This window comes from Paroedura picta, chromosome 16 (genome assembly GCF_049243985.1).
Source record: "Paroedura picta isolate Pp20150507F chromosome 16, Ppicta_v3.0, whole genome shotgun sequence".
NCBI lineage: Eukaryota > Metazoa > Chordata > Lepidosauria > Squamata > Gekkonidae > Paroedura > Paroedura picta.
The window spans coordinates 12,979,242-13,188,822 of NC_135384.1; the positions used below are offsets into that span (position 1 = coordinate 12,979,242).

The 209,581-nt window shown below is 41.7% G+C and overlaps 19 protein-coding genes and 1 pseudogene across 19 annotated transcripts; 16 read left to right on the forward strand and 4 right to left on the reverse strand.

Annotated features, from left to right (window-relative positions):
• The first annotated feature begins 676 nt into the window (after positions 1–676).
• LOC143825306 (vomeronasal type-2 receptor 26-like) lies at positions 677–45,260 on the forward strand. The gene is made up of 12 exons (XM_077313329.1): positions 677–819; positions 1,609–1,900; positions 2,086–2,958; positions 5,739–5,966; positions 7,728–7,742; positions 9,199–9,239; positions 9,533–9,619; positions 38,335–38,626; positions 40,037–40,897; positions 41,232–41,459; positions 42,631–42,757; positions 44,350–45,260. The coding sequence occupies exons 1-12, from the start codon at positions 677–679 to the stop codon at positions 45,258–45,260; spliced, it is 4,098 nt and encodes a 1,365-aa protein (XP_077169444.1).
• LOC143826500 (olfactory receptor 4D1-like) lies at positions 13,550–14,530 on the reverse strand. The gene has a single exon (XM_077315337.1). The coding sequence runs from the start codon at positions 14,528–14,530 to the stop codon at positions 13,550–13,552; it is 981 nt and encodes a 326-aa protein (XP_077171452.1).
• On the reverse strand, positions 19,315–20,253 carry LOC143826215 (olfactory receptor 4D1-like). Its single transcript, XM_077314898.1, has one exon. It carries the CDS (start codon positions 20,251–20,253, stop codon positions 19,315–19,317), a length of 939 nt encoding a protein of 312 aa, XP_077171013.1.
• LOC143825945 (olfactory receptor 4D1-like) lies at positions 28,203–29,351 on the forward strand. Its single transcript, XM_077314390.1, has one exon. It carries the CDS (start codon positions 28,416–28,418, stop codon positions 29,349–29,351), a length of 936 nt encoding a protein of 311 aa, XP_077170505.1. The 5' UTR covers positions 28,203–28,415.
• On the forward strand, positions 33,358–34,501 carry LOC143826196 (olfactory receptor 4D1-like). Its single transcript, XM_077314864.1, has one exon. The coding sequence runs from the start codon at positions 33,563–33,565 to the stop codon at positions 34,499–34,501; it is 939 nt and encodes a 312-aa protein (XP_077170979.1). The 5' UTR covers positions 33,358–33,562.
• A 2,588-nt stretch (positions 45,261–47,848) lies between the features above and the next one.
• On the forward strand, positions 47,849–56,009 carry LOC143825307 (vomeronasal type-2 receptor 26-like). Its single transcript, XM_077313331.1, has 8 exons — positions 47,849–47,971; positions 48,456–48,554; positions 48,889–49,064; positions 50,205–50,496; positions 51,051–51,902; positions 52,241–52,468; positions 53,766–53,892; positions 55,114–56,009. Exons 1-8 carry the CDS (start codon positions 47,849–47,851, stop codon positions 56,007–56,009), a joined length of 2,793 nt encoding a protein of 930 aa, XP_077169446.1.
• Positions 56,010–59,491: 3,482 nt separating this feature from the next.
• LOC143825308 (olfactory receptor 6M1-like) lies at positions 59,492–60,469 on the reverse strand. Its single transcript, XM_077313332.1, has one exon. It carries the CDS (start codon positions 60,467–60,469, stop codon positions 59,492–59,494), a length of 978 nt encoding a protein of 325 aa, XP_077169447.1.
• A 1,240-nt stretch (positions 60,470–61,709) lies between these two features.
• LOC143825309 (olfactory receptor 4D1-like) lies at positions 61,710–62,843 on the forward strand. The gene is made up of 2 exons (XM_077313333.1): positions 61,710–61,714; positions 61,928–62,843. Exons 1-2 carry the CDS (start codon positions 61,710–61,712, stop codon positions 62,841–62,843), a joined length of 921 nt encoding a protein of 306 aa, XP_077169448.1.
• A 2,049-nt stretch (positions 62,844–64,892) lies between these two features.
• On the forward strand, positions 64,893–75,403 carry LOC143825310 (vomeronasal type-2 receptor 26-like). The gene is made up of 8 exons (XM_077313334.1): positions 64,893–65,037; positions 65,624–65,804; positions 67,038–67,142; positions 67,708–67,999; positions 69,420–70,280; positions 70,629–70,856; positions 72,774–72,900; positions 74,493–75,403. Exons 1-8 carry the CDS (start codon positions 64,893–64,895, stop codon positions 75,401–75,403), a joined length of 2,850 nt encoding a protein of 949 aa, XP_077169449.1.
• A 3,112-nt stretch (positions 75,404–78,515) lies between these two features.
• Positions 78,516–86,463, forward strand: LOC143825311 (vomeronasal type-2 receptor 26-like). The gene is made up of 6 exons (XM_077313335.1): positions 78,516–78,733; positions 79,872–80,163; positions 80,719–81,579; positions 81,926–82,153; positions 83,451–83,577; positions 85,568–86,463. Exons 1-6 carry the CDS (start codon positions 78,516–78,518, stop codon positions 86,461–86,463), a joined length of 2,622 nt encoding a protein of 873 aa, XP_077169450.1.
• Positions 86,464–89,433: 2,970 nt separating this feature from the next.
• Positions 89,434–90,764, reverse strand: LOC143825312 (olfactory receptor 6M1-like). The gene is made up of 2 exons (XM_077313336.1): positions 89,844–90,764; positions 89,434–89,514 (listed from the first exon to the last, which is right to left on the reverse strand). The coding sequence occupies exons 1-2, from the start codon at positions 90,762–90,764 to the stop codon at positions 89,434–89,436; spliced, it is 1,002 nt and encodes a 333-aa protein (XP_077169451.1).
• Positions 90,765–94,736: 3,972 nt separating this feature from the next.
• On the forward strand, positions 94,737–104,331 carry LOC143825313 (vomeronasal type-2 receptor 26-like). The gene is made up of 6 exons (XM_077313337.1): positions 94,737–94,825; positions 97,676–97,967; positions 99,412–100,272; positions 100,613–100,840; positions 101,498–101,624; positions 103,421–104,331. Exons 1-6 carry the CDS (start codon positions 94,737–94,739, stop codon positions 104,329–104,331), a joined length of 2,508 nt encoding a protein of 835 aa, XP_077169452.1.
• Positions 104,332–104,535: 204 nt separating this feature from the next.
• LOC143825314 (vomeronasal type-2 receptor 26-like) lies at positions 104,536–116,155 on the forward strand (annotated as a pseudogene).
• Positions 116,156–118,288: 2,133 nt separating this feature from the next.
• Positions 118,289–126,354, forward strand: LOC143825315 (vomeronasal type-2 receptor 26-like). Its single transcript, XM_077313339.1, has 6 exons — positions 118,289–118,506; positions 119,371–119,662; positions 121,230–122,090; positions 122,657–122,884; positions 123,575–123,701; positions 125,453–126,354. The coding sequence occupies exons 1-6, from the start codon at positions 118,289–118,291 to the stop codon at positions 126,352–126,354; spliced, it is 2,628 nt and encodes an 875-aa protein (XP_077169454.1).
• Positions 126,355–129,825: 3,471 nt separating this feature from the next.
• LOC143825316 (vomeronasal type-2 receptor 26-like) lies at positions 129,826–139,962 on the forward strand. The gene is made up of 7 exons (XM_077313340.1): positions 129,826–130,097; positions 131,364–131,372; positions 131,807–131,975; positions 133,354–134,214; positions 135,097–135,324; positions 136,354–136,480; positions 139,067–139,962. Exons 1-7 carry the CDS (start codon positions 129,826–129,828, stop codon positions 139,960–139,962), a joined length of 2,562 nt encoding a protein of 853 aa, XP_077169455.1.
• Positions 139,963–141,912: 1,950 nt separating this feature from the next.
• Positions 141,913–151,373, forward strand: LOC143825317 (vomeronasal type-2 receptor 26-like). The gene is made up of 7 exons (XM_077313341.1): positions 141,913–142,130; positions 142,744–143,035; positions 144,410–145,270; positions 145,864–146,091; positions 148,488–148,611; positions 149,445–149,975; positions 150,994–151,373. The coding sequence occupies exons 1-7, from the start codon at positions 141,913–141,915 to the stop codon at positions 151,371–151,373; spliced, it is 2,634 nt and encodes an 877-aa protein (XP_077169456.1).
• A 2,801-nt stretch (positions 151,374–154,174) lies between these two features.
• Positions 154,175–164,420, forward strand: LOC143825318 (vomeronasal type-2 receptor 26-like). The gene is made up of 6 exons (XM_077313342.1): positions 154,175–154,954; positions 155,629–155,920; positions 156,895–157,755; positions 158,581–158,808; positions 162,486–162,612; positions 163,510–164,420. The coding sequence occupies exons 1-6, from the start codon at positions 154,701–154,703 to the stop codon at positions 164,418–164,420; spliced, it is 2,673 nt and encodes an 890-aa protein (XP_077169457.1). The 5' UTR covers positions 154,175–154,700.
• A 997-nt stretch (positions 164,421–165,417) lies between these two features.
• LOC143825319 (vomeronasal type-2 receptor 26-like) lies at positions 165,418–179,571 on the forward strand. The gene is made up of 6 exons (XM_077313343.1): positions 165,418–165,632; positions 169,344–169,521; positions 175,744–176,604; positions 177,026–177,253; positions 177,963–178,089; positions 178,661–179,571. The coding sequence occupies exons 1-6, from the start codon at positions 165,418–165,420 to the stop codon at positions 179,569–179,571; spliced, it is 2,520 nt and encodes an 839-aa protein (XP_077169458.1).
• Positions 179,572–183,833: 4,262 nt separating this feature from the next.
• On the forward strand, positions 183,834–190,259 carry LOC143825320 (vomeronasal type-2 receptor 26-like). The gene is made up of 6 exons (XM_077313345.1): positions 183,834–184,051; positions 185,106–185,283; positions 185,839–186,699; positions 187,127–187,354; positions 188,089–188,215; positions 189,367–190,259. The coding sequence occupies exons 1-6, from the start codon at positions 183,834–183,836 to the stop codon at positions 190,257–190,259; spliced, it is 2,505 nt and encodes an 834-aa protein (XP_077169460.1).
• A 3,170-nt stretch (positions 190,260–193,429) lies between these two features.
• LOC143825321 (vomeronasal type-2 receptor 26-like) lies at positions 193,430–201,586 on the forward strand. The gene is made up of 6 exons (XM_077313346.1): positions 193,430–193,725; positions 194,666–194,957; positions 197,187–198,047; positions 198,496–198,723; positions 199,452–199,578; positions 200,694–201,586. Exons 1-6 carry the CDS (start codon positions 193,430–193,432, stop codon positions 201,584–201,586), a joined length of 2,697 nt encoding a protein of 898 aa, XP_077169461.1.
• Positions 201,587–209,581: the final 7,995 nt, after the last annotated feature.

Sequence of the window (209,581 nt, forward strand, 5' to 3'; positions counted from 1 at the left end):
CCCTAAGCTGTGAGGAGACAAATGTAGAGATGGGACCAGCATTTACCATTTCAGGCTAGAATGGTGCAGGAGGAAAGGCCTCATCCCCGGTGCTGAGCCTCAAGTCAAATTACACCTAGGTGTGCTTGGAAAAGTTGGTCTCTCAGTCACAGTTATGACTGCAATTAAAGTCAGGTAACCTATACCAATCAATTTCAGATGTATTGTCTGGTTTCACCATTACAAGCCTCTTTTGGATTGTTTAGCAGTATGGAACAAAAATGCTCCTTGCCCCAGGGACTTCATACAAATATGTTTTCTTCAATGACCTCACTCTACCAGATGCCCACTGTAGTATAATCATTCCGGGAAGTTCTTGCAAACCCACCAATTATGTAAAAGGCTTGTAATTAATCCACCTTCTTGCTGAGTCCATTGTGGATTCCCAAAGGCTACTAGCACAAAGATAGCAAGGTTTTGAAGTTTAAATAAATTAACTCAGTGGTACTCAGAATGAAGGACAAGATGTTGGGGTGTCCATGGTGATTTCCTCATTTGATCCTGTTGGCTAGGAACAAAGGGCTCTTTATCCTATTTCTTTGCCTTTCAAATGACAGTGACGCTTCGATGGCTAACATACTTGGTACTCCTATTGTTACCTCAGACTGCATGCATGGCAAATGGATGTTTGTGCAACATGATTGATCCCTTCCAAATTCGACACCAATATTATCAGTCAGGAGACCTCATTATTGGTGGAATGACCTCCCAGTTCTTCTGTTACTTTGAATCGTTATCCTTTGTAGAACACCCGAAGACCAAGTTGATTGATGATCATGTGTAAGCCAACATTTTTATTTCTGCAGCACACAACGGTGTTGTTGCCAAAGTGGACAAAAAAGCAGTGCCATGTAGAACAGTACAAAAGGAATCTCCTTAGTTTCTACATGTTATGCCTCTGATGATCACAACTGCTGCCTCAAATGAAATGCAAGCCAAAGAAATACATGTGCAGCATGAGAGATTCATTCTGTATCCTAGATGAACATTACCTAGAAGGTGGCCTCATCATTGGTGAGATGACCACTTAGCTCATACCCTATTTGGAATGCTTGTGATTTGTAGAAAATCTTAATAAAAATTTGACTAAGGGACCTATGGAAAGATTAAATTAATATAACATAGTGCATGGGTAGTCAACCTGTGGTCCTCCAGATGTTCATGGACTTGTAGATGTTCATGAATTGTAGTCCATGAACATCTGGAGGACCACAGGTTGACTACCCCTGACATAGTGCACTGTAGGCAGGCTTTAAATGCTAAAGTCCATAGTAGAACTGTGCCACAATATGATGACATATAAGTTAGGAACTTACTATATTTTTGGGTGAAGATGGGTATTTTGTTAATAATGATAATAATGATAATGATGATAATAATGATAATAATAATAAGCACCAAACATGGCACATTTACAATTAATTGTTTTAAATATTGCCCTTTCTAATACGTGTAATTATGTTAGTATCATATTATAAAACAATTACTCTTGCACTGCCAATAGTGCCATTGTGAAAGTTTCAGAAATAATGAAGATTCACTTCATGCAACCTGTAAATCTTTCTTTAGGATGCTGTTAAAGAACTTCCAGCATGTCCTTGCCTTGGTGTTTGCTGTGAAGGAGGTCAATAACAATCCTAAGATTCTAGCAAATGTCAGCCTTGGTTTCCACATCTACGACAGCTACTTCAATGCAATGCTGACTTATCAAAACACGTTGAACTTCCTCTGCACTTTGAAAAGGATCAACCCCAACTACAGTTGTGACTTCCAGAGGAACCTGATGGCTGTCATTGGGGGACTGGATTTTGAAACCTCCTTCCACATGGCCAACATTTTAAGTATCTACAAAATCCCACAGGTAGCATATAGATTGATATATGAGTATGTGAGTCTTCATATAATTTTCTCTGCACTGTTAGATGGTTGAAATGGTTATATCTCAAATAAGAAATAATTGCAAGGTATGAAAAGTTTGTCATAAATTCATCTCAAATCCACAAGTAACTCTAACCTTTAACACCTGGTTTTTATTTGTCATTTTAGGTTACCTATTGCTTCTTTCTCCCAACAATGAAAGACAAAACCAAGTTCCCTACGGTCTACCAGATGGTCCCCAATGAAGAAAATCAGTACAAAGGGATTATCCAGCTTCTTCTGCATTTCCAGTGGACATGGGTTGGGATAGTTGCCCTGGATGATGATCATGGAGACAGATTTGTCCAATTCTTGAAGCCACTGCTGTCCCAGAATGGCATCTGCCCTGCCTTCACTCATAGGCTTCAACTACTCACTGCCTCTGAAGACATGACAGATATTTTCTATGTGTCAAGACCGAGAAAGATCTTGAACCTTCTTCTAAACAAAAGACAAGTCAAAGTGTATGTCACAAATGCTGATATACCTACCATGGGGGTTTTGAAATGGTTCCTATACCTGGGACAGATGGAAGAGATGAGTGAGGCTGTGATGGGCAAAGTGTGGATTATGACAGCCCAGTGGGATTTCTCATTACATACAGTGGACAGGATTCTGAACATTGAAGTCTTCCATGGTACTTTGTCTTTTACACTTAAATACAAAGAAGTATTTGAGTTTCACGAGTCCCTTCATGGGTTACGTCCCCATTTGCAAGAAGCAAATGGCTTTATCAAGACCTTCTGGGAGACAGCATTTAACTGTTTATTATCAGATTCCAAAGTGGACAAAGAGGATGGTGGATGTACCGGTGAGGAGAAACTGGAAAGTCTTCCTGGTCCTTTCTTTGAAATGACCATGACTTCACAGAGTTACAGCATCTACAATGCAGTGCACGCCATAGCACGAGCTTTGGATGCCAGGCACTCAACTAGACACAATTCCAGGAGAATGGTTTGGGACAGAAATGGTCTACATTCTCCTCAGCTTCAGCCATGGCAGGTAATGTGTTACATCTATTTATGTGATTTGCAAATGTCTTAAAAATGTGATATAATGTGTTATAAACCAAACCCATACGTTGATTTATAGTTAATATAACTAAATAAGAGAGATTCAGAATTATGTAAATGAAATGTATGTTTAAATACAACTATGTACCTATATGTCCACTGAAACAGGATGCTCTGAAATAGTGTTTTCTGTTCACAGACTATCTGTGAAGTACTGCATCACCTCAATTTCTTATCATTACAATTTTGGATTATAATTACAGAATCTGTTTTTTTTTATTATCCAAGACTATAACTGTTAGGCCAGGTTCAAGTTTTGCAGGTCTTTGGTGTAGGGCTGTATAGCCAGGGAATGGTATAATGACAGTGATCCCTCTCTGTTTCTTGACATTTCCAACATCTGCCATTATATTTTTTGTCCATATTCTCCTTGTGAGTGATATCCCATCTAGAAACAGTTTAACTAGTGTCCTCTCAGCATTTGAATGGCCGTATACTTAATTTGCTCATGGGCTCGCCACAGCGCTGATAAAACTGTTCTGACCGGGCAGTGATATCAGGGCTCTCTCAGCCTCACCCACCCCACAGGGTGTCTGTTGTGGGGAGAGGAATGGGAAGGTGACCGTAAGCCGCTTTGAGCCTCCTTCGGGTAGGGAAAAGCGGCATATAAGAACCAACTCTTCTTCTTCTTCATCTCACAAGTATTGTCCTCCTGGCATAGTTATTGGCTCTCTAAAATTCTGCATCCATTTAATCATATATTTTTTCACTTCTTCTGTTTTCAATTCAAGAAGTAACATATATATCCATGGCCTTTTTGCTTTGTACGTCTGTTCAAACTCAGTCCTTTATTTTAAGAGAGCCAGCTTAGTGGAGAGCCAGCTTGGTGTAGTGGTTAGGATCGCCGACTGCTAATTCATTAATATTGAAAATGATTGATATATTAGCCACTGAACATTAAATCCTTCTATATCTCGCTCTGATTTCAGTTAAGGGAACATAAAGGTTTTGCCTTTTACTCCAATTCATGTATTTATTGTCACTATATCCTGACTTGTTTTTTGCACTTGTAGACAGTTAGTGGAATTTGGCATCAGTGTTTCAAACAAGAAGAAGAAGAGTTGGTTCATATATGCTGCTTTTCTCTACCCGAAGGAGGCTCAAAGCCACCTACAGTCGCCTTCCCTTTCCTCTCCTCACAACAGACACCCTTTGAGGTGGTTGAGGCTGAAAGAGCCCTGAGATCACTGCTCAGTCAGAACAGTTTTATCAGTGCTGTGGCGAGCCAAAGGTCACCCAGGTGGCTGCATGTGGGGGAGTGCAGAATCAAACCCGGCATGCCAGATTAGAAGTCTGCACTCCTAACCACTACACCAAACTGGCTTTCTCTTCTTTGAAATTGTAAGGAGAGATTCTTCCATCTGCATCCAAAATAGTTCAGGAAGGATCTCCAACCTGAAGTTTATAATGCCATGATAGTGAAGCAGAGCTCTCCCCTGGCTGATGATCATGCAAGTGGATTTCCTTCACCACTTAGGAAAATCCAGTTGCAAATGAGTGCTATAGGGCAATGAAGAAGAAAAAGAAGAAGAGTTGGTTCTTATATGCCGCTTTTCTCTACCCGAAGGAGGCTCAAAGTGGCTTACAGTCACCTTCCCTTTCCTCTCCTCACAACAGACACCCTGTGAAAGTGGGTGAGGCTGACAGAGCCCTGATATCACTGATCGGTCAGAACAGCTTTATCATTGCCCTGGCGAGTCCAAGGTCACCCAGCTGGCTGCATGTGGCGGAGTGCAGAATCGAACCCAGCATGCCAGATTAGAAGTCCACACTCCTAACCACTACACAAAACTGGATTTCATTTCTTTTTCTTTCAAAAGTCAACATCTGACATAGTGTGGACTTTTTTAATGGACAGCCATGCCAACATCAGTGAGATATTAATCACTAAATCTCACAGTATTTGTATATTGATCTACCTGCAGGATCAAAAATGGAGACATTTAGGGCTGATCCTGAGTTGAGCAGGGGGTTGGACTAGATGGCCTGTATGGCCCCTTCCAACTCTATGATTCTATGATTCTATGACATAATCACTAATAAAAAGGAGTAGATTGTGCTAGGTCAGATGACTGGAACATCTAGTTTGATATCCTTGTTTTTACACAGAGGCAGACCAGTTGCTGTGGAGGTCCAAGCAAAGAGGACGTAGAGGAAATATCCTTCACAGAATACTGCCTTATAGCCACTGATATTCAGTGCTTTGGTGTTTCTAAATGAGTTTACTTTTTACTTATAATGGCTTGAAGCCACTACTGGACTCCTCACTTGCCTCAGATGGTCTTCTTTTCTATCTTTACCCTTTCTAGTTTTTTGTTTTTTTTAACCATGGGATAATTCTTAGATATTGAAGTTAAGACAAAAATAATGTGCCTGTATTGAAAGAAGATACTTGTTTAAGGATTGATGACAATCAAAAAAATATTCCCGTTTCTGAACTGGATCTAGTCAGCTTATCAACTGGTGAAAAAAGGGAATGGGGGTCCACAATGGATAGCAATAAGGCTATTCTTGGTAACTGCTTGAACAAAAACAGTTGTGATGGAAGCTGTAACAAAGAGAAGAATTGGATAAAACTGGGTGAGCTGGAAACTGGCTGGATCCAATTGTATATTTTAAATTTCCATAGAAAAAAGCTTGAAAAACTATTTGTGAAATATCAAAATACAACTTTTTGAAATTTTGAATAGCATCATTACCTTCATCTAGCTTCATCCTTTCCTGAGGAGCATCTCGTTTAACAATAGCGCCGGGGACCATGTTCATTTTAACCAGGACGGTGAGCTAGAAACCGGATTTGACATTGTCAACTGGGTGACTTTTCCAAACCAAACCTTTTTAAGAGTAAAAGTTGGAAGCATGAATCCTCAGGCTTCAATGGGTTCTGAATTCATCATTCATGAGGAATCGATCACGTGGCACAGGACTTTTAATCAGGTGAGATTTGGCAACAGTTAAAGCACATTTGGAAAGTGGTTGAATATTGGCCATTTGCAGGCAAATGAGCTGGTTGAACTTTCTCAATTTGTACCAAAACTCAGAGAAGCCATTTTATTCCCTTTATCTCCATACAGTGTTGTGAACATTCTAAAGTTGCTCCATTCAGGAAGACAGTGGATAGATCCCAAATTCAAAGATGTATTTTTACTACTTTAATTAATGCATTTTATCCCATCTTTCCACAGAGATTTCAAGTTATGGCACATATACTTCTCCCTTCAAGATTGGTTAAACTAAGAGACAGAGGATCTGAACCTAGATATCCCTGGACTCAATCCATCACCCTAAGTTTACAGTGACAGTATCAAATCCATATATTCCATGGGGTTGGATCCAACCAGCTTTTTCACTCACCCAGCTGTCTTCCTAATATTGCTTGCATCCCATATGTTTTTGCCATGCATATCCCATGATACCCAGCATAACTCCAGCATAACTTTTGTGGTAGTCAAAGAACTTTCCTCCCTTCTCAATCACAGAAATTCTCATTGGATCCAACATATTTCCCCCCCCTCCTTTAATTCAATTGACTGTTGGCATAAACAAATATGTAAATCCATTTCTTCTCTTGTCCATGTTCATATCTTGTCTCATCATCTTACTGGTAATATCATCAGAACACAAAATCAAAACAGCTCTTATAAACACACGTAGGATTAGGAATTTTTACTAGGTTTGTGTTCTACTTTAATGTGAATAATATGTGTGTATGTTTCGGTTGTTTATTAATATATTTAGGGGATTTTTGCACCCATTAAAAATAGTGACATTCTTACATTTTTTGTCATTATAGTCCAGCCCCTCCATATGACATTCCCAACATGCAGCATCTGGGCAGTAAATGGCCAGCTACATCCTCCATTTTAAAGTGCTAGTTGGTGAATCCTAAAAAGTGGATTCACCAACCTATGTAGTACTGCCTAATGGAAAGCAACCATCAGGGAACCAGTGGAGGAAAGTTATAGAGGCTAAATGCACCTGCCTTGTCCCAGCCTTGCTCCTGCCTCCCTTTCTCAGGGATGGGAACCTCTTTTTAAAAATATCTGAAATCCTAGAGCAATGTATAGGTCAACAAGCATGCAGATGATGCCAGAAATATTTTTTTCCAAATGTTGTAGCACTAAGTGTGCCTTTCTAAAGCTTTATCCCCCAAATTGGGAATAAGATTAATAAGATTCATTTTTAAAATTAACATGACTTCAAGTAGGGGCAGCATTCAAAAAGCTCTATGCATCTATGATTAGATGTATAGGCATAGCAGTGAAGAAGTATGCATTAAACAAAAATAGTAGGCATCCCGGGACCTTTAAAGCTTGAAGAAAGGGATTGGCAGCCTGGCTTGATTGATAGGCAGAAGAGAGTTGCATATAAACCGTGTTGTTCTCTTCCATCATTTCAAGCAGGTGATGTTGAGGGTGAGAAGCATAAAAAGGTAGCAGAGAAGAGCAAGACAGGAAAAAGGTGAGGAGGGGCTGGGAGGTGCGATTATATTTATCATTATATCATTTGGCTGGCGTAACACTATTTTTACAGATGTGCTAAAATGCCCTTATATCCCCTTCATCAAAATACAATATTACTTAGGGCTCACCTACTTTATCTTCACTGTGAGCTAATTCTGAGTAATGAAAAACATCCTACACTACTCTCTCCCATGCCCCATTACTGAATTTCCCGTCCTGTTTTCTTTTGTTCTAGAAAGAGCTCCATAAAGTAAACCACCAGCCAACCTTCACTATAACCTGCTCCCCCCAGATCTGATTGCAATATTTTCCTGAGTTTTCTAGAGTAGCAATCCCCAACCTGTGGGCTGTGGACCACATGTGGTCTGTCGACTAATTGGAGGTGGGCCACGAAGGACACTTTCTCCCCCCCCCCCTGGCCCTTTACTTCATCCCCCCCCCAGCCCTTTACAACACACTTTGGGTGTCATTGTCTCCCATCACTCCCAGATGGGACTATCTCGTTGCAGAGAAACAAGCTCAGGGTTCCCATTGATTTGTCATTGTCATGAGTTAAAATTTCCATGAAAATAAAATGTTCCTTATGTTCATTGTTGTGGCATGTCTGCATCTTATTTTGAAGGGATGTTTAAACATTACCATAGTGATCAGAGAGCGTTAGGGCAGTGGTTGAGAGTAGAGGAGCAAACTACACCCCCCACCGGGCCTCAGTAAAATTGTCAAGCGTTGAGTGGTCCCCAGAGATAAAAAGATTGGGGACTACTGGTCTAGAGGATGGACAAGATACTTTTACTTTCATTCTCACCCAGATCTCAAAATTAGAAATCCTGGCCTACATGTTTTATTTCCCCATGTGGCTCCTATGATCCTATACATATCTGTATTGTTGGAAAAATAAAACATGTTCTCCATATTCCCTACCATCTAGCAGATGGTCCCCAATGAAGAAAAGATCTAGAAAGTAATCAAAGAACCACAGAGCAGAAAAGTATGAGAGTAGTTGCAACCCAAAAAAAATGCCAAGGAAGAATTTCAGCAATAACCTGTTTGGGCTGTTGCTTGAGGTCTTCGGTAAAAAGGAATAAGCCGAGTTTCCTGGCCTAGATCTTCCACAGTTTTTATTCTCCTACTTATCCTAGTGATCATGAAGACTTATGCATCCAAGTATATAGAGATGCTACAGCCTGATTCAACAAGGCTAGCCATATATTCCAAGAAGATTGAGATTCAAGGGGAACATTTACATTCTTTGCAAAACCTGCAATTTTACTAATTATCTCTACTTTGGGCAAGATTATTTTACCCATATGAATCAGGTTCCCACAAGGAATGATGCAAAACTATATTTGGCATTTAAATGATTTGTCCTTGATGTGCTTCTGTTTTTTTTTTTTTTTACTGTCTCATTCTATGGTTAAGAAGTTAATAGCAGTAGCTAGTCTTCCTTAGACTAGCTTCCTTAGACAAGTCTTCCTTAGAGTGTGTACTGCTCAGATTTTTAGATCAATATTACCCAATTGCCTTCCTCAGTGTAGTTGATATCCCACAATGCTTTTTTTTTTGTCTTTATGCAGTTCTCAGGATACCCAGAATAGTGTTTTTGGGTGGTTGAAGTGAGCTTTTTCACTAGTGGAAAAAAACTTGTCTAATCCTTCCTCTACTATGAATCCTTCCTCTACTATGGTGCTGACATTTCTATTTTGTAGAGTGTTGATTATACTCCTACAAGTCATGAGAACATATTTCGGTAGTTATTTCAACTATACCCTTTTTTATTCCTCAGTGGAGACTCACAGTGGCTTATGTCATTCCCTCCTTCCTTATTTTATCCTCAAAATTGTTCTTTGATATAAATTGGACTATGAATATTTGAATGCCTGAAGACTACCCAACAAACTTTATGGAGAGTAGAGAGACTGAACCTAGGACTTCCAAGTCCTCATTTAACACTCAACACTGTTGTAATCATTGGGTTGGTGATAGATTATTTTTATGACTAGGTGCTGCCTCTGTCTGTGTGTAATGACCACTGCCTCCCAGGCTACAGCATAGAAAAGAAGGAAGGAGAACCATTTTGTTGCTACACTTGTGCACTTTGCCCAAGGGGGAAAATTTCAAACAAGACAGGTAAGAAAGAGGACAAACCATGTGCTTAAAGGTATGAAAAGCAATTGAAAATTATTTCACACAAGGTTGCAGTGTTTTAAAAAGGCTTTCATAAGACCAAGGTGACTGTATATCCTTTTCTGAGCCTGTGGAATATTGCCTAGTCCAACTGATAACTTTAAACAAGTTCAAGAAGTTCTAAAAGAAATCAGTGAAGATCCTCACAAGTAGAATCAGGGACTGTTCAGAAAACAACAATTCCTTATCCTAAATTTATGGAGAAGGTTTGTTAGATTAAGGTAAGGAGCCCATCTATCTCGAAAACCGTGGGACACACATGCTTTTCTGATCTTCGTCCTGGGTCCCGCACAGATCCTTAAAAGTTCTGGCAGCAGCTGGAGCCCCCTCCCTGCCCCCCGGGTGCACAAGACAGGAGAGGCATGCGGGAGGCAAGGTGAGCCCACTCGGAGGGAGGGAGGGAGGCAGTGAGGCTGCTGTGCCACTGCAGTGCTGGGGTATGAGAGTATGTGTGTGAGGGAGAGTGTGTATATGCGTTCCCCCCTCCCAATGGTGGCTGGCAAGGGGCAATCCCTGACGAACACAACAGGCTGATGGGGGGGGGGGGAAAGGGATTGCCTGCCCTCGCGTGGGCTCGCAGGAAAACAAACCGCGGGACGTCAATGGGAGTTGTAGTCTCTTCAAGGGAGAGCAGTCACCGGGACAAGGGAGGGAGGGAGGGAGGGAGGCTGCCATGCCACCGCAACTGTGTCCCGCCTTGTGGGTCTGAAATTATGGCCACCGTAGATTAAGACAAAAATAGGCAACAGAAGAAGAGAACCAAGAAGAAAGGTAAAAAAAAAAAATCACTGCAATCACATTTTGAATATTTTAGAACCAAGAACATACTATGTAAATATTTTAAAGAAAGGAAGTTTAAAAGCATTAAACAGGAGTCCCTTAACTTCAATTAATACTTGAAATAATATAATAGAGTGGAAATGTTAATAGCTTTGGAATTTGAACTTAATCTTTTCCTATTTTCAGACATGGGTGATTGTTTTATATGCTCTGAATATGAGTATCCAAACAAGGACCAAGATCAATGTGTTCCTAAGGTGTCAAACTTCTTGTCCTATAAAGAGCATTTGGGGATCACTTTAGTTCTTCTGGCTCTCTCCTTTTCAATAATCACAGTTTTGGTGCTTGGAATCTTCCTCAAACACCAGGACACTCCAATTGTCAGAGCCAATAATCGAGCTCTCACCTACTGTCTACTCCTGTCCCTCCTCTTCTGCTTCCTCTGCTCCTTGCTGTTCATTGGAAAGCCTCAGACATTGACCTGCCTATTACGTCAAACATCTTTTGGCATCATCTTCTCAGTGGCTCTTTCTTCCTTGTTGGCAAAAACCATCATTGTTGTTCTGGCTTTCATGGCCACTAAGCCAGGAAGCAAGATCAGGAAATGGGTGGGGAAACAACTAGCATGCTCTGTTGTTCTTTCTTGTTCTGCTATTCAAGCAGTAATTTGTATTCTGTGGCTCTACTTAGCTCCTCCATTCCCAGAAATTGATACAAAATTCATGAATAAGGAAATTGTAGTGAAATGTAATGAAGGGTCCGTTGCCATGTTTTATTGTGTTCTGGGCTACATGGGATTCTTGGCGACTGTCACATTTATTGTGGCTTTTTTTGCTCGCAAACTGCCTGACACATTTAATGAAGCCAAGTTCATTACTTTCAGCATGGTGGTGTTTTGCAGTGTTTGGGTGTCCTTTGTTCCAGCTTACCTGAGTACAAAAGGAAAGCATATGGTCGCTGTGGAGATCTTCTCCATCTTGTCCTCCAGTGCTGTTTTACTGGGTTGTATCTTTTGCCCCAAATGTTATATAATTGTTCTGAGGCCTAGGCTGAATAGTAAGGAACATCTAGTAATCAGAAATAATTAGATATCCAAGAACCTGGAATGCCAATATTTTCTGTTTCTACAACAGGAAAGGAATAAGAAATGGGTAATATCTTTCTACCCCCAAACTGTTTTGTTTTCATACCAGTGTCTAGTGTGCTTTTCTTTTTGTTTATAAGAGCATAAAAATATAAGAAGAGCCCTACTATATCATATCAGTTGACCATCTACTCACCCTAGCTATTATACTTAATCTCCATTAATCTGTATGATCCTCTTTTAAAAGTGTCTAAAGGTTGTAGCTGTAACTAAGTTAAATTTAATATTGCCTGTTTAATACCTAATGCTCATCAACTTCACTGGGTTTCCCAAACTCCCACTTCCTAAAGCCACTTTTTTACTCCATTAGTAATTTTATAAAACTCTGTTTTGTCCTTTGCAGCCTTTTATCACATTTTTCAAACTCGGACTCTTCACCTTTTCTTCAAATAACCAAGCACTTTATCAAAGCTTCTTGAGGCAGGAGTGGCAGTTTGGTTCTGAGAGAAGAGCCTTGTGGGCGATAGAAGCAAACAAGCAGGTTGGAAGGCTGCCCAGAAAGAGCTTGAGGGTCACATGCAAATGATGGGTACCCCTGCTTTAGAACTTACTCTGTTATGGGTGGACATGAAATGGAAGATTCGGGTTCAGTTTCAGTGTTTGGGGAGCTTCTGAACTAAGCCACAAACCAAAATGAACAAAATTACCCTGAAACTGAATCATTTGGGGAAATAGTTTGGACATCTTTTCTCCTGGCCACAACTGGGAGAAAGGGGATGATGACCTAGGAAGGGATGTGCCTGGTGTTCCCTGTTGCCTACAATTTCTCAGCAAGTTTTTGACCATAGTCCACCTGATGCCATGATTATATAGCTTGAGGAAAATGATTCACAAGTCCAGAAAGGGATCAAGCTATATGAAGAAAATATTTCAGACCTGCAGACCGTTTGCTACTTCCATGGCCAATCATAGCTTTTGTGGTGTAGTGATGATAATTTCAGACCAATACCAAGAAGATCCAGGTTGGAACCCCTGTTGAGGGTCCAGTTGAAGGTCCAGTAAAAACCCTACTTCATAGGGCTGATGTAAGTGTAAAATAGAGATGAATTTGGGGAACAATTGTGGCTATAATGTCTGTAATAAATGTTATTTTGGTTAAAGACTGCAAAAGGGGATGATGCCCTGGCTGTTGATTCCTCTTGTTGAAGCAATATTGACAGGAGGAAAAATTGTTCATTCTGTTTTCAAATCACCTTTATATATAGCAAGGACTGCATGTTGGTGGCTGTGCCAGGCCACTGCTGGTGTGTGCTTACAGCTCCGCAGCTTTTTGTGTCCTCATGGGTGTAAGTAAAATTGAGCAAGCTCTGACAGAAATTGCTCTGTGAGACCAGTTCTAACAGGATTATGACCAGCCCAAGGTCTGCATGTAGAAGAGGCATGGAGAATCAAACCCGGCTCTCCAGATTCGTAGCTGCTGCTCCAAACCACCACACCAAGTTGGCATGATTTCCTATAAAATAACAAAGAATCCAACGCATTTTTCTCATTATGTATTCTATTTTATTTTATTATTGGATTTATATGCCACCCCTCCCAGGGAGCTGTCTGCAAGCGGTTAACAACATAAAATTTCATTACAAAGTAAAACAATAATACAATCAAAAAAGGTAATTAGCAATAAAATCACATTTTAAAACCGACCAATATGGGAAACAATTAAAGGAACAGAATTTAAATACATTACACAAGTCCAAGCCAAAAAAATAAAAGCAAAACAAAGTAATCAAAATGATGAATGACACAATTCTACAGAGTTGTGCCCTATTAGGTGCACCTCTATTAGGTGCAGTATTAATGCATATTTTACATAATTTTTCTTATTATTTTTATTCTACCAGTGGAGTTCTCTAAGGAGTTCACATCTGAAGAGCTAATAATTCACCAACTGAAGTCATCTTGTGCATTTTAAGAACTTACAACCAATGTCTGTTTCTTCCCACGTTTATTTACCACTGCAACCTAGAGACAAAGGCTTTTTCCCTAGTGAAGATTCTGCTGTTTGAAGACATGATTTTCCTTCTGAGTTTCTTAATAGCATTTTTCATTTCTGTATTTCTCAGTGTAAAGATCATAGGGTTCAGCATTGGGGTTATGAGAGTATACATTACTTGAAATATCTTATCTCCTGGGTATACCTTAAACGGACGGTCATAAATGAATATCGCAGGCCCAAAATTTAAGCTCAGTACCACAATATGTGCAGTACAAGTCGAAACAGCTTTGTGCTTTCCCTCTGTGACGTGGCTTCTAATCTTCACTAAAATGACAGAATATGATACAAGTAAGATGAAGAACATAGCTGTGACAATTAATCCACTATTGGAAACCATCAGCAGCTGAGTGATGTATGTGTCTGTGCAGGCCAGTTTGACAACTTGGGGAATGTCACAGTAGAAATTATCCAACATGTTGGGTCCACAGAAGGGCAGCTGAAGGAGGATCCAAATCTGGACAATGGAGTGAACAAAGCCACCCAGCCAAGCACCGGCTACCAAAGTTATACAAACCCTTTGGTTCATGATAGTTAAGTACTGCAGTGGTTTGTAGATAGCTATGTATCGATCCACAGCCATGACTGTGAGCAAGAAATCCACAGAAGCGCCAGTAAAGTGGAAAAAGAAGATCTGACTAATGCACCAGTTGTAGGAAATGGTATTGGGGTGTGATAGGAGGCCTGTTAACAGCTTCAGAGCGGTGACTGTGGAGTCACTGATGTCTAAGGCAGCCAGATTGGCCAGTAGGAAGTACATAGGTATGTGGAGGTGATGCATGAAGATGACAGTGAAGATAATGGTGAGGTTTCCGAGCCAGGTTGTTATGTAGATGGTGATAAAAAATAGGAAAAGGGCAAAATTCCAGTTTGGATTCTGTGAAAAACCTATTAGAATGAATTCTGTGACTGTTGTGGTCTGGTTTTCCTGAGCCATCTTGAACCCTCATAATGAACCTGCAAGAAACATAAGACAGCAATGATGCATGAGATGACAAATATGAGATTCCATGAGAGCTCCTGGCAATGTGATGTACATTGTTGGTGGGGAATCCAAATGTCATATAAGCTAATGAACTTACTGAGAGTGGGAAAGATCTTGGAGTTGTAGTGGACAGCTCTATGAAGCTGTCAATCCGGTGTGCTGCAGCAATGACAAAAGACAAATTCTATTAGGGATCATAAGGAAAGTGAGAATCAAACAGCCAATATTGTAATGCCTGTATTGAACTATGATGTGGCCTCATTTGAAATACTGTGTACAGTTGTGGTCCTTGTATCTCAAAAAGAAAAGTATAGAAGAGGACAACCAAGATTGAAGTACCATCCTTATGAGTAAATAATGAAGACTCTGGGACTTTTCAAAGGAGCAACTAAGGTGGGGCATGTTAGAGGTTAATAAAATTATGCATGGGGTGGATGGAGTTGACGAAGAGAGCTGTTTCTCCCTCTCCAAAGAATGAATCCTCTGACGGACAAGTCCTTGTGCACTTTTGCATGATTCATTATGCTTCAGCACCAGCCCATCATTTATAACACAGAATCTGGCCCTAGATGTGATAGGGACAAGGGAACATAGCAAAAGGGCATCTAAACTTCCACTAGACTGCTTCACCTCTCAAATCGCTGACCAACACACAGTGATGATACATAAGAATGAGAAGCAATTCAATACATGTGTGCCTCGTTTCACAGATAAGAGGCAGGAATCCAGTGCACTGTCTGAATATGCCTACATTATATTTGGTCCCCTTTGATGCATTACATGTTATAGCTAGTCAATAGCATCAGAGACACTGTGTGAGCAGGTAAGACACAACCTATGGTACTTATTGTCACCTAATCGAGCTTTTAAGTAGCAAGGTCCAAGTTAATAAACATGTGATACCTAAATCTATCAGAAGATGATACAGTCTCAAGCTCTTTGGGAAGGACAATGGATGCAAACAGGTAGCTCAGTTCAGGGCAGGGTCAGTGGCTCAGTGGAAGAGCATCTGCTCAGAATGCTGAAAATCCCATATTCAATCCTTAGCATTCCAGTTAAAATGACAAGGCAGTAGATCATGTGAGAGACTTCTGCCTGAGATCATGGAGAACTGCTGTCAGTCTGAGTGGCTTGGAAGACTGAAGATCTAATTCAGTATAAAGCAGTTTCATGGAAAATCAATATTTTTACTGACACAAGACAAGTTTTGTTTTGTTTTGACTGATTTTGCTCCATCTCAACAAACACATCTCTTTACTAAAGCCCCCATACAACATTGAATTTCTCCATGCAGGTCTCACAATCTCCAGAATGCCCTTTAAAATTATCCCATGCTTCCCCTTCCTCTCTTTTTCCCAAGCATAAAAGTCGGATGTATCCAACCCAATATATTTTGCTACCAATTCCATGTTATTTTACATGTGAATAAAGTAAGGCAACATACCAAGCAATCAATCCTAAGACATCTGTTTGGTGTCCATACCAATGAGCATTCCCACAATTCTTGGTCAAATGTCTTGATTTTCAACCAAGAATTTCATATTTCTTCCAGAAAAGGAACTGGTCTCTGGTTCTTTCCCAATGAAATTGAAAAATTATTTTAAAGATGAGCTTGAATGAAGCAAACTCAGTTCCTGCCTGCTCCAGACTCATGCTGTGTGATACTTAAAACAGTCATGTACCTTTCTAATCAGTAGCATTCTTAAGTCTGTTTTCCATAGTCTTGAACACTGTTTTTAAAATGACCTAGAGAAGTCAAGATAGTAAAAGGCAATAATTCACAGTCTTTGTTATGAACGTTTGGCTTAACTAATTATGTTTAATCAAATTAAAAAACAGAGGCTTCTACTGCAAACATTTTAGTCTCGTATGAAAACTATATAGTCCTCTGCTGTACAGCTATGATGGAGCTCTATAAGGCTGTTCCGGATCTTGTTTTCTCTCTTTTTATGTGCATGGGGAAATCAAATCACAAGGGAGATCAGTGAAATAATTTCTATGCTTTGAAACTCTAAACTGGATATAGGTTGTGCAAATATTACACCAGAATGCTAGACAAATACATTTATTGCAGTTGGTGACAAAATAAACAACAACAGAATACAGTAAAATAATATTGATTAAAAATTCCAGAATCCTTCATAAATCCAAATCCATCCTAACCCTTATACATCTGATGGGAGAGCTTTGTAGACCATGTAGTTCCATAATCCTTTTTATTTCATCTTCTTTCTCTAGAGAGTGGAAAACATAGGACTGGAGTTTAAAGAAGGGATAGCAGGATGTAGGGAGAGGCTATTTAACCCTCCCATTAGCCTCTTTGCTCCATTACATGTTCTTCCACTAGATACTTTTTTGCAAAATGGATAAAAACAATTGGGGTGTAGGTCTATGCATTTTTCAGTGAAACAACAAAGAAGAGGATAAATGGGCTAATTAAAGCAGTGGTCCCCAACCTTTTTATCACCAGGGACCAGTCAACGCTTGACAATTTTACTGAGGCCCGGGGGGGGGGGGGTAGTCTTTTGCCGAGAGACGCCTGAGCCCCTGCTCCACTTGCTTTCCTGCTGGCTTCCTGCCACCTGCTGGGGGTGCTGCCAGCAGCAGCTGCGCAGTGCCACATCGAGGAGGAGCCCCAGCCATTGTGGCTGCCAGAGAGCACCAAAGGTGAGCCAGTGGCAGAGTGGCAGGGCAGCCCCCAAGGCAGCAGCCGGGGGGGGGGAGGACAAGGAGGAGCTGCGGCCCGGTACCAACTGATCTACGGACCGGTACCGGTCCCCAGACCGGGGCTTGGGAACCACTGAATTAAAGTATAAATGGGCTAATATTTGGAAGGCCAAGGTTTGAAGTCCACTTGTGTCATGGAAGATTGTTGAGTCGCCTTGGCTCAATTGTAGTCTCTCTGTCTAACCTCCTTCACATGGTTGTTGTAAGGCTAAAATGGAGCTCAGGGAAATCATGTAAACTTCTTTGGGTTCCCACTAAGGGAAAGACTGGTTAACTATATAAGGAGACAGGCTTAAAATTATGCTTCTCCAATGGTTGTATACATTAAATAAAAGAACACTTTAAAAAGTTTTTTTCTGTTAGTAACTACTCCCTACCAGAGTTGGGCCAACACGAGTCAGCGTTGCTGGTTCTTTTAGATCTCCCAGTAGCACTTGACATGGGTGATCACAACCTTTTAGTCTACCATGTTGTCATCATGGGTATCTAGGGAACAGCTTTTTCTTGTTGACCTAATTTCTCCACAATCAGGAACAAAGAGTAGCACTGTTTTACTATACTTTGATGTATGTTGTCCCACAGGGATCCATCTTCTCCCACATTTGCTTAATAGTGTTATGTGCCCTCTCGCACATTTGGTTTGGAGTTTGGGGCCAGGTTATTGCTAGTACACTGATGACACTCAGATCTATCTCCTCATGGATGGGGAACCAGAATCTGGTCCAGGTAAATTGGCCCAGTGTCTGGATGGCCCAAGAGAAAAGATGGGAAAATGAATCCAGCAAAGATGGAAGTCCTTTGGCTGGGCCAATGCTGGATGGAATGTGATTTATTTTGACTCTGTCCTTTAAGAGTTTGGGATTACTATGGGTAGCTCAGATTGCACAAATGATTTTTTTCAATTATACAAAATTAAACAATTGAAGCTATATCTGTCCCCTCTGGATGTGGCCACAATCATCTCCAGATTGGATTACTGTAATGTACTCTGTGGGCCTGCCTATGTGGGGCTGCGCTGGACATTACAGTTGACCCAGAATGCAGGGATAGGTATAGGGATCCCTTACCATGGACAAATCCATCTACTGCTCTGCTGCTTGCACTTGCTACCAGTGGTGTACTGGAGCATGTTCAAGGTATTGTTTTTGACATTTAAGAGAAATTGGCAAGACTTAGCAAATATACCAGTTGAAGCATTATTTTGATTATTTTTTTTTGAAAATGACACTTTTTCTAATCAGTTTTCTAATGGTATCCATTTCTTTGTTTCTCAGAGTAAAGATCATTGGTTTTAACTTTGGAGTCATAAATACATAGCACATGGAAATGGTTTTGTCTCCTGGAAATATCTGAAAAGGACAGTCATAAACAGATATATAGATTTCTGGACTACAGCTTTCAGTTATCTCAGAATAGGAGTGTTACTAGCCTGCTTATAGTAGCAGGATTCCCACCAAAAGCCCTGCAGGCAAATGGATTTATCAAGAGTGGGAGAAAAATAGCAGCAATACTCCGTTATTAGTTTCTACGATAATAACAAGAAAGGAGATACGGTGGAAAAAATTAACTCACAACACTCATTCCCCCAATAAAAATCTCATAGAGGGGGGGGTGGGAAGAAGGACGCAAATGGAACCCTCAAGCTACCATTCCTTGCCGTGCCAGCCTCACCCATAGACCTGGTGGAAGAGCTCCGTTTTGAAAGCCCTGCGGAACTAGGAGGTAGAAAAATCATAGTGTGTCCAGGACCAACTAGAATTAGAAATTGGCTTGCATTTCCAGTTCTAAAAGAAAGGACCAGTGTGCTCATCAGCAGTTCTCTCATCAGTGCGGTTCTGTGCCACACGCACACTCTCAGCTTTTCAATGGGTGAAAAAAGGAAAGAGGTATCTTTGGCTACCAAAAGGCTTTGGAGGAGGTCGTTGGAACTACAAAAACAATGACAGGGAACGTGATGATGAAAGAGAAATTGACAAGATTTAGCAAAAAGACCAGCCGATACGAACAAATCATTTTGATTCTTTAATTGCAAATGACATCATTTTTCGAATCAGCTTTTTAATAGTATCTTTCATTTCTCTGTTTCTTAGAGTAAAGATCATGGGATTTAACATTGGAGTGATAAGAGTATAGCACACGGAAATGACTTTGTCTCCGGGAAATACCCGGAAAGGACGGTCATAAATGAACATTCCTGGAACAAAATTTAAGCTCATCACTATGATTTGTGCAGCGCATGTAGACAGGGCTTTGTGTTTCCCTTCTGTGACATGGGTTCTGATCTTTATCAAGATGACACTGTACGATACAAGCAAGACAAAGAAGACTAAAGTGAGAAGAAATCCACTGTTTGAAACCATCAGGAGTTCTGTGATGTATGTATCTGTGCATGCCAGTTTGATGAGCTGTGGGACATCACAGTAGAAATTGTCCAACAGATTGGGTCCACAGAAGGGCAGCTGAAGTATTAATGCTACCTGTACAATGGAGTGGGCAAAGCCACCCAACCAAGCACCTGCCACCAAACCTACACAAACTCCTTGGTGCATAATAAGCAAATATTGCAGTGGTTTGTAGATCGCAATGTATCTGTCAACAGCCATTATTACTAGGAAAAAGACCACAGCTCCTCCAGTAAAATGGAAGAAGAAAATTTGGCCAATGCACCATTTGTAGGAGATGGTATTTGAATGGGAGATGAGATCCCACAACATTTTGAGTGCAGTCACTGTGGAGTCACTGATATCTACAACAGCCAGGTTTGCCAAGAGGAAGTACATGGGTGTATGGAAACGAGGCATGAAAATTACAATAGTAATGATGGTCAGATTTCCGAGCCAGGTTGTAATGTAAATAGGAAGAAATATGAGGAAGAGAATGGTCTGCATGGTTGGGTTCTGAGAGAAGCCTAAGAGAATAAATTCTGTTACTGTTGTATTCATTGTCATTTTTTCACTTATGTACCAAAATTTCATCCAGTTCATTTTTTTTAGGTTGTCCATAGTTTCTGCATGAATCTCTGTCCATTGGGTCACTTAGGCATATTTGTTGAACGTAGAAAAACCAGGAGAGTTCAGTGGGACTGGAGCCAGAAGTTCAGTGCTGAAACAAATTTAACCATAAAACAAAATCAGGTGATTGAAAAGCTTAACTTGTACTCTTGTCCTGTACATAGCTGGGTTACCAGTTACATTAACTTGTATGGGATCCAAAGTGATGTAGGCTGCAGTCCTAAGAACACTTCTTTCCTGGAAGTAAGCCTCATGAGAAAAAATGAAACTTCCTTATGATTAGACCAGTTTCAGATTGCTCTCCAAATCACATAATATACAGTTCTCCATCATGGGGGCCTCCTTAAGAGGCTGTGAGGATGCTGAGCCATGGTACCTCCCCGGCTGGGGAGGTAGGAAGGCTCACATTGCTGGGTGGCTGGAGGCACCAAACAGAGGTCTGTCCTTTAGGGTTCCTTCAGTTTAAGGTTGGCTCCCCTAGGTGGTCCCAGCAGCAAGGGAAGCCATGGGCCAGGGAAGCCGAGTACTTGGCAGGTGCATGGCAAACAGACAACCCTCTGGTCTTAAACAACTCATCTACAACAATACAGCATCTAACTTGAACATGGGTGCTGGTACCAGAGCTTGCAATAGACCCAGATGTCAACTTTTCTGCCATATACATTCAGACAACATAACTCTGTCCACCATCAATTACACCATCTCAGGCTCATTCACTTGCTCATTCTTAAGGACTAACATTATGGAACTCCCAGGGCTTAACAAAGAAATTGATTTCTTTTCTTGCTATATAAGTTAACATCATTCAGTCTGCACATCTGTTTGTAAACTCTTAAATATATTGTATGGTAATTTGCTGCTATTCACAGGTCTTGCCAACCACCTGAGCTATATTTACTGCTCAGCTACTTATGCATCTTGACACTAATTCGCCCTTCTTGGCAACATCCTCCTCATCCAAAACCTATGTGTAATGGTTGATGATTTCTGTTTCAGTTTATCCAAAAAACTTTGCATAATCATTACAAATCTTGGGTTGCATTCAATCAGCTTTTTTCTCATTGATGTTCCTTTTGATCACCATGACCTCTAAAAGGTTGTACTGGAAATCATGTAACTGCAATGACAAAAGCCACATATGATGGGCAATCTAGTGTGAAAAAGACTTGGATGAGATTGAGTGGAAAGCTGGCTGGACTAAATGCATCTAAAATCATAATGGAATTTAGGAGAAACTCTACAGCAGAAAGTCAATTACAGGGCCACTAACTATCCATCATCAACAAGGGACCAGAAAGCCAGAAGTGAAATGGCTTAACAAACTTCACTGAACAGATCAATCCACACGGATGCTTCATCATTAAGAATGCTTCAAATTCATGGAGTTCTCCAGGTCTTCTTGAATAGGAAATTGAGTAGTATTTAGACCAGTGATACAAGGATCCATGGATTTATGTACAGGAGAAGACACTTCCTCTACATAGGTTCCAAACTGCACAGGGTTTTAATGCCATCACTTGAACTTTAAAGGATGTCTGGGTATCACAAAGGATGCTACCATAGCTGTAATGGAATGGAAGGCATATGCTGCTTGTTATCTATCCTGACCAAATTTTGAGCCTTGTTATTCTATATCAATTGCAGTTGCCACATGGAAAAGAAACCGTTTAAATAGTCAATACAAGAAGTAACAATGTATAGTTGGCCAAATCCTTGTCCCATAGAAGTGAATCACAGTGGGCTCAAGAACCTTTATTGACAAAACTACCTGTCACCACCTAAGGTTGAGAAGAAATGTTTACTGTGATTTTTCAATGTGTGTGGGGGCGGGGGACCCCCCCTCTCTCTTCGCAAATGCAAGTTATACAGCCATTCTGTAACAAATTAAGGCTCCATTTCCATCAGTATAACAAGTTCAAAAGACCAAAAACAATGGCTGGCTTTTTCTTTCAAAGAGAGGGGGAAAGAACGGTGTCAAATGGAAACCGCTTATGTTTCAGAGATGAATTGAGGACTCCTCAAATGAACATTTGCATATCAATCTGGTAAACAGTGGAAAAACTGTATACTAACCTGAACCTTTGTTTAGTACAGAGTTTTCCTGTCATTGCTTAGCTTTATGAATTCTTTGAACAGGTCCTGCCAGAACAATAATCAAGACATACGCAAGGTTTCCTCTTATCATAGCTGGATTTGCCATGTCTAAATATTCAGAGAGGTAAAAAAAAAAATACATCTTTAATTCCACCCCTGGGAAATCCAGTGGTATGTTGAGAAAGCAGCCTGACATGATTTGAATCATTATAACATGTTCCGATTGATCACACAAGAATACTGCCTCACCATGGAAAGGTAATCAAGGGATTTCAGCGACGTGAGAATTAGCCCACAAGGAATATCATTAAAATATATAACTGAAGTTCCTTTTTTTAATTTGAATATGCTGCTTGTGTATCCCTAGATGTTGTTGTTATTGTTGTTGTTATTGTTATTGTTAATAATAATAATAATAATACAGATATCACTTCATAACAACAGAAAACACATGTTGCAAAGCCTTAATTTTAATGGGTTGTATCCTCCCACTAGAGAAAGAAAGAGAAAGGGTTCCTTTTATCGCTGAAAAGGCTATTCTATGGATTGTGTACATATGAATAAAAGCTTGCTGGCATTACAGAATTCCCAGGGTCATCACTGCCAGGTTCTTTCGTTATTTAAAATCTTGTGTGTTAGAGTAAATGTGTTGCTGTTGAGCCTGAACCATCGGCAGCATTCTGTAGTCTCTGTAGGTGAATGCTTTTTTATTCTTCCAAAAGCAGAAGGGCTGGAATCTGCTTTGGCATTTTGTTCCAGCAAGTTCAGATTTGCTTGGGGGGAGATTTCAGATCTTCATTGAATCCATACTACTTCCAACATCACTAAGCCAGTGAACATCTCTGGTTACATGGATTGCTGTCACTAAGCCTGCGGACATTATCTCTGATTACCTGCATCGCCCTCTGTTATGAGGAACGAAGCACCCTGCCCAGGTGCATGGCTGGCCATCCTCTTAAATCCGAAAAGGAAGGGCTACATTCAGCTTTTGTGCCTTTATGAGCAAGATCAGGCTGCAGGTGTGGGGGACTTGGTGCCAGAAGAGGATATGATTCCCAGCCACTTCTGCCTGCTCATACACATCCATGGAGCAGGGATCCAACCTCCTTGGCCTATTTCAGTCAGAGTGGCTAAGCGCACAGTCTATTTTGCTACTGCTCCAGCTGACCCTCCCCACCCTCCTGATCACTTTTCATGTGCTTAAGTCATTGCTTCGATTTTGTATTGCTTTCCACTGATCGTCTTTGTCATGGCTGGCAGTTACCTAGGCGCACTGCATTTTGGAAAATCTGTATATTAAATGTGCTGCTGTTGTGTCTGAAGACAGCCAGCTTGATATAGTGGTTAGGAGTGCAGACTTTGAATTTGGTGAGCTGGGTTTGATTCTGCACTCCCTCAACATGCAGCCAGCTGGGTGATCTTGGGCTCACCACAGCACTGATAAAACTGTTGTGACTGAGCAGTAATATCAGGGCTCTGTCAGGCTCACCCACCTCACAGGGTGTCTGTTGTAGAGAGAGGAAAGGCGACTGTAAGCTGCTTTGAATCGTAGAATCATAGAGTTGGAAAGGGCCATACAGGCCATCTAGTCCTTCAGGTACAGAAAAGCGGCATATAAAATACAACTCTTCTTCTTCTTCTGAGTAGTAATTGACAGCCTTCTTTTTGTGCCATATAGTGAATACTTTCTTCTCTTTCCAGGTACAAAATTGCTCTCAATCTGCTTTGGCAACTGGGTTCGGCAAATTCAGGAATTTATTCCTTTTTTTTTCTTTTCTTTTTTTCTATATAACAATGTGGATTGGGAACCTCATCATTTTCCTCACAATGTTCTTCATGCACTAGCTTTACAGACCTATGCACATTCTAAAGTCCCACCTTGCTGGCACAGATATTAGCAGTTCCACAGTGACTACTCACAATGCTTGGAGGTCTCCTATTCTACCACAATAATATCTACTTTAACCGGTACACTCATCAGATGGTCATTTTCCGCTGCATTACCTTTGGGCTAAAGACCACACCTTCATGCCAGGCTTTGCTAGTTTTTAGGAGACCCTTAAGGGGTTGCATGCATGCTGAGCTGCAGCACCTACTGGTTGGGAGGGCAGCTTCCTCACATTGCATGTGGCTTAAGAGAACCCTAACAAACGCCATTGCCCACAGGGCTTCCCAAATCTTGCCAGCCTGCCATTGTACAGCAATGGGACAAGTTCCCCAGAGTTCTGCATTTCCATGGTTCATGAACCATGTCAGTGGTAATTTTTTTCTTCATCTCTTCACATCTAAGGATAAACAAACAACACATTAATATTTAAAATAAAGAAACTTCAACTATGCATATACTTATTAATGACACCCCTAGGGGTCATTGTGTCATCAAAACCTCTTGATTAATTTTCCACTGTGTAGGGACAAGAGAGTATTCTTGTGTAACAAAGAGGAACACCGTTGTACTTATTCAGATCATAGCATATTGTTTTTACAACATCCTTGGGGGATTAAATATGTATTTTAATCTCCCTGAATATATCTAAGTGGTGAATCCAGCTATGACATGGAGAAGTGTGGATTGCTTGAGTATTGTAGTTGCAGGACCTGGATACAAGGGTCCAGGTTAGTATCCAGGAATTTTTCCATTGCATGTCTGATTCATATTTAGATCTTCATTTGAGGACAATGCTACGGAGCCATCTCTGAAACAAAAGGAATAAATCATTTCATAACATTCTTTCCCCTATAGTTTTGAAAGAAAGAGCTTGCTATAGTTTTAGGTCTTTTGAATCTCTTAAACCGATAAAGGCACAGCTTTATTTAGTTACATAATCGCTGGCATTCCTACTATCCATTTTTTTACACACTGGAAAATCATAGGGAGAATTATTTCTGGATTCTCAGGCAGTGCCAGTTGGTTTTATCAGCATAGGTTCTTGAGCCCATTGTGACTGGCTCCTCTCAGATGTGGATTTTGTAACTGGGACCATGTACTGTTACCTCTTGTTTTGACTATCAAAACTTTTTCAGTTTGGTTTGGAATCTGCAACTGATATAGAATACTGAGGCTGAAAACTTGGCCATTTCAGGTCTGTTTATGTCTCCAATTTGGGGTACCTGGACCCACTTAAAAGTGCTGGTGATCGACATTAAGCCCTGTATTGTAATTTTGCTTCTGGCTTTCTGGCTGCTTGTCAAATTTACTGGCCTGGGAATTGGGTTTCTGCAGTAGAGCATTTTATCATGATTTTAGATGTTGCCTTACACTGCATCTGGCCAACATTTGTTGAAATTTCCTGCACACTGTATCGTCCCTCCTACATAGCTTTTGTCCATAGCTTTTGTCCATGCCACTTACACATTCCCTTTCTTTTCAACCTTCTGTTCTTAGATCTTGAACAAGAAAACTGAAATATATACTTAAATAAAACCCATATCTTAAGATATTTCCCTTTTAAATTTCTCTGCAGGTTTTAGAAATTAAACAACACGAAAGTAAACTGGGAATCAGAGTCCTCTAACAGAAATTGATCCTTTTGCTTAATGATATTAGAGGAAACATAGGTCATTTATCATGGCATAATCCATTTTAGCCTAAACATAATTTTGGACTAAATGAGGAATCTAAATAGGAACGGAATGGATCTTTAGATGAAAGGCCCAAGGCAAGTGGAGAACAAGTGAGTATAATTCTAATCTCTGGCATAAATTATTTTGGCCACTATTTTTTTTTTTTTTGCATGGATTTACAGAGGGAGAAAAAAGATCCTCAATCTTGAGATTTACAAGAGATCTTGAATTTTTGTTCAAAAACTGAAGGACCCCAGGAAGCACGCCAGGCCTCAGCCAGGGCCAGGGCCTTTTTGACCCTGGCCCCTACCTGGTGGAATGAGCTCCCCAAAGAGCTGTAGGCCCTGTCAGAGATCTCTGAGTTCTGCAGGGCCTGCAAAAAATGTAGCTCTTGCACCAGGTGTTTTTCTGAGGCCAGGTAGCTGTCCCGGGGATTAAGACCAGGCTCCCCTCTCCCCTTAGAGTCTGGGACAGTATTAGATTAACCTGACTTGACCGGTCCCCAGTGACAACATTCCAATTCCATTGGCCATCTTTGATCTACCCACTGGGTTTGTATGGGATAGAAACCAAATTGTATTTCCCAATAGATTGGGTTCGTTTGGGAATATTTTAATGGGATTTTAAAAGGGGTTTTACAGTTATTTTATTGATTGTATTTCAAAATAGTAAATTACTCCGAGCCAGCTTTGGGAATGGCAGCCATATAAATACAATTATAAACAAACAAACAAACAAACAAACAAACAAATACTTTGAAGTGTAACTCCCAACCTTAGAAGAGTACACAAACTGAGGAAGGTGTTCTTAACTAAGCAGTGTCTCCGTTCTATTCACACAAATCAAGATGGGCTCTGGGTAATCTCTTTATTAATGGATTTACCAAACCAGTAAAAAAATCCAGAAGCCATTTTGGAGTCCATGATGGCAGTAGGCTAATGGTTTTGTATATTAGATCAATATGAACACAATAACTACCCAAAGAAGTCACAGCTTACAATAGCTTATAGCCATTATAACTTTGACAATTGGTCCATGGAATTATTTTTGTTTTTGGTTAGTAGCTTTTATGGTATGTCCCTTAATCTTGCTTTTAGTTTTATATTTTAATAGATTAAATAGATTTATTGCTATTATGTCTCATTTTGCTTTTGTAAAATAGTCAGTGGTATTTAATGCTTCCCTTAAATATTGACTTTTATTGTTTTAAAAGTTCTACAGTTTTACTGTTGAAGCATTTCTAACCTCTTTCTTGTGTATTACCTTCCTTTTTTACTACCATTGTTTATTAGTGCATCTGAAATTTTTGTTTAAATGACTGTAAATAAAGATTGATTGATTGATTGATTGATTGACTGAGCACAATAACTACAGTCAAATTAGGTTTTGTTTCATCATGCTACAGATGGCAGTTGCATACTACACAATTCGGAGATAATCCAAGGCAGGTCTAGTCAAAAGAAAGTCTAATTTTATTCTGAACTGGCCATATGTGTTATCCTTATCCATGGTTCCTATATATATTTGTGAAACAACCTAGGGGATGGAATGTGTCGAGACCTCCAAGTTGGAATAGGGCCAATCAGGGTGCAGCTAGGATACCACAGGGTACAGCCCTGATTTGCCCTGCCCCTTTAGCTCCTGCCCTCCGTCCCTGGACTCTAGCCTCTTTGCTCTCAGATACCTCAGTGCCCGGAGCCAGCAGCATGTAAGGGGAGAGAGCCCTGGGCAAAGGGTCATAGTGGAGGTCCTGCTAATGAGGGCCTCCTGGCCTGCTAGGCTGGGCCTGCTAATGAGGGCCTCCCACCTGCTAAGCAGGGCCTGCTAATGAGCTGGCCAGTCACCGCCTGCCCCACTTGATCCAGCTGCAAGCTGCAGCCCAAAGCCCCCTTAAGCTGCCAGGGGCCAGGAGAGGGGACCCTCTCAAGGCCTGTTCTTAGGAACAGGCTTTGAAGCTAGTATAGTATATTATAGATTATGAACCAAGATGTTTATATTTCTCTGAATTCTGATCCTGACTGATGCTGGTCTAAATTACGATAAATAAACCAACTTGAATAGCATGGGGCTTAGTTCAGGGAAGGAAGTGTTTGTACACTTCTAAATTGCTTTGTATCTCATTCAAATTAATGTGACCGGTAGTGTAACTATATACAGCATGATTTATGCTTTCTAATCACTAATTTTGCTTTACAATTGAATTTCTTTCAGCATTGAAATTCTGGCGCCAGACAACAACTCTCCTGGCATCTCTACTGAATGATCCATTATTATTGAGATTAATAATGTGTTCAATTGGCCCAATGAATACAAGTTCACTTTTGCACATAACTGAATACAAAAATTATATACAGCTTAAAATAATGGACTGGGTAGAATCTAGATATGTAAAACAGAAAAGATAAATCCTCACTTTTCAAATATATATTTTAAGGGGGGAAATGGCAATTAATACGACAGTAACGGAATTTATTCTCTTGGGCTTATCTCAGAATCCAAGGATGCAGACCATCCTCTTCCTCATTTTTCTTGTAATTTACATTACAACCTGGCTGGGCAATCTGACAATCATTACTATTGTAATTTTCATACCACATTTCCACACACCCATGTACTTCCTTTTGGCAAACCTGGCTGTCATTGACATCAGTGACTCCACAGTAACTGCAATCAAAATGTTGTGGGATCTCATCTCCCATACAAATACCATCTCCTACAACTGGTGCATTGCCCAAATTTTTTTAATCCATTTTACTGGAGGAGCTGTGGTCTTTTTCCTAGTGATAATGGCTGTTGACAGATACATAGCAATCTACAAACCACTGCAATATTTGCTTATTATGCATCAAGGAGTTTGTGTAGGTTTGGTGGCAGGTGCTTGGTTGGGCGGGTTTGCCCACTCCATTGTACAGGTGGCATTAATACTTCAGCTGCCCTTCTGTGGACCCAACCTATTGGACAATTTCTACTGTGATGTCCCACAGCTCATCAAACTGGCTTGCACAGATACATACATCACAGAACTCCTGATGGTTTCAAACAGTGGATTTCTTCTCACTTTAGTCTTCTTTGTCTTGCTTGTATCGTACAGTGTCATCTTGATAAAGATCAGAACCCATGTCACAGAAGGGAAACACAAAGCCCTGTCTACATGCGCTGCACAAATCATAGTGATGAGCTTAAATTTTGTTCCAGGAATGTACGTTTATGACCGTCCTTTCCGGGTATTTCCCGGAGACAAAGTCGTTTCCGTGTGCTATACTCTTATCACTCCAATGTTAAATCCCATGATCTTTACTCTGAGAAACAGAGAAATGAAAGATACTATTAAAAAGCTGATTCGAAAAATGTCATTTGCAATAAAAGAATCAAAATGATGGGCTTGCTTTGGCTATGATTTATGCCTTTTGCTAAATATTGCCAATTTCTCCTTTACTATTACATTCCTTTTTGCATCCACACTTTTTTTTTGTGGTTCCAATGGCCTCCTCCCCAGCCTTCTGGTAGTCAAAGATAACTTTGTTGAGCCTGACTGGGGCCATATTTGCCCGGAGATATGGGAATGCAGATATATATTCCCATTTTTGCCCCAGGTACCAACAGGGCCTGGGTCATCAGGAATGGAAGGGTCGGATTGTGCTGGCCTGTCCCCACTCCACCTGTGGCCATGACTACAGTCCCCCAAAAGGGACAAAAAGTGTTCCAGGTGTCTCTGCCTCACTGTGCAGCAGAGCTGCCTGGAGCCTTTTGTTTGTTTGAAGAATGTGCTGTTGCGTTTTTATGCAATACCATGCACATCAAACAACAACAAATACATGTCCCTGCCCTTCCACAGCATGGTGGAACCTCAACTGCCTCACCTGGACGCACAAATCCAGGGTGGAAGATTGAGAGGTTAGAGAAATCTTATCCTCTGCAGAAATGGTGCACCATTTCTAAAAGACAGTGTGCTGTTTGGAGTACCTCAACCTCCTCCTTTCACTTCTGCATATGTAAAAAGACCAGATGCGGTGTTGGCCTCTTTCCTTAAATTAAAATCAGTAGATAAATCCAAATTATTTGTGAATTATAATCTCTTAAGGGCATGCAAGGATATAACACGGAATGTTGTCCTTATGTCGTCTCTGATGTTATTGTGGGAGGAGATGTCGCTTAGAGGAAGAGCATGTGCTGATCATTATGGTGGATCTCGGAACACTTTATATTGTCAGGATGACAGATTTGAAATAAAACTCCACTCGAGGAAAAGAAGTGAGTTTATTCAAAGCAGCTCTCCAGGATTTATAAAGTTGAATCTGAAGAACACTGGTTACACACAAGTTCTTATTCCCCCATGATCTCCCACCTTTGCCAGGCCCATTAAGATTCACAGGCCAGCCAGGCAAAACACCCCCCCCCAATCGCAGATGCCTAGCCGGGAGCCCAACCAGACGCTATTGCATTCATTGGGATGACCATGGAGCACAGCCCCTATTTCTACAAGAGATACAAACTGCAGGAGGGAGTTCAAAGACAGCAGGCAGTAGAACACATTTCAAGATGGATACACACTGGACAACCATGCATATAATCATGACAGAAACCTTGGGGATTCCAAGATCTATGTCATAATTCCAGTGTTCATGTCTTCTCTAAGGTGTGGAATATGCCCCCACCCCCACCCATGGAAATATATAATGCCAGAATGCTTTTGTTCATATGCACAATCAACAGCAAAGCCTTTTGGGTAGTCAAAAGTGGGAAAGCTGGTAGGATGCATCCTGCTGAAGTACTTCGCTTAATGTCCTGCCAGATGATAAGATCCCCAGAGTTCTGCATTGACAGGCAGGAGGGCATTACCAGCCCCAAAGGAAATGCTTGATGCCCTTTTTAAATTTGGCATAACCAGCCACAGCTTTTGTTGCAAAACCTGGAGTCTTGGTTTGACATAGGGGAGAGCCTGTCCTGTGGTCAGCTGACCACACCCACGCTTGCTATTCCTAAGGGCCATACCAAAAATCCCCACCCTTCTCCCAGCCAGGAGCAAGGGATCCTTGGCCACCACTATCCCTACCTGACAAAAGCACCACCCAAAGTACTACAGGGGTGCACACCTCCTTTGGTTCAACCTTGGGCCACCCGGCTGTGTGAATCCCCGGCCCTTTCCCCAAGAGGTCAGGTCCTTCACACCCAGCCACCTCTTAGGAGATCCCAACCTGGAGTCTGGCCGCAAGCCATACTCCCCCCAAAATTCAGGCTCCCCCTATGCCATCGTGCAAGCTGTGACATAACTTAGCATTGAATAACCCCAAACATAACCCAGATGCCAAAACAGTAACAATAATGAGAATAGGGAGGGTGGGAGGGAAAGCCTTCAGTTGCGCAAATCTCTGGGTGTCAAATGAGGCCAGGCTAGCACACGTGGTGCTATTTATAGCCCACCTAGTTGCCCCGACCTCATGCCCAGTGTCAGGCCGTACTTGACATGCCAGCCAGCACGTCCCATCTTTGCACCTCTTCCGTCAATGGGCGGATTCGGTGAGTCAATGTCTCCTTTTTCCACGGCTCGTGAACCATGTCACTGTTAATTTTTTTCTTCATATCTTTACATCTAAGGATACACAAACATCATATTAATTTTTTTTTAAATAAAGAAACTTCAGCTATGCATATACTTTTTAATGATACCCTTAGGGATCATTGTCTCATCAAAACCTCTTGATTAACTTTCCACTGTGTAGGGACAACACAGTATTCTTGCGTGACAAAGAGGAACACCGTTGTAATTATTCGGATCATAGCATATTGTTTTTACAATTTGCCACATGGTTTTAAAACATCCTTGGGGGATTAAATATGCATTTTCAATCTCCCTGAATATATCTACATGGTGAATCCAGCTATGACATGGAGAAGTGTGGATTGCTTAAATATTGTAGTTGCAGGACCTGGATACAAGGGTCCAAGTTAGTATCTGGAACTTTTTCCATTGCATGTCTGATTCATTCCCCCCCCCCCCCACACACACACACACACTGGGAAATCATAGGGAGAATTGCTTCTACATTCTCAGGCAGTGCCAGTTGGTTTTATCAACAAAGTTACTTGAGCCCATTGTGACTGGCTCCTCTCAGATGTGGATTTCATAACTGGGACCATATATTGTTTCCTCCAGACTACTAAATTTTTTTCAGTTTGTTTTGGAATTGCAATTGATATAGAATACTGAAGCTTAAAACTTGGCCATGTTAGGTCACCAGCTGTTTATGTCTCCAATTTGAGGCATCATTTTCTGATTTGTTTTCCTGTATATTTTACAAATAAATGTACATTTTTATGAATTCTGTTTTCAGCATATCAGTGGTGACTGACACAGAAATTGTGCATAGGGCATAAAAGAAACAAATGCATGATCGATGCAAATGGGTGGAATGAATTTTTTTTAACAAAACCTCCCATCTCCAACAAATAAAACAAATATAAATGAAGATAAAAAGATGCTTACATCACTCATAGGCCAAGGATTACAGTGCTCTACAGGTAGGATAATACTTATCATTCATTCTTTCTTTCTTTGGCCATTATGGTGGTAAAGGTCTTTCGGTTTGGGTAGAAATTAAAAGCTACAGAAAATATTATGGAATATAATTTTCAAATTTCTCTAATGTGACTTGAATGCTTCACTCCTGCTCAGTGTACAGATGTCAGTTATGTTTAAAAAGAAACGTGTATGTGTGTTTTATTTGAAGATCTTATACTTCTAAGTGTAGCTTCTGACCTTAGAAGAGTATACAAACTGAGGAAAGTGCTATTAACTAAGTAGTGCCTATGTTATATTCACACAAATCAAGATGGGCTCTGGGTAATCTCTTTATTAATGGATTTACCAATCCAGGAAAAATTAAAGAAACCATATTGGGTTCCATGATGGTGGAAGGCTAATGTTTTGTATATTAGCTCAATATGAGCACAATAACTACAGTCTAGTTAGGTTTTGCTTCATCACACTACAGATGACAGTTGCATACTATACAATTTGGAGAGTAATCCAAGGCAGGTCTAATCACAAGAAAGTCTAATTTGATTCAGAAACGGCCATATTTATTATATATTATATTATAGGTTATGAACCAAGATGTTTATAATTCTCTGAATTGTGATCCTGATTGACACTGGTCTAAATGATGATAAATAAACCAACTAGAATTTCATGGACATACTTCTAGGAAGGAAGAGTTCATAGGATTGCTGCCTACATTGCTTTGGATCTCATTCAAATTAATGTGACCGGTAGTGTAACTATATACAGGATGGCAGCATGATTTATGCTTTCTAATCACCTAATTTTGATTTACAATTGAATTTCTTTCAGCATTGAAATTTTGGCTCCAGACAGACAACTCTCCTGGCATCTCTACTGAATGATTCATTACCATTGAGATTAATGAATAATGTGTTCAATTGACCCAATGAATAGAAGTTCACTTTTGCACATAACTGAATGCAAAAATTATATACAGCTTAAAATAATGGACTGGGTAGAATCTAGACATGTAATACAGAGAACTTAAATCTTCTCTTTTCAAATATATATATTTTAAGGGGGGAAATGGCAATTAATACGACAGTAACGGAATTTATTCTCTTGGGCTTATCTCAGAATCCAAGGATGCAGACCATCCTCTTCCTCATTTTTCTTGTAATTTACATTACAACCTGGCTGGGCAATCTGACAATCATTACTATTGTAATATTCATACTGCATTTCCACACACCCATGTACTTCCTTTTGGCAAACCTGGCTGTCATTGACATCAGTGACTCCACAGTAACTGCAATCAAAATGTTACGGGATCTCAGCTCCCATACAAATACCATCTCCTACAACTGGTGCATCGCCCAAATTTTTTTAATCCATTTTACTGGAGGAGCTGTGGTCTTTCTCCTAGCAGTAATGGCTGTTGATAGATACATAGCAATCTACAAACCATTGCAGTATTTGCTGATTATGCATCAAGGAACTTGTATAGGTTTGGTGGCAGGTGCTTGGTTGGGTGGCTTTGCCCACTCCATTGTACAGGTGGCATTAATACTTCAGCTGCCCTTCTGTGGACCCAACCTGTTGGACAATTTCTACTGTGATGTCCCACAGCTCATCAAACTGGCTTGCACAGACACATACATCACAGAACTCCTGATGGTTTCAAACAGTGGATTTCTTCTCACTTTAGTCTTCCTTGCCTTGCTTGTATCGTACAGTGTCATCTTGATAAAGATCAGAAAACATGTCACAGAAGGGAAACACAAAGCCCTGTCTACATGCGCTGCACAAATCATAGTGATGAGCTTAAAGTTTGTTCCAGGCATGTACGTTTATGACCGTCCTTTCCGGGTATTTCCAGGAGACAAAATAGTTGCCATGTGCTATACTCTTATCACTCCAATGTTAAATCCCATGATCTTTACTCTGAGAAACAGAGAAATGAAGGATACCATTAAAAAGCTCATTCGAAAAATGATGTCGTTCACAATAAAAGAATCAAAATGATGGGTTTGCTTCGGCTATGATTTATGCCTTCTGCTAAATATTGCCAATTTCTCCTTTACTATCACATTCCTTATTGCATACACACTTTGTTTTTGTGGTTCCAATGGCCTCCTCCCCAGCCTTCTGGTAGCCAAAGATAACTTGCTCTTTGCTTTACCCATAGAAAAGCTGAGAGTGTGTTTATGGCATGAGATTCACACACGTCTGCCTACAGTCAGATCTTGATTACGGTCATAGACTAGCATAATCAAAAACGATAAATGATCAGTTTGTAAACAGCTGAGGGAACCAAAAACATAAAACCACTATAGGCATAAAAGGACTAAAAAAATAGAATCGCTTAAACTGAAAAACTACAAAAACAAAGATTCGATAATTGCATAGAGGAGATTATTCTGGTCAGTCTCAGCTCTCTGGATCATCATGTGTGAATCAGTTTACTCCGAATTTTCATGGCTGCTGCGTAGAACCTGGCAACACTGCGTTGTAGCACAATTTGTGTCTGTGAGCAGTAAGGAAGGATAAAATTGACCTGAATGCCCTTGTAGTCTATATAACAATGGTGACATAGAAATGGAAGATATATCTTTATGAAACTGGAAATGAAGAAGACATATATGTTCCATTTTTTTTCCTATTTGACTAGAGCCAAATGGGCACTTCCTCTTTTCATATATCTCACTTCAAGTACAGCTGAAGGAAGGATGTTGCAAGTAGCTCAAGTAAAAGCTCAAGGTGATTGGGTACCTCAAGACTAGATAAGTATGCCATGGGGCAGTGAAGCTACCTACTGCTTTCACTGACAATAAGCATGAAAAAACAGCTGGTTCTGAATAAACATACCAGCAGAAAAAAGAGAACCTATCCCAGGCTCTCAAAATCAGTATACAATATAGTATTTATATAATATTCCTTAGTAAGATATTAAATCCAACGTCAAAATGAGTCTTTTCTCTATGTTCATAATTAATGAAGCAACCAGAATGGACCTAAGATTGTGAATCTAGCAAGTTTCCAATATTTCAATATTCATCCAACTCAAAGTTGTAGTATAAACTCTACAGCTCACAGGTATGGGAGAGCTTTGTCAAGAGACCACTACTAGAAGGCCACTATTCAAAATTTAAAGGTAAAATTGCCCATATTTCAAACAGGACCTTTCCATATGTCAGTATTTTAATATCATATTGCATGGCTTGGTATGGTGGTTTATCTTTATCATAGTTTCCCCCACACACATACAAACAAACCCAGAAACATTTTTGGCTGGACTTCAAGGTTAGTCCACAGAAACTTGCTGATGCAACAACAGCTGGATTGCAACAGCTTCACAGGTTGTCATAAATAGTTTCCTCCCTATTGCATTCACAAAGTTTTTTTTTTCCTGGCATTCCTACAATCTATTTTTTTTCCCCTGACATCACATGAGATGCACTCTTTTTGCAGAGTAATACAGCAGCTGAGGTCAGTTTGGTGATTGCTAGCTAGATAATTCAGCTGAGGTTTCAGCAGGGCAGCCCGAATTTTGGTATTATTTCAGGTCTCAGTGCTGGCAGAATGATTCCATTTTGCAGGCCCTGCAGAACTGTCCCAGGTCGCGGGTAGAGTGTTACATCAGACTCAAGTGTCTGCAGTCTCATAACTCACCTTTTCACCCCCATGAATATCTAAGTTTCTGAAGAAGTGTTTATTCATACAAAAGCTCACACTACTTTGACTACTACTTTGTTAGTCTTAAAGGTGCCATTGGACTCAAATTGTATTCTGCAACTTCAGACCAGCATGAAATCGGAGTGGGTAGGACCCAGTGAAGGACCAGACACTAAGCAAGTAATAGGGAACAGGAGGAAACTTGTGCCATTTTTAAAATTGGTACTATGGAACCTAAGGAGCTGAACAACCTCTTGGATGTCTTCTAATGTCTGCCTCAGACTTCCTGCTGGTTGCCAGGCAACCCTAGAAACAGACTGAGTTTGTAATTGAGGAGATTTGATGATGCCTCCAGAAATTCAATTCCCATGTTTTCCTGGTTGGCTTTATCACTATTCAGCTGTTACAAGTCTGTGTCCCATGGAAGAGTTTCAGGGAACATGTTGGAGTCAACATATTGTCTTCTGCAAAGTTGTAGACAATCCATCAGGTGAGTTGGTCAATTACTTTCCCTATAATCAGAATAATCATCATCATCACTTCTACTTTTCTCCCTCCATCCCCTGGGAGTTCCAGTGACCACAGAGGGGAAATGGTATTATTGTTCCTTCTGCTATTCCTAGCTGGAAAGCAAGAAGAAGAAGAAGAAGAGTTGGTTCTCATATGTTGCTTTTCTCTATCCAAAGGAGTCTCAAACAGGCTTACAGTCACCTTCCCTTTCCTCTCCCCTGTGAGGTGGGTGAGGCTGAGAGAGCCCTGATATCACTGCTCAGTCAGGACAGCTTTAACAGCGCCGTGGCAAGCCCAAGGTCACCCAGCTGGTTGCATGTGGGGGAGCACGGAATCAAACCTGCCTTGCCAGATTAGAAGTCTGCACTTCTAACCACTACACCAAACTGGCTATCAAAGAGACAAAGAGAGGCTCTCGGTTCACTGATATTTTACATTGTACTGTCTGTCAAGCGTGCCTTCTATGCTACTAAGGAATTCTTGAACTATATCATAAGAATAGGCGAATTGGTGACTGTGTGAAATGCTTTCATGGAAAATGGTTCTATTTGTCACTTCTGTGTTAGTGCAGGTGGTGAGCAAAGCTCCGTATTCTCCGTGCCCCATCAATCACCCACTTCCTATTGTTCACAAGTATTATCAGTCAGGAGACTTGCTCATTGCTGGAATTGTCTCTAATGTGTTTCAGTTTTCTGATGCTCTCACTTTTGAAGCACGTCCCTCTCCCAGTTCCTCTGATTCACTTTTGTAAGAAGGATTTATTTCAGATTATTGCTTTATGTTTTTATTGTCATGAAAGGTTTAATATCTGCTATTAAATTGATGGTTTCCCTCCTAGTGAGACTTTGTCTTAAATTACAGGTGTTCCTGTAGAAAACCAGTGGGATATCCTAAGTTCTAATGAATACATGGAAGGGAAAAACACAACTAACACAAACCTTTGCAGTTTACACACTTTCAGAGGATTATGGTCATTTGTTGGTTGAACAGGAAGAGGGGCTTGACATGTAGAAGGTCCCAGGTTTGATTCCTGGCAGATTCAGTTAAAAGATCTGAGAGTAGGCTACATGAAAGACCTATGCCTGTGGACCAGAAGACTTTCTGCCGATCTGAGTACAAAATATTTATAGAATCATAGAATCATACAGTTGGAAAGGGCCATTCAGGCCATCAAGTCTGACCCTTGTTCAATGAATGATCAGCCTTAAGCATCCATGGTCATATATATCCAGCTCTTTAAAGATCACCAGTAAAGGGAAGCTCTCCTCCTCCTAGGCCCATTGACATACTTTGATGGACCAAAGATCTGAGTCCGTGTATGTACCTGTGTCTGAAATGTAAGCATCCTTATTTGATAGCATCCTTTCAAATTGGAAACTACTTGTAGATGTTTATGTCACAAATAGAAGGCATGAGAAATTTCAGACCCTCAGAATGATACTGCAATAAACATCCGAGGGTCTTTGTGAATGTTCTGCCTGTCAAAACCATTTCACTGCTGAAACTGCCTTTTAGAGAAATCAATAGTTCCATGTCCAGGAGACCTCGTAGATCTCAGGGCACTGGGCTGTGGAATTTGTTTTCAATGTATTTAGTACATTGATGTTGTACTAAAGTGCATAAAATGTAATCTTCAGAAGTGAATTGGTTGCACCATATCCCTCTCATTGCAGAGTATTCCTTCAGCTTTACCAGAACATCCTAGCTTTGGTGTTTGCAGTAAAGGAGATCAATGAGAATCCAAAACTCTTACCCAATGTCACTCTTGGCATCAACATCTATAATAACTATATTAGACCAAGCTCTACATATCATGCAGCAATGGAACTTCTCTCCACTAAAAGGATGTTCATTCCCAACTACAAGTGTGATAACCAGAGCAACGTAGTAGCAGTTTTGGGAGGACCAAAGTCAAACTACTGCCTCTATATGGCAGATGTTCTGTGCATTTTCAAGATTCCACAGGTAAAATGGTCTCATTTTTCTTAACAACAAATTCACTTTTCTTTTTAATTCAGGAGTAGTTTTACATTAAAGCTTTCTCAATTTCTGATAAACCAATTGCAGTGTTTGTGTTTTGATTTTTTTTTTTAGGCCTAGGCTAGTTAGATTTTGAAAGTTAAGCTCATTTGGCTCTGGTTTGTACTTGGATGGGGAGACCACCATGGAAATCCAGGGTCAGGCAATGGCAAACCACCTCTGTTTGTCTCTTGCCTCAAAAGCCCCAAGAAGGTTTGCCATAAGTTGACTATACCACTATCAGCATGACATTTAGATTTTATTACCCTTATTTCCCAATTTGTTTAAAGGCAGAACTTCCTTTGTGAGAAACTTAATGGTTCAGTTGTCATCTCTGTCTTTCTTATCCAATATATGGATATATATATTGGACACACACACACACACACACACACATTCCATGGGGGGGAAAGGAGGGGAGAGAGAAGATTTTAAGGCAATTTTAAGCCATTTTGAGACCCCTTCTGGTAGAGAATGGTAGCATGTAAGAACCAAGTCTTCTTCTCAGAGACTGAACATTCCAGAGAAAGAAGAGGTGATGGCTTGGTCATCAAATAACATTGCTCCTACAATGTAACAAGATACAGAACCTTAATCTGAGATTGAGTCCTGTGACACCTTTATGACCAATACATTTTGTTCAATGTTGAATAAAGTTGTGTTGCTCATAAAGATTCCACTGGACTCAAACTTTGTTCTAGTGCTTCAGAACATCATGGCTACCCACCAGACCAGAATTTATCTTCTACATAGAATTATGCAAACATGTTCTTTCTGTTTTCACCAGAAAATACATGTTCAGTGTCCAAATAGGAATATGACAATTATGAAATATGGGATTAAATTCCTTAGGAAAGCCATTGATTCTTAATTTACCAATTATAATCCAGAGATACAGCTCTTCTTGCATTACCTTTGTAAGGAATAGTATTAGATGTGAAAACAATTGAACACTTAAAAGGTTATATACATGCTACCAAAATTCCATTATTTTACACGCAATTCATGGCTACCCATGAAAAGGGCTTCAAAGACCAGGGGGAAGCAGAGATACTTTGCCAGAGTTTTCATCTGCAGAGTCATCCTTAGTGGTCTCCCATTCAAATTTGGACCTGGTTTTTCTGCTGCCTTACAATTTTATTTAAATGCTAAGGTATATTCTTAAAATATGAAATTGAGAAGGGAAAGGGTGCATTCTGTATATCAGTAGAAAGTGTTAAAATCTGGCGTGTACATCGTATAACACACCTTGACACTTTGGAGGAAGGCAGGCTATAAATTTAATTAATTAACCACCAACCCAGGAGATTCTTTTATTTAGAAATAATTATCTGCTGTCTCCTATATTTCCTTTAGCTCCTTTACAGCTCTGCTCCAGTGATGAACGACAAAAACCAAGCCGTTTTCCTCTACAAGATGTTCCCCAGTTGGACCAAACAGTACATGGGGATGATGAAATTACTGCTTCATTTCAAATGGATATGGGTTGGGGTACTCTACGTGGATAATGAACATGGGCAGCGATTTGTGCACAAAGTGCTTCCTGATTTTTCCAGGCATGGTATCTGCTTTGAATTTATAGCACTTTTCCCATCAATCACTTTTTCTAATTCTTTTTCTGACATGGTTATAGGAAACAATGACTTATCATCACTTGTCATGGGGAGCACAGCCAAAGTAGTGGTGGTATATGGTGAAATTCAAACCATGATAATTTTGCAATTCTTGCTGAGAGTTGCAGAATATAAAGAGATACCCATGAAGACAAAAGCCAAAGTCTGGATTCTAACAGCCCAGATGGATTTCACGTCCACTAAAATTCAAAGGAGTTGGGACTTAGACTTCATCCATGGTGCTTTATCTTTGGCTGCTCCCTCCAGGGAGGTGTCGGGATTTGATCATTTTCTTCGGGCAAGAGACCCTCCCGCTGAAAAAGAGGATGGCTTCATTGGGGACTTTTGGAAACATGCCTTTGGCTGTTCACTCCCCAGTACCACAGAAACCACAAGTGATGAGGAAATCTGTACTGGGGAGGAAAAGCTAGAGAGTCTTCCTGGGTCAGTCTTTGAAATGAGTATGACTGCCCACAGCTACAGCATCTACATGGCTGCATATGTTGTGGCACATGCATTACATGCCGTACATTCGTCCAAGCTCAAACACAGAGTACAGGCAGATAGAAGGAGAAAATTGCTTTTGAATCAACAACCATGGCAGGTAATGCCAAAAAGGCATTGAAATGTAGGGAAGTTCACCAGAACTGGAAATCTGACAGTCAGAATTGATGTACAAGAGATCCCAGACTGCACAAGGCATCCTTGGTTCAAAAGCAGGCATTTTTAGCAATTAAACATCTGTTTCACAACCTTTCAGTGCTTACATTCACTCAACTCCACCCCCCCCCATCCCTGTTTCTTTGAAACCAGGACTTTTCAGAAATCTTGTACATCAGCATTTTGCCAGTTCCTCTATTAGTTTCTCTACTTGTCTTAATGGATTACAAGCCACTATTCTCATTATGTGTTAAAATACTTCTTTTTTACAACTCTAGCTCCATGAATATTTGAAAAAGGTCTCATTCAACAATAGTGCTGGGGACCTCATTTCCTTTGATCAAAATGTGGAGATGACAGCTGGATTCGATATCATCAACTGGATCACATTTCCTAATGAGTCCTTTTTGAGAGCCAAAGTTGGAAGTGTTGACCCCAAAGCTCCCAAAGACAAAATATTTACCATTCATGAAGACAGAATCATTTGGCCCCACGTGTTTAACAAGGTAGGTTCTCTATGGTTTTCAGGACATATTGTTTTAGTTTCCTGGTGTTCCGTTAATGGTTCCTAGCTCAAAGTCTGGAACAGTTCAGCCTCTGTGGTCAGATAAATTTCATCCAATCCCATTTTCCTTTTTGAAACCATAATACTGCATAATTTTGAAAATATGTCAACTTAAACAATGTCGTTATTCTACATAATTGTTCCTTCATCCAAATGTTATTCATCCAAATGTTATTATAAACAATGGCGACTGAATTTCAACCAAACTCAATAGTATTTGGAAGTCTTGTGATGCCTTGATCTGGATGGACCAGGCTTGCTGAAATGCATTAACTCTTAGAAGCTAAGCATAGTTAGTCCTGGTCAATCACTGCATGGGTGTCGGGAACCCGCTTGCTAACTGAAAAAACAGGGTGCCCCTTTGAAGAAAAACGTCACGCCAGGCCTGGTGAACGATACAACAGGAACAAGCTTTATTTCAGCAACGTGGAGTCCGCTGGTGTGGAGTAAGAGCTTCCACCGAACTCCAGGTGGAAGCTCCCTTTTATACAAAACCCACCTCCTTAGGCTGTATTGCCCCACCCAGTACTTGCGGAGGGAACATGCTGATACAATCATGACTCATGCACATATGCGAGGTTTTCCGGGGTTCCTGATGGCCCATTTTCCTGGAACAAAGGGCCATCTCCGGGCCCTTGTCAAAAGGTGGAGGGGGACATTGAGGTTCTTTAGCGGCCATTGCCACCTCAACGATCGGGTGGGGCGCCCAGCTGCCGGCTTGCCTATGATCACCATGCCCTACCTCCGTGATTGCGGGCGCCGCTGATGGCGGGGTTCGGTCCCGTTCCCAAGCCACCAAGGACCGAACCACGACATTGGGAGACCACCAAAAAAGTCCAGGGTTGGCACATCACCCTTGAGCATCTATTGTCTTGAAAATCTTACAGGATCTCCATAAATAGTGGTTGCATGCATTTATGCTTTCTTAAAATCTCTATAATATATGGAAATCTGTCTTCTAGTAGAAAGTATTGAATTATCTCATTTTACATCAAGTGATCTTCAAATGAGATGTTGTTATGTCATGACAGTGTAAAGCTAGTACTTAAATGGATGATTTCTTGAATGGGAAAAAAAGCAAACAAACCCTGTCCCCCTTCATTTCTGGACAGGTGCAGCCCCTTTCTCTCTGCAACAACAGATGTCATTCAGGCTACAGTAAGAATAGGAAGGAAGGGAAGCCATTTTGCTGCTATGATTGCCGTTCATGTCCAGAAGGGAAGATTTCAAACCTGGAGGGTAAGGACTGTATACATCAAACATTTCCAATATTCCTTTTATCTTCTCCTGAATCAGCCAATAAATGCTGGACCTTTCTGATAGTTAAAGCCTGAATATATTATTTTAATTTAAAAAATACGTCGTTGTATGATACTCATTTGGTGTTAAGATTTCAATGCAGCAGCCATATGTAATCCATAGTAAGCACACCTGAGTCCTCGGCGAAGGAGCCTTTGCTGCGGCGGGGGCAGGAGCGCCGAAAAACGCTGCTGGGGGAAAGGGGACTACAAGTCCCAGAATCCCCAGCGGCAGAGCGCCAGCGCGACGGGGGAAAGGGGAGGGGCTGGGTGTGGCTCCTTATACAGAACTGTTTCAGCAAGCCAGGCTTTTTCCCCTCTTGGTACGAAGCGGGAACCCTCCTTCCCACCCTTGAGTTGAGTTCACCCTTGAGTTCACCCTTGAGTTGGTTGTTAATTTGAATTTATTACAATGTTGCATATTTCGTCACAGCGGGCTTTTGGTAGCCATAAGTGGAATTGTCTAGGGTGCCAAGGTTGCGCGCTGGCATCCCTAATAGTTAGGGGGCCCCCTTAAGGGGCTGTGCAGATGCGGAGCCTTTCATGGAGCTCACATTTCCGGGTGGCAGGAAAACCCATCAGAGGCAAAAAACTCCCAGCGGGCTTGCTTTGGGCCACCTCCCTTGTGCAGCAGGCTGGTTTTCCGGGGAAGGAGCAGGCGTGCAAGCCTGGCTCACCCGTTGAAGGATGCCTGATTAAATGGGGCTTACTTGTGTTCGCATGACTACAAGTAGGCGTGTCCGCTTCCGGGCTGAGCCACTCTCAATGAATAAAAGGCTGAGGCCATTTACATTGCCAAAGAAATTGTTGTTAGCGTTTCATTAAGGTGCGAATGTAAAACCCTCAAAGCAATATATGTATAGGCTACTGTACAAAGGTCTTACTATGGGTATACATTCAGCTAATCCGAGCTGAAAAAAATATATGAAAATCACTGAAACTTTTATTATTTCAGGCAGATATATTTCAGGTGGATATATAAGTTGTTGACTACCAAAATAGCTGAACTTCAAAATTCCCATCCATGCCTTCCACCCTATGAGTTTTCTGCAGAAAAGGGATCTGCTCTCCTGGCTGGGAGGTGATGGATGCCAGGGTGCATCTAGAACCAAACTGTGAGCAGCTAAACAGCTGTGGTGAGGGTGGGTCTTTTCTCATGCCAGGGGACCAACCCTCCAGGTACAGGATGCGTTTGGGTACCAATAAAACTGTGTACTTGCTAACGCCAATATGAAGTCATGTCTTGTGTTGCACACATACCCTCCTTGCCAGTCAATGGAGAAAAGACAAACCCTAGCTTCCACATTTAGTATGCCTGACTACAAGCACAAAATTAGCATTTGAGACACAATGGGGTACCTGAAGGGCTGCTCTCAATAGGATAAAGCAGGGTGCTGGTGCTCCTGTTGTGGTTCCATATAGAAGTTCAGCCAATGTCTTATTGTGACATAATTTGAGTATTTTGGAATATATTCACCACCTTTGGTCAGTGTATTTGCACACCCCTAATGTATACTCACATTTCTTTTTCAGATACCAATGACTGTTTTAAGTGCCCAGAAGATCAGTATCCAAACACAAATCATGACTTATGCCTCCATAAACGTATAAGTTTCTTGTCTTATGAGGAACCGTTGGGGATCAGTTTGGCCAGTTCTGCACTTTGCTTCTCTTTTATGACAGCTTTGGTGATTGGGATCTTCATTAAGAACCAGGACACTGCCATAGTCAAAGCCAACAACCGGAATCTCTCCTACACTCTCCTCATCTCCCTCCTGCTTAGCTTCCTTTGTGCATTGCTTTTCATTGGCCAACCTAAGAAGCTGTCGTGTCTCCTTCGACAAACTATTTTTGGCATTATCTTCTCAGTGGCTGTTTCTTCTGTGTTGGCCAAAACTGTCATTGTGGTTCTGGCCTTCATTGTGACGAAACCAGGCTCCGGGATGAGAAACTGGGTGGGAAAACAACTGGGTAACTCCATTGTTCTGTCTTGCTCCTTTATTCAAACCACTATTTGTACAGTGTGGTTAATCACTTCTCCTCCATTCCCAGACTTTGACATGCACTCAATGACTGAAGAAATGATTCTAAGATGTAATGAAGGCTCAGTCACGATGTTCTACTGTGTCTTGATTTACATGGGATTCCTGGCCATTGTAAGCTTCACTGTGGCTTTCTTAGGCAGGAAGTTACCGGATAGTTTCAATGAAGCCAAGTTCATCACCTTCAGCATGCTGGTCTTTTGTAGTGTTTGGCTGACCTTTGTTTTAACCTATCAGAGCACCAAAGGAAAATACATGGTGGCTGTGGAGATCTTCTCTATCTTAGCCTCCAGTGCTGGATTGCTGGGCTGCATATTTTTCCCTAAATTGTATATTATCGTTGTGAGGCCAGAACTGAACATTAAGGGTCAAATTACTAGAAGACTACATAAAAGACTTTAAAAGTCCACAACAGCAATATATTTAAATCCGGAGTCACTGAATGAAAATGAAAATGAAAATGCATTAAAAGTGACATGGATATCTTAAACCTTTGCTGAACTGAGATGAGTGTTTTCTGTTCTGACATTTACATCCTCAGTAAAATGTGAGCAGTGAGGCATGATGTATAGAAGAAAGGCAGTGTGCTACTACCCCGTATCTAGCTCCAGATGAATTCTTTCCCAGCTACCACATTCTGCCCCTGAGCCGAGAGTGGTAACAGCTAGGCAGTCTTCTATTTTTCCTCAGTTAAGACCTCTTTAAATGCTGTTTGATCCAAAATGCCTTTAACCCAACGTGACTGGCCTTCTGGCAGAATTTCTGAGGGATTTTCCCCAAACCCTCCTAAGGGGGAGAAACTCCTACTTTCTCCTCTTCCCCCCCTGCTTTCCACTGAGAAGCCCAGGTTCTATATTTTCCCCCTCAACCACCCATTATGCACGGGGGTTTTAGCGCACATTCGGGGTGGAATGGCGGCGACTAAAATCACCGATAACGCACGGAGCCAGCTGCAACCGGCCGCAGCTTCAGTGCATGCCGCCGAAAAAGCCGCATCAGTGAAATGCGGAAGAAAGCGCAGCTTCCGGGTGACCGGGGCGCAACCAGAAGCTGCGCCCGGATCGCCGCGTGCATAATCGGTTACTCTGGGTTTTGTCGCCGTCGCGCCCCACCCCGTACATAATCGGTATGCATCACGTCTTCCCCCTCCGTGTTTTCCATGTGACCCGAAATCGCCCTTTCGGTGGCCGTGCATAATGGGCCAACATGATGTCAGTAGGAGGTGTCTGATTTCCAGTCTTGTAAACAAGAAAACTTCTATATTGAAAGTTTCTTCATTCTCAAGGTGCAGCTTCCAACATGGCACACTGACAGAACTGAAATTACAGGCAAAACAATACAATATAAATCCCAATCACCCTTCTCTTAGGCAGCTGGTAACTTGGGTGTTAGGGGGAGACATAACATCTCCGTGTCAGGTGCAACTCTGAGAATAATGCCAAAGTGCCTTGTTGTGAGAAGCAGAGGCACTAACGAGAGACATGGCCTTGAAGCTGTGAGCAGGACCTAAAGAAGAGGAGCTGGCTAAGCAGGCAAAATGGACAGCTGATGTAGGCCAGGCCAAAGTGAACAAACATAATTCATGGCAGAAGACATAGGATTCTGACAGGAGACTATGCAGTTATACAATGCTCAGCTATTTTGGAAGCCTCCTTTGTCTCCTCTGAAGTCGCATCACACCACTGGAAAAACAAAAGTTACCTGTCACATTGAAATGTTTCCTTCTTTTGTGTGTGGAAGGTCAACTGATACAAACTTCCCATGAATTTTCAAGCTGTTCCCTAAAACAGTGGTCCCCAACCTTTTTATCACTGGGGACCACTCAACGCCGGGGACCACTAACCAGGGACCACTCAACGCCTTTTACTGAGGCCCGGTGGGGGGGTAGTTTACTCCTCTACTCTCAACCACTGCCCTAACGAACTCTGATCGCTATGGTAATGTTTAAACATCCCTTCAAAATAAGATACAGACACGCCACAACAATGAACATAAGGAACATTTTATTTTCATAAAGAGCCGGGGGGGGGGTAGAAGGCATCCTTCGGGGCCCACCTCCAATTAGTCGAAGGACCACATGTGGTCTGCGGCCCACAGGTTGGGGATCGCTACCCTAAAACACACATTTCCAGACAGTCTCTGCTCAATCCAGGTGTTTACCAAATTTCAAAAGAAGGGGGGGTGGAATCACTCTGGGCATCAACATCTATAATAAGTATTTTAGCCCAAGTTTGACCTATCATGCTGTACTGGAACTTCTCTCTACAAAGAGAAGGTTCATTCCAAACTACAAGTGTTACAACCAGAATAACTTAGTAGTAGTTTTGAGGGCAACAAATGCTGAGTTTTGTTTCTACATGGCAGACATTCTCTGTATTTTCAGGATTCCACAGATAAAATGACCTCATTTCTTAGAATGATAACTATCCATTAACATTTACTTTGCTTTTAGAAGTGGTTTCAGGATCTGAAGGCAGAAATTGGCCTGCATGAAATACCAGAGCCACATCCTGCATGCTGGTCAAGTAATATCAAAGCGATAGATGATTTTGAATCAAGAGACAAAATAATTCATGGATATTTGTTTAGCTGTGCAGAGAGTAATCCAATGGAAAACATTTCTACCATCTCTTAGGGCATGTGATTGTGAAAAGAAGTTCAACCATATTGTCCATCAAACTCACTTGAAGTGATTTCTTTTTTTTTTTTTTTGAGGCTGAATCATTTTTCCATGTTTTGATACTCTTCCATAAAAGAAAAGCCTTGTCTTCTGCTTGAGATGTGATTTCTTCCTTGTCCAGAAGATTTTTGCATATGGCCTAACATTTTAAATATCACCATGTCGCTACCACCATCCCTCTCCACAGTGAAGTTGGGGGAGGACCAATGCAGGCAAAACACGAACCGATAACCTGCCTTTTTAAAAAAATCTTTCTTTTAAGAGTTTTATGATCTTATAATTGTGTGCATTTAAAAAAAACAGATTACTCATGATAACCTCAGGATTATGGGTCAAGGCAAGAGATGAGCAGAGATGGTTCCTCTTTTTAAACAGTGTGAAATGTCGGTCAAAAACTATTTGGAACATCTCTTCTCAGACAGGCCTTGCAGTGGTAATGGCCATGAGTTTTAAATTCTAATTGACTTACGTGGTTGAGAGGTTGGGGCTAAGAGAAGACTCATTCAAACTTAAGTTAGCATATCATAAGGCAACAATTTTATTAACCAATTCTTTGCCAGGAGTGTTGACATAGGAATCACCAGTAAGACTATGTTGAGAACTTCTTTAAGCTATGGACTAGATTTTCTTTTATTATTATTCTTGTTCCAGGGACTCTCCCCACCCTCGCCTCAGACCTCCTGCTGGTTGCCAGGCAACTCTAGAAACAGACAGAATTCAGAAGATTTTATGATGAGTCCAGAAATTCACTTCTCAAGGCCTTGTTTTCCTTGTTGCCTTTATCAAATTCAAATTCAGAAACCTTTAATGGCATATAAAACATCATAAGAACAAGGGTAATTCATAATTATAATTAATTGATAAAATTTACATAGTCTTTTTATTTGTTTATCTATGTTGCCTTTATCACTATATAGTTGTTACAAGTCTGTGTCCCATGGAAGAGTTTCAGGGAATATGTCTGCTATAATGTAGTCAACATATTGTCTTCTGTGAAGTTGCAGACAATCTATCAGGTGAGTTGGTCAATTACCTTCCCTATAATCAGCAAATTCATCATCACCACTTCTACTTTTCTCCCTCCATCCCTTGGGAGTTCCAGTGATCACAGGGGAGGAAATGGTATTACTGTTTCTTCTCCTATCCCTAGCTGGAAAGCAAGACAAAGAGAGGCTGTCTGTCCACTGATATTTAAGTTGTATTCTATGTCAAGGGAGCCTTCCATCTCAAGTTGTGCTACTAAGGAATGCTTGAACTATATCATAAGAATAGGTGAATTGGTGACTGTGTAAAATGCTTTCATGGAAGATGGTTCTATTTGTCACTTCTGTGTTAGTGTTGCTGGTGCAGGTGGTTTGCAAATCTCTGTATTTACCGTGCCCCATCAGTCGCCCGCTTCCTATTGTTCACAAGTATTATCAATCAGGAGACCTGCTCATTGCTGGAATTGTCTCTAATGTGTTTCAGTATTCTGATGCGCTCACATTTGAAGCACGTCCCTCTCCCAGTTCCTCTGATTCGCTTGTGTAAGAAGGATTTCTTTCATATTATTGCTTTATTATGTTTTTTATTGTCATGAAAGGTTTAATATTGTCGGTTATTCTATTGATGGTCTCCCTCCTAGTGATACTTTGTCTTAAATTACCGGTGTTTCTTTACAAAACCAATGGGATCTCCTGAGTTCTACTGCATACGTGGAAGGGAAAAAAACAAATGCCACAAACTTTTGTTGGTTTGGGGGTTGAATCTCAAATTTAGCTGTTGGTTTAATGGTGGAATCTCATCTCTGATTCCATCTGCAGAACATACTTTCAGAGCATTATGGTCATTTGTTGATTGAATAGGAAGAGGGGCTTGGCATGTGGAAGGTCCCAGGTTTAATTTCTGGTTCATTCAATTAAAAGATCTGAGAGTAGGCTACATGAAAGACCTCTACCTGTGGTCCAGAAGACTTTCTGCCCATCTGAGTATGGTTCAATGGTACAGCATATGCTTGGCATGTAGAAGGTGCCAGGTTTGATCCCTGGCATATTTAGTTAAAAGATCTGAGAGTAGGCTTTATGAAAGAATGAGATCCTGAAGACTTGCTGCGAGACTGAGTATAAAATACTTACTAGAAACATAGAATCATGGAGTTCGAAAGGGCCATACACACCATCTAGTCACACCCCATGTTCAATGAATCATCAACCTTAAGCATCCAGGGTCATATATATCCAGCTATTTAAAGATCACCAGTAAAGGGGAGCTCTCCTCCTCCTTGGTCCGTTAACATACTTTGATAGACCAAAGATCTGATTCCGTGTATGTACCTGTGTCTGAAATGTAAGCATCCATATTTGATAGCTTCCTTTCAAAATTGAAACCTCTTGTAAGTATTTCTGTCACACATACAAGGCATAAGAGATTACAGACCATCAGAATGATACTGCAATAGACATCCAAAGGTCTTTGTGAATGTACTGCCTGTCAAAACAATTTAACTGCTGAAACTGCCTTTTAGAGAAATCAATAGTTCCATGTCCAGGAGACCTCGTAGTTCTCAGGGCACTGGGCTGTGGAATTTGTTTTCAATGTATTTAGTACATTGATGTTGTACTAAAGTGCATTAAATATAATCTTCAGAAGTGAACCTATTGTGATGTACCATATCTCTCTCATTACAGAGTATTCCTTCAGCTTTACCAGAACATCCTGGCTTTGGTGTTTGCGGTAAAGGAGATCAATGAAAATCCAAAACTCTTACCCAATGTCACTCTGGGTATCAACATATATAATAACCATATTAGACCAAGCTCTACCTATCATGCAGCAATGGAACTTCTCTCCACTAAAAAAAGGTTCCTACCAAACTACAAGTGTGACAACCAGAACAACGTAGTAGCAGTTTTGGGAGGACCAAAGTCAAACTTCTGCCTCTACATGGCAGACATTCTGTACATTTACAAGATTCCACAGGTAATATGGCCTCATTTTTCTTAACAACAAATTCACATTTCTAGATTTCTTTACCCATATTTTTCAATTTCCTTTGTGAAAAACATAATGGTTCAGTTGACGTTTTTATCTTTCTTATCTCAAAGAAAAGTTTCATGGGGAGAAATGGGTGGGGGAGAAGAAAGGGAAAGTGATTGTAAGCAACTTTGAGACTCTTTCTCGTAGAGAAAAGTAGCAGAGTCATCCTTCGTGGGCTCCCATCCAAATGTTGACCTGTTTTAACTTCTGAGACCTGATAAGATTAGGCTATAACATGCTGCCTTCCACTTTTATTTACATGCTAAGGACTATTATTAAAATATGAAATCGTGAAAGCAAAGGGCGCAATTTGGATATCAGTGGAAAGTTTTAAAATTTGACATGAATATCACGTAACCCACTTGGAATCTTTGTGGATGGCAGGCTATAAATTTAATTAATTAATTAAAATATATATATCTCACTTAAACACCCAACAACACACGGGATTCTGTTATTTACAAATAGTTCTCTGTTGCCTTGTTTATATCCATTAGCTCCTCTATGGCTCTGCTCCAGTGATGAATAACAAAAACGAAGCCGTTTTCCTCTACAAGATGTTCCCCAGTTGGACCAATCAGTACATGGCGATGATGAGATTACTGCTTTATTTCAGATGGATATGGATTGGGGTGCTCTATGTGGATAATGAACACGGGCAGCGATTTGTGCATAAAGTGCTTCCTGATTTTTCCAGGCATGGTATCTGCTTTGATTTTATAGCATTTTTTCCATCAATCACCTTTTTTAATTCTTTTTCTGAAATGGCTGTAGGAAACATTGAATTATCGAGACTTGTGATGGGGAGCACAGCCAAAGCAGTGGTGGTATATGGTGAAATTCAAACCATGATAATTTTGCGATTCTTGCTGAGGATTGCAGAATTTAAGGAGATAACCATGAGGACAGAAGCCAAAGTCTGGATTCTGACAGCCCAGATGGATTTCATGTCCACTAAAATTCAAAGGAACTGGGACTTAGATTTTATCCATGGTGCTTTATCTTTGGCAGTTCCTTCCAGAGAGGTGTCAGGATTTGACCAGTTTCTTCAGGCAAGAGACCCTGCCTCTGAAAAAGAGGATGGCTTCATTGGGGACTTCTGGAAACATGCGTTTGGCTGTTCACTCCCCAGTACCACAGAAACCACAAGTGATGAGGAAATCTGTACTGGGGAGGAAAAGCTGAAGAGTCTTCCTGGGTCAGTCTTTGAAATGAGCATGACTGCCCACAGCTACAGCATCTACATGGCTGCATATATCGTGGCTTGTGCATTACAAGCCATATTTTCATCCAAGCTCAAACATAGAGATGGAGGGAGAAAAATGTTTTTGAATCAACAACCATGGAAGGTAATGCCTAGAAGCCACTTAAATGTAGGGAAGTTCACTAAAGTTAAAGTTAAGACAGAATTGATGTACAAGAGATCCCAGACTGGACATGGCATCCTTGGTTCAAAAGCAGGCATTTTTACAATTAAAAATCTGTTTCACAACCCTTCAGTGCTTACATTCCCTCAACTCCATCCCCCCCATCATTCTCTCTTTTTCTTTGAAACCAGGACTTTTCAAATATCTTGAACTTCATCATTTTGCCAGTTCCTCTATAAGTTTCTTGACTTTTCTTAATGTATTACAAGACTCTATTCTCAAGTATTATATGTTAAAACACTTCTTTTTTACAACTCTAGCTCCATGAATATTTGAAAAGGGTCTCATTCAACAATAGTGCTGGGGACCCAATTGCCTTTGATGAAAACATGGAGCTGACAGCTGGATTCGATATCATCAACTGGGTCACTTTTCCTAACGAGTCCTTTTTTAGAGCCAAAGTTGGAACAGTTGACCCCAAAGCTCCTGAAGACAAAATATTCACCATTCATGAAGACAGAATCATTTGGCCTCACATGTTTAACCAGGTAGGTTCTCTGTGGCTTTCAGGGCATATCATTTTAGTTTCCTGGTCTTCCATGAATGGTTCCTAGCTCAAAGTCTGGAATGGTTCTGCTCCTGTGGTTAGATATATTCCATCCAATCCCATGTTCCCATTTGAAACTATAACACTGCACGATTTTGAACATACGGTAAAGGTAAAGGTAAAGGTATCCCCTGTGCAAGCACCGGGACATGTCTGACCCCCTGATTCCCTCTAGCGTTTTCATGGCAGACTCAATATGGGGTGGTTTGCCAGTGCCAGTGCCTTCCCCAGTCATTACCGTTTACCCCCTAGCAAGCTGGGAACTCATTTTGCCGACCTCGGAAGGATGGAAGGCTGAATCAACCTTGAGCCAGCTGCTGAGATTGAACTCCCAGCCTCATAGGAAGAGCTTCAAACAACATGTCACTGCCTTACCACTCTGCACCACAAGAGGCTCTTAAACAATGCTGTTATTGTACATATATGTTCCTTTTACTACAAACAGGGTGACAATTTCAACCAAAGTCAATTTGATTTGAAAGTTTTGTGGTGACATTTCTGGATGGACCACACTAGCTGAACTGCATTAATTCTTAAAAGCTAAGCAGAGTCAGCCCTGGTCAATCACTGGATGGGAGACCACCAAAGAAGTCCAGGGTTGCTACAATGAGGTCCATGATGCACGGAGTGGAAGGTCCGCATTCGGGTTGTAATTGCGGTGGCTAAAATCACCAATTATGTATGCTGCAGGCAGCAACCTAGCACAGAGTCAACATATGCTGCAGAAAAAGCCGTGTTAGTGAGATGCGGAAGAGAGTGGAGCTTCCCGGGACCAGGGCGCAACCAGAAGCAGCTCCAGAGTAGCCACGTGCATAATTCAATATTCTGGGTTCTGCCGCCGTTGTGTTCCATCCCGTGCATAAGTGGTTTGCTTCGCTTCTTCCTCCTCAGCGTTCTCCATGCTGCTGTTTCAGCGGCCGTGCATAATAGGCCTGAGAGAGGCAATGGCACATCACTCTTGAACATCTATTGTCTTGAAAACCTTACAGGATCTATATAAATAGTGGTTGCGTGCAGTTTTCTTAAAATCTCTATAATATGTGGAAATCTGTCTTCTAGTGGAAGGCATTGAAATAGCTCATTATACATCAAGTGATCTCTCAAAGAGATGTGGTTATGTCATGATAGTGGAAACCTGGCACATACATGGATGATTGATCAGTGAAATTCAAACTCCTGAAACATATTTCTTGAATGTGAAAAAAACACTATCCCAGTCTCCTTTCATTTCTGGACAGGTGCAGCCCCTTTCTCTCTGCAATGACAGATGTCATTCAGGTTACAGTAAGAATAGAAAGGAAGGAAAGCCATTTTGCTGCTATGATTGCCTTTCTTGTCCAGAAGAGAAGATTTCAATAATGGAGGGTAAGGACGGTATACCACAAATGTTTCCAATATTCCCTTTTCTTCTCCTAACAACACATCTGATAATCAGCCAATTAATATTGGAACTTTCTGATAGTTAAAGCCTAATATATTACTGCTTTTTAATTTTAGGATTTTTTAGGGGAAAGTTCTAAATGATTTAGAAAACTGCAGCTGAAGGACAAATTTTGTTTTCATAACAAAAATTAGTATATTAGCCATGATTTCCATTATTTTTCTAGTGTGTGTGTTCATGGGGGTGGGGTATAACCGACAGTTAATTGTGGATTTGTATGCTATATGTGTGCTTGAACAGATGATTGATGGCATGGTTAGCATTACATTTCTAATTTATTAAACTGAAAGACATTTTCAGTGATGAGGTTTAGTTGATTAAAGAGGAATGTACTCCACATTGACATGTACTCCACAGGAACATATGTACAGGGCTCTGTACAAATGTCTTACCTTTATCTATGCTTTCAGCTAATACTTTCCGCTAATCCAAGCTGAAAAATGTATACCCCTAGCATAGATACATGTAAGAAATGTGTACAGTGAAAAACATATATGAAAATCACCTTAACGTTTATTATTTCAGGCAGATATAGAATCACAGAATTATAGAATCATAGAGTTGGAAGGGGCCATACAGGCCATCTAGTCCAACCCCCTGCTCAACGCAGGATCAGCCCTAAGCATCCTAAAGCATGTATTTCAGATATGTAAGTTTTTGGCTACCAAAACAGCTGAACTCCAAAATTCCCAAAATATTTGGGATTTGGGGAGTTCACAGGGCACTGGAAAAAATGTTCTAAAGTTTTTGTCTTCCTTGGTCCACAGAGTCTTAGCCTGTCTTCCTTGGTGGTCTTGCTGCTTCTGCTGGTATCACATTTTCAAAACAGTGCTTGGGGAAACGTCAGTCTTTATCTATGTGGATTGATAACTATCTTGAAGGATGAGTCCTTGTGGAATTAAACAGAGATTGTTAAAGGTTAAAGAAGAAAAGATACATTCTAGGTTTGTCATTTAGCATGCCTGACTACAAGGACAAGTTTGCATTTGAGTCATAATGGAGTACCTGAAGGGCTGCTCTCAAATGGATACAGAAGTTCAGGAAATATCTTAGTGTGACATAATTTGAGTGCCTTTGGAATATATTCACCACCTTTGGTCAGTGTATTTGCACACCCCTAATGTATACCCACATTTCTTTTTCAGATACCAATGACTGTTTTCAGTGCCCAGAAGATCAGTATCCAAACACAAATCATGACTTATGTCTCAAAAAACGTATAAGTTTCTTGTCTTATGAGGAACCGTTGGGGATCAGTTTGGCCAGTTCTGCACTTTGCTTCTCTTTTATGACAGCTTTGGTGATTGGGATCTTCATTAAGAACCAGGACACTCCCATAGTCAAAGCCAACAACCGGAACCTCTCCTACATCCTCCTCGTCTCCCTCCTGCTCTCCTTCCTTTGTGCTTTGCTTTTCATTGGCCAACCTAAGAAGCTGTCGTGTCTCCTTAGACAAACTATTTTTGGCATCATCTTCTCAGTGGCTGTTTCTTGTGTGTTGGCCAAGACTGTCATTGTGGTTCTGGCCTTCATCACGACCAAACCAGGCTCCGGGATGAGAAACTGGGTGGGAAAACAATTGGGTAGCTTCATTGTTCTGTCTTGCTCCTTTATTCAAACCACTATTTGTACAGTGTGGTTAATCACTTCTCCTCCATTCCCAGAATTTGACATGCACTCAATGTCTGAAGAAATTATTCTAAAATGTAACGAAGGCTCAGTCATGATGTTCTACTGTGTCTTGATTTACATGGGATTCCTGGCCATTGTAAGCTTCACTGTGGCTTTCTTAGGCAGGAAGTTACCAGATAGTTTCAATGAAGCCAAGTTTATCACCTTCAGCATGCTGGTTTTTTGTAGTGTTTGGCTAACCTTTGTTTTAACTTATCTGAGCACCAAAGGAAAATACATGGTGGCTGTGGAGATCTTCTCTATCTTAGCCTCCAGTGCTGGATTGCTGGGCTGCATATTTTTCCCTAAATTGTATATTATTGTGGTGAGGCCAGAACTGAACATCAAGGGTCAAATTACTAGGAGATAGGGGAAAGAGCTTAGAAGTCCACAACCACAATATATTTAAATCCAGAGTAACTGAATGAAAGTGAAAACGAATTAAAAGTGACATGGATACCTTAAACCTGAACTGCGATTAGTGTTTTCTGCTGTGATGTTTATATCCTCAGTAAAGTGTCAGCAGTGAGGCATGATGGATAAGGGTCAGAAGAAAGTCTCCAGCTCCAGATCATGTTTTTTTCCAGCTGCTACTTTCTGCTCCTGAGCCCAGACTGGTAGCAGCTAGGCAGTCTTTTATCTTGCCTCAGTTTGGAATTCTTTAAATAGTGTTCTACCTGATATGCTTTTGTCCCAAAGTGACTGGCTTTCTGGCAGAATTTCTTAATGGTTTCCCTCTCCCCACCTTCTTAAAGCGGAGAAACTTCATGTATCTTGAGGAGATCCTGTTTGTATTTCAACTTCTGCTTCTGATGGGTAAAATATACATTATAAGGCCTGCAGATTGATTTTGTGATGGTTGTCCTTTATCTTCTCTCTTTGTTAGTGTTTTCAAATTGACGGCGCTGAGACACTGGAGGGCACTGCTATTTTCTCCTCTTTGCCCCCCACTTTCCACTGAGCAACATAGGTATGTGGTATTAAATTATGGTATTAAATTGTCATGCAATACCATGAAACTAAATATATATATATATCCTTGACATATTACAGCATGGTCACCTCAGCTGCCTCATCTGGAGGCACCAATCCAGGGTGGTCCAGGTGCAGCATTGAAAATACTCCCCCCTCTGGAACCAGAAAGAGGAAGGGCACCGCTCCTGTGGAATGGGTCTGAGATAGCTCTAACATGACTGCTCTGTGAGAACAGCACTATCAGGGCTCTAAGTGGCCCATAGTCTCCCAGCTAGCTACATGGGGAGGAGTGGGGAATCAAACCCAGCTTTTCAAATTAGAAGCTGCTGTTCTTTATCACTACACCCACTACATTTAGATGGATGGGATATTGCAGTACGTTTTAACTCTACCATCCACTTTCCAGTACACACAGAGACAAATCCAAATAATATCTGTTAATGAAGAAATGATTTGGTCTTATGTACCCCGATCCAGAAGGGTAAAGTAACTTTGTTGTTTTCTCCTTATAGGATTTAACATTGTAAGTCACCATGAGACCCTTAAACAACAAAACAAATAAATTCCTTAGGTTCATGCAGGTCCAATGAGGTTCAGTGTAGCACTTTTAGCATTCCAAGGGCACCTTTCCATCCTTTTTCATCTGCAGAAAAGCAAGTTGGATTATACCCAGATTCATTTAACCCAACTATCTAATTTTTCACACTAACAAGTGAAGTCTTTGCTCTGGTTCAGCCTCACTTGGAGTACTGTGTTCAGTTTTGGTCACCCCAGTTGAAGAGGGATGTAGACAAACTAGAGCATGTCCAGAGTAGGATGACAAAGATGGTGAGTGGTTTGGAGACCAAAACGTATGAAGAAAGGTTGGAGTAGTTTGGTCTGTTTAGTCAGGAGAGGAGACTGAGAGGGGATTTGATTGTCATCTTCAAATATTTAAAAGGCTGCCATATAGAGGATGGAGCAAAGTTGTTCTCTCTTGCCCCGAAGGAATGGACCAGAACCAATGGGATTAAATTAATTCAAAAGATATTCTGTCTAAACATCAGGAAGAAGTTCTTGACAGTTAGAGCGGTTTCTCAGTGGAGCAAGCTTCCTCGGGAGGTGGTGTGTTCTCCATCTTTGGACATTTTTAAACAGAGGCTGGGTAGCCATCTGACAGAGGGGCTGATTCTGTGAAGGCTTAAGGGGGTGACAGGTTGCAGTGGATGAGTGATAGGGTTGTGAATGTCCTGCATAGTGCAGAGTGTTGGACTAGATGACCCATGAGATACCTTCCAATTCTATGATTCTAAGTCAACATGAAGGGCTGGAACACCAGATATAGCAATGACACTTTTAGAATATATTGTTATGAAGTTATCAGAGCCAGTTTGGTGTAGTGGTTAGAAGTCTGGACTTCTAATCTGGCATGCCAGGTTCGATTCTGTGCTCCCGCATATGCAACCAGCTGGGTGACCTTGGGCTCGCCACAGCACTGATAAAACTGTTCTGACCGCAGTGATATCAGCGCTCTCTCAGCCTCACCCACCCCACAGGATGTCTGTTGTAGGGAAAGGAATGGGAAGGTGATTCTAAGCCGCTTTGAGCCTCCTTTGGGTAGGGAAAAGCGGCATATAAGAACCAACTCTTCTTCTTCTTCTTCTAGATACCAGTAATAAATTCAAATGGATTCTAACATTTCACACTAACAAGTAAAGTCAACACGCAGGGATGGAGGACCAGATATAGCAATGACACTTTTAGAATATATTTTACTGAAGTTATTAGATACCAGTACTAAATTATAGAATTCAAATGTAATTGGTTGATTTGTGTGTTTTTAAAGCTGGAACATATGCATATCTAGCCCTTAAGGATGTGGCCCCGCAAAACTTAAATTCCTTTAAGTGGAATTTCAACAAAGGATATAAATATGACTATTTATTTATTACATTTTTCCCAGCTATGCCTCTGAGAAGCTGTAAACTTGGGATTGGATGCATTCAAGTCTTTTCTTCATTCTAACTAAATTATCCTTATTTTATCCCCATCCTACATGACTTTTGCTGTAGACCCTGTTCTCCTATTATAGGCTATGTGGTGGTCAAAACAGATCTCGTACTCTTTTTTACATCTTTAAAAATGCTGGTTGGATTCAATCCATAAGTTTTGCATACCAAAAAAAAAAAAAACACTTTCATAATGCCTCCTACAATACATAATATATCACATAAATGGTATTTTCTGATTAATACAAAGCAAGATACACCATCTGAGCCTTCAATTTGGTTTCTATAAAAACACTGGAACTGCATCTTTCACAAGAACTTCAACATTACACACAGCAATATCTTTTAAACTGACATAATTCACAACTCATAATTAGCTCTGCCAGTACTAGTTGGAGAAATAGCTAGTGTTATCCCAAACTTAGTTAGAAAGCTCCATTGCATAGTGGATATTGGATCCCAGGTCTCCCCAGTTATCCCATATTTTACCCACTATCCCATATTTCTTATTGAAATTGCTTATAAGTTCTATCTACATTATTTGGAAGTATAATTTTGCTCAGTTTCTGTTGACTTGTGCCCTGGGTATTCTGACCTCTTGTAGAACAATTATGGTCTTCTTGGAAGGCTCCTCAGAAGAAGGCAATGGCAAACCACTTCAGCTTCTCACTTGCCTTGAAAGCTCCTTGCTGGGTTCACCAGCAGTCAACTGTGACTTAAAAGCACAACACACACAAACATTTGTGGGTTTTTTTTTTCATTTTTTGGATTGGTATAGTATAGTGTAATCTCATTAGATCTCTGTAGTCAGACTCAATATATGGGTTGGAGTCTACCAAGGAAAACAATGGTAAACTGCCTCTGCTTCTTCTCAGTTGTCTTGAAAACCCTATGAGGTTGCCATAAGTTGGCTGTGACTTGATGGCACTTTGTGCTCACACATGGCCTTCCTGAGAATAGTTCTCAAGGAATCCTTTACTCTCTCATTTCTGAGACTATATATGAAAGGATTGAGCATAGGAGTCATCATTGTATTCAACACAGTGCCCACTCTGTTGAAATTCAGAACATTCCCTTTGGTAGGACGGACATAGATGAAAATAGAACTCCCATAATACATTGTAACCACAGTCAAATGTGATACACATGTTGAAAAGGCCTTCTTTTGCCCTTTTGCTGATGGAATCCTCAAGACAGCAATAATAATGTAAATATAGGACACAGCTGTTACCAGAAGGGAGCCCAAGAGCAGTATGCAAGAGGTCCCAAAGTCAACCAGTTCAACCAGTGATGTGTCAGCACAGACAAGTTTGAGCAGAGGGGCACTGTCACAGAAGAAGTGATCAACAATGTTTGGGCCGCAGAATGGCAGACCAGCTGTCACGATGCTGGGAACGAGAATAATCAAAAAGCTACCAGTCCATGACCCCAAGAGAAGCAGGCAACAGACCTTGCTGTTCATGATGGAAGCATAACGTAATGGGTAACATATTGCCAGATATCGGTCAAAGGACATAACAGCTAGGTTGAAGAATTCAGCAGAGCCCATGAGGAAATAGAAGAATGACTGTGTCAGACAGCCCACAAAGGAAATGGTCTTCTTCCCTGTGATAAAATTTACTAGCATCTTAGGCATGACTGTGGAAGTGATCATGAGTTCCAAGAATGAGAGGTTACTCAAGAAAAAATACATGGGTGATTGAAGGTGGTGATCAGTCAGTACTAATGCAATTATTATGGAATTACCTGTAATCGTTAGTACATATACAAAGAAGAAGGCGATGAAAAACAGAATTTCTAGGGAGGGAGTACTCTGAAATACCGAAAGGATAAATTCAGTCACAATTGTTTTATTACCTTCTTCCATATTTTAGTGCATCGTATTTCCTAGGGGTGAAAAATGGGTTTGGGAAAGGAGAATGAAAATAAATTATTCTGAGAGTGTGAAAGAAGTAGCATTTATCAGTCATTGCTTGCATCCATACTAACCTTGGAAGTTTCCTGTGATCCAAAGAATCTTCTACCGGAGGAACAAGCTGGAGGAAGGTTTCATTGTTGAAAGAACTGAACTTTTGGATCCAACACCTTATTCATTGTTTGGTACTGTAGAGCTTGGTAATTCTCCATGTAGAAGTAGAATGGTAGTGCTTTTTTCAGGATTGTCCTATTTCAAAGTGAAGATGAGCTTTCGGATGCCCCTGCACCTGAAAAACAAAAACATATTACAAGGAGAAGAGTTGGTTCAACCCTTCTCTCTGAGACTCTAATATATAGATAACATCTTCTGTGTGAGTATGTGTTTGTTTTACAGAAATGAAATTTGCACTCAAGTGGTACCTTAGTTACAATGTGAGCTATTACCATACAAGAAAAAGATCACTCAGTTCTTTACATATAAACAGGGCATTAGATTCCTCTTATGAACAGGGAAAAGAACCTCTTGTGGCACAGAGTGGTAAGGCAGCAGACATGCAGTCTGAAGCTCTGTCCATGAGGCTGGGAGTTCAGTCCCAGCAGCCGGCTCAAGGTTGACTCAGCCTTCCATCCTTCTGAGGTTGGTAAAATGAGTACCCATCTTGCAGTAAACGGTAATGACTGGGGAAGGCATTGGAAAACCACCCCGTATTGAGTCTGCCATGAAAACGCTAGAGGGTATCACACCAAGGGTCAGACATGACCTGGCGCTTGCACAGGGGATATCTTTACCTTTTTATGAACAGGGAATGATAATTTACTATGTTGTTAGGTTTTCATAGAGAGATATTTATGCTGCACTAAATTAATATTAAACAGAAATATCAGTTGAAATCTGCAGCTTTTAGGATTAGGTCTTTAGATGCTTCTCAAACCTGACATTTAATATTGTGGTCTTCTAAAAAGCCAGAAAAGGGGATAATGCAAATACTTTATGTTTCAAAGATGAAAACAATGATGGAGCCCAACTGAAGATCTCTTTCATGGTGTCCAAAGAGTCATGTGGAATCGTAGACATAATGCTGGGATAAGTGACTAAATAAACCCTATATTCTTTCAGTTTATGGAATCTTCCCTCTATTCCCATCAGTTCTGTTTCTGAGGATTATTTCTTTAAAAATGGCATGTTCTTGATGAAGTTTGTCACATCATTTACAGCTTGCTGGGTTCTGCAAGTAGCAGAATAAACAACATGGACCAAGCATTTAAGCAAATAAATTTTAGAAAGGACCGTGTAAAATAAGTTCACACACATTAGAGTAACCAAATATGTATATTCAACAGTACAATGTTTATGGTATTACACTACATCTGTTACAACAGACAGTAACTCCCCTGAATCAACTTAAAGAGAAGAGGAGAGGACATGCAGTAATGGGAATCCAAGGATTCAAACCATCCTCTTCCTCATTTTTCTTGTAATTTACATTACAACCTGGCTGGGCAATCTGACAATCATTACTATTGTAATATTCATACTGCATTTCCACACACCCATGTACTTCCTTTTGGCAAACCTGGCTGTCATTGACATCAGTGACTCCACAGTAACTGCAATCAAAATGTTACGGGATCTCAGCTCCCATACAAATACCATCTCCTACAACTGGTGCATCGCCCAAATTTTTTTAATCCATTTTACTGGAGGAGCTGTGGTCTTTCTCCTGGCAGTAATGGCTGTTGATAGATACATAGCAATCTACAAACCATTGCAGTATTTGCTTATTATGCATCAAGGAACTTGTATAGGTTTGGTGGCAGGTGCTTGGTTGGGTGGCTTTGCCCACTCCATTGTACAGGTGGCATTAATACTTCAACTGCCCTTCTGTGGACCCAACCTGTTGGACAATTTCTACTGTGATGTCCCGCAGCTCATCAAACTGGCTTGCACAGATACATACATCACAGAACTCCTGATGGTTTCAAACAGTGGATTTCTTCTCACTTTAGTCTTCATTGCCTTGCTTGTATCGTACAGTGTCATCTTGATAAAGATCAGAAAACATGTCACAGAAGGGAAGCACAAAGCCCTGTCTACATGCGCTGCACAAATCATAGTGATGAGCTTAAAGTTTGTTCCAGGCATGTACGTTTATGACCGTCCTTTCCGGGTATTTCCAGGAGACAAAATAGTTGCCATGTGCTATACTCTTATCACTCCAATGTTAAATCCCATGATCTTTACTCTGAGAAACAGAGAAATGAAGGATACCATTAAAAAGCTCATTCGAAAAATGATGTCATTTGCAATAAAAGAATCAAAATGATGGGTTTGCTTTGGCTATGATTTATGCCTTTTGCTAAATATTGCCAATTTCTCCTTTACTATCACATTCCTTATTGCATACACACTTAGTTTTTGTGTTTCCAATGACCTCCTCCCCAGCCTTCTGGTAGCCAAAGATAACTTGCTCTTTGCTTTATCCATGGAAAAGCTGAGAGTGTATTTATGGCATGGAATCTACACACGTCTGCCTACTGTCAGATCTTGATTATGGTCATAGACCAGCATAATCAAAAACGATAAATGATCAGTTTGTAAACAGCTGAGGGAACCAAAAGCATAAAACCACTATAGGCATAAAAGGACTAAAAAAAAAAAATAGAATAGCTTAAACTGAAAAACTACAAAAACATAGATTAGATAATTGCATAGAGGAGATTATTCTGATCAGTCTCAGCTCTCTGGATCATTATGTGTGAATCAGTTTACTCCGAATTTTCATGGCTGCTGCGTAGAACCTGGCAACACTGCGTTGTAGCACAATTTGTGTCTGTGAGCAGTAAGGAAGGATAAAATTGACCTGAATGCCCTTGTACTCTATATAACAATGGTGACATAGAAATGGAAGATATATCTTTATGAAACTGGAAATGAAGAAGACATATATGTTCCATTTTTTTCCCTATTTGAATAGAGCCAAATGGGCATTTCCTCTTTTCTTATATCTTCCTTCAAGTACAGCTGAAGGAAAGGTGTTGCAAGTAGCTCAATTAAAAGCTCAAGGTGATTGGGTACCTCAAGACTAGATAAATGTGCCATGGGGCAGTGAAGATACCTACTGCTTTCACTGACAATAAGCATGAAAAAACAGCTGGTTCTGAATAAACATACCAGCAGAAAAAAGAGAACCTATCCCAGGCTCTCAAAATCAGTATACAATATAGTATTTATATAATATTCCTTAATAAGATATTAAATCCAATGTCAAAATGAGTCTTTTCTCTATGTTCATAATTAATGAAGCAACCGGAATGGACTCTAGATTTGTGCTATTTCCAATGTTGAATTTTCATCAGTGGTTGTTTCCTCCTAAGATTGTGAATCTAGAAAGTTTCCAATATTTCAATATTCATCCAACTCAAAGTTGTAGTATAAACTCTACAGCTCACAGGTATGGGAGAGCTTTGTCAAGAGACCACTACTACAAGGCCACTATTCAAAATGTAAAGGTAAAATTGCCCATATTCCAAACAGGACCTTTCCATATGTCAGTATTTTAATATCATATTGCATGGCTTGGTATGGTAGTTTATCTTTATCATAGTTTCCCCCACACACATACGAACAAACCCAGAAACATTTTTTGGCTGGACTTCAAGGTTAGTCCACAGAAACTTGCTGATGAAACAACAGCTGGATTGCAACAGCTTCACAGGTTGTCATAAATAGTTTCCTCCCTATTGCATTCACAAAGTTTTTTTTTTTTTCTGGCATTCCTACAATCTATTTTTTTCCCTGACATCACATGAGATGCACTCTTTTTGCAGAGTAATACAGCAGCTGAGGTTTGGTGATTGCTAGCTAGATAATTCAGCTGAGGTTTCAGCAGGGCAGCCCAAATTTTGGTATTATTTCAGGTCTCAGTGCTGGCAGAATGATTCCATTTTGCAGGCCCTGCAGAACTGTCCCAGGTCGCGGGTAGAGTGTTACATCAGACTCGAGTGTCTTCAGTCTCATAACTCACCTTTTCACCCCCATGAATATCTAAGGTTCTGAAGAAGTGTTTATTCATACAAAAGCTCACACTACTTTGACTACTACTTTGTTAGTCTTAAAGGTGCCATTGGACTCAAATTGTATTCTGCAACTTCAGACCAGCATGAAATCGGAGTGGGTAGGACCCAGTGAAGGACCAGACACTAAGCAAGTAATAGGGAACAGGAGGAAACTTGTGCCATTTTTAAAATTGGTACTATGGAACCTAAGGAGCTGAACAACCTCTTGGATGTCTTCTAATGTCTGCCTCAGACTTCCTGCTGGTTGCCAGGCAACCCTAGAAACAGACTGAGTTTGTAATTGAGGAGATTTGATGATGCCTCCAGAAATTCAATTCCCATGTTTTCCTGGTTGGCTTTATCACTATTCAGCTGTTACAAGTCTGTGTCCCATGGAAGAGTTTCAGGGAACATGTTGGAGTCAACATATTGTCTTCTGCAAAGTTGTAGACAATCCATCAGGTGAGTTGGTCAATTACTTTCCCTATAATCAGAATAATCATCATCATCACTTCTACTTTTCTCCCTCCATCCCCTGGGAGTTCCAGTGACCACAGAGGGGAAATGGTATTATTGTTGCTTCTGCTATTCCTAGCTGGAAAGCAAGAAGAAGAAGAAGAAGAGTTGGTTCTCATATGTTGCTTTTCTCTATCCAAAGGAGTCTCAAACAGGCTTACAGTCACCTTCCCTTTCCTCTCCCCTGTGAGGTGGGTGAGGCTGAGAGAGCCCTGATATCACTGCTCAGTCAGGACAGTTTTAACAGCGCCGTGGCAAGCCCAAGGTCACCCAGCTGGTTGCATGTGGGGGAGCACGGAATCAAACCTGCCTTGCCAGATTAGAAGTCTGCACTTCTAACCACTACACCAAACTGGCTATCAAAGAGACAAAGAGAGGCTCTCGGTTCACTGATATTTTACATTGTACTGTCTGTCAAGCGTGCCTTCTATGCTACTAAGGAATTCTTGAACTATATCATAAGAATAGGCGAATTGGTGACTGTGTGAAATGCTTTCATGGAAAATGGTTCTATTTGTCACTTCTGTGTTAGTGCAGGTGGTGAGCAAAGCTCCGTATTCTCCGTGCCCCATCAATCGCCCACTTCCTATTGTTCACAAGTACTATCAGTCAGGAGACCTGCTCATTGCTGGAATTGTCTCTAATGTGTTTCAGTTTTCTGATGCTCTCTCTTTTGAAGCACGTCCCTCTCCCAGTTCCTCTGATTCACTTTTGTAAGAAGGATTTATTTCAGATTATTGCTTTATGTTTTTATTGTCATGAAAGGTTTAATATCTGCTATTAAATTGATGGTCTCCCTCCTAGTGAGACTTTGTCTTAAATTACAGGTGTTCCTGTAGAAAACCAGTGGGATATCCTAAGTTCTAATGAATACATGGAAGGGAAAAACACAACTAACACAAACCTTTGCAGTTTACACACTTTCAGAGGATTATGGTCATTTGTTGGTTGAACAGGAAGAGGGGCTTGACATGTAGAAGGTCCCAGGTTTGATCCCTGGCAGACTCAGTTAAAAGATCTGAGAGTAGGCTACATGAAAGACCTCTGCCTGTGGTCCAGAAGACTTTCTGCCGATCTGAGTACAAAATATTTATAGAATCATAGAATCATACAGTTGGAAAGGGCCATTCAGGCCATCAAGTCTGACCCTTGTTCAATGAATGATCAGCCTTAAGCATCCATGGTCATATATATCCAGCTCTTTAAAGATCACCAGTAAAGGGAAGCTCTCCTCCTCCTAGGCCCATTGACATACTTTGATGGACCAAAGATCTGAGTCCGTGTATGTACCTGTGTCTGAAATGTAAGCATCCTTATTTGATAGCATCCTTTCAAATTGGAAACTACTTGTAGATGTTTATGTCACAAATAGAAGGCATAAGAAATTTCAGACCCTCAGAATGATACTGCAGTAGACATCCGAGGGTCTTTGTGAATGTAAGGTAAAAGGTAAAGGTATCCCCTGTGCAAGCACCGAGTCATGTCTGACCCTTGGGGTGACGCCCTCTAGCGTTTTCATGGCAGACTCAATACGGGGTGGTTTGCCAGTGCCTTCCCCAGTCATTACTGTTTACCCCCCAGCAAGCTGGGTACTCATTTTACCGACCTCGGAAGGATGGAAGGCTGAGTCAACCTTGAGCCGGCTGCTGGGATTGAACTCCCAACCTCATGGGCAGACAGATTCAGACAGCATGTCGCTGCCTTACCACTCTGCGCCACAAGAGGCTCTCTTTGTGAATGTACTGCCTGTCAAAACCATTTCACTGCTGAAACTGCCTTTTAGAGAAATCAATAGTTCCATGTCCAGGACCCCTCATAGTTGTCAAGCCATTGGGCTGTGAAATTTGTTTTCAATGTACTTAGTAAATTGATGTTGCACTAAATTGCATAAAATGTCATCTTCAGAAGTGAATTGGTTGCGATGCACCATATCCCTCTTATTGCAGAGTATTCCTTCAGCTTTACCAGAACATCCTGGCTTTGGTGTTTGCAGTAAAGGAGATCAATGAAAGACCTCTGCCTGTGGACCAGAAGACTTTCTGCCGATCTGAGTACAAAATATTTATAGAATCATAGAATCATACAGTTGGAAAGGGCCATTCAGGCCATCAAGTCTGACCCTTGTTCAATGAATGATCAGCCTTAAGCATCCAGGGTCATATATATCCAGCTCTTTAAAGATCACCAGTAAAGGGAAGCTCTCCTCCTCCTAGGTCCATTGACATACTTTGATGGACCAAAGATCTGATTCCGTGAATGTATCTGTGTCTGAAATGTAAGCATCCTTATTTGATAGCATCCTTTCAAATTGGAAACTACTTGTAGATGTTTATGTCACAAATAGAAGGCATGAGAAATTTCAGACCCTCAGAATGATACTGCAATAAACATCCGAGGGTCTTTGTGAATGTACTGCCTGTCAAAACCATTTCACTGCTGAAACTGCCTTTTAGAGAAATCAATAGTTCCATGTCCAGGACCCCTCATAGTTGTCAAGCCATTGGGCTGTGAAATTTGTTTTCAATGTACTTAGTAAATTGATGTTGCACTAAATTGCATAAAATGTCATCTTCAGAAGTGAATTGGTTGCGATGCACCATATCCCTCTCATTGCAGAGTATTCCTTCAGCTTTACCAGAACATCCTGGCTTTGGTGTTTGCAGTAAAGGAGATCAATGAGAATCCAAAACTCTTACCCAATGTCACTCTTGGCATCAACATCTATAATAACTACATTAGACCAAGCTCTACATATCATGCAGCAATGGAACTTCTCTCCACTAAAAGGATGTTCATTCCCAACTATAAGTGTGACAACCAGAACAACGTAGTAGCAGTTTTGGGAGGACCAAAGTCAAACTACTTCCTCTATATGGCAGATGTTCTGTGCATTTTCAAGATTCCACAGGTAAAATGGTCTCATTTTTCTTAACAACAAATTCACTTTTCTTTTGCATTCAGGAGTAGTTTTACATTAAAACTGTCTCAATTTCTGATAAACCAATTGCAGTGTTTGTGTTTTGATATTTTTTTTTAGGCCTAGGCTAGTTAGATTTTGAAAGTTAAGCTAATTTGGCTCTGGTTTGTACTTGGATGGGAGACCACCATGGAAATCCAGGGTCAGGCAGTGGCAAACCACCTCTGTTTGTCTCTTGCCTCGAAAGCCCCAAGAAGGTTTGCCATAAGTTGACTATACCACTATCAGCATGACGTCTAGATTTTATTACCCTTATTTCCCAATTTGTTTAAAGGCAGAACTTCCTTTGTGAGAAACTTAATGGTTCAGTTGTCATGTCTGTCTTTCTTATCCAATATATGGATATATATATTGGACACACATACACACACACACACACACACATATATATTCCATGGGGGGGGGAAAGGAGGGGAGAGAGAAGATTTTAAGGCGATTTTAAGCCATTTTGAGACTCCTTCTGGTAGAGAATAGTAGCATGTAAGAACCAAGTCTTCTTCTCAGAGACTGAACATTCCAGAGAAAAAGAGGTGATGGCTTGGTCATCAAATAACATTGCTCCTACAATGTAACAAGATACAGAACCTTAATCTGAGATTGAGTCCTGTGACACCTTTATGACCAATACATTTTGTTCAATATTGAATAAAGTTGTGTTGCTCATAAAGATTCCACTGGACTCAAACTTTGTTCTAGTGCTTCAGAACATCATGGCTACCCACCAGACCAGAATTTATCTTCTACATAGAAGTATGCAAACATGTTCTTCCTGTTTTCACCGGAAAATACATGTTCAGCATCCAAATAGGAATATGACAATTATGTAATATGGGATTAAATTCCTTAGGAAAGCCATTGATTCTTAATTTACCAATTATAATCCAGAGATACAGCTCTTCTTGCATTACCATTGTAAGGAATAGTATTAGATGTGAAAACAATAGAACACTTAAAAGGTTATGTACATGCTACCAAAGTTCCATTAATTTACACGCAATTCATGGCTACCCATGAAAAGGGCTTTCAAGATCAGGGAAAAGCAGAGATACTTTGCCAGAGTTTTCATCTACAGAGTCATCCTTGGTGGTCTCCCATCCAAATTGGGACCTGGTTTTACTGCTGCCTTACAATCTTATTTAAATGCTAAGGAATATTATTAAAATATGAAATTGAGAAGGGAAAGGGTGCATTCTGTATATCAGTAGAAAGTGTTAAAATCTGATGTGTACATCGTATAACACACCTTGACACTTTGGAGGAAGGCAGGCTATAAATTTAATTAATTAACCACTAACCCAGGAGATTCTTTTATTTAGAGATAATTCTCTGCTGTCTCCTATATTTCCTTTAGCTCCTTTATGGCTCTGCTCCAGTGATGAACAACAAAAACAAAGCCGTTTTCCTCTACAAGATGTTCCCCAGTTGGACCAATCAGTACATGGGGATGTTGAGATTACTGCTTCATTTCAGATGGATATGGATTGGGGTGCTCTACGTGGATACTGAATATGGGCAGCAATTTGTGCATAAAGTACTTCCTGATTTTTCCAGGCATGGTATCTGTTTTGATTTTATAGCATTTTTCCCATCAATCACTTTTTCTAATTCTTTTTCTGACATGGTTATAGGAAACAATGACTTAACATCACTTGTCATGGGGAGCACAGCCAAAGTAGTGGTGGTATATGGTGAAATTCAAACCATGATAATTTTGCAATTCTTGCTGAGAGTTGCAGAATATAAAGAGATACCCATGAAGACAAAAGCCAAAGTCTGGATTCTGACAGCCCAGATGGATTTCACGTCCACTAAAATTCAAAGGAGTTGGGACTTAGACTTCATCCATGGTGCTTTATCTTTGGCTGCTCCCTCCAGGGAGGTGTCGGGATTTGATCATTTTATTCGGGCAAGAGACCCTCCCGCTGAAAAAGAGGATGGCTTCATTGGGGACTTTTGGAAACATGCGTTTGGCTGTTCACTCCCCAGTACCACAGAAACCACAAGTGATGAGGAAATCTGTACTGGGGAGGAAAAGCTGGAGAGTCTTCCTGGGTCAGTCTTTGAAATGAGCATGACTGCCCACAGCTACAGCATCTACATGGCTGCATATGTTGTGGCACATGCATTACATGCCATACATTCGTCCAAGCTCAAACACAGAGTGCCAGCAGATGGAAGGAGAAAATTGCTTTTGAATCAACAACCATGGCAGGTAATGCCAAAAAGGCATTTAAATGTAGGGAAGTTCACCAAAACCGGAAATCTGACAGTCAGAATTGATGTACAAGAGATCCCAAACTGCACGAGGCATCCTTGGTTCAAAAGCAGGCATTTTTAGCAATTAAACATCTGTTTCATAACCTTTCAGTGCTTACATTCACTCAACTCCACCCCACCCCCCCCATCATTCTCCCTGTTTCTTTGAAACCAGGACTTTTCAGAAATCTTGTATGTCAGCATTTTGCCAGTTCCTCTATTAGTTTCTCTACTTGTCTTAATGAATTACAAACCACTATTCTCAAGTATTATGTGTTAAAATACTTCTTTTTTACAACTCTAGCTCCATGAATACTTGAAAAAGGTCTCATTCAACAATAGTGCTGGGGACCCAATTGCCTTTGATGAAAATGTGGAGCTGACAGCTGGATTTGATATCATCAACTGGGTCACATTTCCTAATGAGTCCTTTTTGAGAGCCAAAGTTGGAACGGTTGACCCCAAAGCTCCCGAAGACAAAATGTTCACCATTCAAGAAGACAGAATCATTTGGCCCCACGTGTTTAACAAAGTAGGTTCTCTATGATTTTCAGGACATATTGTTTTAGTTTCCTGGTCTTCCGTTAATGGTTCCTAGCTCAAAGTCTGGAACAGTTCAGCCTCTGTGGTCAGATAAATTTCATCCAATCCCATTTTCCTTTTTGAAACCATAATACTGCATAATTTTGAAAATATGTCAACTTAAACAATGTCGTTATCTGTACACCGCCCGTGGCGCCACGGGCGCCACGGACTAAATAAAACAGTAAGGGGTTCTGGGGCGGGATGTGTCCGGGATGAGGAAGGGTCCGGATTGGACCCTTCCTCATGACAGACAACCGGAGGGACCAAACGGCAGGCGCGAAGCGCCTGCCGATTGGTCCCTCCGATTCCCAGCCCCAGCAACTGCGAGCCGCGCTCAGCGCGGCTCGCAGTTGCTCCCGGCCTGACGTGGTGAGAGGCGCGAAGCGTCTCTCACCGCGTCAGGCCGGCCCCAAGGAAGCCCCCGCCGCAAACACAACACAAGACTCCAGCCGCCGAGAAGCTGCAGAAAAAAAAGAAACACCCCCGGAGGAGCCTTTCGCCGCTAGCGCGACGAGAGGCAGCAGAAAAAAAAACCCCTGTAGGAGCTCCAAGCCGCCGCGCCGACGAGAGGCAGCAGAAAAAAATTAACCCTGTAGGAGCCTTTCGCAGCTCCAAGCAGCAGAAAAAAAAACCCTGTAGGAGCTCCAAGCCGGCACGCCCACGAGAGGCAGCAGAAAAAAAAAACCCTGTAGGAGCCTTTCGCAGCTCCACGCAGCAGAAAAAAAAACCCTGTAGGAGCCTTTCGCAGATCCAAGCAGCAGAAAACAAAACCCCGAAGGAGCCTTTCCCAGCTCCAAGCAGCAGGAAAAAAAACCCCTGTAGGAGCTCCAAGCCAGCACGCCCACGAGAGCTAGCAGGAAAAAAAAACCCTGCAGGAGCCTTTCACAGCTCCAAGCAGCAGAAAAAAAAACCCTGTAGGAGCCTTTCGCAGCTCCAAGCAGCAGAAAAAAAAACCCTGTAGGAGCCTTTCGCAGATCCAAGCAGCAGAAAACAAAACCCTGAAGGAGCCTTTCCCAGCTCCAAGCAGCAGGAAAAAAAAACCCTGTAGGAGCTCCAAGCCGGCACGCCCACGAGAGCTAGCAGAAAAAAAAAACCCTGCAGGAGCCTTTCACAGCTCCAAGCAGCAGAAAAAAAAACCCTGTAGGAGCCTTTCGCAGATCCAAGCAGCAGAAAACAAAACCCTGTAGGAGCCTTTCCCAGCTCCAAGCAGCAGAAAAAAAAAAACCCTGTAGGAGCCTTTCACAGCTCCACGCAGCAGAAAAAAAAAGCACCTCCTGGTGTCCCCTGGGTCCTAGCGCCCATTGCATTCCTGGTTGCAATGGGCTTTCTTGCTAGTTCTACATAATTGTTCCTTCATCCAAATGTTATTCATCCAAATGTTATTTCAAACTATGGCGACTGAATTTCAACCAAAATCAATAGGATTTGAAGGTCTTCAAATCCTATTGATTTTGGTTGAAATCAAGGCACCACAAGGTCTTGTGGTGCCTTGATCTGGATGGACCAGGCTTGCTGAAATGCATTAACTCTTAGAAGCTAAGCATAGTTAGCCCTGGTCAATCACTGCATGGGAGACCACCAAAGAAGTCCAGGGTTGGCACATCACCCTTGAGCATCTATTGTCTTGAAAATCTTACAGGATCTCCATAAATAGTGGTTGCATGCATTTATGCTTTCTTAAAATCTCTATAATATATGGAAATCTGTCTTCTAGTAGAAAGTATTGAATTATCTCATTTTACATCAAGTGATCTTCAAATGAGATGTTGTTATGTCATGACAGTGTAAAGCTAGTACTTACATGGATGATTTCTTGAATGGGACAAAAAGCAAACAAACCCTGTCCCCCTTCATTTCTGGACAGGTGCAGCCCCTTTCTCTCTGCAACAACAGATGTCATTCAGGCTACAGTAAGAATAGGAAGGAAGGGAAGCCATTTTGCTGCTATGATTGCCGTTCATGTCCAGAAGGGAAGATTTCAAACCTGGAGGGTAAGGACTGTATACATCAAACATTTCCAATATTCCTTTTTCTTCTCCTGAATCAGCCAATAAATGCTGGACCTTTCTGATAGTTAAAGCCTGAATATATTATTTTAATTTTAAAAATACGTCGTTGTATGATACGCATTTGGTGTTAAGATTTCAATGCAGCAGCCATATGTAATCCATAGTAAGCACACCTGAGTCCTCGGCGAAGGAGCCTTTGCTGCGGCGGGGGCAGGAGCGCCGAAAAACGCTGCTGGGGGAAAGGGGACTACAAGTCCCAGAATCCCCAGCGGCAGAGCGCCAGCGCGACGGGGGAAAGGGGAGGGGCTGGGTGCGGCTCCTTATACAGAACTGTTTCAGCAAGCCAGGCTTTTTCCCCTCTTGGTACGAAGCGGGAACCCTCCTTCCCACCCTTGAGTTGAGTTCACCCTTGAGTTCACCCTTGAGTTGGTTATTAATTTGAATTTATTACAATGTCGCATATTTCGTCACAGTGGGCAGATGGTAGCCGGAAGCGGAATTGTCTAGGGTGCCAAGCTTGTGCACTGGCATCCCTAGTAGTTAGGGGTCCCCCTTAAGGGGCTGTGCAGATGTGGAGCCTTTCATGGAGCTCACATTTCCGGGTGGCAGGAAAACCCATCCGAGGCAAAAAACTCCCGGCGGGCTTGCTTTGGGCCACCTCCCTTGTGCAGCAGGCTGGTTTTCCGGGGAAGGAGCAGGCGTGCAAGCCTGGCTCACCCGTTGAAGGATGCCTTCTTAAATGGGGCTTACTTGTGTTCGGATGACTACAAGTAGGCGTGTCCGCTTCCGGGCTGAGCCACTCTCAATGAATAAAAGGCTGTGGCCATTTACCTTGCCAAAGAAATTGTTGCCAGCGTTTCATTAAGGTGAGAATGTAAAACCCTGCAAAGCAATATATGTATAGGCTACTGTACAAAGGTCTTACTGTGGGTATACATTCAGCTAATCCAAGCTGAAAAAAATATATGAAAATCACTGAAACTTTTATTATTTCAGGCAGATATATTTCAGGTGGATATATAAGTTGTTGACTACCAAAATAGCTGAACTTCAAAATTCCCATCCATGCCTCCCACCCTATGAGTTTTCTGCAGAAAAGGGATCTGCTCTCCTGGCTGGGAGGTGATGGATGCCAGGGTGCATCTAGAACCAAACTGTGAGCAGCTAAACAGCTGTGGTGAGGGTGGGTCTTTTCTCATGCCAGGGGACCAACCCTCCAGGTACAGGATGCGTTTGGGTACCAATAAAACTGTGTACTTGCTAACGCCAATATGAAGTCATGTCTTGTGTGGCACACATACCCTCCTTGCCAGTCAATGGAGAAAAGACAAACCCTAGCTTCCACATTTAGTATGCCTGACTACAAGCACAAAATTAGCATTTGAGACACAATGGGGTACCTGAAGGGCTGCTCTCAATAGGATAAAGCAGGATGCTGGTGCTCCTGTTGTGGTTCCATATAGAAGTTCAGCCAATGTCTTATTGTGACATAATTTGAGTGTTTTGGAATATATTCACCACCTTTGGTCAGTGTATTTGCACACCCCTAATGTATACTCACATTTCTTTTTCAGATACCAATGACTGTTTTAAGTGCCCAGAAGATCAGTATCCAAACATAAATCATGACTTATGCCTCCATAAACGTATAAGTTTCTTGTCTTATGAGGAACCATTGGGGATCAGTTTGGCCAGTTCTGCACTTTGCTTCTCTTTTATGACAGCTTTGGTGATTGGGATCTTCATTAAGAACCAGGACACTGCCATAGTCAAAGCCAACAACCGGAATCTCTCCTACACTCTCCTCATCTCCCTCCTGCTTAGCTTCCTTTGTGCATTGCTTTTCATTGGCCAACCTAAGAAGCTGTCGTGTCTCCTTCGACAAACTATTTTTGGCATTATCTTCTCAGTGGCTGTTTCTTCTGTGTTGGCCAAAACTGTCATTGTGGTTCTGGCCTTCATTGTGACGAAACCAGGCTCCGGGATGAGAAACTGGGTGGGAAAACAACTGGGTAACTCCATTGTTCTGTCTTGCTCCTTTATTCAAACCACTATTTGTACAGTGTGGTTAATCACTTCTCCTCCATTCCCAGACTTTGACATGCACTCAATGACTGAAGAAATGATTCTAAGATGTAATGAAGGCTCAGTCACGATGTTCTACTGTGTCTTGATTTACATGGGATTCCTGGCCATTGTAAGCTTCACTGTGGCTTTCTTAGGCAGGAAGTTACCGGATAGTTTCAATGAAGCCAAGTTCTTCACCTTCAGCATGCTGGTCTTTTGTAGTGTTTGGCTGACCTTTGTTTTAACCTATCAGAGCACCAAAGGAAAATACATGGTGGCTGTGGAGATCTTCTCTATCTTAGCCTCCAGTGCTGGATTGCTGGGCTGCATATTTTTCCCTAAATTGTATATTATTGTTGTGAGGCCAGAACTGAACATTAAGGGTCAAATTACTAGAAGACTACATAAAAGACTTTAAAAGTCCACAACAGCAATATATTTAAATCCGGAGTCACTGAATGAAAATGAAAATGCATTAAAAGTGACATGGATATCTTAAACCTTTGCTGAACTGAGATGAGTGTTTTCTGTTGTGACATTTACATCCTCAGTAAAATGTGAGCAGTGAGGCATGATGTATAGAAGAAAGGCAGTGTGCTACTACCCCGTATCTAGCTCCAGATGAATTCTTTCCCAGCTACCCCATTCTGCCCCTGAGCCGAGAGTGGTAACAGCTAGGCAGTCTTCTATTTTTCCTCTGTTAAGACCTCTTTAAATGCTGTTTGATCCAAAATGCCTTTGACCCAATGTGACTGGCCTTCTGGCAGAATTTCTGAGGGATTTTCTCCACACCCTCCTAAGGGGGAGAATCTCCTACTTTCTCATCTTTGCCTCCTGCCTTCCTCTGAGAAACCCAGGTTCCATATTTTCCCCTCAACATGATGTCAGTAGGAGGTGTCTGATTTCCAGTCTTGTAGACAAGAAAACTTCTATATTGAAAGTTTCTTCATTCTCAAGGTGCAGCTTCCAACATGGCACATTGACAGAACTGAAATTACAGGCAAAACAATACAATATAAATCCCGGTCACCCTTCCCTTAGGCAGCTGGTAACTTGGGTGTTAGGGGGAGACATAACATCTCCGTGTCAGGTGCAGCTTCTGGGAATAAGGCCAAAGTGCCTTGTTGTGAGAAGCAGAGGCACTAACGAGAGACATGGCCTTGAAGCTGTGAGCAGGACCTAAAGAAGAGGAGCTGGCTAAGCAGGCAAAATGGACAGCTGATGCAGGCCAGGCCAAAGTGAACAAACATAATTCATGGCAGAAGGCATAGGATTCTGACAGGAGACTATGCAGTTATACAATGCTCAGCTATTTTGGAAGCCTCCTTTGTCTCTTCTGAAGTCGCATCACACCACTGGAAAAACAAAAGATACCTGTCACATTGAAATGTTTCCTTCTCTTGTGTGTGGAAGGTCAACTGACACAAACTTCCCATGAATTTTCAAGCTGTTCCCTAAAACAGTGGTCCCCAACCTTTTTATCACCAGGGACCACTCAACGCCGGGGACCACTCACCAGAGACCACTCAACACCTTTTACTGAGGCCCGGTGGGGGGGTAGTTTACTCCTCTACTCTCAACCACTGCCCTAACGAACTCTGATCGCTATGGTAATGTTTAAACATCCCTTCAAAATAAGATACAGACACGCCACAACAATGAACATAAGGAACATTTTATTTTCATAAAGAGCGGGGGGGGGGGGTAGAAGGCATCCTTCGGGGCCCACCTCCAATTAGTCGAAGGACCACATGTGGTCTGCGGCCCACAGGTTGGGGATCGCTACCCTAAAACACACATTTCCAGACAGTCTCTGCTCAATCCAGGTGTTTACCAAATTTCAAAAGAAGGGGGGGGGGTGGAATCACTCTGGGCATCAACATCTATAATAAGTATTTTAGCCCAAGTTTGACCTATCATGCTGTACTGGAACTTCTCTCTACAAAGAGAAGGTTCATTCCAAACTACAAGTGTTACAACCAGAATAACTTAGTAGTAGTTTTGAGGGCAACAAATGCTGAGTTTTATTTCTACATGGCAGACATTCTCTGCATTTTCAGGATTCCACAGATAAAATGATCTCATTTCTTAGAATGATAACTATCCATTAACATTTACTTTGCTTTTAGAAGTGGTTTCAGGATCTGAAAGCAGAAATTGGCCTGCATGAAATACCAGAGCCACATCCTGCATGCTGGTCAAGTAATATCAAAGTGATAGATGATTTTGAATCAAGAGACAAAATAATTCATGGATATTTGTTTAGCTGTGCAGAGAGTAATCCAATGGAAAACATTTCTACCATCTCTTAGGGCATGTGATTGTGAAAAGAAGTTCAACCATATTGTCCATCAAACTCACTTGAAGTGATTTCTTATTTTTTTTGAGGCTGAATCATTTTTCCATGTTTTGATACTCTTCCATAAAAGAAAAGCCTTGTCTTCTGCTTGAGATGTGATTTCTTCCTTGTCCAGAAGATTTTTGCATATGGCCTAACATTTTAAATATCACCATGTCGCTACCACCATCCCTCTCCACAGTGAAGTTGGGGGAGGACCAATGCAGGCAAAACACGAACCGATAACCTGCCTTTTTAAAAAATCTTTCTTTTAAGAGTTTTATGATCTTATAATTGTGTGCATTGAAAAAAAACAGATTACTCATGATAACCTCAGGATTATGGGTCAAGGCAAGAGATGAGCAGAGATGCTTCCTCTTTTTAAACAGTGTGAAATGTCGGTCAAAAACTATTTGGAACATCTCTTCTCAGACAGGTCTTGCAGGGGTAATGGCCATGAGTTTTAAATTCTAATTGACTTACGTGGTTGAGAGGTTGGGGCTAAGAGAAAACTCATTCAAACTTAAGTTAGCATATCATAAGGCAACAATTTTATTAACCAATTCTTTGCCAGGAGTGTTGACATAGGAATCACCAGTAAGACTATGTTCAGAACTTCTTTAAGCTATGGACTAGGTTTTCTTTTATTATTATTCTTGTTCCAGGGACTCTCCCCACCCTCGCCTCAGACCTCCTGCTGGTTGCCAGGCAACTCTAGAAATAGACCTAATACAGAAGATTTTATGATGATTCCAGAAATTTACTGCTCAAGGCCTTGTTTTCCTTGTTGCCTTTATCTCTATACAGTTGTTACAAGTCTGTGTCCCATGGAAGGGTTTCAGGGAATATGTCTGCTATAATGTAGTCAACATATTGTCTTCTGCGAAGTTGCAGACCATCTATCAGGTGAGTTGGTCAATTACCTTCCCTATAATCAGCAAATTCATCATCACCACTTCTACTTTTCTCCCTCCATCCCTAGGGAGTTCCAGTAATCACAGGGGGGGGAATGGCGTTTTTTCTGCTATTCCTAGCTGGAAAGCAAGACAAAGAGAGGCTGTCTGTCCACTGATATTTAAATTGTATTCTATGTCAAGGGTGCCTTCCATCTCAAGTTGTGCTACTAAGGAATGCTTGAACTATATCATAAGAATAGATGAATTGGTGACCGTGTGAAATGCTTTCATGGAAGATGGTTCTATTTGTCACTTCTGTGTTAGTGTTACTGGTGCAGGTGGTTTGCAAATCTCTGTATTTTCCGTGCCCCATCAGTCGCCCGCTTCCTATTGTTCACAAGTATTATCAATCAGGAGACCTGCTCATTGCTGGAATTGTCTCTAATGTGTTTCAGTTTTCTGATGCTCTCACTTTTGAAGCACGTCCCTCTCCCAGTTCCTCTGATTCGCTTGTGTAAGAAGGATTTCTATCATATTATTGCTTTATTATGTTTTTTATTGTCATGAAAGGTTTAATATTGTCGGTTATTCTATTGATGGTCTCCCTCCTAGTGATACTTTGTCTTAAATTACCGGTGTTCCTTTAGAAAACCAATGGGATCTCCTGAGTTCTACTGCATACGTGGAAGGGAAAAAAACAAATACCACAAACTTTTGTTGGTTTGGAGGTTGAATCTCAAATTTAGCTGTTGATTTAATGGTGGAATCTTATCTCTGATTCCATCTGCAGAACACACTTTCAAAGCATTATGGTCATTTGTTGATTGAAAAGGAAGAGGGGCTTGGCATGTGGAAGGTCCCAGGTTTAATATCTGGCTGATTCAATTAAAAGATCTGAGAGTAGGCTACATGAAAGACCTCTGCCTGTGGTCCAGAAGACTTTCTGCCCATCTGAGTATGGTTCAGTGGTACAGCATATGCTTGGCATGTAGAAGGTCCCAGGTTTGATCCCTGGCATATTTATTTAAAAGATCTGAGAGTAGGCTATATGAAAGAATGAGATCCTGAAGACTTGCTGCCAGACTGAGTATAAAATACTTACTAGAAACATAGAATCATGGAATTCGAAAGGGCCATACACACCATCTAGTCACACCCCATGTTCAATGAATCATCAACGTTAAGCATCCAGGGTCATATATATCCAGCTATTTAAAGATCACCAGTAAAGCGGAGCTCTCCTCCTCCTTGGTCTGTTGACATACTTTGATAGACCAAAGATCTGATTCCGTGTATGTACCTGTGTCTGAAATGTAAGCATCCATATTTGATAGCTTCCTTTCAAATTTGAAACCTCTTGTAAGTATTTCTGTCACACATACAGGGCATAAGAGATTACAGACCATTAGAATGATACTGCAATAGACATCCAAAGGTCTTTGTGAATGTACTGCCTGTCAAAACGATTTAACTGCTGAAACTGCCTTTTAGAGAAATCAATAGTTCCATGTCCAGGAGACCTCGTAGTTCTCAGGGCGCTGGGCTGTGGAATTTGTTTTCAATGTATTTAGTACATTGATGTTGTACTAAAGTGCATTAAATATAATCTTCAGAAGTGAACTTATTGTGATGTACCATATCTCTCTTTACAGAGTATTCCTTCAGCTTTACCAGAACATCCTGGCTTTGGTATTTGCGGTAAAGGAGATCAATGAAAATCCAAAACTCTTACCCAATGTCACTCTGGGTATCAACATATATAATAACTATATTAGACCAAGCTCTACTTATCATGCAGCAATGGAACTTCTCTCCACTAAAAGGATGTTCATTCCCAACTATAAGTGTGACAACCAGAACAACGTAGTAGCAGTTTTGGGAGGACCAAAGTCAAACTTCTGCCTCTACATGGCAGACATTCTGTACATTTACAAGATTCCACAGGTAAAATGGCCTCATTTTTCTTAACAACAAATTCACATTTCTAGATTTCTTTACCCTTATTTTTCAATTTCCTTTGTGAAAAACATAATGGTTCAGTTGACGTTTTTATCTTTCTTATCTCAAATAAAAGTTTCATGGGGAGAAATGGGTGGGGGAGAAGAAAGGAAAAGTGATTGTAAGCAACTTTGAGACTCTTTCTTGTAGAGAAAAGTAGGAGAGTCATCCTTGGTGGGCTCCCATCCAAATTTTGACCTGTTTTAACTTCTGAGACCTGATAAGATTGGGCTATAACATGCTTCCTTCCACTTTTATTTACATGCTAAGGACTATTATTAAAATATGAAATCGTGAAAGCAAGGGGTGCAATTTGGATATCAGTGGAAAGTTTTAAAATTTGACATGAATATCACGTAACCCACTTGGAATCTTTGGAGGATGGCGGGCTATAAATTTAATTAATTAATTAAAATATATCTCTCTCACTTAAACACCCAACAACACACAGGATTCCGTTATTTACAAATAGTTCTCTGTTGCCTTGTTTATATCCTTTAGCTCCTCTATGGCTCTGCTCCAGTGATGAACAACAAAAATGAAGCCGTTTTCCTCTACAAGATGTTCCCCAGTTGGACCAATCAGTACGTGGGGATGTTGAGATTACTGCTTCATTTCAGATGGATATGGATTGGGGTGCTCTACGTGGATAATGAACACGGGCAGCGATTTGTGCATAAAGTGCTTCCTGATTTTTCAGAGCATGGTATCTGCTTTGATTTTATATCATTTTTTCCATCAATCACTTTTTCTAATTCTTTTTCTGAAATGGCTGTAGGAAACGTTGAATTATCAAGACTTGTCATAGGGAGCACAGCCAAAGCAGTGGTGGTATATGGTGAAATTCAATCCATGATAATTTTGCGATTCTTGCTGAGGATTGCAGAATTTATGGAGATACCCATGAAGACAAAAGCCAAAGTCTGGATTCTGACAGCCCAGATGGATTTCATGTCCACTAAAATTCAAAGGAACTGGGACTTAGATTTTATCCATGGTGCTTTATCTTTGGCAGTTCCCTTCAGAGAGGTGTCAGGATTTGACCAGTTTCTTCAGGCAAGAGACCCTGCCTCTGAAAAAGAGGATGGCTTCATTGGGGACTTCTGGAAACATGCCTTTGGCTGTTTACTCCCCAGTACCACACAAGCCCCAAGTGATGAGGAAATCTGTACAGGGGAGGAAAAGCTGAAGAGTCTTCCTGGGTCAGTCTTTGAAATGAGCATGACTGCCCACAGCTACAGCATCTACATGGCTGCATATATTGTGGCTTGTGCATTACATGCCTTATATTCATCCAAGCTCAAACACAGAACACAGGCAGATGGAGGGAGAAAAATATTTTTGAATCAACAAACATGGCAGGTAATGCCTAGAAACCACTTAAATGTAGAGAAGTTCACTAAAGTTGAAGTTAAGATAGAATTGGTGAACAAGAGATCCCAGACTGGACATGGCATCCTTAGTTCAAAAGCAGGCATTTTTACAATTAAAAATCTGTTTCACAACCTTTCAGTGCTTACATTCCCTCAACTCCATTCCCCCCCCCCCCACATCATTCTCTCTTTTTCTTTGAAACCAGGACTTTTCAGATATCTTGTACTTCATCATTTTGCCAAGTCCTCTATAGGTTTCTCTACTTTTCTTAATGTATTACAAGCCACTATTCTCAAGTATTATATGTTAAAACACTTCTTTTTTACAATCCTAGCTCCATGAATATTTGAAAAGGGTCTCATTCAACAATAGTGCTGGGGACCCAATTGCCTTTGATGAAAACATGGAGATGACAGCTGGATTCGATATCATCAACTGGGTCACTTTTCCTAACGAGTCCTTTTTTAGAGTCAAAGTTGGAAGGGTTGACCCCAAAGCTTCTGAAGACAAAATATTCTCCATTCATGAAGACAGAATCATTTGGCCCCACATGTTTAACCAGGTAGGTTCTCTGTGGCTTTCAGGGCTTATCATTTTAGTTTCCTGGTCTTCCATGAATGGTTCCTAGCTCAAAGTCTGGAACAGTTCTGCTGCTGTGGTTAGATATATTCCATCCAATACCATGTTCCCATTTGAAACTATAATACTGCACGATTTTGAACACAAGGTAAAGGTAAAGGTATCCCCTGTGCAAGCACCGGGTCATGTCTGACCCTTGGGGTGACGCCCTCTAGCGTCTTCATGGCAGACTCAATACAGGATGGTTTGCCAGTGCCTTCCCCAGTCATTACCGTTTACCCCCCAACAAGCTGGGTATTCATTTTACCACCTCGGAAGGATGGAAGGCTGAGTCAACCTTGAGCCGGCTGCTGGGATCGAACTCCCAGCCTCATGGGCAGAGCTTCAAACAGCATGTCACTGCCTTGCCACTCTGCGCCACAAGAAGCTCTTAAACAATGCTGTTATTTTACATAAATGTTCCTTTTACTACAAACAGTGTGACTTAATTTCAACCAAAGTCAATATGATTTTAAAGTTTTGTAGTGACATTTCTGGATGGACCACACTAGCTGAACTGCATTAATTCTTAAAAGCTAAGCAGAGTCAGCCCTGGTCAATCACTGGATGGGAGACCACCAAAGAAGTCCAGGGTTGCTACAATGAGGCCCATTATGCACAGAGTGGAAGGACCGCATTCAGGGTGTAATTGTGGTGGCTAAAATCACCAATTATGCACGCTGCAGACGGCAACCTGGCGCAGAGTCAACATATGCCGCCAAAAAGCCGTGTTAGTGAGATGCGGAAGAAAGTGGAGCTTCCCAGGACCAGGGCGCAACCAGAAGCAGCTCCGGAGTAGCCGCGTGCATAATCGGATATTCTGGGTTCTGCCACCATTGTGTTCTGTTCCGTGCATAAGTGGTTTGCTTCGCTTCTTCCTCCTCAGTGTTCTCCATGCTGCCGTTTCAGCGGCCGTGAATAATAGGCCTGAGAGAGGCAATGGCACATCACTCTTGAACATCTATTGTCTTGAAAACCTTACAGGATCTACATAAATAGTGGTTGAGTGCAGTTATGTTTTCTTAAAATCTCTATAATATGTGGAAATCTGTCTTCTAGTGGAAGGCATTGAAATAGCTCATTATACATCAAGTGATCTCCCAAAGAGATGTGCTTATGTCATGATAGTGGAAACCTGGTACATACATGGATGATTGATCAGTGAAATTCAAACTCCTGAAACATATTTCTTGAATGTGAAAAAAAACAAACTATCCCAGTCCCCTTTCATTTCTGGACAGGTGCCGCCCCTTTCTCTCTGCAATAACAGATGTCATTCAGGCTACAGTAAGAAAAGAAAGGAAGGAAAGCCATTTTGCTGCTATGATTGCTTTTCTTGTCCAGAAGAGAAGATTTCAATAATGGAGGGTAAGGACGGTATACCACAAATGTTTCCAATATTCTTTTTTCTTCTCCTAACAACACATCTGATAATCAGCCAATTAATGTTGGAACTTTCTGATAGTTAAAGCCTAATATATTACTGCTTTTTAATTTTAGGATTTTTTTGGGGGGGGGATTCTAAATGATTTAGAAAACTGCAGCTGAAGGACAAATTTTGTTTTCATAACAAAAATTAGTATATTAGCCATGATTTCCATTCTTTTTCTAGTGTGTGTGTTCGTGGGGGTGGGGTATAATCAACAGTTACAACCTATAGTGTAGTTGTGGATTTGTATGCCATATGTGTGCTTGAACAGATGACTGATGGCATGGTAAGCATTACTTATTTCTAATTTATTAAACTGAAAGACATTTTCAGTGATGAGGTTTAGTTGATCAAAGAGGCATGTACTCCACATTGACATGTACTCCACAGGAAAATATGTACAGGCCTCTGTACAAAGGCCTTACCTTTATCTATGCTTTCAGCTAATACTTCCAGCTAATCTGAGCTGAAAAATGTATACCCCTAGCATAGATACATGTAAGAAATCTGTACAGTAAAAAAAAAGTTTATTATTTCAGGTAGATATATTTCAGATGGATATGTAAGTTTTTGGCTACCAAAACAGCTGAACTCCAAAATTCCCAAAATATTTGGGATTTGGAGAGTTCACAGAGCACTGGAAAACATGTTCTAAAGTTTCTGTCTTCCTTGGTCCACAGAGTCTTAGCCTGACTTCCTTGGTGGTCTTGCTGCAACTGCTGGTATCCCATTTTCAAAACAGAGCATGGGGAAACGTCAGTCTTTATCTATGTGGACTGATAACTATCTTGAAGGATGAGTCCTTGTGGAATTAGAGATTGTTAAAGGTTAAAAAAGGAAAAGATGCACTCTAGATTTGACATTTAGCATGCCTGACTACAAGGACAAGTTTGCATTTGAGTCACAATGGGGTACCTGAAGGGCTGCTCTCAAAAGGATACAGAAGTTAGAATCATAGAATCATAGAATCATAGAGTTGGAAGGGGCCATACAGGCCATCTAGTCCAACCCCCTGCTCAATGCAGGATCAGCCCAAAGCATCCTAAAGCATCCCAGAAAAGTGTGTATCCAACCTTTGCTTGAAGACTGCCAGTGAGGGGGAGCTCACCACCTCCTTAGGCAGCCTATTCCACTGCTGAACTACTCTGACTGTGACATTTTCTTTCCTGATATCTAGCCTATATCATTGTACATGTAGTTTACAATGTTTAAACCCATTACTGCCTGTCCTTTCTTCTGCAGTCAATGGGAACAGCATCCTGCCTTCCTCCAAATGACAACTTTTCAAATACTCAGAGAGCTATCATGTCCCCTCTCAACCTCCTTTTCTCCAGGCTGAACATTCCCAAGTCCCTCAACCTATCTTCATAGGGCTTGGTCCCTTGGCCCCAGATCATCCTCGTCACTCTCCTCTGTACCATTTCAATTTTATCTATGTCCTTCTTGAAGTGAGGCATCCAGAACTGCACATAGTACTCCAGGTGTGGTCTGACCAGTGCCGTATACAATGGGAATATGACGTCTCATGATTTTGATGTGATGCCTCTGTTGATACAGCCCAAAATGGCATTTGCCTTTTTTACCACTGCATCACACTGCCTGCTCATGTTTAGTTTACAATCCACAAGTACCCCAAGGTCTCGTTCACACGCAGTGTTACCTAGAAGCATATCCCCCATCCAGTAGGTATGCTTTTCATTTTTCTGACCCAAATGCAGAACTTTACATTTATCTTTATTAAATTGCATCTTGTTCTCATTTGCCCATTTTTTTATTGTGTTCAGATCTCATTGAACTCTGTCTCTATCTTCTGGAGTAAGTTCAGCCAATGTCTTAGTGTGACATAATTTGAGTGCCTTTGGAATATATTCACCACCTTTGGTCATTGTATTTGCACACCCCTAATGTATACCCACATTTCTTTTTCAGATGCCAATTACTGTTTTCAGTGCCCAGAAGATCAGTATCCAAACACAAATCATAACTTATGCCTCCATAAACGTATAAGTTTCTTGTCTTATGAGGAACCTTTAGGGATCAGTTTGGCCAGTTCTGCACTTTGCTTCTCTTTTATGACAGCTTTGGTGATTGGGATTTTCATTATGAACCAGGACACTCCCATAGTCAAAGCCAACAACCGGAATCTCTCCTACATTCTCCTCATCTCCCTCCTGCTCTCCTTCCTTTGTGCGTTGCTTTTCATCGGCCGACCTAAGAAGCTGTCGTGTCTCCTTAGACAAACTATTTTTGGCATTATCTTCTCAGTGGCTGTTTCTTGTGTGTTGGCCAAGACCATCATTGTGGTTCTGGCCTTCATCGTGACCAAACCAGGCTCTGCAATGAGAAACTGGGTGGGAAAACAATTGGGTAGCTTCATTGTTCTGTCTTGCTCCTTTATTCAAACCACTATTTGTACAGTGTGGTTAATCACTTCTCCTCCATTCCCAGACTTTGACATGCACTCAGTGACTGAAGAAATGATTCTAAAATGTAACGAAGGCTCAGTCACAATGTTCTACTGTGTCTTGCTTTACATGGGATTCCTGGCCATTGTGAGCTTCACTGTGGCTTTCTTAGGCAGGAAGTTACCGGATAGTTTCAATGAAGCCAAGTTCATCACCTTCAGCATGCTGGTCTTTTGTAGTGTTTGGCTGACCTTTGTTTTAACTTATCTGAGCACCAAAGGAAAATACATGGTGGCTGTGGAGATCTTCTCTATCTTAGCCTCCAGTGCTGGATTGCTGGGCTGCATATTTTTCCCTAAATTGTATATTATCGTTGTGAGGCCAGAACTGAACATCAAGGGTCAAATTACTAGAAGATAGGGGAAAGAGCTTAGAAGTTCACAACCACAATATATTTAAATCTAGAGTAACTGAATGAAAGTGAAAACAAATTAAAAGTGACTTGGATACCTTAAACCTGAACTGTGATTAGTGTTTTCTGCTGTGACGTTTATATCCTCAATAAAGTGTCAGCAGTGAGGCATGATGGATAAGGGCAGAAGAAAGTCTCCAGCTCCAGATCACATTTTTCCCAGCTGCTACTTTCTGCCCCTGAGCCCAGACTGGTAGCAGCTAGGCAGTCTTTATCTTGCCTCAGTTTGGAATTCTTTAAATAGTGTTCTACCTGATATGCTTTTGTCCCAAAGTGACTGGCCTTCTGGAAGAATTTCTTAGTGGTTTCCCTCTCCCCACCCTCTTAAAGCGGAGAAACTTAATTTAACTTGAGGAGATCCTGTTTGTATTTTGACTTCTGCTTCTGATGGGTAAGATATACATTATAAGGCCTGTGGATTGATTTTGTGATGGTTGTCCTTTATCTTCTCTCTTTGTTCGTGTTTTCAAATTGATGGTGCTGAGACACTGGAGGGCACTGCTACTTTCTCCTCTTTGCCCCCTGCCTTCCACTGAGCAACATAGGTATGTGGTATTCAATTGTGGTATTAAAATGTGGTATTAAATTGTCATGCAATACCATGAAATTAAATATATATATATATCCTTGACATCCCACAGCATGGTCACCTCAGCTGCCTCAACTGGAGGCACCAATCCAGGGTGGTCCAGGTGCAGCATTGAAAATACTCCCCACTCTGGAACCAGAAAGAGGAAGGGCACCATTCCTGTGGAATGGGTCTGAGATAGCTCTAACATGACTGCTCTGTGAGAACAGACTATCAGGGCTCTGAGTGGCCCATAGTCTCCCAGCTAGCTACATGGGGAGGAGTGGGGAATCAAACCCAGCTTGCCAAATTAGAAGCTGCTGTTCTTTACCACTACACCCAATACATTTAGATGGATGGGATATTGCAGTACGTTTTAACTCTACCATCCACTTTCCAGTATACACAGAGACAAATCCAAATAATATCTGTTAATAAAGAAATGATTTGGTCTTATGTACCCCGATCCAGAAGGGTAAAGTAACTTTATGTTGTTTTCTCCTTATAGGATTTAATGTTGTAAGTCACCATGAGACCCTTAAACAACAAAACAAATAAATTCCTTAGGTTCATGCAGGTCCAATGAGGTTCAGTGTAGCACTTTTAGCATTCCAAGGGGACCTCTCCATCCTTTTTCATCTGCAGAAAAGCAAGTTGGATTACACCCAGATTCATTTAAACCAACTATCTAATATTTCACACTAACAAGTGAAGTCCTTGCTCTGGTTCAGCCTCACTTGGAGTACTGTGCTCAGTTTTGGTCACCCCAGTTGAAGAGGGATGTAGACAAACTAGAGCGTGTCCAGAGTAGGACAACAAAGATGGTGAGTGGTTTCGAGACCAAAACGTATGAAGAAAGGTTGGAGGAGTTTGGTCTGTTTAGGCTGGAGAGGAGACAACTGAGAGGGGATTTGATAACCATCTTCAAATATTTAAAAGACTGCCATATAGAGGATGGAGCAGAGTTGTTCTCTCTTGTCCCGAAGGGATGGACCAGAACCAATGGGATTAAATTAATTAAAAAGAAATTCTGTCTAAACATCAGGAAGAAGTTCTTGACAGTTAGAGCGGTATGTTCTCCATCTTTGGACATTTTTAAACAGAGGCTGGGTAGCCATCTGACAGAGTGGCTGATTCTGTGAAGGCTTAAGGGGGTGACAGGTTGCAGTGGATGAGTGATAGGGCTGTGAGTGTCCTGAATAGTGCAGGGTGTTGGACTAGATGACTCATGAGATACCTTCCAATTATATGATTCTAAGTCAACATGAAGGGCTGGAACACCAGATATAGCAATGGCACTTTTTGAATATATTGTTATGAAGTTATCAGAGCCAGTTTGGTGTAGTGGTTAGGAGTGCGGACTTCTAATCTGGCATGCCAGGTTCGATTCTGCACCCCCCCACTTGCAACCAGCTGGGTGACCTTGGGCTCGCCATAGCACTGATAAAACTGTTCTGACCGGGCAGTGATATCAGCGCTCTCTCAGCCTCACCCACCCCATAGGGTGTCTGTTGTGGGGAGAGGAATGGGAAGGCGACTGTAAGCCGCTTTGAGCCTCTTCCAGGTAGAGAAAAGCGGCATATAAGAACCAACTCTTCTTCTTCTAGATACCAGTAATAAATTAAAATGGATTCTAACATTTCACACTAACAAGTAAAGTCAACACACAGGGATGGAGGACCAGATATAGCAATGACACTTTTAGAATACATTTTTATGAAGTTATTAGATACCAGTACTATATTACAGAATTAAAATGTAATTGGTTTATTTGTGTGTTTTTAAAGCTGGTACATATGCATACCTAGCCATTAAGGATGTGGCCCCACAAAACTTAAATTCCTTTAAGTGGAATTTCAACAAAGGATATAAATATTTTTTCCAGCTATGCCTCTGAGAAGCTGGTGGTCAAAACAGATCTCTTACTGTTTTTTACATGTTTAAAAATGCTGGTTGGATCCAATCCATAAGTTTTGCATACCAAAAAAAAAAAGAAAAACCACTTTCATAATGCCTCATACAATAATATATCACATAAATGGTATTTTCTGATTAATACAAAGCAAGATACACCATCTGGGCCTTCAGTTTGGTTTCTCTAAAAAGACTGGAACTGCATCTTTCACAAGAACTTCAACATTACACACAGCAGTATCTTTTAAACTGACCCAGTTCACAACTCATAATTAGCTCTGCCAGTACTAGTTGGAGAAATAGCTAGCGTTATCCCAAACTTATTTAGAAAGCTCCATTGCATAGTGGATATTGGATCCCAGGTCTCCCCAGTTATCCCATATTTTACCCACTATCCCATATTTCTTATTGAAATTGCTTATAAGTTCTATCTACATTATTTGGAAGTATAATTTTGCTCAGTTTCTGTTGACTTGTGCCCTGGGTATCCTGACCTCTTTTGTAGAACAATTATGGTCTTCTTGGAAGGTTCCTCAGAAGAAGGCAATGGCAAACCACTTCAGCTTCTCACTTGCCTTGAAAGCTCCTTGCTAGGTTCACCAGCAGCCAACTGTGACTTAAAAGCACAACACACACAAACATTTGTGGGTTTTTTTTTCATTTTTTGGATTGGTATAGTATAGTGTAATCTCATTAGAGCTGTGTAGCCGGAGTCAATATATGGATTGGAGTCTACCAAGGAAAACAATGGCAAACTGCCTCTGCTTCTTCTCAGCTGTCTTGAAAACCCTATGCGGTTGCCATACATTGGCTGTGACTTGATGGCACTTTGTGCTCACACATGGCCTTCCTGAGAATAGTTCTCAAGGAATCCTTTACTCTCTCATTTCTGAGACTATATATGAAAGGATTGAGCATAGGAGTCATCATTGTATTCAACACAGTGCCCACTCTGTTGAAATCCAGAACATTCCCTTTGGTAGGACGGACATAGATGAAAATAGAACTCCCATAATACATTGTAACCACAGTCAAATGTGATACACATGTTGAAAAGGCCTTCTTTTGCCCTTTTGCTGATGGAATCCTCAAGACAGCAATAATAATATAAATATAGGACACAGCTGTTACCAGAAGGGAGCCCAAGAGCAGTATGCAAGAGGTCCCAAAGTCAACCAGTTCAGCCAGTGATGTGTCAGCACAGACAAGTTTGAGCAGAGGGGCACTGTCACAGAAGAAGTGATCAACAATGTTTGGGCCGCAGAATGGCAGACCAGCTGTCACAATGCTGGGAACGAGAATAATCAAAAAGCCACCAGTCCATGACCCCAAGAGAAGCAGGCAACAGACCTTGCTGTTCATGATGGAAGCATAACGTAATGGGTAACATATTGCCAGATATCGGTCAAAGGACATAACAGCTAGGTTGAAGAATTCAGCAGAGCCCATGAGGAAATAGAAGAATGACTGTGTCAGACAGCCCACAAAGGAAATAGTCTTCTTCCCTGTGATAAAATTTACTAGCATCTTAGGCATGACTGTGGAAGTGATCATGAGTTCCAAGAATGAGAGGTTACTCAAGAAAAAATACATGGGTGATTGAAGGTGGTGATCAGTCAGTACTAATGCAATTATTATGGAATTACCTGTAATCGTTAGTACATATACAAAGAAGAAGGCGATGAAAAACAGAATTTCTAGGGAGGGAGTACTCTGAAATCCCAAAAGGATAAATTCAGTCACAATTGTTTTATTACCTTCTTCCATATTTTAGTGCATCGTATTTCCTAGGGGTGAAAAATGGGTTTGGGAAAGGAGAATGAAAATAAATTATTCTGAGAGTGTGAAAGAAGTAGCATTTATCAGTCATTGCTTGCATCCATTCTAACCTTGGAAGTTTCCTGTGATCCAAAGAATCTTCTACCGGAGGAACAAGCTGGAGGAAGGTTTCATTGTTGAAAGAACTGAACTTTTGGATCCAACACCTTATTCATTGTTTGGTACTGTAGAGCTTGGTAATTCTCCATGTAGAAGTAGAATGGTAGTGCTTTTTTCAGGATTGTCCTATTTCAAAGTGAAGATGAGCTTTCGGATGCCCCTGCACCTGAAAAACAAAAACATATTCCAAGGAGAAGAGTTGGTTCAACCCTTCTCTCTGAGACTCTAATATAAAGATAACATCTTCTGTGTGAGTATGTTTCTTTTTCTCTTCTAGGATGAAGACATGGAAGACATCGTTGTGTCCTGACATGCACTTTGCCCCACAAGGCTTTTCAAGGGGCAGTGCTCCAAAATAACACTTAATAAATGTTCCAGATTTAAAACCAATGTATCCCAAGGCAGTCTGGTGTCTCAACAGACCCCAAGGCAGGCAGCCAGATTTCTCGGTTTTTTTAACTGAAAGACAATAGATTATCTAGCGACAAGAGAATTCAAAATGATTCAGATTTTTATTTGTACCCCCTAGTTATTAACCTTTTCTCTAATTCCTTGGAGGAATTACAAATAATGGGGCTAGGTTTAAGATCTGTACAAAAATTTGACCATAATTCCTTGCAAACACATATTGACATATCTAAACTTACTCCATTTATTACATTAAAATCTTTGTTTGCAGATACCTTTGTCTCCTTCTTTATTGAGCCATTTGAACCTAGGTCCTCTTTCACTCCTTCAGTAGAGACACCGGCTATCACTGTGCCCCATCAGGCTGTTCTAAGGGAGGTTGAAAGGTTAGAGAAATCTTATCCTCCGCAGAAATGGTGCACCTTTTCTAAAAGACAGTGCGGTGCTGCCACTTGTCTTAATTTAAAATCAGTAATGTTGATAAATCCAAATTATTTGTGAATTATAATATCTTAAAGGTACCCAAGGGTGTTTTCTGAAAATATCCAACAATCCTCTGAGGATCAATTAAAGTTTTACTACCCAGAATCCGGGTGAAAAAGGAAATAAAACTGCAAATTGCTCAATATTTTTATTGCTCTGTTCCATTTAACAACGCAACAGAGATTGCTGTTGTCATTGCTATCTCTGTTGTTACTGCTATCTCTGCCTATAGTGGCATCTCAGTGCCAACCTCATTTTTGTCCTTTCTTGTTGTTGCTTCTGCATTAGAAAATGGCTTAACAAGTACATGGTTGAGGAGTGCTATATTACCCCTGTGGGAAAATGGCCTCTACCATGTTCACAAATATTCATGACTAAACCTCAGGTCAGTTTGGTCCAACATGATAGTTCATTAGCCTACTTTTCTGTTCTCTTTGTTCGGTCATCCATCTCTCAAGAGTGTAACAAATTGTTTTCCTTCCCTGGAGTTGAACAGTTGGATGCTGTTTTATGGAGCCGAGCAATGTTGATTAATATGTATTTGGGTAATATTTCATGGTAATTGAAGTGTCAGTGAATGTTGAAGTATTTTCACTTTTAGAAACATTTAGGAGTGCTAGGTCCATCTGACCAGCCAGCGCAGGATGGGGTGAACCTTCCAGGAATAGGGATGGAAGAAGCCAGATATAAATGTGATGTGGTTATGTCTCCTGAAAGACCCATTATGCACGGGGGTTTTAGCGCACATTCGGGGTGGAATGGCGGCGACTAAAATCACGGATAACGCACGGAGCCGGCTGCAACCGGCTGCAGCTTCGGTGCATGCCGCCGAAAAAGCCGCGTCAGTGAAACGCGGAAGAAAGCGCAGCTTCCGGGTGAGCGGGGCGCAACCAGAAGTGGCGCCCGGATCGGCGCGTGCATAATCGGTTACTCTGGGTTTTGCCGCCGTCGCGCCCCGCCCCGTGTATAACCGGTATGCGTCGCGTCTTCCCCCTCCGCGTTTTCCATGTGACCCGAAATCGCCGTTTCGGCGGCCGTGCATAATGGGCCAAAGTGATGTAGATTCAAGTGGGTAGCCATGTTGGTCTGAAGAGGCACAACAAAATCAGAGTCCAGTAGCGCCTTTAAGACCAACAAAGATTTATTCAAGGTGTGAGGTTTTGAGTAGTGGATATAGAACGCCAACATGATTTAGCAAATAGCTCTGCCTTCATTGTTAGTGAAAACAATAGGTATGTCACAGCTCCCTTGGCTTATTTAGCAAATCTTGAGGTACCTAGTCACCAGAGGGCCTTTACTTTAGCTCGCTGCTATGTCCTTCTCTCAGCTGTACTTTAAGGGCGATGCAAGAAAATTCTTTATGGTGAAAGGAAGTGCCCCTGTAGCTCTGGTCAAATAGAAACATTGGAACATATCCTTCTTCATTGTGTTCATAAAAAATAGGAGTTAATGTAATAAAAATTAGCATAGTTGTTGTCTAAATGATGAGACCGTTGTACTGTATATAAAAAGACAATTTTGCTAGCTAAACGGGGTAGAGGAAACTGGAAGACTAAGGTGACCAGATTTTAACATTGGTAAAGCGGGACACCCTTGAATGGGGGGGGAGGGGTTCTTGATTAAAAATTTGGCCTCTATGGAGCAGCAAAAAAATTCATAGAACTCATAGAATGCAAAAATAGTATTGTAATATATATATTTTAATTTCAACATAAGTACAGTTTGCCAGGTGCCCCAGATGTCCCTCCAAAAGTGGGACAATCTGGTCACCTTATGGAAGACAAAACAAGAAACACATGGCTACCTAAGGGTCATTCAGGAGCTCTACACCTTAGCTGTTACATGGTGAAGATTCAAGATGTATCTGACTCTCTGCCCAAAGCAGAGCTCCTCTCAAACAAAGGGAGGAAGTAGAAAGCTTCTCTTCCTCCTAAACTTGTGGATGTGACAAAGCTGAGTCAGGTAATGGCCACAGCAAGACAAATCTGCATATCTAGAACAGACCATTTGACCCACTCTGCCTTTCCCCACTAGCAACAACTCTAAACAAACAGTTTAACCCTTTGACTGACCGTCTGTGGCTGGCTCTTGCTAAGAGACAAAAGTCCAACAAACCCTTTCTCAAGAGTTAACCACTGACTTCAAGCAATCCTAGCTCATCCCTAAGACCGTTTATGCACTGGAGGTTTCATGCCAAGCTGCAGACTGGAGTTTTAGTTGTGGCAGGTTGCCCCACCTCTTCCTGCACCCACACGGGGGAACATTTGGCCTGGTGCACCTCATCCGCCCCCAATTTGTGCTCCTGCATGGGAGCTGAGACATTGAAGTTCCCAGTGTATAAATGGTCTAAGATTCTCAAATCTCTTTTTATCTAATGGTTTAGTCAACACATCAGCAATCATATTGTTAGTAGCACAATACACAACATCAATAAGTCCTTCTTTGAACTTCTCTCTTGCTATTGCTATCTTGATTGCGACATGCTTTGTCCCATTCTTCATGTTCGCGCCTTTCATCATTGTGATACAGGCTGCATTATCCTCATACATTGTGACTGGCCTAGGTTCATCTATGCCAAAGTCCTTCAGTAGACCAATTATCCATTTGAGTTCATTGCAAGAGTTGCAGCCTTCTGCCTCTGCAGTTGATCCAGCTATCAGATACTGTCTTTTACTGGTCCAGTTGATCAGGTTTCCACCGTAGAAGAACAAATATCCGCTTGTAGACTGCTTTTCAAGCTTGACTTCATGCCAGTTTGCATCCATATATCCCACTAGTTGTGGCTGTGCACATGGTGATATCTTCAAGTCTGTGCTGTTTTTGAGATACTTTGCCATCTTTATTACAGCATTCCAGTCATAGTGATCAGAAGAGTTGAACTTTCAGCTCAAGATCCCTACTGCAGCTGTAATGTCCGGTCTGGTAACATTACTCAGGTATAGCAACTTTCCAATGGCTTCTCTGTATGACTTGTTTGTTATCCAGTGTTTGTCCATCAGGTAAGGGCATGTAAGATGTATCTAGTGGAGAGCCAATTCCTTCTTCTTCTTTGATGCCCATTGACTTAACCATAATCCATAAGTTCACTCCCGGGTGGTACATCCATGTAGATTTCTTCAGTTAATTCTCCACTGAGAAATGCTAATTTGACATTTTCACAGTCAGAAGCAGTGGAATAGGTTGCCTAAGGAGGTGGTGAGCTCCCCTCACTGGCAGTCTTCAAGCAAAGGTTGGATCCACACTTTTCTTGGATGCTTTAGGATGCTTAGGGCTGATCCTGCGTTGAGCAGGGGGTTGGACTAGATGGCCTGTATGGCCCCTTCCGACTCTATGATTCTATGATTCTATGATTCTATGACATCCACTTGCTCTACTGCCATCTTTCTTGAGGCAGCTATGCTGAGGAGTGTTCTTATTGATGTGTAATTGACAACAGGCTGTATTTGGATGTTGGGACACAGTTTACTAAGTGAACAGAATTAACCTTTGCTTTATATCCTCACAGTCATGATGGTCAGTTCATAGTCTGAGGAAGAGTGCTTGCACTTCAAAGCTCACACCTTGAATAAATCTTTGTTGGTCCACTGGGCTCTGATTTTGTTGAAATTGATGTAGGCACATTCAGTACATTGGGGTGGCATTCTGGTTTGTGTGGAAAAATGTTTCATGGTAGAATTAGCTACTAACCAGGTAGTTTTGCCCAAAGATCAGAGTGTCACCCACTGAGATTGCATTTATTTCCAGCTTCTTGGTTGTTGTTTTTTTGGAGGAGGGGATTCTTCCATTTCCCTATTGTCCTAGAGGGAAGGAACCAAACTAGGGGATCTTGTGCCCCCATCTGGGACATGGCAACTGCAGAAACATGTAGGGTACACATTTGCCTGCTTATGGCAGGAGAGATCTCACCAATGATGCTCATCTTATCGGTGGGTGGAAACTGAGTGGGTGGTTGTTCCGAGGAGAAAAAAAATCAAAGAAAATAAGGACTCATCTTACTATAGTGTTTCCAGTGTATTCTAGAATCACCAGTAAGACTATGGTCAGAACTTCTTTAAGGCATGGACTAGTTGTTTTTTTTTAATTCCTGCTCCAAGGACTCTTCCCCCCTCAAACCCCTCAAACCTGTTTCTAGGCAACCTTAGAAACAGACCTAGTTGGTAATTCAGAAGATTTGATGATGCCTCCAGAAATTCACTTCACAAGGCCTTGTTTTCCAGGTTGCCTTTATCACAATTCAGTTGTTTCAAGTCTGTGTCCCATAGAAAAGTTTCAGGGAACATGTCAATAAAATGGAGTCAACATATTGTCTTCTGTGAAGTTGCAGACCATCTATCAGGTGAGTTGGTCAATTACCTTCCCTATAATCAGTTAATTCATCATCATCACTTCCACTTTTCTCCCTCTATCCCTTGGGAGTTCCAGTGACCACAGGGGAGAAATGGTATTACTGTTCCTTCTGCTACCCCTAGCTGGAAAGCAAGAAAAAGAGAGGCTGTCTGTCCACTGATATTTTACATTGTACTGACTGTCAAGTGTGCCTTCGGTCTCATGTTATACTACTAAGGAATGCTTGAACTATATCATAAGAATAGATGAACTATATGAAAGGTTTTCATGGAAGATGGTTCTATTTGTCGCTTCTATGTTAGTGTCGCTGGTGCAGGTGGTGTGCAAATCTCCATATTTTCCGTGCCCCATCAGTCACCCATTTCCTATTGTTCACAAGTATTATCAATCAGGAGACCTGCTCATTGCTGGGATTGTTTCTAATGTGTTTCAGTTCTCTGATGCTCTCTCTTTTGAAGCACCTCCCTCTCCCAGTTCCTCTGATTCACTTTTGTAAGAAGTATTTTTTTCATAGTATTGCTTTATTATGTTTTTTTATTGTCATGAAAGTTTAATTTCTGCTATTATATTGATGGTTTCCCTCCTTGTGACACTTTGTCTTAAATTACAGGTGTTCCTTTAGAAAATCAATGGGATCTCCTGAGTTCTAATGCATAGATGGAAAGGGGGGGGGGAACAAATACCGCAAACTTTTGTTGGTTTGGGGGTTGAATCTCAAATTTTGCTCTTGATTTAATGGTGGGATCCATCTGCAGAATACTCTTTCAGAGATTAGTGTCATTTGTTAGTTGAACCAGAAGATGGGCTATGGTTCAGTGGTACAGCATATGCCTGGCATGTAGAAGGTCCCAGGTTTGATCCCTGGCAGATTCAGTTAAAAGATCTGCAAGTAGGTTACATGGAAGACCTCTGCCTGTGGTCTAGAAGATTTTCTGCCAATCTGAGTATGAAATACTTACTATAAACATAGGCTCATGGAGTTTGAAAGGGCTATACACACCATCTAGTCACACCCCATGTTGAATGAATCATCAACCTTAAGCATCCATGGTCATATATATCCAGCTATTTAAAGATCACCAGTAAAGGGGAGCTCTCCTCCTCCTTGGTCCGTTGACATACTTTGATGGACCAAAGATCTGATTCCGTGTATGTACCTGTGTCTGAAATGTAAGCATCCTTATTTGATAGCTTCCTTTCAAATTTATCAGATATTTCTGTCACACATAGAGGGCATAAGATAATACATACCCTCGGAATGATACTGCAATAAACATCAGAAGGTCTTTGTGAATGTACTGCCTGTCAAAACCAATTCACTGCTAAAACTGCCTTTTAGAGAAATCAGTAGTTCCATGTCCAGGACCCCTCATAGTTGTCAGGCCATTGGGCTGCGAAATTTGTTTTCAATGTATTTAGTACATTGATGTTTCACTAAAGTGCATTAAATGCAATCTTCAGAAGTGAACTTATTGTGATGTACCATATCTCTCTCGTTTCAGAGTATTCCTTCAGCTTTACCAGAACATCCTGGCTTTGGTGTTTGCAGTAAAGGAGATCAATGAAAATCCAAATCTCTTACCCAATGTCACTCTTGGCATCAACATCTATAATAACTATATTAGACCAAGCTCTACTTATCACGCAGCAATGGAACTTCTCTCCAGAAAAAAGAGGTTCCTTCCAAACTACAAATGTGACAACCAGAACAACATAGTAGCAGTTTTGGGAGGACCAAAGTCAAACTTCTGCCTCTACATGGCAGACATTCTGAACATTTACAAGATTCCACAGGTAAGATGGCCGCATTTTTCTTTACAACAAACTCACATTTCTTTTGCTTCAGGAGTGGTTTTACACTGAAGTCCCTCAATTTCTGATAAACTGATTGCAGTGCATGTGTTTTGATAACTCTTTTTAGACTTAGGCTAGTCAGATTTTGACACTTAAGCCCATTTGGTTCTGGCTTGTACTTGGATGGGAGACCACCAAGGAAATCTAGGGTCAGGCAGTGGCAAACCTCCTCAGTTTGTCTCTTGCCTCAAAAGCCCCAAGAGGGTTTGCCATAAGTACACCATTCCACCATAAGCAGCACTTCTAGATTTCTTTACCCTCATTTTCCTTTTTTTTTTTAAAGGCAGAACTTCTTTTGTGAGAAACTTAATGGTTCAGTTGTCATGTTTATCTTTCTTATCTGAAAAAAAAAATTCCGTGGAGAAAGAATAGGAGGGGGAGAAGAAAGGGAAGGCAATTGTAAGCCACTTTGAGACTCCTTCTGGTAGAGAAAAGCAGCATAAAAGCACCAACTCTTCTTCTTCTACAAGAAGAAGGTACAATAGGCGATGGTTTGGTTCGCAGATAACATTGCTCCTAATTTCATACAATGTAACAAGATACAGAACCTTAATCTGAGATTGAGTCCTGTAACATCTTTATGACCAATACATTTTGTTCCAGGTGTAAGCTTTCATGTGTACACTTGTTGAATAAAGTTGCCCTGGTCATAAAGTTGCCACTGGACTCAAACTTTGTTCTTCTGCTTCAGGACATCATGGCTACCCAACAGACCAGAATTTATCTTCCACTTAGAATTATGCAAACATATTCTTCCTGTTTCCACCAGAAAATACATGTTCAGTGTCCAGATAGGAATATGACAATGTTCAAATATTGGTTTTAGTTCCTTAGAAAAGACATTGATTCTTGTCTTAATAATTGTAATTCAGAGGTACAGCTCTTCTTGCATTACCATTGTAATGAATACTGTTAGATTTGAAAAGAATAGAACACTTAAAAGGCAATGTACATACTACCATAGTTCCATTAAGTTATAATCAATTCTTGGCTATCCATGTAAAGAGCTTTCAAGACCAGGGAGAGGCAGAGATAATTTGCCAGTGCATTCCTTTGCAGAGTTATCTTTGGTGGTCTCCCATCGAAATTTTGACTTGGTTTAACTTCTGAGACCTAATGAGATTGGGCTAGACCATGCTGTCTTCCAACTTTATTTACATGCTAAAGACATGAAATCATGAATGCAAAGAGTGCAATCCGGATATCAGTAGAAAGTTTTAAAATTTGAAATGTATATCATGTAACCCACCTTGAGTCTTTGTAGGAAGGCAGGCTATAAATGTATTTAATTAATTAATGATTTATTGATCTCTGACACCACCACCAACCCAGGAGATTCTTTTATTTAGAAATAATTCCATGCTGTATCTTTTATTTCCTTTAGCTCCTCTATGGCTCTGCTCCAGTGATGAACAACAAAAACGAAGCCGTTTTCCTCTACAAGATGTTCCCCAGTTGGACCAATCAGTACATGGCGATGATGAGATTACTACTTTATTTCAGATGGATATGGATTGGGGTGCTCTACGTGGATAATGAACATGGGCAGCGATTTGTGCACAAAGTGCTTCCTGATTTTTCCAAGCATGGTATCTGCTTTGATTTCATAACACATTTTCCGTCAATCACTTTTTCTAATTCTTTTTCTGAAATGGTTGTACAAAACAATGACTTATCAAAACTTGTTATGGGGAGTACAACCAAAGCAGTGGTGGTATATGGTGAAATTCAAACCATGATAATTTTGCGATTGTTTCTGAGGCTTGCAGAATTTAAGGAGATACCCATGAGGACAAAAGCCAAAGTCTGGATTCTGACAGCCCAGATGGATTTCATGTCCACTAAAAATCAAAGGACTTGGGATTTAGCCTTCATCCATGGTGCTTTATCCTTTGCTGTTCCCTCCATGGAGGTATCAGGATTTGATCAGTTTCTTCGGGCAAGAGACCCTGCCTCTGAAAAAGGGGATGGCTTCATTGGGGACTTCTGGAAACATGCCTTTGGTTGTACACTCCCCAGTACCACAGAAGCAAGGACCCATGAAGACATCTGTACTGGGAAGGAGAAGCTGGAGAGTCTTCCTGGGTCTGTCTTCGAAATGAGCATGACTGCCCACAGCTACAGCATTTACATAGCTGCATATGTGTTGGCACATGCATTACATGCTGTACATTCGTCCAAGCTCAAACACAGAGTACAGGCAGATGGAGAGAGAAAAATGCTTTGGAATCAACAGCCATGGCAGGTAACGCTTAGATGGCACTTAAATGTAGGGATGTTCACCAGAATTGGAAATCAGACAGTCAGAATTGATGTACAAGATATCCCAGACTGCACAAGGCATCCTTGGTTCAAAAGCAGGCATTTTTAGCAATTAAACATCTGTTTCACAACCTTTTAGTGCTTACATTCACTCAACTCCCCCCCCCCATTATTCTCACTGTTTCTTTGAAACCAGGACTTTTCAGAAATCTTGTACTTCACTATTTTGCCAGTTCCTCTATAAGTTTCTCTACATTTCTTAATGGATTACAAGCCAGTATTCTCAGGTAATGTGTTAAAGTATTTCTTTTTTACAACTCCAGCTCCATGAATATTTGAAAAGCGTCTCATTCAACAATAGTGCTGGGGACCCAATTGCCTTTGATGATAATGTGGAGCTGACAGCTGGATTTGATATCATCAACTGGGTCACATTTCCTAATGAGTCCTTTTTGAGAGCCAAAGTTGGAAGGGTTGACCCCAAAGCTCCCGAAGACAAAATGTTCACCATTCATGAAGACAGAATCATTTGGCCCCACGTGTTTAACCAGGTAGGTTCTCTATGGTTTTCAGGACATATTGTTTTAGTTTTCCGGTGTTCCATTAATGGTTCCTAGCTCAAAGTCTGGAACAGTTCTGCTTCTGTGTTCTGATAAATTCCATCCATTCTCATTTTCTCATTTGAAACCATCATACTGCACAATTTTGAACATATGCCACCTTAAACAACGTAGTTATTGTACATAAATATTCCTTTATCTAGGAGTAAGTTATATTACAAACAGTGGGACTGAATTTCAACTGAAGTCAATAGGATTTGAAAGTCTTGTGTATGGCAAATGCTAACTGAATTGCATTAATTCTTAGAAGCTAAGCAGAGACAGCCCTGGACAGTCACTGGTTGGGAGACCACCAAAGCTGTCCAGGGTTGCTACAATGAGAGAGGCAATGGCCTGAGAGAGGATTTCCATAAATAGTGGCAGCAGTTATGTTTTATTAGGAACTATATAATATGTGGAAATCTGTCTTCTAGTTGAAGGCATTGAAATAGCTCATTGTACATCAAATGATCTCCAAAAGAAATGTTATTTCATGACAGTGGAAACCTGCTAATTGCATGCATGTTTGACCAGTGCAATGCAAACTCCTGAAACATATTTCTTAAATGTTAAAAAAAACCAACAATACCTGACTTCATTTCTGGACAGGTGCAGCCCCTTTCTCTCTGCAATGGCAGATGTCTTTCAGGCTACAGTAAGGAAAGGAAGGAAGGGAAGCAATTTTGCTGCTATGATTGCCTTTCATGTCCAGAAGGGAAGATTTCATACATGGAAGGTAAGGACTGTATATAATATTCCTTTTTTTCTTCTCCTAACAACAGTTCTCATAATCAACCATTTTAATTCTGGATCTTTCTGATTGTTAAAGCCTGAGTATATTATTGCTTTTTGAATATTAGGATTTTGGGGGAAAATAATTCAAGATGATTTAGAAAACTAGAGCTGGAGGGAAAGTTTTGTTTTCATTTAAGAAATCAGAACAATAGCCAAGAGACCTGGTTTCCATTCTCTTTCCAGTGGTGGCTGGTAAACAGGGTGTTACAATCTGTGGTGTTGAAGGAGAAAGAGAAAGAGAAAGAGAAAGAGAAAGAGAAAGAGAAGAAGAAGAAGAAGAAGAAGAAGAAGAAGAAGAAGAAGAAGAAGAATTGATTCTTATATGCTGCTTTTCTTTACCCAAAGGAGTCTAAAAAGGGGCTTCCATTCACCTTCCCTTTCCTCTCGCCACAACAGGCACTCTTTTATTGAGGGAGGTGAGGCTGAGGGAGCCCTGATATTACTGCTTGCTCAGAACAGTTCTATCAGTGCTGAGGTGAGCCCAAGGTCACCCAGCTGGTTGCACGTGGGGGAGTGCGGAATCAAACCTGACTCACCAGATTAGAAGCCCGCACTCCTAACCACTATACCATGCTGGCTTTCTCTGGTGTGGTTTTGTACGCTATATGTCTACTAGAACAGATGACTGGATGGTAATGAATACAATTATGAGATCCTCGGATAAGAGGTAAGCATTACTTATTTCTAATTTATGAAACTTAAAGACATTTTCAGTGATAAGGTTTAGTTGATCCAGGAGGAAGCCTTATATGAACTGTGCTGTTCCTGTATCATTCATTACCTTGACTTAAAAAAAAGCCATCATTGCATGCTACACATTCAGTGTTGTGATTTCCATTTTGCAGCCCTATGTAATCCATAGGAAAATATGTACAGGCCACTGTAAAAATATTATACATGTATCTATGATACAGTTATACATTCAGCTAATCCGAGCTGAAAAAAATATATGAAAATCACCTTAACTTTTATTTCAGGCAGATATATTTCAGGTGGATATATAAGCTTATGGCAACCAAAATAGCTGAACTCCAAAATTCCCAAAATACTTGGGATATTGGGAGTTCACAGGACAATGGAGAATATGTTCTAAAGTTTCTACCTTCCTTGGACCACAGAGACTTAGCCTGTCTTCCTTGTTGGTCTTGCTGCTTCTGCTGGTATCCCATTTTCAAAACAGAGTGTGGGGGAAAGTCCAAGCATGCCAACTTGGTCCAAACAGTCTTTATCTATGGGGATTGATAACTATGTTGAAGGATCCGTCCTTGTGGAATGAAACTAAGCTTGTCAAAGGTTAACGGAGAGAAGACACACTCTAGCTTCCACATTTAGCATGCCTGGCAGCAAACACAAATTTGCATTTGAGTCACAATGACCATTTATGCACTGGAGGTTTCATGCCGGGCTGCAGGCTGCAGTTTTAGTTGAGGCAGGTTACCCCACCTCTTCCTGCACCCACACAAGGAAGCATTTGGCCCGGTGTGCCTCATCTGCTCTCGAGTTGTGCTCCTGCATGGGAGCTGGGGTAGTGTAGTGAAGTTCCCAGTGCATAAATGGTCAATGGGGTACCTGAAAGGCTGATGATAAAGCAGGGTGCTGGTGCTCCTGTTGGGGTTTCATACAGAAGTTCAACCAATGTCTTAGTGTGACATAATTTGAGTGCATTTGGAATATATTCACCACCTTTGGTCAGTGTTTTTTGCATGCTCTTAATGTATGCCCACATTTCTTTTTCAGATGCCAATTACTGTTTTCAGTGCCCAGAAGATCGGTATCCAAACACAAATCATAACTTATGCCTGGAAAAACGTATAAGTTTCTTGTCTTATGAGGAACCTTTAGGGATCAGTTTGGCCAGTTCTGCACTTTGCTTCTCTTTTATGACAGCTTTGGTACTTGGGATCTTCATTAAGAACCGGGATACTCCAATAGTCAAAGCCAACAACCGGAATCTCTCCTACATTCTCCTCATCTCCCTCCTGCTCTGCTTCCTTTGTGTTTTGCTTTTCATCGGTCGACCTAAGAAGCTGTCGTGTCTCCTTCAACAACCTGTTTTTGGCATCATCTTCTCAGTGGCTGTTTCGTGTGTGTTGGCCAAGACCGTCATTGTGGTGCTAGCCTTCATCGCGACCAAACCAGGCTCCGGGATGAGAAACTGGGTGGGAAAACAATTGGGTAGCTCCATTGTTCTGTCTTGTTCCTTTATTCAAACCACTATTTGTACAGTGTGGTTAATCACTTCTCCTCCATTCCCAGACTTTGACATGCACTCAGTGTCTGAAGAAGTTATTCTAAAATGTAATGAAGGGTCTGTCATGATGTTCTACTGTGTCTTGATTTACATGGGAACCCTCGCCATTGTGAGCTTCACTGTGGCTTTCTTAGGCAGGAAGTTACCGGATAGTTTCAATGAAGCCAAGTTCATCACCTTCAGCATGCTGGTCTTTTGTAGTGTTTGGTTGACCTTTTTCTTAACCTATCTGAGCACCAAAGGAAAATACATGTTGGCCGTGGAGGTTTTCTCTATCTTAGCTTCCAGTGCTGGGTTGCTGGGCTGCATATTTTTCCCTAAATTATATATTATTGTTGTTAGGCCAGAACTGAACATCAAGGGTCAAATTACAAGAAGACTTGATGAAAGACTTTAAAAGTCCACAACAGATTTAAATCTGGAGTCACTGAATGAAAATGGAAATAGATTAAAAGTAACACAGATACCTTAAAACTTTGCTGGAATTAGATGTGTGATTTCTACTTTGACATTTATGTCCTCAATAATGTATGAGCAATGAGGCATGATAGATAAAGGGCAGAAGAAACGCAGTGTGGTGCTACCCTGAATCCCGCTCCGGATGAAGAGAGAGGAATCAGGCAGAGATTGGCGAGTAGAGTTTGTGATAAAGGAACTTCCAGGTCCAAGCAGAGTATGGATCCAAAAGAAGTACTTTATTGAACAGTACTTTATTGAACCAAAAAGAGACAAAGGGATATTAAACATTGGGGTGTACTTATAGGGGTGACCAAGGATGGGAGGGGGGGACGAGTGCATGAAAACGCGGGAAGTTATATTTGCAAAAGTTACAAAGATTCCCAGGCCAGCCAGATGGCACCGCTTCTGATCTAAACTTAAGGCCTGTTGAGACTCCAGCAAGGTCATTTGAAATGGGATAGATAAGGAACTCCCTGCTGGGAGCAGCTGTGTTATGCAAAGGCAGACAGGAACCAACTCAAGGATTTATGACAGGCTTCCTCGGGAGGTGGTGGGTTCTCCATCTTTGGAAATTTTTAAACAGAGGCTAGATAGCCATCTGACGGAAAGGCTGATTCTGTGAAGGCAAAGGGGTGGCAGGTTACAGGTTACAGTAGATGAGCGATTGGGATGTGAGTGTCCTGCATAGTGCAGGGGGTTGGACTAGATGACCCATGAGCTCCCTTCCAACTCTATTATTCTATGATTTTATGATTCTATGAACTATTATTCTATGATTTTATGATTAACACACACAAAACCTCCCTCTGGTTAGCTGACAACCCTAGAAACAGGCAAAGTTTGTAATGCAGGAGGTTCAATGATATCTCTGGAAATCTTCTTGTCAATGTCTTGTTTTCCTGATTGATTTTTTCAAGGTTGTTCAGTGGTTACAAGTCTGTGTCCCATAGAAGCAGCTCAGGCAACATGTCTGCTAAAATGTAGTCAACATATTGTCATCTGCAAAGTTTCAGAAAATCTATCAAGCCAGTAGGTCAATTACCACCCCTGTAATCAGCAACCTCATCATCATCATTTTTATTTTTCTCTCTCCATCCCTTGGGAGTTCTAGTGATTACAGGAAGGAAATGGTATTACTGTTCCCTCAGCCATCCATAGCTGGAAAGGGAGACAGGGAAGGAGCTGTCTGTTCAGATCTATTTATGCTGTACCATCTGTTGAGTGTGCCATTTGTCTGTTCTTGTGTTATTAAGGAATCGTTGAAAGATAACACAAGAACAGATGAATTGGTTTCTATAGGAAAGATTTTGATGGACAATGGTACTATTAGTCACTTCTGTGTTAGTGTTGCTGGTGCAGGTAGTGTGCAAATCTCCATCTTTTCCATGCCCCATCAGTCACCCATTTCCTATTGTTCACAAGTATTATCAATCAGGAGACCAGCTCATTGCTGGGATTCTTTCTAATGTGTTTAGGTTTTCTGATACTTTCACCTTTGAAGCACGACCTGATCTCAGTTCCTCTGATTCACTTGTGTAAGAAGTATTTTTTCATAGTAGTGCTTTATGATGTTATTTTTATTGTATATTATATTGATGGTGTTCCTTCCCCCTCCCAATGAAACTTTGCCTTAAATGACATGGGCTCTATTAGAAAATGAATGAGATCTCCTGAGTTTTATTGCTGACATGAAAAAACAAAAACAAAACAAGCCTTTGTAGGTTTGGGGGTTGAATCTTAAATTCTGATGTGGATTTATTGGTGGAATCCTGTTTCTAATTCAAGCTGTAAAACAAACTTTCAGATTAAGGTCCTTTATTATTTGAACAGGAAGAGGGGCCTTGGTTGAGTGATACATATAACATCTGAGTGATATGAAAAAGTCTCCTGGTTTGATCCCAGGCGTATTCAGTTAAAATATCTGAGATATATGAAAGACATCTGTCTATGATCTTGAAGCCCTTCTACCTATCTGAGTTGAAAATACTTTGGTGGCCAAAAGGTCTGATTACATACATGTACCTCTGTCTGAAATGTATATAGGGGACATAAGAGATGACAGCTCTTTGGAAGGATCTTGAAATAGACATTTGTAGGTCTTTGTGAATATATTGCCTGTCCATACATCTCCAAAGGAAGAAGTCCCATAATCATTCCATTGCTGTAACTGCCATTTGTAGAAATCAGTAGTTCCAGAAGTGGGAACCCTCATAGTTGCCAGACTTCAGGGCTATGGAATTTGTTTTCAGTTTGTTTTGTTAAGTGATGTTGCACTGAAATGCATTAAATATCATCTTTGGAAGTAAACTTGCTGTGATGCTCCATGTCTCACCTCTTGCAGAGTATTCATTCAGCTTTACCAGAACATCCTGGCTTTGGTGTTTGCTGTCAAGGAGATCAATGAAAATCCTCACCTCTTACCTAATGTCACTCTGGGTATCGATGCCTATACTAACTATATTAGCCAAAGCTCTACTTATCATGCTGCAATGGAACTTCTCTCCACTAAGGGAAGGTTCATTCCAAACTACAAGTGTGATCACCAGAGCAACTTAGTCACAGTTTTTGGGGGACCAAAGTCAAATTTCTGCCTCTACATGGCTGACGTTCTGTGTATTTACAAGATTCCACAGGTAAAATGGCCTCCATTGTTATCAGGAGTGATTTCACCTTAAAGTTTTCTCAAATTCTGATTAACTCATTGCAGTTAGACCTTTAGGATGGATAGTGTTGTTAGTTAATAGAAATTATGCAATTCCTTTAACACTGAGCTGCATGACCCAGGATAGTCACATCATGGAAGTTAAGAAAATTTGGAGATCACCAAGAAATTCCAAGGCCACTAGAAAGAGGCAGGCTATGGCAAGCCCCCTCTGTTTGTCTCTTGCCTTGGAAATTCCGTGAGGGGTCCCCTTTAGTTGGCTACAGCTTGTTGGAAATTTTCACCGCCAGTAGCAGCAGCAGATCTTGATTTATTTCCGAGATCAGACAAGATTGGCCGTGTTCAGGATGGTATATTTATATGCAGAACTTTGTGATAAACTTAATGCTTCAGTTGTCATGTTTCTCTTTCTTATTTGAAAAAAAAAAGAATTGGGGAGAAAAGAGAGAAAATCCAAGACTGAAAGTTCCAGATTCAGAAGAGCTGGCATTGGGGTTCTCAGATAAAATTATTCCTGGTTTAATGCAATGTAACAAGCTGTTTGGAACTTAACAGTGTTTCTGAGTATGTGTCTACCATTTAGTTTAATAGAGCACAGATTTGAGTGGACCACAACATTTTGTCTAAGAGTGTTTCTAAAGATTCATTTCTTGCAAATTTAGTCCATAGTGTTTTCATTATCCCCTGCTTTGCGCCAGACAAAGCCTTTTACTGAAATTGAATTCAGTGTAAACTTTATGATCAACAAAATTTTACTCAAGCTGTAAGCTTTCAAACTGTTTATAAAGGTGTCACCAGTTCCAAAGATTGTTCTACTCTATGAGACCAACACGGCTACCCGCCAGAATCTATTTTCCACTGAGAGTCCTGCCAACTAGATGCATATTCTAGAAACTTGTTCAGTGTCCAGATAGGATTATGATCACATTATCAACATACGTTTAAATTCCTTGGGAAAAAATTCTATTTTTTGTAACTTCCCAGTTTGAACCGGAGGTATGTCTCTCCCAACATTACCATGACATGGATTGCTGTAAAATATGAAAATATCCAAACACCTAAAATTTTATTTACATGCTAAGTTCCATTAATCACAATTATTAAAATATGAAGGTTTGCAGGCAAAAGATACATTCTGGATATTGATAGGAAGCATGGCAATCTGCTGGGTATATCATATATTCCTGATACAATTATCAACCCAGGGAATTCTTTTATTTAGAAATAGCTCTATGCTGTCTCCTTTATATCCTTTAGCTACTTTATGGCTCTGCTCCAGTGATGAACAACAAAAACGAAGCCGTTTTCCTCTACAAGATGTTCCCCAGTTGGACCAATCAGTACATGGCAATGTTGAGACTACTGCTTCATTTCAGATGGATATGGATAGGGGTGCTCTATGTGGATAATGAACACGGGCAGCGATTTGTGCATAAAGTGCTTCCTTTTTTTCTGAGAATGGTATCTGCTTTGATTTCATAACACATTTTCCATTAGTCACTTTTTCTAATTCTTTTTCTGAAATGGTTTTAGAAGAGAATGAATTACCGATACTTGTTATGGGGAGCACAGCGAAAGCAGTGGTGGTATATGGTGAAATTCAAACCATAATAATTTTGCGATTCTTACTGAAGTGTGCAGAATTTAAAGAGATACCCATGAGGACAAAAGCCAAAGTCTGGATTCTGACAGCCCAGATGGATTTCATGTCCACTAAAATTCAAAGGAATTGGGATTTAGACTTCATCCATGGTGCTTTATCCTTTGCTGTTCCTTCCAGAGAGGTGTCAGGATTTGATCAGTTTCTTCGGTCTAGAAACCTTGCCTCTGAAAAAGAGGATGGCTTCATTGGGGACTTTTGGAAACAGGCTTTTGACTGTTTACTCCCCAGTACCACAGAAGCCACAAGTGATGAAGAAATCTGTACTGGGGAGGAAAAGCTGGAGAGTCTTCCTGGGTCAGTCTTTGAAATGAGCATGACTGCGCACAGCTACAGCATCTACACAGCTGTCTATGTGGTGGCACATGCCTTACATGCCATGCATTCATCCATGGTCAGAAACACAGCACGAGCAAATAAAGGGAGAAAAATGCTTTTGAATCAACATCCATGGCAGGTAATGCCTAGAAGGCACTTAAATGTAGGAAAATTCAGCAAAACTAGAGATCAGAAATCTATTGGGCCTCGATCAGAACTCCCCATCAAAGATGTCCAGAGAATAACATCTGGGGATGTGCTGGAATTTATCAGTTGATGGGACACCTGTCAACTATAAGTGTTTTAATATTCTATATTGGAAACCGTTATTTTAATGAAAAAAAATTCAATTCACATCTTTTTTGTGTACTTGTATTTTTTGATTATGATGTTCACCACCCTGAGCGGTCAAAATACAGGTGGTCGGTATATAAATTCAGTATTTAATAACAATAATAACATTGATGGAACCTAGACTGTAAAATGTACCCTTAGCTCCTAAATCAATTTTTAGCAATTAAATATTTGTTTCACAATCATTCAGTTTTTACATTCACTCAACTCTCCCCTACCAATCATTCTCCTTGTACTTCCAGCATATGGCAGTCACTTGGTAATTTTCACTACTGTTCTTACCGCAGTACAAGACTGCATTCTCAAGTATTACGTGTTAAAATAGTTCTTTTTTACAACTCTAGCTCCATGAATTTTTGAAAAGGGTCTCATTCAACAATACTGCTGGGGACCCAATTGCCTTTGATGAAAATGTGGAGATAACAACTGGATTTGATATCATAAATTGGGTCACCTTTCCTAACGAGTCCTTTTTTAGAGTTAAAGTTGGAAGGATTGACCCCAAAGCTCCAGAAGACAAAATGTTCACCATTCATGAAGACAGAATCATTTGGCCCCTCATGTTTAACCAGGTAGGTTTTCTTTGGTTTTCAGAGCTGATTGTTTTAGTTTCCTGGAGTTCCTTTAGTGGTTCCTAGTTCAAACTCTGGAAAAGTTCAACCTCTGTGGTCAGATAAATTCTATCCAATCCCATTATTATCTATAAGGAGTCATTCTCTCTCTATATCTATCTATCTATCTATCTATCTATCTATCTATCTATCTATCTATCTATCTATCTATCTATCTATCTATCTATCTATCTATCTATCTATCTATCTAACACCAGCCCCTTGCAGCTCAGGGCAGTTTACAGAGACCTTGGAAATCATAATATAGGTATAACATTGTTCAATAATAAAATCAGATAGTTACAACAGTAGTAAGAGTAAAGACAGTAACATCTAGTGATAACGGTATATTTTAATAAAAATATAACAGTAATATTAACAGGTAACTGAGTTGCATAATTTGGTCAGTCTAGGATTGGCCTTTTGTTTGCTTAATGGCCACATCTGTATGGAAGAAGAAGCATCCTGCAGGGACACTGTAGGCTAGGGAAGGGGCTGGCTGTGAAGGCCCAGCTCATCTGATTACGCACAGGGTTGGCCCAACCCAGCCCTTGCCAGCGCCCACTGTGCTCCCTGAGCCGCAGAAGAATCCACGTTCCTTTAACGTGGGTCTTCCAATGGCCTGGGTCAGGCCAGGCCTCAAATGGCAGTAATGTCGGGCATAATCAGGGATTTTCCCCAAAGCCCTGTCGCTGCCACATCAGGCCTTCTGGCCCATGCATAATTGTTCAGAGAGAGGCAATATTAAATTATACTTGGACATCTAATTCAGCCTGGAGAGGAGGAGGTTGAGTGAAGACAATTGTTGTCTTTAAGTATTTGAAAGGTTGTCCCTTAGAGGAGGACAGGGAAAGTTTCCAGTTGACACTAGAAAATAAGACCCACAGTAACAGGTATAAACTACATGTAGAACAATAACAGCTAGATATCAGGACAAATTTTTTCACAATCAGAGTAGTACAACAATGGAATTGACTGCGTAATGTGGTGGTAAGCTCCTCCTCACTGGCAGTCTTCAAGCAGTGGCTGGACAGATACTTAATATGAATGCTTTAGGCTGATCCATCCTTGAGAGGGGGCTGGACTAGATGGCCTATATGGCTCCCTCCAACAATATCATTCTATGATTCTATAAAGAAATATGTCCTCTTGTATCCCATTGTGTAACAAATGGTTTCTAAAAGAGATGTTATGCCATGCCAGGGGAAACCTGCTAATTATACATGCATGATCGACACGTGCAATGCAAACTCCTGAAACATATTTCTTGAAATATATTTCCTGAAACAACAACAACCCCCTTCATTTCTGGACAGGTGCAGCCCCTTTCTCTATGCAATGACAGATGTCATTCAGGCTACAGTAAGAATAGGAAGGAAGGGAAGCCATTTTGCTGCTATGATTGCCGTTCATGTCCAGAAGGGAAGATTTCAATACTGGAGGGTAAGGACTGGATGCCATATTCCTTTTTTCTTTTCCTAACAACTATTTTGATGATCAACCATTTTAATGTTGGCTCTTTCTGATAGTTAAAGCTTGCTTTTTAATTCTAGTGTTTTTATTTAACTACAAGGTGACTTAGAAAACCACAGTTGTAGGATCAATTTAGTTATCTTTCAAGAAAACAGTACATTAGCCATGAAACCTTATTTCCATTTTGTATCTAGTGGTGGGGGTTGTGTTAAAACCACTGGTGTAGATACAGTTTTCTGTGCTATATGTGCTCTTGAACAGATGACTAAAAGGAAATGAATAATGTTACTTGGATAGGAAGTAAGTGTTATTAACTTTTGGTTTTTGAAACTGAAAAATGTTTTCAGTGATGAGCTTTAGTTGACCAAGGACAGGAGACTTATATGAACTGTGCTGTTCCTGTATCATTCATTAACATGGCTTTTAAAAAGTACATAATTGTAGAATTGCAGTGTTGAGATGAAGCAGGCTTATTTACTCCACAGTAATATATGGTATACAGAGCCTCTTGTGTCTCAGAGTGGTAAGGCAGCAGACATGCAGTCTGAAGCTCTGCCCATGAGGCTGGGAGTTCAATTCCAGCAGCCAGCTCAAGGTTGACTCAGCCTTCCACCCTTCTGAGGACGGTAAAATGAGTACCCAGCTTGCTGGGGGGTAAACGGTAATTGACTGGGGAAGGCACTGGCAAACTACCCCATATTGAGTCTGCCATGAAAATGCTAGATGGTGTCACCCCAAGGCTCAGAAATGACCCGGTGCTTGCACAGGGTATACATTTACCTTTAATATATGGTATATTAATGAAGGACACTGGACAAAGTTCTTACATGTATCTATATTAAGGGAATGTATTTGATTAATCTGAGCTTTAAAAAAAGAAAAGAAAAATACTTTAATGTATATTACTTTAGGTGGATATATGTTTTTTGTTACCAAAATGGCCAAACCCCCAAAGTCTCAAAATATTCAGGATATTTGCTTTCACAGGGTATTCAAAGTTAAGGCATATCATGTATTATAGATGCTGTACTTTATTTTCCTTTTTTCCTTCTTCTAAATAAAATATATTATGAAAAAATTGGCATGTCTGATTATTTACCAAAACGCATTGCCATACTGGTAATGAGTATTTGAGAATAATTTCATGTTCAATATATCAAAATAGAAAAAAAACAATATTTATTATTACAGTCATGGACCAGCACAAATCTTACCAGATTCCATCAGAATGGAATATAAATAAGTCCTATGCATAAGATAAAATTTAATGGGACGTACATGTTGAGAAGTGACTATGACATACAAATAAGTGAAAGAACATTAAAATACTACAATGTATCAATAAACATAAATCATAAGCAATTGGAAAAAATTAAAAACTTCTGCACACACATCTTGACAGTAGGTGCTGATTCCAGTAGATTCCATCTATTAGTAGGAGTCTCTGAGACAGATTGCCAAAAATATTTATGAAAAGAGGAAGGAATAAATTTGGAATGACCCTTTTCAGTAAATTTAACCTGAGAGGTATTGTTGGAATGGAGGTTCATAAGAAGTGGCAATAGGCATGAATCAATATTAAGGTATTGTCATTTTCTCCATAGTAAACACCTGGAGATAGAGTCAAATACACCCTTGAGATCAACAAAAGCTGCATAGAGTTTCCTCCTACCTGTATGAAGATATTTGTCTGCAAGAGAATAAAGAGTTAACTGGTGGTCTAAAGTAGAATAATGTTTAGTAAAGCCAGTTTGTTCAGGGCCTATTAGGCTATTTGAAGTCACCCAATCTAATAGCTTAACTTCTAGATGTTTGGCATACATTTTGCTGGCAATAGATAGAAGGCTAAAAGGATGCTAATTTTCTGGAGAGCTGGAACCACCTTTTTTATAAATAAGCACAATGACTGAGTTAAGCCAGGATTCAGGGAATATTCCTGATCGGTCAATAGCTGTAAAAATGACAGCCAGGAGTTGTTTCCACCAGTTAGAGTTTAGTTTAAATAGCTCAGCTGGTAGTCCATTGGGGCCTGGAGATATGGCTAGTTTTAGTTCTTGGATAAGATTTTCAGTTTCATTCAAACTAACAGGCAGCCAGCTAGGAAGGGAATCAGCAGAGGGTAGGCTGAGATGATTATTTTGGATCGGGGAGGCAGCAAAGAGTATAGAAAAATAATTTCACCATGTTTGGGAAGAGACAGAAGATTTAAATGACCCATTGTTTTCACCTATGTAGTTTGCAATCATTTTCCAAAAAGAGTTGCTGTTATTGGATTTTAATGCCACTAAAAGATGGTCCCATTTCGCCTAATAATAAGAACGCTTCTCAGTATTTGTTAAAGGTTTGTAATATCTTTTTTGGAGTGTGTAGTTTTCTAACAAAGTGAGGTCTTTGCATAGACAAACAAATTCCCTTTATCACAGAGCGTTTTCACTTGCTCAGCTCAACACCTTTCCACCCAAAATGTTACAAGGGAGATATGCCAAGATTCCTTTCAAAAACAGATTGCACTTGTGAAGCAAATTCTCCTGAGACTATTCAATGTATCTTACTGGATTGTCGCTTGTTTAATATCCAGTGAAGCCATATTCTACCTTTTATACCGAAATGGAGGAACGATTCAAAAGACCTCAACTGCCAATATTCATTGAGTGATAAGGATGCCAATGTAACATTTAGGTAAAGGTAAAGGTATCCCCTGTGCAAGCACCGAGTCATGTCTGACCCTTGGGGTGACGCCCTCTAGCGTTTTCATGGCAGACTCAATACGGGGTGGTTTGCCAGTGCCTTCCCCAGTCATGACCGTTTACCCCCCAGCAGCAAGCTGGGTACTCATTTTACCGACCTCGGAAGGATGGAAGGCTGAGTCAACCTTGAGCCGGCTGCTGGGATCGAACTCCCAACCTCATGAGCAAAGCTTTCAGGCGGCTGCCTTACCACTCTGCGCCACAAGAGGCTCTTAATGTAACATTTATTATGGCTGAATTTTTGTCTTCAGTATTTACATTCAAACTGACTGATGTATCTTGACTATCTCTGCTTATCTTGCTAATCTGCTTTAAGCCAAGAAAGGCATTGGGTGTGGAATGAGACTCTTGGTGTACGGAGTAAAAGAGAAGAACATATTCCATAGAATATATCTACCTTGGTCCACAGGGGCATAGCCTGTCTTCCTTAGTGACATTTTGTATCACCTCTCCAAAACCACATGATATCTAGTAAGGGGGAAATCATTCCTATGACTATAAAACTCCAACTGGGAGAGATATGCAGCCAGAGAAACTATGTATCTCATGTTCTCTATAGCCAGGTAAGCCATTATCCGTTCTAAATCTGCATTCTATGCATTGTCCATCACCCTCTATGGTAAGAATCGCTTCTCCTGCTTGTACCCCATTTTCAATACAGAGTATGTGGAAAAGGCCAAACATGCCAACTTGGTCATAGCAGACTGTATTTATATCTTGAAGGATCAAAGGACTTAGTCCTTTGGATGAAACTGAGTTTAAGCTAAATATTAATGAAGGTAAGACATACTCTAGCTTCATCATTTAGCATGCCTGACTATGAGTGTAGATTTACATTTTAGACATAATGGGATAACTGAAGGGCTGCTCTCAAAAAGTCAGGATGATGGTGCTCCAAATGTGGTTTTGTACAGCGGTTCAGCCAGAGTCTTAACTTCAAATAATTTGAGAACAGCAGGAAAGATATTCACCACCTTTGGTCTTTTGTTTTTTTTTTTTGCAAACCTATAATTTATACTAATATTCATTTTTCAGATACCAATGACTGTTTTCAGTGCCTGGAAGATCAGTATCCAAACACAAATCACAACTTATGCCTCCAAAAACGTATAAGCTTCTTATCTTACGAGGAACCTTTGGGCATCAGTTTAGCCAGTTTGGCACTTTCCTTCTCTCTTATGGCAGTTTTGGTGCTCGGTATCTTCATTAAGACTCAGGACACTCCCATAGTCAAAGCCAATAATCGGAACCTCTCCTATATTCTCCTCTTCTCCCTTCTGCTCTCTTTCCTTTGTGCTTTGCTTTTCATCGGACAACCTGGGAAATTGTCATGTCTGCTTCGTCAAACTACTTTTGGCATCATCTTCTCAGTGGCTGTTTCTTGTGTGTTGGCCAAGACCATCATTGTAGTTCTAGCCTTCATCACCACAAAACCAAGCTCTGGGATGAGAAACTGGGTGGGGAAACGACTGGCCATTTCCATAGTTCTTTCTTGCTCTTTTATTCAAATCAATATTTGTTCACTGTGGTTAATCACTACTCCTCCATTCCCAGATTTTGACATGAACTCAATGACTGAAGAAATGATTCTGAGATGTAATGAAGGGTCAGTCACTATGTTTTACTGTGTCTTGGGTTACATGGGCTTCCTGGCCATTGTGAGCTTTATTGTGGCTTTCTTAGGCAGGAAGTTACCAGATAGTTTCAATGAAGCCAAGTTCATTACCTTCAGCATGCTGGTCTTCTGCAGTGTTTGGCTGACATTTGTTCCAACCTATTTGAGTACCAAAGGAAAATACATGGTGGCTGTGGAGATCTTCTGTATCTTAGCCTCCAGTGCTGGGTTGCTGGGTTGCATATTTATTCCTAAATGCTATATTATTGTTGTGAAACCTGAACTGAACAATAAAGACCATATTACAAGAAGACTAAATTAAAGACTTTAAAAGTCAACAAAATTAATACATTGAAACATATTTATGCAGCATAAAAGCAACGATTCCCCAACTTGTATACAGCTTCAGCTGAAGTCCTTCCCAGCTAATATAAGCTACCAGTGAATTCAGAAAGGTAGCAGCTAAGTAGTCTCCCTTCTTGCTTCAATTAGGACCAGCCAAAATGATGTTTGATCCGATATGCTTTTGGCCAACTGTTAAAATTTCTGTGAATTTCCCCACTAGCACCCTCTGAAAAGACAAATATATTTGATGAAAAAAATGTATTTCAACTTCTCCCTGATCTTTTATGCACTGGAGGTTTCATGTCAAGCTGCAGGCTTCATTAAGAACCGGGACACTCTTATAATCAAAGCCAATAACCAGAATCTCTCCTACATTCTGTTCACCTCCATTAATTCATTCATTTTTTTTACTTATATGCTGCCATTCTTGGCCAAGCCGGCTTGTGGCAGTCTACAAAAACATAAAGATACATAAATAGCCCAATGTCCCATACAACCAACAACAACTCTTAAATAGATGATGACTACGAACAATCCCTACTCAGCCCTCCTCCTGCACAGCATCTCAATTCTCCATCCACAGTCATGCTGTTACATTAATTCCATCAGGCAATGTTAGCCCAGGGGGGTCCTGATTACTCAAGGAAGAAGTGGAGGACCTGATCTTATTACCCCTGTCTGTAGCCCAGCCTCAACCAAATGCCTGGTGGAAGAGCTCCATCTTGCAGGCCCTGAATAACCCAGAGAGACCCAACAGTGTCCTCAGCTCTCCAGGAGCTCATTACATGAGGTAGAGACCAAGACTGAAAAAGCCATGGCCCTGGCTGAGGCCATGAACGCTTCTCGGGGGCCCAGGACCACTAGCAATTTCAGAAGGAGTATAAGGATATAAGCGGTCCCACAGATAGGAAGGACCCATGTAGAATTCCCCGTGATTACCAGTTCAAGGGCCACTTCAAGACAAGCCAAATTAAAGGAACTCCTTTTCGATAAAAATAAGAATTTATACTATAGGTAAAGGTAAAGGTATCTCCTGTGCAAGCACCGGGTCATCTCTGACCCTTGGGGTGACGCCCTCTAGCATTTTCATGGCAGACTCAATATGGGGTGGTTTGCCAGTGCCTTCCCCAGTCATTACCGTTTATCCCCCAGCAGCTGGGTACTCATTTTACAGACTAGGAAGGATGGAAGGCTGAGTCAACCTTGAGCCGGTTGCTGGAACTGAACTCCCAGTCTCATGGGCAGATAGCTTCAGACAGCATTTCTGCTGCCTTACCACCCTGCACCACAAGAGGCTCTTATTTGTACTATATTATTGCCAAATATGTAAGATTAGCAATTAAATGTAGAAGTGTCTGGCTGAATATGTACAAGGGTTAGGACAATTTGAATATGTGAGGTATTTTGGAATTTTTAATCAATCATATATTGTATTTTACTGTATTGGTCACTGAGCAAAAGAAATGTACTTTGAGTTTGACTTTGAACTCTAGGATTTAACAGTTCCACTATGTTCAGAATTGCTATAAACCAAGGCCCCATTTTTCTTTTTAATCTTGCTCCAGGGACTCTCCCCACCCCAACACAAACACACACACACACACACACACAAATCCTCCCTCTGGTTGCCTGACATTCTTTGTAATGCAGAAGATTTGATGATATCTCTGGAAATCTACTGGTCAATGCCTTGTTTTCCTGATTGACTTTTTCAAGGTTTTCAGTGGTTACAGGTCTGTGTCCCATGGAAGCAGCTCAGGGAACATGTCTGCTAAAATGTAGTCAACATATTGTCATCTGCAAAGTTTCAGAAAATCTATCAAGCCAGTAGGTCAATTACCACCCCTGTAATCAGCAACTTCATCATCATCATTTTTATTTTTCTCTCTCCATCCCTTGGGAGTTCTAGTGATTACAGGAAGGAAATGGTATTACTGTTCCCATCCATAGCTGGAAAGGGAGACAGGGAAGGAGCTGTCTGTTCAGATCTATTTTATGCTGTACCATCTGTTGAGTGTGCCATTCATCTGTTCTTGTGTTACTAAGGAATTCTTGAAGGACAACACAGGAAGAGATGAATTGGTTTCTATAGGAAAAATTTTGATGGACAATGGCACTCTTCGTCTCTTCTATGTTAGTGTTGCTGGTGCAGGTGGTATGCAAATCTCCATCTTTTCCATGCCCCATCAGTCACCCATTTCCTATTGTTCACAAGTATTATCAATCAGGAGACCTGCTCATTGCTGGAATTGTTTCTAATATGTTTAAGTTTTCTGATACTTTCACCTTTGAAACACGACCTGACCTCAGTTCCTCTGATTCACTTGTGTAAGAAGGATTTTTTCATAGTAGTGCTTTATGATGTTATTTTTATTGTCGCAAAAGGTTTAACACATTCTACTGTATTGAGGGTATTCCTTCCCGCTCCCAGTGAAACTTTGCCTTAAATGACATGGGCTCTGTTAGAAAATGAATGTGATCTCCTGAGTTTCATTGCTGACATGAGAAAAAACAAAAACAAAACAAGCCTTTGTAGATTTGTGGGTTGAATCTCAAATTTTGCTGTTGACTTAATGGTGGAATCTTGTTTCTAACTCAAGCTGTAAGACAAACCTTTAGTTTAGGGTCATTTGTTATTTGGACAAATATTTGGTTCAGTGGTATGTGCAACATCTGCTCGATATGTAAAAGGCCCCTGGTTCGATCTCAGGCATATTCAGTTTAAAGTTCTGAGAGTAGGATATATGAAAGGCGTCTGTCTGAGATCCTGAAGCCCTTCTGCCAAATATTTTGGTGGACCAAAGGTCTGATTCCATATGTGTACCTCTGTCTGAAATGTAACCCTCAATAATGGATAGAAGCATCCTTTCACACTGGAAATCTCTTGTAGTTATTTAATCACTTATAGAGGACATAAAAGATGACAGCTCTATTGCAATAGACATTTGAAGGTCTTTGTGAATATATTGCCTGTCCATATGTCTGCAAAGGAAGAAGTCTCAGAATCATTCCATTGCTGTAACTGCCATTTGGAGAAGTCAGTAGTTCCAGAAGTGGGAACCTCCATAGTTGTCAGACTACAGGGCTATGGAATTTGTTTTCAGTTTATTTAGTTGATGTTGCACTGAAATGCATTACATTTCATCAGTGGAAGTAAACTTGCTGTGATGCACCTTCTCTCACTTCTTGCAGAATATTCATTCAGCTTTACCAGAACATCCTGGCTTTGGTGTTTGCTGTCAAGGAGATCAATGAAAATCCTCACCTCTTACCCAATGTCACTCTGGGTATCCATACCTATACTAACTATATCAGCCAAAGTTCTACTTATCATGCTGCAATGGAACTTCTCTCCACTAAGGGGAGGTTCATTCCAAACTACAAGTGTGACAACCAGAACAACTTAGTCACAGTTTTTGGGGGACCAAAGTCAAATTTCTGCCTCTACATGGCTGACATACTGTGTATTTACAAGATTCCACAGGTAAAATGGCCTCCGTTATTTTCACGAGTGCTTTTACTTTAACGTTTTCTCAAATTCTGATTAACTCATTGCAGTGTTTGTACTCTGTTAATTGTTGTTAGATCTGTAGGGCTGATAGTGTTGTTAGTTAATAGAAATTATACAATCCCTTTAACACTGACCTGCATGACGCAGGATAGTCACATCATGAAAGATAAGAAGATTTGGGACCACCAAAACAACACAAAACAAACAAAGAAAGAAAAAAACAGGGTCACTAGAAAGGAGTAGGCAATGGCAAACCCCCTCTGTTTGTCTCTTGCCTTAGAAATTCCATGTGGAATTAGTTGGCTCTTTAGTTGGCTACAACTTGTTGGAAATTTCCACCACCAGTAGCATCAGCAGATCTACCTTTATTTCTCCTGAATTTGTTTATATGCAGAACTTTCTTTGTGAGAAACTTAATGCTTCAGTTGTCATGTTTCTCTTACTAATTTTGGGGGGGAAAGCATTGGGGGGAGGGAAGAGAAAACTCAATAGTGAAAGTTCCAGATACATACGAACTGAAGTTGTGGTTCTCAGATAACATTATTCCTTGTTCAAAGAGGATATCAGTCCGCTGCCGTTTTAGTCGGAAGCTTATCTTAGTCAATCCATTATTCCTTGTTTAATACAATGTAACAAGCTGTTTGGAACTTATTTAGAGTAAGAGAGAACCACAACATTTAATCTAAGAGTATTCATTGCTTGTGAATTTAGTCTACAGTGTTTTAATAATCCCCTGCTTTGGGCCATACAAAGCCTTTAACTGAGATTGAGTTCAGTGTAAACTTTATGACCAACAACATTTTACTCAAGGTGTAAGCTTTCACACTGTTTATAAAGATGTCTCTGCTTCTTACTGGCCTTAAAAGCCCTTTTCAGGGTTAACCATAAATTGTAACTAGATGACTCATGGGTCATCTGGTTACAATTTATGGTTACGCCTGAAAAGTGCTTGTAAGGCCAGTAAGAAGCAGGGATAATTTTCTAAATCTTTCATCTGCTGAGTCATTTTTAGTAGTCTCTTATCAGTGATTAAAGATAAATGCCCTGAAATAACTTCTGTTGTTGCTAGATTTGCGGGCAATCAAAACAAGGAAGAGCTGGGTGAATTTGGAGCCACTTAGATAGAGATAATGCTTGAGATAATGTTTGTGAATTTTAAAATGTAATTTTGTTGATTCTTTTAGCTGGAATGTTTTAAATTTTATACTATTTTAATTACCAATGAATACTTAATGTACATTGTCATTTGATTACTGGTCTAGCACCATAATAAAGACTATGACTATGAGGAGTCTCTGATCAAAATGCTTTCCCAGTTTAACTTCTGAGACCTGATGTGATTGGGCTACACCATACAGACTTTCATCTTTATCTAAGTATTATTGTTAATATATGAAGGTTTGAAGGGAACGGAAGCATTCTGGATATTGATAGGGAGGATTAAAATGTGCTGTGTATATCAAATATTCCTGAAAACTACCAACCCAGAGGATTCTTTTATTTAGAAGTAGCTCTCTGCTGTCTCCTTTATATCTTTTAGCTCCTTTATGGCTCTGCTCCAGTGATGAACAAGAAAAACGAAGCCGCTTTCCTCTACAAGATGTTCCCCAGTTGGACCAATCAGTACATGGGGATGTTGAGATTACTGCTTCATTTCAGATGGATATGGATTGGGGTGCTCTATGTGGATAATGAACACGGGCAGCGATTTGTGCATAAAGTGCTTCCTTTTTTTTCTGAGAATGGTATCTGCTTTGATTTCATAACACATTTTCATTCAATCACTTTTTCTCATTCTTTTTCTGAAATTATTGTAGACGACTATGATTTACCAATACTTGTTATGGGGAGCACAGCCAAAGCAGTGGTGGTATATGGTGAAATTCAAACCATGATAATTTTGCGATTCTTGCTGAAGACTGCAGAATTTAAAGAGATACCCATGAAGACAAAAGCCAAAGTCTGGATTTTGACAGCCCAGATGGATTTCATGTCCACTAGACTTCAAAGGAACTGGGACTTAGACTTCATCCATGGTGCTTTATCCTTTGCTGTTCCCTCCAGGGAAGTGTCAGGATTTGATCAGTTTCTTCGGGTGAGAAACCCTGCCTCTGTAAAAGAGGATGGCTTCATTGGGGACTTCTGGAAACATGCGTTTGGCTGTTCACTCCCCAGTACCACAGAAGCCACAAGTGATGAGGAAATCTGTACTGGGGAGGAAAAGCTGGAGAATCTCCCTGGATCAGTCTTTGAAATGAGCATGACTGCCCACAGCTACAGTATCTACACGGCTGTCTATGTGGTGGCACATGCCTTACATGCCATGCATTCATCCATGCTCAAACACAAGGCATGGGCAAATAAAGGGATAAAAATGCTTCTGAATCAACATCCATGGCAGGTAATGCCTAGAGAACACTTAAATGTAGGGAAATGCACCAAAACTAGAGATCAGACATCTTTTGGGCCTCAATCAGAACTCCCCATCAAAGATGTCCAGAGGATAACATCTCGGGGTTTGCTGGAATTAATCAGTTCACAGGACAGCTGCTAACTTTGTTTTAATATTCTATATAGGAAACTGTTATTTTAATGATAATAAAGTTGATTAATGATTTATTTTTGTACTTGTATTTTTTTGATTATGATGTTCACCGCCATGAGCAGTCAAAATACAGGTGGGTGGTATATAAATTCAGTATATAATAACAATAATAACATTGATGAACAAAAGACCCCAGACTGTACAATGCACCTTTAGCTCCTAAAGGAGACATTCTTAGCCATTAAATATTTATTTCAGAATCATTCAGTGCTTACATTCACTCAACCTTCCTCTCCCAATCATTCTCCTTGTACTTCAGCATATGGCCAATGACTCGATAAGTTTCACTACTGGTCTTACCACAGTACAAGACTGCATTCTCAAGTATTATGTGTTAAAATACTTCTTTTTTACAACTCTAGCTCCATGAATATTTGAAAAGGGTGTCATTCAACAATAGTGCTGGGGACCCAATTGCCTTTGATGAAAATGTGGAAATGACAGCTGGATTTGATATCATAAATTGGGTCACCTTTCCTAATGAGTCCTTTTTTAGAGCCAAAGTTGGAAGGATTGACCCCAAAGCATCCGGAGACAAAATGCTCACCATTTATGAAGACAGAATCATTTGGCCCCACATGTTTAACCAGGTAATTTCTCTATGGTTTTCAGGACTGATTTTTTAAATTTCCTATTGTTGTGTTAGTGGTTCCTAGTTCAAACTCTGGAAAAGTTCAGCCTCTGTGGACAGATATATTCCATCCAATCCCATCCCATTTTCCTTTATGAAGCCATAAGGTAAAGGTAAAGGCATGTCTGCTGCCTTACCATTCTGTGCCACAAGAGGCTCTTTGAAACCATAACCCTACACAATTTTGAACACAGATTGCTTTAAATAAATTATTGTCTATAAGGAACTCCCCCCCTCTCTCTCTTTGTCACTCCACCCACCCACCAATCCATCCATCCATCCACAGAGCAGTTCAACAATGGAATTGATTGCCTACAGTGGTGGTGGTGAGATCCTCCTCACTGGCAGTCTTCAAGCAGTGGCTGGACAGATATTTATCATAAATATTTGAGCAGGGGGTTGGACTAAATGTTCTACATGGATCCTTCCAAAAAATAGCCTTTTTAAAAATTCTATATAGAAATCTGTCCTCTAGTATAAGACAATGAAATATCCCATTGTATAACAAATGTTTTCCAAAAGAGATGTTATGCCATGCATGGGGAAACTTGACAATTACATGGATGATTGACTGGTGCAATGCAAACACCTGAAACATATTTATTGAATGTGAAAAAAACCAACAACACCCGACTTCATTTCTGGACAGGTGCAGCCCCTTTCTCTCTGCAATGACAGATGTCATTCAGGCTACAGTAAGAATAGGAAGGAGGGGAAACCATTTTGCTGCTATGATTGCTTTTCATGTCCAGAAGGGAAGATTTCAAACCTGGAGGGTAAGGACTGTATACAATATTCCTTCCCACCCCCTCTCCTAACAACAGTTTTGATAATCAACCATTTTAATGCTGGCTCTTTCTGATAACTAAAGCTTAATATATTATTGCTTTTTAATTCTAGTGTTTTTTTAATTACATGATGATTTAGAAACCACAGAAATGAGATACATTTTGTTTCTGAAACTGAATGATTTTTTCAGTGATGAGGTTTAGTTGACCATGGACAGACTTATATGAACTGTGCTGTTCCTGTATCATTCATTAATATGGCTTAAAAAAAAGAAAATAATTGCATAATTGCAATGTCAAGATTTCCATGTAGCAGGCCTATTTACTCCATAGTAATATACAGTATATTAATGAAAGACACTGTACAAAGTTCTTACATATCTCTATATTATTTGGTTAATCCGAGCTGTAAAAAAAACCCAGAGAAAAATACCTTAACATATATTTTTTTCAGGTGGATATATGTTTTTGGTTACCAAAATTGCCAAGCCCCAAAGGTCCCAAAATATTCAGGATATTTAGTTTCACAGGGTAGTCAGTGTTAAGGCATACCATGTGTTATAGATGCTGTACTTTATTTCCCTTTTTTTCCTTCTAACTATAATATATCATGAAAAGATTGGTATGTCGGATTATTTACCAAAACTGATTGCCATATTGGTAATGGGTATTTGAGAATATTTTCATGTTCAATATATCAACATATATATTTTTTAAACCCACCAGTCTTTATCATTACAGTCATTAAAAGGTAAAGGTATCCCCTGTGCAAGCACCGGGTCATGTCTGACCCTTGGGGTGACGCCCACTAGCATTTTCATGGCAGACTCAATACAGGGTGGTTTGCCAGTGCCTTCCCCAGTCATTACCGTTTACCCCCCCAGCAAGCTGGGTACTCATTTTACCGAGCTCGGAAGGATGGAAGGCTGAGTCAACCTTGAGCCGGCTGCTGGGATTGAACTCCCAACCTCATGGGCAAAGCTTTCAGACTGCATATCTGCTGTTTTACCACTCTGTGCCACAAGAGGCTCTATTACAGTCATAGACCAGTACAAATCTTACCAGATTCCATCAGAATGGAATATAAATTAATCCCATGCAAAATATGAAAACTTGACACTAGGTGCTGATACAAGTAGATTCCATCTATTAGTAAGTGTTTTGCACGCTCCGAGTCTGATAGCCTAAGATTCCTATTAAGAAAGGAAGGAATACATTTGGAATGAGGCTCTTGGTGTATTCTATTTGGGAGAGAAATATAGCTGGAGAAACTATGTATCTTATGTACTCTATAGCCAGGAAAGCCATTATAATTTCTAAACCTGCATTCTATTCAGTGTTGATCACCCTCTATGTCAAGACTTATTTCTCCTGTTTGTATCCCATTTTCAATAGAGTATATGGGAAAGCCCAAGCATGCCAACTTGGTCCTAACAGAATTTATTCATGTCTTGAAGGATCAAATAACTTAGTCCTTGTGGACTGAAACTGAGCTTAAGCTAAACATTAATGGAAATAAGACACACTCTAGCCTCAGCATTTAGCATGCCTGACTACGAGTGCAAATTTGCATTTGAGACAAAATGGGATAACTGAAGGGCTGCTTGCAAAAAGTCGATTGTGCCCACTCCAAAAGGATGACTCAGGATGGTGCTCCAATTGTGTTTCTGAACAGCTGGAAAATATTCACCACCTTTTTTCCCCCATACCTATAATTAATACTCTTATTCATTTTTCAGATACCAATGACTGTTTTCAGTGCCCGGAAGATCAGTATCCAAACACAAATCACAACTTCTGCATTCAAAAACGTATAAGCTTCTTATCTTATGAGGAATCTTTGGGCATCAGTTTAGCCAGTTTGGCACTTTCCTTCTCTCTTATGGCAGCTTTGGTGCTCGGGATCTTCATTAAGAACCAGGACACTCCCATAGTCAAAGCCAACAACCGGAACCTCTCCTATATTCTCCTCTTCTCCCTTCTGCTCTCCTTCCTTTGTGCTATGCTTTTCATCGGCCGACCTGGGAAACTGTCATGTCTCCTTCGACAAACTACATTTGGCATCATATTCTCAGTGGCTGTTTCTTGTGTGTTGGCCAAGACTGTCATTGTGGTTCTAGCCTTCATCGCCACCAAACCAGGCTCTGTGATGAGAAACTGGATGGGGAAACGACTGGCCATTTCCATAGTTCTTTCTTGCTCCTTTATTCAAACCAATATTTGTTCACTGTGGGTAATCACTACTCCTCCATTCCCAGACTTCGACATGAACTCAATGACTGAAGAAATGATTCTGAGATGTAATGAAGGGTCCGTCACCATGTTCTACTGTGTCTTGGGCTACATGGGCTTCCTGGCCATTGTGAGCTTTGCTGTGGCTTTCTTAGGCAGGAAGTTACCAGATAGTTTCAATGAAGCCAAGTTCATTACCTTCAGCATGCTGGTCTTCTGCAGTGTTTGGCTGACATTTGTTCCAACCTATTTGAGTACCAAAGGAAAATACATGGTGGCTGTGGAGATCTTCTGTATCTTAGCCTCCAGTGCTGGATTGCTGGGTTGCATATTCTTTCCTAAATGCTATATTATTGTTGTGAAACCTGAACTGAACAACAAAGGTCATATTACAAGAAGACTCAATTAAAGACTTTAAAAGTCCACAACCTTAATACATTTAAACATATTCATGCAGCATAACAGCAGTGATTCCTTACTCTGTATCCAGCTCCAGCTGAAGTCTTTCCCAGCTAATATAAGCTAGCAGTGAATTCAGAGAAGTAACAGCTAGGCAGTCTCCCATCTTGCTTCATTTAGGACCAGCCAAAATCATGTTTGATTTGATATGCTTTTGGCCATCTGTTAAAATTTCTAAGAATTTCCCCACTAGCACCCTCTGAAAAGACAGATGCTTTATGTCACATGAATAAACTGCTTAAAAAAATCTTTTTGATAGCCTGTATATTCACATCTTCCCTTGTGTATTTCTTCTTTGCTGTCTTGACCTACAGAACGTAACAAATCATTTCTGGAAATCCGCTTAGAAAAATGACAAAAAAGTCATTCTTGTAATCTGTTGACTGATCCAATGTTAGAAATCCCCTTATCCATTAAAACCTGCTATAGAAAAGATTTCTTCCCAATTTTAATATCTGTATTTGCCCAAAATGTTAATTTTGAATGTGTCAATGGATCAAATTAATACTATGATGCCAATGGCCACCATTGCAGACATTATTGGATGAAAGGGATTAATTCTAGCATACATAGAACCTAATGCATTCTACCTAATGATGCACACCAGACAAGAGGCCACTGGAAAAGAATAACAGATATAAATTAATTTACAGTCAGTCTGAATAGTACTTTTCTTAATTTCAGTGATTTAACCATGACTTTTGATGGCTTGGTCTTGTCCTATTTCCAGGCAGATTTCTTTCTTTCTTTCTTTCTTTCTTTCTTTCTTTCTTTCTTTCTTTCTTTCTTTCTTTCTTTCTTTCTTTCTTTCTTTCTTGCTTTCTTGCTTGCTTGCTTGCTTGCTTGCTTGCTTGCTTGCTTGCTTGCTTGCTTTTCCTACAGATGTGCCATTAAAGGCAATAATATTTATTTTCTTTATTTATAATTAAATTTCTATGCCACCTCACTTGGTACTGCCGGCTTGGTCCAGTTCACATCATTTAATAAGCAAGATTAATAGAGAAATCACATAAACCGATTGAAAACAGTTAAAAATTGTTCCATGTCCTCATCAACCAAAGATCTTAATTTCTGCATCCCTTCATCCTGTTCAGGGGGTAGGTGATTTTTAGGGAGGAGGCTTGTTCAGATGGTATTTTTCAGTCATTTACTGGCCCCCAACAAAATCCTTGCAGAGTAGCTTCATTTTGCAGGCCCTTTGGAACCTTGGATGTTCCTGTAGGGTTTACAGCAGTTCAAGCTGTTCCACCACTTAGGGGCCTGGACTACTTGAGGCTAGAAGTATTACTCCAGGGCCAGGGATCCCTAACTGGCTTGTGTTGACAGAGCAAAGTGCTCTTGAGGAGGTATGGTCAATTCGGCAGTTCTACAGGTATGCTTGGCTTGGAGGATGATTGTCCATGGGGTCACGATGGGTCAGGCACGACTTTGCACCTAACAACAACAATAGTTATCCTTGGATCTTACCATAGATGGCTTAGAAGGTCAATACCAAAACCTTGACTTTGATCCAGAATTCAACTGGGAGCCAGTGCCACCTCTTAAGAAAGGAAGAAAAAGAGTTGTTTTTTAATATCATTCTTTTCACTACCAGAGGAGTCTCTAAATGGCTTACAATTGCCTTGCCTTCCGCTCCCCACAACAGACACCCTGTAGGGTAGTTAGGGCTGATAGAGACCTGACATTACTTGTCTGGGAGAACAGCTCTATCACAACTCTGACTGGCCCAAGGTCATTAAGCTGGCTGCATGTGGAGGAGCTCACCAGTTAGAAGCTGCCACTCCTAACCACTATACCAATCTGGCTTGTAAGGCTGGATATGGGTCCTCCAAGGTGTTCTTATGATGGCCCAATCCACTGAATTATTTTGCAAGACTGCTGTTGTCTTCAGTGACATATCAGCACAAACCTCCTTTTTTGTTATATTCTAGTTGTTGCGTATACACTAGAAGATGGGTTTAGCTTTGTGGACTCAAAGGCATGTGAAGGGGTGAGGCAATCCAAGATGAACACAGTCATGGAAGATGGAGGCTCAAAGTGGCTTACAGTTGCAGCACCAGGATAATCAGTTGACCTGCTGCTGGCTGAGTGAACATCTGCCCTCAGCGTGCCTGAAAGAGGGGGCAATGTGGAATGGCAAGTATGTTAGAGCCACATGGACATACACCAGTGTATGGATCTCTAGCTAACAACGCTGGGCCTACCATCCCTTGGCTCCACACCCAAGACCCTTTAAGGGGGTCCATCTCCGGGGGCAGATGGGGAAGCAGGCTCAGCTTCCCTCCAAAATGGATCTGGCCTAATACCTAAGGCAGAGTGGAGTTCTCACTCAACTGCAGGTGCTTGTTACATTCTGACTGTCAGCTCAACCTTAACAACTACAGACTGACTGGGCTAATTTGCAGAGGAAATTTTTGGGGAGTTATATCAAGTTGCTTGGATGAAAGCTGTGGCCAATCCTAGTTCTCACACTTCTGGTTCTCACATAGCATTTTGAGACAGCAGGAGGTAATCCAGAGTGTTCCTTCATCAGGGGCCCTCTGTAGCCAGCCTTTCTAACTTTTCTAACAAGACAGTTAGGAACAACCTGGTGAGGAAGAGTGATTCCAGGTATCCAGCAATAATAATTGTCAGGGGAAAGTCTCTGATGATGACACTGATTATATTAGCCATTCAATCATGTAGTGGTTTGGTGTAGTGGTTAGGAGTGCGGACTTCTAATCTGGCATGCCGGGTTTGATTCTGCGCTCCCCCACATGCAACCACCTGGGTGACCTTGGGCTCGCCACAGCACTGATAAAACTGTTCTGACCGGGCAGTGATATCAGGGCTCTCTCAGCCTCACCTCCCTCACAGGGTGTCTGTTGTGGGGAGAGGAATGGGAAGGCAACTGTAAGCCACTTTGAGCCTCCTTTGGGTAGGGAAAAGTGGCATATAAGAACCAACTCTTCTTCTTCTTCTTCATGTCCAACTCTTGGAGTCAACTTTTGCCATGTTTTTCAATCTTGCACCATCTCCCCCCACTGGTTGTCCTTCTCACTGTTTAGTTGTTACAAGTCTGTGTACCTCTGAAGAAATCCAGAATACATTCCTGCTAACATGTAGTCAACATATTGTCTCTTGCAAGTCTACAGAAAATCTGTTCATCTGAGTAGGCAAATTATCTTCCCTGTAATCAGCAAATTCATCCTCATTACTTCCATTTTCCCTCTCCATCCCTTGGGAGTCTCAGTGATTGCTAGGAAAGACAAACACACACACACACAAAGATGATATTACTGTTGTCTCCACCATCCAAAGCTGGAAAGAGAGACAGAAGGGTTTTTTGTGGACTGATATTTTTACATTGTACAATCGTGGCTGTGCATCAGTCCGGAGAGTTTGCCTTCCATTTCAAGATGTGCTACTAAGAAATGCTCGAATGATAATATTGGTGCAGATGAACTGGTACCCACAGGAGAGATTGTCATGGAAGATGGTGCTATTTGTCACTTCCATGTTGATGCTGCTGGTGCAGGTGGTGTGCAGATCTCCATCTGGTCACTGTCCCACTAGTCACCCACTTCCAATCACTCACAAGTATTATCAATCAGGAGACCTGCTCATTGCAGGCATCATTTCTCAAGTGTTTAAGTTTTCTGATACTGTTGAATTTGAAGAGCATCCCTCTTCCAGTTCCTCTGATTCACTACTGTAAGAAAACTGTTTTTTTTACATAGTATCGCTTGATGCTATTATGTGTTTTGACTTGCAGGAGGGCATTTTGGGCTGGAATAAGATGCGACACCAATGCTGGGATGAAGAAGGCCACAGCTTTATTAAGCACATGAGGGTTGGCACAGCATGGGAGAGGGAGCCTGAACTAGCAGTCAGCAGACTGCACCAACAACCCACGGAGTCCAGAGGCACCCTGGGGACCCGCACCGTTCCCAGCCGGGAGAGCAGATCCCCTTGCCTACTGAAGTCCGCCACTAAGGGAAGTGACCTGTGTGAGGGAGCCAACGGGCATCCACCTCATTTGGCTGTCCCCAGGCCACCTGGCAAACAAGCCCCTGGCCTCCCAGCTGGGTAAGCTGCGCTCGTATACGCGCCACCTTGTAGAGAGGGCCCGAACCCCAGGGAGTCCAATCGCACACCGGACTCCCTGCCAACAGGCTCCATCCCATGCAAACCCACAGCTGTGACAATTATTGAACAAAACATCCACTTCAAAACCCTAAACAATTTTGTATACAACATAGGGTGGGTGGGAGGAAAGCAGCTCCCGCAGCGTTCCTGGAGAAGAGGGCAAGACCCACGCACGTGGCGACTTAAATAGCCACCACGGGTCCCACCTTGCCTTTGACGCTGTGCATGCTGCATTCTGGCAGCACGCACACTAGAGGGCCACTGGGTAGTCGCCTCCTTCTCCCAGCAAGCCCTCCGCTGCATCAATGTTTGGCAGAGGTAAGTCTCAGTCAGGTTTTTATAATGGAAGGCTTAATGTATACTTTGATATTCATGGTCTCGCTCCCAATGAATATTCCTCCTGAACTTCATGGGTTTCTATTAGAAAACAGAAGGTATGTTCATATTCAAAAGAATGACCACGATTTTGTGTAGAATTGGGGGCTGAATTGCCAATATTGCTGTTGCGTTAGCAGCAGAATCTTCTCCTTGATTCGAGGATCTATCCAACTGTAGAATGCACTTTTGCTGGATGAGGCTTCATGGTTAGTTTAACAGAACTGTTAAGTGCCTGTTAAGCAAGAGTAGAGTAGAGTAGAGTAGAATAGCTTGGCAGATAATTTTTTTGGGGGGGGGCTTGCAGAAGGTGTGATGTTCAACCCCTGACGTCTCCAGTTGAAGAAGCTGCCAGTAGGTGATAAGAAAGACCTTTGCCAGTAACCCTGAAGATCCTTTGCCAATTTGAGTAGAGAAAACTAATTCTGAAGGACTATGGGTTGGATTCAGAATAAGTCACTTCATGTGTATCTGCTTCTCAAACATAATTCCTAAATTGTATAGAACCAGTCTGAGTTTTGACACAACTCATGAACACTTTTATAGCATATTGAGTACAAGAGAGATTACAACCTTCAAAACCATTCCACTGCTGAAACTGCTGTTTTGAATAGTAAGAAGTTCCAACTGTGAGAGCCCTCATAATCGCCAGGACTCAAGACTATAGAATTTGTATTCCTTAGGTGTATTTGGTAAAGCAATATTTTGCTAAAATGTGTGAAATGTCGTCTTCGAAAGTAACCGTGCTGTGACACAGCATATCACTCTCATTGCAGAGTAATGACTCAGCTTTACCAGAACATCCTGGCTTTGGTGTTTGCTGTCAAAGAGATCAATGAAAATCCTCAACTCTTACCCAACATCACTCTGGGTATCCACACCTATAATAACTACTTTAGCTCAAGCTTGACCTATCACGCAGCACTGGAACTTCTCTCCACTAAGGGAAGGTTCATACCAAACTACAAGTGTGACAACCAGAACAACTTAGTAGCAGTTCTGGGGGGACCAAAATCTAATTTCTGTCTCCACATGGCAGACGTTCTGTGTATTTACAAGATTCCACAGGTAAAATAATCTCTTAGCCTGTCAACAACAAATTCACAGTGACTTTGCTTTCAGGAGTGGTTTTAAAGTCAACTTGTCTCAGATTCTAAATCTTTTAAAAATCCTGATAAACTCATTGCAGTGTTTGTTGGACCTTTCAAGCTGGATCTTGTTAGACCTTTCAAAGTGGATCCTATTAAGATCGACATTGTTGCCATCTAATGGAAATTGTGATATCCTTTTAGCCCTGATCTGGATGACTCAGGTTAGTCAGATATTGGAAGCAAAGCAGGTTTGGCCCTAGAATATACTTGGCTGGAACAGCACCAAGGAAATCCAGGGTCACTACACAGAAACAGGCAGTGGTAAGAAGTTTGTCTCTTGCCTTGAAAATCCAATGAGGGGTTCACCATCAGCTGGCTATGACTTGATGGCAAGTTTCCATTACCACCACCAGAACTTCAAGATTTCTTTCCCCTTATTTTGTATTTGTTTATATGCATAACTTTCTTTGTGAGAAACTTGATTGTTCAGTTGTCATGTTTGTCTTTCTTACCTGGAAAAAAGCTTCCATTGGGGAATAAAAAAAGAGAAAAGGCAAGATTGACAGTTCTGATGACATGCTATTTCTCAGATAGCATGGTTCTTAATGTCATTCAATGTAACAAGCTCTTTTGAACTGAGCAGTATTTCCAGGTGCTGTATGGGTATGTGTCCACCTTCCAGAAAGTCCAGATTCAAAGAGTAATTGTAGAAATTCATTGCTTGAGATCTTAGTGCTTTCATTTTTTCAGACACTAAACCTTCTACTGAAAAGTATGCTAACTAGATGACAGTTCTTCCTCTTTCCACCAGAAACTAGTTGTACAGAGCCTGGATAGGATTATGCGAACATCATCAATGTAAGCTTTAATTCCTTATTAACTGTAAACCAGAGATGTGGCTCTTCTTACATTACTATTGTAAGGGTTGTTGCTATATGTGAAAAAATCGGAACACTTAAAAGTTTATTCACATGCTACCTATATTCCATTAGTTCACAACCAGTTTATGGTGACCTCAGCAAGGGGATTTCAAGGCAATTGAGAAACAGAGACAATTTTCATTTCAATCATTTCATGCTTTCATCTGAAGAGTCATCCTTGGTGGTCTCCCATCCAAATGCTGACCCCGTTTAACTTTTGATGAGATGAGGCTATACCATGCCACCTTCCAACATTATTTCCATGCTAAGGATTATTATTAAAATGTGAAAACATGAAGGCAAAGGGTGCATTCGGGATACTGGTAGCAAGCATGAAATTCTTCTGTGAATATCTTATATTCTTGATACTATCACCAACACACTGTATTCTTTTATTTAGAAATAGCCCTCTGCTTTCTCCTTTGTTTCCTTTAGCTCCTCTATGGCTCGGCTCCAGTGATGAACGACAAAAACCAAGCCGTTTTCCTCTACAAGATGTTCCCCAGTTGGACCAAACAGTACATGGGGATGATGAAATTACTGCTTCATTTCAAATGGATATGGGTTGGGGTACTCTACGTGGATAATGAACATGGGCAGCGATTTGTGCATAAAGTGCTTCCTGTTTTTTCCAAGCATGGTATCTGCTTTGATTTCATAACAAATTTCCCATCAATCACATTTTCTAGCTCCTTTTCTGAAATGGTTGTAGGAAGGAAAGAGTTATCGAGCCTTGTCATGGGGAGCACCGCCAAAGCTGTGGTGGTGTATGGTGAGATTCAAACCATAATAGTTTTGCGATTCTTCCTGAGGGCTGCAGAAATTAAAGATATACCCATGAGGACCAAAGCCAAAGTCTGGATTCTGACAGCTCAGGTGGATTTCACGTCAATCAACTTTCAAAGGAGTTGGGACTTAGCTTTCATCCATGGTGCTTTATCCTTTGGAGTTCACTCCAAGGAAGTATCAGGATTTGATGAGTTTCTTCGGGCGAGGCATCTTGCCTCTGAAAAAGAAGATGGCTTCATTGGGGACTTCTGGCAACATGCTTTTGAGTGTTCACTCCCCAGTACCACAGAACTCATGACAGATGAGGAAATCTGCACTGGGGAGGAGAAGCTGGAGAGTCTCCCAGCATCTGTCTTTGAGATGAGCATGACTGCTCACAGCTACAGCATCTACACAGCTGTCTATGTGGTGGCACATGCATTACATGCCATGTACTCATTCATGCAGAAACACAGAGGAAATGCCAATAGAGGAGAGAAAAATCTTCTGTATCAACAACCATGGCAGGTAATGCTTAGAAGGCACTCAAATATAGGGGAGTTCACCAGAATTAGAGATCAGACAGACCAAATTTTTATTTATGTATTTTTGTATATACTGCCCTCCAACAAAACAAGCTTGACTGCAAAATGCACCCTTTGCTCAAAAGGAGACATTTTAAAACATGATTCATAACCACTCAGTGCTTACCTTCAAGGGGTGGGGGCATCACTTAGTGGCAGATCATCTCCTTGCCAGCAGAAGGTCCCAGGTTCAATCCCCAGCACTTTTAGTTCAAGAATGCAGCAGTAGATGATGTGGAATACCTCTCCCTGAGACCCTGGAAATCAGCCGCCAAACTGTATTAGGAAGCTTCATGCGTATTTATGAGTGTACATGAAAATGACAGAAAATGTTATTGTTTTCATTGATCCTAATGACCAGAGAGCTGTCCTAACATTCTAACCAAGGTATTTGGGTCAAAATTGTTAGAATATGCAAGATCTGTAGTGAGCATGATTGAAGAGAATATGGGGAATGTCCTGCAGAGGATATGTGTAGTTAGCATATTTAGGTTAGGAACTTCCAGTTATTAATCAAAACATCTCCTTTGTGTCTTATTTGACTGAACAGGAGACTTCCTGCTCCTCTGAGTACATGTCATTCCTACATGCTTCCAGAACAAAAGAATTACTGCAGACCACAGGGCAGTTAATTAGGTCTCTCTATCTCCTTCTTCTTTCTACACAATAAACAGACACAAGGTGTCTCTTGTGGGGAGAGAAAAGGAAGGCAATTGTAAGCTGCTTTGAGACTCCTTTGGGTAGTAAAAAGCGGGGGACAGAAAACCGGCTCTTCTTCTTCTTCATACACTGTTAAAATATTTATTTTCCCTTTTTACAATTCTAGTTCCATGAATTTTTGCGAAGGGTCTCATTCAACAATAGTGCTGGGGACCAAATTTCCTTTGATCAAAATGTGGAGATAGCATCTGGATTTGACATCATCAACTGGGTCACATTTCCTAACATGTCTTTTCTTAGAGCCAAAGTTGGGAGGGTTGACCCCAAAGCTCCCGAAGACAAAGTGTTCACCATTCATGACAACACAATCATTTGGCCTCACATGTTTAACCAGGTGAGTTCTGTATACATTTCAGAGCATATCATTTTCGTTTCCTGGAGTTCTGTTAGGGATTCCTAGTTCAAACTCTGGAACATTTCTTCCTCTGTGGTCTGCCAGTCAGATGGGTGCAATTTCAATCATTTTTTTTTCAATTTTAAATCATAGTATTACAAAAATTTGAACCTACATTGCCTTAAACCAGGGATTCCCAATCAAGGTTCCAGTGAACCTTGGGGTTATGCATGAACTCCTCAGAAGTTCAGATGACCTCTGACATCACTAGACATCACTGGAGTCCATTTATCCTGTTGCTCTACAGGCCTAGTATCTTTTTCCACAATGGAAATGGTAAATGATCAGTTGATTGTTGGGCTGTCTTTTGAATCTTACTTCTGCAACTGCTTGTACCAAGAGGTATGTCACCATTTCCAGGATTCCTCTAAGCTTGAAAAATATTTCTGGAGTTCCTCCAAGATCAACAGTTTAGAAAAGGCTGCCTCAAATCATTTATTTGTTGTTCACAAATGATCATTTACCTGGAAATAAATTGTACTATGAACAGTGGGATGTAATTTCAATTAAGTAAATAGGACTAATAGCCTTGTTGTGCCATGATCTCAAGGGCCCAGACTAGCCCAATTGCATCAGCTTTTGGAAGAAGCAGAGTCAGCCCTGGTTAATTATTGGACTGGAGGCCACCAAAAAGTTCAGGATTGCTAGAATGAGACAAGCAATAGCAAATCACCCAAGAATATCTAGTATCTGGAAAACCATGCAGGATCTCCATAAGCAAGCTGTTTTGTGGTAGCACTTCCCATGTTGGGGTACCAGCTATGTTATCTTGAGATCAGTGTAATATTCTGAAATCTGTTTTCTACTGGAAGACATATATCAAGTGGTCTCCAAAAGAGACATTGTTTTGCCATGCTAGTAGAAGCCTGCTACTTACATCGATGATTAAGTAGTAGAAATCAAACTCTTCAAATATATTTCCTGAATGTAAAAATAAAAGCACAAATCCCATATTTTGTTTATGGACAGGTGCAGCCTCTTTCTCTGTGCAATGACAGATGCCATTCAGGCTACAGTAAGAAAAAGAAAGAAGGGAATCCATTTTGCTGCTATGATTGCCTTCCATGTCCAGAAGGGAAGATTTCAGTCTTGGAGGGTTTGTATACATTGTGATTATCTAATATTCCTTTTTCTTTTCCTAACAACAGATCTGAAATCATCCTTTTTAATGCTGGATTTTTCTGGTAGTTAAAGCTTTGAATTTATGGTTGCTTTTTAATTTTAGCATTTTTTAAAATAAACATTGCAGGATGCAATGATTTAGAAGAGTGGTGCTGCAGGTTACATTTTGTTGATATGAAAGAAATCAGAAGATTAACTATGAGACCGGATTTCCATTTTGCTTCCAGTGGTGGGGGGTATAACAGGTTTAACAACTGCTGGTGTAGGCACAGTTTTGTTTGCTATATATGCCATTGAACAGATGACTAAATAGAAATGAATATAATTATGAGATGCTTGGATAAGAGGTAACTGTTATTAACTACTAATTTTTGAAATTGAAAGATGTTACAATGATGATGTTTAGTCACTCCCTACCTGATTGCCCTTCTTGGAAATAGTCCTCCAATAGAAGATGGCCCTCAGACAGGAATGACCCACCCTGGTAGTTTCAGTCCAATCAGGAGGTACCCCTTGACCAGGAAGGCCTAATAAAACATAAGCTTTCTGCCTGCAATTTCCTGCCAGTTTTAGAAGTTTGCTGTGTGGAAGAGAAGCCAACCTTAGACCATGCCCTGCTGCTAGTAAGTTGCCCTGTTCTCCTGGATGCTATCGATTTAGAGGACATGGGGTGGAGAGCAAGCTGCTTCCTGGCACAGCCTCTGCATGACTTCTTGAGGGGAGGGGGCTGCAGGAGACCCGGAAATGCCCCCCTTTGGCCCTTTGGGACACAGGGTGGCCAGGAAAAGCCCCTGCCCTGGGAATGTTTATTCCTGAGTATGTCATGGCCTCAGATTTGGGAATGTTTTCTCATGCATAAGTCATGGCCCTAAGCCATCAGTAGCCTGCTTTTGTAGTTTATCCCCAATCAAGAGAGCACACTCAGCCAGGAAAGGCTAAAAGGTAAAGGTAAAGGTATCCCCTGTGCAAGCACCGAGTCATGTCTGACCCTTGGGGTGAAGCACTCCAGCGTTTTCATGGCAGACTCAATACGGGGTGGTTTGCCAGTGCCTTCCCCAGTCATTACCGTTTACCCCTCAGCAAGCTGGGTACTCATTTTACCGACCTTGGAAGGATGGAAGGCTGAGCCAACCTTGAGCCGGCTGCTGGGATCGAACTCCCAGCCTCATGGGCAAAGCTTTCAGATGGCTGCCTTACCACTCTGCGCCACAAGAGGCTCTTCCAGGAAAGGCTAATAAGTGATCAAATCTCTTCCGCCAACTTCCTGCCAGTTTTAGAAATCTGCTAAGTAGAAGATGAGCCAGCATCAGAGCATGTCCTGCAACCATTAAGTTGCCCTGGCTTCCAGGCCTCTTTCAGCTCGAAAGACTTGTGGGGGGAGGGAGATGACTCCTGGCACAGTCTCTGTGTGCCTTTTGTGTGCCCTGTGTGTGTGGGGAAGACCTGTACGCAGTCCCCTGCCAGTCCTCTGAGACCCAGGGCAGCCAGGAAAATCCTCTGCTATGGGAGTGTTTATCCATTAGTAAGTTCTGTGAATTTTGCAATTTGCAATCTAAGAAGAGAGGTATTCTTTGGGGGTAAACACCACAGGCAATTGCAGCAGGGAGAATAATGCTGATGTGGGTGAGACTAGGAAGATGGATATCTCCTTGGTCTTCCTGCAGTCTTTCCAAGACTATCACAACAATAGCCTTCGTTCCTCTCCCCACAACAAACACCCTATGTGGTAAGGGAGAACGAGACAGCTCTAAGACTAACTGCCCTGTGAGAACAGTTTCTAACAGTACTGTAACTAGCCCAAGGTCACCCAGTATGTGTCGGAGCAGGGAATCATATCCAGGTCACCACATAAGAAGCCACTGCTCTTAATCACTACACCAAGCTGTACAAATTGCCATTGCCTTAAAGCAGTGGTCCCCAACCTGCGGTCCGTGGCCCGGTGCCGGGCTGCAAAGGCCTTGGCGCCGGGCCGCGGTTTCTTCTTCCCTCCCCCGCCTGAAGCGAGAAGCTCGCCAAGCCGCGAGCAAATAGGCCGTCGAAGCGGCCAATTAGCTTGCGGCCTGGCAAGCTTCTTGTTTTGGGCGGGGGAGGGAAGAGAAGCTTGCCGAGCTGCAAGCTAATCGGCCGCTTTGGTGGCTGATTTGCTTGCGGCCTGGAGGGGCCGAGAGGCGAAGCTGCGGCCGCCGGCATGGCGGCAGCGCAAACGCACATGCGCGGACTACCGCGCATGCGCGTTTGTGCCCCTGCCGGGCGTGCGCAGGCCCCCGGGCCGCCCTCTCCCCACTCTCCAGAGCAGCGGTCCGTGGCAGCCGAAAGGTTGCGGACCGCTGCCTTAAAGGGATGTAGCTAGAGTACAGACAGAAGAAGCTGTTGGAGGAGGATGGTGTAAGTCTTTATTGACTTCCTTTCTTTGAAAGAAAGAGCTGTGACCTTTATGAATTATTTGAAGTTTACTGTTATTTATGTGAGACTCATGCAATGTTGAGAAATCCATGTAGCAGTCCTACGCACCCTATAGAAATACAGTTTCCATGTACCTAAAGCCAGATTTCTTTTTCAGATACCAATGACTGTTTTCAGTGCCCAGAAGATCAGTATCCAAACACAAATCATGACTTATGCCTGGAAAAACGTATAAGCTTCTTATCTTATGAGGAACCTTTGGGCATCAGTTTAGCCAGTTTAGCACTTTCCTTCTCTCTTATGGCAGCTTTGGTGCTTGGGATCTTCATAAAGAATCAGGACACTCCCATAGTCAAGGCCAACAACCAGAATCTCTCCTACATTCTCCTAGTCTCTCTCCTGCTCTCCTTCCTTTGCACTTTGCTTTTCATCGGCCGACCTAAGAAGCTGTCATGTCTCCTTCGCCAAATTACTTTTGGCATCATCTTCTCAGTGGCTGTTTCTTGTGTGTTGGCCAAGACCATCATTGTGGTTCTAGCCTTCATCGCCACCAAACCAGGCTCCAGGATGAGAAACTGGGTGGGGAAACGACTGGCTATCTCCATAGTTCTTTCTTGCTCCTTTATTCAAACCACTATTTGTACAGTGTGGGTAATAACTGCTCCTCCATTCCCAGACTTTGACACACACACAATGACAGAAGAAATGATTCTGAGATGTAATGAAGGGTCGATCTCCATGTTCTATTGTGTGTTAGGCTACATGGGCTTCCTGGCCAGCGTGAGCTTTGTTGTGGCTTTCTTAGGCAGGAAGTTACCTGATAGTTTCAACGAAGCCAAGTTCATCACCTTCAGCATGCTGGTCTTTTGTAGTGTTTGGCTAACTTTTGTTCCAACTTACTTGAGCACCACAGGAAAATACATGGTGGCTGTGGAGGTCTTCTGTATTTTAGCCTCCAGTGCTGGCTTGCTGGGTTGTATATTTTTCCCTAAATTGTATATTATTGTTGCGAGGCCAGAACTGAACATGAAGGGTCAAATTACAAGAAGATAAAATGAAAGACATTAAAAGGCCACAACGGCAATACTTTTCAGTTTAGTCCCACTGAAAATGAATTAAATATGGCATGACTACCTTATTCCTTTGTTTTCATTGGGTTGTAATAATGTGGAAATCTAGCTGAAGCGATACAAGTGTGTTCTGCCATGATATTTACATTCTCAGTCATGTTAGGAACCCAGAGGTTGAGCCACATGAATAATTTTAAAATGTAAATATTCATCATCATAAAGTACACACATTAAAAAATTAAAAAACATTGATTAATGCCAATTGTATACTGTATTTCATTTCACAACTACACATGGAACTGAGTGAAGTGTCAGGAGTGGAGGAGGAGCTGAAGAAAGCAATGTTCCCACACCCAGGATCCAGAGCTAGCTGAAGTCCTCTTCCTCCCAGCTACTATTTGCCAACATTGAGCGCCAAGTGGTAGCAGCTAGGAAGCTGGGGGGGGGGGGGAGGATGACCGGGCTTAAGATCAGTGGGCCCCGCCTTTTGCTGCCCTACATCAAACTGGCAGATTTATATTGGTATTATACCCTTGAGGTCATGCCATTGGCCCGGCTGGAACAGCTGAGTTGGGTTTTTCTTTCATTAAAGTTACATCGTCATTGGGATATTGTGCACATTATCCATTTTTGGTACTGATATTGTATTTTTTAGGGATTTAATGTTTTAATGGATTTTAAGGGGCACAGTCCAAAGCTTTACGGATAGTGTTGAATTTTGGAAACAGAGATTCCATTATATCCTATGGGATCAGAATGCTAAAAATACCCTAAATTCAGCTCTGCACCTTCTTCCCTCTTGGGTGTTGATAGCTATTCAGGAGGAACTCATTCATTTATTCCAGATATCGAATACATTGCCTCTGGTGATATTTTTATTTTAAGTGGACTCTGGGCTCTAAGCCACCACTTCTCTTTGCTCATGAAGGGCAGAGGACCATAGCTATATTGTGCCTCACCTGGGGACCCACCATTTGGGAAAGGGTCATTGGAGTTGATGTTATGCTACTTTTCCCCATGCAGGAAGCTCATGTAGATGCTTTCTTATGGAGCTAGGCAACACAATATGGAATATCACTGGGTAGAACTTCATGCTAACTGAAGTGTTTTGAAGTTTTTCCCCATTTAAGAAACTAACAGGGTTCTTGTATGCCCACCTATGGTGGGACAGCTCCCACCAATTGTAGCCTTTGACCACTGATGTGCAACTGACTGGTAGGTGGAAACAGAGGACCCACAAGTCTCGAGGAGAATTTGTTTTTCTCCTGAGGTTATTTTTTCTAAAATCAAGCTTTGTCTTCGCATAGACTTTCTGGTTATTACAAGTGCTACCATTGTAACTTCAAGGTAGTTCTAGGAATCATTGGGGACTCCATGATAATAACTACAATAACTTTCCCCCTTCCAGATATGTTGAATTGCCCAAAAGCCCTACAAACATACCTAATGAGTAAAGTAGAAGGTTTGATGCCATTGCTAGAAATTCACTTGTGAAGGCCTCATATGCTTCATTGGTTGCTTTACGTGTTTTTCATTACAAGTCTGAAGCCTTGTCTGCTAAGATGGAGTCAACATACTGTCTTTTGCAATTTCAGAGAATCTATTCATTACAAGTAGATAGATTGCCTTCCCTGTAATCAGCAAATACATGTTCATTACTTCCATTATCTTTCTCTATCACTTGGGGTAACCAGTAATTACTAGAAAGAGGGGGGAGGACTCAAAAACAGTATTGCTGTTCACTCTGTTATCCATTGCTGGAGTGAGAGAGAGGCCAGAGCTGTCTGCTCACTGATATTTTACACTGAACCTCCTTAGCTTTGAATCAATTTATTGAGTTTGACTTCCATTGCAAGATGAGATACTAAGGAATACTGGAATGTTGACATGTGAACAGATGAAATTTTGTATGCATTTTAAAAAGCCATGGAAGATGGCGCTATGGGGTGCTTCCTTGTTGGTGTTGCTGGGACATGTAGCGTGCAAATCTGTGTCTGTCCAATGTTTGATTAGACAACCTCTTCCAATTGTTCACAAGTATTATCAATCAGGAGACCCCCTCATTGCTGGCATTGTTTCTCTCATGTTCCAGTTTTCAGAGACTGTCAAATTTGAAGTGCGTCCCTCTCCCAGTTCCTCTGACTCAGTCGTGTAAGATGGATTCTTTCCCCAATATTGCTTTATTATATTATTTCTATATTACTAGTATTTCTATTTGAATCAAGGAGCCTTCCACCTTTAGAACTCACTTTCACAGGACGTAGGTTCATTATTTTTTGAACCGAAGCTTTAGTTCAAATCGGAATGTTTCTAGTTTGAGATGAAAAGGCATGGTTCAGTTTTATAGCATCTGCTTGACACATGAAAGGACCAGTGTTTGTTCCCTGGCTTATTCAGGTAAAGGATTCTAGAGAAGGTTAGATGAAAACCTATGCCTGAAATCCCACAGACTCCTGCTGCCCATAGGTGTAGACAATGCATATTTGGATTGACCAGCAAAGGTCTCATTTCGTATAAGTCAGCTTCATATGTACCTGCATCTCAAATGGAAGCTGCCTTGATTCTTAGAAGCAAGGTCTCGATTTTACACCAGGGATACCTTTACCTTTACTTTTATTTCTTATAGGGTGGCACATTTGTACTTGTACTTTATTGTTCTAATTGTGCTTTGTAATGGCCTTTGGCTATATACAATAAATGTTATCGTATCGTATCATATTTGAAATAGAACTTGCTCTGGTGCAACATTTCTCTTCCATTACAGAGTAATGACTCAGCTTTACCAGAACATCCTGGCTTTGGTGTTTGCTGTCAAGGAGATCAATGAGAATCTTCAACTCTTACCCAATGTCACACTGGGTATCCATACCTACAATAACTATTTTAGTCCAAGGATGACTTACCACGCTGCATTGGAACTTCTCTCTACAAAGGGAAAGTTCATTCCAAACTACAAGTGTGACCATCAGAACAACATAGTAGCAGTTTTGGGGGGACCAAACACTAATTTATATTACTTCATGGCCAACATTTTTAACATTTTAAGGATTCCACAGGTAAAAAGGCTTTGCAGTTCACCGAATTGAAGAATAATAATCCATTAACATTTTCTTTGCTTTTAGAAGAGGTTTTAGGGTGTGAAGGCAGAAACTGATCTCTGTGAAATACCAGAGGCACATCTTGCATGCTGGCCAAGGAGCATCATAGCAATAGATGATTTAGAACAGAGGCACAAAATAATTCATGGGAATTTGTTTAGAGATGCAGACAGTTATCCATATGATAATGAAAGGCATTTCCACCATTTCCTAGGACATGTGATTGAGAGAAGTGTCTAAGCCCTATGCTTGATCAAACTCACTAGAAGTGCTCCCTTGTTTTCAGAGGGCTGAATCATGTTTCCATTTTTTAATACTATACCATGAAGACTAGCCTAACCTTCTACTTGAGATGTGATATCTTCCTTGTTCAGTGATGTTTTCATGTAGCATAGCATTCTAAATGCCTCCATGTCTATGCTACGACCATCCCTCTCCATTTGAAGCTGGAGGACGCCCATTGCAAGCAAGCAAAACAGGAATCAATATTCTGAATGCCACGTTGTTCATTGAATTGCCATCTCTCCCTCTTCTGAAGTTGGATATAGGCACACTATAAACAGCTGCTGAACCAATAATCTGGTCTGTTTTTACAAATTCATTTTTCTTTTAAACTCATTTGTATATTTCTATAGTTGTATGATATCGGGTGACAAAGAACTTATGGGGACCTCAGAATTATGGAGTTTGCTTATGGCTAGAGATAAGCAGATGTGGTTTACATTGTCTTCCTTGTTTTTTTAACTGTGTGAAATGTGAGTAATGAAGAACCTGGAATATCTCTTCTGAGATGGGGCTTGCAGCAGTATTGCACATGTGATGTAAAATCTAATATTCATATGAACCCTTTCCCTTCATGTCCTGCTAATTTTCAAATTGGTGATGGTGAATTACTGGTTTTGAAGAAAGTCTCTTCTGTGGACCCTCAAAATCTTACTAGTAAAGCATGAATGAAACTTTTAAAGACATATGATCGCTGGTTCAATCTTTTTATCTGCCAGAATTGGGCAGTTAAGGATAAGAATAATGGAGAAAATGTTGCTGATATTGATTCTAAATGACCATCAAGAGGGAATATCATTATGTTATCATTCTTAAATGTGTCATCAAATCTTTCAAGACTAACGGACTATACCATGCCACTTTGCTTTCCTATTGGCATGTTCAGAATCAATAATAACTACTAGTCTATATAGAAAAAAGCTTTTGTCATATATTTTGGTATCAAGTGCTGAAATCTGGTCTGTATAAAATTTTTCTTGACCTGTTCATCAACCCCAAGAATTATTTCCTTAGGAAATCACTCTCTGCTCTCTGCTTCCTTTCCTTCAGCTCCTCTATGGTTCTCCTCCAGTGACGACCAACAAAAATGAAGGGGCTTTCCTTTACACGATGTTCCCCAGTTGGGCTAATCAGTACATGGGGATTATGAAATTACTGCTTTTTTTCAGATGGATATGGGTCGGTGTGATCTACATGGATGATGAATATGGGCAGTACTCTATACAGGAGGTGTTTCCTATCTTTTCTGAGCATGGTATCTGCTTTGATTTCATAGCAAAGTTTCCAGCAATGACTTTTTCTAGTTTTCTTTCAGTAATGGAGGAAAGAAACAACAACTTATCCATAGTTGTCATGTTAAGCACAACCAAAGCAGTGGTAGTGCATGGCCAAACGGAAACCATGGTTATTTTTCGAATATTGCTGAGGACTGCAGAATTTACTGAAATATCAATGAAGACAAAAGCCAAAGTCTGGATTTTTACAGCCCAAGTGGTTTTCACATCAATTGGAATGCAGAACAGTTGGGACTTAGACTTCATCCACGGTGCTTTATCCATTGCATTTCCCTTCCGGGAGGTGCCAGGATTTGATCAATTTCTTCAGGCAAGGGACCCCATCTCTGAAAAAGAGGATGGCTTCATTGGGGACTTCTGGAAACATGCCTTTGGCTGTTCACTCCCCAATACCACTGAAGCCATCAGCGATGATGAAATCTGCACTGAAATGAAGAAGCTGGAGGGTCTTCCTGGGTCTGTCTTTGAAATGAGGATGACTGCCCACAGCTACGGCATCTACACTGCTGTCTATGTGGTGGCACATGCATTACATGCTATGCATGTATCCATGCTGAAGCACCGAGGATGGGCAGATGGAGAGAGGAAAAAGCTTCTGAATCAACAGCCATGGCAGGTAATGTATAGAAGACACTTAAAGGTAGGGAGTTCACCATAATACTGTGACTCAGAGGCATAGCATTTACTTAGCATGCAGACTGTTCAAGATTCAGTCCCTGGCATCTCCTGGTAAAGAATCTCACATTTAGAAGAAGAAGAGTTGGTTCTTATATGCAGCTTTTCTCTACCCAAAGGAGGCTCAAAGCAGCTTACAGTCAGCTTCCCTTTCCTCTCCCCACAACAGACACCCTGTGGGGTAGGTGAGGTGGAGAGAGCCCTGATATTCCTGCTTGGTCAGAGCACTTTTCTCAGTGCTGTGGTGAGCCCAAGGTCCCCCAGCAGGCTGCATGTGGGGGAACACAGATTCAAACCCAGCTTGCCAGATTAGAAGTCTGCACTCCTAACCATCCACCAAGCTGGCTCTATTTAGTCATAAGGAAGACCTCTGCCTGAGACCCTGAAGAGCTGCCTGCTACTAATCTGAGTAGTAAGACCAAGGATCTGATTCAGTGTACCAACAACATGTAGGTTAAAGAAAATCTATTAAGGGGATAACATTTTGATTATTTTGTTGTAACCAAGTATTAGCATTCTTATATGTGTATCTAGTTCCATGAATTTCTGAAAAGGGTGTCATTCAACAACAATGCTGGAGACCTGGTTTCCTTTAATGAAAATGTGAAGATAGAGACGGGACTTGATATCATCAACTGGGTCACATTTCCCAACAAGTCCTTTCTTAGAGTCAAAGTTGGAAGAATTGACCTAAATGCTTCAGAAGACAAGATATTTACCATTCATAGAGATGCAATCATTTGGCCTCAGATGTTTAATCAGGTGGGTTTCATATATTTATCAGAAAATACCATTTCCGTTTTTTAGAAGTCCATAAGTTGATCCTAGTTCCAATTTTGGAACAGCTCTTCCTCTGTGGCCTGTCAATCTGATAAGTTCCTTTTCAATCACATTTATCAATTTGAAATCATAGAATCACAAACTTTTGAACCTATGTCACATTAGATTATTTGCCTTCTATTGCTCATCTTTGGAAATTTACCCAGGAGTAAGTCATACTGCAAAAACTGAAAATTAATGCAGTTATGAGATGTTTGTATGAGATGGAAATCTTATTAGTTTCCACTTTTTGAAATTGAAAGCTGTTAATTTCAGCTACAGCAAATCAGAATTGTAGGTCATGAAGTGGCCTAGGATAGCCTAGGCTAGGGCAAACACATCAGATCTGGGAAGCTAAGTAAAGTTAGCATGGTTAATCCTTGGATGGGAGACTGCCAAAGAAGTCCAGGTTTGCTACACAGAGGCAGTCAATTATTCAACGTCTTGAAAACACAGTATCTCCTTAAGTTGTTTTTTTTAATTTGATGGTACTTCCCACCTTTTGGTGGCAGTAATGTTTTCTTGAGATGTGCATAGTATATTGAAATTTGTCTTCTGGCAGAAAACATTCAAATATCCTGTTCCATATCTAGTGGTCTCTAAAAGAGATGGTGTTAGGCCCTGTCAGGAGCAACCCTCTGTTTACAAATAAGATCAATGAATGATACACAATTTCTTGAAATATATCTCATTAATGTAAAGTGGACAAGTTTCTGGGGTCAGCAAGGATCACCCTTTGAGCGTTGTTCATCCCTGTTCATCCTGCTTTCTTATGACCAGTGACCGGTGGAAAGGAGAAAATTAATTTCCCCTAATATCTAGGGAAAATTAATTTTCTCCTTTCCACCGGTCACTGGTCATAGGAGAAAATGGTCAAAGGAGAAAATTAATTTTCCCCTAATATCTAGGGAAGAGCCTCTTGTGGCGCAGAGTGGTAAGGCAGCCGTCTGAAAGCTTTGCCCATGAGGCTGGGAATTCAATCCCAGCAGCCGGCTCAAGGTTGACTCAGCCTTCCATCCTTCCGAGGTCGGTAAAATGAGTACCCAGCTTGCTGCTGGGGGGTAAATGGTAATGACTGGGGAAGGCACTGGCAAACCACCCCGTATTGAGTCTGCCATGAAAACGCTGGAGGGCGTCACCCCAAGGGTCAGACATGACTCGGTGCTTGCACAGGGGATACCTTTACCTTTACCTTTAATATCTAGGGAGTTCCCTGAAGGACTCAAGGAGGTGATGGACTGCCCTTTGCTGAAGAAGGAATCCATGGGACCCTGCCAACTACCACCCCATCTCGCATTTAGTGTTTCCGGGGATGGTGGTTGAATGGGCCACCATGGATCAGCTCCTAGCATTGGTGGTGGAGAAGAATCTTTCATGCCCTCATGAACCACCTCGTGGTGTCCTGCAGGGTGAAATTCTCTCCCCCACACTGTTTAACATCTTTGTCCATAATATTTCTCAGCTGATCTGGACCTATGAGCTGGGTTGTCAAAAAATGCAGATGACACCCATCTCTGTGTCCTGATCCATAGCTGAACCAAATCTGTCCCCCCAAAAAAAACCTGCCAGATGTTTGGAATCTGTGACAGCTTTGTTCAAGCAGAGGCAATAGAAATTCAACCCTTCCTAGTGGGACGTCTGGTAGCTGGGTTGGAAAGAGCCAGATCTGAAAGCATGTCTTCCATACCCATCTGGTGGAATGAGCTCTCAGATGATCTGAGGGCCCTGTCAGAGCTTCCACAGTCCCACAGGCCTGTAAGGTGGAGCTACTGCAGGGTGATTTTGGCCAAAACTAGGACCAGAAGATCCTGGATCCCTGCATCCTCTCTCCCACTTCAATGGGGTGGCTATTTTTATGGACATTCAGTCACCAACTACAGATATGAGCTGGCTGACCAGGACTTTGCAGAGGGGGGAAACCAGGAAGGAGGGATTATCCCATGATGGTTGGACAGAATCATAGAATAATAGAGTTGGAAAGGACCTCATAGTTCATCTAGTCCAACCCCCTGCATCATGCAGGACACTCACAACCTTATCGCTCATCCACTGTAACCTGCCACCCCCTTGAGCCTTCAGAGAATCAGCCTCTCCATCAGATGGCTATCCAGCGTCTGCTTAAAAATTTCCAAAAATGGAGAGCCCACGTATTGTAATCTGTATATAATCTGTATCTGCGTTTTTTAATCTTTATCTGTTTTTTTAAAAAAAATCTGTATCTAGGGCTTTTAACTTGTAAACTATTGTGAGCCGGCACTGCCGGGTGTGGTGGGAAATAAATACATACGTACATACATACAATTTTACAAGGCTTATTCCTCTCTTTTGTCTATGGACAGATGCAGCCTGTTTCTCTGTGCAATGATGGGTGCCTTTCTGGCTATAGTAAGAAGAAAGAAGGGAAACCATTTTGCTGCTATGACTGCCTTCCATGTCCAGAAGGGAAGATTTCAATCCTGGAGGGTAAGGGATTCTGTATTCCAGGGCTGATTCTGCACTTACATTGTTTTTCCCGGTGTGGATACTGTTGAATTCAGATCGATATGACTTCAAGTATTCCTCTATCCCCGCCTCTCCCAATTGAAACAAAATGTGTTCTGCGTGTGATTGGGAAAGCTCAGAAAGTGTAAATAGGAGGGATTCATTCGAACGGGGGATGGGTAAAAAGCCCCATCCAGACGACACCCAGGTTTGCAAAATATTCCTGTACATTCCCGTAATTTCACATTCAAAATACATAATTTTAAGGCTGGGATTTTGTAATAATTAAAGCTACGAATACATTGATGGCTTTTAATTTTAGGGTTTTGTTTTTTTTTTAAGTTTGGAAGAGTGCTTTGGAGAAGTGGAGGTGCAGGATAAATTTGGTTGATATTAAGGAAATCAGCATATTAGCAATGAAGCCTGTTTCCCATTTTGTTTCCAGTGGTGGTGGGGTATTGCAAATATGATATAATGGTGTTACAGCCTCTGAGGCAAGTGTGATTTAGTGTGTTATATGTCAAATCAAACAAATGGAGAGGTGGAAATGCTTGCATAAGGTGGACGTATTATGGATTTCCAACTTCTGAAATCACGTTATGTGATGAAGCTTCACTGACTAAGGACAGAAGTCATATATGAACTGTGTGGTTCCTGCATAATTTATTAAAATGTCTTAGAAAACATAATTGCAAGACATTCTTGAAATGTTGAGGTTTCCATGTAACAGCCCTGTGTACTCCATAGAAATATAGATGAATGCAGTACACTATAAAGAAGTATTACTTCTATTTTTACCCACATTTCATTTTCAGATTCCAATGACTGTTTTCAGTGTCCAGAAGATCAGTATCCAAATACTAATCATAAATTCTGCTTGCAAAAACATGTACGTTTCTTGTCTTATGAAGAACCTTTGGGTACCATTTTGGCCAGTTCTGCACTTTCTTTCTCTTTTATGACAGTTTTGGTGCTCAGTATCTTCATTAAGAACCAGGACACTCCTGTAGTCATTGCCAACAATAGGAACCTCTCCTACATTCTCCTTGTCTCCCTTCTGCTCTCCTTCCTTTGCTCTTTGCTTTTCATCGGCCAACCTAAGATGCTATCATGTCTCCTTCGTCAAACTACTTTGGGCATCATCTTCTCAGTGGCTGTTTCTTGTGTGTTGGCCAAAACCGTCATTGTGGTTCTAGCCTTCATTACCTCCAAACCAGGCTCCAGGATGAGAAACTGGGTGGGAAAATGGCTGGCCATCTCCATAGTTTTTTCTTGCTCCTTTATTCAAATCACTATTTGTACAGTTTGGTTGATCACTTCTCCTCCATTCCCAGATTTTGACATTTATTTATTTATTTATTTATTTATCATACTTCTATACCGCCCTCCCCGGAGGCTCAGGGCGGTTTACATTATAACAAGGAACCTTACATAAAACAGTCTGTAAAACATATACATCAATAACCAACAATTGCAACCAAACACAACACAGTATAACAGTAAACAGTTGTGATACAAACAGGTCCAGGGCTTGTTGATGGGATTCTGAGAGGGGTGGTTTATTGATTGAATTCTGAGGGGGGGTGGGGGGGGGAGCAGGGGCCCTTGGTCGCTGTTGATTACGTCTGGTCTCGGCCAAATGCCTGATGGAGGAGCTCCTTCTTGCAGGCCCTGCGGAACTGTTTAAGCTCCGTCAGGGCCCTGATCTCTTCTGGGAGCTCGTTCCACCAGGTAGGGGCCAGAACAGAGAATGCTCTGGCCCTGGTCGAGACCAGACGGACTTCTTTAGGGCCAGGGATCCTTAGCTGATTTGAGGCAGTAGAGCGTAGAGCTCTTTTGGGGGCATAGGCGGGGAGGCGGTCCCTCAGGTACACTGGGCCCTGACCGCGTATGGCCTTGAAGGTAATTACCAGAACCTTTAGTCTGATCCGGAATTCAACTGGTAGCCATTGCAGCTGATGAAGAATAGGCCGGATATGGGACCTCCACGGTGTTGCCGTGAGGATCCTGGCTGCTGCATTTTGAACTAGTTGTAGTTTCCGGGTCAGGGCTAAGGGCAGGCCTGCGTAGAGCGAGTTACAAAAGTCTAGTCTAGAGGTGACCGTCGCATGGATCACTGTGGCTAGGTGTTCCGGGGCCAGGTAGGGCGCTAGTAGTTTGGCTTGGCGGAGATGGTAGAATGCCAGCCGCGCTACCTTTGTGATCTGGGCCTCCATTGTGAGGGAGGCGTCCAGAATCACGCCTAGGTTCCTGGCGGCATGAGCCGTGGAGAGCTGCACGCCATCCAGGGTAGGCAGGCGCGCTTCCTCGCAAGGGCCCTTCCTACCTAGCCACAGGACCTCCGTCTTTAAAGGATTGAAATGCACTCAATGACTGAAGAAATAATTCTGATGTGTAATGAAGGGTCAGTCACCATGTTCTACTGTGTCTTGGGCTACATGGGCTTCCTGGCAATTGTGAGCCTCTCTGTGGCTTACACAGGAAGGAAGTTACCTGATAGTTTCAACGAAGCCAAGTTCATCACCTTCAGCATGCTGGTCTTCTGCAGTGTTTGGCTGACCTTTGTTCCAACCTATTTGAGCGCCAAAGGAAAATACACAGTGGCTGTGGAGGTCTTCTCCATCTTAGCCTCCAGTGCTGGGTTGCTGGGTTGCATATTTCCCCCCAAATTGTATATTATTGTTGTGAGACCAGAACTGAATGTGAAATGTCAAATTTCAAGAAGACCAAATAAAAGACTTTAAAATTCCATAAAAGGAATGTATTTCAATTTAGTCTCACTGAATAAAAGTGAATTAAATATGACATGACTACCTAAATCTTTTGGTTTTGTTGAGTTATAACAAGGTGGAAGTCTAGCTAAACTGAGATGAGTATTTTCTGCTGTGGTATTTAGATCCTCAATCAAGTGTCGGCAGTTATTTGGAATGGAGAAAGGCCAGCACAAAGGCAGTTCTCCACCACCAAGGATCCTGTTTTAGCTGAAGTCCTCTTTTTCCCATTTGCCATTGTGAGACCAGAGGGCTGGCAGCTAGGTGGTGCTCCATCTTGCCTCAGTTCCACCCACCCAAAATGATGATTTACCTGATATGCTTGTGAACTATATAGACTAGGCTGCTGGTGAAATTTCTCAGGAGATCCCCCCCCCACTTTCCTAAGGGAGAAATGCTTTATGGTTCCTAAATAGACCTGTTCATATTTCAACCTTCTTGTGATGGGTAAAAAATTATCTGTGTGTTCATTTTGTATGCTTCATATTGATTCCTGGTCATTCCTCCTGATTTAGTTGTGCTGAGGGACAGGGGGGACTGCTATTTTCTCATCTTTACCCCCCTGCTTTCTACTCAGCAAACCATTCCCATAATTTCTTCCCTCTACATGGGTCATTAGGATGCTATGGGGTTATCTATATATAAGAAATCATAACCATACACCTTGATGATGTGCAGAACATTCTAATCCCTCCAAGAAAGAGCCCCAACTGCCAGGAGGCGTTAGATCTTTCAAAATTCACTCCTCCCCTTACCTTTCCAAGATACGAGCTAGCAAGTGCTACTTTAACACCCCCCCCCCCACACACACACACACTTGGGCAGGGTCCTGAGAAAAAAACATCTCTGAAGCCTGCAGAGACTGCAGGAGGTGAAGGAACCATGCCAAACTACTCCTGAGTATCTTCATTGAATTCCATAGGCCCATAGTCTTGCTGACGTACATCCAGTTAGGCTGGGCGCAACTTCTCCTGGAGAGGAGACCTTCTCCCTCTGTCTGCAGCACTGTATTTTTTAATGCAATTCAAATATTTTATTGTGATATCAAAAATATATCCATACCCATTACTCATACATCAATTCACTAGAATAAACACAAATAAAGACAAATATATATTCAAGACTTTTCTCCTAACCCTAACAAATACAAAAGTAAAGCCTAGATCTATGACATAACATTATACTTAAAACCTGCTGCTACTATATTAAATTTTACAGATCTTCACAAAGTCTGGATAGTTTTTTTTTCATATAGATCCTAATCAACATAGATCCTAATTAACATATTTTCCACATAGCATATAAATGACAGACAATTTGTACAACCTCAGCATAGTCCAACAATTTCCGTAACCACTCTTCAATAGAAGGAATATGAGGGCTCCTCATTTAGAAGCAAAAACAATTCTAGCTGCAGAAGTCACGTAAGGGGGTGGGGTGGGGGGTTAAAGAAGCAGAGTGATGAAATAGTTGCCATATGGGAAAGGAGACAGGCTGAGTCCCTGCTGATTTTGGGGAAGTTTTTTGAGATCATGAAGTTTTTTGAGATCATGAGAAGGTTTTGTCATACATAAGTCATGTGAAGAAGAAGAGTTGGTTCTTATATGCCACTTTTCTCTACCAGAAGGAGTCTCAAAGTGGATTACATTTGCCTTCCCTTTCCTCTCCCCACAACAGACACCCTGTGAGGGAGGTGAGGCTGAGAGAGCCCTGATATTACTCAAGAAGAAGAGATGATCCTTATGTGCCGCTTTTCTCTAACTGAAGGAGTCTCATAGAACCATAGAATAGAATCATAGAATAATAGAGTTGTAAGGTACCGCATGGGTCATTTAATCCAACCCCCTGCACTATGCAAGACACACACAACCCTATTGCTCATCCACTGTAACCTGCCAACCCCTTGAGCCTTCACAGAATCAGCCTCTCTATCAGATAGCTATCCAGCCTCTGCTTACAAATTTCAAAAGATGGAGAACCCACCACCTCCCAAGGAAGATTGTTCCACAGAGAAACTGTTGTAACTGTCAGGAACTTCTTCCGGATGTTTAGATGGAATTTCTGGCCCCTGCCACTTATCTGTCTCAGCTGGTAATAAGTAAACAAAAAAGGGCATTTACCCTTTGTAGCAACTTGATTGAACCACTCCTTAAAACGTTGCCAGAACATCATGATGTAAATTGAGCAAAGAGGCTGCTGATGAGTCCCCCCCCCCCCAGGTGACAACTCAGCTGGCTACGTTTTGTGTCCCCACCATAAAAATCCGATGCTCTAAAGTAGCATAATTTTAAGTTCTATTTTATGATCTGTTTTAAATTATATTGCATTAAATGACCATATTCTTTTGGTCTTTTATGTATTAACTTCATATAACTTGGTCTGAACGACTGTAATACAGTTTGAATCTGAATCTGATTTTAAAATCGAGAGGCTCTGTAATATTGTCTTTGCCAGTCTTCAGAATTTTAAATATAGATTTTAATATAGATCATGATGTCTTCATACTTTGATACCATTTCCTTTTATCTTTGTGTCTATTGCTCAGTGACCATGAATCAGATTTGAATTTGAAGGTCAAGAAGATGGAGGGACTGGATTGCCCTTTGTGGTCACTTCCAACTCTGTGAGTCTCATACTTTTCACAGAGTTTCTAGTTACAAAAGACCAACTCCCACTTCTAGGAAGTTCTAGACATTACTGGGAACTCTATGCTCAGAATGTACAGTACATAGGCCATTCCTTCTTCATCTTTCCTCCAGGAAATTTGCCTCTATCCCCGGCACTCCTGACCTTTGCCTTTCACTGCCTAGATGCCCTTGAAACAGACATACTTTGTAACAGAGAAGGGTGAGTATCATCTTTACAATTTCACTTGTTAAAGTTACTTTTCCTGATTGCTTTTCGCATTGCTCATTACAAGTCTGATTACCACTGAGGAAGCCAAGATTACATATCTGCTAAGCTCTACTAAAAATATTGTCTTCTGCAAAGTTTCAGAAAACATGTTCATCTGAGGAGACAAATAACCTTCCCTGTAATCAGCAAATGCAATCTCATTACTTCCAATTTCTCTCTCTCCTTCCCTTGGGATCTCCAGTAGTTACTAGGAAGGGGGGAAAGCACTCAAAGATGGCATTGGTGCTCCCTTGGCCATCCAGACCTGAACTGAGACAAAGAGCAGGGCTGTTTATTCAGTGATTCTCCACACAGTACCATCCTGGCTTTGGAACAGTCTAGTGAGTTTGCGTCCATCTCAAGATTTGCTACTCAGGTTTGCTGGAATGTTCACAACTTGACCAGATGATTTGGTGTCTACAAGAAAGATTTCCATGCAAGATGGTGCTATTTGTCACTTCTGCATTAGTGCTGCTGGGGCAGGCGGCATGCAAATCTGAGTCTGTCCAGTGCTTGACTAGACACCCGCTTCCAATTGTTCACAAGTATTACCAATCAGGAGACTTCCTCATTGCTGGCATCGTTTCTCTTATGTTTCAGCTTTCAGATACCATCAGATTCGAAGAATGTCCCTCTCCCAGTACCTCGGATTCACTCCTGTAAGAAGGATTTTACCCCATAATATAGATTTTTAAATAAAGTCAATGGAATGCTTCATATATGTTCCTATATGTATGGTCAACCTCCTAGTGAATCATCACCTCAAAATACATGAAATCCTTAAATCAATGTGATCTTCTTAGTTTTAATGCTTTAATTTAATTGATTTAATGAATACCAAATTAGGCCAAATTTAATTCTAGAATCGAATTAATGAATGGATCATCTTCACTTTGATAGACCAAAGATCTGAGTCCATATAAGCCAGCTTGAAATGAATCTTCAAATGTAGCTGTGTCTCACATATAAGCTTCCTAAATTTTATGGAAACAGCCTGTGAAATTTAGCACCTCTTGTGTACATTTCTCTAGCATGGAGATTACAGACACTCTGAATGAAATTACCCTAAACATTGGGAAAGTCTTTTTTATTTTATTGCCTGTCCGTATGTCTGCAAAGGAAGACATTTCAAAACCATTCCACTGTTGAAACTACTATCTGGAGAAGCCAGATGTTACAGATGTTTTTGCCCTCATAGTTGTCCAGCATCAGGGCAATTTTAGTTGTTTTCCTTCAGTCCATTTGGTAAAGTCATCTATTGCTGAAATGCATGAAATGTCATCTTTTAACGTGAACTTGCTGTGAAGCAGCATCATTCTCTCTTTCTTTGCAGAGTATACATTCAGCTTTACCAGAACATCCTGGCTTTGGTGTTTGCTGTAAAGGAGATCAATGAACATCCTCAACTTTTACCCAACATCTCTCTGGGTGTCCACATCTACAATAACTATTTTAGCCAAAGATTGAGCTATCAAGCAGCACTGGAACTTCTCTCCACTAAGGGGAGGTTCATTCCGAACTACAAGTGTGACAACCAGAACAACCTAGTTGCAGTTTTGGGGGGACCCAACTCTGATTTATGTTTTTATGTGGCAGACATTCTGGGCCTTTTCAAGGTTCCACAGGTAAAATGGTCTCATGCTTTTAACATTTCCTTTGCATGTAGTAGAAGCTTCAGTGTACGAAGGCAGAAGTTAGCTTGTATGAAATAAAAAAGGCACACCCTGCATGCTGGCCAGGAACAAAATAAGGGAGGAAAACATCATTCATGGAAAGATGTTTAGCCATGCTGATTGTTAATTGAAGCATTTTCTGTGTTGTGGAGTACAGAATTGTTTTTCCATTTTTTAGTAGAATACCACAAGGGAAAGCAGTCAGGAGTGCAGGGATGGGTGCAGAACATGGGTGGCAGTGCAGCAAGTGGGGCTCAGAATTGACCCTGCCCAGCCAATACTGCCTCAACAGCCCATCTTCCATCCCTGCCCTGCAATCTTTCTGGAGTCAGTTTGTTGCAGATTATGTGTTTATACATAATCTGAGCCAGTCTTAGAAATTTTATTAATTTACGTTTTGATTTCTAGGCCACTCTGCTCCCAAGCAGGCTCGGGGTGTCACACAACTAATGAAACGTTCACATCTTAAATATATAAAACAATTTAAAGTCCATTCTTATGCCGATTCCTCTTTCAGAGCTCCCTGTGCCTTCTCAATTGGCTCATTTCAGGTATCACAGAATTCCATAATCTTGTCAGGTGGAGTTGTGGGAGGTGTGAGAAGAAAGAGGGGGCCTGGAGAAGGGGAGGAATCAGAGAGGAAGCCCATAGTAGTTATTTCTTTGGTCTTGACCACAACAATAGACCTGGTGGAAGAGTACCATTTTGCAAAGTCTATGGGAATGGTCTATGCCATGCTGCATTCTCTTCTTTTACAAGCTAAGTATCAATAATGAACACTACTCTGTGAAGGCAATAGTTACATTGTACATTTTGGTATCAAGTTGTAAAATGTATCTTCAACATCATTTGTCCCTGACACATTCATCAAGGCAGGGATGATTGGATACGGAAATCATTCTGGTTCTCCCCTTCCTTTCCTTCAGCTCCTCTATGGTTCTGCTCCAGTGATGACCAACAAATCTGAAGGGGCTTTCCTTTACTCGTTATTCCCCAGTTGGACTAATCAGTACAGGGGGATTGTGAAATTGCTGCTTTATTTCCAATGGATATGGATTGGGGTGATCTACAGTAATGATGACTATGGGGAGCAATTTGTACAGAATGTGTTACCCATATTTTCAGAGCATGGTATCTGCTTTGATTTCATAACAAAGTTTCCACCAATTACCTTTTCTAGTTCTATTTATGAAATGGAAAATGAAAACTATAAAATATCCACAGTTGTCATGGGAAGCACAGCCAGAGCAGTGGTGGTCCATGGTGAAATTGAAATCATGGTGGTATTTCGAATATTGATCAAGGCTGCGGAATTTTATGAAATACCAATGAGGACGGAAGCCAAAGTCTGGATTTTGACAGCCCAGGTGGATTTCACGACAATGAAATTACAAAGAAATTGGAACTTAGACTTCATCCACGGTGCTTTATCCTTTGCCGTTCCCTCCAGGGACGTATCAGGATTTGATCAGTTTCTTCGGGGGGAAAACCCCATGTCTGAAAATGAGGATGGCTTAATTGCAGACTTCTGGAAACAAGCCTTTGGCTGTTCACTGCCCAGTACCCCAGAACTCATGACTGATGAGGAAATCTGCACTGGGGAGGAGAAGCTGGAGAGTCTTCCTGGTTCAGTCTTTGAAATGAGGATGACTGTCCATAGCTACAGCATCTATATTGCAGCCCATGTGGTGGCACATGCATTACATGACATGTATTCATCCATGCTGAGACACAGAGCACTGGCAGATGGAGGGAGAAGAAAATTTCTGAATCAAAAACCATGGCAGGTAATGGCTAGAACATGGGTTCTCAACCTTCCTAATGCTATGACACTTTAATATAGTTCCTCATGTTGCGGTGACCCCTAACCAAAAAATTATGAAAGTGTTCTTTCACAGAAATTAAACCAAAACTGACCAATGGCGAAGGCCCATTGTTCATGATTGTATATAAATTGTTTTTTCCCATGGTTTCTCAGTTCAGTTCAGTCCCACCAAGCCATTCTTGCTCTTTTCCACTGCTCCAGACAGACAAACTATCTCAATCTAACCCACAAGGCTATTGTGTGGATGGTGTTCCCGAGGCCAAGTTGCTTGCCCAGCCGCAACACCTGTGAAAGGGTCCTTCCACTCCCAAAGTGGTCCTGATTCCCAGGCTGAGAACCACTGGGCTAGAAGGAACCTCAAACAGGGGAGGGGAGGTCACCAGAATTGGAAATTAGTCAAAATTGATGGAAAAGGGACTCCAGACTGCAAAATGCACCCTTGGCTCAAACGCAGACATTTTAGTAATTAAACATGTACTATAACAATTTGTTTCTTACATTTAATGGGCGGAGCAGTGACTAAGAAACATGACATTTTTTTAGCATACAAAAGATCCCAGGTTCAGCCCCCAGAACTCTCAGTTAAAGAATCTCAATGTATTTGTAGAGGAAGACCTCAACCTGAGACCCTGGAAAGCTGCTGCCAATCTGAGAAAACAGTACTGACAGTAAACTTGAATATAATTATGTTTAAGGCAGCTGCCTGTCCAATGGAATCAAAACTGAATTCTTTGCATTATGCTGAACTGCTATAATGAAGTACTAATATTCTTACATATGTATCTAGTTCCATGAATTTTTGAAAAGGGTATCATTCAACAACAGTGCTGGGGACCTGGTTTCCATTGGTCAGAAAGGGGAGATTGAGGCTGGACTTGATATTATCAACTGGGTGACATTTCCCAACGAGACTTTTCTCAGAGCCAAAGTTGGAAGAATTGGCTCAAAAGCTCCAGAAGACAAAATGTTCACCCTTCATGATGATGCAATCATTTGGCCTCGAATGTTTAACCAGGTGGGCTTTATATGCTTTTCAGAGCATGCAATTTTTGTTTCTTGGAGTTCGATTAGTGGTTCCTAGTTCCAACTGTGGGACAGTTCTTCCTCTGTTGTCTGCTAATCAGATAAATCCCATTCTGATCATATTTTTCAATCTGACATGGTGGGATTGTTCATATATTGCAAAAATCCTTTGCTGTCTATGAGGCATCTTTGGACATTTTCCTGGGATTAATTCTTTTTATATATATTTATTTATTTTTATTGTATATGAAGCACTTACAGAAAGATGAAAAGAAAAAGAAACAACCAGCTAGCAAAATAATTGTTGATACATGTGAGAGTATAGTCTGTTATTATCTTAAAAAGTACATATTCAGTTCCCTTTGCATATTAGTCCTAAGCTAAAAGTTACTGCTGTCTTTCTTAGCAAAGTAATTACATATGAGAATATAATCTGTTATTATCTTAAATTATATATAGTCAGTTCCCATCGTATGTTGGACCTAACCTAAAAGTTGCTGCTATCTTTCCTAAGAAAGACCAGGTAATTGCTCCACTGCTCGTCACATTCTACAGGTGGTTGCAAAAGATGGAATTGTGCTCTTTTCCATGATGTATCTGCTGGTAGGTCTTGAAATATTTGTGCTTCTTGATCCACCAAACTCAATGGTGCCACCTGATGCTTTTTGTGTAGAATATTTCTTGCAGCCTTGTTGTCAGAGCCCACAAAGATGTCTCTTGGTTGCTTCTTGCATGCAGTCGCCTTTGAATAGACTCTGTATACTTTGTCAATCCGAATCTCTTCCTCCTCTAAGTAGTCTTCCAGGCTTTCGGTGATTTCCTTCCTTAGGTCTGTTTTCCCAAATTCTTCCAAGACGCCTTTGATTTTTATATTCCTAGCTTTAGATTCTACTTCCAGGGCTTTGGATTTGTCTTCTGCCACTCTCTCCCGCTCCTGTTGATTAACTTCCAGACAATGGATTCTTGTTTGGTGTGTTGCCAGCTGAGTTGTGTTTTCATCAGCTATTTTTTTCAAACCGTCGATTCTGTCTGAGAGCTCTTTCTTGGTATCTTGAATTTCCTTTTCAACCTTTTTGACTACTTTCAGTATCTCTGAATTGCCTTTGCGTAACAAACGAAACATCTGTGCATTAGTTAAGTTTTCCATTGCTGTAAACAGTTACAGATCACAGATAGGGCATCTCGCGAGAGTTCGGGCGATCAGGAATGATCAGTTAGTCAGTCTCCATATTCTGCCAACATCTCCTGCTGAGCTCTCCTTAACAAATTCTTAAGCTCGTTCTTTTGTTTGTTTTAATGAGTGTATTTAGCTGGCTTGCCTCCCGTCCAAAGAAAGAATTCCCTTGTAAATTGGTTAGGGGGGAAGAAGGGGGGCTAGTGCCTGGCTTTAAAGAAGAGGAAAGCAAATAGAGAACTCACAGTTTTTGTGTTGTTGATTCGCCAGATTTCGGCTCTTGTGAAGCTGGAAAAAGATAAGCTGGGGAAAATGCTGGATTTTATGCGGCTGGTCATTTCAAGCTTAGAAAGTTATTTATAACAAGGATGCCATTATAGCCCCGAGCATAAGCAGCGGTGATCCGGAGAACTTAGTCTCAGCGGATCTGTAGGACCCTCAGGATGCCATTCCTGGTTCCTGGGGCAACCAGCAAGTGAGATTTGCGCATCCTGCTCAGGTCTGCCAGGTGCTTCTGCTCCTGGCCCTCTGCTTGGCTCAGGAGCTCGTTACAGAACGGACTAGCACAGCGCCATGTTCAGTTGTCCTCCCCTGGGATTAATTCTTACAACAAACAGTAGATAATAATTGCAACTAAATCAAATAGGAGGAGGCGGGGGATTAGAAGGAAAAGAAGGAGGAGAAGGAGAAGAAGTTCTTATATGCCTCTTTTCTCTACCCAAAGGAGTCTCAAAGCAGCTTACAGTTGCCTTGCCTTTCGTCTCCCCACAACAGACACCCTGTGAGGTGGGTGAGGCTGAGAAAGCCTATCTGGTCAGAGCAGTTTTGTCACGGCTGTGGCGAGCCCACAGTCACCCAGCTGGCTGTATTTGGGGGAGTGCAGAATCGAACCCAGCATGCCAGATTAGACGTCTGCACTCCTAACCACTCAACCAAACTATAAGTCATGTGGTGCCTTAATTTTTATGGCCCATCCCAGTCAAATGGCATCACATGCTGGGTTATCCCTAATAAATTCTTAAATGGAAGAGCACCAAGAAAATCCAGGGATGTTACACCAAGGCAGCCAATGGAAAAACACACTTGATCTTCTATTGCCTATTACAGGATCTCTGTAAGTATGTTATGATCTGATGGCACTTCCCACCTTCTGGTAGCAGACATATATTCATTTTCTTGAGATCTCTATATTTTATGGAAATTTGTCTTCAGGATTCAATTATTCTATTGCATATCAAATGACAGTGGAAGCCATTTAATTTCGTATATAGTCACATATTAGCCGACCCCCATATAAGCTGAGGCACTTAATTTTACCACAAAATCTGGGCAAACTTATTCACTTACATGTAAGCCAAGGGTGGGAAATGCAGCAGGCTACTGGTAAATTTACAGGGTGGCCTAAGTGCTTAATCCATGCTCAATCATCACAGGCTTTCCCATCCAGCCTCCCTCCCAACAAATACAGAAAAGTCAAGAGGATGAATAGCTGCTGGTTTTTGTACCCCACTTTTCACTAACCAAAGGAGTCTCAAAGCGGCTTACAATTGTCTTCCCCTCCTCTCTTGATGCCAGACACCCTGAGTGAGCACTGACAGAACTGCTCTGTGAGAACAGCTCCGACAGAAGAACCAAATAGTGCCCCCCAGGCCAGCAAACCAGAGCAGAACAATAGTACACAAAGTTGGCAACCTAGTAAAACAAGTACAACAGCTACTAAACTGGGGGCTAGAATGCCCCCAGAACAAAACAAAGAAAGAACTGTAAAAATCAACTTTTAAAAGAAACACGACCCCAAAAAGAAAAGGCAAACAATGCTGCCCCTCAGATAAAGAAGAAACACTGAAAAAACAGTAAATCCCAAAGCACCCCCAAACCCCATCCCACCCCCAGAAACCAAAAGAATAGTTTGGAAGAAGTGATTAGGAAAAGAAGGGGAAAAATATCAGAATCCCTCAGTCAAACCATTAATGTCCTACAAGCTGCCAGAGTAAGCTTTCAAGATATTTGAAGAAGGCAGTGGTTAGCTGGAAGCAATTAGCTGACTTGCAAAGAGCTTAGTTTTTAAGGTCTTTGCATAAGGGCAAAGGTTAACTGGAGGCTACTAGCTCACTTGCAAAGAGCTCAGGTTGCAGGTGCAATGCTGTGATTGGCTGGGTGGGGGCAGGCTGTTAATCAATTACACGCATATAAGCCAAGGTTGTCATTTAAGTGCTAAAAACAGTGCTGGAAAACTTGGCTTATATGTGAGTATATACGGCAGGGGTAGTCAACCTGTGGTCCTCCAGAAGTTCATGGACTACAATTCCCATGAGCCCCTGCCAGCAAACACTGGCAGGGGCACATGGGAATTGTAGTCCATGAACATCTGGAGGACCACAGGTTGACTACCCCTGATATATGGTACATATAAAACTGATTATTGAAACACTAACACTTGAAATGTATTTCCAGAATGTTAAAAAAGCCTATTCCTCTCTTTCATCTATGGACAGGTACAACCCCTTTCTCTGTGCAATGACAGATGTCAATCAGGGTACAGTAAGAAAAAGAAAGAAGGGAAACCATTTTGCTGCTATGATTGCCTTCCATGTCCAGAAGGGAAGATTTCAGTCTTGGAGGGTAAGGGCTATATATACCAGTTTTGTAAAATATTCCTATTTCTTCCCCTAACATCACATCAAAAAATATTTTATGACTTAGTTTTTGTGATAACTAAACCTATCACTATATTTGTGGTTTTTATTTTTAGGATTTGTTTTACCCTACAAAGACTTCGAAGACTGGAGCTGTAAGGGAAACTTTGTTTATATTTTAAAAAATCAACATAATAGCTATGAAATCTTATTTCCATTTTGTTTCCAGTGGTGGGTAGCTGCAGATATGGCAGAATAAGCCAGGCTTTCTCAAACCAGGGTTTCGTGAAACCCTAGGGTTTCTTGACAGCCAAGATGGGTTTCCTGAATGAGTGAAACTTAATCTTTTATATATTTTAATGTGTTAGACATATCTTTGTGTTATGACCACACATGGTCATGTGCACCCCCTCCCCTTGGCCAATGATGGGCCTGGACAGAGTAGGAAGAAGTGGGCCACCAGGTGGTCATGGTTCTCAACCATATTCCATATGATTGCACCACTTGTTCTCCCAGACTAAATAATATCTCAGGAGTTCTCAATAGTAAAAAAGTTGAAAAAGACTAGAATAGACTGTTAAAACCCCTGGTGTGTGAATTTTGTGTGATTGAACAGATGACTAGATGGAAATGAATCCAATTAAGAGATGCTCTGATAGGAGGGAAGTGTTACTAACTTCCAGTTTCTGAACTTGAAAGATATGTTCAGATATGAGGTTTTTTTGACCAAAGACACAAGACTTATGTGAACTGCACTGTTCCTTTATCATTCATTAGCATGGAAATCACTTAATATCAAGATTTTCATATAGCAGCCTTTATGGACTCCATCATTATATAGATTAATGTGGGAAAATATACAAAGGTCTTATTTCATTTTTAGATACCAATGACTGTTTTCAGTGTCCAGAAGATCAATATCCAAATATGAATCAGAACTCCTGCCTGGAAAAATATATAATTTTTCTGTCTTATGAAGAACCTTTGGGGATCAGTTTGGCCACTTTTGCACTCATATTCTCCTTTATGACAGCTTTGGTGCTCGGCATCTTCATTAAAAACCAGGACACTCCCATAGTCAAAGCCAACAACCGGAATATCTCCTACATTCTCCTCACCTCCCTCCTGTTCTCCTTCCTTTGTGCTTTGCTTTTCATTGGCCAACCAGGGAAGCTGTCATGTCTCCTTCAACAAACTACTTTTGGCATCATCTACTCAGTGGCTATTTCTTGCGTGTTGGCCAAGACCGTCATTGTGGTTCTAGCTTTCATCGCCACCAAACCAGGCTCTGGGATGAGAAACTGGGTGGGGAAATGGTTGTCTATCTCCATAGTTCTTTCTTGCACCTTTATTCAAACCACTATTTGTACAGTGTGGGTAATAATTGCTCCTCCATTCCCAGACTTTGACGTGCACTCAATGACTGAAGAAAAGATTCTGAGGTGTAATGAAGGGTCGATCTCCATGTTCTACTGCGTGTTGGCCTACATGGGCTTCCTAGCCATTGTGAGCTTTGCTGTAGCTTTCTTAGGCAGGAAGTTACCTGATAGTTTCAACGAAGCCAAGTTCATCACCTTCAGCATGCTGGTCTTCTGCAGTGTTTGGCTGACCTTTGTTCCAACATTTCTGAGCACCAATGGGAAATACACGGTTGCTGTGGAGATCTTCTCTATCTTAGCCTCCAGTGCTGGCTTGCTGGTCTGCATATTTTCCCCTAAATGCTATATTATTGTTGTGAAGCCGGAACTGAACATGAAGGGTCATATTACAAGAAAACAAAATGAAAGTCTTTAAAAGTCCAAAACACCAATCCATTGAAACTTAGACTCACTGAAGGAAAGTGAATATTACATGACTCCCTTAAACCGTTGTTTTCATTTGTTTGTAATAAGATGGCAGTCTAGCAGAACTGGGATTAGTTTTTTCTTCTGTGATATTTACATCTTTCATGTGTCAACCGTGAAAAACAATGGCTAAAGGACAGTAGAAATGCAGTGTCCTCCCATCCTGGACCCTGCTCTAGCTGAAGACCTTCCCAGCTAACGTCAGTTACCAGTATATGAATACATTTTGAATTGGAAAGTCTCTAAGAAGAGGCTGGATTGGACAGGATGTCCCTTTGCAGTCATTTCCAGCTTTGTGTGAGTCTGATTCTTATCATAGAGTTTCTAGTTATAACAACAGCTACCCTTGTCTCTTCTAGATAATTCTAGATGTCATTGGGAAATCAATGCTCAGACATTGGACTGTGTAGTCAAGGTAATATTTTTCTTTTTTTTTCCCCTCCATGAACGTTGCCCTACCCCTTGTACACCTCCCATTTGCCTTGAACTGCCTGGAAGTCCTAAAAACAGACCTAATTTGTAATAGAGAAGGGTTTATGCCATCTCTAGAAATTCACTTTTAAAGCTTAACTTTGCTGATTGGTTTCCCCAGTGCTCATTACTTGTTTGCCACTTAGGAAGCCTACAGTGCACATCTGCTACTGTGAAGTCAACATATTTTTAACCTTATTACTTCCATTTTTTCCCCATCTCTTGGGATTACCAGTGATTACTAGGAAGGGGCAAAAAAGCATTCAAAGATGACATTGCTGTTCCCTCTGCCATCCTTAGCTGGAACAAGGCAAAAGGCAGGGCTGTCAGTTCACTGTGATCTTGCAGTGTACCATCCAGGCTTTGAATGAGTCAAGTGAGCGTGCTTTCCATCTCAAGTTGTGCTACTAGGGAATGATTGAAGCATAAAATGAGAAGAGATTAATGGTAGTATAGGAAAAAGGCTTTTGTGGAAGATGGTGATATTTGTCACTTCGATGTTCATGCTGCTTGGGCATGTGGTGTGCAAATCGGTGTCAGTTCAATGCTCAACTAGACACCCACTACCTATTGTCCACAAGTATTATCAGTCAGGAGACCTGCTCATTGCTGGAATTGTTTCTAATGTGTTTAAATTCTCTGATGCTTTCACATTTGAAGTGCGTCCTTCTCCCAGTTCCTCTGATTCAGTGTAAGAAGGATTTACTTTCTCAATATTGCATTATTATATTATTTGCATTGTCATGAAAGATTGAGCATATGCTGCTATATCCATGGTCTCCCTCCTAGACCGTTTACACACTGGAGGTTTCATGCCAGGCTGCAGGCTGGAGTTTTAGTCATAGCAGGTTGCCCCACCTCTTCATACACCCACATGGGGGAGCATTTGACTTTGTGCATCTCATCTGCCTCCGATTTGTGCTCCTGCATGGGAGCTGGGGCAGTGAAGTTCCCATTGTGTAAACAGTCAAAGAGAATCTTTCCGTAAAACTGCAATGGCTTCCTAAGAAAATCTATTTGATCTCAGTTTGGATGCTTATATGGAAAGGAAAAAAAACCTCTCCACAAACTTTTGTAGACTTGGGGGTTCTTCCAGATTTTGTGGTTGATTTAATGCCAGAATCTTGTCTCTGATTCAAGGAGCTTTTAGAACATACATTCACAGGACAAGTTTGCATTGTTGGTTGAACAGAAGCTTTAGTCCAAATCAGAATGTTTGAAAGGAGGGACATGGTTCAGTGATATAGCATCTGCTTGGTATGTAGAATTTCCTGGGTTAATCATTGGCTCATTCATTTAATGGATATGAGAGCACGTTATACGAAAGAACTCTGCCTGAGATCCGGGAAACCCCTGCTGCCATTATGAGTAGACAATCCTTGCTTTGGTGGACCAAAGGTCTAATTCCATATGTCAGTTTCAAATGCAACTGTGTCTCAAATGTAAGATTTCTTCATTCTTAGAAGCAGTCTCCCAATGTTGAACCTACTTGTGGATCTGTCTGTGACAGGACCACAAAGACACCCTGATCGAGGATCATTTGGTTTCTTCTTAAGTGTGTGGGGGTAATTTCTTTATGATCTTGTGTAGTTCTTTTTGGTATTCCTGTGTGGGGTCTCAGTCCAGTTATTTATAAAGGTAGTATTTGAGAGTTGTCTTTGAGCCTCCTGGTTATAGACTGATCTATTTATGTTGACAGCATCTCCCCTTTTGTCTGCCTTTTTAATTATTATATCTGGATTGTTTCTGAGACTGTCTATGGCCTTCCTTTCAGCATGGCTGATATTCTGCTGTGTGTGATGTTGTTCACTGAGCATACACGTTTTGAGCCTGTTGTGGTAGAGATCCAGTGTGCTATTGTGACAATCTGGAGTGGTCCATGTGGAGTCTCTTTTCTTGTAGTGTTGTCTTGTTGTTTCCATAAATCCAAGTGAGAGAATTATAGATGGCTTGTCTGTCTTTGTGGAAATCTTTCCAAATGGATAGATTCCTCGTAGAAATGTCCAGTTTAAAAAGTTTCTCCTTGAGCAGATTCTGTTAGAACAGAACACTGTTCAGATTTTATTGCAAAGAAAATTCAAGAACAGACTGGAAAGGAGGATTGTGTAGATGCAAGTTATTACAACACTCAAAACAATGGAATCCCCAGGGCTCAACAAGGATAGTAGTACTTTATTTCACCACATATGCCAACCTCTTTTAACTCCTATTTATATTTCTTACAATCCTCTCTTCATTTCATTTGGGTCAATGAGCTTTAAAGTGAATTAAGTATGCATGTTATGCATTCATTATTCAGTATTCAGTTTATTGATCAGCAATAGGCCATTGCAATCAAATGTAAAATGCACGGTTCCTCTATATATTTATGAAACACCCGTGGGAGGAGCATGTGGTCCCCGCTGGGATGGCAAAAAGTGAAGGTGAGGTGGGGAGAGTGGAGCCCCCCCCCCCCGCTCTCCCAGCCTTGCCCTCAGTGCACATGGACTGCTCTGCTGGCTCCAGTATTTCAGCTGGATAAGCGCCAAACTTTCCCGACCCCTGCCAGGAGGACCCGGAAGGAAAGCTGAGGTGGGTGGGCCCGCGCTTGGCATGGCTCTGGGCGGCAAGTAGATGTGCATTGGGTCCCCCCCCCCGTCGTCCAACAGGAACAAATGTGGGCAGATTGGCACTGGGCATGGGCCGCCATCCCCCAACTATCTGGCAGGCAAGTGGATGTGGCTGGGGCTGCACTGTGCTTCCTACCTGTCCTTCCTGGAGAGCCAGTTTGGTGTAGTGGTTAGGAGTGCGGACTTCTAATCTGGCATGCCAGGTTCGATTCTGCGCTCCCCCACATGCAACCAGCTGGGTGACCTTGGGCTTGCCACGGCACTGATAAAACTGTTCTGACCGGGCAGTGATATCAGGGCTCTCTCAGCCTCACCCACCCCACAGGGTGTCTGTTGTGGGGAGAGGAATGGGAAGGCGACTGTAAGCCGCTTTGAGCCTCCTTCGGGTAGGGAAAAGCGGCATATAAGAACCAACTCTTCTTCTTCTTCTACCCTCCCCTCCCCACAGGAAAGTGGATGCATGGTCGGCACTGGGAATCCCAGCTCCCATGACCTGGCAGGCAAGCAGAGCTTCGAGGCTCCTGAGGTCTACCTGTGCTCATGGTGAAGTCCAGTGGCCAAATGGTGGCCAGCAGCCTCCACAAGTCTCTGTGGGGCGGGCCCGAGTATGGGTGGCCAATCAGGAGCCTGCAGCTTTTCTGAAGCCTGTTTCTGATAGGGTTTATTCCAGATCAGATAGCCGGACAGTCTCCACCAGTTTTCACAACTGCTTTGGGCTGATCCTGCGTTGAGCAGGGGGCTGGAATAGATGGCTTGTTTGGCCCCTTTCAACTCTATGATTCTGTGATTCTGAAATACAAAGAGGAGGAAAGAGTGTTAAGGATTTTCAATTTAACAAAATTCTACTCTATGTGCTACTATATGCATGATCTCTATACAGGGGAATCATTGGCTTAAATTCATTAATTACTTAAGCAAATCAATGTGATCTTCTTAGTTTTAATGCTTTAATTTGATGAATCCCAAATTAGGCTGTTAATTTAATGGTGGAATCTCATCTCTGATTCAAGGAGCCTTCCAACTGTAGCACACAGTTACACAAAACAAATGTCCATATTTAGTTAAACAGAAGCTTTATCCCAATCAATATGTTTGTACCTTGGAAGGAGGGGACCTGCTTGGTTTATAGAAAGTGTGGATTTGATATATGGCATATTCAGTTAACGATCTCAGTGCAGATAGTATTAAGGAAGAACCTCTGACTTAAACCCTTGAGACCTGCGGGCAATTTGAGTAGACAATCCATTCTTTGACGGACCAGAGAGCTCAGTCCATATAAGCCAACTTCAAATGTACCTGTGTCTCAAATATAAACTTCCTAAATTAAATGGAGACAGCCTGTCAATTTTAGCACCCCTTGTTTACATTTCTCTAGCATAGAAGAACATTGGATATTACAAGAACTGTAAATGAAACTACCATCAGGTATTTTTGATTTCATTGCCTGTTCTATATGTATGCAAACAAAGAATTTTCAAAACAATTCCACTGTTGAAACTGCTGTTTGGAGAAGCCACATGTTCCAGATGTGGTAGCCCTCATAGTTGTCCAGGCTCAGAGCAATTTAATTTGTTTTCCTTCAGTTTATTTGGTAAAGCAATATATTGCTGAAATGCATGGAATGTCATCTGCTTAAGTCAACTTGCTGTGATGCGGCATCTCTCTCTCTCTCATTGCAGAGTATACATTCAGATTTACCAGAATATCCTGGCTTTGGTGTTTGCTGTAAAGGAGATCAATGAACATCCTCAACTCTTACCCAACGTCACCCTCGGTATCCACATCTACAATAGCTATTTTAGCCCAAGATTGAGCTATCAAGCAGCACTGGAACTTCTCTCCACTAAGGGGAGGTTCATTCCAAACTACAAGTGTGACAACCAGAACAATTTTGTTGCAGTTTTGGGGGGACCAAACTCTAATTTATATTTCTATGTGGCAGACATTCTGTGCCTTTTCAAGGTTCCACAGGTAAACGGGCCTCATGCCATTAACATTTCCTTTGTTGTAGTAGAGGCTTCAGGATATGCTATCATGGCATGGGTGCAGGTATGGACACAGTGGGTGGTGGGAAGAATGGAAAGGAAAGAAGAATGGTATATAAAGGGGGGAAAGAGTAATTAGAAGGTGTGGGTTCAGTGCAAACTTGGACAAGTTATAGTAGTGAGAGGGAGGGAAGATAAAAAAGGGAAGCCGACAGAGTACTGGGGTGTTTTATTGGTGTGAGAAAGAGCGAGGAGGAGAGGTAGCAGTATGAGAAGGACAAGACAAGGAGAGAGCCAGATGGACCAAACAGAGGGAGTTGGAAGAGGTGCCAGAGAGATAGAGCGGCCAGACCAAAGAGCCTGCTCAGTGGAGGAGCTGGTATGAGGGCCTGGTGGATTTGGAGAGCAGCTCAGAAGACTCTTGGGAAGTTCCTGTGTACAGCATTAGGGAGGTTTCTTTGTGTTCTGTAACCCCTCCATCTGATTCACTAATAAATGACAAGTGTACCTTGGAGGAACTCTAAAAATACTTACCAGCCTCATCATTGAACTATTCTCCTGGTCTTTACCAGACAGAGACAGGTCTCTCCCAGCTTCTCTCTCATCCTAACCTACTTGAGGGGTAGCACCAAAGCGGTGCTCATTCAAAATATCCAACAGGTGTTGGAAGCCAACAGGGGACTGCCTGATACCAGCTTGAGGAATGTTTGAGGAAAACCCAGCTGGACCCCATTAATGAAATTAGCAGATGAAGATGACATAGATGCTTATTTAAAACTTTTCAAAAGGACTGCTGAGGCAGCACTATGGCCCTGGAGCAGTGGGCCTTTCTTTTGGGTCCATAATTTACTGGAGAGGCCAGGTTGAAGCCCTCAGTAAACAGGAAGCTAAAAATTATGTTAAAGTAAAACAGGCTATATTAGACCAGAGTGAGATCACTCCGGACACTTATCAAGAAAGTTTCAGGAACTCCCAGTAGAATGGGGGCATGAGGCTGTGGGCTCTGTTGGCATCCCTGAAGGACACAGCCACTGATTGGCTGAAGCCCACAACCACCAATGTGTAGCAGATTGTAGACAAATTTGTAGTCAAACAACTGTTACTAGTAGTTCCTCCCCAAGTGCATTGCAGGATCTCGTGATCAAAGCCAAAGACTCCGCAGGAAGCCACAACCTTATGGTAGAATTTCTTGTCAGCAGATGGTCATGAGGGACAATGAGAAAACCCCCGGCCCCAACAAGGGAGATCCCAGGTTACCCATAAGGATTGGCATAGAGTGGAGTTCCAGTGGTGCCCGGGGAAGTCAGTCCAGGCTGACCCAGGGTTGCAGATCCAGCCTTTTCTTCACTGGAGAAAGCAATTCTCCCGTTGTGAATTGGAATAGCCATTCTGACCCCAAAGGTGCTAGACAGATCCCGCACTGATCACCATCCAGAAACCGAGCCTTCTACCCACCCAAAGATGGCATTGGGAGAGGTAGGCTGGGGCCATGTTTCACTTGTGGACAGTGCGGACATTACTGGCGGGATTGCCCCTTATGCAGTGTGATACCAGTTGGGACTCCGGTTGACTGTAGGACATGAACCTACAAACCTCTAGTGACTTCCCAAGATATGCCTCCATCACAGAGAAGGTATGGATTGCCAGTAACATCTTTATGGCATTAGTTGATTCTGGGAGCACCATCTCCATGATATGAACTCACCCCCTATCTAGAAAACTACCCATCCAATGAGTAGCTCAGATTGGATGCTTCCACAGCCATCAGTAGCAGTTTCCAGTGGTGATAGCCAATGTAGAATACCTCAACCAGAAACACCAAGTTCCTTTGGCCAAGGTGCATCGGTTACTATGTTCCTCGGTCGGGATTTTGATCACTTGCTACAGACTGTTCCAAACCACCTCAACATGCTTGCCATGTGGACAAGGATTAGAAAGACTTGGGGGAAGGTCTTTCTCACGAAAATCTCCCTGAGCTTATAGATCATCAGGAAGTATGGCCACAGGGCCCTCAATTTGTGTGGGACCAGAAGGAGGATAACACTCTGGCAGTGTTGAAGAAATTGGTAGTGGTAAGTGAAGGGATATTGATAGACACTTGTAGGGCCCAATAATCCCCCAGTCTGTTTGGAGGGACTATGATACCGGGTGGTAAAGGGAAAGATGGCATCCAAATCCCAGTTGGTGGTCCCCCCAAAATATCAGCCCCCGATATAGGCTGCAGCACATGATCACTCCTGAGCAAGACATCAAGGAGTGAAAAAATCCCTCAAAATGATCCCAACTAGCTGCCTTGGCCCTCCATGGAGAAGTAAGTATGGCAATTCTGTAAGACCTGTGAGCTTTGCCAGTAACTGTTGAACAAGTTGTCTCCCAGGGCACCTCTCTCTCCATTGCCCACTGTTCAGGAGCCTTTCTGACAAATGGCAATAGACTTTGTAAGCCTGTTGTGTCAAACACCAAGAAGGAGTCTGATATTTAGGGGCTCATAGAAACATAGAGTTGGAAGGGGCCACACAGGCCACCCAGTCAACGCAGTTTCAGCCCAAAGCATCCTAAAGCACTTTTGCAAAGTGGCAGATAATTTATTCATTATTAGTTTATTTACCTTTCCTTTAATTAGTGAATTCATCCTCATAACTCCCACGATTCCATTATTTCTCTCTATACCTTGGGATAACCAACAGTTACCAGAAAATAGTGGGGAAGTTCTCAAAGGGAGTATTATTCCCTCTGCCATCCATAACTAAAACAAGACTAAGAGCAGGAAGGTCTGCTGACTGATGATGGTATTCAAAAGCTTAATGAATGCTACTGCATTCATCGTCTCCATTCCACTGAATCATTATTTGTTGAACAGAAGTTTCCATCCAAATAAGAAGGGAGATGTTTCTGTGCCATAGCAACTGCTTGGCATGTAGAAGGTCCAAGGTTTGATCCCTGACTTATTTAGGTAAAGAACCTGCAAGAAGTTTAGATGAAAATCTTCTGCCTGAGATCCAAAGGAGCCATTATCAGTAGACAATACTTTTGTTTCTGGACCAAAGGTCTAATTTCATATGTCAGCTTCATATGTACTTCTCAAATATAACTTTCCTTAATTCTTAGAAGCAGCCTCTCAATTTTGTCACCTTTTGTGGATATTTCTGTGGCAAATAAATAGCTCCTTGGAATGATACTATTATAACCATAGATCTGCAAATGAAGAGTCTCAAAACCCTTCCAATTCTGAAACTGCTATGTAAAGAAATCAGAAGTTCCATATGTGGAAATATTCATAGTTGCCAGGCCTGAGAGCTTATTTATTTGGTATATTAAAATATTACTTAAATGCATTAAATGTCATCTTCTGAAGTGAACTTGCTGTGATGTGACACAGCATTCTCATTTGAGAGTAATGACTCAGCTTAAACAGAACATCCTGGCTTTGGTGTTTGCGGTAAAGGAGATCAATGAAAATCCAAAACTCTTACTCAAATTCACTCTGGGTATTCACAGCTATAATAACTAGGGGACTTCTGCACATTGAAAAAAAATAGCATTATCCCGGTGTAATGGCGTAGTGCTAAATATTATTGTGCCTCTGACCATTCCTCATCTTCTTGCCATCTCACTGTAATCTGGCACCTTGTCAGGCTTCTTACACTCCACAAGCACTGCTGGAAATGGCGGAAGAGAGTAACGTGGTTTATACGCAATGGCCTATTATGCACGGCTGCTGAAACGGTGGCTTGGAGAATGCGGAGGAGGAAGAAGCGAAGCAAACCGCATGGGACGAAACACAATGGTGGCAAAACCCAGAGTATCCCTTTATGCATGTGGCTACTCCGGAGTCGCTTCTGCTTGAACCTTGGTCCCAGGAAAATCCACTTTCTTCTGCATCTCGCTAATGCGGCTTTTTTGGCGACATACACTGACTCTGTGCCCGGTTGCCGCTTGCGGTGTGCATAATTGGTGATTTTAGCCGCTGCCTTTCCACCCCGAATGCGGACCTTCCACTCCGTGCATAATGGGCCAATCAAGCCAGGCAGCCAATCCCCTTTCTCCTTTTTTAAAAGGTCCTGCAATGCCTGGCACATTTTTTACATTAATAGTTCTCTGTTGAAATGCCTATGCATCAAATCATAGAGGCACGGTGCTTTTATAACGACACCCCTTATGGAATCACAAGTCTTCAATCATTTAAAAATGAATCTCGTTCCTGATTTTTTTGGGGGGGGGACTACAGAGAGGCATGCTTTTTGCGACAACCTTGGGGGAAAAATATTTTTGGCTTTGCCTGCATGCTAGTATGTGTATTCGTTGCTCTAGCCTGTTCGCTTAAAAAATAATCCAGGCCCCTGGAGAAAGGAGAGGGAGGTGCGTATGAGGGTGGGATATTGGATGCGAAGATAGCAGTTCTTTGCCTCCATACATTTCTTCAGTTTGTAGTGTGCTGGTTGTCCACTGGGGGAATGCTCTTTTAGAGATGATTTTGAATGAGAAAAATAATAATTCATGGCTATTTGTTTAGCTATGCCGACAGTGATCCATATGATAACGGAAAACATTTCCACCATTTCTTAAGGCATCTGATTGTGAAAACCGACTAAACCATATTCTCCATCAACCTTAATTATCTTTCTATGTTTCAATACTATACCACAAAAGATAGCCTAGCCTTCTGCTTGAGGTGTGATGTCTTCCTTGTCCAGTGAAATCTTCATGTAGCACAGAGATGAGCAGAGTTGGTATGCCACCCTCTATTTTTAAACAGTGTGAAATGTGTGTCAAAAAGAGCCTGGAACATATCTTGCAGCAGTATGAGATTTGATATTGAGCTAGAGTAGGGTGTGGTTTGAAAGGGGGCAGAGGAGGGGTTTTTATTTTATAATTATTGCATTTTATTTTCTGGAATGTTGAGTGCTGCCATGGGTTAGCTGGCTAGGAGCAGTGGCATAGGAATTTAAAAAAAATAGACGTGTTATAAAATTAATTCTCTTTTATAACTGTCAGGCACTGACAATATCTCTTCATCCCAGCCCAGTTCTGAGACTGATTTCTTGCTGAGATCATTTAATTTTCTGTCATTTTTTGTACTGATGATCAATGATGTTGCAAGTGATCCTGTTAGTGTTTTCTAGGGCCTCAGATTAGCTTCTGCCAGAGAGCCCCCTCCTCTTTCTCCATCTGGAGGACTGTTTTGTTTAGCTGTTATCTGTATGTGGTATGTTCAAGGCCACCTTGCATCTTCCTTGGTAACATTCTGGAATATTCCCTTGATGTATTTTCTGTGACAGTTGGTTCTCAAACCTTATTGTGTGATCTGCCTAAGTTTGACCTTTGAAATGGATCCTGCAGGATATGCTATCTGCCCTCTTGAAGGAACTGCTTGGAAGTTGTAAATCGTACCCCAAGTTAAGGGAACTTATTTGTTTATTTGCCCATGATTAGATCCAGGCATTGAACTAAGAGATCTTGGAATCTCTGAGATTTCCCTGGAGACCTCCAGGACTGGACATCATAGCTAATCTATTGAAATGTCTTTTATTTCTTATGGCCCTTAGGTAAGGACCTATTTATTGTACTCCTTTCATTATGTATAGGTCACTAACCATTTTTATTGTTTAGCTATCATATGGATGTGTAATAAATGCTTAGATTTGGATTCCTGCATCACCTTTGTTTTTCTCATCCAGTCTGATGGTCTAGTCATGGAAAATGACAATAACATTCATATGATAACCCCTCCCAACGGCTTGCTAATTAACTTAAATCAAGGAAGATGGATTATCGGATTTGAAGAAAGTCTCTACTGTTGATCAGTATCCCAGTAGTAAATCACAAAAACAGTTTTTTTTTTAAACATGACAACATTTTGGGTTGGCTTAAGCTTTTCAGGTGTAAGAAGTGGGCTGTTAAGTTTAATAAAAATATAGAAAAAGTTGCTGAAGTAGATTCCAGATGACCAATAAGAGAGAATATCATTACGTTATCATTCTTCAATGTGTCATCAAAATTCTCCAATCTGAGAGTGCTGGGCTATACGATGCCATTGCTCCCTCTTGTTGACATTGTTCAGCATTAAAAAGTACTAGTTTATTAAGGCAAATGTTGTGATATGGATTTTGGAAGCTAGTGCTAAATTTTGGCATGTATAGCATTTGTTCATGGCACATTCATCAACCTAACCTAAATCACTTTCTGCTGTCTATTTCCTTTCCTTCAGCTCCTCTACGGTTTTGCTCCTGGGATGACCAACAAAAATAATGGGGCTTTCCTCTACACAATGTTCCCCCGTTGGGCTAATCAATACATGGGGATTATGAAATTGCTGCTTTATTTCAGATGGATATGGGTCGGAGTGATCTATGTAGATGATGACTATGGGCAAGAATTTATACAGGAGGTGTTACCTACCTTTTCTGAGCATGGTATCTGCTTTGATTTTATAGCAAAGTTCCCACCAATGACTTTTTCCAGTTCTTTTTCAGTAATGGAGGAAAGAAACGACAACTTAAGCATAGTTGTTATGCTAAGCACAACAAAAGCAGTGGTGGTACATGGTGAAATTGAAACCATAGTTATTTTTCGAATAATGTTGAGGACTGCAGAATTTACTGAAATATCAATGAGGACGAAAGCCAAAGTCTGGATTTTTACATCCCAAGTGGTTTTCACATCAACTGGAATACAGACAAATTGGGATATAGACTTTATCCATGGTGCTTTATCCTTTGCAGTTCCCTTCCAGGAGGTATCAGGATTTGATCAGTTCCTTCGGGCAAGAGACCCCACCTCTGAAAAAGAGGATGGCTTCATTGGGGACTTCTGGAAACATGCCTTTGGCTGTTCACTCCCCAGTACCACTGAAACCATCACTGATGATGATATCTGCACTGAAGTGGAAAAGCTGGAGAGTCTTCCTGGGTCTATCTTTGAAATGAGCATGACTGCGCACAGCTACAGCATCTACACAGCTGTCTATGTGGTGGCACATGCCTTACATGCCATGCATGTATCCATGCTCAAACACAGAGCACAGGCAAATAAAGGGATAAAAATGCTTCTGAATCAACATCCATGGCAGGTAATGCCTAGAAGGCAATGAGTTCACCGAATTGGAGATCAGAACAAGAGACCGTAGATTGCAAAATGCCCCCTTGGCTCAAAAGCAGTCATTTTAGTAATTAAACATCTGTTTCATAACCATTCAGTGCTTACAATTTCAAGGGTGAAGCTTTATTTGCTTGGCATACAGAAAGTCCTCAGATACAGTCTCAGTCAGCTTCAGGGAATAATTTCCCAGTAGGTGATGGGGAACTTCTCTGCCTGTGATCCTGGAGAAATGTTGCCAATCTGAGTAGACAGCACTGCCTGTGATAGGAATCTGATTCAGTATAACATAGCTTCCTACAGTTTAAAGGGTGTCTGTTAAGATATCAATTTGATTCTTTTCACTGGACTTCACTAGTGTAACCACGTATTCATATTCTTACATGTGTATCTAGTATCATGAATTTCTGAAAAGGTTGTCATTCAACAACAGTGCTGAGGACCTGTTTTCCCTTGATCCAAATGTGGAGATTGAGACTGGACTTGATATCATCAACTGGGTCACATTTCCCAACAAGTCCTTTCTTAGAGCCAAAGTTGGAAGAATTGACTTCAAAGCTGCAGAAGACAAAGTCTTCACCATTCGTAAAGATGCCATCATTTGGCCTCAGATGTTTAATCAGGTAGGCTTTATATCATTTCTGGAACATATCATGTTAGCTTCCAGGAGTTCCAATGCTGGTTCCTATTTCAAATTCTGGAAGAGTTATTCCTATATGGTCTGCTGATCAGATAAGTCCCATTCCAATCACATTTCTCAATTTGAAATCATAGCATGACAAAATTTTGAACCTACATGGCATTGAACCAAGTAATTTCTACTTCTTATCTTTGGTGATTTACCCAAGAGTGAGACACATGGCAGCAATGGCAATTAATGCCATATTGAGATGCTCAGGGAAGATGGAAATGTTATTAACTTCCAGTCTCTGAAATTGAAAGTTGATTATTTCAACTAAAGCAAATCAAAATTATAATTCATGTTGTGCCCTGATTTGGCTGGCCCAGGTCAGCCCAAACACATCAGATCTGGTAAACTAAGCAGGATTATTCCTGGTTAATCCTTGGTTGAGAGACCACCAAAGATGTCCATTTTTGCTTCTCAGAGGCAGCCAATAATTCAGCATCTATTTTCTTCAGACCCTAGAGGATTTCCTGAAGTTGGTTTTAATTTTATGTCACTTCTCAGTTTCTGGTGGCAAGACATGGTGTTAGGCCTGTCAGGGGTAACCTTCTTGTTACTCAGAAAACTGACCAGTGATACACAATCTCTTGAAATATTTTTGTGAATGTAAAAAAAAAAACCTACTCCTTCCTTTTGTTTATGGACAGGTGCAGCCTCTTTCTCTGTGCAATGACAGATGTCATCCTGGTTATAGTAAGAAAAAGAAAGAAGGGAAGCCATTTTGCTGCTATGACTGCCTTCCATGTCCAGAAGGGAAAGTTTCAGACCAAGAGGGTAAGGATATATACACCAGATTCACAAAATATTTCTGTTCCTTCTCCTAACATCACATTCAATATGAATCATTTTGGGGCTGAGATTTTTGTAATTATTACAGCTATGAATATATTTGTTGTTTTTAAGTTTAGACTTTGTTTTTATTTTTCATGTTAGAAAGTGTGATGCTTTGAAACAGTGGAAGTACAGGATGAAATGTGTCGATAGTTTTAAAAAATCCGCTCATTAGCTATGAAATTTCATTTGCATTCTGTTTCCAATGATGGTAGTAGGGTGCAGACATGATATAATGGGATGTTATAATCTCTAACACGTGTGAGAGTGGAAATGTTATTAGCATCCAGTTTCTGAAATTAAAAGATGCATTCAGTGATGAAGTTTAGTTGATGAAGGACAGAAGCTGTATGTGAACTGTACTGGTACTGTATCATTCACTAACATGACTTAAAAAACATAATTGCATGAGACACGTGAAATATTGATATTTCCATGTAGCAGCCCTGTATAGATTACTGCAATATACTATAAAGATGTCTTACACATATCCATACCTATGTTTCATTTTCAGATACCAGTGACTGTTTTCAGTGCCCAGAAGATCAGTATCCAAACTCTTACCAGAACTTCTGCCTACAAAAACATATCAATTTCTTATCTTATGAAGACCCTTTGGGGATCACGTTGGCCATATTTGCACTTTTCTTCTCTCTTTTAACAGCTCTGGTGCTCAAAATCTTCATAAAGAACCAGGACACTCCCATAGTCAAGGCCAACAACCGGAATCTCTCCTACATTCTCCTAATCTCCCTCCTGCTTTCCTTTGTTTGCACTCTGCTTTTCCTTGGTCGACCTAATAACCTGTCATGTCTCCTTTGCCAAATTACTTTTGGCATCATCTTCTCAGTGGCAGTTTCTTGTGTGTTGGCCAAGACCATCATTGTGGTTCTAGCCTTCATCACTACCAAACCAGGCTCCAGGATGAGAAACTGGGTGGGGAAACGACTGGCCATCTCCATAGTTCTTTCTTGCTCCTTTATTCAAATCACTATTTGTACAGTGTGGGTAATAACTTCTCCTCCATTCCCAGACTTTGACATGCACTCGATGACTAAAGAAATTATTCTGAGATGTAATGAAGGGTCGGTTGCCATGTTCTACTCTGTATTGGGCTACATGGGCTTCCTGGCCACTGTGAGCTTCACTGTGGCTTTCTTAGGCAGGAAGTTACCCAATAGTTTCAATGAAGCCAAATTCATTACCTTCAGCATGCTGGTCTTCTGCAGTGTTTGGCTGACCTTTGTTCCAACCTATTTGAGCACCAAAGGAAAATACACAGTGGCTGTGGAGATCTTCTCTATCTTAGCCTCCAGTGCTGGGTTGCTGGGTTGCATATTTTCCCCCAAATTATATATTATTGTTGTGAGGCCAGAACTTAATGTGAAGGTTCATATTACAAGAAGACTAAAAGATAGAGTTTAAAAATCCACAGCAATAATACATTTTAATCTAGACTCTTTGAATGAAACTTAGGTAAATATGCCATGTCTGCCTTGCCTCTTAGATTTCATTACATTACAAGAAAGTTGAAGTCTAGCTGAACTGGGAGTTTTCTGCTGTAATATTTGCACCATCATTCACATGTCAGTCAAAAAGGGCAATGGAGTAAGGTCCATGGTGTGTCTATTCCGACACCTTGGTCTGTTAAAACAGGGTGATTACGTCCTCCTTCCATTAATTTCTTTGACTTTGTGTATAGTGTTTTTCAACTTAGATAAAAATGCATGCATGCTTGGCAGCAGCCAGGCAGACTCATGGGCCCTTTATAAGGGACCACATGCAGCTGCCCAGCCTCTCTACCGCAGACCCCACCAGACTGTGTCCCACCCTCCCACTCTTTAGTCAAATTGTTAAGTTTGTATTTATTCTATTGCACAGTTACAGTTTAAAGGGGGCACGAGCATGAGCCTTGGTGCTGAGTTTCAGTCTGCATACCACATGGTGGAGCCACGTGGTGGAGGGGTCTCAATAAGAGATTGGCCTGATAACAAGTATGGCCCTCCCAGCTGGGAAGGCCAGGGGCTCAGGGCCTAGCAGATGTGGTGGCCGAATGAGGTGGGTGCCTGGCGACCATCACAGGCTGCCTCCTCATGGTATGGGTTTCTTGGGCAAGGGACCTGCCCTTCTGGCTGGGAGGAGGGATGCTCAGAGGATGCTCAGCCAAAGGGGATGCCAAAGGGATACAGCCATGAGAAAACATACAGGATGCCAGCAAACCTGAGAAGAATGTGAGAACCCAGTTAGCAATCCCCAACATGCAGACCAAATGGCCAAATGTTGAAGGTATACAGAGGGGGAAGGAAACGTGGCAAGGGGAAGAGAGCAGAGGTGAGTATGGGGAAACAAAAGGAGGACAGAGATGAGGGGAACACTTAATTGGGAAGAGCAGAGAGAGCATAATCCAGAAGAAAACTTCAACAAACCTCTTTAAGCTGCCCAAGGATATGAAAGGGCTGGTAGAGCAACTTGCCCCTAGAACTCCAGAGAAGGGCCAGTGAGAAAGAACCTGTAAAGAAAGAAAAACTTACTTATCAGCACCAGCAACCCAATCAAAAGTGGATGACTCCCTAGCAGACACCTGGGGTGGAAGAAGGGTGGGGAAACCCGTAAAAGAGGAGGGAGGTAGGACTAATGGGGGATATAAAGGGAAAACAGGGTGAGAACAAAGGGTTGGTGGAAAAGAGAGTTGAAAGGAGAGGAAGGAGTGTTGGCATGTGGAGTATACAGGGAAGGTAAAAGAATAAAGCTGTAAATCAGAAGAATTGCTCCTGACTCTTGCAAACATAGACAGAATGGGCCAAAAGGGGAGGGGTCAAATGGACCCCACACACCGCATCACAATCACTAATCCAGTTTATAGAAGACTCTTGACTCTCTTACAGTATAATGTCCTACATCTGGCATACTTGGAAGTAAAATTTAAAAGTTTCCAATAGCAGATAACATTTGCTTACATAACAAAGGGCAAATAGAGTCCACTGAACATGTTCTTTTTGAATATAAACAATATAATCAGATTTGAGAAGGCACTTTATTTCTAACTAGGGGCTAGAGCTTAGTGGTGGGAAGAGGAAGGGAGAAGCTGTACAGTCTGTAAGGGCATGGGGTTGAATGTGTGTGTTGTGTGGGAGGCTGTGGTGGCATGATGAAGGCATGGGTGTGGAGAGATGGGTGTCAAGAACCTGTGATTTTGAATGCTCGTTGAGTATGGGAGAGGACTGACCTTTGGGAACTGTGGTATAGTGATTACAGATGAGCTTTCCAGAGCCATGTCTTCAGATATCTGAAGGGAAAATCAGACTGGAGACTCTTCTTAGGGGAAGATTACATGGTAACTCATTCCTCCTTAGAAGAAGAGCTGGATGTTTGTATCCTGCTGTTGACTACCCGAAGGAGTATCAAAGCAGCTTACAAACACCTTTTCCATTTGTCTCCCCACAATAGACAACCTGTGAGGAATGTGAGAGAACAGGGAATGGCCTACAGTGATCCAGCAGGCCTCAGGTGTCTCAAAGATGCCTTCACTGCCTCTCCCCATAGCAGACTCCCTGTGAAGGAGGTGGGAAGATGGCACTTGGAAGATCCCTCACTTGGAAGATGGCAACCTTAGGATGAGGTATCTCTGTGCACAGCAGTCTTGACTGTAGTCAGGTTTATGCACACCTAGGTAGTGTGGAATTGCAGAACATGAACCTACACCAAGCTGGCAACCTTACTTTTTCTCTGCAATGTTTTCTGGACCTGAAAGAGGTCAGGGGGTGTGAGGTGGCTGCAGGGGCACACTTTTAAGGCCTCACTTCCAGACTTCAAGGAATATTCTCAGACCAGGGACAACCAACCTCCAAATGGAGCCTGCAGAGTTGTTCTCTCCTGGCCCTGAGGGATGGACCAGAACTAATGGGATGAAATTAATTCAAAAGAAATTACGTCTAAATATCAGGAAGAAGTTCCTGACAGTTAGAGCACTTTCTCACTGGAACAGGCTTCCTCAGAAGGTGGTGGGTTCTCCATCTTTGGAAATTTTTTAACAGAGGCTGGAGAGCCATCTGACAGAGTGGCTGATTCTGTCTGATTCTGATTCTGTGAAGGTTCAATGGGGTGGCACATTTTGATCATATTTTTCAATTTCCATTCTGAGAAACAAGGAGAGTTCTGGTATGTCCCCATAAAGGTGGCTAATGAGTGCGCTCCCCCCCTCTTCAGGCCTGCTCTGAAGGAGCCTTTGACAGCCCCTGACTGAGGGGAGGGAGGAGTTTCCAAGAGCAAAACAGAGGAGTCTGTGGGTGTACTTGTGCTTTCCTTTTGAGGGGGAGGGAAAGCTTTCCCCTTCTGTTAAACAGTTGGCTGACAGGGTGGCCACAGAAAAGCCCCTTCTCACTTAAAATACTGCTCTGATAAGCCGTACTACTTGAGGCCTACTACACAGGGTTCATGTTCTGGAATTCCACACTACCTAAGTGTGCATAAACCTGTCTAGGGTTAAGACTGCTGTGCACAGAGAGACCTCTCCTTAGGGTTGACAGTTTCCAAGTGAGGCACTAAACTTACACCAAACCATGAGCTAGAACTCTCTCAGCCCCATCTCCCTCATGGGTATTCTGTTATGGGGAAAGTAAGGGAAGGTGATTTTAAACTGCTTAGAGATATCTGAGGCCTGCTGGGTAACTGTGGGCCATACCCAGTTCTCACAGACCAAGCTCCCCCAACCTTTCCTCATGTGTCCTGGTATCCAAGCAGTTTAAAATCGCCTTCCCTTACTCTCCCCATAATAAAATATAGAAGCTGTGTCACATTGTCTTTGCTAGTCTTCGTAATTTTAAAAAGAGATGTTAATATAGATAATGATTTCTTCATACTTTGGTAGCATTTCCTTTTATCTTTGTATTGATTTGTCAACAACCATGAATCAGGTTCGAATTTGAAGGTCAAGAAGATGGAGGGCTGGACTGGATTGCCCTTTGCGGTCACTTCCAACTCTGGGAATCTGATACTTTTCACAGAGTTTCTAGTTACAAAACACCAACTCCCACTTCTAGGAAGTTCTAGACATCACTAGGAACTCTATGCTCAGAATTTACAATACTTGGCAATGCCTCCTTTATCTTTCCTCCAGGAAATTTGTCCCCAGCCCTGGATGTCCCCACTCCTGCCCTTTGCCTTTCACTGCAGTTGAAACAAACCTAATTTGTAACAGAGGAGGGTGTATATCATCTGTACTATTTCACTTGTTAAAGTCTAGTTTTCCTGATTGTTTTTCTCATTGTTCATTACAAATCTGATTACCACTGAGGAAGCCAAGATTACATATCTGCTAAGCTCTACTAAAAATATTGTCTTCTGCAAAGTTGCCGAGAGCATGTTCAACTGAGGAAGGAAATTACGTGCCCTGCAATTAGAAAATTAATTCTCATAACTAACAGTTTTTCTCTCTCCATCCCTTGGGATCTCCAGTGATTACTCGGAAGGGGTGAAGCACTCAAAGATGCCATTGGTGCTACCACGGCCACCCAGAGCTGTACTGGGTCAAAGAGCAAGGCCCTTTATTCAGTGATGCTCTACACTGTACCATCTTTGGATCACTCTAGTGTTTTTGCTTCCATCTCAAGATCTGCTACTCAGGAAGGATGAAATGTTCATAGTATGAGCAGAAGAACTGGTGTCTACAGGAAAGATTTCCGTGCAAGATGGTGCTGTTTGTCACTTCCGTATTAGTGCTGCTGGGGCAGGCGGCATGCAAATCTGTGTCTGTCCAGTGCTTGACTAGACACCCTCTTCCTATCGCTCACAAGTATTACCAATCAGGAGACCTCCTCATTGCTGGCATTGTTTCTCTCATGTTTCAGCTTACAGATACCATCAGATTTGAAGCATATCCCACTCCCAGTCCCTCAGATTCAATCTTGTAAGAAAGATTTTGTACCCATAGATTTCCTTTTTTTTTTTAATGTAATGAAATGCTTCATATAAGCTCCTATAAGTATGGTCTCCCTCCTTTGCCTTAAAATACATGAATTCCTTAAGCAAATTAATGTGATCTTCTTAATTGTAATGCTTTAATTTAATGAATCCCAAATTAGGCTATTAATTTAAGGGTGGAACCTTATCTCTAATTCAAGGAACATTCCAGCTATAGAACACAGTTATACAGGTCAAGAGTATATCATTAGTTAAACAGAAGCTTTAGCCCAATCGGTATTTTTGTACCTTGACAGGTGATGTGGCTCAGTAATATGAGATCTGTTTTACATGTAGAAAGTGTGGATTTGATGCATGGCATATTCAGCTAAAGGATTTTAGAGTAGATTAAGGAAGAACCTCTGACCGGGATCCTAGGGACCAGCTGGCAGTAGTGTGAGTAGGTAATGCTATAGAATGTCAATAATGGAAATTAATTAATTCATTAATGAGTATATAATCCTTACTTTGATGGACCAAAGATCTGAATCCATATCAGCCAGCTTCAAATGTACCTGTGTCTCAAATTTAAGCTTCTTAAACTGTATGGAGGCAGCCTGTCAAATTTAGCACACTTTGTGTACATTTCTCTAGCATAGAAAGCTCATCAGAGATTGCATACACTCTGAATTAGGTCTTTTTGATTTTATTGCCCATATGTATGTCTTTAAAGGAAGAAATATTCCACGGTTGGAACTGTTATTTGGAGAAGCCAGATTTTCCAGATGTGGTAGCCCTCGTAGTTGTCAGGCATAAGGGTAATTTATTTTGTTTTCATTCTGTTTATTTGGTAAAGCAAGCTATTGCTGAAATGCATACAATATCACCTTAAGTCAACTTGCTGGGAGGCAGCATCTCTCTCTCTCTCTCTCTCTCTCTGATTGCAGAATATATATTCAGCTTTACCAGAACATCCTGGCTTTGGTGTTTGCTGTAAAGGAGATCAATGAAAATCCTCAACTCTTACCCAACGTCACCCTGGGTGTCCACATCTACAACAGCTATTTTAGTCCAAGTTTGACTTATCATGCAGCCCTGGAACTTCTCTCCACAAAGGGAAGGTTCATTCCGAATTACAAGTGTGACAACCAGAACAATTTTGTTGCATTTTTGGGGGGACCAAACTCGGATTTATGCTTCTACGTGGCAGACATTCTGGGCCTTTTCAAGGTTCCACAGGTAAAAAGGCCAGTAACATTTCCATTAACATTTCCATTGCTTGTAGAAGCGGCTTCAGGGTCTGAAGGCTGAAACTAGCCTGTATGAAATATCAAAGGTACATCCCTTATTAAACTATCCCCCCTTTTGAAGGAAATTGTTTCATAATGAGTATATGAGTATAAGGGGACAAAGGCTATATTATTACTTAAACCTCGAAAAAAAATATTTCAGGAGAATCTGTGCATCCTTAAATTCTCCCTTCCCTTTCCCTGTCTTTCACTGCCCAGCTGCTGGCTAATTTCAGGGAAGGTTCATGTGGAATCTCCATGCCTCCTCTCACTGCCTGAACTCTCTGCCCCCGAGGCCTCATGGTTCATGGAATGACAACCAGTCATTAACATTTCCTTTGCTTTTAGAAGATATTTAATGGTCTGAAGGCGGAAATTGGCCTTGTGAAATACCAGAGACACATTATACATGCTGACCAAGGAACCTCATAGCAATAAGAGAGACAAAATAATGCAGGGCTGATTGAATTAGGTAATCATTGGCACTCTCCTTCCTTTCCTTCAGCTCCTCTATGGTTCTGCTCCAATGAAGACCAACAAATTTGAAGGGGCTTTCCTTTACTCGTTATTCCCCAGTTGGACCAGTCAGTACATGGGGATTATGAAATTACTGCTTTATTTCCAATGGATATGGATTGGGATGCTCCACGGGAATGATGACTACGGGCAACAATTTGTACAGGAGGTGTTACCCATATTTTCAGAGCATGGTATCTGCTGTGATTTCATAGCAAATTTTCCACAAATGACCTTTTCTAGTTCTGCATCTGAAACAGAAGAAGAAACCTATAAATTATTCAAAGTTGTCATGGGAAGCACAGCCAGGACAGTGGTGGTCCATGGCGAAATTGAAATCATGGCTGTTTTTCGAATGTTGCTCAAGGCTGACGAATTTTATGAAATACCAAGAAGGACAAAAGCCAGAGTCTGGATTTTGACCGCTCAGGGAGATTTTACTTCACTTCAGTTTCAAAGAAATTGGAACTTAGACTTCATCCACGGTGCTTTATACTTTGCTGTTCCCTCCAGGGACGTATCAGGATTTGATCAGTTTCTCCGGGAAAGAGACCCCATGTCTGAAAATGAGGATGGCTTAATTGCAGAATTCTGGAAACAAGCCTTTGGCTGTTCACTGCCCAGTACCCCAGAACTCATGACTGATGAGGAAATCTGCACTGGGGAGGAGAAGCTGGAGAGTCTTCCTGGTTCAGTCTTTGAAATGAGGATGACTGCCCATAGCTACAGCATCTATATTGCTGTCTATGTGGTGGCACATACATTACATGACATGTATTCATCCGTGCTGAGACACAGAGCACTGGCAGATGGAGGGAGAAGAAAATTTCTGAATCAAAAACCATGGCAGGTAATACCTAGATAGAACTTCAAACGGGGGGGGGGGGGTCACCAGAATTGATCAAACAGTCAAGAAGACCCCAGACTGCTAAATGACATTTTACTAATTAAGCTACCATAACTATTCCGTTCTTACATTTAATGGGTGGATCAACAGCTAAGAAACAAGGTGTTTTTTTAGCATGCAAAAGATCACAGGTTAAGTCCCCAGAACCACCAGTTAAAGAATCTCAATGTATTTGTAGAGGAAGACCTCAGCCTGAGACTCTGAAAAGCTGCTTCCAATCTGAGTAAACAGTACTGACAGCAGACTCGGGTTTAAGGCAGCTGTTCCTGTTTAAGGCAGCTTTCTATCCATTAATAGAATTGCAACTGGATTCTTTGCACTATGCTGAACTGCTATAATGAAGTACTGATATTCTTACATATGTATCTAGTTCCATGCATTTCTGAAAAGGGTGTCATTCAACAACAGTGCTGGGGACCTGGTTTCCATTGGTCAGAAAGGGGAGATTGAGGCTGGACTTGATATTATCAACTGGGTGACATTTCCCAATGAGTCCTTTCTCAGAGTCAAAGTTGGAAGAATACGCTCAAAAGTTCCAGAAGACAAAATGTTCACCCTTCATGACGATGCAATCATTTGGCCTCAAATGTTTAACCAGGTGGGCTTTATATGCTTTTCAGAGCATATTATTTCTGTTTCCTGGAGTTCAATTAGTGGTTCCCAGTTCCAGTTTAGGAACAGTTCTTCCTCTGATTTCTGCTAATCAGATAAGTCCCATTTTGATCATATTTTTCAATTTGACACCATAACATTGCAAAAACTTGTTCATATACTGAAACAAACCCTTTACACTCTTTGTGCATCTTTGGTGATTTTCCTGGGTCTCATTCTTATAACAAACAGTGGATCATAATTGGAATTAAAACAAACAGGATTTGTATGCCATGTGATGCCTTGATCTGTAATGCCCATCCCAGCCCAATAACATCACATATGAGGTTACCCCTAGTTAATCCTTGGGTGCAAGAGCACCAAGGAAATCCAGGGATGCTGCACCAAAGCAGCCAATGGAAAACCACCCTTGATCTTCTATTTTCTTGAAAAGACCCACAGGATATCTGTAAGTATGATGTGATGTGATGGCACTTCCCACCTTCTGGTAGCAGTCATAAATTTGTTTTCTTGAGATCTGTATAGTATATGAAAATATGTCTTCTGGAATCATGTATCCCATTGCTTATTAATGGATACCAGAAGAGATGTTTTTAGGCCATGACAGTAGAAATCGTTTAGTTACAGATAAAATTGAGTAATGAAACACTAAAGCTTGAAATATATTTCCAGAATGTAAAAAAAAAAAAAAGCCTATTCCTGTCTTTTATATATGGACAGGTGCAGCCTGTTTCTCTGTGCAATGACAGGTGTCATTCAGGCTACAGTAAGAAAAAGAAAGAAGGGAAACCATTTTGCTGCTATGATTGCCTTTCATGTCCAGAAGGGAAGATTTCAGTCTTGGAGGGTAAGGACTATATGTACCAGTTTTGTAAAATATTCCTATTTCTTCCCCTAACATCACATTGCAAACTATTTCATGACTGTTTTTTTATAATTAAGCCCATGAATACATTTGTGGTTTTTAATAGTAAGATTTCTTTTTACCCTACAAGGAATGATGCTTGGAAAGTGCAAGGGAAGCTTGGTTTATATGAAAGAAATCAGCATATTTTCCATTTTGTTTCCAGTGGTGGGTGGCTGCAGATAGAAGAGAATAGGCAGGATACCAGGATTTTGTGAAAGCCTAGGGTTTCTTGACAGCCTGGATGGGTTTCCTGAATGAGTGGAAGTTATTTAATTTTATTCATTTTTTAAATTGCTTAAACATACTTTTGTGGGATGACCATATGGCCAGTGATGGGACTGGACAGAGTAGGAAGAAGTGGGCCCCCAGGTGGTCATGCTTCCCAACCATATTCCACATAATTCCACCACTTGTATGGGTTCTCCAAGCCGGAATAATGTTTCAGGGGGTTCTCAATGGTAAAAATGTTGAGAAGGACTAGAATAGGCTGTACAACCCATGGTGTGTGTGATTTTGTGTGTTATCTGTGTGATTGAACAGATGACTAGATACAGTTATGATATGCTCTAATAAGAGGGAAGCTTTACTAACTTCCAATTTCTAAACTAGAAAGATGTGTTCACTAATGAGGTTTACTTGACCAAGGACAGATGTTTTACGTTCCTTTTTCATTAACATGACAAATCCAGGAACATTTAAATTGCCCCTGCTCCCTTTCTCCCAGAAAACAACTCATGCATACTGCCCCTTGGACCTGTTTGCAGTGTTATAGTTACCTTTGTTACAGTTATTAATGTAAATATTATTATTACTGTGTTTATCTATACATTATGGAAAACCTAAGTTCCTTGTATTGTTCTACATTATGCGTAAACCACCCTGATAATAAATAAATAAATAAATAAATAAATAAATAAATAAATAAATAAATAAATAAATAAATAAATAAATAAATAAATAAAATAATAGCATGGGACTCATGTATTATCAAAATTTCCAAATAGCAGCCCTATGAACTCCATAATTATATATGTTAATGTCGGATAATATACAAGGTCTTATTTGTATCTCTATCCACATTTCATTTTTAGATACCAATGACTGTTTTCAGTGTCCAGAAGATCAATATCCAAATACGAATCAGAACTTCTGCCTGGAAAAATATATAAGTTTCTTGTCTTATGAAGAACCTTTGGGGATCAGTTTGGCCACTTTTGCACTAATCTTCTCCTTTATGACAGCTTTGGTACTCGGCATCTTCATTAAGAACCAGGACACTCCTATAGTCAAAGCCAACAACCGAAATATCTCCTACACTCTCCTCACCTCCCTCCTACTTTCCTTCCTTTGTGCTTTGCTTTTCATTGGCCAACCTGGGAAACTGTCATGTTTCCTTCGACAAACTACTTTTGGCATCATCTACTCAGTGGCTGTTTCTTGCGTGTTGGCCAAAACCGTCATTGTGGTTCTAGCTTTCATCGCCACCAAACCAGGCTCCAGGATGAGAAACTTCATGGGGAAACAGTTGTCCATCTCCATAATTCTTACTTGCTCCTTTATTCAAACCACTATTTGTACACTGTGGGTAATAACTTATCCTCCATTCCCAGACTTTGATGTGCACTCAGTGACTGAAGAAAAGATTCTGAGGTGTAATGAAGGGTCAATCTCCATGTTTTACTGTGTCTTGGGCTACATGGGCTTCCTGGCCATTGTGAGCTTTGCTGTGGCTTTCTTAGGCAGGAAGTTACCTGATAGTTTCAACGAAGCCAAGTTCATCACCTTCAGCATGCTGGTCTTCTGCAGTGTTTGGCTGACCTTTGTTCCAACCTATCTGAGCACCAATGGGAAATACATGGTGGCTGTGGAGATCTTCTGTATCTTAGCCTCCAGTGCTGGGTTGCTGTTCTGCATATTTTTTCCTAAATGTTATATTATTGTTATGAGGCCAGAACTGAACATGAAGCATCATATTAAAAGATAGAACAATTAAGGTTTTTAAAAGTCCAAAACACGAATATATAATTTAACTTACATTCACCGAAGAAAAGTGAGGTATATAGTAAATAATTCCCTTAAATCTTTGCTTTCATTTGTTTGTAATAAGATGGCAGTCTAGCAGAACTCAGATGAGTGTTTTCTGTTGTGGTATTTATGTCTTCATTCTAGAGTCAGCAGTGAAGGGCAATGGAGTAAGGATAGCAAAAAGGCAGTGTCCTCCCATCCTGGACCCTGAAATCCTTTCCAGCTAATGTCAGTTACTAGTAAACACAGAGGGGTAGCAGCTAGGCTATCTTGCTTCTTTCTTCAGTTAGGGCTGAACAAAATGATATTTGTCTTGATATGCTCCCAACATTTTGCTAGAGTTGCTGAATATCCCCCACCCTAATAAGGGGGAGATGTCTTATTTCTCTTGAATAAAATTTGCTTGTATTTCGACTTCTGCTCATTAGGGGGAAATAATGATTAATTTTAACTTTTATTTATTCCTCCCTAGTTAGTTGTTCTGAGGTTCCTGGAGGCATTGCAAGGTATACCTTATCATCCCCTACCCTTTACTGTGGGTTCAATAATTTCTTCTCTCTACGTGGTCTTAATTAGATGCTATTGGGCTAACGTTACCTCTTAGCCATTTGGGAAGGCTCTTTTGTGGGGATGATAAAAAAAACCTCTCAGTGAAAAACAAAATATACATGACATGACATATGTATGACATATACATATATGAAAATTTTCTTTTTTGTGGGTCAATGACAAGGATGGCCTATTTCCACCAGCTCAGGAACTACATTAATTAATTATTCTGATGAGAGATGCCTTTTTTCTTTCCTTTTATTATTGTGCTCAATTGTTGGATTTCCATTTTACACATTCCCACCGCTTATGTTCCCAAGCTCTATTTTTATATTCCACTGATGTTAACATAATATCAAGTTACCAGATCAATTTAATGTGAGAGAATTAGTTCCAAAGTTACAGAGATAAAGTTTTGCTGCTCTTAATCATGCAAGTGTAAAGTAGATTGATTTAACTGAACTTACACAAAGCACATGTCTAAGGATAAGTTCAGTAAGTTACACTGTCAGCTATAAGCCTGAGCCTTCGGGGAGGGTGGTATATAAATCTAAATAAATAATTAATAAATAAATAAGACCCTTTACTCAGTCTTTTGGTTAGGATTCCCTATGTTGGTTTGTATAAGTTAGGCATAATTATTTGTTTTTGCCCTGCTGGGTGCCATTTCTAGTTCTCACAGGGTTCTCGCAGCTCGACCTTGCTCACAGGGTGTCTGTTATTGGAAAAAATGGGAAGGCAATTGGAAACTACTTTGAGACACTTGAGGCCTGCTGGGTCACTGTGGCCCATTTCCAATTCTCTCAGACATCTCACAGCTCCATATCCCTCACAGGTTGTCTATTGTGGGGAAACGAAGGGAAAAGGTATTTATAAACCACTTTGAGGCTCCTTTTGGTACTAAACAGCAGGGTACAAGAATCCAGTTCTTCTTCAAAGGAACAACCATGAAAGAAGCATGTAACATTTTATCAACAGTGAAAAAATGGAGACAGAAGGAGCAAGGCGGACACCTGTGTACTGTGACTACCCCTTGTGGATTAGGGAATGGGGACATTTTGGAGTATGTGTCCTAATTCACACAAGAAGGGAAATGCGATTGAATGCAGAACCGGAAGGAATTGGTTGTCATGTAATCTCCCCTTAAGAAGAGTCTCCAGTCTGATTTTCTCTTCACGTATCTGAAGACATGGCTCTTAAAAGCTCATCTGTAACCACTATTCCAAAATTCCCAAAGCTAAGTCCTCTCCCACACTCAACTAATATTCCAAATCACAGGTTTTTGACCCCCATCTCTCCACACCCGCTACCTCATTTGCCACCATGCCATTACAACCCCCCCCCACACACACACACACACACAAACACACAACAGACATATTCAACTTTTACAAACTGGACAATGCCTCCCTTTCCTCTTACCATTGCCAAGCTCTCTCCATCTTAATCATTCTCTTCCTTTTTACCTCCCTCTCTCTTTGCTATACCCCCCACCCTGCTAGCTCCTGTTGTATCAGCTACAAGGAGCTTTAATTCTAGTATATTATATAATCAGATTTGAGTATGCACTTTATTTCTAATAACATCAGATTGTCCCCATATTTAGGATGAAACATCTCAAACTGATTTTGTCAAACAACCATAGAGACTATAGAGGTTAAATGGCGGATTAGTTTGGCTAATCATTAGAGTATTCAACAACTGGTCTAATGATACATAAGGCATTTTCTTTATTTCTCCTGCATATATTTTGTTGATTTTAATATTTAGAAGCTATGTAACATTGTCTTTGCTAGTCTTCATAATTTTAAAAAGAGATTTTAATATAGATAATGATTTCTTCATACTTTGGTAGCATTTCCTTTTATCTTTGTATCTATTTGTCAACAACCATGATTCAGGTTTGAATTTGAAGGTCAAGAAGATGGAGGGCTGGACTGGATTGCCCTTTGTGGTCACTTCCAACTCTGAGTCTCATACTTTTCATAGAGTTTCTAGTTACAAAAGACCAACTCCCACTTCTAGGAAGTACTAGACATCATTGGGAGCTCTATGCTCAGAATTTACAGTACTTAGGCAATGCCTTCTTTATCTTTCCTCCAAGAAATTTGCCCCCAGCCCTGGCACTCCTGTCCTTTTCCTTTCACTGCCCAAAAGCTTTTGAGACAGACATACTTTGTAACAGAGAAGGGAATAGTATCATCTTTACTATTTCACTTGTTAAAGTCTAGTTTTCCTGATTTCTTTTCTCATTGTTCATTACAAGTCTGATTACCACTCAGGAAGCCAAGATTACATATCTGCTAAGGTCTAGTAAACATATTGTCTTCTGCAAAGTTGCAGAAAACAAGTTAATCTGAGAAGTCAAATAACCTTCCCTGTAATTAGCAAATTCATTCTCATTACTTCCACTTTTTCTTGCTCCATCCCATGGGATCTCCAGTGATTACTAGGAAGGGTGAAAAGCACTCAAAGATGGCATTGGTACTTTCTCAGCCTAAGACAAAGAGCATGGTTGTTCATTCAGTGATGTACCATCCTGGCTTTGGAACACTCTAGTGAATTTCCTTCAATCTCAAGATGTGCTACTCAGGGATGCTGGAATTTTCACAATGTGACCAGATGAACTGGTATCTACAAGAAAGATTTCCATGCAAGATGGTGCTATTTGTCACTTCCGTATTAGTGCTGCTGGGGCAGGAGGCATGTGAATCTGTGTCTGTCCAGTGCTTGAGTCAACACCCACTTCATATTTTTCACAAGTATTACCAATCAGGAGACCTCCTCATTGCTGGCATCATTTCTCTCATTTTTCAGATTTCAGATACCATTGGATTTGAAGTATATCCCTCTCCCAGTTCCTCAGATTCAAACTTGTAAGAAAGATTTTTTTCACATAATATAGATTTATTATTTTTTAAAGAATGTAATGAAATGCTCCATATATTCTCCCATATGCGTGGTCTCCCTCCTAGTGAATCACTGCCTTGCAATACATGAATTCCTTAAGCAAATCAACATGATCGTCTTACTTTTAATGCTTTAATTTAATGAATCCCAAATTAGGCTATTAATTTAATGATGGAATCTTATCTCTGACTGAAAGAGCATTCTAGGAGTAGAACACAGTTACACAGGTCAAGAGTACATGGTTAATCGAACAGAAACTTTAGCCCAATCTATATGTTTGTACCCTGAGAGGAAGGGATATGGCTCAGTACTACGAGATTTATTTTGAATGTATAAAGTGTGGATTTGGTCCACGGCATATTAATGAAGAACCTATGACTGGGATAATGGGATAAATGGATGAATGAATGAATGAATGAATGAATGAATGAATGAATGAGTAGATAATCCTTACTTTGAGGAACCAAACATCAGAGTCCCTATAAGTCAGGTTCAAATATACCTGTGTCTCAAATATAAGCTTCCTAAAATGTATGGAGGCAGCCTGTCAAATTTAGCACTCCATGGGTACATTTCTCTAGCATAGACAACACATTAGAGATTACGTACACTCTGTATTAGACTCCCATAAACACTGGAAAGGTCATTTTCATTTTATTGCCAGTATATATGTCTTTAAACGAAGAAATATCAGAACTATTCCACTGTTGGAACTGTTATTTGGAGAAGCCAGATTTTCCAGATGTGGTAGCCCTCATAATTGTCAGGCATAAGTGTAATTTATTTTTTTTCATTCTGTTTATTTGGTAAAGCAAGCTGTTGCTGAAATATATAAAATATCATCTTCTTAAGTCAACTTGCTGGGATGCAGCATCTCTCTCTCTCTCTCTCTCTCTCTCCTTGCAGAGTATATATTCAGCTTTACCAGAACATCCTGGCTTTGGTGTTTGCTGTAAAGGAGATCAATGAACATCCTCAACTCTTACCCAACAGCACTCTGGGTATCCACATGTACAATAACTATTTTAGCCCAAGATTGACTTATCATGCAGCCCTGGAACTTCTCTCCACAAAGGGAAGGTTCATTCCGAACTACAAGTGTGACAACCAGAACAATTTTGTTGCAGTGTTGGGGGGACCAAACTCGGATTTATGTTTCTACGTGGCAGACATTCTGGGCCTTTTCAAGGTTCCACAGGTAAAATGGCTATTAACATTTCCATTAACATTTCCTTTTCTTGAAGAAGGGTCTGAAGGCCAAAACTAGCCTGTAGGAAATACCAAAGGTACATCCCTTATTATACTATCCCCCCTTTTGTAGGAAACAATTTACCACCCTGCACTACAAGAGGCTCTTTTTCAGGATAGAGGAAGTGCCAAATTCAAGAGAACTTGGGGAAAAAATAGGGCTCATCTAAGAGTGCTACTAGACACTTATTGTCAGAGAACTGAAGCCATAATATGATACCATCATGGGTATTCAATAAATTGCTATTCCAATTTTTTTGGCTTTCCAACTTTAAAATGGAATTGACATGGATCTCCTTACATTACCATTGCAACAGCTACAGTTATTTATTTTTGATGTGGAAACACATCTACTGGTTCAACCCGTGAAATGGAATTGACTACACACGTGACGTCTGTTTGTTCCACCCCAAGGAACACGCCAGTAGATGATGATGAAGAAGAAGAGTCGGTTCTTATGTGCCACTTTTCTCTCCCTGAAGGAGGCTCAAAGCGGCTTACAGTCACCTTCCCTTTCCTCTCCCCACAACAGACAGCCTGTGAGGTGGGTGAGGCTGAGAGAGCCCTGATATCACTGCTTGGCCAGAACAGTTTTATCAGTGCCGTGGCAAGCCCAGCTGGCTGCATATGGGGGAGTGCAGAATCAAACCCAGTATGCCAGAATAGAATCCGCACTCCTAACCACTACACCAAACTGGCTCTCCAGACGTGTGGTGGTTACTGGTCAAGCCACGATCTGAGCCACCATTTCCTCCACCATCCATCTTCCAATGTCGGTCCTACTGTCAGGAGATTGGGGCTGGCCTCAGGAGATGGGTGGCAGAGGAAGTGTCAACAAAGTGATTAGGGCTTAGCCAGGCCTTGCCAGCCACATTGTCCATTCCTCCTGTGGAATTGAAAGACGAGTGGTTGAGGTGGCGGCGGCAGAGGTGCAGCGAGTAGGGCTCAGTATTGGTCATTCCCAGCTGCCACCATGCAATTGCATAAGATGTGCAGTGGTAGCAGTGCCTAATGAGGCCCAACTTTGAGGCCTGCTTCCTGTGCCACCACATTCCCTGCTGCCCATTTTGCAAGGCTTGCCCCAACATCAGGAGTATGGACCCAGCCTCTGAAGATGCATGACAGCAGTGGTAACAATGAATGGGCTAAAAGGCCTCAGGCTAGACCCATTCCTCTGGTGGCCACAGAAGATGGCAGCTGGCCATATGAAGCACTGAGCCCTACTTGTTGTGCCATCTCCATCCATTTTTCACAGCCATCCCCACAATTAGGAATGCAGGGTTAAGTGTAGAACATAGGTGGCTGAGGCGATAGCAGTGCATCAAGTCAGGCTAAACACCATCCCTGCCCAGCCATCACTGCCTCCACTGCCCATCTTCCATGCCTAGCCCTGCAATCCTTCAACCATCACTTCATTGCAGATCATTGCACATAATCTGATTCTTAAAAATGTTATTAAATTATGTTTTGATTTCTAGGCCACTCCTCCTCACAAGCAGGCTTAGGGTGACTCACAACATATGAAAGTTTCAGATTGCGACATTTAAAACAATTTAAAGTCAATATTTATGCTGATTCGCAGCTCCCTGTGCCTTCTTAATTGGCTCATTAATTGGTATCACATAATTCCATAGTCTTGTCGGGGGGTGATATGGTAGGTGGGAGAAGAAAGAAGGGACCTCAAGAAGAAGAGGAATCAGGGATGAAGGCCATAGTAGTTCTTTTTTTGGTCCTGGCTCCAACAATAGACCTAGGGGAAGAGTACCAATTTTCACAGCCTAAATGACTTTGTTAGTTCTGCCTTAGCCTGGGTCTTTGTGTACAGATGCTATATATTTTCCATTAAATTACAAACAATTTCCAGTGCTATCAACAAAGAGATTTCAATGTGAGAAGTAGATGTAGTTTAATGGTGGTACATGGTAGTCTCCCATACAAATCCGGATTCTGCTTACCTTGGTACATATGATGATAATGGTCTATACTATGCTGTATTACCTTCCTTTTGCATGCTAAGTATCATTAACAAACATTACTCTGTGAAGCCAAAAGTTATATTGCAGATGTTGGTATCAAGTGGTAAAATGTAGCATTGACATCATTTGTCCCTGGCATATTGAGCAACGCAGGGATGATTGGATTAGAAAATAATTCTGGCTCTCTACTTCCATTCCTTCAGCTCCTCTATGGTTCTGCTCCAATGAAGACCAACAAATTTGAAGGGGCTTTCCTTTACTCGTTATTCCCCAGTTGGACCAGTCAGTACATGGGGATTATGAAATTACTGCTTTATTTCCAATGGATATGGATTGGGGTGCTCCATGGGAATGATGACTACGGGCAACAATTTGTACAAGAGGTGTTACCCATATTTTCAGAGCATGGTATCTGCTGTGATTTCATAGCAAATTTTCCACAAATGACTTTTTCTAGTTCTGTATCTGAAATGGAAGAAGGAACCTATAAAATATCCACAGTTGTCATGGGAAGCACAGCCAAAGTTGTGGTGGTACATGGCGAAATTGAAATCATGGTTGTTTTTCGAATGTTGCTCAAGGCTGACGAATTTTATGAAATAGCAAGAAGGACAAAAGCCAGAATCTGGATTTTGACCGCCCAGGTAGATTTTACTTCACTTCAATTTCAAAGAAATTGGAACTTAGAATTCATCCACGGTGCTTTATACTTTGCCGTTCCCTCCAGGGACGTATCAGGATTTGATCATTTTCTCCGGGAAAGAGACCCCATGTCTGAAAATGAGGATGGCTTAATTGCAGACTTCTGGAAACAAGTCTTTGGCTGTTCATTGCCCAGGACCCCAGAACTCATGACTGATGAGGAAATCTGCACTGGGGAGGAGAAGCTGGAGAGTCTTCCTGGTTCAGTCTTTGAAATGAGGATGACTGCCCACAGCTACAGCATCTATATTGCTGTCTATGTGGTGGCACATGCATTACATGACATGTATTCATCCAAGCTGAGACACAGAGCACTGGCAGATGGAGGGAGAAGAAAATTTCTGAATCAAAAACCATGGCAGGTAATACCTAGATAGAACTTCAAACGGGGGGGGGGGGGGTCACCAGAATTGATCAAAGAGTCAAGAAGACCCTAAACTGCTAAATAAACCCTTGGCTCAAAAGCAGGCATTTTACTAATTAAGCTACCATAACTTTTCAGTTCTTACATTTAATGGGTGGATCAACAGCTAAGAAACAAGGTGTTTTTTTAGCATGCAAAAGATCACAGGTTAAGTCCCCAGAACCACCAGTTAAAGAATCTCAATGTATTTGTAGAGGAAGACCTCAGCCTGAGACTCTGAAAAGCTGCTTCCAATCTGAGTAAACAGTACTGACAGCAGACTCGGGTTTAAGGCAGCTGTTCCTGTTTAAGGCAGCTTTCTATCCATTAATAGAATTGCAACTGGATTCTTTGCACTATGCTGAACTGCTATAATGAAGTACTGATATTCTTACATATGTATCTAGTTCCATGCATTTCTGAAAAGGGTGTCATTCAACAACAGTGCTGGGGACCTGGTTTCCATTGGTCAGAAAGGGGAGATTGAGGCTGGACTTGATATTATCAACTGGGTGACATTTCCCAATGAGTCCTTTCTCAGAGTCAAAGTTGGAAGAATACGCTCAAAAGTTCCAGAAGACAAAATGTTCACCCTTCATGACGATGCAATCATTTGGCCTCAAATGTTTAACCAGGTGGGCTTTATATGCTTTTCAGAGCATATTATTTCTGTTTCCTGGAGTTCAATTAGTGGTTCCCAGTTCCAGTTTAGGAACAGTTCTTCCTCTGATTTCTGCTAATCAGATAAGTCCCATTTTGATCATATTTTTCAATTTGACACCATAACATTGCAAAAACTTGTTCATATACTGAAACAAATCCTTTACACTCGTTGTGCATCTTTGTTGATTTTCCTGGGTCTCATTCTTATAACAAACAGTGGATCATAATTGGAATTTAAACAAACAGGATTTGTATGCCATGTGATGCCTTGATCTGTAATGCCCATCCCAGCCCAATAACATCACATATGAGGTTACCCCTAGTTAATCCTTGGGTGCAAGAGCACCAAGGAAATCCAGGGATGCTGCACCAAAGCAGCCAATGGAAAACCACCCTTGATCTTCTATTTTCTTGAAAAGACCCACAGGATATCTGTAAGTATGATGTGATGTGATGGCACTTCCCACCTTCTGGTAGCAGTCATAAATTTGTTTTCTTGAGATCTGTATAGTATATGAAAATATGTCTTCTGGAATCATGTATCCCATTGCTTATTAATGGATACCAGAAGAGATGTTTTTAGGCCATGACAGTAGAAATCGTTTAGTTACAGATAAAATTCAGTAGTGAAACACTAACGCTTCAAATATATTTCCAGAATGTAAAAAAAACAAAAAATGCCTATTTTATATATGGACAGGTGCAGCCCGTTTCTCTGTGCAATGACAGATGTCATTCAGGCTACAGTAAAAAAAAGAAAGAAGGGAAACCATTTTGCTGCTATGATTGCCTTCCATGTCCAGAGGGGAAGATTTCAGTCTTGGAGGGTAAGGGTTATATATACCAGTTTTGTAAAATATTCCTATTTCTTCCCCTAACATCACATTGCAAACTATTTCATGACTTTTTTTTTTGATAATTAAGCCCATGAATACATTTGTGGTTTTTAGTAGTAAGATTTTTTTTTTACCCTACAAGGAATGATGCTTGGAAGGTGCAAGGGAAGCTTGGTTTATATGAAAAAATCAGCATATTTTCCATTTTGTTTCCAGTGGTGGGTGGCTGCAGATAGGACAGAATAGGCCAGGCTTTCTCATACCAGGATTTTGTGAAAGCCTAGGGTTTCTTGACAGCCTGGATGAGTGGAAGTTATTTAATTTTTATTCATTTTTTTAATTTCTTAAACAAACTTTTTTGAGATGACCATATATGGTCATGTGCACCCCCTCCCCATGGCCAGTTATGGGACTGGACAGAGTAGGAAGAAGTGGGCCCCCAGGTGGTCATGCTTCCCAACCATATTCCACATAATTCCACCACTTGTATGGGTTCTCCAAGCCGGAATAATATTTCATGGAGTTCTCAATGGTAGAAATGTTGAGCAAGGCTAGAATAGGCTGTACAACCCATCGTGTGTGTGATTTTGTGTGTTATCTGCGTGATTGAACAGATGACTAGATACAGTTATGATATGCTCTGATAAGAGGGAAGTTTTACTAACTTCCAGTTTCTAAACTAGAAAGTTGTGTTCACTAATGAGGTTTACTTGACCAAGGACAGATGTTTTAAGTTCCTTTTTCATTAGCATGACAAATCCAGGAACATTTAAAGTGCCCCTGCTCCCTTTCTCCCAGGAAACAACTCATGCATACTGCCCCTTGGACCTGTTTGCACTGTTATAGTTACCTTTGTTACAGTTATTAATGTGAATATTATTATTACTGTGTTTATCTATACATTATGGAAAACCTAAGTTCCTTGTATTGTCCTATATTATGCGTAAACCACCCTGATAATAAATAAATAAATAAAATAATAGCACGGGACTCATGTATTATCAAGATTTCCATATAGCAGCCCTATGGACTCCATAACTATATACGTTAATGTGGGAAAATATACAAAGGTCTTATTTGTATCTCTATCCACATTTCATTTTTAGATACCAATGACTGTTTTCAGTGTCCAAAAGATCAATATCCAAATACGAATCAGAACTTCTGCCTGGAAAAATATATAAGTTTCTTGTCTTATGAAGAACCTTTGGGGATCAGTTTGGCCACTTTTGCACTAATCTTCTCCTTTATGACAGCTTTGGTACTCGGCATCTTCATTAAGAACCAGGACACTCCTATAGTCAAAGCCAACAACCGAAATATCTCCTACACTCTCCTCACCTCCCTCCTACTTTCCTTCCTTTGTGCTTTGCTTTTCATTGGCCAACCTGGGAAACTGTCATGTTTCCTTCGACAAACTACTTTTGGCATCATCTACTCAGTGGCTGTTTCTTGCGTGTTGGCCAAGACCGTCATTGTGGTTCTAGCTTTCATCGCCACTAAACCAGGCTCCAGGATGAGAAACTTCATGGGGAAACAGTTGTCCATCTCCATAATTCTTACTTGCTCCTTTATTCAAACCACTATTTGTACACTGTGGGTAATAACTTATCCTCCATTCCCAGACTTTGATGTGCACTCAATGACTGAAGAAAAGATTCTGAGGTGTAATGAAGGATCAGTCTCCATGTTCTACTGTGTCTTGGGCTACATGGGCTTCCTGGCCATTGTGAGCTTTGCCGTGGCTTTCTTAGGCAGGAAGTTACCTGATAGTTTCAACGAAGCCAAGTTCATCACCTTCAGCATGCTGGTCTTCTGCAGTGTTTGGCTGACCTTTGTTCCAACCTATCTGAGCACCAATGGGAAATACATGGTGGCTGTGGAGATCTTCTGTATCTTAGCCTCCAGTGCTGGGTTGCTGTTCTGCATATTCTTCCCTAAATGCTATATTATTGTTATGAGGCCAGAACTGAACATGAAGCATCATATTAAAAGATAGAACAATGAAGGTTTTTAAAAGTCCAAAACACGAATATATAATTTAACTCACACTCACTGAAGGAAAGTGAAGTAAATAGTAAATGATTCACTTAAACCTTTGCTTTCATTTGTTTGTAATAAGATGGCAGTCTAGCAGAACTCAGATGAGTGTTTTCTGTTGTGGTATTTATGTCTTCATTCTAGAGTCAGCAGTGAAGGGCAATGGAGTAAGGATAGCAAAAAGGCAGTGTCCTCCCATCCTGGACCCTGCAGTCTGTCGTGGTTCGGTCCTTGGTGGCTTGGGAACCGGACCGAACCCCGCCATCAGAGGCGCCCGCGATCACGGAGGTAGGGCATGGTGATCATAGGCAAGCCGGCAGCTGGGCGCCCCACCCGATCGTTGAGGTGGCAATGGCCGCTAAAGAACCTCAATGTCCCCCTCCACCTTTTGACAAGGGCCCGGAGATGGCCCTTTGTTCCAGGAAAATGGGCCATCAGGAACCCCGGAAAACCTCGCATATGTGCATGAGTCATGATTGTATCAGCATGTTCCCTCCGCAAGTACTGGGTGGGGCAATACAGCCTAAGGAGGTGGGTTTTGTATAAAAGGGAGTTTCCACCTGGAGTTCAGTGGAAGCTCTTACTCCATACCAGCGGACTCCACGTTGCTGAAATAAAGCTTGTTCCTGTTGTATCGTTCACCAGGCCTGGCGTGACGTTTTCTTCAAAGGGGCACCCTGTTTTTTCAGTTAGCAAGCGGGTCCCCGACATCGTAAGAGCTTCCCACCGAACTCCAGGGTCGGCATCGCATCCGAGCGCTTATCGGGACGGATCCAGAGATGGCGTTTTCAAGCAACGGGGCGGTCTCGACCCCCACGAACCCCGGGAACATGAGTTTAATGTCCCCGGGAGATTTCCTCCGAAAATCGGGGGGCCAGGAGCAGCTGTCCGGGACCCCGAGACCCTCGGCAGCGGCGGCCAAGGGAAGGCGCCGGGCCATGGGGTTCCCAAGCACGGCGGGGAGCGCGCCGAGGTCTGGGGGGTTGGCCCCAACCTGGGACACCCAGCTGAGGCAGGCGCTTCGCCCGGTAGGACCTGAGGAATCCCTAGAGGACCTGCGGCGGGCCATGGCGGACTTGGCCAGGCGCTTGCAGGCAGCTGAAGCCCGTGAGCAAGCTCGGGCCGGGCCCGGAGGGACTGGTAATACAACGGCGGAGGGGATCGCGTCGAGTGAGGACGTCTCCAGCGACGAGGACGAGCCCGGCACTGGTGAGCGGGCCCCGGACCCCGACCCGGAGCAGTTTTCAGTCCCGAGTAGGCGAGACGGCCAGCGGAGAGGCGAGACAGCAGAGGATCTCGGGGGAGCGGGGGAGCCGACGGGGCGGCGAGAGCCGGACCAACGCAGGAGAGACGTGCAAGGCAGGGAGCGGCACGGCGTCGTTGGGCAAGTTGGTAGCCGGTGGAGCGGAGCAGGACGAGACGGCGGACGCCGAGAATCCCGGATCCGGAGGGGGTCGGACTACTCTCCAAAACGTTCCCCCCCAGAGCTTAAGGCGCGTTTCGACGGGACGCCGGACGACCTCCCGCAGTTCCTCCTCCACGCGCTGACGCATGCCCGGAGGTATGGAGACCGGTATGAGGACTCCGAGGACTTGGTCTGGGGGGTGGCCTCGTGTCTCCAGGGCAAGGCGGGTCAGTGGTACCTAGGGTTGGCCGAGCGCGGCGACCCGGCAACTCGGGACCTGCAGGACTTCGTGGTCGCGCTCCGCCGACGATTCCAGGACCCCCAGGCTGAGGACAAGGCAAAGAGTCGGATCAAGGGACTTCGACAGGGTACTAGGGGGGTTATGGACTATATAGACATTTTCCGGAGGGAAGCAGGCAAGGTGTTCTCCTGGAACGAGGAGACCCAAATCGAGTACTTCCGGGAGGGCCTTAACCCGAAGCTCAGGGAATGGGCCGTGATCAAGGGGACGGAAGAAGATCTGTCCACACTGGAGGGGTGGTGTTTTGTGGTCGCCAAGCTGGAAGCCAGCCTGGGTTGGGCCGCCGCACCCCCCCGGGAGGCCAAAGGCGGGTCAGCCGAGGCGCCGAGACCGGGCCCCGACAACTCTCGCCCCAAACGACCCCCGAACCCCGAGCGGGAAAGGAGACGCCGGGAAGGTCTGTGCCTGAAATGCGGGGGGTCAGGACATTTCGCAGCAGCGTGCCAACGGCAAGGGGGGGAGGACCGCGGGCTCTCCCAGGGGGGAGGTGCGACACGCCCCCAGCAGGCACGCCGGGCGGAGGACCTCCGCAACGAACCGGGAAGCGCCCAGGCGACGGGAAACGGCCAGGACCTGCTGTAGACGGCGCCGGGCAGCAGGTCCCGCGGTGCGAGGGAAAACCCCTACAGCATGAGGCGCGACCTCCGAACGTGGTAATTTTAGAGCTCCGGAACCCGGAGAACGGACTAAGTTGGGTGGGGGAGGCTCTTTTGGACTCTGGATGCGACCACAGCATGGTCCACCCCCAGATAGCCCGGGCTTTGGGGCTACCGAAGCGCATTCGGAAGGTTCCCCTGGTTTTCGTCCAGATGGACGGCAGCCCGATTCAGGGGGGACCTTTCGGGGAGGAGGTGGGTCCTATCGCCATCCACATAGGGGACCACCAAGAGCTGCGGTGGCTGATCCAGGTCCCCGTAGCGGGATATCGGGCGGTGTTGGGCCTGGATTGGCTGAAGGAACACAACCCCGTGGTGGACTGGCGGGCGGGGACCCTGAAGTTCGACTTGACGGTGGGTGCACGGCATCGGGTCCCCCACGAGAATTCCAGCCACAAGAGGACGGCGGCGCGTCCCAGGGGAGCGGCGGCGGCGCAGCAGGAGATACCAGAGCCCGAGGTCCCGCCAGAGTACCGAGACCTCGCAGCCGTTTTCAGCGAGCGGGAAGCGGACGAGCTACCCCCACACCGCCGCACGGACTGCGCTATCAACATCCCAGAGGGGGCGGTACTACCCAAAGGGCGCATCTACAAGATGAGTGAGGGTGAGCTCAAGGACCTCCGGGAGTTTTTGGGTAAAAATCTGGCCCGAGGTTTCATCCGGCCCGCTTCCAGTCCCATGGGAGCTCCAGTCTTGTTCGTCCGGAAAAAGGATGGGTCCCGACGGCTGTGCCAGGACTACCGGGGCCTCAACGCCATCGCAGCGGGGAACGCTTACCCCCTCCCGCTGATCCCGGATTTGCTGGCCCGGCTGGGCAAAGGGACTCTGTTCACTAAGCTGGACCTAAGGGAGGCGTACTACCGGGTACGCATCCGGGAGGGGGATGAGTGGAAAACAGCGTTTAACTGTCAATTGGGACAATTCGAATTTAAAGTTATGCCGTTCGGTTTAAGCGGGGCACCTGGGGTTTTCATGAGTCTAATTAATGAGGTGTTGCAGGACCTTCTGTTTCAGGGGGTGGTTGTTTATTTGGATGACGTCCTGATCTACAGCCAAGATCCCCAAGAGCACGTGACCCTGGTGAGGGAGGTGTTAAAGCGCCTGCTGGCAAACCACCTATACGTGAAGCTGGCTAAGTGCGAATTCCACCGTCCCTCCCTGGACTATTTGGGCTACCGCATCTCAGCCCAGGGCATAGCTATGGACCCCGAGAAGGTGCAGGCGGTGCTGGCCTGGGAAAGGCCCCGCACCCGGAAACAGCTACAAAGCTTCCTGGGGTTTGCTAACTTTTTTAGAGGCTTCATCCCCAGATACTCCTCCGTAGTGGCTCCCCTCACGGACTTGCTAGGTACCAAGGGGAGAGGTCCTCGCGCCACGCGGCCCAGCGCAGCGCTCGGCTGGAATGAGAAATCGGAGGCAGCGTTCCTGGCCCTCAAGCAAGCTTTCGCGTCTGAGCCCACGCTACTGCACGTCGACCCAACCCAGCCGATGGTGGTACAAGTCGACGCCAGCGACGCAGCAGCCGGGGCGGTTCTCCTGCAGCGAGACAAGGCGGGACAGCTGAGGCCGGCGGCCTACCTCTCACGAAAATTCGCCGAAACGGAGCGGAACTGGTCTACCTGGGAGAATGAGGCGTTTGCGATTAAGTTCGCCCTCACCGAATGGCGGCATTGGCTGGAGGAAACAGAGGAGCCGTTCGAGGTCTGGACAGATCACAAGAATCTGGAGGCGCTCCGGCAACCGCGATCCCTGAACGCCAAGCAGATGAGGTGGGCGGAGTTCTTTTCGCGGTACAATTTCAAGCTTGGTCACATCCCCGGCAAAGAGAATTTCCTCGCGGACGCCCTCTCCCGTCTGCCGCATTATGGGGAGGGGTACGCTCCCTGCACCAGGTCCGTGTTTGGTGAGGAGCAGCTTGGACGGGGGGTCGTCACTAGGCGTCGGGCCAGGGAGGAATGGGAGCCCGACCCGGCGACCGCCCCGCTCCGAGACCGCCTAGTGGCAGCCTACGGGACAGACGAGGAGCTGGCTGAGCTCCGGGACTCTTTGATTTTGGACTCCGGTCTCTGGCGGAGGGGGGAGGCTGTCTACGTCCCGGAAGGGCTACGACGGGAAGCCCTCAGCCTCTGCCACGATGCTAAGACCGCCGGGCACTTCGGTTTCGTAAAATCCTGGAAGTTGGCCCGGCGGCGGTTTTGGTGGCCCAGTCTGCGGCGGGACACAAAAGCTTACGTCAGTGGTTGTCCTGTCTGCCTGACCTGCAAGCCGGGGGTTGGCAAGCCGAAAGGTCTGCTGCACCCGCTCGAGGTCCCGACCCGGCCGTGGTCAGTGATCTCCATGGACTTTATAACAGACTTGCCTCCCAGCAAGGGGAAAACGGTGATCTGGGTGGTGGTAGATCTATTTTCCAAACAGGCCCATTTCATTCCTTGCGCCAGTGTCCCCAGTGCTTCACAGTTGGCTCGGATGTTCCTGGATCACGTGTTCCGACTGCACGGGCTGCCGGACAAGGTGATTTCTGATCGGGGCTCACAATTCGTGTCCCGGTTTTGGCAAGCTTTCCTGCGCCTGTTAGACATCGAGCAAGGGCTGAGCTCCGCTTACCACCCCCAGACGGACGGGCAGACCGAGCGGGTTAATCAAGTACTGGAGCAGTACTTGCGGTGTTTCGGTTCCTATCATCAAGACACCTGGGTGCCCCTGCTCCCCCTGGCCGAGTTCGCGTACAACAACGCAGACCACAGCAGCACGGAGATGTCGCCTTTTGCCGTCATCTACGGGACAGACCTGAGACACTTCCCGGAGCTTGGAGAGGTCCCCGCCCGGGAATCGGCCGACCTTCGCGAGTGGGGGAAGCGTGCCGGGAGCTGCTGGAAGTCGCTGCAGGAGCAGCTCCACAAAGTCAAGGCAGCGCAGAAAGAGGACGCCGACCGGAAGAGACGACCAGCTGAGGAGATCCGACCGGGGGATCGAGTTTACCTTTCCACCCGGAACCTACGGTTGAATTTGCCCAGCAAGAAGCTAGGCCCTCGGTTTTTGGGGCCTTTCGAGGTCTTGGCCCCGATCAACGAAGTTTCGGTCAAGCTCAAGCTCCCCAAGAACCTCCGGCACATCCATCCCGTCTTTCACGTGAGCCTTCTAAAAAAAACTCCGGACGGTGACGTTTGGCACCCCGTGTTTTCCCCGCCAGCGCCCGAGGTCCTGCCGGGGGGGGAGCACCACGAGGTGGCGGATATCCTGGACTCTAGACTCCACAGGGGGAAGTTGCAGTACCTCGTGGAATGGAAGGACTTCGCTTTGGGGGACCGGGAATGGGTCTGGGCAGCGGACGTCCTTGCGCCCCGACTCACTGAACGTTTCCACAAGCGGTATCCTGGCCGTCCCGGGGGGTTGGAGAATGGACCTTTGGGGGGGCAGAATGTTGTGGTTCGGTCCTTGGTGGCTTGGGAACCGGACCGAACCCCGCCATCAGAGGCGCCCGCGATCACGGAGGTAGGGCATGGTGATCATAGGCAAGCCGGCAGCTGGGCGCCCCACCCGATCGTTGAGGTGGCAATGGCCGCTAAAGAACCTCAATGTCCCCCTCCACCTTTTGACAAGGGCCCGGAGATGGCCCTTTGTTCCAGGAAAATGGGCCATCAGGAACCCCGGAAAACCTCGCATATGTGCATGAGTCATGATTGTATCAGCATGTTCCCTCCGCAAGTACTGGGTGGGGCAATACAGCCTAAGGAGGTGGGTTTTGTATAAAAGGGAGTTTCCACCTGGAGTTCAGTGGAAGCTCTTACTCCATACCAGCGGACTCCACGTTGCTGAAATAAAGCTTGTTCCTGTTGTATCGTTCACCAGGCCTGGCGTGACGTTTTCTTCAAAGGGGCACCCTGTTTTTTCAGTTAGCAAGCGGGTCCCCGACACAGTCCTTTCCAGGTAATGTCAGTTACCAGTAAACACAGAGGGGTAGCAGCTAGGCTATCTTCCTTCTTTCTTCAGTTAGGGCTGAACAAAATGATATTTATCCTGATATGCTCCTGACATTTTGCTAGAATTACTGAATATCACCCACCCTAATGAGGGGGAGATGTTTTATTTCTCTTGAATAAAATTTGCTTGTATTTTAACTTCTGTTCATTAGGGGGAAATAATGATTATTTTTGACTTTTGGTTATTCTCCCTAGTTAGTTGTTCTGAGGTTCCTGGAGGCATTACCAGTTATACCTTATCATCCCCTACCCTTCACTGTGGGTTCAATAATTAATTCTCTCTACATGGTCTTAATTGGATGCTATTGGGCTAACATAACATCATAGCCATTTGGGAAGGCTCTTTTGTGGGGATGATAAAAAAACCTCTCAGTGAAAAACAAAATATACATGACATGACATAGACCGTTTATGCACTGGGAACTTCACTGCCCCAGCTCCCATGCACGAGCACAAATTGGAGTCGGATGAAGTGCACTGAGCCAAATGCTCCCCCATGTGATTGTAGGAGGAGGTGGGGCAACCTGCCATGACTAAAACTCCAGCCTGCAGCCCAGCATGAAACCTCCAGTGCGTAAACGGTCATATGTATGACATATACATATATGAAAATTTTCTTTTTTGAGGTCAATGACAAGGATGGCCTATTTCCACCAGCTCAGGAACTACATTAATTAATTATTCTGATGAGAGATGCCTTTTTTCTTTCCTTTTATTATCGTGCTCAATTGTTGGATTTCCATTTTACACATTCCCACTGCTTATGTTCCCAAGCTCTATTTTTATATTACACTGATGTTAACATAATATCAAGTTAGCAGATCAATGTAATGTGAGAGAATTAGTTCCAAGGTTACAGAAATAAAGTTTTGCTGCTCTTAATCATGCAAGTGTAAGGTACATTGATTTAACTGAACATACACAAAGCACATGTCTAAGGATATGTTCAATAAGTTACACTATCAGCTATAAGACCCTTTACTCAGTCCTTTGCTTAGGATTCCCTATGTTGGTTTGTATATGTTAGTCATAATTGTTTGTTTTTGCTCTGCTGGGTGCCATTTCCAGTTCTCACAGGCTTCTCTCAGCTCAACCTTGCTCACAAGGTGTCTGTTATTGGAAGAAAATGGGAAGGCAATTTGAAAGTACTTTGAGACACTTGAGGTCTGCTGGGTCACTGTGGCCTATTCCCAATTCTCTCAGACTTCTCACAGCTCCACATCCATCACAGGTTGTCTATTGTGGGGAAACGAAGGGAAAAGGTGTTTATAAACCACTTTGAGGCTCCTTTGGGTACTAAACAGCAGGGTACAAGAATCCAGTTCTTCTTCAAAGGAACAACCATGAAAGAAGCATGTAACATTTTATCAACAGTGAAAAAAGTGAGACAGAAGGAGCAAGGCGGACACCTGTGTACTGTGACTACCCCTTGTGGATTAGGGAAAGGGGACGTTTTGGAGTATGTGTCCTAATTCACACAAGAAGGGAAATGCGACTGAATGCAGAACCGGAAGGAATTGGTTGTCATGTAATCTCCCCCTAAGAAGAGTCCCCAGTCTGATTTTCTCTTCACCTATCTGAAGACATGGCTCTTAAAAGCTCATCTGAAACA

Excerpts from the sequence above, each read along its gene's own strand:
- LOC143825308 (XM_077313332.1), bottom strand. The coding sequence starts at position 60,469 with ATGGAAGAAGGTAATAAAACAATTGTGACTGAATTTATCCTTTCGGTA.
- LOC143825318 (XM_077313342.1), top strand. The coding sequence starts at position 154,701 with ATGATTTGGTGTCTACAAGAAAGATTTCCATGCAAGATGGTGCTATTT. Across the intron at positions 154,955-155,628 it reads AGTACCTCGGATTCACTCCT|AGTATACATTCAGCTTTACC; the intron begins GTAAGAAGGATT and ends CTTTCTTTGCAG. Across the intron at positions 155,921-156,894 it reads GCCTTTTCAAGGTTCCACAG|CTCCTCTATGGTTCTGCTCC; the intron begins GTAAAATGGTCT and ends CCTTTCCTTCAG.
- LOC143826500 (XM_077315337.1), bottom strand. The coding sequence starts at position 14,530 with ATGGCTCAGGAAAACCAGACCACAACAGTCACAGAATTCATTCTAATA.
- LOC143825316 (XM_077313340.1), top strand. The coding sequence starts at position 129,826 with ATGATAATATTGGTGCAGATGAACTGGTACCCACAGGAGAGATTGTCA. Across the intron at positions 134,215-135,096 it reads TGTATCAACAACCATGGCAG|TTCCATGAATTTTTGCGAAG; the intron begins GTAATGCTTAGA and ends TTACAATTCTAG. Across the intron at positions 135,325-136,353 it reads GGCCTCACATGTTTAACCAG|GTGCAGCCTCTTTCTCTGTG; the intron begins GTGAGTTCTGTA and ends GTTTATGGACAG.
- LOC143825315 (XM_077313339.1), top strand. The coding sequence starts at position 118,289 with ATGGCACTCTTCGTCTCTTCTATGTTAGTGTTGCTGGTGCAGGTGGTA. Across the intron at positions 122,885-123,574 it reads GGCCCCACATGTTTAACCAG|GTGCAGCCCCTTTCTCTCTG; the intron begins GTAATTTCTCTA and ends ATTTCTGGACAG. Across the intron at positions 123,702-125,452 it reads GAAGATTTCAAACCTGGAGG|ATACCAATGACTGTTTTCAG; the intron begins GTAAGGACTGTA and ends TTCATTTTTCAG.
- LOC143825306 (XM_077313329.1), top strand. The coding sequence starts at position 677 with ATGATTGATCCCTTCCAAATTCGACACCAATATTATCAGTCAGGAGAC. Across the intron at positions 9,240-9,532 it reads AGTCATGAGAACATATTTCG|GCTACAGCATAGAAAAGAAG; the intron begins GTAGTTATTTCA and ends ACTGCCTCCCAG. Across the intron at positions 42,758-44,349 it reads GAAGATTTCAAACCTGGAGG|ATACCAATGACTGTTTTAAG; the intron begins GTAAGGACTGTA and ends TTTCTTTTTCAG.
- LOC143826215 (XM_077314898.1), bottom strand. The coding sequence starts at position 20,253 with ATGACAATGAATACAACAGTAACAGAATTTATTCTCTTAGGCTTCTCT.
- LOC143825319 (XM_077313343.1), top strand. The coding sequence starts at position 165,418 with ATGGTGATATTTGTCACTTCGATGTTCATGCTGCTTGGGCATGTGGTG. Across the intron at positions 165,633-169,343 it reads CCCAGTTCCTCTGATTCAGT|CTATTTTAGCCCAAGATTGA; the intron begins GTAAGAAGGATT and ends CATCTACAATAG. Across the intron at positions 176,605-177,025 it reads TGAATCAACATCCATGGCAG|TATCATGAATTTCTGAAAAG; the intron begins GTAATGCCTAGA and ends ATGTGTATCTAG.
- LOC143825311 (XM_077313335.1), top strand. The coding sequence starts at position 78,516 with ATGGTTCTATTTGTCACTTCTGTGTTAGTGTTACTGGTGCAGGTGGTT. Across the intron at positions 81,580-81,925 it reads TGAATCAACAAACATGGCAG|CTCCATGAATATTTGAAAAG; the intron begins GTAATGCCTAGA and ends TTACAATCCTAG. Across the intron at positions 82,154-83,450 it reads GGCCCCACATGTTTAACCAG|GTGCCGCCCCTTTCTCTCTG; the intron begins GTAGGTTCTCTG and ends ATTTCTGGACAG.
- LOC143825317 (XM_077313341.1), top strand. The coding sequence starts at position 141,913 with ATGGCGCTATGGGGTGCTTCCTTGTTGGTGTTGCTGGGACATGTAGCG. Across the intron at positions 143,036-144,409 it reads ACATTTTAAGGATTCCACAG|CTCCTCTATGGTTCTCCTCC; the intron begins GTAAAAAGGCTT and ends CCTTTCCTTCAG. Across the intron at positions 146,092-148,487 it reads GGCCTCAGATGTTTAATCAG|ATGCAGCCTGTTTCTCTGTG; the intron begins GTGGGTTTCATA and ends GTCTATGGACAG.
- LOC143825313 (XM_077313337.1), top strand. The coding sequence starts at position 94,737 with ATGTCCGGTCTGGTAACATTACTCAGGTATAGCAACTTTCCAATGGCT. Across the intron at positions 97,968-99,411 it reads ACATTTACAAGATTCCACAG|CTCCTCTATGGCTCTGCTCC; the intron begins GTAAGATGGCCG and ends TATTTCCTTTAG. Across the intron at positions 100,841-101,497 it reads GGCCCCACGTGTTTAACCAG|GTGCAGCCCCTTTCTCTCTG; the intron begins GTAGGTTCTCTA and ends ATTTCTGGACAG.
- LOC143826196 (XM_077314864.1), top strand. The coding sequence starts at position 33,563 with ATGGCAATTAATACGACAGTAACGGAATTTATTCTCTTGGGCTTATCT.
- LOC143825307 (XM_077313331.1), top strand. The coding sequence starts at position 47,849 with ATGATAACCTCAGGATTATGGGTCAAGGCAAGAGATGAGCAGAGATGG. Across the intron at positions 50,497-51,050 it reads ACATTTACAAGATTCCACAG|CTCCTCTATGGCTCTGCTCC; the intron begins GTAATATGGCCT and ends TATATCCATTAG. Across the intron at positions 51,903-52,240 it reads TGAATCAACAACCATGGAAG|CTCCATGAATATTTGAAAAG; the intron begins GTAATGCCTAGA and ends TTACAACTCTAG.
- LOC143825320 (XM_077313345.1), top strand. The coding sequence starts at position 183,834 with ATGGTGCTGTTTGTCACTTCCGTATTAGTGCTGCTGGGGCAGGCGGCA. Across the intron at positions 186,700-187,126 it reads TGAATCAAAAACCATGGCAG|TTCCATGCATTTCTGAAAAG; the intron begins GTAATACCTAGA and ends ATATGTATCTAG. Across the intron at positions 188,216-189,366 it reads GAAGATTTCAGTCTTGGAGG|ATACCAATGACTGTTTTCAG; the intron begins GTAAGGACTATA and ends TTTCATTTTTAG.
- LOC143825312 (XM_077313336.1), bottom strand. The coding sequence starts at position 90,764 with ATGGAAGAAGGTAATAAAACAATTGTGACTGAATTTATCCTTTTGGGA. Across the intron at positions 89,515-89,843 it reads TGAGAACTATTCTCAGGAAG|ACCATAATTGTTCTACAAAA; the intron begins GCCATGTGTGAG and ends CCTTCCAAGAAG.
- LOC143825321 (XM_077313346.1), top strand. The coding sequence starts at position 193,430 with ATGTGCTACTCAGGGATGCTGGAATTTTCACAATGTGACCAGATGAAC. Across the intron at positions 193,726-194,665 it reads AGTTCCTCAGATTCAAACTT|AGTATATATTCAGCTTTACC; the intron begins GTAAGAAAGATT and ends CTCTCCTTGCAG. Across the intron at positions 194,958-197,186 it reads GCCTTTTCAAGGTTCCACAG|CTCCTCTATGGTTCTGCTCC; the intron begins GTAAAATGGCTA and ends CCATTCCTTCAG.
- LOC143825310 (XM_077313334.1), top strand. The coding sequence starts at position 64,893 with ATGCCTCCAGAAATTCAATTCCCATGTTTTCCTGGTTGGCTTTATCAC. Across the intron at positions 65,038-65,623 it reads AGTTGTAGACAATCCATCAG|TGCAGGTGGTGAGCAAAGCT; the intron begins GTGAGTTGGTCA and ends CTTCTGTGTTAG. Across the intron at positions 68,000-69,419 it reads GCATTTTCAAGATTCCACAG|CTCCTTTATGGCTCTGCTCC; the intron begins GTAAAATGGTCT and ends TATTTCCTTTAG.
- LOC143825945 (XM_077314390.1), top strand. The coding sequence starts at position 28,416 with ATGGCAATTAATACGACAGTAACGGAATTTATTCTCTTGGGCTTATCT.